Here is a 287,396-nt window from a genome sequence, read left to right on the forward strand (position 1 = left end):
AGTGTTCTCCTGGGATCTGTTAGGCTATTTGGGAATACGACTAGTTTAAAAACATAATTTTAATATAGTGTGGAAAATGTGTGCATACAGGGAGATGAATAACCTTAAGTGGAGAGAGGGGGTAGTTGGGAGGTTTCTCAAAGGATGACATCTGTGCTGCCTCCTGAAAGATGCTCAGGAACTTGCCGGATGAGGAGTGTGAGGGGAGAGTCACGCATCTTGGATTGAGGGAAAAGCAAGAGCAGAGGCAAGGAAATGGAAAGAATATAGCAGGTGTAACTAAGGATACTACTTTATTAGTAGGACTTAAATCAATACTGTACTGTTGTCATATATATATATATATATATATATATATAAAACAATAGCGCTTCAGTTAAAAAAAAGGATTTATGCACTCACACAAAAAAAACTTGCCTTTTTGCTTGTGTGTGTGTGTGTGTGTGTGTATATATATATATATATATATATATATATATAAGTTTCTGTAGGTTTCTGGAAGAAAATGCATGGAGCTGGTAAATTTGGTTGCTTCTAGGAAGGTGGACTCACTAGCTAGAGAAAAGGGCAGGAAGGGTTTTTTCTGTTTTTTTTTTTTGTGGTATCTTTTGAATTTAGAGCCAAGTGAAGGCATCGTCTATTTTTAAGTTAAAATTTAAAAATATATATATAATTATATATAACATATAACTCAATAACTCTCATTTTTACCCCACATCAGATACCTCACAAGATGTTTTACCCACACAATTCTCCTCTGGATCACATAGCAACCCAGTGACATAGATGTCATTTTATTCCCATTTTACAGATCTGGAGACCGAGGCTCATGGAAGTCAGGGTCACGCAGTAAGTGAGAGAACTAGGATTCGACCAGGACTGCCTGACTTCAAAGCTCATGCACTTATCCTCCTCACTGCCCATCCCCAAAGATCTCCTCATACAGAAAGCCCCAAAGCCTTTCTGAGGCTTCCTAAGGGAAACCTCTGCTGTCTGTGGATGGTGGTTCAGGTCCTGTGATGAGAGGTGGGGAGAGGGTGGTGCTGGGGACCTTGTGGTGAGCTGGACCCTGTGGTGGCCTGGGTCCCCTCCAGCACGGATGCTGGGGATACTGCCCTCAGACGGAGGTGGAAGGAGTCTGGGCGTGTCTGGTCGAGTCAAGATGTGACTTGAAGGCTTTTAAGGGGTGAGAGCGGACAGGGCAAAAATAAACTTTTGCATTAATCCATTATCCTAATGATCATCCTAAAGATGAGCTCGATCAGATATGAGCATTGCTGAGATTGATTTGCCTAAAATAAGAATCTCATTTGCATTTTTCTGATTTTCCCTGACTTCATTTCGTCACATTAAGACAGCTGCAGCGCTCACCAAGGACAAACATTAGAAATAGAGGGATACTGCCCACGTGTATTTATGGGGCGGGGCATCCTTCCCACCCACCTGTGTGCATGTTATCAGCCCTTTGACAGAGGAGAGGAGGACAGTTTAGGGAACTTCAAGGTGACAGCTCTGGCTTGCTAATGCAGGGTCAGTTTTTTCAACTCCCCTTTGATCCTTTTTTCAACTTCCATAGGAAATACCTAAGGGGCCAAAGAATATGCCTGGGTAAAGTGGCTTGAAGAAGATCCTAATAGGCTAGCCTCTGAATTGGAAGACGTAATTTCTCCTGTCTCTTTTCATTAACTATTTGCATCCACCCTGTGAGATAGCTAGGGCAGGTGTGTTTATTCTCATTTCACAGATGAGGACACAGATGTCCAGTGAGGTTAAGGAGTATGATTTCACGGATGTGCTTTGTCAATACCATCCAAGACCCTTTGATTGCCAACCTTCCTCAAACTTCCTGACTTCCTGCCCAGGATTCTCTGCTGTTTGACCCAGATGTCTATAAGCAGCATCGAGAAGAACCACTTCTCTCACAAGAGAAGACTTGGTCCTGGTCACACAGACAAGACTACATCTTCCATCCATTTGACCTTCAATGATTGTTCATGGGGGCGATGGGCCAGTGAAAATATCTGCGAGCACATAAGCACTTGTGTTTCTTCCTACAGAGCTGGTCACGGATAATCATGGGTTGAGTCCTATGAGCCTTGTCATCAATGTCATGTGCGGTTCATAAATGTGCCTTCTACCCAGAACTTAATTTATTACATTATTTCATTTAATACATTATTTTCCGTAATCCCACAACACCGCCACGAGGGCAATTCTAAGGTTATTGTCCGCATTCCAAGTACACAGGAAAACAGATTTATAGAGGTAGAGGCTAAATAACTTACGCAAGCTAAACCGGTGGGCTACCTGAGCCCAAACATAAATATATATACATATTTAATTACATATGTTTGGTGATTTTTTTTCAACTTATATAGGAAATATCTATGGGGCCCAAGAATATGCCTGGAATTCTGTGTAATTGGGAAAAGAGGATGCTGCTCAGGAAGGAAGAAGCAGGTAAAGGAGGAGGCGTAGGGGGCAAGTGGTTTCCAGGGCAGAATGGAGAGACAGAGAGGCAGCTGCATCCCTTCCACAGACAGCCACCTTCTGCTGGGCAAGGGCTGTCACCCAGCCAGAGCCCTGGCACCCCTGCCCTGAGCCTGAAGCTTGGCTGAGGCTCTCTCTGCCCTAGGTGCTGGGGATGGAGCTGGGGAAACATGGTAGGTCTCTGCAGAGGTGAATGTCATAGCACGCTCCCCAAGCCTTTCTCATTTCAAGCAGGAGATTGCTTTGAACCAGAGCCACAACGGACTGGAAGGTGGGAGGCCACCCAAGGGAAGTGATGTCCGGAAATATCCTCCCTCTGAGTCCAAAAATGTCTGGCTATGAAAAAGCTCAGCTTCTTAGAAAAAGCATCATAATTAAGACTAAAATCTCAGCTTTGGGGCCTAGTGCAGTTTCAGCTCTAACACTAACTAGGTCCATGACCTTGGGAGATGGTCTTAACCTGGAATCTTGGTTTTCTTGTCTGCAAAACAAGACTAAGAATACCTACCTTATAGGGTTTTGAGAATTATAGAAGAGGATATATACAGAGCATGGATAGGGTCTGGCACAGAGAAAGTAGTTAATAAGTAGGAGCTAATTATTTTATGTGGTGGTTTTAAATTTCTGAAAGACAAAAATACATACATTTAGTCAATTGTGTGTGTGTGTGTGTGTGCGCGCGCGCAGTCAGAGATGTGCACACACATACATATAAAAATGCATTTATACATGTCTCCCTAGAGAGGTCCCTGAAAATCCAGCATAGGAGTTCCAGCTGTGGCACAGGGAATGAAGAACCCCACTACAGCAGCTCAGGTAGCTGCAGACGTGCAGTTTTGAGCCCAGCCTGGTGCAGTGGGTTAAAAGGATCCAGCATTGCCAAAGCTGTGGAGTAGGTTGAAGCAGTGGCTTGGATGTAATCCCTGGCCGGGGACCTTCCATAGGCCGTGGGTACAGCCATACAATTTATTTATTTATTTATTTATTTTTTGTCTTTTGTCTTTTTTGTTGTTGTTGTTGTTGTTGTTGCTATTTCTTGGGCCGCTCCCGCGGCATATGGAGGTTCCCAGGCTAGGGGTCGAATCGGAGCTGTAGCCACTGGCCTACACCAGAGCCACAGCAACACAGGATCCGAGCCGCGTCTGCAACCTACACCACAGCTCACGGCAACGCCGGATCGTTAACCCACTGAGCAAGGGCAGGGACCGAACCCGCAACCTCATGGTTCCTAGTCGGATTCGTTAACCACTGCGCCACGACGGGAACTCCATAGCCATACAATTTAAAAAAGAAAATCCAGCCCATACTTGAGTCAACATAGGGCATCTTCCACCTACTCCTCGTCCAGGGAGGTGTGCAGGACAGGGGTTATTACCCCCGTTTTGGAGATGGGGGGTCTACTTAGCAGGATCTAAGTAGCTTGCTCAAGGATTCCAAGCTAACCCAGTGGCCTTCCTATCCTTTCCTTAACCTTCCCGACAGTTTGTGCCTGCCCTCCGCCTCCCACACAAATTCTCTGTCAAGCTAGAGGATTATGGACTCCCTCCAAACACGACCTGATTAGAGGAAGGAGCGCCTGGGAAGGGGTGAGAGGCAAAGAAGGGAGACGAGGATGATAGAGGGGGTGAGATGAGAGGAGGGACAAGAGCTCTCTTTGTTACCAAGATCGAGTTTCCTTGTCAAGGCCCTGAGCCTGCACCCACACACTCTGCCTGCCCCACCCTCAGCCTTGTCTCTGCCCAGCTTCCCTGCCGTGTCTCCCGAGGGCTGCGAAGAAGCCCCACGTGTTCCCCCTAGAGTGGGCTCCTGGGCTCCTGGGACTCTGAAATGCCTCTGTCCCCCCCACAACCCTACCACCCCGATGCTGGTTCCAGCCTCAGGGCTGTGGCGGATCCACGGTCCCAGTGACATTCCAGAGGGGAAGCAGCCCTCCTGAGAGCTCACCCTGGCTGGCTCCTGCAGCCCCTCCCTCTTAGGCACAGCGCCTGGCACACAAGAGAGGACTGTCCCCCTTGACCCTGAGGGATGTCTCAGCACCACCCCCACTCCACCCCCCACCCCCGCCCCCAAGCAACCACCACACAGCAAGGCTGCATTTCAATTCATCTCCTACACTCAGGCTTCACTCCATTACACATGGAAATGTGGCTTCATTGATATGAAGGGGCTAATTACTACATGAGACATAATTACAAGACAGGAAATGGATTTATAGATGCTGTTGGTGGGAGGGGAAGCTGCAGCGGCTGCCAGGGCTGCTCTGTGTTCCTAGAGGGCTCAAGGCCGCCCAGGGCAAATTCAGTCTCGCCCTGGGAGAACTCCCTTTACCAAGAGATGTGCTCCTAGAGAGGTCAATGATGCTACAGATTTCTGGAAGTCAAATCCGCTTTTCCCTCTGAATTTGTTCCACAAACGGTGATACGCTCCCACAGGGTCCCTCGATATAGTAAAAATCATGCTTAAGAATGTCATTGGGGAGTTCCCCTTGTGGCTCAGAGGGTTGGGACCCTAATTAAGTGAGGATGTGGGTTCGCTCTGGGTTAAGGATCCGGAGTTGCCGAAAGCTAGGTTGAGGATGTGGCTCTGATCTAGCCTTGGTGTGGCTGTGGTGTAGGTAGGCCAGTGGCTATGGCTCCGATTAGACCCCTAGCTTGGGAACCTCCATATGCTACAGGTGTGGCCCTAAAAAGACAAAAAAAAAAAAAGAATGTAGGTAGTCTTAAAGGAAACATGTAAAGATAAAAATGACAGGAAATGATAGGTCTTAAAACCAACAAAAAGGAGAGATGTGTGTAGAATGTATAGGGTATTAGTTCCTGCTTTTCTTAGGGGGTCAATGAACCCTGAGGAAGATCTGTATGTCCAGTAGGTTGCCTGGAAAATATGCCCTTGCAGAGTCCCTTACAGCTTAGTTTTTCTTCAGTCTGAAAAAACATATCTTAATTCATCCACACACACCTCTACACACTCAGAGAAATATAAAGAGTTAATGAGTATAAGTGGAAAAGTCCATCCTTGTTGATAATCAAATTTAGACAAATTATTATAGCTACTGTTTATGGAGCAAAGTCCATGCCAAGGACTGAGCTTTGCATGTTTTACTTGTTCAGCTTCACAATAGCCCATGAATAGGCTGCAATCCTCCCTAATTTACAGCCAGGAGACTGAGACCTAACAGGCCCACCCAGGTGCCCAAGTTCATACCAGTAAACGCCAGAGCAAGGATTTTTATCCAGCCCATCTGAATCGAGAGGCTAGATTCTCAAAAATGATGAGAAAATCCCCCCAATGGGCAGTGATATAGACTCAAGAATTTCGGGAATCGCAAGAATCTCTCTGGGATCTAGCATTTGACTCCTGACCACCTGCTTTGGGACATAATCTTAAATGTGGAATAAGTTTCATGCACAAAGACCTTCTTTATAGAATTACTTAGTGATAACAAGGAAAAAATTAGAAAGTAAATGATCGGCAACAGGGGAAAGTTTGCATAAATTCTGGGACATCCATAAAATGGAGTATCATTCAACTAATACTTGTATTACTAGTACCACGAGTACTAATAATACTAAGACTTTCCAAGGACTAATAATATTGGTACTTGTAGTACTAATACTTCTTGTAGCTGTGAGCATGAATGACATGTCTTCCACAGGCCAGCCTTGTGGGTACTACCAGGCTTGGACAACTTATGCCCCGACATGTTTCCTGACAGATGCCTGTGGTCCACCCAAGGCTTGGTCTCTCCAGGAGGGCTGGGCTGCTCCTGTGCTTTCACTTCACATCTCTGCTATGTAAGGGATTTCATGCTAGAATAAAGTGAGGATCAGGCAGACCTGGGTTCTGCTCCCTGCTCCACCTCTTACGAGTTGTGTAACCTTGGGCAAATTGCCTTTTCTGCGATTCAGCGTACTCAAGGTTAGATTTTAGGAAAGTTCAGCCTGCCTATGGATTCCAGGACTTTTTCTCTGACCTAGTGAATCAGATCTCCAGGGAGGGGCTCAGAATCTGTACATTGAATGAGCATCCCAAGTGCTTCTTATGACCTCATGGTGAGTATTCAGTAAATGGTAGCTCTATAGAGTTGTCATGATCCTAATCCATATCTACAGGCAGTTTGACAATGACGTCACCATTGTCTACAAGAGCAATGATTAAGTACGTTTACTTCTGGATAATTAAAGGGCTACGCTGAGATTTTTTTTTAAAGTGACAGTCTTCCACAAAGGTGAATTAAGGTCTGCACATCGAGGTACATAAAATGATGATCTGTAAATTGTGAATGAACATGTTTTATGCTTCTTTTTAAAAAAATTATAGTTGAGGGAGTTCCCATTGCGGCTCAGCGGTAATGAACCCGACTAGCATCCATGAGGGCTCAGGTTTGATCCCCGGCCTCACTCAGGCGGGTTAAAGGATGCTGCATTGCCATAAACTGTGGTGTAGGTCACAGACACTGCTCGGATCCGGTGTTGCTGTGGCTGTGGTGAAGGCTGGCAGCTGCAGCTCCGATTCGACCCCTAGCCTGAGAACTTCCAAATGCCTGCCTCCAAGTACAGCCCCCAAAAGACACACACACACACACACACATACACACACACACGCGCGCGCGCACACACCCAAAAAAGGTATAGTTGATTTACAATGTTGTGTCAATTTCTACTGTAAATTTTTCTGCTTCTACCGACTAATGTTTCCAAAATTTTAGAGCCTGATCATATATGAGCAAGTTTATAGTTGTATACTCTGTAGGGCCCTGTATATATTTCATCTTCAGAATTATGTTAAATTCACATACGCAACTTCAACACATGTATAATTTTCTTTTTCTTTTTTTTGTCTTTTCTAGGGCCGCACCCACGGCATATGGATGTTATAGCCACCGGCCTACACCAGAACCACAGCAACGCCAGATTTGAGCCGCGTCTGCGACCTACGCCACAGCTCACGCCAACGCCGGATCCTTAACCCACTGAGCGAGGCCAGGGATCGAATCGGCAACCTCATGGTTCCTAGTCAGATTTGTCAACCACCGAGCCATGATGGGAACGCCATGTATAATTTTCTAAATGTAGTAAACTCAGGAATATAACACTTGCCAAACTTGGGCAGTGGTACTATGTGTTCTTATTACTCAATTTATTCATCCTTTTAAGTTTTTATACCCAACTGTGATCAATCATGTCTATTTTATAATTATGGATTTTCTGTAATCTTTTTTTTACAAATACTTTGGTGTCATTTCTGAAGCATCACTTCTCTTCTAATATTATCTGGTTTTCCAACTTGATAGACTGATACTTTCCTTAGTGTAAAATTGCTGACATCAGTGAGGTGTGAATTTATCCTCCTGGGTTTTGCTGCTGTATGAATTCTCTGGAGAACCATGAGTCATGACTTCTAGATGAGAAACTTTGCCCATTTTTGTTCATTGATGGCTAAGAACAAGCTGTCTGTAAAGGTTGTCTTCTTTTCTTTCTTTTCTTTTTCTTTTTTCTTTTTCCTTTTGTCTTTTATGGGCTGAATCGGAACTATAGCCACTGGCCTACACCACAGCCACAGCAGCGTGGGATCTGAGCCGCATCTACAACCTACACCACAGCTCATAGCAATGCCAGATCCTTAACCCACTGAGCAAGGCCAGGGATGGAACCTGCGTCCTCACGGATGCTAGTCAGAATCAATCCCACTGAGCCACGCCGACGGGAACTCCTCGAAAGGTTTTCTCTATGTCAAATGAGAGTTGAGTGCTACCTGAAGGTTTACCCCATGCTCAGTAGACTACTGGGATTTTCCATATGAATTGTCTTATGTTTCGATTCCTTTCTGAGGTGCTGTCTTGGTATCTCCATTGGCCATTTACTCTTTCATTCATTTTTCAGGGAGAGACTGATCAAACTGCTGTCTACACCCTGGCTTTGGAGGACCCTGCTTGGCCCTACCCCCTGTCCAGACTCCAGCAGAAACAATCGAGGCAGGACTCCCCGTTGGGCCCTTTCCAAAGGAACAATGACAGTCGACTCTTCACCTGCATTCTGCTAAAAGCTTTACTCGAATGTTCCCATTTAATCTTCAGGATAACCCACCAAACTAGATATTATTATATTCTCTATTTTAAATGTTTGGTTCAGAGAGGTTAAACAATTTGGTCAGTGTCGCACAGCTAGGGAGCAGGAGAGCCTGGTCCTTTGGACTCTCATGGCAGTGCTTCCAATCTCTGGACTTCTGCCCCAGTTTCCTCTCACTGTTCATCCTGTTCCTTGTAACCTACTGGGAGCCCCAACCTTGCCAAGGGGAAATCCACAGCCTTGAACACTTTCAACCCAAGCTTGGCCTTAAGGTCTTGCCCAGCCCAGCTGGCCTTGCACCACAGAGAGGCTTTATTCTCCAGCCTCTGAATTCTCCGTAACCATTCTCTGAGCGATGAGATCATCATGAAATTCCTTCCTGCTGCTCCAGGCACTCCCCTGCCATGCCAGTGTCTTCAGCCCACTCCAGTTCCCCAGTTCTAATTATCACCAGGCTGAGTGGGCCCTTGGAGAAGCCCCAAGGCAGAAGATAACTAAATTAAGAACCCAGGTAGCTACATTATCTCTCTGGATAAAAAAAAGTTTATCCCCCAAGTTTTGCAGTTTAAAACAAAAACATTTCTTAGATTACAGTTTCTATGGGTCAGGAAACTGAATGTGGCTTAGCTGGGGGCCTCCGATTTAAGCTCTCTCATGAGATTGCAGTCAGAGTGTTGACAGGGATGTGATGTCATCTGAAAACTTGATGAGAATGGAAGGGCTCAATTCCAAGCTCACTCATGTGCTGTTGTGCTAAGGACCTCAGTTCCTTGTCCTAACACTTGGGCCTCTATGCAGGGCTGCTAACACGGCGGATCTTGCATCCCCAGGGCAAGTGGTCCGAGAGAAAGAGCAAAAAAGAGATCACTCTAGACACAAGCCACCGTCTTTTTATAACCGAATCTCGGACGAGCCATTCCATCACTTCTGCTGAGTTCTGCTTCTAGAAGTGAGTCACTGGTCACTCAAAGAGAGGGGCTTACACAGGGGCATGAATTAGGAGATGGAGATCGCTGGGAGCCGTTTGGAGGCACACTGGGCAGGATCGGTGGACTGAGCCTTTACCGCCACCAGCTCCCATAAGACCATACACACTAACTTTGTTCTTCTCTTCCTGAAGCCTGATTTCTTCTCTGGACGATAGGTTTACTCTATCTCCTGCTTGATTGTTGGAGCCCCCTACTAAGAGGATAGCACAATAGTTGACACCTGTCATTTGCTTAGCCTCTTCTCCTTCTTCCTTTTCTTCTCTTTCTCCTCCTTCTTCTTCTTTTTAATGTAAGAGGATGTATGTGGGAGTTGACTTTGAAGACTCTGGAGCTGGAATTTATTAGTCCTGATTAATTTCCCGGGCATTGTGACCAAGAGCCAACCCCCTGCTTAGCTGGGTCAGATGCCTCACAAAACTTGAAAGGTGCAGAAACTGAAGCTTAGAGAGGTGAAGGAACTTGCCCAGGATCACAGAGATGGTAATGAGCAGGGGCATGAGTAAAAGCCAAAACCATCTGACTCCAGAACCTTGATCTCTTTTTTTTTTCTTTTTCTTTTTTTTAAGGGCTGCACTCTTAGCATATGGAAGTTCCCAGACTAGGGGTAATCAGAGCTGCTGCTGCCAGCCTACACCACAGCCACGCAAGGCCAGATCTGAGCCACTTTTCAACCTACAGTGCAGCTTATGGCAACGCCAGATCCTTAACCCACTGATGAGGGTCAGAGACTGAACCTATGTCCTCATGGATACTAGTCAGGTTCATTACTGCTGAGCCACAGGGGAACTCCAGAAGCTTGATCTCTTTATCACGTTGGTCTCTGCACACCCCTTGCTTTTGTCTTTGCTGTGTCCCACTTCGCAGTGACTGAGACTCCTGTGATTTGGGAGAAGTGGAGGCTGCTTTAGACAAAAAGGAAGATATGCTTCATTTTAGAGAGCCTCTCAACCTGCCTGTGAAAGGCAAAGGGAAGATATTATTGTGGGACTATTTAAGTGGCCGCTTAGACCAGCAGAAAGTCCCATTGACATCCTAACTCTAATAACAAATTGAAGATGGAAAGGAAAATAGTCTATTGGAGTCCCTTGCTTCATTCCAAGCCAGATGTGGTCAGGTTCACTTGTCTCCCAGGCACCTGAACTATGCTTGCACAAGCTAGATGCAGAGGACACTCCAGGGCCAACCCTGAACTAATTGCTGGTTGATTGTTCCCTGTATCTTGGACAGCACACAAAAAGTTTTACCCTCATGGAGTTCCTGTCGTGGCGCAGTGGTTAATGGATCCGACTAGGAACCATGAGGTTGTGGGTTTGATCCCTGGCCTTGCTCAGTGGGTTAAGGATCTGGCGTTACCGTGAGCTGTGGTGTAGGTTGCAGATGCAGCTTGGATCCTGCGTTGCTGTGGCTCTGGCGTAGGCTGGCGGCTGCAACTCTGATTCGACCCCTAGCCTGAGAACCTCCATATGCCGTGGGAGCGGCCCAAGAAATGGCAAAAAGAAAAAAAAAAAGTTTTACCCTCATTGAGTCATCTAATTCCTACATGTGTTTCTGCTGATGTCCACACATCATTTTGAGGGGGCTTCAGGTGGAAATGATCACTATAACAAGGGCAGTGTGGCACCAGGTATGACTCTGGTATAAGCTAGAGGGTCTTCTGCTCCCCCACAAACACACCCACACTTGATCACAAGGCAAAAGGGGATACGTGGGTCAGTGAAAATCCATCGTGGACCTCGTTCAAGTAGACTCAGCCATACAGTCACCAGTGACTACACCTGACCAGCAAGGGGCTGGTGGAAGTGTGAATAGGGAGGGACCAAGCTGGGAAGCCGAATCCCTACAGCATCCCCTGGGATAATCTCATGGCTGGATGCTCATGCTCACCTGTGCTTGAGCTGGAATAGGCACAAGGCTTCCCAATCTGTAGATTAGGGCATGGCAGAAGGTATCCAACTGGGCTCAGGTTTGCTGGCTTCAGATAAACTGGCTTTTCAGAGCAAAACTCGGGCTAGAGGGGCCTAATATCCACTTTCACCATCCCAGAAGAAGAGCAAAAGAGCTGCTAAGAATGACAGAAATGGAGTTCCCATTGTGGCTCATCGAGAACCCAACTAGTATCTGTGAGGATACGGGTTTGATCCCTGGTCTCACTCAGTGGGTTAATGATCTGGCATTGCCATCAGCTGTGATGTAGGTCACAGGTGTGGCTTGGATTCCCACATTGCTGTGACCGTGGCATAGGCCGGCATCTGCAGCTCCAAATCAACCCCCAGCATGGGAACTTCCATATGCCACAGGTGTGGCCCTAAAAAAGCGAAAACAAGAGAAAGGGAGAGAGATCATGATTTCAGTAACCAAGTCCTACATGGAAAAAAGAAGGGGATCTTGGTTTCTAGCTGTGGCTTTGCCACTCTTGTTTTACAGCTCCTGGCAGATCACTTGGCTTTTCTGACCCTTGGTTTCCCTGTGAGGAACAAGCCCCTAGACTGTAGGCTCCATGAGGACGAGGATCTTGTCTGATGAACTCATTTCTGTGTATATCAAAGATCTACCAGAGCACTTGACACACGGTAAGAGCTTCCCGAATATTTGCTGAATTAATTAATTACACTTCACGGAAAGGCTGTGAGAATCAAGCATGAGAGACCCTAAAATAATGCTACAGAGTCGTAGCTACATGGAGGTCTGATCATCCAACAGAAATGGAGTAACACATGCTAACTGCCATTCTCCCTTGTCTCTGTATCTGAAGCAAGGACCTCAACTTCCTTCTTCAAGATGGGAATAGCCCTGAGCTGTCTGTTGCTTACATGGTGACTTTCTTATTTCTTTGTTTCCAGGAACTTGAGATGTCACATCACTCACGCTTGTGGGGCCTCTTGGCTTCATGAAGATAACACGTTTCCCAAGTCTCTGCAAGCTGAATTAATTTCTCTGTAGGACCTAAAGGTCCATATCTAAAAGTAAAAGGGAGTTCCCGTCGTGGCACAGTGGTTAACGAATCTGACTAGGAACCATGAGGTTGCGGGTTCGGTCCCTGCCCTTGCTCAGTGGGTTAACGATCTGGCGTTGCCGTGAGCTGTGGTGTAGGTTTCAGAGGCGGCTCGGATCCCGCGTTGCTGTGGCTCTGGCGTAGGCCGGTGGCTTCAGCTCCAATTGGACCCCTAGCCTGGGAACCTCCATATGCCGCAGGAGCGGCCCAAGAAATAGCAAAAAGACAAAATAAATAAATAAAATAAAAGTAAAAGGATCCTTGTGCAAGCAATGGAGATAAGGGAGAGAAAATTCACAGAAGCTGTGGATCGCTGTGTCTGAATGCCTGATCCATAGACCACTGGCACCAGATCACCTCAAGTACTCATTAACATTTGGTTGCTAAGCCTTCATCCCAGCCATGCTAGATCAGAGTCTAGGGGGAGAGAAACGGGGAAGAATAGGAAAGGGTCCAGGGCCCCCCTTAGTAGGAAGGTGCAAAAAGAATCAGGAAAGACCTATGCATAATGAAGTTTCCTCCAGGTAGAGTGTTATGCAAAGCAGACTAACTGGAAGGGCAAGCTGCTCTTGAGTTGAGACCATTAACGTTCAGGTAGAGAGGTTGAAGCTCATCTTTAAATTCCAAAGAGAGAGCAGGGCTGAAAGCAAGAGACAAAACTAATGGGTCAGGAACTTGAAAGGGTCTCTCATTAGTCAAGAGCAGGTAGAAGACCTGGACAAACACCGATGACAGAAAAGGGCTTCTTGGAATTCCCCGTCATGGCTCAGTGGAAACAAATCTGACTAGCATCCATGAGAACGCGGGTTCAATCCCTGGCCTTGCTCAGCGGGTTAAGACTTCAGCATTGCCGGGAGCTGTGGTATAAGTAGCAGACGTGGCTCAGATCTGGTATTCTTGTGCTGTGGTGTAGACCAGCAGCTGCAGCTCCGAGTTCATCCCTAGCCTGGGAACCTTCACATGCCGGTGTGATCCTGGAGGGGAAAAAAAAAAAAAGGCAGCAGGGGCTTTTTACTTGCCATCTTGATGAGGTCCTTGGGTGAATCTGCCTAGTCTAAATGTTTTCTTCAATTGCTATAAACTCCAGAAGAAAGCTGCTCTGGACCACACTTACCCTGCTGTCACCTTCCATGACTTTAACTCATAGATTTGCTAAGATTCACAGAGCTGCCAGAGGAGCCAGCCCGGCTGCCTGATACGTGTAGTTAAAAATAATCTTTAGAGTTTTCTAAGCTGGCTTCTGAATATCTATCTGTGGCTCTAATTGATGAGTGATCTTTGTGTTGTTATATGAATTTGAAAACTAGTGCCTCCAGAATGCATCATTGCTCTGGCTGCTGTTTGCTAAGCCTCTCCATAATGTCCTTGTCACCTGCTGGCCTCAGCCCACCCAATCTGTCACCTCCAGGGGCCATAACATACCCATGCTTTGAGCCACTAGGCTCCCAGTCTTTGCCTGCTTCCCAAAGACACCCTGATAAACAGCTTGAACCGAGAAAATAACTATGGGGCTTCATCGCAGCTCCTTATTTTCTTTCTTTCTCTCAGGGATTTCTCCACTTCAGCCGCTTCAGGGGGCAGGTACAATAAAATGACAGAAATGAAAACACGGAGCCACATTAAAATGCTCTACCAGCAACTGCCAAATCCTAGGCCTTTGGAGAATAAGTCGATGGAAAATACAGCTGTCCCTCTGTAAGCGACAGGGAACGTAGGCTCAGATGGATGGTCTTGGGCTTAAGCCCAGGAGTTTAATGATAATGATAACGATGATGATAATTATTATAATAAAAACTCACTTTTATTTTGTGCTTTCTATGTGCCAGACACAGTAGCAGGCCTCGTGTGTGTATCTATATCTATAAAACCTCATTTAGTTCTTACTCCAGTCCTATAAGGTGGGTGATATTATTACCCCATCTTACAGAGGAGGAAACCGAGGAACAGAAGGTTTCCATAACATGAACAGAAACCCAACTCCAACTAGCTTAATCCAAGGAGGTGTGTCAGTTTGTGTAACTCAGAGGGATGGGGAGCAGTGGTCGTAGAGATAGTTTCAAGCACATCAGGAATCAGGGACTCAAGTGATGTCTCAGATGGACTTTGTCACTCTCTGTGTCTCCCTTTAATCCTTGCTCTCACGGCAGCCAGACCCACAAATCTAACCATGTCCCTCCCTTCCTTAAAACTCATCCTGCCCCTCCATCATCACCTACAAGATAAGGTCAAATCTCTTAAGCAAGGCCCTCAAGGCCCCCACGATCAGGCCCTGGTACCTGGCTTACTTCCCCCACCATGACTCTCCTGCAGATGCTCTGTGCTCCTGGCAGCCCTTGGTACTGACACCACCTGGACCCTCTTTCCCATGTCCATGCTTTTGTTCCTGGTGTTTCCTTGGCCTGCAATTCCCTATCCCTACTTCTGCTGCCTCCTGGACAATGCTTACTCATCTTTAAAGATTCAATTTAAGTCTCTCTTCCTCCAAAAAGTCTTTTCTGGAGCCTAAGTTGCAGGTGAACTCTTCCCTCTTAGGTCCTCCATGACCACTTGCTTTCCATCGTTTTATAGCTGGACTTGTCTAATTGCATTGAAATTGGTCTCCTGTTTCCCCTACCAGACTAAAGCCCCTTGAAGGCAGGACACGTGTCCTACCTATTTCTAGAACCCTAGGACCTACCATTCAGCCAGCACACTCCACGGTATGCTCAATGAATATTTGTTGAGTTAATAGATGGATGGGCTGGATGATTAATGTGATATGACCCCAGGGTAACTTCTTTTTTTTTCTTTTTTTTTTTTTTTTGGTCTTTCTGCCTTTTCTAGGGCCGCTTCCCCGAGGCATATGGAAGTTCCCAGGCTAGGGGTCCAATCGGAGCTGTAGCTGCCAGCCTGCACCACAGCCACAGCAACACCAGATCCGAGCTGCGTCTTCGAACTACACCACAACTCACGGCAACGCTGGATCCTTAACCCACTGAGCAAGGCCAGGAATGGAACCCGCAACCTCATGGTTCCTAGTCGGATTCATTAACCACTGTGTCACTATGGGAACTCCAAGACCGCCAAGGTCACTTCTCTTGTGAAATGAGGAGGTTACATGCTGATCTAAGAGAACAGCCCCTCTCAAAAGAAAAAGAAGGAAGGTTAACACAGGGGTTAAGCACATGGGTTTTGGAATAAAAATCTAAATTTGAATTCTGTCTCTGCTGCTTACTGTGCCACAATACTCAACTACAGTGAATCTCAATTTCCAAACCTGAAAATTCAGAGTCATAATGTCTGCCATATGGGTCACTGCGTAGACTAACTTAGATAATATCTAACTTGAAGAGAAACAGAGGACACCGTATCATCTTAGTGGGCCCTGGATATTGTATTAGAAAGAACTGTGTTTGCTGGGAAACTCCCCTGAGAAGGAGCTTAGGGCAGAAGATGGAACCATGGCAGGTGGTGCTGAGACATCAGGAAGGAGAAGGGAAAGCGCTTTTTCAAAACTGAACTTTTCACTTTGGAGTGATTTTAAATTTAGAGGAAAAGTGTAAAGATAGTCCAGAGAATTCCTGCATACCCTTCACCCAGTTTCCCCCACTGTTAGCATCTTACACCAGGCATTTGTCAAAACCGAGAACTGAACACAGTACAGTACTAGTCACTAAGCTACAGGCTTGACTCGGATTTCACCAGTTTTCCACTAACGTCCTTTTTCTGTTCCAGGATCCAGTCCAGGACAGCAGATTGCGTTTAGAAATTACTTTTCGTAAATAGAGGAAAAATTATGGAGGTTTCAAAGCAAGCCAGGATTAGGGGAAGGGGGAGGAAGAGAGAAGAGGATGGGGTGAGGGGTGGAGAGGGAAAGAAAGAAAGGAGGGGACAGAAGAGAAGAGGGAGAGTGGCTTCCACTGCCCTGTGTGGGCCTCTCCCTCTGAGTCTCCATCCCACACTATAACCGTGTGACTGCTGATGCGAGAAGTTGTAGCCCTAGAAATGGAAGCAGTGTCCTGAATTTCACGTCTGGAATGATCTGGTGCAAAGGGGAGGCCACAAGGCAGACAGAGGAGCCTGAAGGCAGCTTTGACCTTGGGAGCACACACCTCCAGATACAGAAGTCCACAAAGGGAGCTCAGACTTCCACAGGCTGTAGAGTAGGTTGGATGGGGAGAAGCCAATTTTATCTACATCTTGAGGGGGCAGGAAGGCCCCCTGGTTGGCATCTGCATGATATATAGAAAGGCTCAAAATGCTCATTATTAATATTATTAGTCTAATGCTCAGATCCCTTTTAAGGAGTGCTGCTTAGCTATCAGCCCAACCCTTTTTTCAGTAGAGACTCCACCTCTGATTCAGGCTCCTCCCCTAAACATCACCCATTGGTGATTTCACGCAGACCACAGTGGATTCACTACCAAGAGAGCCCGCTCCATGGGTTGAACCATGTCCAGGTTACTGACAATGGCCATCAGGATAATTGTGGGTCGCCACAGCCCAGCAACAGTGGGGAGGATGAGCAAGTGATGTGGCCAGGATAAGAGGAACCCTGGTAAGGACCATAAAATGTGTGGTTCTGCCCTCCCACAGTTTCCCTTGCCTTCTCCCTCCTCCTAAAAGCCTTCCTGCCTTCCTCCATCCCCGCCCTGACCCAGGTCCAGCCCCAGGAAAGTCCACGAAGGGCTCCCTGGTTCTCTTCACTGCAGAGATGTGAAGTCTTATGCAGAGGACTCTGCCAAAGAGGCCAAGTTCAGAGCTTGAGTTCCAAGAGCAGGACCGGAGGCAACCAGCTCTAAATCGGTCATTCTTTTCCTTTCACTGAGTTGATCAGTAACGTGAGCAACGTGTAAGACTCATAATAATCCGTAGCATTTCTAAAGTGCTTTTACATCCATTATTCGAAGAGATGTGTCGGGTATGCCTATTTTACAGGTGAGAAGCTGTGTCTCAAAAAGGTAAAGGATTGCCCGAAGGTTGCCCAGTTAATTGTGAAGGATTCAGGACCAGATGCTGGTCTCCCTCTCATGTTAGCTGCCATCACTCATGGTTTCCCAGCAAGAGTGATTCCCAGTCTCTTGGCGGAGGGCAGGAGAGCTCAGAATCAGAATATGGAGAGTTTCCCAGATGTCAACATTTTCGCTTTAACAAATTTATTTGAAAACACATTTCCTCAAAATAATTTATTCCTAAACAGTTAAAGCAAAAGAAGGGTGGGGGGGAGACAGTTGTCAAAGAATGAATTGAACAGACAGGATAACAGACAGGTTAAGGGGAATAATTAGAGGCTTTTTCTCTTGTTATTCAACAGCTTCTTTTTCAGGCCTGTCAATCACTGTTTATCACACTCGAACCAAAACAATGATTTTTTTTTTCCCCTCTCTGAGATAGTCACTAAGACTGAGGCAGGACCAGCATGACATACAGGCTGGAGCTAGGGCAGTGTAAAAGTGTTCACAGCAGCACGAAACCAGGGGGCCTATGCCAATGGGAAGAGTCCATGCCAGTAGCTGATGGTACACCTGGCAAAAGGGGGAGCAGACATTTTCCAAGCTCCTACTATGGGCTGACATTCTTCATTTAAACTTCTCAACAACCCTGCTAGCTAGACACTCTTATTCCCATTTCACAGAAGCCTCGATGCTAAGGCTCAGAGATATTACAAAGCATACACACAAAATAAAATGCACAATTCTAAACGCAAGAAAATGCAATGCCAATGGAACTGCATGTCCATTTTTGCAACTGAGTGTCAGAATCCCAGCAGTAGGCTGTGTTTCAAGCAAGTTCCTGTCCTCCTGGGGCCCTGGGGACTAAATCAGCACTAGCAACCTGGCTCCAGATAAGGGATGAGGCAGAGGAAAGGCAACTACTCAAAGTCAGGGGTCAGGGGGCTGGGGAGAGGGCTCACTCTTGGCAAAATAGGTACAAACTGATTGGCTTTTACTTTGAGTATGATGGGAGCCTTTGGAGGGTTTTGAGGAGAGAAGTGATATGATCTAATGTATTTTAGAAGGATCACTCAGGCTGCTCTCCAAAGAAGGGATGACTGAGTTGTCCGAATTGAGCCTCAAATTTTGACTGGTAGCAATGCAAGTAAAAGCGGACGGCATGAACCAGAGACGATGGCAATGATCCAGGTGAAAGGTGATGATATCTTGGACCAGAGTGGCAGCAGGGAAGGGCATGAGAAATTCTCCGATCCTGGAAAGATTTAGAAAAGAGAATCAACACATTTCTTAGCAAATTAGATATGGGATATGAAAGAAAATTAGGACTCAAAAACTACTCCAAGAATCTTGACCAGAGCAATTGAAAGGATGTTGCCATTAACTAAGATGGGGAACGACATGGGTAAAGATGACTTTTTTAGAGGGAGTTGGACGTTCAGTTTCAGATAGGTTAGGTTGGAGATGCCTATTAGAGTTCTAAGTAGAGATCTCAACTAGACAGTTGAATAGGAGTATGGAGTTGGGGGTGGGGTATGGACTAGAGATAGAAATATAAGAATAGTTAGCATATATGTGATATCTTAAAATAATGAAACTGGATGAGATCTCCAAGGAGTGCAAATAGAGAGATGAAGTTTAAAGACAGCTCTGAGGCACAATAACATAAAAGTTTAGGAGGAATAACCAACAAAGGAGACTGAGAAAGGATGGCCAATGGAGTGAGAAGAAAACTAGGAGACTGTGGCGTCCTCAAGGCCAAGTGAAGAAAGTGTTTCAAGAAGGAGAGATTGGGAGTTCCCACTGTGGCTCAATGAGTTAAGAACCCAACATAGTGTCCATGAGGATATAGCTTGCATCCCTGGCCTCGCTCAGTGGGTTAAGGATCTGGCATTGCCGAAAGCTGTGGTGTAGATCATAGATGTGGCTTGGGTCGGGTGTTGCCGTGTTTGTGGCATAGGCCAGCAGCTGCAGCTCCAATTCAACCCTGAGCCTGGGAACTTCCAAAAGCTGCAGGTGCAGCTGAGAGAAAGGGGGAAGAAAAAAAAGAAGAAGAGGGAGTTCCCATCGTGGTGCAGCGGAAATGAATCTGACTAGGAACCATGAGGTTGTGGGTTTGATCCCTGGCCTTGCTCAATGGGTTAAGGATCCAGCGTTGCCGTGAGTTGTGGTGTAGGTTGCAGACACGGCTCGGATCTGGTGTGGCTGTGGCTGTGGTGTAGGCCAGCAGCTGTAGCTCCAATGAGATCCCCTAGCCTGGGAACCTCCATATGCTGTGGGTGTGGCCTTAGAAAGCAAAAAAAAAAAAAAAAAAGGTGAGATTGATTCTTAATGTTAAATGCTGCTGACAGATCAATATGAGGAATGAGAATTGACCTTTGAACTCATCAACATAGAATTCATTGCTGGCTTCAACAAGAGTAGATTCAGTGGTGGGGTAGAGGGTGAAATGATGATGAGAGAAAGTTCAGAAGAAAATGGGAATGAACTAGCTCATTATTTTGAAAACCAGTAAATAAAAGGGGTAAATCAAATATTTATCCTCTTTTTTTCTCAGGGTAACCAAATAGGTGATGAAGAGAAGATTTTCCTATAGAAGTGTTTCAGCTAGCAAATACGGAAGAAATGATAGAATAGAAACGCAGCCTCTGATGAATGAATGGATCTCGACAATGCTCCAGAAGAAAAAGGAACCTGAATCTGATTAAGTCTCTAGATCTAACATCAATTTACGAAAACCGCAGGGAGAGAGGAACCCATTTAGCAACACCACAGGGAGGCAATCAGGAAAATCCAGGCTAGGGGAAACTCTACAGGAAAAATGGCTGGTTTTGTCAACAAAAACACTGCAAAAATGAAGAAGAAAAAAGAGAGAGAGATCGCAGGGGAAACTCATAGATTAAAAGAGAGTTAAAGGTAAATTTAAAAAATTACAATGAATGACCCTTATTTCGATCTTATTCAAACTCAGGGAGAAATCATGACATTTGAAATAATTGAAAATTTGAACATGGGTTGGATATTTGATTATACATTTTTAAATTTTTTAAATTTATTTTTTGGCTGCACTCAGCATGTGGAAGTTCCCAGGCCAGGGGCTGAACTCACGCCACAGCAGTAACCCAAGCCATAGCAGAGACAATGCCAGGTCCTTAACCCACTGAGCCACCAGGGAACTCCTGGTTGTATTTAAAAATCATTGTTACCCTTTTTGTATTTGATATAGTATTGAAGTTTTGGGTAAAGAGTTCCTATATTTTAGAGGTATATGTTGAAAATCTACAGATGAAATGGTATGTCTGAGATTTGCTGCAATATAACCCAGTAGAGGGAGGGTGGGGGAAGATTGGCCAGAAATTATTAATTACTGAAAATTAAGTGATAGGCATACGGGAATATATTAAATCCGTTTCTCTTCTAGGTATGTTTAAAATTTTCTATTACAAAAAATACATATATACATTCTTAAACAGAAAGATAAGCGTTACCTGCTGTGGCACAGTGGGATAAGAATCCAGCTGCAGTGGCTTGGGTCATTCAGAGGCACAGGTTTGAGCCCTGACCTGGAGTGGTGGGATGAGGGTCTGGCATTATCACAGCTTCGGCTTGGATCACAGCTGCAGCTCGGATTCAACCCCTGGCCCCGGAACTTCCATATGCTGCGGGTGCAGCCATAAAAAACAAAACAAACGAACAACAGAAAGATAAAGGAAAGAAAGAAATTGGTGACAGTGAGTATAGATAATTCTTTCAAGGAGTTTTGCTGTAAAGAGGACCAGAGAGATAAGGAAATGGCCAGTGCTATTTTATTTCATCCTTAATTTTGCAGGAGATGACATTATTATTCATTTCCACTTTACAGAGATAGATAGGAAGTAACTTATGCAGGGATACGCAATAAATATCAGACCTGGAATTAAAACCCCAGTAGCCTGGATCCAGCTCGCACTCTTAACCACCCTGCTCACTAGGTTAAAGGTAGGTGAATAACAGAGTCAGCTTTGCTTTACTTTGGATGACTTTAACAGATTAGTGGGGGGCAAAGTTGGAGGAAAGAAACAAGTTCAGAAGCCTCTGCAATATCCTAGGCAGGAAATAATGACGACCTGAATTAGGGCAGTGTCCGCAGAAATGAGAAAAATGGAAGAGTAGCAAAGACATATGGAGGTGGAAACAATCGGTAGATTTCGGTGAGGTTAGAACAAGTGTGAGGTGGGTATAGTCATGGATCTCAGATTCACAGCTTTTTTCATTGAAAGAGCTGAGACAGAGAAGATAAGAGGAAAAATAGGGTGAGGTGAGGAATTAGTTCATTTGGGACATAGTAAATGCCCTAGTGCTCTCTGTAGGGGAACGGCTATCAGAATTGAGATCATCTGCGTTTACTGGCAAAGTTATTCTCCCTGATACACCTCTTGTTAGTAACGACAGGTGATGGGTTTCTGATTGAGGAGGAAAATGAGCATGATTTTCACCAACTAGTCCATCAGACAGAAAAGGGGCAATGGTGTTAACATGGTGCCGTCAGATTCTGGCCTGAACACTTGCTTCCTGTGTTTGATTTTCCGGGGTCACTCTCATTTCCATCCGATAGGCATGATTCCACCCAGTTTTGACTTTACCCATAAGTAAATTTCATGTGGTTAAAAGGATACAAGCTTAGAAGTTAGACACATTTTATATACAGGGCTATATTTCAAGAAGAGAGACCCACCACTTGCTAGCGATATGACACTGGGTAAATTTACTTAGCCTTTCTGAGCCTTAGTTTCCTCGTTTGAAAATGAGGGTAATGATATTTGTCTCTTTAAATTAAAGTGAGTAATTGGAAGTAAAGAACCTAGCAGAGGCAGTTAGACGCCTCTGCTAGACTCTCTGTGAGACGCTTGGGACGTGATGTCCTCCTGCCCTCGGTGGTCTTTATGGGTCACTTTCTATGTCTGGGAAGAGCAATGACATCAGGCTTTGACAGTCTTACCTGATTCAGGTGCATCCTATCCTGATATAGGAATACACCCACACCCATGTGAGGTGCACAAATTCACTAGGTAAGGCTCTCCTAGAATTGCAAAATTGGTTCATGACGCTGCTTCTGCCGTAGCTTCAGGATGGGTTTCCTGCAGGGGGTATCAGCACCAAGCGTGTGGACAGCTCCTCCCCAGGACTTCCTTACTCTAATTTTGAAGGAGGAAATACAGCCCCCAGGAGATGATCACACAGTACTTAGCAACTGGTTAGGGCAACGAAAGCACGTGTCAATACTGGGAACAGTTTCTCAACCCAACCCACTCACTTCAGTTGAGAACTCGTGCCTATCCAATGAGCCTAGAAATGAGCTTACTGGGGATAAGAGGCAACTGTTTCCTCAGGGACTCATGCTAACCTCTTAGTACTACTGCAGGACAGCCACTACATTCTCCACCATCTGCTGTATCTTCCAGAAGGACTTCTAATTCATCTCCGAGGAACATCCCATGTGTTTCTCCCGTTACAACCTGAGGGGATTTGTACCTACTTGGAGGTAGTTTGGGGGCTTTTCTAGGTAGGAGACTAATGCTTCCCCCTTTTTGGTTTTTTTTTTTTTTTTTTGTCTTTTCTAGGGCCGCTCCCCCGGCATATGGAGGTTCCCAGGCTAGGGGTCGAATCGGAGCTGTAGCCACCGGCCTACGCCAGAGCCACAGCAACGCGAGATCCGAGCCGCGTCTGCAACCTACACCACAGCTCACGGCAACGCCGGATCCTTAACCCACTGAGCAAGGGCAGGGACCGAACCCGCAACCTCATGGTTCCTCGTCGGATTCGTTAACCACTGAGCCACGACGGGAACTCCCCCCCTTTTTGGTTTTAATTGTTCTGGGGCCGGTTGGCTGCAGTGTGCCAGCTGAAGGAGGTCTAAGCTCAAATGGGTGAAATAGCACATCTACGAGCTGCGTGAGTAGTGAGGACCAAGGTGAACGGTCTAAAGGAAGATTCTTCTTAGTTACAGTCAATCCTTGTCATACGCAAATGCAGAATTACCAGAGCTTCTGATTTTAAAAAGAAGTCAGAAATCAGAACTTCCAAATGTTGGTTCAAATTAAAAGTTTAAAGTAGCATGTGGGCCAAACAAAAGATTTCTCTAGGCCACATTGGGTCAGTTTGCAAATCAAACTCAGCAGAAAGCAACCCCTTCCTGATTTTTGGTTGGCTTGAGAGCAGACTGCCACACCTGGCCATGTCTGCCCAAGAAATCTGTCCCATTTTGGAAGCGGCAATTCTAAAGCATTTAGTCACCCGGAGTTGTATTGGTTTGGCCACCTGTCAAGGTGAAGCTCTTCGTGTGGCCATTGGTTTTAGGGAGAGAAATTGAGGGAGAAGGGCTGGCACAGAGCCAGTTCTTACTATCACCAAACACGGTCTGGTAGATTGTGCTAAAGCATCTTATTGACATGCTGATAAACAAAAAACCCACTGCTAAAAACCACTCATATGTTATTGTTGTCTGGGTCCAAAAAATCAAATGGACAACTCAATGCTGCTAGAATTCCAGCAGTTACACTGGTTTCTTTTCTCCTTGCATATATTCCAAATTTCCCAAGGAAAAGAATCATCTGCCTTAACAAGCCCACAACCATCTGCAACTGGAAAAAACTTGAAGCTGGCCTTGCACTCTGCTTATCTCGGCAACCCGGATTCCAAGTGAGTTGGGGTATTTGACCATTTGTAAAGAAGAGTCAACATGCGTTTTACTCCCTACCACTGTAAAAGTGATTGTGGAACGCATTCACCGTCCTTCACTTTCTAAAACCATTTAGACAGTCCTTCCTGTTGTAAAGAAGTAGTTGAAAGGGGAGAGGGTAGGGGAATCCGTCATCAGGGGACAAGTATTCTTTTGGCCTTGCAGCTCCCACTTCCACTGGTCCTCATCTTTCCCACTTTCTGGTGGGTGAGAACTCTGCCGGGTAAATGCCTTTCCTGAGAAAGAAAGACTCAAGTAGGTGGGTGGTTCTGAAACAAAAATAGTGGCAAAGACCTGGCTGATGGAAAAGTATCCAAGGACATTTTGTGGGATCATCCTGTCTCGTCAAAAGCAGCTGGGCTCCAGATTCACAGGTTCAAGGCATAGTTCCTTTGGGGGCTTTTCTAGGTAGGAGACTAATGCTTCCCCCTTTTTGGTTTTAATTGTTCTGGGGCCGGTTGGCTGCAGTGTGCCAGCTGAAGGAGGTCTAAGCTCAAGTGGGTGAAATAGCACATCTACGAGGGTCTCTGTGTCTCAAGTTCCCAGCCACATTCAGTGGCTCCCTTGAAATATATGAAAGTTCTCACAAGGATGGGGGGCGGGGAGGAGGAGAAGGATTTTCAGAATCCTTGGGGAGCTAATCCAAAATACTCACAGTTGTTCTCTCCACCCACCCCAACCCTCTGGTCTATTCGAGTTGACAGGGGGGTAAGCAGTCAACAAGAACTCCCTGGGTGATTTTGACTCCCTGCCCTTTCCACTCCCACGATATCCTCACCTCTCGTCCTAATTGAGAAACCACTGAACTGAGAATTACACAGCCACTTGCGTCACCTAGGGAGTATTGTGGCTACACGGGGCCTATAAATGAGGTGTCCATTCACATACATGCACACACACACACACACCGTGAGAAAGAAACACAAAACCTGGACCTTAAATAAGACAATGGATGGAAAATTTGACATATGAATAATTACCTGAAGGAGCAGAGATAGCTTGTCTGTAGTTGAAGATGTGAGCAATCCTCAAGAATAGGCTGGCAGCCGTAGCTCCGTTTCGACCCCTAGCCTGGGAACTTCATATGCTGCGGGTACGACCCTAAAAACATAAATACACAAATAAATACGTAAATAAATAAAGGCTGTTCTTTATTTTAAAAAAGTGAAATTCACATAGCATAAAATGAACCACTTTAAAGTGAACAAGTGGCATGTAGTACCCTCATGATGTTGTGCAACTACCGCCTCTATCTTCTAAAATATTTTTATAACCCCAAAAGGTAACCCTGTATGATTAGGCAATTGCTCCCCATTCTCCCTTCCCTCAGCCCCTGAAAACTCCCCAGTATTCATTCGGTGTCAATGAACAGCACTATAAATGGAAACTACGTGAGTAACTATGAAAGATTTTTTTTCTCTTAGTTTTTAAGTTTTTTTTTTTTAATTAATTTTTGGAGTTCCCATCGTGGCTCAGCGGTTAACAAACCCAACTAGTATCCATGAGGACACGGGTTTGATCCCTGGCCTTGCTCAATGGGTTAAGGATCCAGCATTGCCTTGAGCTGTGTTGTAGGTCAGAGATTCAGCTCGGATCCCGAGTTGCTGTGGCTGTGGCGTAAGTGGGCAGCTGTAGCTCCGATTTGGCCCCTAGCCTGGGAACTTCCATATGCCTCAGGCATGGCCCCAAAAAGACAAAAGACAAAAAAATTTTTTTTAAAATTTTGGAATAATAAATAAATAAACATGCACAATCAGGTCCAGTTCATCTTTCTATATTCCTGGCTCACAGCACTACTATCCAATGCCCATTTTTATATTTTATGTATTGCTGCATTTCTAGCATTTTTCTATTTTTTGTAAAAAGTGGGGTTCTTCCTCCTACACTGTTGGTGGGAAAGTAAATTGGTACAACCACTATGGAAAACAGTATGGAGGTTCCTCAGAAAACTAAATATAGAACGACCATATGATCCAGCAATCCCACTCCTGGGTTTATATCTGGACAAAACTACAATTCAAAAAGATACACGCACCTCTATATTCATTGCAGCACTATTCACAATAGCCAAGACGTAGAAACAACCCAAACGCCCATCAACAGATGAATGGATTAGGATGATGTGGTGCATATAGACAATGGAACACTGCTCGGCCATAAAAATGACAAAATCATGCTATTTGCAGCAACATGGATGCAACTAGAGATTATCATATGAAGTGAAGTAAGTCAGACAAAGACAAATACCATATGATATCACTTATATGTGGAATCTAAAATACGGCACAAATGAACCTATCTATAAGACAGAGGCAGACTCACAGCCACACAGAACAGACTCGTGGCTGCCAAAGGGGAAAGGGGAGGGAATGGGATGATCTGGGAGTTTGGGGTTAGTAGATGCAAACTATTACATTCAGAATGTATAGCACAGGGAATATATCCATCTCTTGGGACAGACCCTGATGGAAGATAATATAAGAAAGGGAACGGGAGTTCCCATTGTGGCTCAGTGGTTAACAAATCCGACTAGGAACCAGAAGGTTGCGGGTTCAATCCCTGGCCTTGCTCAGTGGATTAAGGATCTGGCATTGCCGTGAGCTGTGGTATAGACTGGCTGTGGTATAGTCTGGTATAGCTCTGATTCGACCCCTAGCCTGGGAACCTCCATGTGCTACCCGTGCAGCCCTATAAAGACAATAAATAAATAAATAAATAAATAAATAAATAAATAAATAAATAAATAAAAGAAGGGGAATGTAAGAGTTCCTGCTGTGGCACAGCAGAAACGAATCCAACTCGTATCCATGAGGATGCGGGTTCGATCCCTGGCCTCGCTCAGCGGGTTGGGGATCCGGCATTGTCGTGAGTTGTGGTGTAGGTCACAGACACGGCTCGGATCCCATATTACTGTGGCTGTGGTGTAGGCCGGCAGCTACAGCTCCAATTCGACCCTTAGCCTGGGAATTTCCATATGCCACAGGTGCGGCCCTAAAAAAAAAAAAAGAAAGAAAGAAAGGGAACGCATATATATATGTATTACTGAGCCATTTTGCTGTACAGCAGAAATTGGCACAACAACATTGTAAATCAAATACACTTTAATAAAAATTTAAAAAATTAAAAATAAAAAGTTTACATTAAAGAAAACCAGAAAAAAGTGGGGTTCTTATATTCATAATTGAATAAATCATGAAATACCTCTCATCTCACCTCCTTACTCTCTCTTTACCTTTCCATCCATGCAATCTCTGGCACAGTGGCATAACTTAAAAAATGCCAAAAAAAAAAGACCTGGTACTTCTCAATAACAATAGCAATATTTATTAAGGGCGAAGAACGTGCCAGGTACTGTGTAAAGTGGCTTTGCATCATCTCATCTAATGCTCAGAAAAAAACGTATCCTCACAAAGCCTGAAATACTCCTTTCCAATACTGGAGTCACACGCTTTGGAATGTGAGCTTGTCTATGTAGCCAAAAAGGAAGAGTTGAGACAGGAACATCAATTTATTTAAGTGAGTATATATCAATGCCTTTTTTTTCTTAAGGTGCTGACTTGTGTCAGCATAAGTAAAGCCTTGGAGAATCTTGCAACTGGGCAAATGAGTATTTCAAATTTAAAAATCCATCAGGCAATGAACATTAGACTAGAGCCCTCGTCTACGGGTATTAGTGGTGGGGGATGGGTGGAAACCCAAGATAAAGGGTATGAGCACAGCTGGATCTAGAACAGCGACAGGTCATCAGTAAGCCCTGGAAATCCGCCCATTGGTAGCCTCTGTCCCCCACTGTTAATCTCAAGAGGGTCAAAAAAGGCCTTCTACCTGTGAGTATGGTTTGTAAAGGCTTCTAAATAACACTCTCCTAAAAAAATTCCAAGAGCCAACCCACAGCAATCTGTCTTAGAGTAGAGGCTCCCAGAATGAATGCTGTTCTGAGGTGCAGTACCTTGCTAAGGAAGGCAAAAAAGCTATGTCAAAAAGACACAGACAGGAGTTCCTGCTGTGGCGCAGTGGGTTAAGAATCCAACTACAGTGGCTCGGGTCACTGCGGAGGCACAGGTTTGATCCCCAGCTTGGTGCCGTGGATTAAAGGATCCACTGTTGCTGCAGCTGTGGTGTAGGTCACGGCTATGGCTCAGATTCAGTCTCTGGCCCAGGAGCTTCCATATGCCACAGGTATGGCAAACAAATTAAAAAGTAAATTTAAATATTTTTTTTTTTTCAAAAAAGGACATGCACTATCCCCTTCCACCCTGAGCGTGGGCTGTGCTTGGTGACTTGCTCTCAAAGAATATGGTATGGGAGTTCCCGTCGTGGCTCAGTGGTTAATGAATCTGACTAGGAACCATGAGGTTGCGGGTTTGATCCCTGGCCTCACTCAGTGGGTTAAGGATCCTGTGTTGCCGTGGCTGTGGCGTAGGCCTGCAGCTACAGCTCTAATCAGACCCCTCGCCTGGGAACCTCCATATGCCACGGGTGCAGCCCTAAAAAGCAAGAAAAAAAAAAAAAAGGGATTCTGAAATTCTGAAAAGTTTATCCAGAATATGGAGGCACGGGCAACTGACACAGACCCTGGCTGCTTTTTTGTGAACTCAGACTTTGGCTTGCATCCTGCATCTTACCAGAGCTGAGCCTCTCTGCCTAGTTACTAGGTTTGGGGCATGGGGTTAAAAATATGATTGTCCAGATTTATTTGGCGATAATATGTTCTGACAGGATTTAGCCTACAGGCCGTGTACATTTCCACCATCTCTTCTCAGAAAAGCATTTGCCTGGAGCTATGTCATATGTCTAGAAATATTGCCTTCTCAATTGTCAACAAAGTAAGTGAGAGTCATTTCTTAAATTTGTCTGGGACGTTGTAGTTTGCAAAGCACTCTTCTATCCATTATCATTCAATCCGCAAGCAAACACTCCAGAGAGACAAGGCAGGGCCATCATTTCCACTTAGCGGCTATGGAAACGGAGGCTTATAAGGTTAAGCCTCAGCCAAGTTGGCTGAACCTCTTCTCACTCAGGATTCTGTCTCTATGCCCTACAGCAGGCCTCCCACAAATCCTGGGTTCCCCTGAAACATTCCACATGTTGATCTGGGCCCTTTCTCTTGGTATTTGTGCATCTCTCTATTTTTTTCAACTTCTCCAATATATCCCCTTGTTTAGAGCCGCAAAATAGACAGTTACAGTTTTTTCAGGTCAGGTGAGGCTGACCTCAACCCGCTAGAGCATCGCAGGCCCTCTGGATCCAGTCCCTCCCACTTTCGTCACTGTGGAAACTCCTGGTTAGAGGATAGAGGCTGGAGTTCTGAAGTGACTCCGAGCAGGTCCATAGTTGTGATATACAAACTGCTACCATGACACCCATCTATGCATACTGAGGTTCTCCTGGAAAATACAGTCTGGTATTTCACAGGCAGACCAGTAATGTAAGTTTTTAACTGGTGGTGTGCAATAGGTTAAGATAATTTTGCTAACTTATTTTGCCAAATAAGGGTGGTAAATGATTGTCATTATAAAACAACAGTGTAGGGACATTTTCACACCAGAAAGGTAGGAGAGAGAGAATTACAGAACAAGGAACGGTACATTTGGCTTTATGAAGAATTCACGCATCATCCTCACGTTTCTTGTTCTACAGAAGTCTGTGCAAAACACTTCATCAAGCACTGGCTCTGGAACTGGCATTTGGAATCACGGCTCTGGGAGTTATAGCGCTTTTTGCCCTAGTATCTTTGACTCCTGCTGTGTTCGGAAAAGGAGAATTCCAGACCTAAGAAGACATGGGTATGAACTAACAATAAAGTTTCTCTGTACATCTGCACTGGAGCCAGGACTTGTGAATCATCCTTTCTGGATATACTATTAAAAGAAGTGAACGTGATGTAATTAGGTATCATTTAGAACAGTGCATTTGTTTTTGTAGTGGTTGGGACAAACATGTTAATCCCAGAACGTCTTAGCTTGGGAGTAATTATGGAATCTGCAGTCAGCAGAGGGAAGCCCTTTATTTGATGTCAGATGTCACGGTGAACCATGGAGTCATCATCCACCCATGAGATCTTGACCTTCCTACGTGACCAATACCCAGGTTTTAAAACCCTGTTGTGAAATTTAGGCAGACATCAGAAATGTCATTATAAAGCCAAAGGTGTATCACTAAGAGACAGCAAGGGATTGAGAGAGGGTCAAAGTATTTTTTGAGTGTCTTTTGTGTCAGGTACAGGCAAGCACACCAAATATCATTCCCAATAAACCTGAAAAATTAATTATCTTTATTTTACAAATAAGGAAATCGAGGTGGAAGACAGAGAACTGAAGAAGGTTGGAAAATGATAGCATTCATGTCTGTTTGACTCCAAAATCGTGCTCTCTGTATAATCCTACCAGAGAAAACAGAAACAAGATGTAGAATTCTAACATTGTTTAGTATGGCGAAATGTAAACAATGAAACTAAAAACACTTGTAGTTTAAACATAGAGGGGGACTCCTGGAACTTGACAAAAAGCATCTATGAAAAATCTCCTGATAACATCATTTTTTTTTTTTTTTCTTTTTAGGGCTGCACCTGTGGCCTATGGAGGTTCCCAGGCAAGGGGTTGAATCAGAGCTATAGCTGCCTGCCTGTACCACAACCACAGCCACGCCAGATCCGAGCTGTGTCTGCGACCCACACCACAACTCACGGCAAGGCCAGATCCTTAACCCACTGAGCGAGGCCAGGGATGGAACACGCAACTTCATGGTTCCTAGTCGGATTCATTTCCACTGTGCCACGATGGGAACTCCGATAATATCACATTTAATGATGAAAGACTAAGGGTTAGAAGATTGTTTCTGGAGACTGGGAGCGGGCAAGGAAGTTTGCTCTCATTACTTCTATTCAACAATTCATTGGCAGTCCTAGCCAGTGCAAAAAGCAAGAAAAATGCATAAAAGGCCTAAATGTTGGAAAGGAAGAGATAAAACTTTTTATTTACAGATTAGTAAGACTAGATAATCCTCAAGGATCTAGAAGAAAAAGCTACAACTAATACATGAATTTAGCGCTGTACAGCAGAAATTAGCAGAACAATGTAAATTGACTATAATAGAAAAAATAAAAACCTAAAATAAATAAATAAATTCAGCAAGGCCACAGAATACAAAGTCACCATTAAAAAAAATCAATTGTATTTCTATATAACAGCCATGAACCAATGGAAAATGAAATTTAAAAACCAATGCCGGAGTTCCCGTCGTGGTGCAGTGGTTAATGAATCCCACTAGGAACCATGAGGTTGCGGGTTCGGTCCCTGCCCTTGCTCAGTGGGTTAACGATCCGGCGTTGCCGTGAGCTGTGGTGTAGGTTGCAGACGCGGCTTGGATCCCACGTTGCTGTGGCTCTGGCGTAGGTCGGTGGCTACAGCTCCGATTCAACCCCTAGCCTGGGAACCTCCATATGCCGCGGGAGCGGCCCAAGAAATAGCAACAACAACAACAACAACAAAAAAGACAAAAAGACAAAAAAAAAAAACCAATGCCAAAGTTCCCACTGTGGTGCAGTGGGTTAAGGATCCAGCTTTGGTGCAGCTGTGGCATAGGTCACAGCTGTGGCTTGGATTCAGTCCCTGGACCAGGAACTTCCAAATGCCACAGATGTGGCCAAAAAAAAAAAAAAAAAAAAAAAACAAACCAACCCCAAACCACCAATGCCATTTACAATAATATTAAAAGGCTTGAAATATTTGAGATAAATTAAAAATAATATATTCAAGAATTACACCAAAAAAGTGCAAAACATTGCTTGGGGAAATTAAAGAAAATCTAAATAATCAAGGAGATATTCTATGTTATTGAGTTGGAAGACTCAGTGTTGTTAAGACGTCAATTCTCCTCAATTCATCTATGAGCCCAATGAAATGCCAATCAAAATCCCAGAAGGTTTTGCTTTTTTTTTCCGCTAGACTCTGACAAGCTGATTTCAAAATCTATACGGCCATGCAAATGACCTACATAACCAAAACGATTTTGGAAAAAAGAACAAAATTGGGGGACTTTTATTATCTGAGTTCAAGATGTAATGTAAAGCTAGATTAATCAAGACAATGCGGTACTGGCACAAGGACAGACACATAGTTCAATGACACAGAATAGTGTTTCCAGAAATAGACCTCCACATAGTTTGGTAAAATTTTCTTTCAACAAACACACTAAGGCAATTCAAAGGAAAAAGATCATCTTTTCAGAAATGACGCTGGAAAAACTGGATATCCAAGTGAGGGGGAACCCCACCAAAACCCTTGACCCTTACCTCACACTATACACAAAAATAAACTCTAAAGGAATCACAGGCTTAACTATTAAAGATAAAATATAAGATAAAATGCTATGGCCTTATTGTAGGCAAAAAAAATTTGAGGCAGGATACCAAAGGACTAAGCCATAAAAGAAAATAGATGAACTGCACTTTATCAAAATTTAAAACTACTACTCTTCAAAAAAATTTTAAAAATTTGAAAAGTCAAAACAAAGACTGGGGGAAAATATTCACAACACACACACACACACATATATGCAACAAAAGACTTGTACATAGAATATATAAAGGTCAACTAATCTCAATTTTTTTCAATAGGAAATAGATTTGAATGGGCACCTCACCAAAAACGTTATACAAATGACTGATGAGAATATGAAAATACATTTACCATCATTAGTAAGAAGGGAAATACAAAGTAAAACCACAAAGTGATACCACTAGGCATCCACTAGAATGGCTAAAATTAAGAAGACTATGATCTCAAGTGTTGGTGAGGATGAGCAACTAGAACTCTCCTCTTTTGTCGGTGAGAAAGTAAAATGTCACAACCACTTTGGAAAATAGTTTGGTTGTGTCTCATAAAAGCAAACACACATTGTGATCCAGCAATCCTATTTCTAGGTCTTGACTCAAAAGAAATGAAAACATTATGTCCCTGCAAAAATCTATACACGTGTATTCAGAGCAGCTTTATTTGTAATTGCCCAAAGCTGGGAACAACCCCAAAGTCCATCAACAGATGGATGGATAAACAAATTGTGTGATCCATGTATACAAGGAATACGACTCAGCAGCAACCATCTTCGTCATCATAACCACAATAAAGATCCACTTATACGTGCAACAAAATGCGTGAATCACAAAAACATTTTGAGTCAAAAAAACTTACATACTGTATAATTCTATGTATACGAAATTCTAGAACAGGTGAAACTAATCTAGAGTGATGGGTAAAGAAAGCAGTTCCTTGATTCAAGAGTGGGAAGGACTGGCTGAAAAGAGACCAGGATAGACATGTTCCTTATTTGGGGAATTCCCTTAGTGGCTCAGCAGTTAATGAACCCGACCAAGATCCAGGAGGACAGAGGTTCGATCCCAGGCTTCACTCAGTGGGTTAAGAATCAGGCATTAGGCGTGAGATGTGGTGTAGGCATTGTAAGACATAGTTTGGATCCCGTGTTGCTGTGGTTGTGGTGTAGAACGGCAGCTCCTGGGAACCTCCGTATGCCACAGGTGTGACCCGAAAAACAAAAAAAAATCCTCTATTTTGATTGGGGTAGTGATTACATGGTATCACTATGTAGATCTTTGTCAGAATTCACTGAAGTTAAACATGTATTGGATGTAAACTCCAGATCAATAATATTGATATAAAAAGTAAAAATAACAATTGGAATTGATTTTTTGAGTTGAACCTTTTGATTAAGTCCTAATTGCATCCTTTTGCCGGCTTCTGCATACAAAGGGTTGCCCAGGTGTCGGCTCAGGGTGTGAACATGTGCTCTTGATTTGGAAATGATGGCCTGTCTAGGCAGGTACCTAGAGGTGAAGTATCTGACCAAGTAGAAGCCATGGCTCCAAAATTTGATTTTTATTACTAGAAAATGACTTGCAACCTGAAATATACCAGCAACAATAGGTTTTGAAGGCAGAAGCCAAGGGTAAAGTCATTTTCTCCCGTGGAGAAAAAAGATGAGGCCATAGGAAAGTCATTAGATGCCCTTATCTCTTCAGTTTGAAAGAATTCCTGAAAAGAGCAAGACTGAGAGATTAAGGAAGAGAGAATATCCACACGCTGGCAGCCTGGGGTTCCCAGTGGATCAGAGTAGGCGTTCCTCAGCCTGGAAGCGTATGACTGGAGAGAAACATCGTGTAATGGATGGACCCACTTGTAGACATCTGTCCTAGAGAACTATTTGCCTGTGTGGGTAAGAAGCATGGACAGAAACACCTGTGAAAGCCTTGTTCGTCAAAGCAGAAACATTGAAATAATTGAAGAAAGTAAGGCACACTTTCTGTAGCAGGCCCTGTCAGTGTCCCACCCATACAGCCTCTGATTTATCTGGTCTCTGTATGCCCTTGAACTTCCACCTGCTAGCACCTGTATCTATTTGACTGAGGCCACCAGAGCTGTCTCTGCCCAGGTACATGACAAACCAAAGGGACAGGGGAATGAGTGCCTCCCTGAAGCAGCCCTTCCCCAGGGGTAGGGGGGAGGTGATAGATAAACACCTCGGCTCCCTTTAGGGTGAGGGTTCCACACTCATGTCTTCCACTGATTCCACTGTTCCCCGGTGGACTTGAGCTCTGATGACCTACAGTGATATGACTTCCCTGAGAAATCATCTTTTATTGGCTTCCTTCCCTGCCTTGTCTCACGTCCCCATCCCTCTGCTGGTATTTTCTGGGATCACCTCTCACACAAAGTACGTGCACATGAACCCTGTCTCAGGGTCTCCTTTTGAGTTAAATATTTGAAAGAACAAAGCAGATTTATAAATAGTTATTACGAAAAGATCCCCAGGAGTTCCTCCTCTGACACAACAGGATTGGCGGTGTCTCTGCAGCACCAGGACCCAAATTCAATCCCCAGCCCAGCAGAGTGGGTTAAAGGACCCAGAGTTGCTGCAGCTGCATCACAGGTCACAACTGTGGCTAAGATCTGATTCCTGGCCTGGAAACTCCATATGCTGCAGGGCGGCCAAATAAGAAAAAAAAAAAAATCACCAAAACATATTAAGTGAAAGCATGTTATAAAGACTTGATGTATAGTATAATAACATGTATTTTTAAAACACAAAAAATAAAACCATATATCTCTAAATGTGTGTGCGTGTGTGTAAGTGTCCATAAAATAGTCTAGTTGGGGAGTTCCTGCTGTGGCTCAGCAGTTATCAAACCAGACTAGTATCCATGCGGATGAGGGTTCAATCTCTAGCCTCGCTCGGTGGGTTAAGGATCTGGCGTTGCTGTGAGCTGTAGTGTAGGTTGCAGACGTGGCTCAGATCTTGTGTTGCTGTGGCTGTGGTATAGGCCAGCAGCTGCAGCTCCAACTTGACCCCTAGCCTGGGAACTTCCGTATGCCCCAGGTGCAGCCCTAAAAGCATTAAAAAAAAAAAAAAAAGTCTATTTCAGATGCACACTTAACTGAGATTAATGGTTATCTCCAAGGAGAGTAGGACTGGGTAAACTTAGAAAAATTTAAAACCAGAGTCTGTGAATTGTTTGTGTTTTTTTGAAGTAAGTTTAAAATATTTTATAATGTGATGGATGAGCTCATTTTACTTCAGTTTAAGGACCAACTCTGGGCACTGGGGATGCAGAGAAAAATAGGAACATACTCTCCGCCTATAGGGAGCTCCCAGAGCATCAGACAGGTAAACATCTGTAATGTCGAGTTATAAGTACTGTGACGGAAAGAAGCAGAAGGGGCCACGGGAACCCAGGGGTGGGGTCCAGGCAGCCACTTATAGATAAAAAACACTATTCCTCCCACACCTCCCCAGCGGGGAGAGGTACACATCAACCAAAATGACTAGGGTTTCATCAGCACAGCTGAAGATGTAGGTTAAGAACCAAGCCAATCAAGGGCTGGCCACCCAGTTAGAATAAAGATGGTTTTCAGAGAAGACTCATGACATCTCTGGAGGGGTGTCTTGGAGTGGGATTTTTCAGTGTTTCCAGCACCACCGGGAATCTCCAGTCAGACAATTACATTCGTTCAATGACCTTGGCTCTTCAGATGTCCCACCAGCCTCCCTTCCACGTCTCCACTGCACCCACTCTGTGCCCTGAGAGCATGCCCACAGAGCGACCTTCTGCTGCTGATTTTGTTTCCCGTGGAGGCTTGCCTAGCGGGAGACAGTGTTCTGACACAGGGAGCAAATATTACAATGTAGTTGTCAGTTATACTTTTCACTGAAAGGCAGTCAGGTGGCCCGTTCTTGCTTCTGGGCCTTTATCATGAGGCCCCTTAGCCCAGTGGTTCCAAGCTTGCTGCACTCATGTTAAAATCCACTGGGAAGATTTTAAAAGTATGACGCCGAGGCCTAGACCCTGTACCAGTTAAGTGGTGGTGGATGCCAAGTAGTGGTCATCTGCCACCTGCCTTGAGTTCCTATTGTATATGTATCTCTTTCCAGTTCCCCCTTCAGTGAAGTCATACTGGTGGCTTGAAATCCACCATGATGGAAGTTTTCAGACCATGGAAATGGGCTGCAAATCAGGGCTTTTTCTTTCTAAAGAGCTGATGGTTAAATATTTACCAGCACACCCCTGCAGCGGGGCATCAGTAATGTTTAATGATCCCCAGGTAATTCCAACTTGCAGCAAGGAGTGGGGACCAGTCTAGGGCTGGGCCTACGCAGTGCTCAGCGTGGTCTTGGAGAACTTGGTTTCATCTGCTAATCTAGAAATGTCTATTTCAGGAGTTCCCGTCTTCGCACAGCGGAAACGAATCTGACTAGGAACCATGAGGTTGCTCAGCGGGTTAAGGATCTGTGAGCTGTGGTGTAGGTCGCAGACGAGGCTTGGAATTGGCATTGCTGTGGCTCTGGGGTAGGCCGGCAGCTATAGCTCCAATTGTTCCCCTAGCCTGGGAACCTCCATATGCCACAGTGTGGCCCTAAAAAGACAAAAGACAAAAAACAAACAAAACCACTTGGAGTCCAATCTAAAAATGGATCCACGGGACATTTCCTTCAATGACGTAAGGAAACATGCTTAATTTTATTGTATGTCCAGTGCATGTGATTTACACTTTCGTTTATTGATCTGAGAAGTCAAAATGACAAAGGGCACCTATAAATGTTAAACAAAATTTTATCACATGGTTTACCACTTTTTTTAATAATATGAAGATAATTGTTCGTTATTGCTTCACCTGGAAAGTGGCAAATTGTTCGACATTGCCTGGCTTTCCTGGCCAAGGACGAAGGTCAGAGCTAAGGTTTGGTCCTGGGGTTTGGATTTGGAGTGATATCTCACCCCAGGGGCTGACAGATGGAGAAGGGTAAGATGAGGCCAAAGTCCTCAGATACGTGCATAGGGAATTCTTGAGGGGCTTAAGCTGTGTGGTTGAGAAGAGGTCCAGCTCCGGGAAAAGAAGGCCCCGGGTGTCAGAAGGACTGGACAACACATGAACCTGGATTTTTCTGACCTTACTCAGTCCCGACTTCTTACCATGCCCCATTTCTCTGAAGAGCACTGGAAATGGAGATACCAGGGGGAAAAAAAAAAAAATTGATCCATAACCAATACAAAGAAGTGGGAAGGAAGCGACCTGTGTTGAGTGCCTGATCTGTGTAAGGCACTGTACTAGGTCTTTCATATATTAATATGTGACCTTATTTAATCTTCTCAATATCTTTTCAAAGTAGATATTATTTTCTACTTCAAAACAGATGAAGAACCTCAAGTTCCAAAGTGTTACGTGCCCAAGTCTCATAGTCTCCGCAGACAACGGATGAGGGGGAGCCAGTTCTTGGAAGAAAGGGAAGATCACCTCCCACTTCCTGCACATTCTATTCCTGCTTATGCATTCTGATGTCCTGCTTGCTTTTTTAGGCTCTAAGTGCTATCCTGCTGAGTCACTTCCGACTTCTCGTTCATCAAGCTCAGCTCCTGAAAATGGAACGGAATGGAAAGGGCCGGATATTGTACTGTGTGGTGATGTGTTTAAGGGAAATTGAGTGTCTATCAGACCAGCCCCATATGGAGGGAGTGCTGGGGACATGAACTGGGTGGGCAATGTGAATTTCTCATCTGACACTTTGCCTTGGATTCTAATATTAATAATAACCACTCTGAAGTCCCAGGGCTCACTTTATGTACCACTTGGCGTGTGCACAACCTTATCCACTCGATGAGGCATATATTATTACCTTCATTTTCAGTTGAGGCAACTGAGACTCAGAAAAGTTAGTTAAATCACCTAAGTCATACAGCTCGTGAACCGCAGAGCTTGGATTGGTACCCACTTCCCCAGCTCTCAGAAACGGATGCAACTCTTTATTGCCTTCACCTTTTAGACACTGTCCAAGGAACTGGGTATACAACACTGAGTGAGACAGACGAGTTTGACGTGTTAAACTCAGCAAACAATTAAAATACAGAGTTCTCAGCGCTATGAGGGAGGCAGTGCCATGGAGATAAATAACAGAGGCACATGCTCTACAACAGGGTTAAGGAAAGCTTTCCAGGAAAGAAAAGAAGGAAAGAAAGAAAGGTAGGTGAAGACCTGAACCATAAGTTAGAGGAGTGGAGCAGCGAGTGTTTGGAGCCGAATATATCCGTGAAGTTTTGGAAGCAATAAACCATTTGAGGAACTGAAAGAAACACAGAATGCCTGAAGTATAGAAGGTAGAGGTGAGAGATTAGGAAGGCGGGAACCAGATCCAGCTGGGCTATTTAGACCTAATGACTTTTTGTCAAGGGTAAGAGTATCGTCAGACTTGTATTTTTACCAGATTGCAGTGCTTTCAGTAGATGGATTAGAGGAGAGCTAGCCTGTAGGCAGGGAGATACCTTAATTAAAGATGCTAATGGCATACATTTGGGTAATACCATGGTGACTGGAGAGAAGGGTGTGTGTGGGTTTATAAGTGTTCAAAAGCCCTTAAGATTTGACTGATTAGAAGGGAAGGAGGAGTTCCTGTTGTGGCACAGCAGAATCGAATCTGACTAGTATCCTTGAGGATGCTGGTTTGATTCCTGGCCTCTGTCAGTGGGTTAAGGATCTGGCGTTGCTGTGAGCTGTGGTGTAGGTTGCACACGCTGCTCAGATCCCATGTTGCTGTGGCTGTGGCAGTGGCATAGGCCAGCATCTTTAGCTCCCATTCGATCCCTAGCCTGGGAACTTCCACATACTGCAGGTGTAGACATTTAGAAAAAAGAAAAGAGGGAGTTCCCATCATGGCTCAGTGGTTAACGAATCCGACTAGGAACCATGAGGTTGTGGGTTCAATCCCTGGCCTTGCTCAGTGGGTTAAGGATCTGGTGTTGCCTTGAGCTGTGGTGTAGGTTGCAGACACAGCTCCAATCCCGCGTTGCTGTGGCTCTGGTGTAGGCCGGCAGCTATGGTTCCGATTAGACCCCTAGCCTGGGAACCTCCATATGCCACAAGAGCGGCCCAAGAAATGGCAAAAAGACAAAAAAAAAAAAAGTAGGAAGGGGAGGAGTGGGCAGCCAAAAAAAAAAAAAAAAAAAATCAAAGACATCTCCCGGGGTTCTGAGTGCACAGTTTTAGTAAGGGTAAGATTCTATATGCATATTATTTCATATTTTTAAAGAAAGTAAATTCAGGTAAGTAAATTTTGTGAAAGATGTTATTTTAGTTAAGATTTCAATAGCTAGAACTCATTGACTTAGAAAATATGGGAGAAATTAGTCTTTGTGGGTAATTATTTTTGTTTTAATTTGTATCAATAGCCTATAGTTCAATGAGCGTATATTCCTGAAAACTAGAAATAACATGTCTTTTGCCGCTATGAGGATGAGACATGGAGAACCAGCTATTGGCTAAAACTGTCAGTCTACTGAATTTCTTTGTGCCTGTCTTGTTGAGTACTTTGGTTGAGTTTCCTAACAAGCTCGACATCCCCTTTTGCTCCCCCTATTTCCCCACACCTGATTTCTTTAAAAGGGATAGTAGAGGGCTGCTATCAATGGACCAGAGACGATTTGGACTCCGCCTTCTTCGACTAGGTCCCGCCCCTTTCTTTAGACCACACCCATTTTCATCTTGCCACGCCCCCTGAGGAGGTCGTCGCTGATATGACAGCGAATTCTCCACAATCCTGACCTATAGGAGACCTGAAGGGTGGGACCGAGAGCAATTTTTTTTTTCATTTGTCATATCAAGTGTCTATCTGGCCCCAGTCTCAACCCACTTCCTCTCCAAGCCAAGGATTGGTTGCTCTGTTCTTGGTCCGCGGTTCACGATTGGTTCTTTAATTCCATCAGCTTTGGCAGGCGGGATTAGCACGCAGCTTCCTGCTCCTGCCAAAAAAATAAAAGAAGAAAAAGAAAAGAGGAGAGAGGCGAAAGAAAATGTCACGGAGATCTTTGGTGTTTAATTCGCTTTTGGCCTTGTCGGTCAGGCTAAACTCTTCCTTTTGATTGGTCTTTCGATCTGCCCATCCCAGGTCGGGGGCGGGATTTCCCCAGGAGACCCACACCTTGTCGCCACTGGCCGAGCAGTGCGCCTGTCTGAAACTCCCGGCCCAGGATTGGAGGCGGATGCGGATAGGTGGGCGTGGATTGGCTAGGGCAGCCGGTCAGTGTGAGGCGGGGGCGGGGCCTCGGCGGCTGGTTGCGCGTGTCCGCCGCTGGCTCCGCTCTATCCGGCTTGCTAGGGGAGGTGAGTCCGGCCGCGGCGGCACCAGCGGCTGAGGAGGCGGCGGCTTAGGAGAAAGCGGCGGTGGCGGCTAAGGAGAAAGCAGCCGCGGGGACCGAAGCCGGGTGGGGGGGGAGGGGGGGAGACGGAGCAGCCTTGAGCCCTACGGGGGCCGTCGCGCGGGGGGACCCACCCGCTCTCCCCCCCAACCCTCCTCAGCAGAAGCAGCCGGCGGCGGGGGGCAGGAGTCAGCCCGCTTCCGACTGCACCCCGCCCGCCCTCCCGGGGCTTCCCATTCTTTGGCCCCAGGACCCCAACCTCCTCCCGGGGCGGTTCCCTCTGTCTGGGCGTCCGAGTGCTGCCCACCTCTCTTTCATTCCTCCCCGCACCTCCTTACCTTCACTTTGCCCCGGTTCTCTTTCTCCTCTCAGTCCTGCCCTGTCGCCTCCTCTGCTCACTCGGTCCCTCCTGCCTCCTTCCCTGGCTTTTTTCTGTTCGGGAAAGTTTAGTAGTCCCCCCCCCCCCCACCTCCAGTCAGGTCAGCCTGACGAGGAGTAGGGGGAGATGTAGGAAGGCCTGAGAGTTCGAGGGGGGAAAGCTGGTTTCCCTGAACATTTCCCCCCATCCTTTCACTTTGGGGTGGTTGGAATTTTTTTCAGTTGCATTTTTGAGGAGGTGGTAGGTGTTTAGAAAAGGATGTGGGAATGGAAGGGGTAGATGAGTCAAGCCTCTTACAGGATTCCAAGGGTGGTGTGTTACCTGATCCTTTTCGTGTGTGGAGTTCGGGGGGGTCGGGAGGTTTGGCCTTTATTCCCACAGTCAAAGTTGGAACCTCCCCCGAGTTAAGGATGGAGTTTTAGTACCCACTTGTGGCAGGAAACCTGGGGGGAAGGGGTCCCTTTTCCCTTTTTCTTTTCTTTTTCTTTTTTCTTTTTCTTTTATTTTTTTGGGGGAAACCCACACTCTTCCACACACTCACCCCCAAATTGAACACCACGATCCGCTCACTTGTCTGGATTGACTGATGAAGACATAAAGCCAGTTCCGCTCCATGTTTTTGGAGGTGGAGTGAGTGGGTTCTTTTCTTCATTTTTAAATGGCCAAATGACAGCTTGACCCAGTTTGCTTTCCAATCAAAGGGCATTTTTTTTTTGAATGTCTCTTTGTGGCGCAAGAGCCAACGCAAAAATGATGGCGGCTTACAATGGCGGTACATCTGCGGCAGCAGCAGGGCACCACCACCACCATCACCACCACCTTCCACACCTCCCTCCTCCTCACCTTCACCACCACCACCACCCTCAGCACCATCTTCATCCCGGGTCGGCTGCTGCTGTCCACCCCGTACAGCAGCATACCTCGTCGGCAGCTGCGGCAGCCGCAGCAGCGGCCGCAGCTGCAGCCATGTTAAACCCTGGGCAACAACAGCCATATTTCCCATCACCGGCACCGGGTCAGGCTCCTGGACCAGCTGCAGCAGCCCCAGCTCAGGTACAGGCTGCCGCAGCTGCCACAGTTAAGGCGCACCATCATCAGCACTCGCATCATCCACAACAGCAGCTGGATATTGAGCCGGATAGACCTATTGGATATGGAGCCTTTGGTGTCGTCTGGTGAGTATCCCAAGAAAACCGCAACTTCGGGTTTCTTCTCCCAGTTGTCGTTGGGCAAGGCCTTTCACCTGGTTTTCTTCTCGGTGTTGACCCAAGTAGAACAAGCTTCTTGGGTTGTTCTGCAGCTCAACTGTAGGAAGCCACCCTTCCATACCTGGTAAAGAGGCCTAATGCATTGGCTGTGTAGGCTTAGGCCTTTGAGTCGTGGCCAACTTTGGTGGAGCACCCTCTGTTGAGTAACACACATAAGTTTGTTGTCTACCAAACTTATTGTGCAGAACCTAAGCAAGCCACGGAATGGAGGATCAATAAATAGATGAATGCATGGAATGCTTATGCCTACACAAATCTTGCTTGGCCATCTCTCATGTTTGACTCAGTTTGAATCGATTGCAACAAATACCACAACCGACCCAAACTCAGTTCCTTATGATAGCCTTGTCATTGGGATATACTTTGCATAACCATTTTGCTATTCTTTCTGTCTTTCATTCCTTAATTTGTGATCTTGATGGTCAGAAGGAAGATCAGGTTACATGAGTGGTTTATTTTAAACCATAAAGCTACAGTTGGGAAGTATGTAGCTTTAGCCTTTTGATAAGAATGCATTAAATATAGCATCACACATGCGTACCACGATCGAGGTCAGTAGACTGTAACTATGCAGTGGCCCACATTCAGTGTAATGTTTTAGTGTCATTTAGTGGCTTGTAAGTTACTGTTATCCCTTGGGTGGTTGCTGTAGTAGGAAGTACACTTTTTAAACATGAAACTGCTCTACTTTTGCTAGTTCTAGGATATTTTTAAAAGTCCAAGGGCTTCTTAAATGCAACATTTCATCTATTCGTCCTTCTTAGAAAGGTTAGTAGTTGATAATAAAAGGTATTTATCATTGTCTACAATTCCTGTTCCTTTCATAACTAGAGTGAAAGGGATCCCCCCCCCACCCAAGGATGAAAGTATTCTGGTGTGGATAGATAATGTTTTCAGTGCTTCAAAAATAGATTCCTTCAACTATACCTCAATTAAAAAAAAAAAAAAAGATTCTTGTTAATGTCTAGAAGAAGCCTCCATCAGCACAGGAAAATGAACTCTTTGGAACTAGCCTGGTAAATGTCTCCTTTCATCATTGATTTTCAGGCTGTAATTGATATGAGTTTCATTTTTGTATTGTATCTGGCCATCTTTATATTTCAGATTTTTATAAAGTAGGCTCGTAAGTGATCTGATCCATCTTTTTTTTCAACTGGTAGAGTCCCGTGTTTTCCCAGCAAGCTCTCCAGGGAGGTATCTGCTGCTGTGCCCCCATCCCCAAGGTGTGTGGGATTCCTGGTGGGAAAGAGTGTAGCGGTAATGGTGCCTCTTCAAGTCTCTGTTCAGGGACCTGCCTGTTCTTGCCTTCCTCTCTTCCCTTCCATATCCTAGCCTCAGGGACTGTACTGTGAACTGCTGTTGCCTTGCCTAACCCTTGAGAATTTCAAAGCTGGGTGGTGGTTGGTGTGTGTGTGGGGGGGGGGGGCAAGAAAAAGATTGTTCCTTGCTTAAATTTTGTCATTGATTTACTGAGAATTTGTTTGGATTTTCTTAGACCTGGATGCTCTCTTTCATTTTAGTGGTTTGCATATAGTCTACAGAACCAGAGATAGGGAAATGGGTTGCAGCATTCTTAACTCTGTTGTGTTCTAAAGGTGTCATTCACCTACATTTCTATGAAATGGTGATGTGACTTTTTAAGTTTTAAGTTCAAGTTGGCGCTAAAGGATTTTTTCTTTTTTTAAAGGGGAGTGCCGAAACATCCCACAGCAAACATTCTGGTAGTGGGTATGCTGAATTACCAATTTGTGAAAATCTGTGTGTGTTTTGAATCCATTCTAGATTCTTTATTGATTGATACCTTCTACCACCTATGGAATTCTTTCCATGTACTTAAAGTACCTCCATCTGTGGGCCATCTTCCACACTTGTTTTGTATTTGTCTTGTCTCATTGATTACATTTGTAAGCCCCTTGAGGGTAATGACTGGGTCTGCTAGAGTACTTCTTTTTCTCCCCAGCACCTAGCACAGTGATGTGGCATCTTTGCTGGCTGATTACTTGATCTCCTGGTCAGGGCTGCCTTTGTTCTTTAACCAAGTTTTTCTACTTAGCCTGACTGAATGTGTTCATGAGCTCTTACAGGTGAAATAGAATTTGAAAAAAAGGGAAGAGTTCCAGGTGTGTTTTAGTATGCAAATACTTTTCTATTTTTATATTTACATATTGATGACTTGCTGTCTGAATTGCTTTTTATATTTGGAACTTAACTGCTATATGACCTGAGTAAGATTGTTAAAACTAGAGATTTGAACAACAAACCCGAGTGAATTGCACTAGTATTCTGAAACCCAAGCTAAAGATTTTAGTGAGGTTTTTTACTTTTTAACTGAGAATTTTTCTTTTTAATTTAGAAGGCATCTAATGCGTCTGAGACAACTATTTTCCAAAGTGATTAAAATGGAACATAAAAATATTCTCCCAATGATACATCATTTAATTCAAAGCACCATGTAACTAGTTGGGCATTATAAGATTAACTTAGACTCAAGTATGTTTAATGAATTTTGCAAATATTTTCTTCTGGCATATGAAAGGAAACTATTTCTGTTCAACTATATCTGCTCTCATTTCTTTTTTCTGGACATATACCCAATGGTAGTAACCGATGGCTAAAAATATTGCATATAATTTTGGGAGATACTGTTTTTCCTCCATGTAGACAAGGAGAGGTATTTGTTGAAGTGGTGTGGCATTTTACCATTCACATTTATCACTGAACAATTTAGTCTACCAGGCTTGATTTATCTTTCTGTTGAATTTAACTATCGGAATAACTTATCAGTATTGGACAGTTGTGTAAAAGTAGTGAAATACCTGTTAGCTTGCTGGTAGAGGTGGTGCTTTGACAGTTCAATTAAGGTTTCATTAGCAAGTGTCTGCTGTGTTTTGTCTCAAAGTAGGGTCCCGGTTTACCTGGTAATATGATCATGGGGTAGCCTGAGATACATTCATTGCCTATAATAGAATATTGTTCATGAGTTATCAAGGCATCATATATAATTTGACCTTCTTTATCAGATGTTAAGGCTTCCAAATGCCCATATGGACATTTTCATAATGCAAAAGCAAAACACAAAAGAACTCAAACAGAAACCTCAGTAGTTTGTTTGGCGAGGCTAGTATGAATACCTGTTTGTCTGTAGTTTACAGAGGAGGAAAGTTATGCTGTTCTTAAAAGTGTGACAACTTTGGGCCAGATTATAACTAAGGCCTCAGGGGGCTCATGAAGTGTATACTTTTGAGTTGAAGGAAGTTGACCACATGAGGGAGGTTTGAGGACTGCTAAACCCAGGCAGTTTTGACACTGGCAACCTAAAATAGCAGATTGAAGTAATGGTACATTTGCCACCTTGACAAAAGTGTCTGGAAAAAGCTTCTACTTTATAAAATTGGTGTTTTTGTTTTTTTTTACTTATCTGATTAACTGAAAAGGATTCATTCATTCTGTTGCCTTTTACCCCAAGTAAAATTTGAGGACTTTGAATTTTATTATTCTAATACTTTCAGCAAGTTACTTTGACTAAATTACTTCAGAACTTAAGCATCACTGTAATGATAGTTATAGCTGTGTGATATCAATATATCATTTAACTTCTCTGTTCCTCATCTGTAAAACAAGGATAATAATAGCACCTGTCTCATAGGATTGGTGTGAGGATTAAATAAGGTAATTCTTGCAAACCAGAGTATACTGTCTAGCACACAGGAAGCACTCAATAAATGTTAGCTGTTTTTTTTTTTAATTGTAGTTATTGTTGGCAGGAAAATCATACTTCTGTAAATATGCATAGAAGTGACTTCACATATGGTCATATTTATCGGTGAAACCAACAGGCAAACTTTTTTTGGAGGCAAGACTTTAAATACCATAGAGTATTCCCTTAGTTGTGCTATATGCCAGGGAGGTAAGGAGGGCTAAATTTAGAGTTAGGGTAAAATTGTCTGTCCTGTTCTCTCAGTTAATTAATAACAAATGCATAAAAAATACATAATAGGGAGTTCCCATTATGGCTCGGCAGTAACGGACCTGACTAATATCCATGAGGGAACTCTGGGAAAGTCTTCCTTTTTTGCAATTTGTAGGTGTTTGGCTAATAAAGATCCACTTTAAAAAAAATACCTTGTTTGCAGTTGCTTTTGTGGCTCAGCTGGTTAAGAACCTAACAGTGTCCATGAGGATGCAGGTTCCATCCGTGGCCCCGCTCAGTGCGTTAAAGAATCCAGTGTTGGCGTGAGCAGGCGGGTTTGTCGCAGACACATCGTGGATCTGGCTTGGCTGTGGCTGTGGCTTAGGCTGGTAGCTGCAGGTCCAATTCAGCCTCTAGCCTGGGAACTTCCATATGCCACAGGTGCAGTCCTAAGGAAAAAAAAAAAAAAAAGATTAAAAAAACCCTAAACAATAATAACATAATATACATGTTTGTGTGGGCTTGGTAGGTGTTCTAGCAAGATCATCTGCACTGTTTTAGAAGACATTATGGATTTACATACCTGGAAGGAAATTATTTTTTTCTTCTCAGAATGTCACAAATGAAGGACATCCTTACTGTCAAAGTTAAGATTTAGTAGAAATTAATTTTACTTGTGTTTGGATGAAAAGGTGTGAGTTTCTAAAGACGATCCCAGTGAGGTGAGGGAAATAGGTGTGATTTAATGAAAAGTTATTCAGTGTAAATCCTTTTGCATGGCAGAGATTGTCTAGCTGGCTCATCTTGTGAACATTAGAGGCATCATTTTGTTTTTTTTCTCTGATATTTTTTCTGACCCTCTTAATCCTCAAATAGCAAACTATAATTTGGAAAAGTGAGGAATGCTTTTGGGATAATCTTGGGGGAATGTTGGAGTTAGTTGCATCAGAAAGAGTAGTATACCAAAGTGTATTTTGTTATTGACTGTTTTACAGGTTAAGAATCTAGTACTGAGGAGTTTCTCTATCAGCCAAGATTAACAGCCACAGCTGGATTCTTTGGGGGGTCTGCTTTGTGAAAAGAGCTTTGAAGAAGCAGAGCCTGCACCATAAAAAGGAAACGGTTGCTCTTCTAGACATAACAAAGCATCCGTGTGAAACTAGAAATGTGGAAATCTATATTGTTAGTTTTAACTACAAACGAACTTACTTTTAGAAACTGCAGGTTCATGAAAGTAAAGGAGACAAAGAAAGAATAAAAGTAATACAGTCCAATGATATGGAACTGGTTTCTTGGGGATAGAAACTCCATAGCCTGTAACATTGGAAGTCACTTTGTACTTAGGCTCTTAGACAAGATAATGCAATTTTATTCAAAAACTAAAAGTTTAACAAAAGAAACTTGTTTTATTCTTGGGGAGAAATTTCATACTATGCTATCGAATATCAGCTTAGAAAAAAAAGTTGTTTTTTTTTTTTTTTTACTAAAAAAATACATTTCAGAAATAATTGCCTATTCACACAGGCTAAAACAAAAATATCCCTCAGAATTATATGCACCTTTTTCAGCTATCAGTACCTGGTGCCTGGCCCGAAAGAGAAATAGGAGCAGATACAGTTCCCTTTCATATGCTAGACTAGAAGAATATTTATAAAATACATTAACTGATTATTATTTCAGTCGAAGTTCTGGGATTTAACCCTCAAAGCATAGGCAACCATAGCATTGTTGTTTCTTGATATAAAAGGCCATCTTTAATGGAGTACTGGAATATCTAATCTTCATAACTTGGAGCATTAAGTGTTTCACTGATTTGTGTGTAGAATTGTCTGTTCTTGGTGGTTTGTATTAGATTTATTGGTGTCTTAACAGTTCAAGAATCAAATGTATATACTGTATATTTCCTTAATATGCTGATTGGATTTCTCTGATGGAAATTGTCAAGGCCAAAGAAACTTCCATTTGTCACCCAACCAACCACTGGGTAGAAGCTCTTTTCATTATAAGGTTATATTTGGGTTTTATTTATGATTCCCTGTGCTTCCAGAATACTCTGGTGAGTTATTTGTTGATTGGGTCATCCAGTGCAGATCTACAATGATTTCGTAACTAAAATAGTTGTCCGTTTGATCCTTTCGTTGCTTGGGAGTAACACCGAGAGCGCCTGAGGCAACGGTTGTAGAGCTGTCAATAAGCACGTGACACCTCATCATGGACCTAGTTGGTAGTTCTAAGGTACCTGGCTAAGAGACATGAGGAAAGATGACTTATATGGAAACTATACTGAGTTCAGCATTAATAGTTAATTGTAGTGGTGTAAGGAGAGGGAGTGTGTACTTTTGATCATGCTTTTGGTCATGATTGGTGCTTTTTACCTAAACCCATTTTCACATCTGTGTTTTGAATTAGTTTGGCTAATTGAATCATATCTGCTATCAGACAGCAGAAGGTTTTGACGTTGTTGGAACTCACTAGTCAGTGTGTTTTTATTGTCAACCTGCTACAGACCAGCAGGTTGTAGGCACTAGTGAGGATATTTAGTTCTGTGAGTAATGGAGCAAACCTCTTTCAGGTTTCTGCTGTTATCTGTACTGTGGTTGGTACAGGGATATAAAGATGTTTAAATCAAGATATTGCCTTGAAGGAGCTTACAGTTTAAAAAAAGTATGACAAGTGATACCTCCCTGCTCTTAGGGAGTCTTGCTGGAGAGTTGAAACTAAATTTGAAACAGTCAAATAAAAAACATATGTACATATTCTTTTCACTTTTATAATACTCATTTACTGTGTGTTGCCTGTTTGCCAGGCACTGTGCTGGATGATAAGGATTAAAAGATTATGATCTAGTAGGGGAGAGAGAATTATAAATGCACAGTTACAATTCACTGCCATACATGCGCAGTGGAGATGCTCCCTGGGAATACAGAGGGATTTCTGTGGAACATATGGATTCGTCCCAGAAGAGGTAGTACCTCAACTGAGTTTTAAGAATGAGAGAATCAACTAAAGGGCAGATGCATTATGGGTGGATGGGCCCATATTAAGGAGACTTACAGGGCTGGAGTTACTTACTATAAAGTGCAGTGCAGGCGGTGATTAGAGATAAGGGAGGAGTGCAGATTTAAGCTAGGTCCTGTAGAGGTTGGAGTGTCCTGCTGAAGAGTTGAGACACTGTTGGTACTTGAGAGAGAGGGAAAAAAAGTTTTACTCTTTTTATGAATACAGCACATATATACAGACAGTGCATAAACAGATATATAGCATGTCTATGGTATTAAAATTTCACAGTGGGGTGGCTAGGACAGAAGTGTGTAAAAACACTCCTGAGGGGATGGACAGTAATGAAAAAGGGTGAAACACTGGGAATGCAACCATTAAAAGTTTTTAAGTAAGAGATGGACTTGTTCAGATTGATTCCCCCCCCCACCTTTTTTAAAGGTATATGAATGGAAGAGTAGAGGTAGCTGAGGTCTGGGCCTTAGGGAGTATTCTTAGTTGTAGGTGGGAGAAATTATTGGAGCTGTAACTAAAGGGCAGTCAGATAGGAAAATGTGTTCATAGTGATTGACAATCTACATAAGGCAGATGATTGTTAGGAAGATGAGAGTGACCTTTGGTGCAGATAAAGTTAAAATAAGGGTGGAGAAAAGGTCATTGGATTTAGCAAGTAGATCGTTGATGGCACATGAGAATGATTGTATGAATTTTCCCCCCTTTGAGAAAAAGGGAAAAAATGGCTCTAAAGACTGTCTTCAGTATTAGCAGCACTTTGTTTTATTATTAATAAAATTCTCCCAAATCCCAGGCTATTATTTCTAGTTTAATAAACCAGAAAACTTGATGTTTATCGTATTCAAGTGCCATTTCCTTGGGAAGAATTCTTGTTTTTAATGACAGGGTAATAAGGTACTAACTAGACTTGTTAGGAGATAAGGTTCTGGTCCCTGCCTTACTGCTAACAACTCAATGACCTTGATAAAGTTATTTGACTCTTCTGAGTCTTGGTTTTCTCATTTACAAGATCCTGTGCTTCCTATGTTTATATTATAAAGTTGTATTAACATTAGTAAAGCATTCTGTCATTTTGGGCAAGTAGATTCTGCTAGTGTCTACACCTTTCTACAACTAGTGTCTACTACAGATGTTGAATAGTTTCTAAAATTGTTTAAAGGTAGAATGAGACAAATGTAACCCTTTTCCAATGTGCAGCATTTCATAGAGTTTTCAAATTTGGGATCAGATTTTAAACATGCAGTTTGTCCAAGAGACTTATTTTCTCCTGGTACTGACTTCTTGGTAGTGATTATACATGTTGTGGGTGCAGTTGTGAAGAGCCTATTTGCAAATGAACACTTTTTCCCTCAATATAGATTTGGTATTACACGCTGATAGTACTTGACCTTTTTTAGTGTTCTAGACTTATTTGCTTGTTTTTTTAAATATTTGCAGTGCTTTTTAAATTTTCAAATAAGGTCTAATATTAAGTATTGTCTTTTTTTTTTTGTAAGTAATCAAGCCGATTTGCCTACCAATGCTTACATTAACTAGAAAGTTGATTTAAAATGTTTTGTTTTTGAGAATCTTTGAAATTCTAAATTTACGTAGAGAATTTACTGGTTTGGAGATGGACCTCCCAGAAAAAGAGCTGTGTCAAACCTTTAAGGCTATAGAAGATTAAGGGTGTACAGTGCCCAGAGATAGAGGGTGACTTCCTGAAGCTCTTCCAAGGCAGGAAGGAAACTCTTTCATAGAAGTCCTCAGCAAGCCCCGAAACGCTGTCCAGTAGCTGTCCATTTGACCCGTGAACAACATGGGATTGAGCTGCATACTTAATATGCAGATTTTAAAAAGTAAATTTATTGGAAATTTTTTTGGAGATTTGTGACTGAAAAAAACTTACAAACCCTGTGGACTAGAGATATGGACAACATTAAGTAAAAGGTATGTCATGAATGCATAAAATATGTAGCTACTAGTCTACCTTTACATAGGTATAAGAAATTATTAATAATATAAAATATAAAAGTGTTAGTTTTCTTACTGTTTTATAACTTTGCTTTCAAGCAATTACATTACCATACATTATTGCTACCCCCCCCCCCCATTTACTGGGGAAATTCTGTGCCAGATTTATCATAATTGGGGAAATTCTGTATCAGCTTATCATCACAGGTAAGAGGTTTTAAAAAAAAAATGTGTTTTTAATACTCAACATTCATTAAACTAGGCTGCCTTAAAGCTACCATATTGCTGCTTGTTTTCAGTGCATGAATAGTTATACCCTTAAATAAATATTTCTTTTTCACTTTATCTTTTCATTTTTTATGTGTAGTGTTAGTGATACCTATAATATCTAGTGTTTCATGTCTTATAAGACAATATTGATATAAGTACTGACAGATGATTCATTTTGTAGACAGCACTATAAATATATTTTCTCTTTTATGATTTTCTTAACATTTTCTTTTCTCTAGCTTCCTTTGTTGTAAGGATATAGTGTATAATACACACAGCATACAAAATATGTGTTAATCTATTGTTAATGTTATCAGTAAGGCTTCCTTTTAGTCAGCCATAGGCTATCAGTAGTTAAGTTGAGGGAGAGTCAAAGGTTACACATGAATTTTTGACTGCACTGGGGGTCAGGGGAGTCAGTATCCCTAACCTTCATGTTGTTCAAGGTTCAACTGTATAACGCAAGCCACATGTGATTTTAAATTTTCTAGTGGCCACATTAAAAAGTACAAAGAAACAGGTGAAATTAATTTTAGTAATGTATTTTATTTAATTCAGTGTATTCCAAAAATTATCATTTCAACACATTATTACTATAAAAGTCATTAATTAGATCATTTACATTCTTTCTTTTCATACAAAATGTGCAAGATCCAGTCTGTATCTTACTGCTTACCACACTTTTCAGTTTGGACTAGCCAAATTTCAAGTGTTTAGTAGCCATGTTCTAGTGTCTCTTTGGCCTTTGTTGGGTTGTCTGCTCACTTCTGAACCAGTCATTGTCAGTGGAGATAAGGTTACTTTTGGAGCGATCAGGTCCATCCCTGGACCTGCAGATGGAGTCAGTTATTAGCGGGAGGGATGAATTCCAGCAACAAATGCTGGGAAGGTAGTCATTAAGTGACCAAGAAAGCATTCATCTGACTTTTGTCAGACTCAGAAAAACTTGACTGTGTATGTTTATAGAGCAAACTGGAATAATGTTCTTTGTGGAGAAGTTGTCTTGCCTGCCCTGAATTATATGGAGTATTTTCCTTTTCTTTTGTGAAGCTCTGTTTGCCTAAAGTAGCAGAAGGTAAAATTGGTACCTGATCCTTGCCATGTTTGCTTTCCTTCCCAGTTAGATCAGATATCCTCCATTGATTTCTTTTCTTTCCTCTCTCAGTGTTGTGGTTTTGTTATCTAGATAAAGTTCTCAGTCTTGTTTTCAGTTTAAGTAATATAGAGCTCAGTAATGCCAGGCAGCAAACAGGGGGAATGGACAACACAGAAACGTTTTGTTTATCTGTTCCTTGACCTAAAATTCTTGCTTTGAGCTACAGAGAAAAGGTGAAGAGAGACATTTGAACAAATAGATAAAATTAGTCATTTGACCCAGATTGCAGCTTTTTTCTTCTTCTTCTGTCTGCCTGGATAAAAACCATCCTCCAATTTACATAAGCAGGTGATTTTTCTTACATGCTAATTTTCTTAATGTACCATGGCAGAGGGCTACAGATTTGCAAATTGTGTAAGTAAATTGAAGTAAACCAGGGGACTTTATTTCACGTTATTATCTTACCAGTACAGAAGTACCCAAAGGGTGCAATTATTAGGTGACCGTCTCGTTGCACATATAAGTTAACAGGCATACTAATGCGAAGTTTTTTTTTCTCACTTCTCCACTTCCTTATCTTTTTAGTTTTTTAAAATAGGAAACTATTGATTTCTATATATACTTTGACAGGGCTAGAAATTTAGTAATACAGATGTGGAGACATTTGAGCTTTATTTAGAGTAATCCAGAAACCATAAACATTGAAAGGTAATGGTACTGGGTGGAAAAGGGACACACATGTTCTTGGTTTGGGTTTGAATTGCCTAAGAATTAGGTGAGAACCTTCAACCGTGTTTAATTGGCAGCTTGCTTTGTGCTCTTTTTCCTAGGTTCTGCATGTTATATAGTATTTGAGGTTATTGTGAAGATAACTGGGTGTGTACTCAAGCCAATGTTCAAAATAAATATTGATGCATTCTTTTAAAAACCAAACTAGCTAATTACAAAATTGTTTAAAATTTCATTAAAATAGAAATTTTAAAAAGATACAACAGTTGGTTTTAGGGGCTCTTTTCAAAGAAGATTCATGAGGACAGATAATACCAATCAATAAAGAATCTTTATTAAAACATTCTAATTTTAACTTAGTAATTAATGCTATTTAATTCCACAGATGTTTTAATATCGTTTACCTGGTGATATGTATGGAGATTAAATTATACTTCCTGTACCTTTGAAGTAATCATTTTAAGCTAGCAAGTTAAAAGGTTGGCCTGTCTTTTTATCCCAGTACTTAAATATTAATTTCTCTTCAGGTTAAAAGTACTTTAGACAAACTTTGAGAGCAAAATCAGTTAAAGAGTGACCTGAGTAAGACTTTTTAAGTACAAAGGGACAGAATGGCTTAATAGTTAAGAGCCTGTACTCTGATGACAGACTGCCTGGATTCAAATCTTGACTTTGCCCCCTATTAATTGTGAACAAATTATTTAACCTCCTTGGGCCTCAGGGTTGTCATAACATGGTGATAATAAATAATGGTATTTCTATTTCATAGGGTTGCTGTGAGGATTCAATGCATCAGTATAAATGTAAAGTCTCAGAACTGTGCTTGGCACTATGTAAGTGTTGGCTATCGTTATTATTACCAGATTCAGTATGTGTGAAAAGATATAGCACCTCCTTAACGCTTACTGACTTAGGACGGATAACCAGCAGACTTTGTATAATTGTTGACAGGTATCAAGTAACTGACTGTACCAGAGATTTTTTTTTTCTAATTGACACTCAACTGTTTTTGAAAAATTCATTTGAATTCTAGAATGCTTTCCGAAGGTAAAATTTCCCTTAGCCACAGGGAAGGGTTTTTATTTACCCTTTAACTCCCTCCTCCCGCCCTATTATCAAAGTAATAATATGTTTATTGTAGGAAACTCAGAAAATATGGAAAAGCTGTTTGTAACCTGCAAATCAGAGATAGCCACTGATAGAATTTTGATGTAGGATGCTGTTTTTTTTTTTTTTTTTTTTTTTTTTTTTTTACCTACTGTGTGTGTGTGTGTGAAATATTATTAGGGTTGGGGTCATGATTATTCGTTGTGTATATTTACAGTTTTGTGTCCTGTGTCCTGTTTGTTTCAGTAACATTAGAAAAGTAGGTTTTGGCCTTTTTTTTTTTTTTTTAAGGGCTAATTTTTTCATTCTCACAAGCCCAGAGCTCTATCTGAAAGGAATGATGGAGTTGGAAGATACTTTAGAATGCGTCTAGTGTAACTGCCTCATTTTATAAGTGGGTAAATGGAGATGCAGAGACGGTAAGAGAATTGTCCAAGGTCACATGGCTGGTAAGAGGCTGAGCCAGAACCTTTGCTTTTTTGCTGCTTTACCAGTAATACCTGTCCAACTTAATGCCTGTTGAAAACGGAGGAAGTATTCTTCTAAAAGCAAAAAAACAAAACAAATAAAAAACAAAACCATATAAATGAAACCAGGAACAATGCTTCTGAAAAAAAATAGAGTATTAATAATACTCTGTTGGTTGGTTTTTGTGTGCTAGTGACTCTTAAGGTTTCTGGTGAAAGTTTAATGTCATGAGCTGCAAGGATTTTGGTGGAAAATAACCCACTCTTTTCATGGCGTATGTAATGGTGTTATGTATCTGCTTTGCGGATATCCCTTTTATTTTTTGAAAAAAATTTAAACCTCAGAAAACTTGAAAGAATTGTACAGTGATATACCCATAAACCATTCTTCTAGATTAACATTTTGTGACTTGTGCTTTATCTCCTCTGAGGCTATTTTTACAGAACTTGCTGAGATTAGGTTTCGATTAAATTTAAGCTTACAGTGTTAAGAAATTTATGGTCACTGCATCAACTCACTGTTCCATGTAATAAGTTTTGTAAGCTCTCCAACTAGAGAAGGAACTGGAAGTTTTCAAGCTTGTGACTTTTGGAATGCTATTTATTCTCTTAATACTTCAAACAGAATTCAGTGTGAATCAAATGTGCAACTGAAACATAGCAGTCAAAACTAGGCTTTAGGCTGAATAGAAATATTCCATTCTGTAAAGTTTTGTGTGTGTGTGTGTGTGTTTGGTAATTAGCTTAGATCGGAGTGAAGGGACATTTTCAAAATAAGAACCTAAGATCTGGTTTCATAGTTTTGTGGCAGAGGACATGATGGAGAAGGATATTACATTGCTGAGGTGAAATTTTAAGTTATTATAGTTTTTTTTTTATTAAGAAAATTACCCTACTAATAGTCACATGAGCTGATGATGTTGTGATTTGTGTCACCCAATTCACTGCTCTGTATTTTTCAGTACCGAATAATTCCTTTGTTAAACTAATTTTCAGTAAATGAGCCATTGTTTCCCAAAGGGTAATGATTATTTTTATATATAGCACAAATTCCTAAGAAATACATTTTAAGGTTTAAAATATTAGTAATTAGAAGTGGTTGAAGTCATCACTCTGTATATATTAAGTCACCACTGTCTATATGAAAAGGGCAGCCACTTGTGTTTGCTCCTTGGGCTACGATATGAGGTATTTTGTCAGCCAGAAACCCCAACTGGACAGCAAGTCTTTAAAAGTTAAGTCTTTTGGTTTATGTGCAAAAGTGGGTTGGTTTATTGAGTCCACCCAGCTATTACATTATGTAAGTTTCATAAAATAAACAGAATGAGGTAGCTGGAGTTCAAATCTAAATGGCTTGTGACAGGTAAGAAAGATATATGCAGCAGATACTGGTTTACTTGATGGCAGTTGGTAGTTGTATCTGCAAATACATCCTTGACTTATTAAAGTACCTCAGCAGGAAAGACATTAAAATAGGCACACTGTGATGTTTAAGTGGTGTAGATGGTGCAGATATAGTTACTAATACATATCAGCTTGTCTCTGTAGGTGGACAGACTTTTTTTTAATACCTTGATTTTTTTTTTTTCCTCTTAAGGTAAATGCTTGCTCTTAGAAGACAAATGAAAATCATCTGTCTCTTTCCCTCTCAGAGCTATCAAATCTAAGGCTTATAATCACTTATGACACATTCTTTATCTACTGATCCACTAAAAATGATGAGAGCTTCAAAGTTTGAGGCCACCATGTGTCATTTGCGTCTCCAGAACCTATAGTCTTGGTGGGTACTTATTAAGTGTTTGTTGTTGAATTGAAAGTTGCTAGGGAGTCTGTCGTGGCTCAGCAGAAACGAATCTGACTAGTATCCGTGAGGACTCAGGTTCGACCCCTGGTCTCACTCAGTGGGTTAAGGATCCAGCATAGCTGTGACCTGTGGTGTAGGTCGAAGACGTGGCTCGGATCCCGCGTTGCTGTGGCTCTGAAGTAAGCCGGCGGCGGCTACAGCTCTTATTCGACCCCTAGCCTGGGAACCTCCATATGCCTCGGTGCAACCCTAAAAACCACACGAAAAAGTTGCTAATGCTAAGTTTGTAGGTGATGGTGATGGTCGAAGAATACTGTCACTGGTTCTTGCCTTTACATGGATCCCTTCTTCCTCATTCAATGAGGAGTTTTTATGAGAAAACAGAATAGTATTTAGACTTAACCCTACCCTAGTGATTTTGTTTTCTTGCATTTGAATTTTCTTTCTTAAGAGTAAAGAACCCTAATCTAAATAGTATAGTTACTAACTATTCCCCCAAACAGTCCATTATTTTGCTACTGCTTTCTATAATCTACGTTAAGAATGCTGTTGAATTGTTGAGGCAAAATGCATTCTCAATGCAGTACTGTGATCTCATGTTAGAAAAATAGAAGCTCTGTCTAAAGTGTCATCTAATACATCAAAACATAGCAAAGCAGTCTGATGCTAGCACAGAATAAAAATACATTCAATTCTAAACTCCTTATTCTGTTCTGTAAATTTATGAATAAATGACAGTGTGTACTAGAGATCTTTAAAGTTAGTGGGAAATAATGGCTTATTTTGGTGTATATGTTTAACAACAAAGTCTCTGAAAAATAAAAAAAGCTATAGTTTGTAGAGCTTGCCAATTTCTGTAATGTAAGTACTAATACTCCTGTAATGGCCAGTTTCAAGCTACCAACCTGAAGTTACTAAATGCTAACTTGGAAAAAGAAACTCAGTGGCACACCATTATAAAGTGTTTTCAACATACAGGAAGTGTAGATGTTAACCTTAAAAGCATAAATCATGATAAGATAATTAAGAATGATGATTTGTAAGTATTACTTTTTAAAAATATGATTTATTTCGTTGTGAGTTTATGTAATTTAATCTTTAACAATGGCTATCTTTCATAGTCAGCTTTGTAAAATTCCAGAAAATGTAAAAGTCTCAAGAGCCAGTATGAACCAGCTCCAACACACCTCTGGTTTATTTTGTATCTTTGTTGGGGTGTTTAGCTAGTGGTGGGAGGGATAAAGTTAGCTCCATATTCATCATGTACAAAAATAAAGTTCAAATGGATTAAAGTCAAAAGTAAGAAGAAAATATGGATAACTATTTTTATCATCTTGGAAAGAGAGTATTACTTTGACTTCAAAGCAAGACAAGAACATCATTCTGTGTAGAAATTTAAGATGTCTGTTTGGTAAGATACATCATAAAGGGAGTTCCTGTCGTGGCTCAGCAGAAATGAATCTGACTAGTATCCATGAGGATGCAGCTCAGTGGGTTAAGGATCCTGTGTTGCAGTGAGCTGTGGTGTAGGTCGAAGATTCTGTTAGGATCTGGCGTTGCTGTGACGTAGGCCGGTGGCTACAGCTCGGATTCGACCCCTAGTCTGGGAACCTCTATGTGCTGCGAGTGCAGCCCTAAAAAAAGACAAAAGACAAAAGACAAAAAAAAAAAAGAAAGAAATGCCATAAAAAAGTCTAAAAGGAAAAACAAAAAAAAAAGGGAAAATCCCCCAGATTGGAATCTCCCTAAATGTCTATGAGTAGTGTAGTTATCTTTGAAAGATGTTCACAATCTCTTAAGTGAAAATCAGTGTCAAAGATTATTGACTTAAAATACTAATAAATTCATATGTTCCAGAAAAGTCTGGGAGAATATCTGCCAACAGTGGTTATTATAGTGATGTGAGAGTATAGCGGATTTCCCCTTTGGATTTTATAACTTCTACTTTAGAGAAACGCTAAGAATTTCTTTATTATATAGAATAACCCTAAGGATTGTATAGGATAGTGTCCCTCTTTCTAGAGGAGGAAGCTACAGCTCAGGTCTGAGTGACTTTCCTTGGGCTTCATAGCTGTTAAGCGGTAGTAGAGGGCTTTCACCCAGTCCTGTGCTCTTCAAACAAACAAATAAATATTATATATATGTGATGAAAGTTAAGAATAATAAAGTGTCCATGAATCCACAGCACAGCCTAAGAAATAGAACATAAAATCAACACTGTCGAAGCCCTTAAAGCACATCCCACCCATTTCTCTGCCTTACCTCCTCTGCCAAGAAGAAACCACTGTCCTGAGTTTTGGGTTTATTATAACCTCCTTTTAAAAAATGGCTTTCTTGAGATATAATTCACATCATGGAATTTGCCTATCTAAACTTTATAGTTTAATGGTTTTTCCATATATTCACAGAATAAGTTTTCATTTTAAGTTCAGAACATTTTCATCACCAACAAAAGAAAACTTATACCTATTAGCCAGTCACTCTCTATTGGCAACTATTAATTTTTCTCTCGCTCTAGATTTGCCTATTCTGGACATTTCATATAAACAGAATCATACAATGTGTAGTCTTTTGTGACTTTTTTCACTTAGCATGTTTTCAAGGTTGAATTATCCTTGTTGTAGCATTTTTCATTACTTCATCCCTTTTTATGCCTGAATGCTATTCCATTGTATAGATGTATGCCACACGGTCATTGTTTATCCATTCATCGGTTGTTGGGTCTTAGGCTTTTTCCCTACTTTGGGTCTATTTCGAGTAATAGTTCTTATGAATAGTCATGTACAAGTTTTATGTGAACATATGTTTTCATTTCTCTTGGTTGTATACCTAAGAATGGAATTGTTGGGCTATCTAGCATCTATGAATTCTATATTTAACTTTTTGAGGAAGCACCAAACAGTTTTCCACAGTGGCTGAACGATTTTACATTACCAGCAGCAGTATGAGGAGGTTGCAGTTTCTCCACATCCTTGTCAACATTTACTATCTTCATTTTTACTGTCTTCTTGATTATAGGTGTCTTAGTTGGTGTGAAGTGGGACTTCATTGTGGTTTTGATTTGTATTTCCTTAATGACTAATGATGTTGAACGTTTTTTCATGTGCTTGTTGACTTTGGAGAAATGTTTACACAGGTCCTTAGCTCATTTTTAAATTGGGTTATATTTTTGTTGTTCAGTTATTACATTCTTTATATATGCTAGATACCAGTCCATTATCAGATACATGATTTGCAAATATCTTTTTCCATTCTTGTCTTTTTATTTTCTTGATGGTGTCCTTTGTAGCACAAAAGTTTTTAATGAAGTCCAATTTATCTATTTGTTGTTTGTTGCCTGCTCTTTTGGTGTCATATTTAAGAAGGTTTTGCCAAAACCGGGGTCATGAAGATTTACCTTTGTATTTTCTTCTAAGAGTTTTATAGTTTTAGCTCTTACATTTAGGTCTGTGATCCATTCTGAGTTAATTTTTGTATGGCATGAAGTAGGGGCTTCAACTTCATTCTTTTGCCTGTGGACATCTACTTTTCTCATCACCATTTGTTGAGAAGACTTTTATTTCCTAATTGACCTTGGCACTCTTGTTGAAAATCAGTTGACCATAAATGTAGTAGTTTATTTCTGGATTCTCAATTCGATTTCATTGATTTATAGATCTCTCCTTATGCCAGTACATTGCAGTAAGTTGTGAAACAGGGAAATTTGAGCCTTCCAACTTGTTTTCTTTTAAGATCGTTTTGACTGTTCAGGATCCCTTGCATTTTCATGTGAATTTTAGGATCAGTTTGCCAATTTCTGCAAAAAAGCTAGATGGGATTTTGAAAGGGATTGCTTTGAATCTGTAGATCCTTTTGGGAAGTTTTGTCATCTTAACAATAGTAAGTTTTCTAATCTATGAACATGGGATGTTTTTCCATTTATTTAGATCTTTAATTTCTTCAACAATTTCTTTTTCAGCATATGTTTTACACTTCTTGTTAAATTTACTCCTAAGTTTTTAAAAGTGTTTTTAATGACACTGGAATCGCTTTCTTAATTTCATTTTTGATAGCATATTGCTTGTGTGTACAGCTGATTGTTATGTATTAATCTTGTCCTGCAACCTGGCTGAACATATTTTATTAGTTCTAATAGTTTTAAAATATATTCCTCATGATTTTCTTTATACAAGATCATGCCATCTGCAAATAGAGAGTTTTTCTTTCCAATCTTGCTGCCTTTTTAAATTTTCTTGCCTAATTTCTAGGGCAAGAGCAGATGTCCTTGTTTGTTCCTGATCTTAAGAAGTCGTTTTGTCTTCCTCTACTAAGTGTGTTAGCTGTGGGTTTTCCAGATGCTCCATATCAGATTGATAAAGTTCTCTTCTATTCCTAGTTTAAGTATTTTTATCATGAGAGGGTATTGAACCTTAATTGATTTTTGAATGTTGATCCAGCCTTGCATCCTGGGATAAATCCTACTTAATCATCATGTATAATCTGCTTTATCTTATTTTGTTTTTGCTTTAAATAGATATTTTTTCTTTTTTTTTTTTGGTCGTTTTTTTTCTTTTTTCTTTTGGTCGATTTTAGTTTTGGGCTCACAGCAAAACTGAGCAGAAAATACAGAGGGTTCCCATTAAACTCACTGATCCTGCACAGGCACTGCTTCCTCTGCTCTGAACATCCAGAACCACAGTGATACATTTGTTACACTTGATGAACCTACATTGACACATCATTACCCAAAGTGCTAGTTTACATAGGGTTTACTCTTGGTGTTGCACATTCTGTGGTTTTTGACAAATAGGTAATAACAGGTATTCACTATTGTAGTATCATATAGAATAGTTTCATGGTCCTGAACCCTCTGTGCATGTATTCCTTTATGTATTCATTTATCTCTCCCCGTTAACCCCTGGCAACTACTGATCTTTTTACTGCCTTCATGGTTTTCCCTTTTCATGTCATGTTGTGCAATATGAAGCCTTTTCATGTTGACTTCTTTCACTTAGTAACATACCTTTAAGGTTCCTCCATGTGTGTTTATGGCTTTGGTAGCTCGCTTCTTTTGAGTGCTGAGTAATATTCTATTGTTTGGATATACCACAGTTTATTTATCCATTCCTCTGTTGAAGGACATGTTGGTAACTTCCAAGTTTTGGTAGTTATAAATAAAGCTGCTGAAACCATTTGTATGCAGGAATTTTTTTTTTTTTCCTTTTTACGCCCGTACCTGTGGCATATGGAAGTTCCCAGGCAAGGGGTTGAATCCAAGCTACAGCTGCTGGCCTAGACACAGCAACACAGGATCCAAGCCACGCCTGCGACCTACACCATAGTTTACGGCAGCACTGGATATCCAACCCACTGAGTGAGGCCAGGGATCAAACCCGGAACCTCATCGTTACCAGTCAGATTGTTTCCGCTGCACCACAACAGAAACTCCCATATTCGGGATTTTGTGTGGACATAAATTCTCAGAACTTTGAGGAAATACCAAGGAGTGTGATTGCTGGTCACTATGTTTAGTTTTGTAAGAAATCGCCAATCTGCCTTCCAGAGTGGCCGAACCATTTACTACCAGCAATGAATGAGTCCCTGTTGTTCCACATCCTTGCAGTTGTTGTTCTGGGTTTGACTGTTCTAAGCAGTGTGTGCTGGTATCTATATCCTCTTTGCATTTCCCTGGTAACATATGATGTGGAGCATCTCTTCATATACTTATATGCCCTCTGTATGTCTTCTTTGCCGAGGTGTCTCTTAAGGTCTTGGGCCCATTTTTTAATTGGATTGTTTTTTTGTTTTCTTGTTGAGTTTCAATAGTTCTTTGTATATTTTGGATAACATTCTTTATTAGATATGTCTTTTGGAAATTTTTCCTCTGGTCTGTGGCTTGTCTTCTCATTCTCTCAGTTCTTTATTTTTAAGAGTTTTATTGAGGTATAATTTACATGCTATGAAATTCTCCCATTTAAAGCATATAGTTCATTGAGTTTTAATAAACTTATACAACTGTGCAACCATCACCACAATCCAGTTTTAGAATAGTTCTATCACCCCTTAAAATTCCTTAGACAATATATGGTTTAGTTTTGCTTATTTGAGGGCTTTATACAGATGGTAAAGTTTAAATGGACATTAAAATACTTCGAATGCCATGAAGAATATAAATAGAGAATGCAGTAACTTAATCAATTTGGATCTTTTTCTAATTAAAACATATGATCAAGAATTGATGAATTTGTTTTATTCTTTGTCAACACTTTAATGAATCTTTGAGGGAACAGATGAATAAGAATTTATACAGAATCCTTGTACTTCAGAGTGTGGTTGCCCAGTTTATTCAGGCTCCTCAAACAAGAGGAAACACTGAACTAGGTAAAGTATAAAAATGGTTCTTTGTGGCATACCTTTAAAATTCTTCTCTAGCTAAATTTTTATGGTGTTCATGATAGCTTCAAAGATATTTGCATAAGTTTTACCACTTTATTTTACCAAATAAAAACAATTTAATTTTGGAGTTCCCATCTGGGTTACAAAGCCGACTTCGTATCCATGAGGGTGCGGAGTTAATCCCTGCCCTCACTCAGTAGGTTTAGGATCCAGGGTTGCTGTGAGCTATGGTGTAAGTTGCAGATGCTGCTCAGATCCCACATTGCTGTTGGCTGTGGCATATGTTGGCAGATGCAGCTCCAGTTCGACCTCTAGCCTGGGAACTTCCATGTGCTACAGGTGCGGCCCTAAAAAGTAAAATAAATAAAAATTCAATTTCGATTAAAATAAACTAATTGTTTTTCTCTTTACTTGAGCTAATTTTCTGTTGTTTTTTGAACCTGAGCTCTGGGGAAGTTTGTTTTAGGGAATAACCCCTGAATTTTAATTCTGAGCACCTGCCATTATTTAAAATCTGTATTCTCAGATAAGTAATTCTTAGTAAACATGGTCTATACAAGATAGTGGTAAGAATATTTAGTTTAGACTTCCCCAGTGATTCAAGTTGTTCAGAATTGGAGGTTTGAAGTATTGGCTTTTCTAGTTGTAGTATTTTACCATCCCGTAATTCTGTGAGATATCTTTTAAAGGAATGCATAATCTTAGAAGAAAGTTGAAAAAAGACATTTTAAAAATAATAATCCTAGGGGTGATTTTTTTTCTGATGCTTTAGTGCTAGTGATGAAAGTAGCACCAGCTGATTTGCATGATACTTCTGTATCACTTGAGTTCCTAACTTGAATGAGAGTAAGAAAAGTTATCACATGGTTTGTGGGATCTCTGTACTTCATGTGAGTATCTAATGAGGATCCATTCTCCCTCAAAACTAGAAATAGGAGTTCTCTTGTGGCACAGTGTTAAGTATCCAGTGTTGTCACTGCAGTGGCCTGGGTCGCTGCTCTGGTGTGGGTTCCATACCTGGCCTGGGAACTTCCATATGCTGCGAGCATGGCAAAAACAAAACAAAAACAAAAGCCAAACCCCCCCCCCCCAAAAAAAAACAAACAAAACAACCTAGAAATGGTTTTAGATGTAGAAGATCCAGTAATTCAATTAATGCTCTAGTAATTTATGATTCCTTCCTTTAGTTTTGTTACACAGGGGATGTATTGGATTTCCCAAACTATTGAAAAATTATTTTTTTTAGAAAATAGTGTCATGAAGTTTAGTGGGGAATACTTGAGAGGTGATACTTGTTGAAACTGCACAAATAAAAATAGGGTGTTGAACTCCCAGAGAGAGAGAGTTGCGGGGGGATAATTATGGATGGGGTAAGTTGTTGGCATCTTTTTCTTAGAATCTCTGCAGTTGTGACTCCATACTCTTCATTTAGTGGCTTAATTCTGAGTTTTATTTGCCCTCTTGCCCTTCTGGTCGAAAGAGTTCTGTATCTAATACTAACTTTATGCCCGTTTTCCTTTCATTTCATTCTCTTTCACTGAATGTAAATACCATTATTAAGTTTCCTACAATACTTGATGATCTCGGGGTGAGGGGGTGGGATGACTGAAGATTCTTGAAGTGAATTTATAGGTTAAAAATTTTGTTAATAAAAAAAATCAAAACCCGGATCTGTATAATGTTTTAGGTAAACGTTTTAAATTTTACTGAAATGTACTATGATGTCTTTGGATAATGATGAAAAATTTAACTTTAAAGCCATATGTGTTGAGTAATTAACATAATAAACTGTGTTAAATACCTTTAGCAAAGATTATTACATTATGACAGATTGACAACTGTTTTACCTTTAAGACAATAATCATGTCACCCCTTATCTTTTTTTCCATTTCTTAACGTTGTCAGTTTGGTAACACACTGGAACGCTTTACCCCCAAATAAACTAAATAGGTGAGTAATATTAATGTCTGGTGCTAGCATGCTTCAACTATAAAGCTTAGTATAGTCTCCAAGAGGAAAAGTCATTTAAAATTGAAGTCTATTATGTATACATTTTTCTCAATCTCATTTTGTTTCTCAGGGCTTGGGTTTTTGAAACAAACCATTTTGCTGTATCTTTCGATCTTTATTCTTCAAAATTCAATCTTTAGTCTTTATTCTTTAAAAATACTCCCTAAAATGCTTTCCTGAGAGAATTTCCTGAAAGAAGAGATAATTTTATAGTCTGAAGTTTTTTTTATGTTTTGTATTTGTCTATATAAAGAAAATTTCTAATTCTTTTCTCTAGCAATGTTTGTAGAGTCACAGTTGTTGGAAGATTTATCCCGTCACCCTCATGAAAGTTCAGTTAGTCATATGGAAGATCTTATTCTCTACTCTTTTTTCTGGAGCTTTTATAACAAGTAAGGGGTTAGCAGAAAGGAATCATGACAAGATGAGAAACCCTCTCAGTGCATTTGGGAGCTAATATATAATTAAACTGAATGAAATGAGAAAAGAGTGTTTGTTTACCTGTTGAAAAACTGCACGCCTTATGAAAAGTTAAGGCAAAATAATATTTTATGGAAAAAACGCTACCAAAGTACTAGATCCATTCTTTAGCCTTTTAAATCGTTTTAAAATCTGTGATTTCATTTGTAGTTGGGTGAATGTCCAGATTTAAGATGTCATAAGTAATTTCGTGATTCTAAATATGACTTTGCAACCTTATTATTGATAACTTGGACTATAACATAGAAGGTTTATCAAATTTCAGATCAATAAGAGCTAGGGAAGATGGCTAGCCTAATAGATGGCAAGTTTTGAGAGAGAGTGCTCTAAGAATGATGGGCAGAAATTGACAAGCGGAAATTTAGTAGGGCTAAATGTAGATGTGAATTTAGAGTCATCTTTAAGTTAGCAGACATTTATTGAAGACCTGTGCACTAGGCTTTGAGCGCTGAAGACATAGTGAGAACAAAATTAATATATTAAGTAGGAAAGGCAGACATTAAACGAATCTCCGGAGATAATCTACCTAAATTCACTTTATGCTATTTATTGGCCGTGTGACTTCAGGCAAGTTGCTTTAGATCTTTGTGTCTGTTTCCTCTTCTGTAAAGTGGGTATTATGATGGTACCTACCTCAGATTTTTGTGAGAATTGAATCAGATGATACATGTAAAATGCTTGGTGTAGTGCTTTGCCCATAGTAAACACTTAATAAATATTAGCTATTTTTATTGTTACCTATTAGCACTTAACATCTTTGTTTTAAGGAGGAAAACAGAGTGGTCATGGGACCTAGTCTCAATTTGCGAGGCCAAGAAAGCTCCCCTGATACAGTCCCTACCTTGAAGAAGCTTGTACTTGAATCTTTAAAAACAAATTACAGTTAAGGTATACATACAGATAGGTCCAGGGTACTTATTACTATGGGAAGATATAGGTGAGATACCCAGGCCCTAACTTAAGGGGGCAGTTCTTACAGCATTATATTATGAGTGATAGCAGTGCATTTTTGGTAGTACAACTAATTAGGGAAGTGACGTATCAGTTAATTTTGATGGTGAAAGGTCAAGGGATGAGGGGGAAGGACTGCTCAGAAAGAGAAAATTCCATGGGGACATGAGAGACCATGGTATGTTTGGGGACATGGAATTCACTATAACTAGAGTGAAAGATGAGATGGATGAGAGTAATTGCTAAGAAATGAGATTAAGAAGGACCTTGTTTGTATTTACTTATTTATTTTTATTTTAAAATGTATTTTTGGCCGTGCCAACGGCATGCTGAAGCTCCTGGGCCAGGGATCAAACCCACGCAACAGCAGCAACTCAAGCCATGGCAGTGACAGTGTTGGATCCTTAACCCGCTGAACCACCAGGGAACTCTCCTTGTTTGTATTTTAATATCTTCAGATTTTATTTGAATCTAGGAAGCTATTGAATAAGTTAGACTAATGATTTAAATTATCAAATTTCTTTTTCTGTGGTGCATAGACAGTACTGAGAATGGTTTGCAGTAGGAACAGAAGCTGGGAAAAGACAGCTCTAGTACTAGGTCACTGCTATTCCTAGGAAGGACCACAAACTATTACAAGCCAGCAGTGTTGAAAGTACCTTTCTGCTTGCTTGAGCCTCATTTCTAAATATTCAGAAACTTGTATGGCAGTTTGACATAGTTCATGGTTTATAATCTTTGCTGAACTTTGTGTTCTCCAGTGTTACACTTGTCTCAAATCAGTTTTTTGTTTTTGCTGTTTTTTAATTTTATGGCCACACCTGCGACACATGGAAGTTCTCCAATCAGGGATTGAATCTAAGCTACAGCTGCGACCTACACTGCAGCTGTGGCAATGCCAGATCCTTTAACCCGCTTGCACCGGGCCAGGGATCAAATCTGTGCCTCTGCCATCCACCCAAGCTGCTGCAGTCAGGTTCTTAACCCAGTGCACCACAGTGGGAACTCCTCGAGTCAGTTTTTTTTCCTCCACTTCGCACAACAGCTATTTCAGATCTCTTTCACTCTCCTGAAGTTCCTCTCCCTCACTTTCCACAGATGATTTCATCTTCTGTTTCACAGAGAAAATAAAGCCAAAGGATGGAGGAGCTGGATAACTTCCTGTTTCACCCACAGACAAACATGTGTTGGGGTTATTTAGCTTTCCTCCACTTTTGCCTCCGGATCCTGTTTTCTTCGACTTTTTTCTGGGAGTTTGTTCCATCTATTATCATCTCTTAGGTTTTCAATCTCTCTCTCTCTGCAGTACCTTTCCCCATATAACTTGTTCAAGGGTCACCCCTAAATTTAATCTTTATCATCCTCTAGACTACCAACCTAACGTTTCTTTCCCTTCACAGCCAAGCTCCTTGAAAGATGAGTCTTCAGTTATTATCCCTACTTTGTCACTGTATGCTTCTTTCATACACATATCATACAGCTTAAATTGAATAAAGGACCAGTGACCTAGCATTAACTAGCAGCTAGGTATCCAATCCAGTGGGCACAAGGAGCTTGCAGACTCCCGCTCGGATCCCGAGTTGCTGTGGCTCTGGCGTAGTCCGATTGGACCTCTAGCCTGGGAACCTCCATATGCCGTGAGAGTGGCCCAAGAAATGGCAAAAAGACAAAAAAAAAACCCAAAAATCTACTTCCTTTTTTAGAAAATAACTTTTAAAGTGAAGTTTATTGAGCATATTGAAGATAAAATTTTATGTGTTGTTTGGTAAATTGTTCAGCTGGTCATACTTAAGGAGAGATTAAGTATGATTAAACTGTTATCTGTCTTAATACCTCTAGAGGGGCTAGGGTGGTATGATAATGGAACAAATGGAGGTTTAGTTCCCAATTCTAGTTTACTTTAAAATTATGGAATATGTAGACTTTTCTGGAAGCAGAACTCTGGAACATCAAAGGTGATTTTTGCCTTTGGGATGAAATTTTCAAAAAAAGTTTTTAAGAGTGTTTCCTAAATGACTTTGTTGTTTTGGGAGGGGATGGTGGTGGGTGGTATTGTTTCCTGTTGATTAAATTTCAGTCTCTCTGTGGTGAATTACATCATCACTTTTTGGGCTATTATGTACTTGTCCTACAATAGAAAAAATAGTGGTGTCTATTGGAGAAGCTAATTTTACGAACACATATCCCTTCTCTGCCTAGCATTCTTTCTCATATTTGAAGATGTAAAGATGAGGAAAACAATTTTAAGTGGTAGTAAGAAAAAGAGAAAGAATATGTGGTAGACAGTGGAGAGTACAGACAAGTTGTCAAGAAGACCAACTAGAGCAGAGGTTGGGATGACTCAACAATAGAGAACAGCCCAGGTCAGAGAAGAGGCCAAGAGAAGGTGCCAGTACCAGAGGCTGGGGGATGGACAGCAAGCTGGTTCATGTCACTCAAAGGAGCATGTCTCATGTGTAAACATTATTCTAATAATCCACTTGTCATTTTAACATCTCCACAGTTGGGACTTTTCTTTACAATCAGTTGTATTCCGCAGTGTAATAAACAGTGTGTATGCTCTTCCTTTTTGGTGGTACATAAAATAATGGCACATTTACTGTTGGTGCCATCTTACAGTTAATGAACTATGATATAACTTTACATTGCTTGTAAGGAGGAGCCTTGGCTGTTTTAACCTGTTAATTTACATTGCGTGATTTGGCAGCAAAATCAATTTTTAAAAATGTTCAGAAACTAAGCATTAAACTGAAGCAGACAACTGATTCTTGATGTTATTCCAATAGAAACCTCCTCTCTCTAAGGTAATTTGTGTGAAACTAGCAACTACTTTTGTAAAAGATATGCCATTGAACAGGCTGTGCTTGCAACTGCCAGAAATTCTGAATCAAATGTAAGTAATCACTAGAAATGAAAGTAACCTTTCCCCATTTGTGTTAGCTGTGGGGCTGTTTCCATGCAGCACCTACATGTATAGGCAAGAACAGTTTGTATGGCAACTTCTTAGCTTTGATTAACCAGCATCTCTATAATTTGTGCCTCAAGTTTGTCTCTATTTTATATTCTTAATTTCTTTGAAATTTTGATGTAGCTGTCATGCCCAGACTTACTTGCTTGACAAAATTGGGCATTTGAGTGAAAATGGCTCAACTTAAAAACTATTTTTGTTTTTCCTCTTTTGCTTTGACTGCTCTAAGACTCATAGCCAAATGTGCAGCCTCTTCAGTTAAGAAATTATAATATTTTAGCTTATGTTTTGTGTATAGACCACCTTCTAGACTCCCCCCCCACTTCTTAGCTTTCCTACCCATTTTTCTTCCCCACACTTTTACCCTCTCTCTTTTTAAATCTGCTGCTTTCTTAGCTATCTTCCATTTGTTTTGGAATGGGGTGGATATAAATACAAACTGAAAAAATCAACAAACAAAATCTATCTTTTAAAACCTTTTTCGTGTGTAGTGATAACAGCAAATTGAAGCAAGTGAAGTGAAAATTACATTTTTGTTTTCCTTTTTTCATATGTGTCGTAAATGAAGGGAGTTGTTTCGAAGAAAGAAGAATTTTATTTTGCTGACATTTGTGTGTTTGGTGCCTAAAAAGGCTCGTGGGTTGTTTCAAGTTCTTTCTAGTTTAGAGACCAGATATTTATTTATTTATTTATTTATTTATTTATTTAATGGCTGTACCTTTAGCTATGAAAGTTCCCAGGCCAGGGGTTCAATGAAAGCTGCAGCTGAGGCTTATGCCACAGCCACAGCAACACTGGATCTGAGCCACATCTGTCACCTACGCCACAGCTTGTGGCAATGCTGGATCCTTAACCCAGAGCGAGGCCAGGTATCAAACCCACATCCTCACAGAGACAGTGTCAGATCCTTAACCCACTAAGCCATAACGGGAACTCTTGAGAGACTGGATTTTTTTTTTTTTTAATGATAATTTAAAATTTGAATACTTCATGAGAGAGCTATATTCTTTTCTAACAGAAAAAGTGCTTTTCTCCTGGCATTTCACCTGAGAATGGAGAAGGTGGAAGAGTACTCTCATTTCTGTGTATGTATTTGAAGTTTAAAGTTAATTATGTGAATCAAATACAGAGAAACTGTGGTTTATTAAACAGTGGGGTGGAGAGGGTTAGTGATCATTAATTAGTACATGCATTTTATCCAAGCTCTTGTGCTCTATCTTACCAAATTGAGTCCAAAGTGATAATTGGACTCACTTCAGCTCTGGCATGTTTTACTCTCTCTTCCTATTTTTTCTGTCTCTGACTAACAGTGCAGTATGAAAGATTGCAAACTCTAGTCAGAGTTATATACAGTTATATATTAATCTAACACTCTGTGTTGTGTCAGCTCTTTTTCTGTTGTTTCCTCTTCTTGGTGCTTTCTTTTGTTACTACCTATGCCCCCTTCCTTCCTTTTCCTATTCTTACCTTTCTTTGCACTTATCTTTCTTATACTAGATACAAACCTATACCTCCTTTCCCTGTCTGCCAGCCCTTGGGGACAAAAGTCATTCTGGAGACTTGACTCAGAATACTTATAATTACTTCTAAGGCTGTTGGGCATCTGGCACTGGAAATTAATCTAAAACATTAATCTAGAGGTTAAAATCAGGCATCTTGATCAATTCAGTACAGAGAATATGCTTACATGAAACCTTGCATTTAATATGGAGGGGAAGAATAAGAAAATGTTTGGAAACATGTCCATCTTCTTGTTAGTGATATGGTATTATTCATATTGGAGATGATAAATGGATTCTAGATTTTCATGTTTGATAATGTTAACCTTACATTATGTTACTAGCATAGTTCTCTCTCCTGTAAGCTTTGAAAGATTAATTCTTTTTAACAAACACAGAGTCACAGAAAATTCTAGTCTTAAGCATTTTGTAATTTGGACTTAGGGAACAGAGTTCTTACAAGGATGTCCTACCTTAAAGTGTACACTCGATATTTCAACCCTGAAAAGAATTAGCAAATAAAGTGGCATTGAATAAAGCTTATTCATGCTTCTGTTCATGTAGTCAGCTAAAATTACGAAAGGACTGTTTCAATCCAAGAAGTACTGTACATTATTTTTTTTCTCCTAGAAAGCATAGGTAATTACTTTTGGTGAAGGTAGCTGAATGCGAGGTTAGATCATTGCATATCCAATAGAAGAAAATTAAAATTTACTTACTAGAAGATTTACTAAAGTAACATGCCTTTTCCCTGAAATAAAAATGACTGTAGAACCTCACTTGATTATATTATAAAATAGATCATATTACCATTTTAAAAGTTAATAAACTTTATTTTTTTAGAGCATTTTTTATTCTCTTTCAACTCCCTGCCACACCAGCCCTCCCCACCATCAGCTTCCCATACAAGTGTGGTACATTTGTTGTAACCGATGAATCAGTTTTGACACTTTATTATCATTGCTGAAAATCCACAGTTTATATCAGGGTTCACCTTTGTGTTGTATATTCTGTGGTTTTTGGCAGGTGTATAAATGACATATCCAACCTTAAGTATCATACAGAATAGTTTTCACTGCCCTAAAAATCCTCTGTGCCCCACTGATTCATCCCTCCCTTTCCTGCATCCTCTCGCAGTAACTTATCTTTGTACTCTCTCTATAGTTTTGCCTTTTCCAGAATGTCATATGGTTGGATTCATATAATATGTAGCCTTTTCATATTGGCTTCTTTCACTTGGTGATAGGCATTTAAGGGTCCTCCTCTTTTTGTGGCTCCACAGTTCATTTCTTTTGAGTGCGAATAATATCCCGTTGTCTGGATGTACCACAGTTTATTTATCCATTCACCTATTCAAGGACATATCAGTTGCTTCTGAGTTTCGGTAATTATAAATAAAGCTGCTGGAAACATTCATGTGCAGAATTTTGTGTGAACATAGGAGCACAATTGCTGGATTGTATGATCATATTACCATTTGAAAAAAAAAAGGAATTATAGAGAACAAACCAAAAACCTGCAAAATCTTCCTCTTGGTAGCAATAATAAACCTGCTTCAGGGAGTTCCCATTGTGGCGCAGCAGAAACGAATCCGACTAAGAACCATGAGGTTGTAGGTTCGATCCCTGGTGTTGCTCAGTGGGTTAAGGATCTGGTGTTGCTGTGAGCAGTGGTGTAGTTCGCAGACTTGGCTTGGATGGATCTGGTGTTGCTGTGGCTCTGGCGTAGGCCCTGGCAACAGCTCTGATTTGACCCCTATCCTGGGAACCTCCATATGCTGCGGGTGCAGCCCTAGAAAAGGCAAAAAAAAAAAAATAAAAAAAGGGAATGTAAGAGAGTTCCTGTTGTGGCACATCCATGAGGATTCGGGTTCAATCCCTGGCTTCGCTCAGTGGGTTGGGGATCCGGCATTGTTGTGAGCTGTAGTGTAGGTCACAGACACAGCTCAGATCCCATATTACTGTGGCTGTGATATAGGCTGGCAGCTACAGCTCCAATTCAACCTCTAGCCTGGGAACCTCCATATGCTACAGGTGCGGCCCTAGAAGACCAAAAAAAAAAAACAAAAAAAAAACCACAAAAAAACCCGGTTCAAGAAGCTGTCGAAGACTTTTTGGAGGAGTCATTCCAGCTGCAGCATTAGTAAATTAGTAAATCACTGTCGTTGTTGCCTTATAACAGCATTATTGCTGTGTTCTCTTAGCTGGTCTCCTCCTTCCACTTTCACCTACTTTCCATTTTATTTTGTACTCATCTGGAGGTTTATTGGAACACTAAATGGCGTGTTGAGTGTCATAAGCCTAGTAGAGTGCCAGAGTCAGAGTAGTCATTAAATACTTGGTTGGTAGTACCTCTCTCTATCTCATTCTCTCAGTTTTTTTTTTTTTTTTTTAAGTTCATTCACAGCCCTAGCACGGCATTAAATGGCCCCTAAAAACCAACCTCACCCTCTTTCTCTAGATTTATTGTCCATTAGGGATTCTTTTCTTTTTATTTGTTCAATTTTAAAAATACATAAAAATTGCCAGTTGGTCACTTTTAAGTGTACAGTCCAGTATTGTTGACTGTGTGCTCAGGGCTGTGTAACAGATTCTTAAACTCTTCATCTTGCAAAACTGAAACTCTATACCCATTAAACAACAATTTTCCCCTTGCCCCTAGCACCTGGTAACCATGTTCTACTTTCTGTTTTATGAATTCGACAACCTTAGATGCCTTATATAAGGGGAATTACACAGTATTTGTCTTTGTGACTGGCTTATTTCCCTTAGCATAGTGTCCTCAAGGTTCATTCATGTTATGCTCAGGAACTCCTTTTTTTTTAAAGCTGAATACTATTCCATTTTATGCACCATTGCTCCTTGAACAATACAGGTTTGAACTGCGAGGGTCTACTTATACACAGATTTTTTTTCAACAAATAGTTTTACAGTACTGCACACTCTTCGGTTGGTTCAAGCCTCAGATGCGGAGGGCTGACTCTAAAGTTATATGAGTGCATGTAGGGTCCACACCCTTGACCCCTGCATTTGTACAGGGGCCACTCGTACCATATTTTCTTCATGTGTTCTTCTCTTGATGGATGGATGCTGCTATATCTTGGCTAGTAAATAATACTTTAATGAACATGGGTGTGCAAATAACTGTTTGAGATCCTGTTTTCAGGTTTGTTTTGTTTTTTTTTTTTTGTTTGTTTGTTTTTTTTATATATGTATGCACATATACATGAAGCTGGATGCGTACCTTACATCATATACTGTACTGTTTTCCCTAGTAGCTGAATCATTTTATATAGTCACCAGCAATATACAAGGGTTCCGGTTTCTGCACATGCTCACCAGCATTTATTTTTTTGATAGCGGTCATCCTGATGGTGTGAGGTGATATCTCAATATGGTTTTGCATTTCCCTGAACGATTTGTGCTGTTGAGCATCTTCTCATATGCTTGTTGGCCTTTTGTATATCTTCTTTGGAGAAACGTCAAGCCCTTTGCCTGGTTTTTTTTTTTTTTTTTTTTTGTCTTTTTGCTATTTCTTTGGGCCGCTCCCTCGGCATATGGAGGTTCCCAGGCTAGGGGTCCAATCGGAGCCGTAGCCCCTGGCCTACGCCAGAGCCACAGCAACGCGGGATCCAAGCCACGTCTGCAACCTACACCACAGTTCACGGCAGCTCCGGATCGTCAACCCACTGAGCAAGGGCAGGGACCGAACCCGCAACCTCATGGTTCCTAGTCGGATTCGTTAACCACTGCGCCACGACGGGAACTTCCTGCCTGTTTTTTAATCGAGTTATTTTTATTATTGTTGAGTTGTAGGAGTTATTTATATATGCTAGATAGTAACCTCTTACCAGATACATGGCTTTGCAATATTTCCTCCCATTCCGTAGGCTGGCTTTTCACTCTGTTGATTGTTTGCTTTGCTGTGCAGTTTTAAGTTTGATGTAGTCCTATTTGTCTTTTTATTTTGTCACCTGTGCTTTTGGGTGTCACATGCAAAAAATCATTGCCAAATCCAGTATCATGAAGCTTTTTCCTCTAAGTTCTTTTCTAGGAGTTTTATAGTTTCAAGTCTTAGATTTAGGTTTTTAATCCATTTTGAGTTATTTTTGTATATGATGTAAGATACGCATCCAGCTTCATTGTTTTGCATGTGTATTAATCTAGTTTTCCCAATATTATATATAACCTGTAGGTCACTGTCTTCAGAAGGTCCATGAATCCCTGAAATTGTGTGCAATGTGTGTGTGTTGCGGGTGTGTGTGTGACTCTTTCAGAGGATCCTTTAACTTTTAGCCAATTCTGAAAGTGATCCCTAATACTCACCCTCCCCCACTCAAGGCTAGGAACTGATAGTCTAAAAGAGGTAATTATTTACATTTAAATGTATCATTAAGACTGGCCAGGGAAAATTCTGGTTGTCATTGGAACATAGCATCTTTATGAAAGCAGTGTAAGTTCATGCTGCTAATAAAGTGGAGAACCTCAGTGAGAAACACAATGGGATGGTTCGAAGTGTAGCATCTACAGACACTTTAGTTCTTCTGTTAGTTTGCAGTATCTCGTGAACCAAATTGGCAGTTCGGCATAGTATATACATATGTATATATGTCTTGCCATATATTTTGAAAGTTTGTTGAAAACAGAAAACCGAGCATCCAGTGTTAGAACTAGTTGCTTATTATTTTATTTTTTAATTGTATACTTTTTTTTTTCAAGGAACTTGATTTCTCTAAGTAATCAGTCTCGTTTTCAGATATGGATTTTTAAAGAATAAGCAATAATGAATAATATACATTCTTGGACTTAATTATAATACAACATTAAATGAATTTTAAAAAATTAGAATGTCCACCTTCCCCCACTGCCCTCCCCAAAAGTAACAAATATAAACCACAAAGAACTGGAGGAAAGTCTCTTCCATGTGGGGCAAAATTGAATAAAGCTTATCTTTGCGCTTTACCCTGAAGCCTCTCTGGTTAACCTTTCACATAGACTGATCATGTATATGCAGCAGAAGCAAATGTAGTCAGCTTTTAAGTTGATTTGAAAGTTTCCCGTTATCATGTTTGAATTTGATATTGACATCTCAAGCAAGTTCTGTGTCCCTAAGCAAATCACCCTTTAGGAGCTTGTGTTAAGGATGCTTTTATACCCTTCATCACTGAAAGCTTGTCACCTGCACAAGGGGAAGTCTCCCCCTTCCCTGAAATTCATGGTGTTTTGAAAGTTTGGCTTTAAGTAGAAATGTTGCATCTGCAACATATTACGATTGGCTTTTTCTGAGAGACCCAGCCAAAAGAAAGCAGTTTTCTGTGTAATCTCGTATTTTTTTTAAACATTATTAGCTTTTAAAAAGAAAAATAAAGGGTGCTAGCATACATAGCAAATAAAATTAATTTGAGTCACCTGGACTTGTAAGAAAATATTTTGGCAAAATGCATCCTTGCAAGTCCCAGATGCCTAATTATGAGTTTCTGCTGATATGTTCATCCACCATATTAGCAGGATGCCTCCCTGTCCTCAGGAATAGAAGCTGGGAAAAGGGTGGATGAGGTTAAAAGGAAAGCAGAGTGCCCTGTGTTTCCTGCAGCTCTTCATATTGTGGAATCAGTTTGTCTTGTGAGGTGAAATTGAAGAGCAGAATTTAATGTTGACCTCTAAAGGTGATGGTCCAAAAGGGTTTATTTGTCTTCCCTAAAGCCTGTCAGTTTTTAAATCGAGTAGAGTACTTTTGACTGTAAAAGCTTTAAGAGGTAAACATTGAGAAACTGCCTATTTGTAATTACTGAGTAACGTAACATATGCAGGTGCACCTCTCAGAGTTTTCTCATTTATCCTAAAAGTTACACCCAAGTAGTCATTAGAAGGGAATTTTTAACCATTAAAAAAGGCTGTACTGTGTAGTTAAATGCCAATGTGGCCCTTCCTAAAAATATTTTGTTTGATCATAAAAATTGTATGCAGAGAACTATTTGAAATAATAGTCATGTGGTTTAGAAGTAAGCAGAGGAACATCCTTATGTTGTATATTAAATCTGCCTTTTCCCATTTGTATACCATCTCTTAATATTGCTTGATAAGTAAAAAATTATCTCATATTAATCTTCCATTTATTTTCAGAATTACGTGTACCAATGCAGATGCTTGATTTCTAGAATGTAATTGTTTTTGTTTACTTAGAAAAAAATTCTTGATGTCAAGGATAAGTGTCTGTCCGCTAATGTATGTGACAGTGCCTAACACAATGCCTTGTAGGTGATTGAAAAATATTTGTTGAATTAATAAATTAATATATCATACTTCTTTGGATAACACCCCTAAACATGAATTTGTATGTGGAAATTTTGATTATTTTTTAGCCAAGTATGGTTTTGGAATAGAGAAAAATATGATTTTACGTGATATTGACAGGAAGTTACCTTTATATCACATTTAGAAAGGAAAAGGGTGTTTGATTATTATGTAAATTTGAAATATAGAGTTTAAGCCTTTGTAGTGAATGTTAACCATCAGATGTCTAGTTCCCAGCCCAGACCTGCTAAATCCTAATTTCTGAAAGTAGAGACGTTCATTTTTAAAAGCTCTACCAGTAATTCGAACATATATAATTGTTTGAGGTTACATTTTAGGATAAAGCAGTTAATCATTGCTTTGTGTGATATGGATTTTTAAATATTAGGAGTTTTAATACAAGCATGAGCACAATAATTATTTTAAATTTCACTGGCCATTTAATAGATATGATTATCTTCCTTTTAGAGGTAGTCATTTCATATTGCCAAGTAACTATGAAAATTCTTTGTATGAGCTTTGAGTAATATACCTATGTGAAGAGAAAATACAGAAATAGCAGAGGTTTAAGATATGTTGGGTGTTCACCAGTGTCCACTCCCCCAACACGTAACTTCCTGAGAACTGCTTATTGAACAATGCAGAGCACAAAAACAATTGTGGAAGAAATAGAAGATACATTAGCCCAGTATTTGAGAAGATTAAGGGGTCCATCAACATGTTACGTGTAGTGGATTTAGCCCTGGATTCAGAGTCAGCAACCTGGCTCTCATCTAAGTTCTGCAGTTAGTAGCTACGTGACCATGAGCACCTTCTTTAACACCTCCTAGTATATTTTCTCATTTGTAAAGTGAAAGTAAAAGAACCTACCTTGCACAGTTATCATAAGGATTAAATGAGATGCTGTATGTAAAAATGTTTAACAAATGGTAGGTAGTAATGTTGCAGCATGCCTTCACTAGCTTATAGGGATTAAATAGGTTTCTTGAGTTTGAAAGTACTGTCTTGTTAAGTGTCTAACCCAGAGTCTGAAAGCTGATTAAATGAACTGGGAACAGAGAGAATTCAGCTGCCTAACTGCTAATCCAAAAAGTGATTTGTGAACAGGACTAAATGTTCTGTGTCATTCCTTTTTGTATCTTTTGCAGTATTGTGAGTACGACACAAATCAGTTTCAGTGCACACAGTATTCAATATATGATCAGAAATGTGTCGCTAGGAAAATTGCCTTATTTCAGCTGCTCAAAATTTATCTCATTAGATAAAAAATTATCACATTTTATACTTTTCTTCCCCCCCATTGACACTATCCTCTTAGCACGTTTTCCGACTGATACTCATGGAGAATATAAAGTTTACCTCAATCTGCAAACAGGAATTTTGAATACTCCCTCCCCCTACCAAAAAGGGCATATTTCACAGCATCATTCACAAATAAATAAATACATTTAAACTTAAGGGAGGAAGTATATATTTCCGTTATATTTATTCTGGGTAGATAACTACAGCTTATTTTTATCATGTTCTGAGCTCAAATGAGTACATTTGAAATATATTTTTGTAACATAAGATTCAGAATACTTGGGATGTTTACCTAGCTAACTGTGTTGCATTAAAAAAAAAACCACTGCTTCTTTCTTGTGGAGTAGGTGTATTAATTGGTTAATGGCGATTGTTTACTTGGCATCCACAGCAAATATCTATTCTGATATTCCATAAATAATAGAATTGCCATTTTTTTCACTAAATCAGTTTTTAAATACTTTTTAAAGGTCACTACAGTTTTTTTAAAACTAATATGGTTTTTAAAAATGTAATTAAGAAATTTACATAGTTTAAAATTAAAAAAATAAAACGGGTTAACAAAATTTTCTTCTTTTGTCTATCTCCCCAGTCACCCAGTTTTACCCCTCTTAGAGGCAAAGAAAAACATACTAACTAGTTTCGTTTCAAGGATCCTTCCTGGAAATCACACAATTCCATCTATATTTTATTGGACAAAATCTAATCACCTGGCCCCAGCAGCTGCAGAAGAGAAGGGAAATACAGTCTTTTAGGTGAATACATTGTGCCTTGAAAAAAATTGCGGTTCTTTCTTAGGAAAAGGAGGACATGCTGTTGGATGGCAGCTAGAAGTCTTTGCCTAAGATTGTTGTGATTTATACCCACCAACAAAGTATGAAAATACAGTTTTTCAGTATTGTTGTTCTGTTACTTTTTTTCCAAGCATACATAATTGAATTTGTGTAAGTTAAAGAACTTACGTTTTTTGCCTTAACTTTACAATCTAATTCCAGCATTAAATGTCACTCTCATGAAGTTAGAAAGACCTTGGTTACACATACATCTCATTTTAAAAGGAGAATTAAAATGATATTTAGTATATCTGCAAGCATACTTTTTATAGGGATTATGGGTGAATCTTTTGCTTTTAAGCAGAGAAAATATGTTTTCACAGAGACAGGAAAGTTAACCACCTTCATTTATATAAAAGTTACTACCCCATTTGGCTTTTTAACCTTTTGAAAGACTGCCTATTGAGAGAAATAGTTTTGGAAATGTGGGTCAAAGATTAATTAGAGCATGAAAAATTGGTATTTGAATTGAACTCCAAAGATTTGGTTATATCTTGATCCTTTTGTGTGTCTTACACTCCATCCTCATCTGTTTCCCTATCAACAGCCCCATCTACTACTTTCATTAGTAGCTAAAATAGTCCCGTTGGGAGTTCCCGTTGTGGCTTAGCAGTAACGAGACCTACTCATATCCATAGGGATGCAGGTTTGATCCCTGGCCTTGCTCAGTGGCTTAAGGATCCGGCATTGCCATGAGCTGTGGTGTAGGTCACTGATGTGGCTCAGACCTGGTGGTGCTGTGGGTGTGGTGTAGGCCAACAGCTGCAGCTCTGATTTGACCCCAGCCTGGGAACTTCTATATGCTGCAGGTGTGGCCCTAAAAAGCAAAAAAAAAGTCTCATTGCTTTTATTTCAGCTAGATGTGGAATGGCTAGATAATATGGTTGTGTATATATGTATAGCTTTTTACGTTCACTTTTCCAGAGTGGTTTTACCATTTTACAGCTCTAGCAGTATGGCTTCCAGTTTCTCCACATCCTTGCTGACAGTGAGTAGGGCCAGTCTTTTAAATTTTAGGTATGTAGTAGTATCTTACTGTGGTTTTAATTTGCATTTTTTTCTAATGACTAGGGATTTGCTATTTGTATATCTTTTTTGAAGTGTCTGTTCCGCTCGCTCCCTATTTTTGTTCAAATTGTGTTTGTTTTTATTGAGTTTTGAGAGTTATTTTCACATGCTCCTCATTCCTTTGTGTAGTTCCAGGCTTTTGTCTGTTAATATTTTCCTTCTGCTTAAGGACATCCTTTACTATTTCACAGAGTGCAAGTCTCCTGGTGATGAATTCTTTTATCTTTTGCATGTCTGAAAAAGTCTTTATTTCATCTTTGGTTTTGAACGTTATTTTTGTTGGATATGGAATTCTAGGGTGACTTTTTTTTTTCATTTTTGTACTTTAATGTGGTGCTCCATTGTCTTTTCACGTTGTTGTTTTCATTGAGAAATATGCTATAATTCTTATCTTTGTTCCTCTGTATTTTCTGACTGCTTTTAAGATTTTCTCTTTATCAGTGGTTTTAAGTAACCCCCCCAGTTTTATTGGGATATAAATGACAAACAGGACTGTATAAGTTTAAGGTGTATAGCATAATGACTCAAAAATATTGTAAAATGATTACCACATAACATCCATTATTTCATATAGATACAAAAAAAAGGAAAGAAAAAAATGTTTTTCCTTGTAACAAGAGCTTTTAGGACCTACTCTCTTAGCAACTTTCAAACATACCATGCAGCAGTGTTAACTGCGGTCATCCTGTTGTATGTTAAATCCTCAGTATTTATTTATCTTATAACCAAAAGTTTGTACCTTTTGACCATACCTTCATCCAGTTCCCCCACACCCTACTCGTTTTTAAGCAATTTGATTGTGATGTGTCTTGGTATAATTTTCTTTTTTTTTTTTTTTTAGGGCTTCACCTGCAGCATATGTAAGTTCTCAGGCAGGGATCGAATTAGAACTGCAGCTGCTAGCCTACACCACAGCCACAGCAATGCCCAGATCTGAGCCACTTGTGATCTACACCACAGTTCAGGCAATGCCAGATCCTTAACCCACTGAGCGGGGCCAGGGATCGAACCGGAATCCTCATGGATGCTAGTCGGGTTGTTACCATTGAGCCACAATGGGAATTCCTTCTTCATGTGTATTCTGCTTGGGGTTCAGTGAATTTCTTGGATCTATGAGCTTATAGTTTATTCATATGGTAGATTACTGTACTATACATAAAATAAGTGAACTCGATCCAGCTGGATCAACATAAATAAGTTTTAAAAATAAGGCTGATTGTGGGGGAAAGCAAGTTATATGTAAAATGCTTAGGGAGTTCCCATTGTGGCTCAGCAAGTTACGAACCTGACCAGTATCCATGAGGATGCAGGTTCCATCCCTGACCTCACTCAGTGGGTTAAAGATCTGGTGTTGCTATGAGCTGCAGTGTAAGTCTCAGATATGGCTCCGGTCCTGCATTGCTGTGGCTGTGGTGTAGGCTGGCTGCTGCAGCTCTGATTCGACTCCTAATCTGGGAACTTCCCATACGCTGCAGGTGTGGCCCAAAAAAGAAAAAAAAAGCTTAGGCCAATGTGATACCATTTATGTAAAAATTTAGATCAATAATTATATACCTTTTTATGGAGATAATCATATGTATCACAGTTTTTAAAGTATGAATATCAAGGATTCATACCAGAGTCAGGATAATGGTTAACTCTGGGGAGGGATAGGCAATCTTTTGATGCATTTATAGCATTTAATATTTTAACAAAATGTATCTGAAGCAGATGTGGCAAACATTTTATCTGGGCACTGAACACATGAGTGTCTAATTTCTGTGTTTACATTTATGTCTGAAATAGTTTATCTCTGATTTAAAGAAAGGTCTATCTGGTTCTTATAGCTTCTATGGCCTCATTATAGTAAATATAAAATAAGTGCACCCACATAAATCTCATCCACATGGCTGGTTACATTTTGGTAAACTACCAAATAGAATATTGGTAGATAGATATATTCCCATAGCTATATATATATATATTCCCATAGATATAACCTATTTCCAGTTAGTCTCCTTTAAAAAGTAATGACCAAAATTTTCACAGTATTCTATAAAATAAGACTATCAGTTCTGTAGGACTATTCCTTTTCCTATTAGGAGACCCTTGTTGATTTCACTTTGCAATATCCCAGAAGACACATTGCAAGATTTATGGTATTTAATCCAAGTGAAACAGGTCATACTGGGTAATGTCCCCTTCTAGTTTTTTTTTTTTTTTAAGTGATACTCTTGTTACATATTTACCAAAATGAAAAGCCTTTGTCATATTGGCATCAGATTTGTTTATTTATTTATTTATTTATTTTTGTCTTTTTGCCTTTTTTCTAGGGCCGCTTCCGAGGCATATGGAGGTTCCCACGCTAGGGGTCGAATCGGAGCTGTAGCCGCTGGCCTGTGCCAGAGCCACAGCAACGCGGGATCTGAGCTGCATCTGCAACCTACACCACAGCTCACAGCAATGCCAGATCCTTAACCCACTGAGCAAGGCCAGGGATTGAACCCGCAACCTCATGGTTCCTAGTCGGATTCATTAACCACTGTGCCACAACGGGAACTCCCAGATTTATTTTTTTTTTACAACTATTTTGTCCTTTGTGTGTTCTGAATGTCATTTTTATTATCTTTTGAAATGTTGCAGGAAGGTACTCCTTGTTGAACAAGAAAGACCTAGAATTATAACTAAGAGTATGTAAGTTTTTCTTAAATGTGCTGCCAAAGAGCAGAACCTCTTGGAATTGGTGACATATAGCACCTGCACAGTGGCTTTTTCTTCCCATTTCTAAAGTAAAATGCTCCTCTGTCAGGACCAACTTCAGTCTCACGCTTTTGTATTAATGCATTAAGACTGGTGTATGGTTTGTAGCTTTAAAAATGGGGGTGGGGGGTATGTGTGGAGAATGAAGGGAAAAAAAAAGGAAGGCTTGTCAGCATTTTTTGACTTGGAAAAAGAATTTAGGTAATTGAAATGTAATGTTTAATATGTTAGTATCAGAAAACTTGTAGATACACATGTTTCTTTACAACAAATAAAAAACCTGTCTATAACATTTACTCACTAGTGGTGGTTCTTCCATTTTGATGATACTCATTTTCCTCTTTGGAGGAAGTCATAGTTGACAAAGGAATTTTCTTCTTCCCTTTAACTACATATATTTTGGAACACTATTTATGATTTTTCTTTCCCTTATGTAAAGTTTTTCTATCCTCAAGCTCAGTGAACAGTATTTAAATAAAACTCCTTGTTTTCTAACTAGCTTTACATTAGTGAAGCCCTACCTTTCCACAAGCACCTACTGTGTAACAAGTGGTAGAGAGATAAAGGTGACACAAAACAGAACTGTCCTTCCTTGTGTAGAAACAGCTAAGAAACTAAATGGTTTAGTTTCTGTTGTATTTTTTAAGTTTTCCTAATCCAGATTTCTGAGAAATGCTGTCTCCCAACTAATGAATAAAACCGGCTGGGAAGGGAGTTGGAGGGAGGAAGGAACATATATTAATGAAACAAAGGACTTCGGTTTCTTTGAAATATTCTTGTGACCAGATGCTGGAAAAATATACAATGGATGTCTTAAAAATAGTTCTGGCTCTGAAATACATACATACTTAATGAAACCAAAATTGAGCGCTCCTAAAGTAGGCTGATCTATATATAATAGCATTTCCAAAAGTAGAGCTTTTGTGGGCGGTCCCCATTAGCTCTTCCTCCTTGTCCTCACTGTCTATTCTCTTACTCCATAAGCTTATCAAGAGGAGCAATTTATAATAAAAAGGAGAATTCTGTGAAATGTAATTGTGGTCAAAGGGGTCTTTAGAAGGTGTAGAGGGACAGCTTTGTAATTGCTGCTTCATAGAACTTCACTGAGTTCAGAGAAAGCAGCCTGGTGTAGAAAAAAGGACGCATACGGTCTGAGTCCAACAGACTTTAATCCAATCCCTGTACCGCCATTTATTCTCTGTGACCCAAGGCAAATTTGTTAACTCCTTTGCGCATCAATGTTCCTTTTTGGAAAATGAAGGTAACAATCTTTCCCATGAAAATTGCACATCAAAGGCTCTCACTATTCATTTATTTCATTTGTTCAGCTAATTTATTGATGCTGCACTAGATTCTTTAATGGTTTCTGCTAGTGTTAATAATTGATGAACCTTGTGTCAGGCCTTATTCAGCTGTCAGACTGCCTAAGTCAGGATATGGTCTGCATTAGAATACATTAGAGGAGTTCCCTCGTGGCTCAGCGGGTTACAAACCTGACTAGTATCCTTGAGGATGCGGGTTTGATCCATGGCCTTGCTCAGTGGGTAAAAGATCCAGCATTGCCTCGAGCTGTGGTGTAGGTTGCATAGGTGGCTTGGATCCCGCTTTGCTGTGGCTGTGATGTAGGCCAACAGCTGCTGCTCTGATTCAGCCCCTAGCCTGGAACTTCCATATGCCATGGGTGCAACCCTAAAAAGAAAAAAAAAGATTACAAAAAAATGACTGTTGCTCAATAACAAGGGTAGCAGAAAGAAGCTACAGTATTTTTATTAGAAGATGATAGATTCACAAGTTTTGCCAGTAGCAGTTGTAGTCTCATCAGAAGATACTTAATAACCTCCGAACAAGTAAAATGATTTGTTTTTATTTATGTGAAGTGAAATTAAGCTCTCTGAAAAAGCTGTAATTTTCGACAAGTTCCTAGAATTTACTATAGAGGGAATGGTTAGATTCTTTCTTCAGATTTCTGAGTAAATACACCTCCAAAACAAATCCCAAAGCAGTTTCAAGCCCAAGTAGTTCGAAAGGTGACATCAAATTGTTCCCGTCCTAAGAAGGTAAAAGCAAGAATACAGTTCCATAAGGCTGCCTTTCTCTTTTGTACCTTTGAAATTACTGTCATGGACATAGTTATAAATAGTGCATTATTAACCCACCTATAGCCACTTAGCCTTTGCTAACTGAGTCTAAGGCTTACATTCCAGAAAGGGAAATAGTTTGGGGAGAGGTACGGGGAGTTGACAAAGGAGCTACTGCTTTGCATCCATGATAGTATATAATGTAAGGTCAGTCATAAAGAGATCAAATATCTGAAAAAGATTATTTTAGACTAGGAATTTGCCGGAGGGACAGTTTATATTGTTTATGATCTGGGAAGGGAAGGAGAGGCGAAAGCTAATTTTATATAGGTAAACATGAGCATCTAGTAAAAGTCGGTATGAGTTGAGTCTTTTAGATTATAACAGTTCATCTCGATCTAGCAAAAAAGATTTCTTGGCTCACATAACCAGACCTCAAGGTGCATAGAAGTAGAACTAGCCTTAGATATATCTGAAATATAAGACTTGGATATTATCAGGATTCTTGTCTCCTTGCTCTTTTTCTGCAAATTGTGATCATTTTCTTGAATTGGTTTCTCTACATGGTAGAGATAGCTCTCAATACACATCCTTACAGCTCTTTAATGAAAGAGGAAAGGGAACCTCTCCTAGCTCCAGGGAGTGTGATCTGCTTATCAGACTAAGATAAAAAGGAACATTGGGGAAAGCATAAGTAATAGCCATAAGCCACCTCAAGTGGAAATTGTTGCTATGTGTGCTAGGAGAGGATTGTATTCATGGGAGAAGAGACTGAGTTATATATGTTGCTTGTAAATCTCACGCTATACTCCTGTTGCTGCCTCCCAGGCTGTCTTCTTGTTTTATCTTTCTTTCCCCTGAACTATGCAGTACCCCTCAAATGAGGCAGGTAGTCAACTTGGACAGTCACTTGGACGGTAGCGTATGCTGACCATTCTACATGGCAGTGAATCCAGTTCATTCCATTGGATCAGTGGCTTCTGCGTGTGGTGGGTTTTTTTTTTTTTTTTTCCCAGACTGTAACACTTATAGTTGTGGAAGAAATTTACAGTTCTTTGTAAAAGATGCCTCTCTCTATGCAAGGCTCCCTTCTAGAGTCAAGGATCCTACTTGTAATTATTTAATAGTCAAGGGCTATAGCATATATAAAGTAATATGTTGATAAAATTCACTTCTTGATCAGGATGTAAAGTGTCATAGGATTCTAAATTTTCTGCTGTTAAAATAAATATAGTTGAAGTGATTGTTCCATTAGTCTCCCCCTCCCTTCCACTCCCCCTAGATTGCATCAGTCCTTAAAGTTACATTTAAAAATTACATCAATAGTACAACCAGATGGCATTCTGACACTCGCTGTAAGTATTCTAGGATTTTCTAAAATAGCTGGCTCAAACAGAAAAGTCATCTTCCCCCAAGGATGTTCCTGTCCTTTTCTCTTGGTTGTGTATTCTAACTATTGCTCTTTTCTTAAAATCATAAAACCAAAATGGAGAATTTTCTAAAATTTCCTGTGTGTCTCCATCCAGTTCTTTCTCATAAATGAAGTGTAATGGCACATTCATGATGATGCCTTACTTTTAAAATAATGATATTCAAGAAATTGTCAGCACAATCATTCTTTTATAGGTCAAGAAGATACATCTTTTGAAAAAGTTGAAAAAGAATGGTAGTTACTTAATCAGAATCTAGTTTAATTCAGAAGACTCTAGTTTAAACAGCGTTCTGTGTCATAAACTTCCTAACCACTGTACTACAGAAACAAGGCTTAATTGAATAGCATTCTGTACCTCACACCAACTCACTGAAAATAGAAATTGTTTTTGAGGAGGGTGACAAAATACAGGAGTTCTTGATTCTACCATGTAAGATTATAATTTCACATATGAGAAAAATGTACAATATAGTTTACTTTTACCCTATTTGACATAATTAAGCATAAAAAAATGTAGGCTGACCAAAATCTTGCAGAACTGCTATTATTGTGATTCTGTTGGTATAGGCATTTCATTTACAAATAAAATGTTTAGGAGTTCCCATCGTGGCACAGTGGTTAACGAATCTGACTAGGAACCATGAGGTTGCGGGTTCGATCCCTGGCCTTGCTCAGTGGGTTGGGGATCTGGTGTTGCCGTGAGCTGTGGTGTAGGTCGCAGACGTGGCTCGGATCCTGCATTGCTGTGGCTCTGGTGTAGGCCGGTGGCTACAGCTCCGATTAGACCCCCAGCCTGGGAACCTCCATATGCTGTGGGAGTGGCTCAAGAAAACGGAAAAAGACATAAATAAATAAATAAAAATAAAAATAAAATGTTCATAAACTTTCAAAAATGATCCTGTGGCACAGCTTAAGATCTCTGGATTTAAGGGAATATAATCAAAGGAGTACTGAAGGAGGAGAAAATGTTGGTCAGCCATTGCATTTGGGCTGAGAGGTTACCTGAACTTTATTATTAGAATCTTGACACATGGGCATCAAAAGAGAAACTTTCAGTGGGCCACTGATACAAGTCAGTTAACAGCAGCCCCCCCCCCCCCCGCCCCAGATCTTGAAGATACTGCTCTAGTTCCACACTCCTATGTCTGTTTACAAACAGTAGAGAGAAAAGGAAAAGAATATTGAAACATCATAGTTCCTTTGTGGCACATCAGGTTGTGTGTCCAGCATTGTCACTGTAGCAGCTCCCGTTGCTGTTGTGGCCTGATTGATCTCTGGCCTGGAAACTTCCACATGCCGTGGGCATGGCCCCCCCCCCCCCCCCAAAATATTGAAACATTTTTATTTTCCTCAATAAAAGAATAAGGCTCTAATAAAAGTTTACTTTTACAGTCACTGATGTCAAGAAACAATTTAAGAAGTCCCTTACTATTGGCAGATAAAGAATCATTTCCTTTTCTATTAGAGAATAAGAGGTTAGTTTTCTTCCAGCACTTGCCTTTTAGAATACCTGAGTGATAAACTCTGGGATCTAAACAGTGTCAGGATGGAGCCTTTCCCTTGTTTAATGCTTTGCTTTGTCTGACTGTGTCTTATATGTAGCCACATCACATCGCATCACCATCATCTCCAACCAAACTTAATTATAGTTTTACTCTTCTCCTGATGAAACTTTGATTGAGGCAACTGCTTATATTTCACTTTGGTTTGGGATATAGCTTAACTTAAAAATTAGGCATCAAGGTAAAAGGGCCACACTACAAGTTATTTTTCTCTTGTAACTTCTGAAGTCAACGGCACAAAGATAGCAAAGATATAGCAAAGATAGTTCAGATAGTCAATTATGGAAAAATAGTAGTGTCTAGTCTCTATAACTGACCATTTCTCCTAAATGTAATTATTTCCTTTAAGATTTAATAAATGAATTTCATTTCTTGTGTTTATTTGTATATTCAACTTATTTTCTTTGAAATTAAACAAATGAAACTCAAATCTTTCTGTGTAGTCAGTTTTATAAACACTTTACATAGGTTATTTGCTTTCTTCTTTGAATTAAGGTATGCTGAGTTGCAGGGCAAATTTGTTAGACACGATACTTTTTGTTATGTGGAATTCCAGGTTGTATTTCATTTTATAAATGAATTATCCTTACTCGATTTGAGTATCTGAGCCTAGTTGGATTGGGAAACATTGTTATTTTAAAGTAGACCAAATAAATTATTAGTCTTAAAAAACTGGTAGTATATTGTTCTTTTCTGTTTGAATTACCTGTAGTTGTGGGACTGTTAGGCATCTTATTTCCTGATGCTGATGTGGTTATTATGGCAGATGCTATACATTTTCACTGTCTTCAAATAAGATAATTGACTTTAAATTTTAGCAACTAGGAAACCATTGAGGATATATCATTTTTCAGTTGTGATTCCTGCCTTTGTTAGTTTCCTTGACAGATTGGATTTCTGTTTTATGTTACAGTGAATGTTCCCTGGGTTTAAATTCACCAGGATTTAATGAGGATTTTTAATCCTTTTTTTTTTTCTTGTTTAAGTCAAGGTTTACAAGATATATCAGATTAGTTGACAAAAATCTATTTCTTGGCACTTTGCATTTGCCAATCCTGTAATTTTTTAAAGCAATGACTGATTTTTTTTAATATATTAATCTTTAGAACTAGAAATGTCCTAATCTTGCGTCTTGCCATTTTTCTTTAATAGATTAGGAACTGTGGCCCAAATAATACAAACCTAAAAATTGTATATTAGAACCCTCTTTTACTCCTTTATCTATTAAAGGGCAAACTAAGTAAATTATTAAAATAACTAATTAAATTTGTGGGTGGGAGAAATGAAATAGTTGCTCATATCAGATCTTTTGTGATAATACTGAGTAAAGTCCAAAAGTTCTTTTTTTTCTTCTTTCCATTAATCATCATTAAGAATTAGACAGAAAATATAGCCTCCCATGCCCAAACTGGGGTAAAAGAGGACAGGCACAATTAATTAGTTTCCGTCTAATGTTAGAAATCCAACTGCTGTGATGGTTATTAGTCACTTATTTGTACCATAACTCTGACGGGTAGAGGATAAATATTTTTGTGAAGGTACCAACTTAGAATGCAGTAACGGAGCGAGCCAACATTGAGTACATCTTCCTCCATCAATAAGCACATCATTCTACTTGAGTTGATGTTTTGTTATTTAACCAATCACTTGTTGTTGGATATACAGGGCTTTTTCCAACTTAGAATGCAGTTATTTTTCACCATTATGAAATATATATATATATATTTATCATATATATTTATATATATATGAAAAAATACACAATTATATAATTATATATATAAGTAAAAATATATAATTTTTACTTCTGTAGTAAAAATTCCTAGAAATAGAATCGTTGGTCAAAAGGTCTGCTCATTTTTCAAGACTGTAGGTACACAATGCCAAATTACTCTCAAGAAATGTACTAATTAATGCCTTTCATCACTAGTGTAATTTTTGCCAAGTCTATTGGAGAAAGACAATAGCTCATGGTTTCAGTGTCATTTCTTTTACTAGTGAAGTGGAGCACCATTTCCTTTGTTTTCTGATTGTGTTCTTTTTCTTAAAGTTTTATTTATATACAGTAAAGTTCACTCATTTTAATTGTATAGTTTGTTGAATTTTGGGTAATTTATACATTTGTGCAACTGCTATCACAGTCAAGGCATAGAATGAGTCTATAACTCTAAAAAGTTTGTTCCCATTCCTTTGTAGTTGGTACTGTCTCCCCCTGGCAACCCCAGGTAACCATTTGTCTACTTTCTGTCACTATAGTTTGGTCTTTTCTAGAGTTTCCAACAAGTGGGAATCATATAGTTATGATCGTTTGAGTTTGACTTCTTTTACTGAGCATGATGTTGTGAGATTCATCCATGTTGTTATTTATTAATACTTCATTTGTTTGTAATGTTGAGTTGTATTATATATACTACGGATGTACTAAAATTTACTGTTCATCACTTGATGGGCATTTGGAGTACATTGAAGTTTTGGCTGTTATGAATCATACTGTTAGGAACTTTTTGTACATCAAGTCTTGATGTGGATATATATTTTCATTGCTCTTGGGTAAATACCTAGAAGTGGAATTGCTAAGTAATGTATTGGGTATATGCTTAAATTTGTAAGATACTGCCATACTGCTTTCCAAGGTGTCAGTACACTTTACGTGCCCACTAGCAATGTGTAAGAGTTCATGTTGCCCCAAATCCTCACTGCCACCCTTTGTGGTCAGACTTCAACTCCATTGAAATCACCTTGGCCCCTTTGTTGAGAATCAGTTGACATATAAGTGTGGGTCTATTTTTGGACTCTATTCTGTTTTATGTCAGTGTGTCTATCATGGTGCTATTACTATACCATCTTGTAGCTTTATAGTAAGTAGCTTTATAGTAAGTTTTGAAATCAGGTAATGCAATACCTTTAACTTTGTTCTTCAAAACTGCATATTCTTGGAGTTCCTGTTGTGGCCCAGCAGGTATCCATGAGGATGCAAGTTCAGTCTCTGGCCTCACTTAGTGGGTTAAGGATCTGACATTGCCACAAGCTGCTGCGTAGGTCACAGATGCAGCTTGGATCTGGTGGTGTCGTGGCTGCAGCATAGGCCAGCAGCTGTGGCTCCATTTCAACCCCTAGCCTGAGAACGTCTATATGCGGTAGTTGCGGCCCTAAAAAGACCAAAAAAGGAGTTGCCATTGTGGCTCAATGGTAATGAACATGACTTGTATCCATGAGGGTAGGGGTTTGATCCCTGGCCCTGCTCAATGGGGTAAAGATCTGGTGTTGCTGTGAGCTGTGGTATAGGTTGCAGCCACGCCTTGGATCTGGCATCATTGCGGCTGTGGCATAGGCAGGCAGCTACAGTTCTGATTCCATCTCTAGCCTGGGAACATATGCTGTGGGTTTGGCCCTACAAGGCAAAAAACCAAACCAAACAAAAAAAATTTGCATATTCCAGGTCCTTTGTCTTTGCATGTAAATTAAATAATAATAATAATTTTAAAAAGCCTGCAGGATTTTGATTGGAATTGGATTGACTCTAAAGATCAGTTTTGGAAGTTTTGCTATTTGAACAATATTAAGTCTTTGAAGACAATGAACTTGAATCCATGGACGTGATATACTTCTTTTTATTTAGGTTGTCTGTAATTTCCCTTTGCAGTGTTTTATAGTTCTCAGTGTATAGATCTTGTATATCTTTAATTAAATTTATTCTTACATATATTATTTTTTTCATTCTGTTATAAATGGGGTTTTTTAATTTTTAATTTTCTAATTGTTCATTAATCGTATATAGAAATATAACTGGGTTTTGTTCGTTAACTTTATATCCTTGAACTTTGCCACTTTAATTTATTCTTTTTTTTTTTTTTTTGTCTTTTTAGGCCTGAACCCAAGGCATGTGGAGGTTCCTAAACAAGGGGTCAAATTGGAGCTGTAGCCGCCGGCTTACACCACAGTCACAGCCACGTGGGATCTGAGCCATGTCTGCGACCTACACCACAGCTCATGGCAATGCCAGATCCTTAGCCCACCAAGCAAGGCCAGGGATCGAACCTACAACCTCATGGTTCCTAGTCAGATTTGTTTCTGCTGTGCCCGACAGGAACTCCTAATTTATTCATTCTTATAGCTTTGTTGTAGGTTCCTTAGAGTTTGATACATACATGATCATGTCATCTATCAATGAGGATAGTTTTACTTATTAAATTTTCACCTGTGTGCCTTTTATTTTCCTCTTTATTGCATTGGCTAGGTACTCCAATACACTGTTAAATGGAAGTGGAGAGAGTAGACACTCTCACCTTGTTCCTGATCTTAGAAAACATTGAGCATTTTATGGTTGACTAATTTTAGCTGTTAGTTTTAATCAGGTTGAGGAGGTTATCATCTACCTTTAATTATGAAAGAGTATTGAATTTTGTCAAGTGCTTTTTCAGTATTTATTCAAACAATTGTGTTCATTTTCTCCTTTATTCTAATATGAAAAATTGCATTGATTTTCAGAAGTTAAAGTACCCTTGTGTTCCTGGGTGAAACTCCAGTTGATTGTGGTAAATTTTTCTTTGTATATATACCATTGGATTCAATTTTTTAATACTTCGTTAATGAGTTTTAAAACTTATGTTTTATGTTCTTCATGTAGTTTGTAATTCTCTTATGATGTCTGTGTCTACTTTTGATATTAGGATAATACTAACCTTATGAAGTGAATTGAGGTTTGTTTTCTGGAAGAGTTTGTGTAAAGTTGATTCTGTTTCCTTAAACGTTTGATAGAATATACTAGGGAAGCCATTTGTGTCTTGAATTTTCCCTAAAGAAAGTTTTAAAATTATGAATGCAATTTCTTTAGTTGATAAAGGGTTAATTAAGTTATCTGTTTCTCCTTGGATCAGTTTTGGTCATTTGTGTCTTCCAAGAAATTTGTTTCTAGTTCTTAAATTTATTAGCATAAAATTTTTAATAATATTCCCTTATTATACTTTTTAATAGCTGCAGCATCTGTAGTGATAATACCCATATTCATTGTTGATACTGAGAAGTTATGGCCTCTCTTCTTTTTCCCCTCTTGATCAGTATTGCCGTAGGCTTAGCAATTTTATCAGTCTTTTAAAGAAATAGCTTTTGGTACATTGATTTTTGTCTATTTTTCTTTAATTTCTTCCCTTTATTATTTCCTTCATGTTTATTTTGGGTTTCTTTTGTTATTCCTTTTCTAGCGTCTTAAGGTGAAAATTCAGGTTACTGAGTTTAGATCTCTCTTCCTAATATAGTCATCTAAAATTGTCAATTTCCTTGTAAATGCTGTTTTAATTGCATCCCAAATTTTGCTCTGTGGTATTTTCATTATCCTTCCATTCAAAATATTTTCAGATTTCTCCTTTGAGTCACTGATTATTTAGAAGTATGTTGTTTATTTTCCAAATATTTGTGTTCTTCTCTTGATGTTATTGTTACAGATTTCTAATTTAATTCCATTATGACTAAAGAACATTCTTTCTATAATTTTACTTGTTTTGAATTTATTAAAGTATTTTATAGCTCAGGCTTATAAAAATAATTTATTATGCTGTTGTTGAGTGTGATGTTCTATAAATACCAATTAAGAAAAGGTCAGCTGGGAATTCCAGTAGTGGCTCAGCAGTTAACAAATCTGACTAGCATCCATGAGGACGCAGGTTCAATCCCTGGCCTTGCCCAGTGGGTTGAGGATCTGGCCATTGCTGGATGAGCTGTGGTCACAGATGTGGCTCAGGTCCTGCATTGCTGTGGCTATGGTGTAGGCCAGCAGCTATAGCTCTGATTCGACCCCTAGCCTGAGAACCGCCATATTCCACGGGTGTGGCCCTAAAAGCAAAAAAGAAAAAAAGAAAAGATCAGTTATGTCTTTTCTGATGTTTTGTCTTACTGTTTTGCCAATTAAATTACTATGAGAAGTTTTAAAATCACAACTAGAGTTGTGGAATGATCTGCTTCTCTCTTTGGTTCTGTAAATTTTAGCCTAATTCATTTGAATCTGTTGTTGAGCACATGCCTGCTTAGGATTGCTATGTCTTCCTGACAAATTGTCCTTGATGTATATAACATGTCTCTCTATTTTTATTTGGAATAAATTTTGACTTGAAATATGTTTTATCTAGTATTAATATAACCATTCCAGCCTTCTTAAGCTTACTCTCTACGTGGTATATTCCTTTCCATTCATTTACTTTAAACCTATCTGTCTTTATGGTTAATTCGTGTCTCAACTATATGAGTATTGCTTTAATAGCTATTCTGACAGTCTTTGCCTTTTAATTGGAAATTTTAGTCCATTAATGTTTAACATAATTGGTGACATAGGCAAGTTTGGGTTTACCATATTATTTGTTTTCTGTTTTCTCTCCCTCTTTTTTCTTTTTGGCTGCACCCACGGCATATGGAAGTTCCTAGGCCAGGGATCAAATCCAAGCTGCAGCTGCAGCCACACTAATCTTTAACCCACTGCCCTGGGTCAGGGATCGAACCACACCTCAGCAGTGACACAAGCTGCTGCAGAGGCAACACCAAGTGTGCCACAGTGGGAACTCCTTGTTTTTTTTTGTGTGTGTTTGTTTTGTTTTTATGTTGCTTTTTGTCAACCCCCCCCCTTTGGATTATTTGAACTATAATTTTTAGAATTTGATTTCAGCTTTCCTTCTGGCTTTTTATAGTTTTTATGTTTTTATGTAGTTTTCCTTTATGTAGTTTTATGTAGTTTTATGTAGTTTTTGTGTAGTTTTCCTTTTGGCTTTTTGTAGTTTTTATGCTTTTAGTAGTTGCTCTGGGGTAGTGGTATACACCCTTAACTTTTCATAGCTTACCTGCAATTAATAATGTACTACTCATCATAAAATATTGAAATCTTGCAGTGTTATAGCTCTGAAACCATTTCTTCTTTTATATTATAGTTGTTATATGTAGTGCATTCTGAACCATAAAACAGTGATACATGTTTTTCTTTGAACTGTTTAATGGTTATAAAGAATTAAGAAAAGAGCAATCAGGAAGAAGTTTTGCGTTAACCAGATATTTATCATTTTGAGTTCTTTATTGTTTCCTGAGGATACGGTTTTTATCTGGTATCAATTCCCTTCAGCCTAAGAAACTTTCTTTGGCATTTCTTTTAGGTCTGCTGTGCCAATAAATTTTCCTAATTAAAAAAAAAAATCTATGGGAGTTCCCTTTGTGGCTCAGTGGGTTAAGGACCCAGTGCTGTCTTTGTGAGGATGTGGGTTCGTTCCTTGGCCTCATTCACCAGGTTATGGATCCAGCATTGCCACAAGTTGTAGTGTATACCACAGCTGCAGCTCCAATTCAGCCCCTGGCCTGGGAACTTCCATATGCTGTAGGCGTGGCCATTTAAAAAAAAAAAAAAAATTGGTGAACATTTCTGTTTTGCCTTTATTCTTGAAAGGATATTTTCACTGAATATATAGAAGTAAGAGTTATTTTTTCTTTCAAAGGCACTTCAGAGATGTTATTACACTTTCTGTTGGCCTTGCACGTTCCTGCTAAGAAGTAGATCGTGAATCATTGTACTTTTTACCTTGTATATAACATGTTTTTCTTTTACTGCCTTCAAGATTTGCTCCTAATGTTTGAATATCAATAGTTTGACTATGATGCTTTCATCAAAATTGAGAAAATTACAACCATTATTTCTTCAAATATTTTTTTCCATCTCATTTTCCTACTTCACTCCTGGCATTCCAGTTACAAATATGTTGGACTGTTTGATCTAATCATATAGGTCCCTGAGACTGTTCTTTCGTCTTAAAAAAAATTGTGTGCTTTTGTTTTTCATCTTGGATAATTTCTTTTGACTTATCTTAATGTTCACTTACTCTTTACTGTGTCCATTTGGCTATTAAATTCATTCATTAAACATTTTTAATTTCAAAAACCACTTTTCAGCTGTAGAATTTGCTTTGTCTTTTTGGCTTTATTTTTCCACTAAGATTTCTCATTTTTCTGATGAAATTTTCATTTACTAAGAACATGTTTTGATTTGCTTTATTGAGGGTCATAATAACAGTTGTTTTAAAACCCTCATCTTTTTTTTTTTTTTTTTTTGTAGCTATTTCTTGGGCCGCTCCCTGCGGCATATGTAGGTTCCCAGGCTAGGGGTCTAATCGGAGATGTAGCCGCCAGCCTACGCCAGAGCCACAGCAACTCAGAATCCGAGCAGCTCACAGCAACACCGGATTGTTAACCCACTGAGCAAGGGCAGGGACCGCCCACAACCTCTTGGTTCCTAGTCGGATTCGTTAACCACTGCGCCACGATGGGAACTCCAAAACCCTCATCTTTTTGTTTGACCATCTAGTTATTCTCAGAGTCAAACTTGCCGAATTTTTCTTTTCTCTTGAGCACATATTTCATTATCTCGGTTCTTCATATGTCAGATGATTTTTAGATTGTATCCTGGACATTGTGAATGTTGTGTTATAGAAAGTCTAGATTCTCCAGTCAGTATTTCATTTTAAAAATAATTGGCTGTAGAAGTTTCTGCTATAGAACAATGGGATTGGTGATGTCTCTGCAGTCCAGGACACAGGTGTAATCCCCAGCCTGGCACAGTGGGTTAAAAGGATCTAGTGTTGTGGCAGCTGCAGTATGAGTCATGGCTGCGGCTCAAATCTGATCCCTGGCCCAGGAACTCCATATGCTGTGGACAGCCAAAAAAGAAAAGAAGGAGATATTGGCCATGTATATTTTTCTGTGAAGTCTCTATGCCCTTTGCCCATTTTTTTCTGTTGGGCTGTTCTGGTTTTCTTATGAATTTATAAAAATCTTTATAGGTGATAGATTAAATATTATCATATTTTTAAATGTTTTCCTGCTTTTTTTTTCCCCCCCTTATAGTGGTTATAATTCTTATGTAGCCAAATTGACAGATTTTTATTTTAGGACTTTGGCTTTTTGTTATACTTAGGTCTGGCCTACTTTAAGAAGGTGTAACTATTCATCTTTTTCTTTAATGATTTTTTGATTTATTTTCTACTTTCAGATATTCAGTCCATCTCTATTTTGTTGTTGTTTTGGCATAAAATATAATGATGTAACTTTCCCCCTTCTAAAGAAGGTAGTTAGTTGTCCCAGCACTATTTGTTGCATAATATCTCATTTTGATTTGAAATACATTTATCAGAACTCCTGTCGTGGCTCAGTGGTTATTAACAAACCTGACTAGCATCCATGAGGTTGCGGGTTCGATCCCTGGTCTCTCTTAGTGGGTTAAGGATCCAGCATTGCCGTGAGCTGTGGTGTAGGTTGCAGATGCAGCTTGGATCCCGTGTTGCTGTGGCTGTGGTGCAGGCCAGTGGCTACAGCTCCGATTCAACTCCTAGCCTGGGAACCTCCATGTGCCCTGGGTGTGGCCCTAAAAAGACAAAAGACCAAAAGAAAAAAGAAATACATTTATCATTCTCTAAAATCTTATATCTGCTTGAGTCTATTTCAGAATTTTCTATTTTTAAAAATTGATGTATTTATGTTCTATTACTATACCATATTACCACACCATACTGTATTGTAACTTCTATAACTTATTATATTTTATATCTGCACAGCAGAGCATTTTGTTTTATCATTTTCCTAGCGATTTGTCAATATTTATTCTTTTAGATAAATCTTAGAACCCATTCCAACTATCTGTTGCTGCATAACAAACTACTCCAAACTTAGTGGATTAAAACACAATCATTTTATTTGTTCACAGTCTGTGGGTGAGGTGTTTATTTAGGTGGGGTTGGCTGGGAATTCTGCTCCACATGCCATTGACTGAGGTCATTTGGTAGTGGTCACCTGTGAGTTGGTCTAGTCTGAAGGCTTAATCTGAAGGGATAATACAGTTAGTGTCCTAGAATTTACGGCCGTCTTTAATCTGCCACAGATGCATTTTATCAGATTTTCTCCAAACTCTTTTCGAAGTATTAATTGTAATTTTGTTAAAATTATATATGACTTGACAATCTATATCCTGGTATTATTTTACCACGTAACTATGGCTGTGTAACACCACCTGAAAACTTAGAGCTAAAAACATGCTTCTGGATCTGTAGTCTGTTGAGGGCTCAGCGGGATGGCTGGTTTCTGCTGCATTTGGTGTCAGCATGGACAGTTCCAAGGCTGAAGGCTGGAATCATCAGAAAGCTTCCTTATTCACTTAAATGGTGACTAAATCAGGAAGATTCAAACAGCTGAGGCTGGAACAACTAGGGCTCCTTAGGTATCTTTATCAGTATGTGGTCGTTTCAGCGGGGTGGCTGCAGGATACTGAGACTTCTTACATGGTAGCTCTGTTTCAGAGGTCAAGGGAGAGATTTTGTTTGATTGGTTTATGTCTGGGAGAATTTCAGCCTTTGAATAACACAGTTAATCACAAGCCTTTCCCCCAGGTTCAAGAAAAGGAAAGAAAACGGGCCCAACTCTCTGTGAGAGGAATGGCAATGATTTGTTGGGTTTTTGTTTTTGCCTTTTAGGACCACCCCTGTGGTATATGTAAGTTCCCAGCCTAGGGGTTGAATTGGAGCTGTACCTATACCACAGGTCACAGCAACGCCAGATCCTTAACCCACTGAGCGAGGCCAGGGATCAAACCTGCATCCTCATGGATACTAGTCGGATTTGTAACACACTGAGCCACAACGGGAACTCCTACAATGGCAATGTTTTGAAGAGCATGGGGACTGGTAATATTATTGTGGCCATTTGTGGAAAATACAGGGTGCTCTACTCTTGTCCTTCAGGAGAGTGTTTTAATCCGTGTTCTGTTTATTTAAGTTATCTTTTGTGTAAAAATTTTACATTTTTATGTATCTATGTCCATTTAGTACCTATCTTCATCCCTTGTTAGATTTATTCTGTGTATCTTGGGTCATTGAGGATCTTTTTCCCCTATTATAATTTTTTCCATTTTTGATAGAATTTTGACATTGAAAAAGGTTTTGTCTTTGCAAAGCAGATTAATAGAACATTTCCAATGTTGCATAAATTTATTCTACCTTTATTATGTGCTATAGTAGCTCTTTAAAGTACTTTTACGTTACATGCTTAAGAATAATCATTTGAAAAGGGACTAGCACTCTGGTTTCTGGTGCAACATAAGAGAGTTTATGTCCTAAACAACTGTGGTGAAGTGGAAGGAAGTTTTATTTTGTGCTCTTATGTGATCCCCATCCTTGCAAGTTTATATATAATGTTTCTTGCAAGTTTATGTATAATGTTAAAAATGTTGTTTTGAGAGTGACAAGGATGAGTCCTGTAGATTGCTCTCTGGAAATGTAAAAGTTTAAGCCAGCCACCATTGAGATTAAACACTGCATGCCTTTTTACTGAGTTAAATTTTTTTTGCACTCAGTTTTCATGATTATGCTTTGCTCTTTTTTTCGGAGCTTTGAAACTTGTAATGTGAAGATTTTTGTTTGAAAGGTATTTGTATCCAGCCATATATTAAAAAACAGTTCAAGAGGAGCAGCTTCAGATAGTCACTACATAGTTAAAGCCCTAAAGATTTAATTAGGGAGATTTTTAATGTGCATTTACAAATGATTAATAATAGATTTGGAAGTACTCTTAGATTTAAAATTTTATCTGGTTACCACAGTAGTGGCAAATTAATGTCCTTGGTGAACTTTTGAAACTAAGTTTGAATAAATACTTTTGATAACAGGCAAAAATCTAATATATTCCTAAATTTAGAAGTTTTATAGGTAGACTAATGTTCCTAGTGAATTAGCTTTAAGATCGATAAGGTCTTTGAAGTCTTTATTTTGACCACTTTACCTACTAATTTTTTGACTTATACCTTTATCATTTTGTATACTCTTATTCTGTTCGTATGATTGGTTATAGTTGCTCCTTAATAAGTGGAACATGTTAGAATTCCTTTTCAACTTGAGAGTCCCCACTGACCCTTTGTCTAGGGATGAATATGTTACTGCTTGATGTTCACTTTATTATGTTGTTCACCAAAACTACTATATTGTCTAAAGAGCAGGCAAGGATTTTAAAATACAGTCTTGGATTAGATATAAAGCTGCTTTTCTTGCCTCTTTCTGAATCTTCACAGTTCTTATTTCTCTGGTTTGTTTCTCCTGGGGATTTGTGTGACCTGATAACAAATTGCTATGTGTAAATAATTATTTTTTACTTTATCAAAGTGTGGCCAGCCACTGGAAAATAGGAGTTAGGTTTAGTTAGTTAGTTTATTTTATTTTATTTTATTGCTTTTTAGGGCTGAACCCTTGGCATATGGAGGTTCCCAGGCTAGGGGTTTAATTGGAGCTACAGCCGCCGGCCTATGCCACAGCCACAGCAATGAGAGATCTGAGCCACATCTGCGACCTACACCACAGTTCATGGCAATGCCAGATCCTTAACCCTGAGCAAGGCCAGGGATCGAACCTGCAACCTCATGGTTCCTAGTTGGATTCGTTTCGCTGTGCCATGACGGGAACTCCTACCTAGGTATCTTTACTAGGCATTATTATGAGTGGTAGTCTTCAAATAGACTTTTTTTTTTTTGGCAAGCAAACTTGACATTTCTCATCTTCATGACTTTGATGGTTAGTTTTACCTTTCCTGAAGTAAAACTGACAACAAGGAGATCCAGGATTCATATGGAAGTAATTTGTGGTTATTTGATAGAAGATGGCAGTTACAGTCTTGAAATCTTTTTACCTGGAACTCTGTGTGTCAGGAATGCCTTTCTCTTCCCTGAGATAGTATTTTGGATATAAGTCACAGAAGAAATTATTTAAGAATAAATTGATGCTGTCCTAGTTCCAAATCCATTTTGTGGTTTTCTTGTGGCCACCTTCTTTGACCTTCCAATACTAAAACTGTCTTACCATTGAATCCTAGTTTAGTTCAGCTTGACCTAGTAGCTTTCTCTTCTCCAGGTGGGTTTTTTTTTTTTTGCCATTTCTCTTAGTACAGTGCCAGGCAGCAGACCATTTTCCTGTATTCAGCCACATTCTGCATGACTGTCTTTTGATTGCTACACTGAATCTTCACCTTGGTTCAAAGTTTTCTGTTTTAGCTGAAGGGAAAGGAAACGGGCACCTCCTTTTACCCAGTGCTGTCTTTCAAATTCATATCCCAAAGGAGGATTGAAAAATCTTCCTACCGTGTAATAATATACACCTGAAATTCTAGCTGTGGTATAACAGGTGGCTTCTCAAACATGGCTAATGAGCTGTGACCCAAGCAAATGTATTCCTCTTTTTTTTTTTTTTTTGTCTTTTTAGGGCTGCACCTGTGGTATATGGATATTCCCAGGCTAGGGGTCTAATTGGAACTGTAGCCGCCAGCTTACACCACAGCCACAGCAACACCATATCTGAGCCAAGAATGCGACCTACACCACAGCTCACAGCAACGCCAGATGCTTAACACACTGGGCAAGGCCAGGGATCAAACCTGCAACCTCATGGATACTAGTCAGATTGGTTTCCACTGAGCCATGACAGGTACTCCCGAATGTATTCCTGTTTGCCTCATTTTATAGTTTGTAATATAGTCTATATATTATATAGTCTATATATTATATTAATATTATTTATTTTTAACTTGTAATATTAAAGTTTTAAATCATTGGTCCAAAGGGTGATGTGCTTCAGATCTAAACCCAGGATGGTGTTTCCTTTCCTTCCCTCCAGCTGTCTTTTCAACTGGGAGAAAATATGAATTACTCTTCAAAGGGTTATAGGTGTCATTTGCTGGTGAAAAATAGATTTGGGAAAAAATTAGGACTCAGTCGTCACTTACCAGGTGTACATCCCTGCCAGGTATTTGGGCAGCCACATCCCTTGCCCGAGCCTTTCTTAAGTGAGCCATAAAGAAGACCAGGTGATTTACATGCCCATTGGCTGCAGGAGAAAGTTCTTGTTAGCCATTACTAGCAACCTCTGAGCCCATGCCCATTTCCCCAGGTGGATCTTGGGTAGCCATTGTTAGCTAGTTATGATCACCCTGCTCACTTAGAGCTCGTTTACTCTCTGCATCATATCAGCAGGCTTCATTGCCCAGAGCCAAGACTGAATTTAGCCCTATGTTAAAACAACAAGATGTGGGGGGAAAAAAAATCATTGTTTGTAGTGTTTAATGTTCCTGTTGTGGATGATGTATTTCATTTCCTTTATTACTCTTTTACTACAATTAAAAACTAAGAGTGGAGTAAGTTACATTTGCCTGTGCATTTTTCCCAAATATATTTTCCAAAACTTATATCTCAAGCATCCATATTGTGGTTAAAGAACCTAGCATAAAATACATAGAATTATAATTTGCGTACCTCACTATATTTTATTGAAAACATATCTTAAATGATTTATTTCTTAAATTTTCTTAGTTTTTAGAATATTTTTGTGTATTCCGAACTTATTATCTTCAACTAAATTATTTATTTATTCAGTGTGCTTTGCTTATATGTTTTCCTGTACATTATCTTTTGAAAATCATTTTCAATTCACGTGTAATGAAAATACATAAAAATATTTAACCCAAAATGTCCTTTGTAAAATTGAGCTATGTCTTACACACCATTCCTATATTCTAGCAGATGCATTCCAGGTTATGTAACAGGAAAACATGGAAACAAAAACTGATGGGTACAAGAACTATGTACCAGAATACTTGAGTAGGAGATAGTATCTCATCATCAAAAATTCAGTTCAAATAGATAAAAAATTAATTCCTCTTAGTTATAATACAAATTTTTGAGAGAACAAAATGGAAACAGTAGGCATATGTGCTTTAGTGCACAGATTCAAATACATGCAATTTCTTAGTAAATACTTTTCAGCATAAATTTTATATACAACATCTTCAGATTATGGTACAGTAAGATTGAAAATGAGTAGCAAAACATAGGTTTACAACCAGATGAGGAAGAGAAATCCATGCAACAAAAGGCTGTGTACTTACTTGAAAGATATAAAAACCCCTGTCACCAATTACTCAGTTCATAAGACCAGCACGCTAACTTAAAGTTGTGTTCAGTTTACCCACCTACCTCAACAAGAAAAAAAATCTGTATGTAATGGACTAGTTAATCAAAAAAGGATCTAAGAAAAGAACAGAGTAATAACATAGACCAAAATAAGATAAAAATTTAGAAACTAGACTTAAAAAATTTAGGATATTATACAACTAGATTTTTTTTTTTTAAAGCATTTTAGGGCCACACGTGTGGCACATGGAGGTTCCCAGGCTAGGAGTTGAATCAGAGCTGCAGCTGCCAGCCTACTCCACAGCCACAGAAACACAGGATCCAAGCCAAGTCTGCAACCTATACCACAGCTCATAGCAACACCAGATCCTTAACCCACTGCGTGAGGCCAGGGATCGAACTGGCATCATCATGGACATTAGTTGGGTTCAATACCATTGAGCCGCAACGGGAACTCCTCACAGCTAAATGTTTTGAATGAATCAGTTGTGTCTATCCATTCTTCTTCCCAGTTCAGTGAGCATCTTTAGGACTGAACTCTCTATCAAGTAAATTGCATATTGCTGGTTTCATTAAGGTTTTTTCCTTCTGAGGGTTTATGTTGTTCTCTCATTTAGAACATATTCTTCTGTATTTTTTTTATTTTGCTTTACTGTCTGTATTGGTTTCTATGCAGTAGATAAGACAACCACCGCTCACAGTCTTGATCCTATCATGTAGGAGATGAACCTTATTCAGCCCTGCCTCAGCTCTTGGTTGTCTCTCAAACCTTTGTGCTCATCCAATCACCTTATTATGTTTTTAATAGCTCCTAGTCTTGAGGGTGTGCCAAGACCTGTCAGCATCCCCAGAGGGAGGATCTCAGCACCTAGATTCAGGCTAATCAGAAGCCAGATCCTCAGGTAGCAGCTTTTAAAAGTGTGCAAATATATACTTTCTTTTGGGACTGCAAGTGTAAGCCCTGTTGGCCGCTAGAGCTGGGTAATCTGGAGATGTCCCTTGGGTAGCAGTTGGAAAAATCAGGGCTCCATCTGAGTGTATTAGCCATTTCCTAGGTGATACTCATGAGCTGGAGCAAGACCAGGGAGAACACCCTACATTCCTAGGCCACTAAATGTGTGCTTGAAGCATGCCCCTCAGGCCGGTGCTTCAGGACCACCGAAGAGGCCTCCTTCTTAGAAAGGCGGGGAGGTGTGTCTCCTCAGTCTGTGCTGTGCCATGGGGGAGGCATGCTGCCTAGAACTGTCTTTCTGATTACCACAATCCCCTGGGAACCAGGAATGCAAGACCCCCTGATCCCCAGAGCCAGGCGATCAAGGGGTGTTCCCTGGGCAGCTCCCCAGAGCCAGGCGATGAAGGGGTGTTCCCTGGGCAGCAGCTGCAAAAACCAGTGTACCGGACATATGTAAAACTCCTCTCCAGGAGACTCTGGTGCCCCAGAGCATGTCAGAGGATGAATGTAAAGGATAGTACCCACCATCCAAGGTCTCTGGAAAGGGTTACAGTTAGCCCCCTAAATGCATGTTCAATTAGAAGACTGCCCCCTCAAGCTGCATTCATAATGATAAGCCAATAGGCCTCCTTCGCAGACCAAGCTCTTGGGTCTGTTGCCTCTTGCTGTGCCCTGAGGCGGTAACTGTTGAAGAACTCTTAATGCCTTGGTTATAGTACTGTGGGACCCACAAGCATAGAGCCAGGCAGGATAGAGGTGTCCCCAGCAGCAGTAATAAAAGGCACTAGTTGGGGTATGAGCTTCTTTCCAGGTAACACCAATCATTAACAGTACCATGGGACCAGGAATGCAAAATCCCCTGGCCTCAAGAGCCAAGTGATCAAGAAGCATCCCCTAAGCAGCAGTCATAAAAATTGGGGCACCAGACACCATACGTCAGCTTAACATGTGTATGTGCACATTAAAAATTTAATGGCAGGCATATACAAAGTTTGAATAAATGAAGACTTATACCCTGGCTGATGGGAAGGACAAATATACTAAACCCCCATGTTTACTATATTGATGTATTTAATATTTAACCAAGTAAGATATCTTGAAACCTTGCCACCAGCAGCATCAACGTCACCTGCAAGCTTGTTATAAAAACAGAAACACAATTCCCCACACCAGACATAGTGAATCAGTCTTCATTTTAAGACTTTAAGAGTTCTGGGTGATTCTTAAGTACCTTAAAGTTATAAAAGTACTGTGTTTAAAGCAACAGTTCTTGAATCTGGGTAAAAGAGTCAGCTGGGAGCTTTTAAAAATATAAATTCTTAGGCCCTGCTACAAGTAATGAAATAGGGTTATTTTGCATTTGTGTTTCTTTTTCTAAAGCCCACCAGTTGATTCTGATGTGCTAAATTTATGGGAGGTGCTTTGAAGAATTTGATAAAGAGGCATTAATGTGTATATGAAAAAGTTGTAAGTCATATTAGGTGATAATTATCAAATAGTATTTGTTGAAAAATAGACAAGTAAACCAGAAAACAAAGTAGCAGTTCCAAAAGTTGACTCATGGTTTATATTGTTATAAACTAATTCCTCACTGCATATATTATAGAAGTTTCCAAATGAATTAGAGAAAAACAAACAATCTTTCTCTATTCACTTTGAATAAGTGATTAATATGTGATCTGTGTGAGTAAATGGAAAAACTGTACAAATATCAGGAGGATAAATTGTATAGCATAATCAAAACAGGGCCTAGAATAACAGTCAGTATACTGAGGTGATGATTTGTTTTTGCTTTGACAGCTTTAGTGGAGCATAATTTGCACACTGTAATATTCACCCATCGTGAGTGTGTAATTCAGTGATTTTTAGTAAATTTCCACTTGTGTGCAATAATCACCACAACCCAATTTTAGAACATTTTCCATCACCCTAAAATCTTAACCATCTATAATCAACTACCCATTCCAGTTCCTAACCCTGAGCAACCACTGTTAGGCTTTCTGTCTTTCTGAATTTGTCTCTCTTCAGGAAATTTCTTATAAATGGTCTCATGTATAATGTGGTCTTTTGTTTTTGGCTTCTCTCAGCATACTGTGTTTTTTTGATTTTTGGTTTTGTGTGCGTGTGTGTGTGTCACTACCATGGCATGTGGAAGTTCTCGAGCCAGGGATCAAACCTGTGCCGCAGCTGTAGCTATGTCAGATCCTGAGCCAGCTGTGCCACAGGGAAACTTCCATAGCGTAATGTTTTTGAGGTTTGTCCATATGTTAGTAAGTACTAGTTTACTCCTTTTCATTCTGTTGTATAGATGTACCACAGTTTGTATACCCATTCACTAGTTGATGGATTTGACTGCAGTTTTTTGGCTATAATATGTCTATGAATATTCACATAGCAGTCTTTGTGTGAACATATGTTTTCATTTTCCTTGTTTAAATACATAAGAGGTGGATTTGCTGGGTCATATGGTAAGTTTATTTTAACTTTTCCAGAAACAGCCAAACTGTTTTCCAAAGCGGATGTACCATTTTACATTCCCACCAGTAATATATGTGGGTTCCAGTTTAGTCTGGGATTGCACTGAATATCTTGGTCACCCTGGGAAGACTGACATCTTAACATTGAGTTTCCCAATTCATGAATATAAAGTGTTCTCAGTCTATTTCAATCTTCTCTAATTTATTTCAGTAATGTTTTATAGTTGGCAGTATATAATCTTAGGTATTTGTTAAATTTATTCCCTAAGTATTTTATTATATTTGATTCTGTTGTGAATGGAACTGGTTTTTTTTAACTCTTTAAATAATTTTTAATTACAGTATAGTTGATATACAGTGTTGTGTTAATTTCTGCTCTGTAGCAAAGTGGAATTGTTTTATTAATTTCATTTTTAGATTGTTTGTTGCTCGCATTATAAAAACAGTGGGTTTTTGTATATTAATCTCATATCCTACAACCTTGATAAACCTGTTTGAGTACAGTTTTTGTGTGTTCCTTAGGATTTTCCACATAGAGGATCATGTCATCTGCAAATAAAACCAGTTTTATTTCTTCCCAATTTGGATGTCTTTTAAAAAGAAAAAACATTTTTTTTTTTGGCTTTTTTCTACTGATGAGACCCTCCAGTAGAATTTGAATAGACATGGACGGAGCAGACATCTTTGCCTTGTTCTTTGACCTTAGGGAGAAACGTTCAGTCTTCATTGTGAAGTATGATATTAGCTGTGTTTTTCATATGCCATTTGTTGGGTTGAAGAAGTTTTCTATTGCTAGTTTGTTGAGTGTTTTTGTCATAAATGGGAGTTGGATTTTATGTCGTTGGATTTGATTTTCTATTCATGAATGTTTCCATTAGTGTTCTTGAAGGATATTGAGCTGTAGTTTTCCTCTCTTGTGATAAAGAATTTCACTCCTTTTATCTTTGACTTTGGCCTCATAGAATGAGTTGGGAAATGATTGCTTTTCAGTTTCTGGAAGGATTTGTGAAAAGTTGGTACTATTTCTTCTTTAAATGTTTCATATAATTGACCAGTGATGTCATTTGGACCTGGGCTATCCATTGAGGGAATATTTTGAATTAATTCAGTTTTTTTGTTGTAGGATTTTCAGATTTTCTATTCCTTCAGATACTTTCACTAATTTTTATCTCTCTTGGGCTTTATTTCATCTGACTTTCCTTAACCCACTGAGTGTGGCCAGGGATCAAACCCATGTCTTCATGAATACTAGTTGGGTTCTTAACTCATACAGCCACAGTGAGAACTCCTGTGATTACTTCTTTGAACTATGGATTATTTAGAAATGTTTTGCTTAATATTCTAATATTTGGAGATTTCCAAAATTTCTTTCTGTATTTGTAGTTTAATTCTATTGTGGGTTGAAAAACATACTTTGACTGATTTCAGTACTTCTTAATTTATTAAGACTTGTTTTTGACCTAGCATTTGGTCTTTCCTAGAGAACATTCTCTGTGTGCTTGGAGAAAAATATGTATTCTGTTCTTGTTGAGTAGGGTGTTCTATAAATGTCATTTAAGTGAAATTGGTTGATGGTATTATTTAACTCCTTTCTGTTCTTGCTTAATTTCTATTTAGTTGTTCTGTTTTTGAGAATAGGGTATTTACACCTCCAAATATAATTATTTCTTCTCTTCCATCAAGTTTTGCTTTGTGAATTTTGGGACTCTATTTTTAACTATGTAGACATTTATAATTATCATATTTTCTAATGCATTTATTACTCTTATGTCATTATGAAATGTTCCTCATGTCTGTAGTAATATTTGTCTTAAAATCTATTCTGTTTTATGTTAACATAGCTTCTCCAGCTCTCTTATGGTCATCATTTGTATGGTTTGTCTTTTTCCATCTTTTAACTTTGAATCTATTTTTAATTTTTCTATTTTTATTTTTAAATCTAAAGTGTGTCTTTTATAGATAGGTTGTAGTAGAATCTTGCTATTTAAAAATTGTCAGGAGTTCCTGTCGTGGTGCAGTAGAAACCAATCCAACTAGGAACCATGAGGTTGCAGGTTCGATCCCTGGCCTCACTCAGTGGGTTAAGGATCTGGCGTTGCCGTGAGCTGTGGTGTAGATCCCAGACATGGCTTGGATCTGGTGTTTCTGTGGCTCTGGCATAGGCCAGCAGCAACAGCTCCAATTAGTCCCCTAGCCTGGGAACCTCCAAGCTGCGGGTGCAGCCCTAAAAAGACAAAAAAAAAAAAAAATAAAAATTGTCATAATCTCTGCCTTTTGATTGAAGTGTTTAGTCCATTCGCATTTAGTTTAATTATTGATTGATAGAATTTACATTTGCCATTATCTCATGTTTCATTTCTTCTTTTCTTTTCTGTTAACTGTTTTTCAGTTGACTATTTTAACTTCAGTATTTTTTTTTTTTAACTAAACCTCTTTTGGTTTTTAGTTATTTTCTTATTGATTTAGGAATTGCAGTATGCATTTTAATTTCTGAACAGCTTATTTCAGATCAATAGTATTTTAATTCTGATAAAATGCAGCAACTTTGCCCAGTATAGCTCAATTCCCTCCCACCTTTGTGCTATTGCTGTCATATATATTACATCTGTATATGTTAAACTCAACAGTATATTGTTTTATTTATCCACGTATATATTTATCCACATTTCTAGTTGTTCATTTCTTCCTGTGGACTAGAGTTACCTTCTGGAGTTGTTTTTTTTTCACACCAAAGGAATTATTTTTATTCCTGTAAGGCACATATGCTGGCAACAGATTCTTTCAGTCATTACTTATCTTGGATTGTTTTCATTTTGTCTTCATTTTTGAAGGATGGGTTTGTTTGTTTTAACTGGATATAGAATTTTTGTCCTCTTCTCCACCACTGCAGTTACGGTGTTCCACTGCCGTCTGACCTCCATTATATCTGATGAAAAGTCAGTCATTAATTTTCTTAGTTTTCTCATTATTCTCAAGACTGTGAGTTGATCTCTGGTTAACTATGAACTATCTACATGTAGAACTCTTGTGTCTATCCTACTTGGGAGTTTTTGAGTTTTGTATATTATTTTTCATCAGATTTGGAAAGCTTTAAGCCGTTGTTTCTTCAAATATTTTTTCCTGCCCCTTTCTCTCCTTTTCTCATGATATTCCCATTAGATTATGTTGGTGCACTTAGTATTATTGCATAGGTCTCTGAGTCTCTTCATTTTTCTTCAAACTTCTAAGTCTCTATTCTTGAGATTGTGTAATTTCTACGGATCTGTCTTTTATGTTCACTGGTTTCTTTTTTTCTTCTGCTATCTCAGATCTGCTGTTGGGTCAATCTAGTGAATTTTTCATTTCTAGTATTATACTACAACTTTAGAATGTGTTTTTTTTGTTTGTTTGTTTGTTTTGATTCTTTGAAGTCTTCCTGAATACAGCATCTGGGCCCACTCTGTTGCCTGCTCTTTTACTCCCTGAGTATGGGTCACATTTTCCTGGTTCTTACATGTGTTGTAACTTTTTTTTTGTTAAAAATTCAATCTATTTGATAATATTTTATAACAACTCTGGACCTGATTCCTCCCCAGCCCACCTCCCACCTCTGAGAATTAGCATTATTGCTGTTACTATGTAAGTTTGCTTATATTTAAGTAACTTGACTGGACTAAATGTATGGGGTCTTTCTTCTCTGTGGGTTGCAGCCACTCATGTCTCTGCTCAGTTTTTATTTTTAGCTTAGCCTTCTTAGGGTCCCATAGCATAATGGTCGGCCAATGATTAGTTAAAGGTTGTACTCAAACACCTTGAGAGCCAGTAGGACTTCTCCCTTTGCAGATCCATCTGTGAATATGTTGGGAGTTCATCTAGTTTTCAAGCATGCCTCAACTTTTACTTTGCTAAGGTTCTAATTTCTTCTCTTCATATGTGGGAAACCTCCCAGTCAGCCTTTGATATGTGGAAAGCTCAGGATCTCTCCAGCTCAACTCTGAGCATATATGCAGCCTCCAGTTAGCCAGGGATATATGGAGAGTTTGCTTAGCCCCCAGTGGCTTTCATTTCCAGAACCTCCTTGTTAAATTTCTAGATTTCTGTTAATCTGCCCCTCTTCCCAACTGGAACAGCAGCCTCAGGCCAAACAGAGGCTGTTATCAGTTCCTCACTAGTTGTGTTTAATGCTTTTGTTTTCAGTGCCACAGGGTTGTGGGGTTTTGCCATCCATTTCAAATCACATCAGCAACCTCAGACAGTGAAGCTGTTGGTTTCTGTGGCCAGTCCTGCCCAAGTACAACTAATGCAAGGGTTGTACTTGGTGTGGGGATGGATAAGGAGCAACCCCAGGCATAATAAATCCACTGACTCCCACTGTTCTTACCCAAAGTTCCACATTTTTCATAAATACTTTCAAATTTGTTATTTGACTATAATTGTTTTCTGGAGCCCTGAAATGGTTGTTTTTGACACCTTTGTCCAGTTTTGTAGTAGTGTTGTGGGGAGAGTATTTGCTGATTTTTTCAGTTTGCCACAGCTGGAAGTATTGCCTCCTGTTTTGTATTTGCAATATTTTTTGTTTTGGTTATTTTTAAAAGACTAACTAATTAAAAACCTGAAGCACATCTATATATTGTAGCTGCTTCAGCATTTTCCTTCACAATAGAAGTTAGGAGATTGTGATTAGATTAGGGGTGGGACTGTAGTGCTGCTGTAATTCTGCTGACAGCACTCTCCTGTGGAATGCTCCTTAATAGCATATTCTTGTGTAATGATGAAGAAAACGTTTATTTTTTTTTAAGCAAGCAAATTCTTTTGGAATTCTGTCAAAACATAGGGAAGATATTATGTATACTCCTCTGCAGAATGAACCAGTGGCACAAGGAAAAATAGGACAAAATCCATTGGGCTGGTGCATTTTGTGTACCTATGTGAAAAAAAAAGGGAAGAATCATCTTTTTAAATTACTCATTATATAGATTTCTATCTAAAATATTTTTTATGTCCAAATTTAATATTTTTTTTGTCTTTTTAGGGCCGCACCCGCGGCATATGGAGGTTCCCAGGCTAGGGGTACAATTGGAGCTGTAGACGCTGGCTGACGCCAGAGCCACAGCAACGCAGGATCCATGCTGTGTCCGAGACCTACACCACAGCTCACAGCAATGCCGGATCCTTAACCCACTGAGCAAGGCCAGGGATCGAACTCAAAACCTCATGGTTCCTCGTCAGATTCACTAACCACTGAGCCACAACAGGAACGCCTTTATGCCCAAATTTAACTGGAAAGTTTGTCTTTACCTTTTAAGTTATATAATAACACACATACAGAAACAGTACACAAAATCAAATACAGCTCAGTGATTTATCACAAAGTACACACCTCTAGCCACCATCCATATGAGAAATAGGACACCACCAGCCCCCAGAAATCCCCTCTAGTCCCCTGCATTGTTATGCCCACCAAGATAATTGTTGTCCTTACTTTTATAGTAACTATTTATTCCTTAATTTTTTCTTTCTTTTTTTTTTTTGTCTTTTGAGGGCTGCACCTGTGGCACATGGAGTTTCCCAGGCTAGGAGTCAAGTTGGAGCTGTAGCCATGGCCTACACCACAGCCACAGTAACGCAAGATCCGAGCCATTGTAGCTCACTGCAATGCCAGATCCTTAACCCACTGAGCGAAGCCAGGGGTCGAACCCATGTCCTTATGGATACTAGTTGGGCTCCTTAACCACAGAGCCACAATGGGAACTCCTATTTCTTAATAGTTTCTATCTCCTCAGTATGTATCCCTAAACATGAGTTTAACTTATATTTTTTATGTTACAGAAATCTTACTGTTAATTTGTGACACTTTCCTTTGGCTCAAAATTACATTGAGGTTTATTTATGTTGTTGCGTGTAGCAGTAATTCATTTTAATTGCTATAGAATATTCCACCATGTGAACATACGACAATTTGTTTACCCATTGTACTGTTTATGGATACTATTCTTGAACACACAACACTTGCATGTGTTTTATTGTATAGGTATGCACATTCCTTTTGGGTGTACACCTAAGAATCAAATTGCTGGGTTCTAATGTATACCTATTTTTACTTCTCCCCCTTCCAGCCTTGCAGTCTCCCCTAAGGCCCCCCTAGAAGCAGAGTCTAACATGGAGCTTTTTGGCAAAACCAAAAGAGGATTTGCAGAGTCTTAGCTCCAGGATTATAGAGGGTATTTAGACTGATGGGTTTGAAACTGAGAAACACTAGCTTAAGGCACAACCTTCCTGTCTGCAGAGTGACCTTTATGATAAGCTAAGTGTCTAGGTATGGGAGAACCTATTTCTGAGCCATATTTCTGTTTGATTGGTCTATTACACTAGCTAAATTTCTGTTTTTCATATCTGGTAGAGCAGTTTTTTCCACCTTAATCTTTAAGAGAATCTTGGCTGTCCTTGGTATATTTGATTTTCCATAAAAACTTTTTTTATTAAGTAAATCTCATTTATTTACTTATTTTTTATATAATGATTTTTATTTTTTCCATTATAGCTGGTTTACAGTGTTCTGTCAGTTTTCCACTGTACAGCATGGTGATCCAGTTACACATACATATATACATTCTTTTTTCCTCACATTATCATGCTCCATCATAGGTGACCAGACATAGTTCCCAGCGCTACTCCATAAAAACTTGAAAATGAATTTGACTAGGAGTTCCTGTCGTGGCTTAGTGGTTAATGAACCTGACTAGCATCCATGAGGACGCAGGTTCGATTCCTGGCTTGCTCAGTGGGTTAAGGGTCCAGCATTGCCATGAGCTTTGGTGTAGGTCAGAGGCACATCTCAGATCCTGCATCACTGTGGCTGTGGTGTAGGCCGGCAGCTACAGCTCCAATCAACCCCTAGCCTGGGAATCTCCAGGTGCCGCAAGTGTGGCCCTGAAAAGCAAAGCAAAAAAAAAAAAAACCAAAAACTAATTTGTCTAGTTCCACAAAAAACCGTTTCATATTTTGAATTTCACTGAGTGTATATAAGTCAGTTTGGGGAGAATTGAAATTTTTACAATATTGAGTAGTTTTCTAATCCATGAATATGGTATATCTCTCCATATATTTGTCTTAAATTTGCTCAGTGCTATTTTTCAGTCCTTTTATGTGGAAGTCTTGCTTAATTTTGTTGGCTATAATCACAATGTTAAGTATTTTATAATTATTATAAATATTTTTATTTCAATTTTTCTTTTTTGCAATTTTTCAAACATACATTTTCTTTACTTTTGTGGGGGTAGTTTTTTGTTTGTTTTGGACGTTTCTTTCTTTCCTAATTTCTTTTTTTCTTTTTTTTTTTTTTTGGTCTATTTGCTATTTCTTGGGCCGCTCCCGCGGCATATGGAGGTTCCCAGGCTAGGGGTCCAAACGGAGCTCTAGCCGCCGGCCTACGCCAGAGCCACAGCAACTTGGGATCCGAGCTGCTTCTGCGACCCACACCACAGCTCACAGCAACACAGGATCCTTAACCCACTGAGAAAGGCCAGGGATCAAACCTGCAACCTCATGGTTCCTAGTTGGATTTGTTAACCACTAAGCCACGTCGGGAACTCCATTTCTTTCTTTTTTTAGGGCCACACCTGCAGCATAGGAAGTTCCCAGGCTGGGGGTTGAATCAGAGCTACATACAGCTTGCCAGCCTACCCCACAGCCATGGCCACATCAGATCCGAGCCACCTCTGCGATCTACACCACAGTTCATGCCAACACCAGATCCTTAACCCTGAGCAAGGCCAGGGATCAAACTCACATCCTCATAGATACTAGTCAGGTTCGTTTCCTCTGAGGTACAGTGGGAACTTATCTTTACCTTTTGAATAGTTAGACCCCGTTAACCCACCACTTAGATTCAATATTTGCTTCACTTGTTTCAATAATCCTTATGATTGAGGTTTCTGTTTGGTTTCGGTTTATTTTTTAATTTTTTAATTTTTAGGGCTGCAGGTACAGCATATGGAAGTGTCCAGGCTAGGGGTTGAATTGGAACTGCAGCTGCTAGCCTACACCACAGCCATGACAGAATATCTGAGCCATGGCAGCAACCTACACCACAGCTCATGACAATGCCAGAGCCTTAACCCACTTCGCAAGGCCATGGGTCAAACCTGCGTCCTCATGGATACTAGTCAGGTTTGTTACCACCGAGCCACAAACGGGAACTCCCTATCGAAGTATTTTATTTATTTATTTGTCTTTTTTGCCATTTCTTGGGCCGTTCCCGCAGCATATGGAGGTTCCCAGGCTGGGGGTCGAATCAGAGCTGTAGCCACCGGCCTACACCAGAGCCACAGCAACGCGGGATCTGAGCCACGTCTGCAACCTACACCACAGCTCACGGCAACGCCGGATCCTTAACCCACTGAACAAGGCCAGGGACTGAACCTACAACCTCATGGTTCCTAGTCAGATTCGTTAACCACTGCGCCACCACAGGAACTCCTATTTTTTTTTTTTAATTTAAATTTTTTGTTTGTTTTTTGTCTTTTTGTCTTTTCTAGGACCACACCCGTGGCACATGGAGGTTCCCAGGTTAGGAGTGCAATCGGAGCTGTAGCCGTCAGCCTACACCATAGCTCACAGCAGTGCCGGTTCCTTAACCCACTGAGCGAGGCCAGGGATTGAATCCGAACCTCATGGTTCCTAGTTGGATTCGTTAACCACTGAGCCACGACGGGAACTCCCTGAAGTACTTTAAAATGAATCTTAGATCTCATGTCATTTCACATGCATATATTTAACATGTACATCTCTAGAAAATATGGAAATTTAATTTATAATCATAATTTTAAGCCCTATTCAAGTTTTCCCTTTTGTTTCAGAAATGACTTTTTACCATTGGTATGTTCAGACAGTTCGCTTTTAATTAACAGCATATTGAGACTTAAATTTTATGTTAAGTAATTATTAAAATATTAGCTTAATCACCGAAATATCAGTTGATAAAGCATTCTCAATGGAAGTTAACAAAACTTTTTTTCTGATGATGTGAACTTTCTAAATAATAATATTTGACATCAGCAGAAGTTGCTTCTAGGAGAAGACTGTGGCTAGTGGGCCATGAAAACTTCCTAGACTTGGCAGACTAGGCTGCATCACGTTCACCCTCTAACCTGAGACTATCCCCACTGAAGAAACAGTGGCAACTTTCATGCAAGCAGGTCAGACTCTCACAGAGATATATGTCAGTGACTGAGGAGAAGAGGAGTCTGTATCTTCCCAGCATCTACAGTAAGGATGGAGCTGATTAATTCATGATCTAAAGAACCATAAAATATTACAGGACAGTAAAAATAATAATTTTTTCACCTATATTCCAACTTAATGATTATTGTTGCGGGGAGTTGAGGTCTTAAAAGTTAAATCCTACTCACTAGTAACAAGTATTTGAAAATAAATGTGATAGCTTGTATTGGATGACTTGCCTTTTCCTTGTTCTTCCTCCCTTATCAGCACCCCTGGGTGTCTCCCTACAGATCAAAATGGCCCAGTGCTGTCTCTTATCTGCTGGGATCATTGCTATTTATACTTATTTAAACACAGAGTTAGAGGATGTTTAAGTTCATATATAACTCAGTTAAATGCAGATGTTTTGCTTCTTCTGATCAATAGGGTTATGTTAGGATATGAGAAAAAGAATGAACTAGTGCACCGCTTTGATTTGGCTGTTGTGTGAGAACTTTTTCCCTTGTAGTAGATTAACCAAGTTTGGGATCACTTTATGAGTATCTTGGATAAAAGGAAAAAATTGCTTCTTACATGTAGTGCTAGCTCAGCAAATAGCAAATTTGGATAAAGATTTTTTAAAAAGAACCAAGCATCAGAAAATCCCAACTGATGGAACAAATTATCCAAAGATGAAAGATGAGAATCCTTTTTTGTATGTTTTTGGTGGGGTCAGGGAAGCCTTAGAAGATTTGTTCTTCTAAGTAGTGCAATTCTGTAAATTATGTCAGAGTACACACAAACTATAGCTTGTTGAAGTTCTGTTTAGAAAAACCAGAGAGTCATACAAATAAATTCCTTATTCTTGAATCTATAGTGTCTGTGAATATAATAAGTACTAAGCATAAATAGCCATTTTCTAGACGTATTTTTTCCAAAAATTTTGTCTCATAGTTTGCTATTGTTTTCTCAAAATTAAATACAAATGAAAATAACTTTCAAGGGAATGAGTTTCAAAATGAATGTGAAGGCAATAATCTAAATAGAGTCTAGTTAGGAGGTTCTTTTACTGAGATGTGTGCTGTATTAGTGCACTTGACGTAGTAACTGTGGTATGTATAGCAAAAAATAGAGGATTGCTGATTACAAGTTAATGTGACTAGAATTAGAAGAACCTGATTTTCTTCCAAGTCGAAGCATTCCATTGTAAATTTTGTTGTTTTTTTTTTTTTTTTTGGACAGTTAAAAACCTGTATCAGAGCCATGAACTTTAAAACTGCTAAAATACATGGGGAAAAGATTCTTCACATAAAATGAATGAGGAGGATATAATTTCTTAGAGATTCTTGATGATTAGTTATACTAATTTAAAGATATTATAGCATAACATTCTAGTGCCTGAGAAAGTACCCCTGATAATAAGTTTTACTCTTGTTTTATTCCAACCCTTCTACTTGTCAGTAACTTAAGCAGATTTGTGGCAACGGTCAGTTTCCTGGGATTAAGAAAACTACAACAAAACAACCACACCACATCTAAGGAGCTCTTCCTGATTTGGTATTGTAATCTTTTGGCTACCTCTGAAGGATGCTTTCTTCTAGCTGTTTAAAAAACAGTTGAACTTATATTCTAAATGCAGAGAAGGATTGATGCACCCCAAGCAGATGTAAGAAAGGATTCTTTCCCACATTTTTTGAAACTTGATTTTTAATACAGTGTTTACAAAATCAAGCATTCATTTAAAACTTGAAAGTAAATGCCTGTTAGTATAACTAGAATGCTTATACAGGTATCAGATGAAAAGAGATATACTGACTGTTTTATATAGAGCATCCAGTATTTTAGAGGCAGTAACTGACCAGTAAATGAATTGTAGGTCAAAGGATGGCTCTTTTTTTCTGAAATGAGGAAAGTTGCCCTAAATGTTGTTCATTATCTCTACAGCTGGAGCTTCATTAACAAGTGCAGTTGAAATAGCCAGGGTATTGCAGCAGCAGAGAAACTAAGCACAGCAAGCCTTTCAGTAACAAAGAAAATAAAAGAATTCCTATGTAACAGGCTTCCACACTTATCTGTGTTCTGTGGTTCTGTTTGTGCTGAACTAAAGCATCTGCTACCTCAAGTTAAGAGAGAACAAACTCAACATGGCGTGAAATTACTGCAACTGCCATTCACATTCATTAGAGTTATATTGTTACCAGCCACAGGCATGACTAGCTTTTGCATGAATAATAAAATAAAATGCTGCTTTGTGAATTTTACCTTAAAACATTATAAGGCGCAGTACTAACCTTGAGCCATGAGTGTGTTTATCTTAGAGCAGTTTTCCTCACCACAATAGGGTCAAGACCAGTAAAAAGTCAAAAAGTTGCAAAGAAGTATTCCTTCAAGAGGCCTTTGGAAAGGGTATTGTGTTAAATCAATTTACTCATTTTTTAAAAACAAGTTTTTATTGTGTAAGCTAGCTATTAGAGATATTAAAAATGATTCAAGTATTATGTTGCAACATCATAGTAATAATTGATTCAGGCAGAAACCACCTGAATGACGGTAATGGGTCAAAGTTTGATGAAGAATAGTAACTTTGCCGTTACTGACACACACCTCATCCAAGTGATCAAAGTTGTCACCAATAATGGGAAAAACTGACTACTAATGTGATGCATTGAGAAGACGTAACTTCTGGTTATTCCTGTTAAAAATGCATAACATGAATCAGGAGTTCCCATGATGGTTCAGCGGTTAACAAATCCGACTAGGAACCATGAGGTTTCGGGTTCGAGCCCTGGCCTAGCTCAGTGGGTTAAGGATCCGGCGTTGCTGTGGCTGTGGTGTAGGCTGGTGGCTACAGCTCTGATTCGACCCCTAGCCTGGGAACCTCCATATGCTGCAGGTTCGGCCCTAAAAAGACAAAAAGGAGAAAAAAAGTTTTATAAGGGACACATGAGTTTTGAAGACATGAGCCAACTGTGTGGCACTTTGCCTGGCTAAGCAGTAAAGCTATCCTTTTCTCCTTCACCAAAAAAAAAAAAAAGAAGAAAATTCTTTTTTTTTTTTTTTTTTTTACAAGCACATAGAGGAAGTAGTGACCGATAAGATGAATTTATAAAGAAGTGATGATATTCATAAAGAAGGTTTGATGTGATTTTTACACAGATGGGTAGTTAACAAGAATGCTTCAGTTTCACGAAGGCAGTTGATGAGTGTCTAATTTTCTTGTGGACAAGATGAAGAAACAGAGTGAGTGATTGTAGTTAAATAGCTGAATAACCATATCCAAGATTAGTGATTGGATGCCAGCCACATGGATGGCTTGCTTCTGGTGTTGTCTCTATTGCAGAGATCTATCCTCCGTCCTGTTCTAAACTTTAATTAGTAACTTGGGTAAAGGCATTGAGTACATATACATAAAGACTATTAAAATGGTACACATCTGGGAGGGACAGCCAAAGCATTGAATGGCTGAAACGGGAAATGAAAAGTAGTGGTACCTGGAAATGCCAAGAATCTAGCAAAATAAATCTGACAGGAATAAATTCTACACATATTTTCCTTTCAGTCATCAATGATGCATGAAAGGAAAAAAGCTCTAGATTAATTCTTGGAAAATCAATTTGCCAAATGGCCCGTTGGCCTTATTTACCAAAACTGTTTGGTTTAATATGTACTGATTGGGTCTAGTCAGAAAAATGGAAAGCACACTAGTATTTCAAACACAGGGAAATGTAGTTCAAGAAATTGGTTATACAGGTGTTACAAGGCTGAAAGAGAAAAGGCAGACACCAAACTATTAAAGAATGAGTAACCGCAGGAGGCAGCAATCATACCAAGAATGAGAAACAAAAGGAAAGAGGTTAGGATAACCTAGTAGCTGCAGCCCTAAACTATTGCTCAGACCTAGGAAGGGACACTGCTGTGTTCTGAAATGTACTGAAACTCATATTACTAAAAGATGTTCATCTATATAGGAAACCAAAATATTCAAATTGTGTTCTCTACCTTGAATTAAATGTGACAACATCTGAATGAACATCTTTTCCATCTTGAATTTGCTTCTGAAAGTAAAACACAAAACTAATTTGACCTCAATGGTGTTCATGTTCTATTCTCCCCACCCCACCTTCCGCCCAACTTTGAAGTGGCATTACCACTAATAGCCCTCCTACCTCCGATTTACTGCTAAGTAACTTCTCAGGAAGATTAAGTGTTTATTAAAATTTAGACAGGGATTAAAAAAAAACAAAACATGGCAAATGAGGTTCGTGGGCTATACCTTCCCTTTATTATACTTCTTAAAATCTTTCTCACTGACACCTTAGCATTATTAAGTGGATTTAATATTGAGTGTTTTAACTTAAAGGTATTTGTCATACTCTGAAACATTGGAGAACAAGTTTGGAATTGATTTCTCTGTCTTTTTTTCCTCTCCCCCTAAATATTGTGTCTTTAGGTCAGTAACAGATCCAAGAGATGGAAAGAGAGTAGCACTCAAAAAGATGCCCAACGTCTTCCAGAATCTGGTCTCTTGCAAAAGGGTCTTCCGGGAATTGAAGATGTTGTGTTTTTTTAAACATGATAATGTAAGTGAAATTGGTGTTCGGGATAAACTATTTCCTAAGCATGTTTAATTCTATTAGTAAAGAGCAAAAGAGAATTTTAAAAAAAGTACGTGTGCTATATTAAGGGATTTGGAAACCTGAGACAAATTAAGACTCTCTGTGAATAATGAGCACGTTTAAATGAATTTTGAGATTTATTGATTGACAGATAAATATTAATAAATGTTAATATGTAGCTGAGGAACAACACTAATAGTCAACATAAAAATAGTGTAATATGTAGTCTCAGTGATTTAAATAGAAGTGATTGACCCCTGATTTTAAATGCTTTCTTTTATCTTTTAATATTTTAAACCAGAGATTAAGTTAAAGATATGGTAAAACAGTTTCTTCTCTTAAAAAAAAGTACAGCTCTTAAAGTAACATAGGTTGTCTCATTTATGGCTGCATTTAGAGGTATCTAGACTCATGGGCTAATAGAATCATAGTTTGAGAGAGCTTCTTCTCAGCTAATCCTGAATTAAGAGTTTGATATGTGTAAAATTTTCCCTGGAGGATGTTAACACTGGACTCTTGGTGTTCAATTTCATGTGGGAAAAACAAAAAACTAAAAAACCTGCCTGACATTCTGCATTTGGCACTCAACCTGTGTCATTTTAATTGATGAAATAAAAATCAGGAAAATGATTTCTTAAAAGTCTGACTGCGGAGTTCCCGTCGTGGTGCAGTGGTTAACGAATCCGACTAGGAACCATGAGGTTGGGGGTTCGGTCCCTGCCCTTGCTCAGTGGGTTAACGATCCGGCGTTGCCGTGAGCTGTGGTGTAGGTTGCAGACGCGGCTCGGATCCCGCGTTGCTGTGGCTCTGGCGTAGGCCGGTGGCTATAGCTCCGATTCAACCCCTAGCCTGGGAACCTCCATATGCCGCGGGAGCGGCCCAAGAAATAGCAACAACAACAAAAAAGACAAAAGACAAAAAACAAAACAAAACAAAACAAAAGTCTGACTGCTTGTTCGCACAGGATCCTTGACAACTTTGGCCAAAGTGTGGGTCACACCACAAGAGATAATTTGTAAAAGTTTGAAGTATGCAGTAAAACTAGGAATATCAAATTTATAATATGTTTACTTGAAGGTCCTTGATTTGACATTTCATTTTATGTACTGCCCCTCTTAAAATCCATTTTCCTTAAAGTTTTTAAAAACAGAACTCCTTGTCTATTTGGTTGGAACTGCCTAGCAATGTGCTTGTTTCAGTAACTTTCAAAACATCATTCCAGTTGCTGTTTTTTGACTGGTTCCTAAAATTTTGAAAGTGATTTTAGAATGATGTTTGCTTTGTTATTTATTTCTCAAATTTGCCTGAGTGCTACCCCAGCACCAAAGAGTGCAGGCTTATGTACATTGTCGGAGAGTCAAAGGGATCCACAGTGAAGGAATGTTTCGAAGGCGGCATCAGAAATTCACTTACTAAGTGTTTCAATGGTTTATTCTATTCAAACCTATCTTGGCTTCTTTTATAAAGGAGGGATGGTGTCAGGGGCTGCTATCTGTGTATATTGCTTTCTTTCTTTGCTCTTGACTCATTCCTATAAGTTAGCGTCAGAGGGAGTAGTGTAAGAAAAGAAACAAACTGCATTCTTGAAAAATCATGCATGTAAAAACATAGCAACTCCTGTTTGGAGCTCCTGAGCTCTGTCATAAGAGAGCTTGTTACTTCTGTGGGAATGTTCAAAAGTGAGGAAGATAGTTGGAGATGAAGACATCACAGCACCACTGTTTTGTACAGAATGAATTTGTGCTGTGCTCTTAAATCTACGAAAGCATCTCAAGGCCAGCATACTTGGTATGTGTGGAATGCCAGTCTAAGAGGCAATTGGTATTTGATGTAGTTACAGCAGCAAATGTTTATTAATTGTGTCCTGTGTGCAGAGTGCAGAGCTGGGTCATGTGGAGAATACAAAACAAGCTTAAAATCTGGTCCTTTTTTTGGGCAGGAAGTGGACCAGGTGTTTAGCATTAGTTACTAAGTGTCAGGAAGTGTATAGATGCTTTACATTAATTAATACTTAAAAATCTTGCCAGGTAGGGCTTGTTATCTCTACTTTACAGAGGAGGAAACCAAAGCTCAGAGTTAAGTAACTTGCCCAAGGTCAAGGTAGCAAAAGATTGGAGTCTAGATCTGTCTTGCTTCAGAGCCCATGTTCATGAATTCAGTAAATGTTCATTGTGCCCATTCTATATCCATAAACTACCTCAGTTTCTAGGGGTTTCTACCCTCAAGGATTTTAGTAATGTGATAAATACTGTGATAACAGTGCTGTGGGAGGACTGCCTGTGAAGTTAAACATTAATATACAACTGTGTTTTATGCATAGTGAAACCCAGCTTTTTAGCAGACCTGAAAATATATTCCAGTCACCAGGTGGCCTTCAAAACACAGATTTATGGGTTTCATCCTACACTTACTAAATTGTCATCTCTGGGGTTGAGACCAGGTAGCTCTAGTTTTTCAAGCTTCTCAGGTGAATGATGGCAGAACAGTACTGTACTTTAAGAAAAAGAAAGTAACTGTCATGGACTCAAATCTCAAAGATATTTAAACAGAAGGTAAACCTTAAGATGAGCCTTTTGAGATTAAGATTTGATTGAATAGGAGAAGAAAGAAATACCATGATGATGGCATTTCGAAAAATTAACCTGGATATTGTAGGAAGGTTGGATTTTAATTTAGATGGCTTTCTTTGTGTCAGAGAATAGCTACAAAGCCCTGGGAGGCTTTGGATTTTCTTTTGAACAGAACCTTCAAAGTCATTGTATCATAGTCATTGATTTCAGGTGATCTGACTGATTGAGATACACATATACATAGACAGTTTTTTTTCTTTTCTCTTTTTTTGGCCATGCTCGTGGCATGTGGAAGTTCCCAGGCCAAGGATCAAACCCACACCACAGCAACACTCTAAGCCGCTGCAGTGACAATGCCAGATTCTTTACCCACTGTGCCACAGAGAACTGCCTCATTTTTTTTTCTTAAATGTTGTTCATCTTAAAGGATAGGTTTATCCTGATGTAGTAACTTAGGAAAACAGAAATGGGTTTAACTTCCTAAAGATTAATGTTGTTTAGGCTTCTCAGTAGTGTCTCATCAGAATCTGAGCTATTTTGTAGTTCCCATTCTGGCTCAACAGTACAGCCCTATTAGTATCCATGAGGATGCGGGTTTGATCCTTGGCCCCACTGAATGGGTTAAGGATCCATCGTCGCCTTGGGCTACAGTGTAGGTCTCAGGCATGGCTTGGATCCTACACTGCTTGGCTGTGGCCTAGTTTGGCAGCTGTAACTCCGATTTGACCCCTAGCTTGGGAACTTCCATATTAAAAATAAAGGAGTTTGAGCCACTGTAAAATCTTACAAAATAATCTCTACCTCACCTACTTTTGCACTTGTGCCTGCATGTACACATACACACACACACACATACAGAGTTGTCATTTTATCAGCATAAAAGAAGGATGGTTGAGGATGTTTTCAATATTTGAGAATCTGATGAAAGCTATGAACCCTCTTTTGGAAAAATACACATATACAGAATTTTAGTTTTCATTTTAGGCTTTCACTAGTCCTCTAAAACCCTTTCATCCTTAGGATCCATTGATTCCTGCTGAGAGCCCCTGTAATACAATTCTTGAGTTTTTCTTCCCTTAGGCAATAGCACTAAGCACACAGTAAGCAGTCAGTCTGTTGAACAGTGAGTGAGTGATAGGAAAAAAATAAGAAATCTGGAATGAAAACTTCAGTGATCTTTTTTTTTTTTTTCTTGTCTTTTTGCCTTTTCTAGGGCCGCTTCCCGTGGTATATGGAGGTTCCCAGGCTAGGGGTCTAATCAGAGCTGTAGCCACCAGCCTACGCCAGAGCCACAGCAATTCGGGACCTGAGCCGCGTCTGCAACCTACACCACTGCTCACGGCAATGCCAGATCCTTAACCCACTGAGCAAGGCCAGGGATCGAACCCGCAACCTCATGGTTCCTAGTCGGATTCGTTAACCACTGCACCACGATAGGAACTCCTCAGTGATCTCTCTTAGAGCTCTCTTTCCCCAACCTTTTAATTCTGGTGTACTCTAGAGAGGAGTAGAAGAGGCAGAGAGGAGAGAGTAAAGACAAGGATCATTTGTTTTCCTTTGTAGAGTCTGACTGAACTCAAACAAGGTCTCTGGATTCATAAGTTGGGTAAAGAATCACACCAATATGGGCCAACAGGTCCCTTCTCTGAATGCGGACAAACTGTTTAGCTGCAGACGTTATTAATGCTAATGGTTCTGCTGCTATGGAGTGTGAAAAGGCCAAGGATGCTTAGAACGGATCGCTTTTTGGTGGATTTGGTTTTGCTTACTCTGTGCCTAAAATTTGTGGTACCTGGCAGTTTCTTGATGTATTTAAAGTAATACAGTCTCTCTCTGTTCATGGATGGGAATACTCACTGTGGTAAATATGCGTGTTCTCCCCAAGTTGAGCTATGTATTCAGTGTAATCCCAGTGAGAATCCTAGCAGAGTTTTATTTGTAGGCATATGTGGAAATCGATAGACATTCTAAAGTTTGTGGAAATGGAAAAGTCCTAAAACACTCAAGACAGTCTTGAAGAACTTGAAAAAGTAGGAGATTCACACTTTCAGGTATTGAAATGCATAATAGTAATAATCAAGGCAGCACAAGGTAGACAGATAGATTAATGGAGTCTGAATAGAGAGCCTGTAAACTGGCGTACACATACATGTTCGCCTTATTTACAAGAGAGGTGCCACTGTAATCCAGAGGGGAGGGGATGATTTCAGTAAACCGGAATCAATTCGCTATCCATATGAAAAAAATCTACTTCATGACATATATATAAATTAGTTCAAAATGGAGCATAGACTTAAATGTGAAAGATAAAATAACAAAGCTTCTGGAATAAAACATAGGAAAATGTCTTAATGGCTTTGAGATTTGCAAAGATTTCTTAACTGGGGAAGTAAAGCACTGACTTTGTTAAGTGTTAAACAGGACACCAATAACATGAAGAATTAATGCTCATCGAAAGTTTAAGAAAACTTTAAGAAAAAGTTTAAAAATAACTTTTTAAAACTTTTAAAAAAGAAGTTCCCTAGTGGCACAGCAGGTTAAGAATATGGCATTGCCACAACTGTACTACAGGTTGCAGCTGTGGCACGGATTCAATACCTGGCCTCGGAACTTCCACATGCCACAGGTGTAGCAGAAAAAAAAAAAAAGTTTTAGAAAATGGAGAGAGAGACTTCAGATATTATTGAACAAAAAACTTGTTTCTAGAATATATTATGTGATAGAACAGTTTTTAAAATAAATATTTAGCATTCGAGGAAGACCATTAGAAATAAATATTCTACTTGAAATTTTCCAGACTGTAAATTCTGTATCTAAGCATCATATATCTTATAAAGGGCTTCTACAGATCAAGAATTTTTGCCCGTCAGTAAGACTTAATCAAGAATTTCACAAAAGAAGATAACCAGTTGGCTAATAAGCATATGACAGATTGCTCAAAATTGTTAGTCATCAGAGAAATGTAAAGTAAGACTGCTGAGATACTAATATATACCCACTAGGATGGCTGAAGTAAAAGACTGACAATGCACAGTATTGGCAAGGATGTGAATCAGCGGAAACTTGTCATTGCTGGTGAGAATGTAAATTTGTAAAATCACTTAGGAAAACTGACAATTTCTACTAATGCTAAATATGCACCTGCTCATGACCTAGCAGACCTACTCTTCGACATACTCAAGATGAATTCATACATCTACCAAAGGACATGTACCAAAATGTTCGTAACATCTTTTTTTTTTTTTTTTTTTTTTAGGGCCAACCTGTGGCATATGGAGGTTTTCAGGCTAGGGGTCTAATTGGAGCTGTTGCCGCCAGCCTATGCCACAGCCACAGCAACTCGGGATCCGAGCCGTGCCTGCGACCTACACCACAGCTCACGGCAACGCCAGATCCTTAACCCACTGAGCGAAGCCAGGGATGGAACCCTCAACCTCATGGTTCCTAGTTGGATTCACTTCCACTGTGCCAAGATGGAACTCCTGTTCATAGCATCTTTATTCATGATACCATTTGGAAACAACCCAAAAGTTTGCCAGCAATACTCTGGATAAATATATTGTGTTATAGTCCATTCATGTAATGCTATATATATTACACATCAGTAAGAAGGATGAGCCACTGATCCATCCACCAGCATGGTTGAATCTCACAGGCATAACAGTAAATTAAAAAAGCCATATACGAAAGACTTCACTCTGTATGATTCAATTTGTATGACATTCAAGGACAGGCAAAAGGTGTCTATGGTAATGGAACTGAGAATAGTGTTAACCTCTGAGTAGGGGTGGGTTTTGACTGGAAAGGGGCAAGGAAGCCTTTTGGGATGTTGAAATGCTTAATTTCTTGATCTGTATTTTAACTGTGGAGTGAAAATTTATGCATTTTGCGCTTGAACTTCATACAAATTGAATGTGCATTTGTATACTTGATGTTATGAGTTTATAAAAAATAATAGTAGTAACAGTCTCTACCTTAAAGAACTTAAAATCGGAGTTCTTGTCATGGCACAGTGGAAACGAATCCTACTAGGAACCATGAGGTTGTGGGTTCTATCCCTGGCCTCGCTCAGTGGGTTAAGGATCCGGCGTTGCTGTGAGCTGTGGTGTAGGTCACAGATGAGAGGCTCGGATCCGAGTTGCTGTGGCTGCGGCGTAGGCTGGCGGCTACAGCTCTGATTAGACCCCTAGCCTGGGAACCTCCATATGCCATGGGTGCTGCCCTAAAAGGACAAAAAGATAAAGAAAAAAAACAACTTAAAATCTCTTGATGGGGGAGGTGAGAAAATGGGGAGGGATGTAGCTCCTTTGTTTAAATATAAGATTTTTTAGTATAAGATTTAACTGGATTCTATGGACAGTTAAGTTTTTTGTCTTTACATTTAGGATTGACATTATTCACAACAATGAAGGGTTGACTTAAAAAAACTAAGCCATTTACTCATCACATAATCAGTTTATAGTGAATCTTCTAACATTACAAAGGTTAAAATTATAAAAAAGCAGCTACTACAATGAGCTTTTTGTCCAACTCTTAAAATATTTGAGAAATGTGCTGAGACTCTGGTAATGACCATTATTTAGGGATGTAGCTTTAGTTTATTTTTTAATTAGATAAGTCTGCTTGCCTTTTTTGTATTTGAGATCCTTTGAGGAGTCTGTGGTATTTGGGGAGACTTTGACCAACTCTTTACAAGTCAAAGTCTTTACAAGCGTCCTCCTATTTACATCATAAGGCTAATCTCACACGCTTTATTCCCCCAAATAATAGGGGGTTATAGAAGTACTTGGGCTATTTAAATAGAGAGTCTGGTATGAAGTCTGGAGTTTGAAACTCTGCTACTCTTCCTTCTCACTCATTTATATCACTTTGGAGATTGCTGGATCATTTCTAATGGTCTAAGCACTGTTTTTGCCACCTAGAAACCCTGTGGAATGCCATCATCTGATAAACATTTTGAGGTAGAAAAAACAGGAGTTTAAGACAACAGACATTTTAAAAATTCCAAGCAGAGTTTAAAATATTGTACCTTTGAAGCTAACAATACAGCTAACTGCTTTAGTGCAAATGTCTAACCCTGTTTTATATGGCTTTTCTACAAAAAGCTTCATCAAATTTAGAATAAGAAAGCCTCATTCTTCTCTATCAAGGTTTAAAATGTATGGTTGTCACTTTCCTCTAGATAACCTCTAATTATAGCAGATAGATTTGAAGTGTAAAATAGCTTTGTCTAATGGACGCTGTCACTCATTGCATTCTGTTTTCCCCAAGACAGGATGTATGTTGTTCAGATACAGAATTTAGAGTCCGAAAAATGTCAAGAAAACACTAATTTCTAACTGCCTTCCTCAAGCATCAAATATTCATGTTAAAAATTGTTCTATCATGTAATGAAAAAAATGAATTTGTGACACCAGCTAATTATAGGTTTTTAAAAATAAAGAAATAATTTATCTTTCATATGATAAAAATTATTCTTTAAGAAACTGGAAAATCTTTTATTTTCCATTTATATCGAGATTCTAAGTAGAAACGTTTTAATTCAGAAAGGAAATACAGATATTCTTCATAAAACATGAACTATTTTAAAACTTTTATATTAACCGGTTTTAAAGTGAGTGAAGGCTTTTTCAGTACAGGAGGTTTTAGTGTAATTAAAAATTTTACAGTGACAAATGCTTGGCTGAAAAAAGAATAACCTTTAAAATGAACAGTGTTTCTTCCACACATAAATTGCAAGGGAAAAAGAGAAGGAAATGGAGGAGGACTGTATAGGTAAAACTTAAAAGACATAAATTAACTATAATATGTAATCTTACTTAGCTCCTGAGTTAGATTTACAGATCTTCTTTTTTAAATAAAAAAAAAAATTGGTAATTTGAGCACTGGATATTTGACGGTATTTAAAAACATTAAATTTTGGATTTGATACTGTACTTTTTAAAGTTTTTATCTTTTAGAGATATTTACTGATATATAACTGAAATAAATCTTGTATTTTCTTCAGATTTATATTGGGAGAGTGGAGGGTATAGATCAAACAAGAATAGTCATGTGCAGATAACTAGTGAGGCCAGGTCTTGATGACATGAATATTCCTTATATGATTCTGCCCACTTTTATATCTGTGAAGTTCTCCATATTAGAAAGTTCTTTTCTTAGAAAGCTAAGCTAAAGTACAGTAAATTTGAACTTGTACTACACAATGTATTTCCTGCTAAATAATTTCTTCTATATCCTTTGAGCCTGGTGTTTAATGTTAGCAAGGTAGATTTGAATTCTTAGGTGTGGCCTCATAGATAGGATTTAAAAGAGTTTCTAGACAGCTGGTGGGGGAAGAAGGCCTATCAGTGGCAGAAGTTACATTGGTAATATGCTGCTTTTATAAAGGACTTGAATTTCAGAGGCCTTAAAATCTTTTTTTTCCACCCTAGTGACTTTTTTGTGTGTGAAACACTTAACATAATTTAAGGAGATTTTGTGTGATATATCCTTGCTTTTCTCTTCTATTTTATTCCAGTGTGTTTTCCTCCCACCCACTGTGTTCCATAAGCACTGGCATTTCTGTTTCTAGGATCTGCCTGGCTCTTCCTTGCTTCAATGCCTTTACATTGCTTGACCAGCTCTGTTCAGCCTTCAACTCTTAGAGTGGTGGGACTTCAGAGAAGCTTTTCCTCCCCACTCTTCTTTACTTTTCCCTTCATAACAGTAAATGTCAGCAGTTATTTATTTGTATAACTATTTGTTTGATGCCTTCCTCTCCCCTAGTCATGAGAGCAAGAATGATAATCAGTTTTGTTCATCAGTTTTACCCAAGAGGCTGCCACAGTGCCTGCCAGACAGAATGCACTTAGTTACATTTTTTGAACATAGGAATAAGGGATGAATGGTAGATATTGCTTCTCATGCTCTTATGAGCGACACTGGTTGTTAAAAATGGGGCATTTCTGGAGTTCCCATTGTGGCTCAGTGGTAACAAACCCGACTAGTACCCATGAGGACTTGAGTTCGATCCATGGCCTCCCTCAGTAGATTAAGGATCCGGCGTTGCCGTGAGCTGTGGTGTAGGCCACAGACACAGCTCCGATCTGGCATTGCTGTGGCTGAGGTAAAGGCCAGCAGCTGTAGCCTCCGATTCCACCCCTAGCCTGGGAACTTCCGTATGCTATGGGTGTGGCCCTAAAAAGACACAAAAAAAGGGGAGACATTTCTTTCCAACACTCCCTCCTGTAAAGGGGTTCTCAGAGCATGTAGTATAATCCATTTGTGCCTCTCATTTTGGTTTAAGGAGAACTGTCTTTGATAATAAGTTTACAAGCCCATCTTAATGTTTTGGACCATGTTTCTTGATTGATAAATTTAGTTAATCTCAGTGGGCAATTGGGACTAAGCCTTAAATCATTAAAGAGTTGATATTTACTTGCATTTGTGTCATATTTTGTTTCCTTTTTAGTTCTCTAAATTTGGCTTTTTTTTTTTTTTTTTCCTTTTCCCAGGTACTCTCTGCCCTTGACATACTCCAACCTCCACACATTGACTATTTTGAAGAGATGTATCCTAACCAGGGAATGTGAAAGAAGGGAACAATTTTTTAATTAATTTGTTCTTCTAGCACCTTTTGGGGTTCATGCCTTGAAGTGTATTAAATCTCATCCTTGCAGAAGTGGTTGAGTACCTGGAACCAGGTAATTTTGAAATCCCAAGTATCTGTCAGAGCACAACATTTTGAATATATCCTGAGTGATGATACTACAAAACAAAAACTTCTAAACAGATATTTTACTTAATCCCCACAGCCTTATGAGATAGGTTATTGCCATCCCCACTTTGCTGATGAAACCAATGAGGCAGCTGTCTTGTAGTAGAACCCATTAAAGTGCTCTTGACACTACAACAACTGCCAGTCAGTCAAGAAGATAACACTGCCTTTTTTCGTGCTACTCGGGATAAGATGAAAATTAAAGAGAAGAATGTAAATTAAATGTTCCAAGTTCCCTGGAAAAATGGTGGTGGTGATGAGGGTGGTAATAGCCATTACTTGTAAGAGTTTTAGCAGATGCCAGGCACAAGTTCTAAGTTCTTTAGACATAAGAGTTTATTTAATCTCTCTAACAACCGTCTGGGAAGGTATTGTGATTATTCCCATTTTACAGAAGAGGAAGCTGAGGCACAAAAGATAAAAACAGACTTGACCAGGATCACAGAGCTTAGTAACTATTAGAACTGAGGTTCCATTCCAGGCGATCTGACACTATAGTCTTGATTTCAACCCTACATATGATTCTCTCAGATTAGCAGCTTTAATATTCTCCTATTACTGCTGTTAATGTGTAAAAGTAGTATGTTAGGTGTTATGGGTAATAATAAATTATAAAATAATGCTTGGTGATAGAGCTCCTGAGATTGTGCATGAAAAAAATGGGACATAAGTTAGCCCATCTGATATTCCTAGGCAAAGCGTCACCATTTACAATTCTGCATTTAACTTTGTAAAGCTTTAAGTGAAAGATAGGGAACCCTAAATCTTTGAATTCAAAGAGCTCAAGATAGTGCAATTGATTCACTCTAGGCTTTTTATTAACAGTAGCTCTATATCTCAGAATGGAAACCAATACAGTCGACCCTCAGTATCCATGGAGAATTGGTTCCAGGACTGCTCTGCAGATATAAAATCTGTAGTGCAGAATCCATGGCAGTGTTGGGGGTTGGGGGACCCTGTATAATAGCAAGATACTTTTTCAGATTCGGTGGTGAGATAAATGAAAAATCTCATTTTTTCACAGATGGTAGGTAATTCCATGCTAGACAGCTATTTTTGATAATATCCTTAGTGACTAGAAACAAGAGGTTCCTAAAAACAAAGGAAAATAGAATAACTAAGCTGACTAGAGAGTTGGAAAACCTTATAAAGTGAATTATCGCTTATCAACACTGTAGGGATGTTTTGATCTGATAAACCAAAAGCTCTTGAATACTATAATTCTTGGTGATATTTTTAACCCACCCGTCCTTCATGGAACTAATCCCTTTGTGCAGTGAAGGGTTAATATTAATAGCTCAGTGGATTTGGGGTGCTCCGGTCCCGCACATTCCAGAGAAAGGACTGGCCCTTGACTATCTCCTGGCTGATAGAGTGTCTTTGTCTACCCTTTGGTAGACAAAAATGAGATCTTGGGCCAGGCCAGATGGTTCTGACACACACTTTTTTAGAAGTACAAAATAAATGATAGAAGAATGGAGAAAGTCCTTTTCTCCTCAGCACTAGGTCAGTGGTAGCAACTGAGGTGAAGGCAGTCATGATGCCATTTCTTAGACTTCCTAAAGATTACCTGGCTCCTCATTGGAAAAAAGAAGGAAGCTGGGAGGAGAGGGGCAGTACTTGTTTCATTCAGCAGAAGTAACTTTTTCTCCCTGGCCAGGATCCACCGTCTTTATCCTTTTAGTTGGTGGAAAGGGAATCCTCGAACTAGAAGGCATTCCTTTGAATCTGTAATACTATTTCTGTCTCTTCATTAAATAAGAATTATACTGCATTTACAGGTGTGTCAAGGGTCCTAAGATCACCCTCAGGTTTGATGATTCAGTGAAAGGACTCAAGGACTCGGGAAAGCTGTTCTACTCAGGTTACAGTTTATTACAGCAAAAGGATACAGATTAATCAGCGAAAGAAAAAGGTTCATAAGGCAGAGTCCAAGAGAAACCAGGCACAGAGTTCCAGTTTTCCTCTCCCAGTAGAAATGCACAAATAGTGCTTAATTCTCCCAGCAGCAGTGTAGGACAGACAGTGCAGGTAAATGTTATCATTTACCAGGGAAGCTCACCTGTGCTCACCAGGTGGGGTCACCTGAGCCTCGGTGTCCAGTGCTTTTGTTGGAGGTCAGTGAGCCTTTGGGACTGACCTTAACTACTCAGTTTCTAGCCCTCTTCCCTTCTCCTCACCCAGAAATTGAACTAAGACAGCTAGCCCAGGGAACCAGCCGGAAAAAAAAAAAAAAAAAAAAACAGGTGTTGACCATAAATCACATTGTTAGCATAAACCATCTGGTCTGACCAAGGCCTCAGGTATCCTAAGGCATTCTTATGAGGCAGGATATTGCAAAGGTTCAAAGGTTAGTCCTAAAGACTTTTGGAATGTGTAGGTTTGGGGCAACAAGATCTGCTGAGTTAACCCTTTATTGCACTTAGACCATCTGTGGGGAAAGAGCATTTTCATGTAAGATAATTGGTGAATATGAGTAATTTTAATGTCAGGTATTTTTAGATTTTTTTTTTTAACTGAACGCTTAGTTTAATTTCATTATATCCATTTTTGCCTTACTTATAGTTCAAGCAAGAACTGTTTACATTCAGGCATTAATTTTCTGTACTTGGGTTTGTCATTCCTTTAAAAATGCTGTCTATGCTTTTATAAGCTAGAAGTTCTCGATCACTTATTATTATGGGCCATAATTTGAGTCTGGGAGATCCTGCATTCATTATTACTTCAAATACTTGCAGAGCAGAGGAAAATTTAGCACAGTTACAGTTTGACACCATGAGTGGCATAGGTGGTATAGTAGCTGATTTCAGCCCATTTCATTAGCTAGCAGAATGTTTCTATGAAATTCCTTTCCGCAGAATTGTTCATGAATGTTTAAGTAAAAAGCCTTTGTCATAAAATATGCTATTTATTTAAATGTTTTACTTTTTTAATTTTTACCTTCAGGTTAAAAAATCGACACCTGTGCTTTCACAGTAATTAGCTGGCTACAGATGGAAAAATCCTTCAAACCTAAATCTCATTATTCTTGTTTTCTCTTGTATAATTTTTAACCAGATGTAGAATGATACACAGAAAAAAAAGTTGCTTTCCAGTGGTGGTGCCATTTGGAAAGCACCAAATCCTCTTAACATAAAAAGGAATTAAACCTGTAGCTGCCACAGGATTATAAAGGCATGGTTTAGCTTACTCTTAGTATCTTAGAGTACAAGATACTAAAAATTTGTTTTAGAATAGGTATTAAATGGAAACATAAGAAATGCCTCAGTGACATATATGTTCTGCCTATGTTAATTCTTCTAATATGCCAAATAGAAAGTTTTCTGTGTCCTGTGCCTTTTGATACTAATAAATTTGTTGTAGTCAAAGCAAAAAAAATTTTTTTCCTTTCAGTTCCCTTCTGAAAAATAAGAAAACATAATACCTAAAACAAAACATATTTGAGGATTAATAGAATCTAAAGGTCCTGTTTGATTTCAACTTAAGATGTTATCCATCTGGGTCACCAGCTCCCTCTGTAGTATCTCAAAAACATGGCATGCACATTACACGTGGTTTTAAACAGTGGAGAAATTAGAATGGATACTACTTAATTACATGATCTTGCAGATTCTAGAATGGATAATATTTTGAGTTTAAATTATGTGATCTTGGAATGGTGCTTTGAAGAAGCTATTTTTGAGGTCTGTTTGAGGCTCTTTTGTTTTAGGTAAGTTCTAAGTACATATATTGCTAAGCATTTAATGGGTGTTCTAATATTTAGTCAATAAAGGAGTCAGTTTATAGAGTCAGATATATATATATATACTTATCATATTAAGTTGTAAAGGGAAAGAAATAATCTTTAATAATCTTCCATTGAACATATAGTACCATATCATTACACTTTTTCTAAGACTAGAAAATCAGGATATTATATATGTAAGTTTTAGCAGACAAACCAGATAGTCTTTTTAAAACTAATTGAATAGTTAATCATTTTCAAAAATCCAAAGTCTGAACATTTGGTATAATCAAGTGTACAGTAAGTGTCAACACATGTATCATGAAGTTAATCATGTTTTTCCCTGAAACTGTAATAAAAATAATATCAGTGCCCACCAAAAATTTAGCTTGGGTTTTGAAAGACCATGCATCATTAGATAACTCCTTAAGCAACTTTTAAAAAGTCAGTATCTAGATTATAACTGTTACAAATCTCCCTACAGTGCTCAACAGATTTAGCTTGAGTCAGGTATAGAGGGAACAATAAATTCTACCATGACCTCTGTATCTTTTAGCTTTTTGTTTTCATAATTTTAAAATGTAATATACCCACCTAGAAAATATATTCTTTAATAATTAAGAAAGATTTTTTTTTTTCTGAATTGAACTTTTAGCTTGTTAAAGGATTCTTCATCTTGTACTTTGAGTTTCTATTTGAAAATCCGTATGAAAGCAGTTTGGCATTTAAGTACTTTGAGCCCACTGAAATTTAATCCGAGAGAACCCAGTTGCTAATTGTTTGATTGGAAAACATTATTTCTCATGCTTCCATCAGGATCCTAGACTCTGAACATAAACAGACTCCTTCCCAGAAAGTACTAGATGCCTACTGGATTAGAAATTAAAATATGGCTTGCACTAGGAAAAGCTTATTTTAACTTGAAACATAATATGGGAGCATATAGAAGTTCCCAGGCTAGGGGTCGAATCTGAGCTGCAGCTGCCAGCCTGTGCCACAGCCATAGCAACACAGGATCTGAGCAGCATCTGCAATCTACACCATAGCTCACAGCAATGCAAGATCCTTAACCCACTGATGGAGGCCAGGGATCATACCCGCATCCTCACAGATACTAGTTGGGTTTGTTACCACTGAGCCACAACAGGAACTCCTAGAATTTCCTTTTCATTTATTTCATAAATGTAAGTACCAACTATGTTCTTAGAACCAGAAATTTTTTTGTTTTGCACAGTGTTAAATTCCCAGCACTTAGAACAGTGCCTCGCATGTAGTAGGTACTAAATAAATATTTGTTAAATGAATAAGATAGTCTCTGCCTTCCGGGTTTGTAATGTAATGGGGGATACAATCATATAAGTAATAATTACAATATAGGTTGGAAAGTATAGTGGTAGGAAAAAAAATTATCCTGAGAACACTGGGGATCTTTCCCATTTTAGTTTCCAAGTTGATTACTTAAAAAGTATGTAATGATATAAAACAAAAACTTTCACTTACCCACTGTCACCAATTCTGGCTCCTTAGCCCTGAAGCCTAGGTCAGAAACACAGAAAGGCAAAACAAAGGGAAAGTTAGTAGAACAATCCAAAAACAGCAAAATTCCTGACTTTAACTACCTCGGTCAGTACCTCCTCAGCCTTACTTATTCATTTAGCCAAACATTTAGCACTACTATGTATTTAGCATTGTACTAATCTCTGTGGAGGTTCATTTGTTTGATCTTTTTAAATTTAATGTGTCAGGCACTGTTCTAAATACTTTATTTATTTATTTGGCCATGCCTGCAACATGCAGCAGTTCCAGGGCCAGGGATCAAACCCAGGCCATAGCAGCAGCCCAGGCCAAGGCAGTGATAACCCGGATCCTAAACCCACTGCACCACAAGGGAACTCCTGAATACTGTATTCTTATCTCCATTTTAAAGGTTGAAGAAACTCTAGCTCAGAGATAGATAACTTGATCAAGGTCACTTAGGAATGACAGAGCTGGGGTTTGAACCCATGTTGATGGTCCATTGGGCCAAGAGTACTTTCAACCCACTGCTGCCTCTTAATATTTTTCAAGAAGAATACATTCTGTGGGGTGAGATAAGATATAAAGAAATAACTATCATGTATGCTAGAACATGCCGAAAAACGCAGACTGGTGGTTTGGAACTTCAAAAGAAGAGGTTGCTTCACTCAGGAAAAAAACATAAGAAGACTTAGTAGAGGAAAAGACATATATTGAAGGATGAGACGGATTTGGATGCGAAGCGTTTAGGAGGACAGATATTCCAAACGGAGGGAATAACTGTTAGCATCTTTTATGGAATGGTTAGCGTTTAAATGCAAACAATGAGAAATGAAGCTATTAGGGCCAAGTCATGGATGGTCTTGAATATCGAACTAGGGAAATTATCTTTATTTAGTAGGCATTTTAGGGCCCAGTGAAAGATTTTTGTGGTGAGGATTGACGAAATCAGAAGTATACTTTATAAATTTAACAGAGAGCTTCTGTGTGGGTGATGAGAAAGTTCTAGAATTGGATGGTGGTGATAGTTGCATAATGTTGTGAGTGTGCTTAATGCTGCTGAATTGTGCATGTAAAATTGATCAAAATGGTAAATTTTATTATGTACGTTTTATCAGCCTTTAAAAATTAAAAATACCTTGGAGTTCCTGCTGTGGCACAGAGGGATTGGCAGCATCTCTGCAGTGCTAGGAGGCAGGTTCTACCCCCAGCGTGGCAACTGTGGCATAGGTTGCAACTGTAGCTCAGATCTGATCTCTGGCCTGGGAACTCCCTGTGCCATGGGGTGGCCAGAAAAGTTGGGGTGAAAACCTTAAGAACTTAACTTCTGCAGCTGAAAAGCAGTGACTGTTGTGCACAGACTATTGTGAAAAGATGGAAAAATTCTTGGCAATTGATTGGGACTTCTTTAGCCTTATACTCAACAGCCTGGGTTGTTGAGTTGATGTCTGGTTGGTATTTATAGAGGCAGCACAAGGAAATGAAGAAATCTGAGGTGCTACTTAAAACATTACAGAATGGGAGTTCCCGTCGTGGCGCAGTGGTTAACGCATCCGAATAGGTTCGGTCCCTGGCCTCGCTCAGTGGGTTAAGGATCTGGCATTGCCGTGAGCTGTGGTGTAGGTCGCAGATGAGGCTCGGATCCTGCGTTGCTGTGGCTCTGGCATAGGCCAGCGGCTACAGCTCCGACTCGACCCCTAGCCTGGGACCTCCACATGCCGTGGGTGCGGCCCTAGAAAAGGCAAAAACAAAACAAAACAAACAAACAAAAATTACAGAATGGCTGGCCACATTGGTAGAGAAGCAAGTGAAATCAAAAGAGGACTTGGAGTGCTCGGAAAAAGGGAAAAGGCAGGACCCAAAGACAGATGTTGGGATGACCCAAACAGCAGGCTCAGCAGGAGTAGTAGTGCGATTTGAACAAATTGTAGTAGCTTCCAGACCTGAAGCCATGTGAGGTGATTGAAGTAGAATAATAAGGGAGGAGTTAATAAATAATAAGAGTTCAGCTGGCTGAGAAACTGCACATTTGATATATTCACCTAGGGAACTTTTTAAAAAAATAGAAATGAGTAGGAGTTCTGGCTCTGGTGCAAGGGATCAGCATATCTTGGGAGCAGGTTTGATCCCCAGCCTGGCACAGTGGGTGAAGGATCTGGAGTTGTCGCCTCTGTGGCTTGGGTCACAACTACAGCTCAGATCTGATCCTTGGCCCAGGAACTCCATATGCTGCAGGGCAGCCAAAAAAGGGGAAAATTTTTTAAATTAAAAATAAAAATGAACAGACCCCTCATCCTAGAGATTCTGATTTAATTGGTTTGAGATGGATCTTAGGCATCAATCAGGGTTGGGATCCACTAGACTAAAGCACTGGAATGGTTATCAGTGTGAATGTTGAAATGACCTGTGACCACGGGAGAGATTTTGAATATGCAAATGTAAACTCGCTATTGTTTGTGTCATCTAGCTAAGATCAGGATTATTACAAAGGCTAGTAGGAAAGACAAGGATAAGAGAATGTGGGATCAACTTCTATTATGTATTTTTAAGAGGTTTTTGAACAAAGCAGTGGGACCAGTCAAAGCCTGGAAAGGGAAGTAGAGGAGGCAGCTTACTCCTCTCCACTCATCAGCTCTTAGATGAAGACTTTGTTTCCCAAATCATTTTGATGATCTTCATGTAAATCCATTACGGTTTTTTTTTGTTTTTTTTTTTGTTTTTTGTCTTTTTAGGGCCACACCCATGGCATATGGAGGTTCCCAGGCTAGGGGTCTTATCAGAGCTACAGCTGCTGGCTTACACCAGAGCCACAGCAACGCCAGATCTGAGCCACGTCTGTGACCTATACCACAGCTCATGGCAACTCCAGATCCTTAACCCACTGATCAAGGCCAGGGGTTGAACCTAAAACGTCATGGTTCCTAGTCAGATTCGTTTCTGCTGTGCCACAATGGGAACTCCCATTATGGTTTTTGACAACCAAATTAGCTGTGATTGATCCACAAATCTTAAAATTTTCAACATCTAATTCATTTGCTGTTAAGCTTTAAGAAAATCAGAATAATATGGGATAAAATAATGTATGTATATCTATGGTTGGGTCACTTTGCTATATAGCAGAAATTGACAACATTGTAAATCACCTATAATAAATTATTTTTAAAAAGGAAGTCAGAATATATCACTTTTTAGGGCAAGAATTCCAACTTTATTTTCCTTCTGATGTACTGGCATTGGAAAGGGGCAGGATTCAAAGTCAGGTGTCAAAAGTTTAAAGCTTTGTGCCTTTGACTCTGGGCCTTGAGCTTATCACCCAAAATTTCTGCTTCATTTATTCTTTGAACAATTATTTCTCAACAGTTTTTGAACTTACAGTGGAGTCAGAGTCCTGAATTTAAACTGAAGCATATCCCACGCATTTTGTTTTTAATATGGTTAAAAGAGAGATAGTTTATGCCCAGTTCTATTCATTTAGCTTTTTTTTCCACAGTGGGCATGAGATAGAAATCAAGAATGTGCTGTTCCCTCTGGTAGTTTCAGCTCCCACAGGCTTCCCATAATGTGAGCATTTCTCCAGACTGAGTGTGATGCTGGTGTCGAGAGAAGGACTTTTATGTGGCATGACCCCTTAGCTCAAGCCAGCCGTTTCATATGGGGCTCAGTCAAAGAAAACAGCACTCTGTTCCAATGCCAGAGAACACAATGCTGTTGAATTTAATGAGAGTTTGATATATTGATCTCCAACATGGCATCTTCCCAGGTGATTTTTTGTGATACTCGGTGTTATTTTATGCCTTAACTTTAGAACTTTACCTTCAGGGAAGAGGTACCAGCAGATAGTATAAAGTACAATGGCCATTGCTATTCTTTTTAATGAGTTCATGGTTCAATAGAGATGTTTGACAGTTGTCAGATAATTATAGTACCTGAGTAATTGGGTTTACAATAGAGATATTAACAACATTTTCTTATGTATGAAAACTGCCCTGCTCTCCTTCCCCACATTCTCCCAAGGAAGAGTTTGGAAAACTTAGCTAGAACTTACAATTTTCACAGAATAAAACATTTTCACTTGTCCTTCCCATATCAATTCATATGAGATTAATTATATATCAGTAATATATTTTCAGTACTTCCAATCATATTCTTATTTTTTCATAGAATTTTAGGATGGTTTCTACTCATGGGTCCATATAAACCTTTTTTGTGTAGCTGTTCTAATTAAATAGTATGGAACAATGCTTAAAAGTGGTACATCTACACTCATGATAGAATATTCAAGAAATGTTAGAAAGGAGTTACCGTGAACAAATGGATAAGGTGTTATGTTGGATCTCATATCTTTTTTCCCTAGCTTTGTTGAAATACACGTTAACAGATTTATATCTTGGCAGAAGAGGCTGATCCCTTTAAATGGACCATTGTTTTAGCTTTGTCTCTTCCCAACTGCCATAGAAAGTACTCAGAAACAGACTTCTGTTTCTCTTAGATGCTTTCGTCTAGATTTTTGTTCCCCGAATATTTTGAATTCTCTCTACCCATTATAACCATTCCTTTTAAAAACTTTGCCTTTTTAAAATCTTCAACCTCGAATGAATTTCACTGGTGATGGGTGGCGCTGGGTAGGTATAGTAAAGAAGCATCTGTAGCTTGGCATACTGAGAGACTTGTCTTCCCTTCAGAGTGCTGTTTGTGGTGGTTTATACTGCTGATAGCAATCTGCTCTCAGGTTTTAGTGACATCATTCTTGCAGCTTTACAGTAGATCAGACTGGAGTAAGTTGCTCTCAAATTCTCCTGGGCAGAAGGACATCTGAAACCACATTGGACATAGAAGTAAGTTTTCCAGACCTGTCAAGAAAGGTCTACTTTGAGAACTCATTGTCTCGGAGAAAGTGTTAAGATTGTTGCATTGGCAGTAAGGAGTATGGTGCAGTTTATATGACTGATGTGTGTCTTTATCCTCTGAATGGATTAAGTGATGATTGGAGAATTTACCTGTTCATTTTTTTTTTTTTTTTAATTAGAGGAGTTACTGCTGTGGCACAGTGGGTTGAGAACCTGACAGAAGCAGCTCAGGTTGCTGCAGAGGTACAGGTCTGATCCCATCCCAGGAGAGTGGGTTAAAGGACCTGGGGTTGCCTCAGCTGTGATGTAGGTCGCATCTGTGGCTCAGGTTCGGTCCCTCGCCCAAGAACTTCCATATGCTAAGGGCATAGCCATTTAAAAAACAAACCAAAAAAAAATTGAAAAGATAAAATGTTTCTCATCCAGGTGGAGATCTTCTTTCAAATATACATATATTTTTTATATCCAGAAAAAATAGTGACTATTTCAGTCACTAAATTCAGCCTCTCTTGTTTGGCTCTTAATGTCTGGGTTTGTGTAGACATGCATTTATTTGCTTTAGAGGGTTGTGATGATGGAAGATTATTAATCCCAGGCTCTGCCATCTCCTTTTGACAGACGCAGAGCTTGCATTTGCCACTTTGGGAAGAAAAGAGCTGAGGTTTGAAATAACATCATATTTTCTAAGGTGTTTTTTTCTGTTTTATTACATATGTGGTGATAGCCTTAGTGATAAGGACTCAGCCAATAGAATCTTCTGGGCCATGGTAGAAGATGTAGAATGGCAGCTTTCCAGTTTTTGTTTTTTTTCCTTTTTTCCAGTGGTGCAATTTACTTTTTTTCTTTTAGTCAATTTTAAATTGCAAAGTAAAGGTAGTTATAATATTTTTGATTTTTAACATTCTATACAACAATTAGTTACCTTTAAAAGAAGAGGAATTTGCCTTTGCCTGGGAAAGAGATTGTTACATTGTAGCATTTTCACATGGTGACCTTTTATTCCATTGATTTCTATAGAGAAGCACAGGCATGCTTCAGAAAAGGTCAGTGATTCTAATTGAAGCACACACCAATTTTTTTCTAGTTGCAAAGGCGCCCATGCTTTTTCTTGCAAAGAAGATGATGAGATTTAGGGCTGACCATTTGTTACAAGAGAAAGCAATTTTCTCTGTGATGCATTGCTGTTTTTCTTTCACGTGGAAAGCATTGTTTGAAATCAACGATATCCATAAACCAGGTTTTCATTATCCATGCTATTTAATGCCCTCATTTTTATTTCAGAGGCAGTTACGTATCTGAGATCAAGTTTAAAATTTCCCTCTGTAGACTTGCTTTTGGGAGGAAAAAAAATGTGAGAGAAAAGGTACTATTAGGTCTCACATATTTATGGTTGTGAGGTTTTCCTTCCACCAGGAATGGCAGGATTTCAGAACTAGTGCTTAAAGTGAGTTTAAACATGTTTTAACTATCATTCTTGGTCTTTTCAAATAAGAGAATCTGTGCCTTCAGGAACCAGACTGGAGTATCTACTATTAAACCAAAAATTCACTGTGTCCTTTTGGGAAAATCACCTGATTTTCATATTTGTTTCAACTCATATTGCATGAAGATGGAGACTATAAAACTGTTGACCAACATGGCTTATACTTGATAAATATTTAATATTATATCTTTTTCATAATCTGACTTAATGTTGGTCTCTGTCCAGTATGAAATGGAAGAAAGAATTAGCCAGTTTTCATTATGTGAAGTCAGTAAAGACTTTTTAGGGATTAAATTGTGTATTCAAAGCTTTCTGTTTGTCTTTATTCTGTAGGAAATTATTTGATATAGCAAGTTCTCCATTTTTTTCTTCTCCCAACCCAGCTAAACCTGGTAAATACCCTTATTTTGCTCTCTGGAGGCTTTCAGCACATCATTAATAGTTTTTCATACGATCTTAGTTGCTCATTTCACATAGAACATTAAATGTGTTCTCAGACTCTAGATGGTGAGAGTTTTTGAACCAGATTGGTAGTTTTTTCCATAAAACCACATCACAAATTTTCGCACATATATGCAATTTGAGCTGTCCAGAATGATTAGCTCTCTATTATTAAAGTGCTTTCTTATGGCACATTTGCATAACTCTTACCAATAGCAATCATTTATTCATAATAGTTTATAAAATACCTATGATTTTTTACTGGCTCTAGAAGCTGGTTAATGAATCAGCTTTATTCTTTCTTTTTTGTCTGAGAGGTGCGAACAATCTAAGTCATAAACTACTTGTCAGGCTCAGACATGGGAATGTGGAAAACTGACCCTCATTACATATTCTTAGAGGATTGTTATATTAGGAAATTGACTGGCACGTGTCTGTCTTCTCTTTATAAAGCCTTGATGGTTCCTCCAGTAGATGTTCTTAGTGTTGGAGCCTAAATAACAGCACTCTGAAATCAGTTCCCTTTTCCATTCCTTCTGCTTTTCATACTCTCATCATTCATTAGTTCTGCTGCCTGACAGGAACAGTCTTACTGTTACATCCTGAAATAGGAACAAGGTCCTCATCCTCTGTTCATTTCAAAATCTTTATGATCTTTTTAGGACCTACCTAGTCAGCATTCTGCTAGCTTGAGGCGATAGAAAACCTCTGGTAGTGGCAAAGGACATGGAACCTGGACTATCTAGATTTGAATTCCAGCTTTGCCTCTGACCTGTGTGACCTTGGGCAAGTTATTTAACCTCTCTGTGCCTCAATTTCCAGATTAATAAAAAGGAAAGAATCATGGTGCCTACCTCTTGGAATTATTTTGAGGAATCCATTGGGATAGGTAAAGAGACAGGCTTAGAACAATGCCTGGCACTTAAAAATGCTATAAAAGCAATAAGAGATCTTATAGAGGAAGTAGAATTTAGAGAAGCTGAATGACAGTAGGAACTCCTGTGAACTTTGTCTTGTAAACAAAATGTGTCAAGCCAGCTACCAACAGATGGGATTAGCAAGCACTCCTCACAAACAAATGGACTTTCAGAATGGGCTATTGGGAACAAACGTAGCTTGTTTATAAAGAGGTTTGTTTTGTATTTTAATAAGATGTGAACTATTAATGAGGAGTAAGTTGCCAACCTCAGTACCTCATATTCCCTTACCTGGTCTCCTCTTACCAGATTCTCTGTACAATTTGCCAGCATCCCCAAGCCCTCCATCCAGACTACACCCACCTTTTATCTTCTTAGAGCTTAACCAAACCTTTCTTATTAATTAGAGAAATAAGGCATAATTTCCTCCTTCAGTCTACCATCCCAATACCCACTGCCCTTGTTAGGCCCTAACGTAGTAGTCATATCTCCTAGTAGTAGTCCCTTCCTGGCTGCATAAAGATTACCTTGGCTTTAGTGTATTAGCAAATCCTGAAGTGGTTTTAAAAGAGCTGTTTAAAGTTCCAACTCACCGTTGGAATTTTTTCTGTCTGCTTTGAAGAGAGTTGCTATAGTCAGAGCAGCTTATTCACACCAGCTCTTTGAAACACCTGTGTTTCAGGTGAAGCCAAAAAAAAATCTAAAGCTAGAATCTAGTCTTTTCACCTTTATTACAAAATAAATATACCTCTGAAGCTTCCCAGCTGGTGGGAATAAAATGCCGTCAGGCTTCTCAACTGTAGAGGGTAATAATGAGTAACAACAAAGCCATACCTAATTTGAGCTCCTGAAAAGCCTTAAAACCCCCGTTATCATTCTCTTGAACTGCTTAACCTTCTGGTTAACCTTCTGGTTATTAGCCTCTTGACATATCTAATTCAGGTCTGAGAGTTTAGGGAGGGACGCTCATAGGACTGTTTATTTGATCTATTTTGTCCTATCCAGCTGTTCTGACTTTATTTCTATTTTTTAAGGTTGATAGACACCAGGGAGGCATGTGTTACACAGAGACCCAGAGGTTTCAGAAGCCACTAAATATATCAGACCTGCCTTAATTGAAGGGTATGGGGAAGCAGTGGGCCTTTTAGCCACTTCATAGACCAGCTGAGTCTCCTGCTACCAACTCAATTTATTTGAGAGCAGTGCTTCAGGGAACCTAATAGACCTATGGTGCACTGGCACAACTCTGTATTTTAGCTAGAGTACAGTTTATTTATGTACTACTTACATTGGTTTGTTCTCTGTATAATATGTGAATGTCATTATTAAATATGAAGAGTACTGAATTATTGGTGATGGGTTTAATAATTACATGTTTAATTGACAGTTTACCTCTTATTGATACATCCCTTAGAGGTGGCAAGAGAACCAGATGGTAGATAATAGGATTAGATCGAAGTGGCATTTTTCCAAAGGAAATGTGATATGCATGAGCCAAGCAAGCTTTGTTTCGTGTGTGTGTGTGTGTGTGTGTGTGTGTGTGTGTGTTGTTTTGGATATGTGTGATACTAATCAGGGGATGCCAACCTGATAACTAATTTTTACAACCCTGAGCTCAAGACTTGAGAAGACCTTCAGGTTACTAGAAGCCCTTTACCAAAACCAGGAGTGCCCTGTGTAGGGGTCTCATGGAAATTAACACCATTAATTGCTCCCTTGAGTTTCCATTCTGTCCAAAACCAATCTCTCAAAAATTTTCTCTCAAAAATAATATACAGTATGCCCTGTAGAAAACTTTTCTTGGTCTAAGAAAAGGGGTTTGCTTGTCCTCAAATGAAGGAACGTGACTGTCATGGATGAACATACTGGGATTTTTTTGGTGCCAAAAAAATTGCATGAGACCCCATTCATAAGGAGTGAATGTAATTTTCTTCTTGGGCAGTGATATCCTTTTGAGATTGCCTGCTCTTTTTAAATCAGTACCTTAAAGGAGCTTTTTTAATTGGTTGCGTGTTTTGTATTTCTGTTTTACTCACATTCCTTTGACTTTTTCCTGTGGGGAAATGTTGGGAGGAAATAAGAACACAGTCGTGCGTTCCTCCCATAACAGTGATGATGGTAGCAGCAGTTACCATGTAATCCCTGTTCCCTATGCACCAGGCATTTGTGAGTCACAGACAACATCTAAACCCTGACAGGGACCCTGTGTAGTAGATATCGTTGTGTCTATTTTATAAATGCAGAAACAAACTTGGAGAAGTTATTTAACTTGCCTAATGTTATCCAGCTAGTAAGTGACTGAATCACGATTCTAACTGGTCTTTGATTTCAAAGCCTACACCATACTGCCTCCCACTGCCTAAATCCATTTAACTCCTCATTTAAAAAATCTATTCTCTTCTCAAGTAGAATTATTTTGTTCACCTTTTTTGAGGTTTCATCTTTTGAAAGATAAGAGCACAGGTTAAGAACAAAAACTGGGATCCAGCAACTCTTCTGTGTACCAGCTTTGACCTTTGACTAGGTCCTTCACCTCTCTAACCTCTTTGCTTGTTTGTGTAATGGGAATCCTAATAGGACTTACTAGGAGTGATCGGGGTAGATGGGGCAAATTAAGTTTAAGCTGGGTGCTTGACAGAAAACTCAATTATCAGCTATTTTTCTTTTCGATCAAGTTTCTGTAGCCATGCACATTAAAATCTTCGCTTCCTTCTTGTTTTCTCTACCTGATTTTGACATATCCATCTCAGTCTTTTGCTAATCTCTTGAATGTTGCATTGCATTCATCTGTCTTTTTCTCTGTTTTGTCATTGAGCTAGCCTGCCCTCTACACCCACTTGGTACTCAGTCAGTATTTATTGATGCTAATGGTGATGGCTCAACAAAGATGCTTTTGGCACCAGTCCTGCAGCCTCTGTGACTGCCTGAGTAATCATGACTTCCTAAAAACAGAAAAGGACTCAATCATCTTACTTAAAATTGAAGGTCAGAATTTGGTGTCAGCATTTGTTTCTGTGGTGATTATGTAGCTTTTTCAGCAGAATTACCTTTGACAGTTGGAGTAGTCAGGCTTTCTGGCATAAGGCTGATTATTGTGCATTCTTAAATTACTTCCTAAAATAGATGCAGCATCGTAAAGGTGGGTTAAACAAATATTGATCATAGTACAGATTTGCTTTAATTGGAGCAAGAGGTCAGGAGAGGCTTACTCTTGGGTGGTAGTTGGCTGCCAGGCTCTTTCTACATTAGTTCCCTAGTCTTCTTGCCCACAATTATTTTTTGTGTTAAAGAAATTGGGCAAAACTGTCTTGGGTTTTTGTTTTTGTTTTTTGTCCTTTTAGGGCTACACCTGCAGTTTATGGAAGTTCCCAGGCTAGGGGTCACATCAGAGCTGCAGCTGCTGGCCTCCACAACAGACACAGCAACACAGGATCTCAGCCACATCTGTGACCTACACCACAGCTGTCAGCAACACCAGATCCTTAACCCACTGAGCGAGGTCATGGATCAAACCTGCATCCTCACGGATACTAGTTGGGTTCGTTACCACTGTGCCACAATGAGAATTCCCTGCAGAACTGTTTGTAATTCTAAACACTCCTCTCTTTTTCTCTGCCTTTCTGGTATCTTTAGTGTATTCCTACCCCATTTTTTTGATCCTCAGAACATTTCTTATTTCTGCTTCAAACTCTCCTTCATGAACACATTTTATTCTTCAGTAACCTTTGCAGGAGTCTAACAGGATGTCCTGCATATTCTGTTTGGGTTCTGTGTACTAATAAGACAGCACTTGACACTGATGTGCACTATTCTAAACAACGTTATGTCATACGGTTGAGTTTATTTTTATTTTTATTTTTTATTTTTTGCTTTTTAGGGCCATACCATGGCATATGGAAGTTCCACGGCTAGGGGTCGAATCAGAGCTGCAGATGCTGGCCTGCATCACAGCCACAGCAACACAGGATCCAAGCCAAGTCTGCCACCCACACCCCAGCTCACAACAACACTAGATCCCCGACCAACTGAGCAAGGCCAGGGATCAAACCCACATCCTCTGGATACTAGTGGGTTTTGTTCCCACTGTGCCACAGTAAGAACTCCCTAGGTTGAGTTTATAACTCACTAACGGTGACATGCTGTCATAATTTCAATATCTAGATTTTTTTTTTTTTTTTTTAATAAAAGGAGGAAAGGAATGGAGTTCTCTAGTGGGCTAGTGGTTAAGGATTTGGCAATGTCACTGTCATGCCTCGTGTTCAGTCCCTGGCCAGGGAACTTATGCATGGCATTGGCATGGCCAAAAAAATGGGAGGAGGAAAGAAATGGGAAAAGTTAATTAAAAAAAGAAAAATTTTCTGCTGGAAAGAGAAGCTTGTAGCCAAAAGCAAAATTAATACCCCATTTGTGCCAGATTTCGTTTAAGTAGAAACTGTTAATATATTTCTTACCATATCTAAGGAGTCCCAAACTTATATTTTCATTTTAGACCTCCCACCAAAACCTGTCATATATTTCCAGCCAGCTCTACTATAGATCAGGCTTTGTTTCCCCATCATCTTCTTTTTTTTTTTTTTTTTTTTGTCTTTTTAGGGCCACACTTGAGGCATGTGGAGGTTCCCAGGCTAGGGGTTGAATCAGAGCTGTACTGGCCTATACCACAGCCACAGCAACGAGGGCTCCAAGCCATGTCTGCGACCTACACTGCAGCTCATGGCAATGCGGGATCCTTAACCTACTGAGCAAGGCCAGGAATCAAACCTGCCTCCTCATGGATGCTAGTCAGATTGTTTTCCCCTAAGCCAGGACAGGAACTCCTCCCCATCTTCTTGACAAGGGTCACTAGCCCAGCCCTCCTCCCCACCACACACAGAAAATTACCTGGGGCTTATATACATGTACAGACATGCTTTTTTTTTCCTCCCCCCCCCCCCCGCCCCGCCCAGCTAGGGGTCAAATCAGAGCTACAGCTGCCAGCCCAGCCACAGCCACAGCCACAGAGGATCCAAGCCACGTCTGCAACCTACACCAGAGCTCACAGCAAGGCCGGATCCTTAACCTGCTGAGCGAGGCCAGGGATCGAACCCACAACCTCATGGTTCCTAGTCAGATTCGTTTCTGCTGCACTACGACAGGAACTCCAGACATGCTAGTTTTTTAAAGTTGTCCTTATCCATTAAACAATAGGAAATATGAAGCTATTCAGGTAAACGTATGATTCATAGATACAGGAAAGTATTTATTGAATTGTAAACTTTAGCTTTGTAACTTGTCTAAGAAAGATGAAAGGAATAAGACTTTAAGAAAGTAACTCAGGAGTTCCCGGCGTGGCTCAACAGTAACAAACCCAGCTATTATCTGTGAGGATGCAGGTTCAACCTCTGGACTCGCTCAGTGGGTTAAAGATCCAGTGTTGCTGTGATGTAGGTCGCAGACACGGCCCAGAGCCCTCATTGCTGTGGCTGTGGTGTAGGCCAGCAGCTACAGCTCTGATTCGACCCCTAGCCTGGGAACCTCCATATGCTGTGAGTGCAGACCTAAAAAAAGACAAAAGAAAACCAACATAACCTCAGGATGTAGAAAGAGAGTGTGAGGTAGAAAAACTTGCCTGTAATTTTTTTTTTTTAACCTTTGTACTGTTTTTCAGTTGCTGGCAAAAGGAGTATCATTATTCAGTCTGTCAACCTGACATTCCTTCCCCCCAGCCTAGATCTGTTACAAAGGATCAATCCCAGGTTGCTATGAGGACTAATTGAGGTGAGCTGTGTTAAAAGTGGCACATTAGGTAGGCCCAAAAATGCTTTTCAACAAACTGAGATAATCACTCAGCAAAATGGGGTTGTGTCTTACTTGACATTGTAGCATCTAGTGACAGAACTAAGACTACAATTCAGGTGCTAAAAGAAATTTATAAGACAGTTGAAATATTCAGACATTTTCAGGTTCAGTTCCTTCCAAAAGGAAAGACTAGGACTCAAGAGAACAGTTAGTTCTAACCTACCCCTTGTACTGTGAGACCTCACAAAGGTAATTCATAGAAAGCACCTGGGACATAGAACTCAGTAAATGTCATTTGCTTTTATTTTTGTTGTTTCTCGTGTGTTTCTAAAAAACTCTTAAGGTGAACCATTTTTGGAAACTAGTGCATGTATGTGTGTGTTTTTATAGATAGAGGTAAATTGCCAATTAAAATGTGCATCTAATTCGTTCAGCAGAGGCTGATGAAATCTTGATGGTTTCTCACATGCTTAACTAAAATGATAAATCTCTGTAATTATTAGAATTGCTAAATGACGGGAACTCCCAGGGTCAGACTTTGAATCATTACAATCTAGGTTTAGAATCCAAAAAGTTCCTCTTGAGGCTCAGTGGTTAGCAACTCCAACTAGGAACCATGAGGTTGCGGGTACGATCCCTGGCCTCGCTCAGTGGGTTAAGGATCCGGCATTGCCATGAGCTGTGGTGTAGGTCGCAGATCCCGCGTTGCTGTGGCTCTGGCGTAGGCTAAATGACGGGAACTCCCAGGGTCAGACTTTGAATCATTACAATCTAGGTTTAGAATCCAAAAAGTTCCTCTTGAGGCTCAGTGGTTAGCGACTCCAACTAGGAACCATGAGGTTGCGGGTACGATCCCTGGCCTCGCTCAGTGGGTTAAGGATCCGGCATTGCCATGAGCTGTGGTGTAGCTCGGATCCCGCGTTGCTGTGGCTCTGGCGTAGGCCAGTGGCCATGGCTCCAATTAGACCCCTAGCCTGGGAACCTCCATATGCTGCGGAAGCGGCCCTAGAAAAGGCAAAAAGACCAAAAAAAAAAAAAAAAAAGAATCCAAACTCTGTGTCAGCAGCTTAGCCCCTCCAAACCAGGACATGCTCATCTCTTAATAAAAATAGTTACGAATTAGGTATTATAAGTGAAGATTAAATGAGGTGACATATAAAGTGGCATGTAACTTCAACAAAAAAAAAACTTTCTTCCTTTCTTTTCCTCATAGTATATGGTGAAAAGTAATTCAGCTTTTCTTCATTTCAAAGCAGTCTGTGTGCTGTGGTGACGTTTGGTTAAGAAATGGGAATAGCAGGCAAGCTGCTGTGGGAAGCAGCTTGGTGAGGTAGAGCACTGGACTAGGAGTCAGGAAATTTAGGATAGTCCTTCCTGGCTTTTTGCGAACTTGGTATGTGACCTTGGGTAAATCACATGACCTCTGTAGCCCAAGTTTGTGCTTCCACTAAGTGATATTCCCCACTGACTAATAATATTTGAGAAGGCAGCAAAAGGACTATTTTCTACCCCATTTATATATAAAGAAGCTTTTGAGATGTCAATATTACAAAAACAACAAGAACACACACAATTAACTCTTTAAAACAAAACAGAAACACTTGTGTCTCTTGGGCACCTGAGGCCCCAAGAGCTGCCACCCCCTCCCCTCATGCATTTATAGTTGTTAATTTGCAGCCTTCATTTTTCTGAAGCAAATCAGTACATTTTGAAATCCGTATTTCATGGAGCTACTTAACTAATTGCTGCAATCAGAGGTAGTTTATTTTATAGCAGGGCTGTTCAGATTACTCTGAGGTTGGCATACCATATGCAGTGTTTTTTACAATCATATGTTTAATGATGAGTTTTAATAAGGGAGCATGGTTTATCTGCTAATATTCTCCTGAAGTCCTAACTTTGGTCCTGTATTTTACCTTTACCCAGTGCTCGCTTAAAAGGCCATAGCAAAGTCATTGACCCAGTGGGTGCACCAGCTGTAGGAGAGACTGCCCCATTTAGAAGGACCCAGAGAGGGAAAGAGCACCTTGTTTTTCTTCTTGTTTGGAGACCCTCATTAAATTACTCAAGAAACAATAATCAGATAGCTGCTGTTCAAGTTAATGGCACCTCTGAGTCCCTGTCAAGAGAGCTTTATTTAATGCACAACAGACCTGGAGTGATGCAGGTGCCTTTTCAGGCCCTCATTTAATTTAAGCTGCTTTAGTTGGCATGGCAACTAGTTGAGACATCTGGGAGACATTATGCTGGGGATTGAGACTTCAGAGGATTTCTGCTAGAGCAGAGCAGAAACCTTATCATAAAGTGGTATGTGTTGCTTCTAAATTTCTGAAGCTATATTGTTAAGTCTCCAAATTCAGGAATTGTAATTTCCAGAGAAATAAAATTTTAAAAGGTTGGCCTAGTGGTTGGCTTGTGTTCTGTGACAGGAAAAAAAAAAAGAAATGCTTGGAGTGAAAAGTATTTCAACCCTAAAGAATTCATCTTGCTAAACTAAAGCTTAAGAAAACTTACTCTCTGCAGAGTGGCTGTTTCAATCACTTTGTAAAAATCATGCATTTAAAAGTTCTCATTCTTTTATGTTTAAAAGATATTAGAGGAGGGGAAAGCACCTCTACAAAATTGTAAACAAAATGGTGAAGGTAAACAGGGCTCTATGTGGTTTTGCCCTAGACTTTCTGGTTAAATCAAGAGTTTATTACCTACCCTCATTTTTTTTTTTTTTTTGAACCCAACCTGTCATCTCAAGAAGCAGAGATATGAAAGTAGCACTCTTTTAAACTCTTCTTTCTTAAATATTATAACAGGAGATCGAATGAAAACGTCTTTAAATTCACAGATCCTAGGACAGTAACATGGTAATCTAGTCATTGTGTTTAGCAGAAGGAATACCTCCTGGTTTATGTTGTGTAAGAAATTATGCATGTCCATATCTGCTCTTAGTACAGAAGAATTGGCTTACCATTTGAAATCATGCTTTATGTTCATTTGGAACGCCTTGTTTTTCAGTTTTTTGATATCTGGTAGTACTTTGTATTAGGGTGAACCATATGAAATTACAATTTTTGTTGATCAAAATGGTCAAGTATTATCAGTTCAAATCCAATAGGTCTATGATGTGAACAGAACCCCAATCTGAAAATACATGTTTTGTAATGCTAAGTGAATCAAGAATTTTTTCTGAAATTAGTAATTATTTATAAAATATCTTGTTAGAACAGTACCCATTCCAGCCAACCAATGTTATTCTTTTCGCTTTTCTTTGCAAATGTTGTCAGTGTTAGAAGAAAGCATATGACATTATTTCATACTTATTCTGTTTTTAGCTTTTGTATCAGTTTGTTCCTTTTATAAGTCAAAGCAAGATTTTTCAAGTGCCAGCACTAAGAATTCAACCTGATAACTTGAAAATTAAGATGTTTTCTCTCTGCTGTTTGCATGCATACCAACTGTCACTACTAACAGTAAAGATTCTGGCATTGCACCTTGGCTGCTTGTTTTGTCGATATGTGAGGCAGAACAGAATATAACCTGCTCTTCACTTCCGTGCAAGAACTTTTCAATCCTGGCAGGAAGAAAAAAATTGTCAGTAAACTCAGAAGACATGACTGACATCCCATACAGATAAGTGCTGCTTTCTCTCTTTAGGAATTTTTTTTGCCCTAACTGAAACCACAAGTTGATAATACTTGTTTAATATAGGAATGACAGTTGTGAAGTTTTTCTGTTTCTAGTCTTTGCTTTTTTTTTTTTTTCCCTGTGTTATGTTCCTTTGTTTTTGTTCCTTGAGATTTCTGGAATCAGCTCAAGAATATTAATACTTCTGATTAAGGCTTACTGGTGCAAATAGAAGTTTTTTCCTATCTCTGTCCTATGATTAACATTTCCTAGGGGGAGATTTTTTTCAGTATATACAAGAGAGTTAATGTCCTTAATATGTAAAGTGCTTCTACAAGTAAAATTACCGCTCCAGTAGAAAACTGAGTAAAGAACAGAAACATTTCTCTATCCTCTCTTCTTCCATCTCCCTCTTACTCACACATAGGTGGCCAGTAAACATGTAAAGAGTTTTCAGTCTGAAAATCAGTTCACAGAACACAAATCTTTACTGCCAGTCCTTCCCGCAGTCCCCTTAAAATGTCAGTAAAGGGTTAAGAACTCTTAACTAGAAAAGGCAGAAACGTCTGCTGATAGTATTGGAAACCCAGAAACAGCTTAGTTCTTGCTCAGAACATCAGAGTGGCTCAGGAATTGGAGGCTTCAAGTTTCTCAGAAAGTAGAGATGCAGGTAGGCCTAAACGCAGAATTAGTTGCAAGCCTGTGTAAGAAGTAGTCACATGTTCAAATGCTCAGATCCTCTCCTGTCCCATAGGAGACCAAATAAAGCTTTATTTGAGAGAGCGTGAGCTGCGCTATGGTGTCTTTGGCCACTTCCCTCACTGATACAGAATGCTAGCAGCCTGGCCTATGCCTTCTAAGACAGAAGTTTAGAGGGCTCTTCTCTAGAGAAATAGATTAACCCAAGAGAGTGGCTCTACCCATAATTGAGGACCCTTTATAAAACACAAGTGTAGGAGTTGCTGTTGTGGCTCAGCAGTTATGAACCCAACTAGTATCTGTGAGGATGAGGGTTTGATCCCTGGCCTCCATCAGTGGGTTAAGGATCTTGCATTGCTGTGAGCTATGGTGTAGATTGCAGATGCTGCTCAGATCCTGTGTTGCTATGGCTGTGGCACAGGCTGGCAGCTGCAGCTCAGATTCGACCCCTAGCCTGAGGACTTCATGTGGTGCAGGTGCAGCCCTAAAAGGCAAAAAAAAAGAAAGAAAGAATGAAACAAACACAATTGTAAAGCTCTGCCCTCCCACAGAGCTACATTTTAGTCAAAAATAGTAATAACTTAAAGGTCCACTGATGGGGGTTGCTTAAGTCATGACATTACATAAATTGAAATACTATTTAAGCACTTTAAATGATATTTAAAAATTTTATGCCATGAAAAAATGTTCACAAGATACTTAAAATATCTTATGAATATCTTTCCAGAGTATACATGTATATATGTGTATGTGTACTACATATATATATGTATATATATATAATATGATCTACTTTGTAACCATAATTCCACTTCAAAAGAATATAGCACCAGGAAATAATCACATTCACATAAAGCTATATTTAGGATACTTATTTCAGGGTTATTTAAAATAGTAAAAAAAAAAAAAAAAAGAATTTTCAACAATGACAGGTTGGTTATGAATTATAAAATATATCCATATGTTAGAACACCATACAATCATTAAAGCTCTCTTTATTAGGATATTTGTGGCAAGGGGAAGTGCTTATACTTTAAGAAAACAGGAAGCAAAGCCCTGTGTATACCATAATCCCAGTTTTAAATATACATATATGTTCGCACACACAACATTTAAATGAACATGTTATAGCTTAGTTCAAAGAAGTAGGAGTCTACTTAGTTTTTGTACTCTTTGACTTCTTTGTTTTTCTTAGTTTTCTACGATGAAGTTTTTTCACTATTTTGGGGAAAAAAAAATTTTGTCTTCTTAGAGCTGCACCCAGAGCACACGGAAATTCACAGGCCAGGGGGTGAATCAGATCTGTAGCTGCCAGCTTACACCAAAGCCACAGCAATGCCAGATCCGAGCTGCGTCTGCGACCCAGGCCACTGCTAGGGGCAACGTCGGATCCCCAACCCACTGAGCAAGGCCAAAGATGAAACCCGCGTCCTCATGGATACTAGTCGAGTTCATTACCGCCGAGCCATGACATAAGGACACACAAATAGAGACAATAGTATAATATCTGTCACATATGCAGTACTTCAGCAATTAGTAATCATTTTGCCAATCTCATTTCCTTTTATTGAGAGGGGAAGGGGGAAAGGGGAGCCCAGAATATTTTAAAGTAGGTCCTATATATCATATTATTTTACCTTAAAAGACTTAAACATGCATTTCTAACTGATAAGGCCCTTAAAAACATAACCGTCATAACCTGATATAATTACCTAATTTCTTACTATCTATTTCCCAACGGCCTCAAAGACCTCTTTTTTTAATCAGGTTTGTTTGAATCAGGATCTTAACCAAGTCCATACATTTGCCTCTGGTTATTATATCTCTTGGATTCTTTTTTTTTTTTGTCTTTTTTGTTGTTGTTGTTGTTGTTGCTATTTCTTGGGCCGCTCCCGCGGCATATGGAGGTTCCCAGGCCAGGGGTCGAATCGGAGCTGTAGCCATCGGCCTACGCCAGAGCCACAGCAACGCGGGATCCGATCCGCGTCTGCAACCTACACCACAGCTCACGGCAACGGCGGATCGTCAACCCACTAAGCAAGGGCAGGGACCGAACCCTCAACCTCATGGTTCCTAGTCGGATTCGTTAACCACTGCGCCACCACGGGAACTCCCTCTCTTGGATTCTTATCCCAAACATTCCTCCCTTCCCTCTCCTCTTCACAAATCCCCCTTTTCCTTTCTCTCCCCGCCCCCACTTCCTTTTTTTCATTTATTTATTAGAGAGATTTTTCCTGGAGAATGATCTACATTTTGTGTTTGACTGATTGCTTCCTCATTGTGTTTTGTTTTGTTTTTTTCTCATATTTCTAGTAAACTGATAATTAGAGGATTGATTATATTGTTATTTTAGCCATGAATGCTTTCTAGGCAGTGGTATGTATATCACAGGGACCTAATATCTTGTCCGCAGTAAGTGTTGCTAGATTGAATGGTGGATTGAGGGGACGTGGGTCTCATTCCTTCAGTGGTTTTAGCAGCCATTGAGAATTAGTACCTTAGATCCATGGTATCATAGAGTTTGCAAAACAGTGATTTTTTTTTTTTTTCCTAATCTATCATTGCTTCTGCATTTACTAGCCAAAATTCTTCTGTAGAGAACATTGGACATTTAGTATATTTTATTAGAATTTTTTTAAAAAATAAACTCAGGAGTTCTCATTGTAGCTTAGCAGGTTAAGAACCCGACACAGTGTCCACAAGGATGCCGATTTGATCCCTTGCCTAGCTCCAGGTTAAGGATCCAGCATTGCTGAAAGTTGGGTGTAGGTCCCAAATGCAGCTCAGATTGGCTGTGGCTGTGGCGTAGGCCAGCAGCTACAGCTCTGATTTGACCCCTAGCCCAGGAACTTCCGTACGCCGTGGTGTGGCCGTAAATATAAAAATAAAAATAAAATACGTAATTCAAAATGTAATCCTGGTTTGTGTAGGACCACTGAAACAATTTAAATACGGTTAGTTCCAAGCTTCACTATTATGTAACCTTGGGTTACTTGCCTTCTGTTAGCCTTAATTTCCTCACCTGTAATTGAGGACACCAATACCTGTCTTTTAGGATCACCATGAAGTTAAATGAGATGATATATTGAAAATGCTTAGTAGGGGATTCCCTGGTGGGGCAGCAGGTAAGAATCTGGTGTTATCACTGCTGTGGCTCAGGTCACTGCTGTTGCGCTGGTTCAGTCCCTGGCCCAGGAACTTCCTCATGCTGCAAGTGCAGCTTAAAAAATTAAATAAATAGGAGTTCCCATCGTGGTGCAGTGGCAATGAATCTGACTAGGAATCATGAGGTTGTGAGTTTGATCCCTGGCCTCGCTCAGTGAGTTAAGGATCTGGCGTTGCCGTGAGCTATGGTGTAGGTTGCAGACGTGGCTCGGATCCCGCATTGCTGTGGCTGTGGTGTAGGCTGGCAGCTGTAGCTCTGATTAGACCCCTAGCCTGGGAACCTCCATATGCCGTGGGTGCAGCCCTAAAAAAAAAAAGCAAAAATAAATACATAAATATATAAAACAAAATAAAATACTTAGTAGAGTAGCTAATATCTAGTAGGTGCTCGATACACATTCATTCAACAAATATTTACAAGGGGCCTACTATATGTAGGCATTGTTTCTTCTGAGAGTTTTAGATAGACTTGTGAACAACACAGACAAAAGCCTTTACCCCGCATGCAGCAGGATTGGAGAGATAGACAAATGATAAACATAATAAGTAAGTTATATAGGATAAGTACTAAAGGAAAAAAGGAAAAGTGGAGCTGTGCAAGGAGGTAGCAATTGGATGAGGAATGCAAGATGCACTACTAGAGTAGTCTCGGTAGGTCTCAATCAGAAGATTCAAGCGAAGATACAAAGGCGGTGAAAGAGTTAGCCAGGTAGATGTTTGGGGAAGCACAGCCCAGGCAGAGAAAGGCCAAAGTAAAGGCATTAAGGTCAGTGTGTGTCTAGCATGTTCAGAGAATAGCAAGGAGGAAGGTGATAGGAGGTCAGCAAAGGAAGAAAGTCAGATCACTTAGGGTCCTGTAAGGACATTTTAAGGACTTGACTTTTATTCTATATGAAATGGGAAGCTTTTGCAGAAGAGTGACATAATCTGGCTTTTGTTCTAAAGGAGGATTATGTGAAGTGCATCCAAAAAATAAGATGAATTGAGTGGAAAGAGCCATGGATAAATGTGCATTGAAGCAAATATGACAAAATATTAAGTATAGAATCTAGGTGGTAGATATATAAAACATAAAAATCATACCTGAAAGTATAAAAACCTTAAAAATTATATTTTCTAGGAGTTACCATTGTGGCCTAGCAGTAACGAACCTAATATCCATGAGGATGCAGGTTCGATCCCTGGCCTCGATCATTTCTGTGGCTGTGGCATAGGCCAGCAGCTGCAGCTCTGATTCAGCCCCTAGCCAGAGAACTTCCATATGCCACAGGTGCAGCCCTAAAATGCAGAAAATATATATATATATATTTTCTTATATATATAACAAAGTGACTCTCAGTAGACAAAATAAGGCTATAACAGTGAAAAATGTATTCTGGCTGCTGTTTTCTAAGAAATCTAGGGATCTGGGGTCAAGGTTGTAATAGTGGACATAAGAAGTAGTCTAATTCTGTGGCTAAGGGGTGTGTGTGTGTGTGTGTGTGCGAGTGCAAGTGTGTGTTTGGTCTTTTTTTAGGGCCACATCCACTGCATATGGAAGTTCCCAGGCTAGAGGTTGAATCAACAGCTGCTGGCCTACAACACAGCCACAGCAATGCCAGATCTAAACCGCATCTGCAACGTACACCACAGCTCACGGCAGCACCAGGTTCTTCACCTACTGAGTGGGGCCAGGGATCAAACCAGAGTCTTTATGAATGCTAGTTGGGTTTGTTACTGCTGAGCCACAACAGGAACTCCTGTGGCTCAGTTTTGAAAGAACCAACAGGATTTTCTGATGGATTGAAGGCAGAGAAAGAAGTTGACAAATGAAGAATGACTCCAAGGTCTGTGGTTTGTGGTGTGAGCAACTTGCTGGGGGAGAGCCTGCATCCATGGGGAGTTTGAGAATACATCTTGGACATGTTAGTTTGAACTGTCAAGTAGACATCCAGTAGAGATGATGAGTAGACAGTTTGATATACAAGGAAGAACTGAAGGAAAGAAGGGTAACTAGAGATTAAAAGTTGGGGTCATCAGTGTGGATGTTTAAAGTCATGGGACTGGATTGGACCACCTGGAGAGTGAGGACCAAGCCCTGGGGCATTTCAACACTAAGTGATTGGGAAAGAGAACCAATAAAGGAGGATTAAAGAGAAACAATCAGAGAGGGAGGAGCATGTTTCCAACTATGTGTGTCAAGTGATGTCAATTACTCGTTCTCCCTGCTTCCAAGTTGTCCTTTGTCTTACTTATTTTGCCAGAACGTTAAATTAGAAGTGTTGGAGTTACTGTTGTGGCTCAGCAGAAATGATTCTGATTAGTATCCATGAGGATGCAGGTTTGATCCCTGGCCTCACTCAGTGGGTTAAGGATCCAGTGTTGCCATGAGCTGTGGTGTAGGTTAGAGATACAGCTCGGATCTGCTGTGGCTGTGGCTGTGGCTACAGCTCCCATTTGACCCCTACCCTGGGAACCTCCATATGCCCCAAGTATGGTCCTAAAAAGACAGTAAATAAACAAATAAGTGTTTTCTAAGCCTTCTCTCCAAATAATCACTTACTACAAGGGATTTTTTTTAAGTCATAAAGGTAATTTCCAAAGTCTAACATCATTTTTTGAAAATTTATCTTAAGTTGTGAAAGCAGACGACTCCTCCTCTTTATTTTTATATGCCCAGCATTTACCCTTACAATACGCATATAAATGGCAAAACAAGAGTCCCAGGACTCTCTTAGTTCATTTATAGCTCATATTAAGCATCCTAAAGACTACAGCCTCCCCCTTGAAACGACCTGTCGTCTTCTCGGACTAGCTGTGGGACAAGACTGAGAGGTATTTTACAGGCTTTTCAGGTGGGTTGTCCTTTCAAAAGATTCCACTGATATCTCTGGAAGAAAATTTTTAGGATCTGAGGAACTATAGAAGCAAGCAAAATAACTCTGCCATTTCATCTTGCCTTTCCCTGCTTTCAGGGAAGCCAGAAAAGCCTTAGTGTTTTACTCAGAACATGAGACGAAGTTCTGCAAGGTGTCGAAAGAACTTGAATCCTCATAGGAGTCAAAGGCCCTCCCCCCTTAAGGAAGCTTATATTATTTACATCATAAAACTCACCCAAACTTTTCAGGAATTCTTAACTACAGGCAAGGTAAGACATGCATCTCCTTTTCTAGATAGAGCAAAAGACAGTACCTTCCTAAGAGCCCTGAATTCCACATCTCCATTGCCCCTGGGTCCCAGCCTTTTATCTGCTTTATGTTGATTGAGTAAAACCCAAGGATGTAACAGAATACAAATCATAGGAAACTTACAATTTAGTAACAAAGGTATAAACGTCTAAAAAGTTAAATAGTTAGAATTCATTTGTGAAGACTGTAGGGAGATTTGCATTTAAACTAACCATTTTACATATTTTTAGGAGTACCATACTTTGTATATTAAGTCACAGTTAATGGGTAGGTTGTCATCTTTGCCTTTGGTGCCATGGTGGCCTAGGGTGAGGCCAGTAACTCTTGTTTGGATTCAGAGCACACTCTAGTGACATATCTGAATAGCCCCTGACATTGGTCTTCACACTCTTCCTGGCCTGGCTGTCATTGAAATATTTACCCTTATTTTTCCCTTTTATAAGGCTAATTATAGTGATGTGACTTGGTTGTTTCCTAATGCTAACTTTTTAAAATTCTTTAATTTTGGCAATGTTTTACCTTATGAGGGCTAGAGTTCTTGCCCCTCTCATGCTGTGTAGAAGCTTTCTTTCCCTAAGCTTTTTCCAGTCTTAAGAACAGAAATTCTTTAGACCTGGTACCTACTTCAAGGGGATCAGGGGCTGAATTCTCTGAACTCTCCTTAACATAAAACTTCAAGATATGTTGTCACAGAATTGATGCAGAGTGACCTACATAAAATTATCGTCTCTCCTCAACCACTCAGCTCAGATCATGTCAAAGTTTTTCTTTATCAGATTTTGCGAGGTAAGATTTTCTTTATGCAGAAAAAGGTAGTGTCACTGTGTAATTAAATGTTTTGACTTTCCTTTGAACTGTAACTAATCTGACCTTCCAAAGGCTTACTTCTCCCCTAACAACTTTTCTTTTGAACATGATACATTTAATAATCTCTGTACTTGATGTTAAATAAGAGATTTTAAGGGTAGCAGATGGTTCTTATTTTCAGTGATGGAAGCTAAGGAGCTAATTCATTAGGTAGTCAAGTGGGTTACTCTAGGGAGGTAAATAAGGGGACTGGTTTGTCAAGCAGGGGTACTTTGCAATAAAGTTTCCAGTCAACAGCCTGCAGTAGGAGTATGTGGCTGGCATGAGATGACTAACCTGCAAAGGAACTGTGTGGCTGACATATATTCTTCAAGCCAGCAGTAGGTGGGCCTGGTCAGAGTGTTGGCTAGCATGCCGGAGTCCAACTCTAGAAAAGCAAAATGACTTTTAAAGCCAAAGCATGGAAGAGACTGATGGCAACAGCCAGCTAAATAATTCTCCAGGCTGGCTCATTAAAGACCACTGACTTGATAGAAAAGCGACTTGGGCTGACATTGTTGGAACTTCCTCGGCTATTGGGCTTGTCCTTCAGAATTCTGCCATTACACATGGAGAATTGTTTAAAGCTGAAACGGTTTTCTTACCTAACAAAATACTCCCCCTACCCCAGGGTTCATAAGGCATTCTTTATAAAAACTGAAAAGCAGCTTCCAAAAGGATTAAAACACATATACGCATATACAATATTAAAACTAGAAAATCACCTTCTATAGATTGGTTGATATTTGGGGGTGAGGGGTAGAGGGAAGATACTGGACCTTTTTTTACACTTCTAAAAAAAATGTGATTTGCTATAAATTATTCAGAAGGCTCAACCTGGATGCTGTGATCTTTAACAGTGCTACAGCCCACAGTCTCTTAAGAGGTCAAAAATATTTTTTAAGTAATTAATTACCCTCTTGATTGTCAGTGGTGGAGAACACTTATCAACAAACCTGGGGAGGATTCTGAAATTTGTCTCATCAAGGAACATCTGTCCTGGAAAAGCTCTCTGTTGGTTAATGGGAACTAGTTTGTTGGAACAGGCTCACAATCACAGGTTGAGAGTATCAATAGAAGAGCTCCAATAGCCAAACTTCTGAACAAATTCAAGGTTATCAGTCTGGTCAGCCTTAGTAACTCCAGTGCTTGGAATACTTATCTATACTTAAACCTAAGGAATCTTTCAAATCATAGCTATTATCTCTAGACTGTGCAAACCTTTGACAATTTTATTTTCCTATAGCAAAATTACAGTTTTTTGAGGTAAGACTAGGTCAAGCTTTTAATAATGTTCATAATGCAGTTATTTAGAGAACAGTTTAAGATCTTGTACTCTGTTCCTATGGTTTTCCCCAAATCATTGGCTGAGTAAAAGGAATTAAGTATCTGCAATTAAATCTGTTTGTTATTTCAGGTTTGAAATATCTCCATTCAGCTGGCATTTTACATCGAGACATTAAGCCAGGGAATCTCCTTGTGAACAGCAACTGTGTTCTAAAGGTAGCTTTTCAGTTTATTTAAACATCTAAGAAAAAATCAGAATGTCAAAGCCTATTTAAGAACATGTTTTTGTGAAAGAAGTGATTAAATTTATTTTTACCACTTACCAGAAATTAAAGAACCCAGTTGTCTCTGGCATAATTACTAGTCATGGCCATGGTAACCAATTTGTAGTCTTGGCTCATGGTTTCTTCATGATATTTTGCACATATTGTGGAAATACTGGAGTTGGAAGTGCAGTGTGACTGGAAAGATGTTAGAGAAGGTGGTTTCTTTGCAGATCGTTCCATTATGAAGGAAGGCCGTATCAGAAGAAAGGTGGGAAGACCAGTAATGTGAGAACATAGTGTGGCTTTTAAGAAGACTGTGTATTTGCACAGCTCATGTTTTTATGTGCTGTTTGACTGAGGCAGCAAAGTGGGGGGATAGAAACATTTAAAAGTGAAAATACTAAGCCAGGAAAGGATCAAATGTGTTTCCATAGTATGTAATAGCCAATCCTTAGTTATTCCTCTGAAAGGGAATTGATTACAGGATGTATTATGGTTAGTGGTCCCAAATCTCAAGTCATCAGTTTCAGTTTTTACTTTTACTCCAGTACCACCGCCACCCACTGTCTTTCATTTGAGTGGCTCACAAATAGCAAAATCCACACATGTGCATTTCCCTCCCTCTAAGAGAGAGGTGTGTTAGCAGAACTCCTAAATAGGGATGGGCCACCATATTTTTTCCAAATCATAGAAAATTAGAGATAAGGGCTTTCCTAGAGCTGAATCATCTTTGTGTAAGCAAGTTAAAATTCCATTTACTTTATGAGTGACCACAGTATTATGTGGTACTCCATTGTGCAGTAAATAATCTTAACATTTCAATTGATATATTTGGAAAAGAAAAGAACTGTTTATAAATGTTCCCTGCTCTAAACGTAATCAAGACAGTCATTAGTATTTGACTTGTCGGCAGCTAAATCAAACCTTAAACCAAGTACATAAATGAATTTTACTTTTTATTTTAAATGCTTTCTTTAAACTGTGGGCCAGTTTTCTTTAAAAGTTCATGTGTTATACTGTTTTTGAATAAAAATTTTTCCTTCACTATAGCCTTGAAGAACTCTATTCCTATCTTAACTGTAGAAAGATTGAGAATACCTATTTTTCATATTTCCCTGAAAAGAGTATTATAGTTGAGTCTTTTTTTTCCACAGATAATTAATTGTTCCAAAACCCACTAAAGTAAATATTCCTTCTATAGGTCACTGAGTCGATTCCCCTTTTCATTTTTTGAAAAGAGCTATAAGCCTTCCCCATAACCTTTTTTTTTCTCTTCTTTTGGCCATGCCTGCAGCATGTGGAAGTTCCGGAACCCATACCATGGCATCGACCTAAGCCACTGCAGTGACAGTAGATCCCCAACCTGCTCTGCCACAGGAGATCTCTCCCATAACCTATTTTAATTCTTTAAAAAAAAATTAAATTAAAGACCTTGTAGTCAGGAATTCTTTGTCCTATTCAGACCAAATCACCTTTATGACAACTTAAGCCAGTTTCTTCTTATTTCAGTTTCTGGTTGGAGACCCTCACAAAGCGTTTGTATAGAACCTGTCATGTTGATGCCATTAACTGGTTGCAGTCCATTTTCCAAATCATCTGTTATGGTATTGTAACTCCTGGCTACATGAATGAGTAACTAAAGAAAATGTCATTTATGAATAAACAACATGGATATCAGAACAAATTGAAATTTTGCTGCTCCTTTAACTTAGCAGCCTGCTTTTAAAGCCGGAGTAGAATACCCTCTACTGGTGCTAATTCTCTTCTCAAATGTAAAAATCCTAGAAAATGGTTATGATAAAACATTTTTTTTTAATTAGCATCCTTTCATATTTTGTTTCCTGTTAGGCACAAAACAGATGATTTTGCTGGAAATCACAATATCTTTTGGGTTATCCTATTATGTAAGCTTCATAGTTTCAGTTTAGCTTGTCTTCCAGTTAAATTACCAAGAATGATTCCAGATCCTTTTTTTTTTTAAACAAAGAACTTGCTTTATAAGAGAAAACATTTTCTGTTGGGTGGATGGGTGTTTTTTTTTAAATATAAATATAAGGAAAATAAAGTGGACTTAAGCTCTTTCCTTTGGTTTTATTTTGTTTTAAAAAGATGTGTGTTGAAAATTCATGGCCAAGTAATAGTTTTTAAATATTATGTGTTGTTTGAACACTGGCCTTTGGGAGGATTTGATAAACAACATATGCTTTTTTTCCTTTTTGGTATAGCTTTTCTGTGTAGTCTGAAAATTTACTTTCGTTTTTAAGTTTTAAAGATGTTGGCCTCATACTCACTTCCCCACATACAAACATGAATTCATTTGATGTTACCAGACACAGTAGATTCGAGATAAAAAGAGATTGCCAAAAATTAGGGGTAAAGTTTTTTTTTAAAGCAGTGGTTTTCAAATGTTGTTTAAGCTGCCAGAACCCCTTGTTCAAATAAAATATTACACTGGGACTTCAACTTAGAAAACAGATAGGAAATGGTATTTTGTCACTCATATTGACTCACAGTTAATCAGTGAGAACACTGGGGCTTAGATGGTCCTTTCTCTCTTATCTCATCCTCAGTACTTTCAGCTTTGGTTTTGGTTGCCCGATGTCAAGAAAATCTTAATTCCTGAAAGTAAGCAGAAGTTGCTGGTGGTGGCGCTGCTGCTCTCTACCAACAGCTCCGGATACTTTCCACTTAAACAGAAAGAACACAAAAAGATTTATTCCCAGATCTGCATGTAAATTAACCAGTCTTTTTCATTTACTGTTATGAGTCCAACTTCTAGCATACTGTCTAAAACACATCAGGCGCTCAATTAATTAAATGTTTATGACATGAAGAAATGAATGAACTTATCAGCATTGTGTTCTGCAGTGAGCTACACTTTGACGTATTCACACATTTGAGTGTAAAGTAGTATTTTAAATAGGGGCACACGAAGTTGAGGTAAAATATCCACAGAACTCCTGGAGCACCCCCCTCAGAACTGGACTCAGCCAGACTCCCTATGAAATGGAGCTTTAAAGAAATTTTACTATATATATTCCAGGAAGACAGTGAACATAGTTAATCAGAAGGTCTTCAAGATATATCTTTTTTTTTCCTTGTTATGTCTTCCTCCATAAGCCAGCCTTGAAAGTAAATTAGCTTGGTTTCTTCATTAAACCTAGAAGTATACTTTTAGCTGCTTTTTGTTTGTTTAATTCGTTAACAATTGGAAATAGATTTAAAATGAAAAAGATGTCTTTAGGATACATTATCTTATTTTAGAAATGTGGAAGTTTGAGGCTTTTCTTTCCACTCATCCAAATGAGACAAAATTACATTCTACCTGTGTCCTTTAAAACTTTTCAAATTTCAAAGGGCTGTCAAGATTTTTTTTGTTATTTTGTTTTACTTTTCCATTTGCAAATATGTTTGTCTGCTTGACAATATTTTGATAATCATTTCTGTTTAGATTTGTGATTTTGGATTGGCCAGAGTGGAAGAATTAGATGAATCCCGTCATATGACTCAGGAAGTTGTTACTCAGTATTATCGGGCTCCGGAAATCCTGATGGGCAGCCGTCATTACAGCAATGCTATTGACATCTGGTCTGTCGGGTGTATCTTTGCAGAACTACTAGGACGAAGAATACTGTTTCAGGCACAGAGTCCCATTCAGCAGGTATGATTTCACTTTAGGCTTTAGGAGCTTTCAATTCTATTTACTGATTTAAAGGAAAAACCTTCATGCCCACGTGTCTTGGGCTTATTCGTTGTACAGCCTAAATTGCTTTTAGCAAATTCAAATTCACTTAAAATTCAGAAAGTTATGTCTGAGAGATTGATTTTGCAACTTACAGCCTCTTAGAGGGGATGTTGACTTTATCAAAGGCACTGAGGCGTGGCAGCAGGGTCCGCTGTAACAGTTTGCACAGGTGTAATCTTCAGTTAGAGGGCCTCTGTTCTTTCTAACTGAATGGATCTGACATAAAAGTGTATTTTGGTGACTTAATGTACTTACATTTCATGCTTAGAATATAAATTTTGAGTGCTGGCTTCTTTAAATTGAGCATTTAGAAACCTTTCTAACCTTTATTGGGCTAAAATATGGCAGAGAACATCAGCAGCTGATTAAAACGTAGCTTTAGGAAACCATTCATAATACTTTAACTGTCTGCCTTTATAGCTAATTTGTTACTACTTCTATTTTGGGGGGAGATTTCCTAAGTATGCTTATTCATAAATTTTAACAATACTGTTTGCATGAGAGTAATGTAACAAGGGGTCAGGCTGTAGAATCAAATTAATAAGTTCAAATCCTAGCTCTGCCACTTGCTCTGTATTAAATCTTGGGCAAATTAATCCGTTTTCAGGATTGTTGTGCAGATTAAATGAAGTAATAAAGCTGAAAATCAGACTGCTGTCTAGTAAGCACTCAGTAAATGTCAGCAGTTATGACGGTGGTGAGCCAGGATGTGAGGGATACAGCAGTAAACATGACAAAGTTAGTTCCTGGCTTTGTGAAACTTTCACATGAGACAGAAAATGAATAAGCATGCAAATAAATACAATCCCAAGTAGTGGTAAGTTCTATGAAGAAAAAATGAAACCAGGTTAGGGATGGAGAATAATGATGGAGCAGAGCAGTGCTAAAGGACTCAGGGGATGACATTTGAGGAGTGATCCAAGTGAAATGAGGAAGCAAGATTCCAGGAAGAAGTGTTCCAAGCAAAGGGACACCAGCAAGTGATGGATGAAGGTGAGGCCGGGAGCACACCTGGGATAAAAGAGCAACCCGCATAATAAAGGCAGGAACAAGTGTGGTGTTGGAGAGATGGCACGAGCTAGGAAGAGCACGTAGGAGATGAGGTCAGAGGGAAAAACACCTGGCCATGGTGACCTGATAAGTACTTTGGATTTTATTCTGTCCAAAGTGTGACAGAAAGCTGTATGAGGTTTTTCTTGGTTTTTTTTTTTTTTTTTTGTCTTTTTGCCATTTCTTGGGCCGCTCCTGCAGTATATGGAGGTTCCCAGGCTAGGGGTCTAATCGGAGCTGCAGCTACCAGCCTACACCAGAGCCACAGCAGCGCAGGATCCGAGCTGCGTCTGCAACCTACACCACAGCTCACGGCAGCTCCAGATCAGTAACCCACTGAGCAAGGGCAGGGATCGAACCCGCAACCTCATGGTTCCTGGTCAGATTCGTTAACCACTGCGCCACGACGGGAACTCCTGTATGAAGTTTTAAGCAAGGGAGTGTCACGATTTGATTAATCACAATTTTAAAGATCACTCTCAGTACTGTGTATCTTTGTAAATAACTCATGCACTTGATGAAAAATGGAATCATTTTCTGTATGTTCTTATCTACCAAGAATTGTTAACTGATACAATAGAAGCTATATGCTCTGATCAACACTTAAATTTATTTGTGCTGTACATTCAAAGTCTTTTTTTTTTTTTTTTTTAGTTTCCATCTTTTAAAATTGATCCTGGTGATTTAAAAAAGTATCATATGTAATCTAATTTTGATACGATTTGTTGACAGTATCCATTTTACTATTCAGTTTCTTTGGAAAGTAAAGTTTAACAGACTTAGCTGTATGTAAGACAGTCTGTCATATCTGGACAGATGTAGCTGCCATATAGAATCGCTTAAGTAAAAAGATGTTATTCAAATCCTATATATTGAACAAGGATCTTGGGTTGCTGCTGAAAGAATGTCTAAGGGCAAGTGTGAAGCAACTGGAACAGGATTCAGATATCTCATTTTCTAGAGAAATACATAGGTCTTGAATTTGCCAATCTGATGTACCCACTAAAGGAGAACTCACATCTATCTGTCATCAGTGTATTTTGGGGTGAGAAATCAAGATCTAAAATAGGAATAGAGTCTAACTTCTAAATGGAAATAGGTGTTTTCTTTAGCATTTCCTCTTTACTTTTGAGAAATAAATACCCTGTGTACTGTAATAGCAGTAGACTTCATAAAGATGTTACTCATCCATGGAACTAACCCATTTTGGGCAACTCTCGCAGTATGTCCATTTGTTTTCATGAGCCAGTCATTCCCTTCTGCTCTTTTTAGAGGTCCAAGAGTACTGCCAGGATACTTTTCCCAAAAAGCTTTGTGTAGAGATCTTTAATTCTGTGCAAAAATAGCTACCTGAGTGTCTCCATTATCCTGGAGGGCAGTGATGCTGATGGCTACCCCATGGTTTAGTTAAGTGCAAAAAATAGTGCTTTATATTTGGCAGCCCCAGAATCAGGAAAAGCAGTATTCTCTGGGTAAAAATTTTCTTTCCTGGAGGAATCCAAATGAAATGTTATTGCTAATTGGGTTATGAAGTTAGAACAATGATAGCACTACAGAAAATTGTTAAGATAGTTTGCTACCTACAAAGACTTCTTTGTGAGACCATTGTTACTGGTCTCTGTTATTGTGGTGACTAATTAGATGTGGCCTTATGCAGTGTCATAGTTTTCTGAGTACCACAGTTTTTCTCCAGCATAAGAGATTTCTAGCAAAACTAGAATGTAAAGGGTATGTACTGGCCCAAACTTAGCTTTTACCTCAGGTGCGAGTGTTCTGAGTATTTACTAAATCATAGCTGCCTGGTTTGTGGACTAGCTAGCTCCTTGATGAGCGTGAATCCATTTGAAGCATCAAAATCCATTCATTAACTGTTGAAACAGAATAGTCATTAGCCATCACTAAAAGAGCTATAGTTGCCAAAACTATTATATATTATATATATTATATTATATAATATATATATATATATATTTTTTTTTTAGGGCCACACCTATGGCATATGGAAGTTCCCAGGCTAGGGGGTTGAATCAGAGCTGCAGCTGCTGGCTTACACTGAAGCCACAGCAACACCAGGTCCAAGCCGCATCTTTGACCTACACCACAGCTCACAGCAATGCTAGGTCCTTAACCCGCTGAGCAAGGCCAGGGATTGACCCTCATCCTCATGGATTCTAGTCGGGTTCATTATCACTGAGCCACAACAGGAACTCCCTGTTTTCTATACTTTTATCACATGGATTCATAGTAAACTTCTCTCTTTTTTTTTTAATAGCCTAGAAAGTGAGAGTAGGGGCTTCTACCAGTTAATCTGGAATTTGCCTTAAGGTTTTCCCCCCCAAAATTTGGTCCTCATCTCTCAGGCTTTAAGGGTAATGAGAAGTTGTTTCCTTGCGCTTACCCTCCGTCTGTATTTCATGTTTCCTCGTAGTTGGATTTGATCACAGATCTCTTGGGCACACCATCGCTGGAAGCAATGAGGACGGCTTGTGAAGGCGCTAAGGCACACATACTCAGGGGTCCTCATAAACAGGTAAAAGCAGAGGGAGGGGCTCTGTATTTGGTAACTATCTGTTTGGGCAGAGCTTCCCGCCAACTGAATAATGAAATGAGAATCTTCAAACAAAAACATTACTTGTAGGTTTTATTTATTTTTTGATGTTACGGCCATAAGTAAGAAAATGTTAAAATATTTGTCAAACCAAATTAAATATAGTGATTCCCAGTGCTGTAGAAGAAAGTAAATATTTTGTAGCCCCTTTGCTAATAAATGACCCCTGGCTTTTGTCTCCTGGTTTTTGATGTGTCTGGGGAAAGTTTGTGGGGGGTAGAGCTTTGACCTCAGTGCCACAACCTCATGCATGTATTATCAAGGTATCCTTTCCGTATACTGAGCCAAAATACCTGGTATCTCATTCCAGCCAGAAAGGTGAAGCTGTTTCTGTTGCACTCTTGCCACAAACACAGAATCAGATGTGAATGTTGTTAGAAGTATGAAGAGCAGTTGCCAGATTTGCACTGATCAGTATTACTTGCCACCAGCCAAGTCACTGCTGAGAAAGACAAAATGGTTATTACCGCCATCCTGTTGATTTAACAGCATTTTTTAGAAGCACTTTCCTAATCTCCCTTGGACAAAACAGCTTAATGATGTGAAGAGTGAGTAAGGGGAGTGCTTTTCTAGGATCAACAAACCAAAACAGACAAGAGAGGGTTTGAACAAGAAGACTTGGCAACGAACTCTCCTGGGCTTTGCCTTGCTTTCTTTTAAACTGGGCATTTAGATGATCTGCTTGATCATTAAATCTGGTCGATCTAATTTATGGACCAAATGACAGACCAAGTTTGACACTTCTCTCAAATCACCCACCAGCCAATTGGTCAAGGCCTTGCCTTTCCCTTGTCATTCCCTCTCTGTGATTCTCATATGAGTCCAGAGTTTCCATTTACACAGGCAAAAAGGGTATTGGGTCAAAACGCGTTATCGTCTAAAACCAGCCCGAACCAGCAAGTGTAGATTTACTACTAGAGATGGAGGTGCTGGTGTTTATATAGCCCCCTGCTGGTCATATCCTTCTATTGCATTTAGTTTATGCGCATGAAATAACATGGGCCCTGACACACCCCGAGAAGAGCACAGTAAAGCTCACCTAGAGGAAGGTTCTATATTAATAGAAGGAATGAACAGGGTCTTTTATGTTCAATTTATTGGTTAGTATCAGGAATGCTAATTTATCAATACCTGGCACATGTATCTTCAAAGCAGATTTTTTTAAAAAATTCATTTGTATATGTGCAAATACTACGTGAGTACCTATAAAATAAAAATTTTACAAAGTTAGACATCCTTAGCTACCCCTCACATGCCATCCTAGTGTCTTTTGGATTAATTTGAGAATATCTTTCCAGACAGTTTTCTATGCATTTATTTACATACATTCATATAGACAGAAACATATGTTCTATTTGTTGGAACCTTTTAAAAAATATAAGTATACATACACAGAAGGAGACCCTAATTGGCTGTCTTCTTAAGGTCACAGATTACTGCCTCAATATACTTAATGTTGGTTGATTGACATATATACTTCCATGTGGTATATCACTCAGGACTCTTTCTAGTTTAAGTTAAAACTGACTTAAGCATGAAGTTCCCTGGTGGCCTAGCAGTTAAGAACTCATTGTTATTGCCATGACTCAGGTTCAATCCCTGGCCCAGGAACTTCTGCATGCCACAGACACATCTAAGGAAAAAAAGGGGGGGAAAAAAAAAAAAACCAAAACCTGACTTAAGCAAAAAAGGAACTTACTGGCTCTTATCACTGAAAAGTCTTGAGCTATACCACTGACTTCAGGCTCTGCCAGATTCAGGTAGTCACATGATGTTTTGTGCCAGGAATCTGACTCTCTTATGTTCTGTTTTCCTGTGTATTAGCTTCATTTTCAGACCAGCTTTCCCCCATGTGTTTTGCAAAAATGGAACTAGCAGTCTAAGCCTATATTGTATTAGCATATCAATCCTTCAGGAAAGAGCTTTCCCAAATAGAGCCAGAAAAATATCTTGAAGCCTTCTGATTCAGTTAGGAATGTGTTTTGTTATGAGTCGTAGAAAATCTTGCTTATAATAGCTTAAAGAAATAGAAGTTTATTTTTTCCTCATATCATGAAGACCAGAGGTAGGCAGTCTGATGGTGGCATAGCACCTCAATTACGGCATGGAAGATCTAATTTTTTTCCTTCCTTTCTGCTCTGCCATCTTTAGAATGTTGATCATACTCTCTTGCTTATTGCTTCGTGGTCACAAAATGGCTTGTCCAGAAATCATATCCATATTCAAAGCAGGAAAATGGAGGAATGAGGGAGCACTAGCAGTATCTATTCCCTTTATCAGGAAAGCAAAAGTTTTCCTAGAAGCCTGCCTACCAGACCTCTACTTGTATGTCATTATCCAGAACTGTGTGATAATGTGGCCTCCCAGATGCAAGACAGGCTTTAAAAATGTGTCTCTTCTATCCCATATAATGAAAGTAGATAAAGGATAAAGGACTTGGGGGTCTTGGTAGGTTAGCCATTCCAGTGGCTGTTCCCAACCTGTTTTAGGCCATGTTTCCATCCTGGAACCAGTAATATATCATCTGATTGGCCAAGCCTGGGTCAGGTGCCCATTCTTAGAGCTGGGAGATTGAAATCAAGCCCAGCCAAACCTCTTGATTTGAGAGCTAGAAAGGGAATGTTTCCCTAAAGGTCAGGAAATGATGGGCAGACAGAAAAACTGTATGGTTTTTGGTTTTTGGTTTTTTTGTCTTTTCTAGGGCTGCTCCCGCGGCATATGGAGGATCCCGGGCTAGGGGTCTAATTGGAGCTGTAGCCACTGGCCTACACCACAGCCACAGCAACACTGGATCCGAGCTGAGTCTGCAACCTACACCACAGCTCACAGCAACACCGGATCCTTAACCCACTGAGCAAGGCCAGGGATCGAACCCGCAACCTCATGGTTCCTAGTCGGATTCGTTAACCACTGCGCCACGACGGGAACTCCTTTTTTCATTTGTCTCTTTTCTACAACTCAAAATCTTGGATGAAGGGAATCTTAGCTGCCATGGCCCGGGTGTCTATTAAGACAGATACCTGTTGAGGCATGGCCCTGTTGATAAAATTGAAAAGTCTATTTTCAGCCCTTAGTCGCTTTGTTCATCTTTTATAAGATGTAGATCTTCATTTTTACTTAACTATTCTCAGCTAGTTGTGTCAGAAATAGGTAAAATACTTTCACTGAGGTAGAAATAGTCTTGTCTCCTAACAGAGACCTTATCTTACAGTTAAGAGAATCAGAGTATGCTACAGAGTTCATTCAATTCAAACTTCTTGGAACTGTCCTACACTTTTGGTGGGAACATAAATTGGTACAACCACTATGGAAAACAGTATAGAGTTTCCTCAGAAAACTAAATATAGAACTACCATATGATCCAGCAATCCCACCCTTGGGCATATATCCAGACAAAACTATAATTCAAAAAGATACATACATCTGCATGTTCATATCAGCCCTATTCACAATGGCCAAGACATGCAAACAACCTAAATGTCCATCGACAGATGAATGGATGAAGAAAATGTGTACATATATACAGTGGAATACTGCTCGGCCATAAAAACAAAATAATGCCATTTGCAGCAACGTGGATGCAACCAGAGATTATCATACTAAGGGAAGTAGGTCAGAAAGAGAAAAACAAATAACATGATAGAACTTAAATGCAGAATCTAAAATATGGCACAAATGAACAGAAACAGACTCAGACGTAGCAACAGACTTGTGGGCACCAAGGGGAAGGGGGAGGGAGTGGGATGGACTAGGAGTTGCAAACTCCATGCAAACTGTTACAGTTAGAATGGATAAGCAGTGAGGTTCTACTGTATAGCACAGGGAATTATATCCAATCTCCTGGGATAGACCATGATGGAAGATAATATAAGAAAGGAAATGTATTTTTATGTATGACTGGGTCACTTTGCTGTATGGCAGAAATTGGCACAATATTATAAGTCAACTATATTCTAATAAAAAATTAAAAACAAACTTCTTTTCAGATGGAGGTTTCATTTGTATTAACCTCAGAGTGTTTTGCTCTAATGCACTGCACATGGTGCAACTCAATTCACTCTGCAGGCACGATTGTGGCGTCTCTCCTGCCAGGTGAAAACTGTTAGGAAGAGCTAACAGGCCTTGCTTAACCTGGCTTCCTCTGCTGCAGTGACCACACTCTGCAGTTGGCTCATGATGACTGTGGCACGCCATCTAGGGACTCTCACCCGGGTCCGGAAGCTCATCCTTGCTTCATTTCACTGGCAATTAATCATAGTCATTAACAGAGCACTCTTTATAACCCTTCCTGTCCTCGTGATACAGCACTGGCACCCACTCACTCCTACGTTGTATAAATGACTTATAAACTTGCAGAACAAACAGAAATGGATGGGTATATTTTAATGAGAGGACTAATGTGTGTATTAGGGGAATTGGCAAAAACTTTTTTCCAAATGAGATATTTAGAGATATTCCTAAGCATTCTATTTTCCAAATGAGATATTTAGAGATATTCCTAAGCATTCTCTTTTTTTCCAAATGAGATATTTAGAGATATTCCTAAGCATTCTATTTTTTCTTATTCAAATTGATTCTCTTATACTTGATGAGAAATATTATAAACTTCTCTAGATTCTAGTACCCTGAACCCAAGTGGGTTGGTAAATTAGAGGGGAAGAAATGGAATTAGAAGTGCACCATATCAGAGTTCCCGCTGGGGCGGAACAGGATCGGCGGCATCTCTGTAGGTCAGGACGCAGGTTCAATCCCTAGCCCAGTGCAGTGGGTTAAGGATCCAGCATTGCTGCAGCTGCAGCATAGGTTGTGACTACAGCTTGGATCTGGTTCCTGGCCAGACAACTCCATATGCTGTGGGGTGGCCAAAAATGGGGAGTGGGGGGAAGCAGCATTTCTAGTATTACATCTTTCCTGTGGAGCCATTACTAATGGTTATCATTCTGGAGAGGTACTGTGTAACTAACTCTTCTTTTTCTCTATGCCTTTTTGTGTGTGTGTCCTTTTTTAGGGCTGCACCTGCGGCATATGGAAGTTCTCAGCTAGGTGTTGAATCAGAGCTGCAGCTGTTGGCCTACACCACAGCTCGTGGCAACGGCAGATCCTTAACCCAGTGAGCGAGGCCAAGGATTGAACCTTCATCCTCATGGATACTAGTTGGGTTTGTAACCAATAAGCCACGATGGAAACGCCTCTTTGTGCCTCCTTTTAACATGCATATTAAAATGGAAAAGGAACAAGCATAAAAATGTTTAGGCTGAAAGGAAGCTTAAGCTTAGTTTTAATGTATTTGTTGGGGTGTACTTCCGTAAAGAATAAAATTGGGGGTAAATTTAAAAAGTTTTGGGTAGCCTTAGACATCCATTCTAGATTTTCACAAACCCCCCATCCCATTTCCCGTCGTCCTTAAGTCATGCAGTTTGCCTTCTAATTTGTTTCCTATTCTCTATTCAACAGCCTCTGGAACTACTTGTTTATGTGTTTTCCTTGCCCAGAGAGATGTTACTTGTCTTTGTTGTCCCAGCAGCCAGCCCAGGGCCTGCATTTGGATGATTAGCAATGATGTTGGTAGGTAGGCAGGTCCGTACTGGTGCAGTCTAAGAGGTGAGAAAGCCAAAGTTCACATGACTCATCTGAGTCTAGGGATGGCAAGGTTAGAATTTGAAACCACGTCCTCTAGTACTCATTCCAGTATTCCCTTCCCTGTGCTATAACCTGCCTCCACCACAAACATGGGATAAGGGCTAGATTCACTTTGAGAGTGGAAAGAAAAGAATTGCCTATGGAGAGACATTTTGGTCTGTAAAATGGGCCTGAATTTGGCTGCCAAGCTGCACAAGCCAGTGAAAAAGAGGGCAGCAATTGACAATCAAGAATCAGAATCTTTCAAGAATATCTAATTGCTTCATTTTACACAGTAAAAAATTCTTAGGGGTTCCCACTACGGCACAGTGGGTTGAGAATCCAACTGCCATGACCTGGGTCACTGCGGAGGTGTGAGTTTGATCCTGGGCCCAGCGCAGTGGGTTAAAGGATCCAGTGTAGGTCACAGCTGTGGACTGGATTCAGTCCCTGGACCAGGGAACTTCTATATGTGTGGGTAGTGCCATTAGGAAAAAGAATTCTCGGGAGTTCCCGTTGTGGCGCAGTGGAAGTGAATCCAGCTAGCAATCATGAGGTTTAGGGTTCTATCCCTGGCCTCACTCAGGGGGTTAAGCATCTGGGGTTGCTGTGAGCTGTGGTGTAGGTCACAGACACTGCTCAGATCCCAAGTTGCTGTGGCTGTGGTGTAGGCTGGCAGCTGCAGCTCTGATTGGGTCCCTAGCCTGAACCTCCATATGCCGCATGTGCAGCCCTAAAAAGCAAAAAAAAAAAAAAAAAAAATTCTCAGGGAAGATGTATGTACATTAAAGTTGTAAGTTAAAACCTCTTCCCCATTCTTCACAATCCCCCCTCCCTTATCTTAATACAAATAATTTCAGAGCTGCCATAGACTTACATATGTTTAAGAAAACATGTAAATACACCAAGGAGTAGTAAGTTGGTCTACAAGTATTAGAATGCCAACGATATATAAACTCTGTGCACATACTGCTTTTTATCTGAATAATCCTATCATGTAGCATACAATTTTAGAACTAAAGTAAACTTCAGAGATCGAGTCCAGCCTTCTCATTTTACACCTAAGGATCATGAAATTCAGACTTATTCACGTATCTAATTAGTTAACTAGAATCCCCCCATCTCCTCTTGTTTCCTAACACTACTGTCCTGAAGAAAACATGTGTAAGGTGAATAATTACCTTCTGATAATTGTGTCTTGTTGGGTGTTCCTGTATGGCTTAGCTGAGGGAAGGAAGCGTGCAGCTCTGCCTCCTTTTTACATCTGTATGTAAAATACTTGATGTTGGTAGTTATCATAGGATTCTGAAGCTGTGGATTGAGATATGGCACCTTTTAGTGTTACTTGTGTGAGACAGAGTAGTGATGCTTTTCACCTGCTCTGTCCCCGACTTTCCAAGCAGCGACATAGAAGCCTTACATGCTTGGCAGCTTCTTTGGTCCTTAGAGCCATCCCCCTGCCTCAGTGCCAGAGGATTAGATAAGTGCATGTGGATATGCTGGCCACTTATAATTATTGCGTAGTCAGCCCTAAAGGTACTACAGGTGGAACCAGCAAAAGCTGTGTCATACTTAGATTCTATAAATTCCTGAGTGTTCTAAAGCTCCTTTCGTGTTTTAGCAACTTTACGTTAATTTTGCCATAAGACATAGAATTTACATGCTTAACATTGCACGTGGCTAAGGTTTTAAATCTTTTTTTTTTTCCTCCCATCCCTAGGCACATTTGGTCTCCCATCTTGCCAAAGCGTGCACAAATATAAGGCTAACAGGAGTTCTATCTTTACAGGATTAGCTTTCATTTTTCATAGGCTCTTTCGTGCTCTGATACAGTGGATAATCATGCAATATAAAATATGCCACTAAAAGTCAATGGTGGTGGTTGCTTTTGAAGACTGGTTATGAGGGGAACACTCATTGCCTTTGAGTTGAGACTCAGGTGCCCACGTCTTTTGAGCTGGGTACTTACCTTTGTCATAAATTGGCTGTATTTCATGTCTACTTACACACAGACTCACCTATTTGAATTCTGTATTTTTTCACAGCCATCTCTTCCTGTACTTTATACCCTGTCCAGCCAGGCTACACATGAAGCTGTTCATCTCCTTTGCAGGATGTTGGTCTTTGATCCAGTAAGTAGTATTTGCTTTTATATTTTTGTAATGAATTAAATCTGTGTGTTTTCTAAGAAAAACAGCCTGGCTTTGAATAAGAGGACAATGTAAATGACGTGTCGAAAGATCAACTTCATCTCCCAGTTCTGTGTGTGTCATGCTCCCCCATCACACAGAAGTTTGATTATTAACACATTGGAGTCGAGGGGAGGGGGGATAAGGAATTGTACCATCCTTATTTATTCTCAGTATTTGTAAAAGGAGCTTGACACCAAGTTAAATTAGGGAAAAAACACTTAACATTATTTGAAAAAATCTGCCCATTGTATTGCATAAGGAAATGTTTACTCTGGGTTGTTGAGATGATAGCTTTTCCAGATGCCATTTCTAGAAATTTGACTCTTCTAGGGTAAAGTTCAGTTCTTCATTTATTCATTCAAAGAATATTTTTTATTCACCTTTGTACCAATAACTGTTGTCAAGGAAGGCTAAGAAACTGAAGCATTTAGAAAATTTTACTTGCTGAGAGTACTTGGATGTCACCAAATACAAAACACAATAGGTATTTAAAGAGGAAAAATACCCACAAAATTATGTTATTCAGTTTACATTGGTTTGTTCATGATAAGAAAACAGCAACTCTCACATGATTATTTAATCCACAAAGGTCGGAATGATCTTCAGATGTCAGCATAACAAAGATGGGGTGAAAAAAAATTGTTAGGGAGTCCAGGTTTGTGGTAAACAGTCAAGGTTTTATTATTTGTGGGACCAGAACCAATCAGAGAGACCAAGTTATTTTTATTCCATCTCAGGGTACAAAGTGGATTTTTGGTTGGTTGGTATTTGCATTTGTTTCCTTTCGTTTGTTTACTTTGGCGTGTGAGGTGTTTGGTGATGTGGAAAGCAGGACAAAGTGGCAGTGCTCGTTCCCACAGTCCCTCCTCGTGGTCACGTTCCTGCCATTATAGACAGTTTGAGCCACATAACTTGTTGAATGAGCCAGTGATTTAGTGTCATTAGTGTAATACTTTATTTGGCTGTTTTATCTACATAGCTAATGGCAATGTGGATTAGTGCATAAAGACCTCTTGCATGGTTAACAAAACTAGAGGCACATGAACTTCAGGTTGCAAAAGTAATTTCTGTCTACCCATAGAGTTCTAAAGGCCCAGAGATTAAAATTTATTTTTATGTGTCAGAAATGGTATTCTCTATTAGTTCTATTTAGATTAGGAACCAAGAACTGTGTGTGATTCACCTGTACCACTTTTCTTTGTTTTTTGGTCTCTTTGCCTTTTCTAGGGCCGCACTCACAGCATATGGAGGTTCCCAGGCTAGGGGTCGAATCGGAGCTGTAGCCGCCCGCCTACACCAGAGCCACAGCAACCCAGGATCCGAGCCGCGTCTGCAACCTACACCACAGCTCACGGCAATGCCATATCCTTAACCCACTGAGCGAGGCCAGGAATGGAACTTGCAACCTCATGGTTCCTAGTCGGATTGGTTAACCACTGAGCCACGATGGGAACTCCTACAAGCAGTATTTTTAAAGCACAACAATAATTGTTAGGAATTTAGAAGTCACTTTTTTCATTTGAACAAAAACATCTTTTACCTTGCATATGTACGTCTTCCTGTCATCATTCTTTACATTCTTTAAAAAAAAAAAAAGTACACATGTACTTTAACCCAAAGGTATTTATACATTTTGTAAACTGTTTATTGATGGCTGGATATATCAAAATTATGTTGTCCAGATATCTAAAGACTGCTTATTAATTCAGATCAATACTAATACTTAACTAATACTAATACTTAATGTAAAATAATGAGATTAAAACTTAAGTTAACACATTAGGTCTTTATGATTTGTAGCATACACAAAACTAATTTCTTTCTAGAAGTACATTACTATTATCATTCATCTAATTTAGTTGAACACATAATTTTGCAATTCCATAATCTTAGACAGTGATATTAGTTTATCTGATCAGCAAAACCAGTAGGAAAAAAAATCAGATTCAAAATAATTTGTCTTTTTATGAGACAACAAATTCCAAATTTATATAAGCTAGAATATTATATTAGCATTATTTGTACATGGAAGTAAAATCAGAAAGGAAACAGATGTTTTTAAATTTTTACAACTATTAACTCAGACTGATTTGTCCAAAGAGTCATTTTGCATTCAATTATCTTATACAGTTATATTCCAGATAGTAAAACTTCTAAGTTGTGGAGTTTCCCTTGTAGCTCAGCTGTAACAAACCTGACTGGTATACTTGAGAAGGCAGGTTCGATCTCTAGCCTCACTCAGCAGGTTAAGGATCTGGCATTGCTGCAAGCTGCAGCATAGGCCACAAACATGGCTCAGATCCTGTGTTGCTGTGGCTGTGGTCAGGCTGGCAGCTGCAGCTCCGATTCGACCTCTCCCTGGGAACTTCCATATGAGGCCCTAAAAAAAAGAAAAGGAAAAAAAAAGAAAAAGAAAACTTCTAAATTGTTTAAGATGAATGTTTTTTTGCTTACTTTGTAACCTAGTAATCAAGAGTATTATTTTAACTCAAAATTAAAGCCTTGTTTTTCTTTTCTTCTTTTTTTGCCACATCTATGGCATGTAGAAGTTCCAGCACCAGGGATTGAACCCATGGCACAGCTGTAACCAGAGCCACAGTTGTGACAACAGTGGATCCTTAACCTGTTGAGCCACAAGGGAACTCCAAAGCTTTTTTTTATTATTATTATTCTTTTGAGAGCCACACCCTCAGCATATGGAGCTGCATCTGCATCCAGTGCCACAGCTCATAGTAGCACTGGATCTTTAACCCACTGAGCAGGGCAGGGATCAAACCTCATGGATACTAATCAGGTTCATTACCACTGAACCACAACGGGAATGCCTCCAAAGCTTTTTTAAATCTCTGAGTTACAACTTGGGCAAGAAAAAGTTTCTAAAGAGCCAAAATATTTTATTCATGAGGAAGAATAATGTCTTCAAATTTTTGCATTTCTTTTATATGCCTTTAATGTGTTAATATTGTTTCTAAAGGCCAGTTGGAATAGGAGTTTGCTGTTTGATTTTTAAGAGATTTCATAATATATTAACTTCCTGCAGAAGTATACAAAGTACATCGGTTTATGGAGTTCCTGTCATGGCTTAGCAGTGACAAGCCCAGCTAGTATCTGTGAGGATGCAGGTTCGATCCCTGGCCTCACTCAGTGGATTAAGGATCCAGCAATGCCATGGGCTGTGCTGTAGGTTACAGACTCGGCTTGAGTCTGACGCTGCTGTGGCGTAGGCTGGCAGCTTACAGTTCTGACTCAACCCCTAGCCTGGGAACTTCCATATGCCAAGGGTGTGACCCTAAAAAGACAAAAAAAAAAAGTACATCAATTTATATTTGTAAAATAGAAATTTTTATCACTCATTCAAAACAAGAAGAGCTAGTTTTGATAAAGCAACAAAATCTAGGATAGAAACAGTGTCCATATCTATTACAAATTTTGATTTGTAAGATAAGGAGTTTCTGTTGGGGCTCAGAGGTTAACGAACCTAACTAGTAAACATGATGTGGCAGGTTCAATCCCTGGCCTTGCTCAGTGGGTTAAGGATCCGGCGTTGCCTTGAGCTGCAGATGTGGCTCGGATCCTGAGTTGCTATGGCTGTGGCTTAGGCCAGCGGCTACAGCTCTGATTGGACCCCTAGCCTGGGAACCTCCATATGCCTCGGGTGCAGCCCTCAAAAGACAAGAGACAAAAAAAAAGAAAGAAAAGAAAGAAACAACATGTGATTAACATATCTAGGACAGGAGTTCCCAGGCACATTGGGTTAAGAATCCAACTGCAGTGGCTTGGGGGAAAAAAAGATATCTAAGACATAATTATGCACCATTAGTTCCTTCAAAAGAACATTACTACTAAATCTTTGAAATTTTGTACTTTTTTTTCTGAATTTATTAGCGTAACAGTTTTTCTTTTCAGGGTTCATACCTCTTACAAACGACTGTATCCTTTCTTCAGCCTTGTCGCAAAAGTCCCAAAGAGACTTTCGTTTGTTTAGGGAAATGAACGTTGATCATTACATTTCTAGGGATTTGATTTACTTTTTGTTCAAAGGTTTCTCTTAGGTAAAACACTTGAGAGGCCCCCATACTGGTACACACAGGACGTAAAAACAGAGCATGCCGTCCATAGTTAGAAAAACACCAAAGTCTCTTCAGCTCTGCATCTGAAATTTCAGGAAGTATCACACAGACAAACAAAAAAAGACTTAACAGGGGCACCAGATTCCATCTGTGGTGTCAGCTGACAGGGACCCAGTTTCTGACATCTGCCACCTGACATTAATGACTTCATGATCATATGATAAAATTAAAACCCAGATTCAGTCCCTGCTGCCACCAGCATGGACATGATCAGCCATGCTCAGGCAGAAACAGAAACAGACTTGGCCAGTCACCAGATTTAGTGGACAGAAGCCAAAGAGCTCAATGCCACCTGTGAGACTGGCCGGTGATGCTGAGGACTCAGAGGGCCCAGAGGCAGCCAAGGTGCACTGTCATTTCTTTGGGTTCTGACCTTTACCCCAGTGGAACCTCTAGGAAGAGCTGGACTCATTGAGGAAAAACAAGTTGAGTTGCTAAGTGTGCTAGTGAGTCAGACTTTAGAGGGCTGCATTTATCAAACTGTAATAGTCAGTGAAAGGAACAAAACCAGGGTTAGCAAGTTTACCTTCCTCTCTTCATGGTGGATAAACACGGCTTTCTATTGAGATTATCACATCCTGAAAGGTCACGACATGCCTTTCAACATCAGCATAGCGAAAAATCAGAGATAAAGTGGTTTTTTAGGGAATCCAGGTTTATGGGAAGTAGTTGAGATTTTGTTATTTGGGGGACTAGAACCAGTTGGAGTGGTCCAGTTATTTTGGTTTGCGTGCAAACGGTTTTCTTTTTTTTCAGTTGTGTTATATGACGTGCTGGATCATATTGGAAGCAGGGCAGAGTGTCAGGTTTTGTTCTACTCCACTATCGAGCCATCCTTAAATCCTTCAAAATCCACTTTTTCTCAATAGTACTTACATGTCCACGGAGTTAAAAGTAGGGACCACTTTCTTCTTTTTTTAATGGAGAAATGAGTTTAGAAGTTCATGGTTTATGTAATCTAAAACTAGTATACTGAATAGTCTGATCTGAAGTGCCAGAAAACCCCAGGCTGCTGATATTCACACTGCTGATATCAAAACATGGCCTTCAGGCCATTATCTGTGCCTAACTCCAGCAGCTTTCAGGTAGGCTTTTGCCGTAAGTTGACTTGGTATTCCACCAGTTTGAAGCAGCTTTGTAAAACTGACCCCTGATCACATCTCTTCTAAATGCTGAGACATGTTTCGAAAATGTAACTGTTATTTAAAATGTAAACATATTCCCTCCAAAGCTTTACATATTTAAATGTCCTGATATTTGTCATTTTTGGCCCTGCACAGACTATTTCAAGGTAGGAGCTTTTCAGGATTTAGCAGAAAGTCATTTCTAAGTGCTTTCTGGTGATATGTGGTGGTTTGTAACAGGAGTTTGTCATCTTAAAGTCATATATTCCCTCTTCTGCTCCATTACCCACCTCTGAACTCAATCTCCCTTCTTCTTACCACCTACAATTATCCCCGTACTCAGGATGTACGTAAATTACATATACACTGTGCAAAGCAGTCACTGTGGCTTGTGAAAGATCCTGTGTGGACAGTCATGTTTATCTGTAGTGTTGATGTGCTGGTCTCTAAATCTGATTTCAGTCCAAAAGAATATCCGCTAAGGATGCCTTAGCCCACCCCTACCTAGATGAAGGGCGACTACGCTATCACACGTGCATGTGTAAATGTTGCTTTTCCACTTCGACGGGAAGAGTTTATACCAGTGACTTTGAGCCCGTCACCAACCCCAAATTTGATGACACTTTTGAGAAGAACCTCAGTTCTGTTCGACAGGTTAAAGGTGAGTATCTTTTTCTGGCCTTTGGCCAGGCAGGATGACTCATAACATTGTCTGTTACGTGGCCATGAGAAGCTGAGATCTGGATGGTGATCAAAGCTCCTTTACATGTTTATTTTAGAAACTTGCATTATAGCTGTTTATCTAGAGTATATATGCCAAGAAAGCTACACGTGTTGTAAAAACACTGATTTAATATTACATCCAAGGGAAGGTCAGGCAGAGGAATGAACATTTTGTTCTTGTTTTCAAAGCTGACTTAGTGTGATTCAATATATTTAATATGTAATTCACTCAGTGGGATTTCATGGAATGAAACACATTGGACGACTTCTTTATGTAACATGCAAGGTTGTAAAACACATAAACATCCACTGAGCGAGTCATCAGAATTTCTGATGGTCTACTCCAAATTTCCTGACATGATCTCCTGTTGGGGTGGGGGTGAGGGTTAATAATATCCAGAATTCTGAGTGGTTTTAAGTGTCTGCTCAAGGACGTTGTAGAAGAGAAAGTAGTCCCTAAAGTAACTAGCCTGAAACTATATACCTAAATATCATTTGAGGGTTTTAAAGTGACTTTCAAAAAGGCAGTAATTACCAGCAATTTAGAAGAGTTTATTTAGTTACTCTCAAATTTAGAAACCATTTACTCCTGCCCCTGATGGGGTTTCCAGTCCAGGTAATGCCACTTTGGGGGGGGGGGGGGGTGCCTGTGTTTCGCAGCAACTGTCATTTTTGATTTCAGGAAAGTTCCACTGGATTCTGCCTCATAGATGACACGTGTTTGATTTAACCAAACCACTAGGAAACACAGTTTGAGGCTGATTAGCGTTAACCCGAGAATCCACTGCTCCCGGGCCTGTACCTTAACATGTATGATGTTTGTTTTCTCTACAGAAATCATTCACCAGTTCATTTTGGAACAGCAGAAAGGAAACAGAGTGCCTCTCTGCATCAACCCTCAGTCTGCTGCTTTTAAGAGCTTTATTAGGTAACTATATGTATGTAATTCTAACTATCCTGTTAGAAGTAAAAGGATGCCCTTTGTGGCTTTGTTAGCAGATTTCTGGTTTTATTTGTACTAGATAAAAGGTCCAACTGGAAGTTTCTGTTAGGAGTTTGGGCTTTAGTCGAAAGCGTATTCAGAGTGTAAGTGTTTGTTTTTACCCAGCTCCAGTTCACCGTGGTCACGGTGGTCGTTTTTTCCCCAGATGACCATTAGACTGCCTGAGCCGTGTGTGGGGATCCGCCTTCCACCACCGTGCAGCAGCCACGGCCCTGGCGGTGGACACGATCCTCTCGGCTCCCAGACCATCCCCACCACCTTAGTAATAACTGCACACAAGAAAACTATGTTTTCTAGGTGGACTGCCGGGGTATCCTATTTAGAAGAGAAGCCAACAGTCTTATTGGTTAAAGAGCTATAAGCCTCCTCCAGAACTTAGGGAGCCTCATTCTCTTTCTCCTTTCCTTTTCTTTTTCCATAATTCCTTGTATCAGTTAAGTCAGGAGACAGAAACCACACCCAGTAGTAATGTGAACTGGGAAACTTTAATAACACGAAGCATTAACTAGGAAAAGATGGTTAAGTACTAAAAGGGATGAAAGAGGATTCTGAAGAGTCCTGAAGTAGCAGATGCAGAAAGCAGGTGCTCTCTGGACTGAGGGAGAATGGCCAAGGAAGAAACAGAACTCAGAGGAAGCCCCTCCACCCACGGCCTCTTTGGAGGGGATCTGGCTCCCATAGGAACACAGCAGGAGGGTGATGAAGAAACTTCAAAAAGTGGGGGTAGAGCTGATCCATCAGAGAGCCTGCTGGATTGCAAAGAAACTTGCCAGAAAGTTGGGTAGACCGAAGCTGGGCCTTCCACCTCAAACAAACAAACAAAGCATGCCAGACCCGGAAGGGAGGTGGCTTCCTAGTGCTACGGCCTTGCAGGTGCCCTTCCAGCGCCCTCTGCTGACAAAGGCTCACATCCGGTTGGGGGCTCAGGAGAAAGGTGAACAAGATCTGGCTCAGGTATCAAAGCAGGACCCAGGGCGGCTTTGGATCCCAGAGGCCACACCCTTCCTGCCTTTCTCCCTCTCCTTTTCCCTCTCCTCCCTGCTTCTCTTTCCCTACCCCTTGCTTTTCTTTTCACTGGCCTTGACATAGTGTTGAAAGTGATTGAACTTACTGAGGGAGGAAGAGGGGAGTTTGCCTTCTGTGGTAAACACTGCAGCCAAACTCAGCGTGTCTCTTTTCTTCCAGTTCCACTGTTGCTCAGCCGTCTGAGATGCCTCCATCTCCTCTGGTGTGGGAGTGACTGTGGAAGATAATGTACTACTGAAGATGTAATGTAGCTTTCCACTGGAGTCTGGGATTTGCAATTCTGGAGGTTAATCATGCTTGTACTGTAATTTTACTAATGAAGTTTTAAATTAACAACCACTACTTGTATGATATGAATAATATTTAGAAATGTTACTAGACTTTTAATCTTGTAAAGTGGTTGTGCTTTTAGAAGAAAAATATTTTACCCAGAGTTGCACATGTTTTATGAATTTTAGTGCAGCTGTTATGGCTCACCTCAGAACAAAAGAGAATTGAACCAAATTTGGGAGTTTGGGGTTTTGTGTTTTTGTTGTTTTGTTTTTCTTTTTTAAAATGAAGTGAGATTGTTCACACACACATACACAAAGGACAGTAATACATTTTGATATTTGAGCCATTCCTAAAAATTTGGGGTTTTCTAAAACAAAAGAATCTAGAAACCTTGCCTGCGACCAATCATGGAGCCACGAGAGCTGATCGTGGCTGCACCTCGGGGGAGGGGGGGAGGGGGAGGGGCATGCCACCTAATGATCAAGCCCTATAATTAGCTTCTCATTAGAGCCGTGACGGTGATGTGTGCTGTCTAAAATCCAATGTTGTGGGTAGAGAGAATGAGTTTGTGACTAGGAGAGACTCAACTTTTGTTTTCCTTACCCGGTATAAATATATATATATATATTTAATCTATTTTTATTAGAAGTTTTTCTGCTCTTTCTTACATAAAAGAACCCCCAAGCATGCATCTTTCATGTGTGTAAATAATTCATTTCTGGGCTAATTTCAAAAGAACCCCAACATTGCCGTATAGAGAGAGAACTAGCTTGCACATTTTAGGTCTGTGAAATTTTGTGAGACTTTTCCTGCACTGGACAGTAAAATAAATAAAAGACAAAAACAAATTTAAAAAAAAATTAAGCCACAAAAAAAGGCACATAGGGAATTATGTCAAATGTGTTTGTGTCCTTAGGCAAAGCTGTGGGAGTCTTGAAATGTCACAGTAGTAAATAACTTATTACTTTTTGACAAATTCTTTTTTCTGTTGGAACACTGAATTCTTCTGTGCATATGTATATATGAATACAAATTGAAGGCCTCTACCTCCTGGAGTTATACAACTTGGCTTGTTTACCTCCACATGCTGATGATGACTATTTTTTTTTTTTTAAGTTCAATGTGGAGACTTGAAACTTGAATGTCCCTTCCAACTTTTATATTAAAAATAAAAAGACAAGAAAATTGAAGATCGTTTTTCACCTGTACAAGGAATACTAATGGATCGTCTTAAAATTGGTCTAGGAAAAAACCTTGGTGTGTGTTATGGACAATTAACTGTTAAAGTTATTGTAAGTTATCTGTATTTAGCAGAGTATTTTCATCTTGAGTGATCTGAGCTGAATTTGAAGACTATTAATAAGTTATGTTTGGAAGTTTTAACTTCAATGAAGTAATTATTTGCTGTGAAAGAAACAAACATTGAATTACTAAACAAAGATGGTGCAATATCTTTGTTTTTTTTTTATGAGGCTCCTGAGAATCAACCCAACTGAAGCATTTCAATTCACTTGAATGAGAAACGTGTTTAGTATCAAAAGAGCCCAAGAAGACACTGGTGTGAAAGGTACAATCTCAGAGGTTGGTCAATTACCGTGGCACACTTACTGGTCACTTTGTACAATGTAGATTTGAAGTACAGTGGTGAAAACATTAAATGTGACATTTGAAAAAGATGTGTCATCTGTTTTATTTCAATTCCTTTTCTTTGTTTTCTCTTAGTACAGCCTGTATCCCGTGTTTGCAAAGTTTTGAGACATTTCCTATTTATATTTCCATTTCAGACTTTGAGGAAATCAGTTGTGGGTTTTTCAAGATCGCCAAAAACATAATGGTAACTTAGTTAACCAATGTCAAAGATACTGTGATTTAATATATGCAATTTGAAAGTCTTTTTAAATCTTAGAGTCTAATCTGGTGGTTTTCAAACTTTTTTTTTTTTTTTTAAGCACAGAATCCTATTTTCATGTGAATCGAACTCCAGTACTGTGGAGTCCATTATATTAAACAAATAAAAGCGGGCTCCTCTGGGTGCAGCAGACTGTAAGGGGGCTCGATCCCCTCCCCTCCTCTTCCTTTCTGCCTCCTGCTCCAGGCCTCTCAAAGGTACTTTCCGCCATGGAAGAAGTCCCAGCGGGGTGGTTGTGTGAGTAAGACCTGACACCAGACTGCCTAAATTCAAAACACATTCTCTGAAGCTGGCTAAAGCAGCATTACTCTTGGGGTTATAGACGGCATGTGTACTCCCACCTATCCTTTCTTGACTTAGCAAAATGAATGGATTTTTCCTGACATGGGGGGGGGGGCTGACTATTATGCGTTCATACAAATGCTAGTTTATTTTTCCAACAAACTTTTGAAACCCTACAAAGTACCAATAATAACTTATAAGGAAGCTTTGTAAATATAAGTAATGCTTGCATAAGAAAACTAGTTTTCATCACAAGAGCATTATGAATTAATTGCACATTTAACACTCTGAAACTAAACTTCTTCCCAGATAAACATTAGAGAAAATTCGTTGACCCGTTCCCACTGGAACCTGCTGAGCTAACCAGGGGATTTGTGCCTTACTTTGTTTTTCCTCTATGGTAAGTCATTTTAAATACTACTTTTATATTAAAATATATTAAAGAATAGAATGCATAATTTGCATGTATTTTTAAACTAAGGCAGCTTTTGAAGGGCTGTTCTCTATTATGCTTTAGTAATGTATGGACAGCCCAGTAGTAAATGGACACATTTAGAGTCTTCTCCGCAGTATTTGACTCGCCGCTTCTCTGTCCTTGGTCTCCCCTGGTCTTTCTTTGGCTTTTGAAACTACTGTCCTCTCTTTTGATGAAGGGACCACAGCTCTCCCTTACAGGTTCCTTGCTCTGCTTAATCCTCACATGTTTCTGTTCTCTGGGCTAGAGATCGATCCTGGATTTTCATCCTGCTCTAAAGCCAAGGGTTCTCCACTTGGCCACATGGTAGAATCACCTGGAGAACTTTCAGAAATTTCTATGCCAAGGCCACACCCCAGAATCTCTGAAAGCAAAGTCAGGCATTAATTCCATGTTGTGGTTTTGTTTGTTTGTTAAGTTCTCCAGTTGATTCCAAAGTGCGGCCAAGGTCCACTGCTGGACATGCTTGTGGCCTCATCCACCTTTGTGGCCTCTTTCGCTGTGAGAGAATAACCCCAAATCTCTTACTTATACCCTGATTTTTTTATACTAGATATGTTAGAACTTTCCACTAGTTATCTCATGGGTACCTCAGCCATGCCAAAAATGAAATTAATGTGTTACCCCCCGTTTTATTATTATGAAATCATTCTCACTTCCCCACTAGCTCTTTTTTCTCCTTCCAAAATGGTTGGGGCTTAATCAGCTAGCGCCATCCTTAGCTTTTCATGAGGAGTTGCAAGTGTGCTTGGAGTTAAGGGGGCAGAGCTGTGCACTGAACTGGGCTGTAGCCTCCTCTCTTCACATTTGGTTAGGACCAGTCCCAGGGTAGTGCTCCTGACAGCACAGCACAGGCTTTTCTTTTTTGGCAGGTGAGACGAAAGAGAATGACTGTAGTTATGGTGCTTCATCAGCTCCCTACCTCCCATCCCTGGGCCTGGGCTTCACTTCCACTCAGTTACATAAGCCAGAAGTCAGAGTCCTCTTAGCCCCATCTCAGCTCCAGAATTCCTTCACATTTTGCATTCCATTCTTTAATGTACTTTTATCTCAATATTTAAAATAACCTATCATACTGGAAAAACAAAAATTGTCCATTTAATAAGTGCTATTCAATCTTGGGTTCTGTTTGTTTTTTGCTTTTTCGGGCCGCACCCTCGGCATATGGAGGTTTCCAAGCTAGGGGTTGAATTGGAGCCACAGCTGCTGGCCTACGTCACAGCCATGCCAGATCCTTAACCCACCAGGTGAGGCCAGGGATCGAACCCGCAACCTCATGGTTACTAGTCGGATTCATTTCCACTGTGCCACAATGGGAACTCCCAGTCTTGTTTTCCACTTTAGAAATCAGGTCTGAATTGAAAAGACTGACTGCTCACCGAATTTAAGATCCAGTCTCTCCTCTCAGGTTTAAAATATTTTGAGAATCAAACACCTAAGTGATAACATTTTTCCCTGTACTTTTAAGTGTTTTTTGTCAGTGAGTGAATAATGCCCAGACACTTGGAAAGAAGTGGTAAATTACCACATTTTCAGGTTGATGTTGATAGAATTTTTAACAAGCAGATCCTTTTGCCAAGAGGTGTTTATGTTAGACTTCAAAGATCTCTGAAACAGTGGTCAGTCTCCTACTCTCTCAGGAAAATACTCAGTAAAAAAAAGATCTTTACATAGTCAAGGAAAGATGGGCTTGTTTTTACTTAGGTTTTGATAATTAGTATTATCATTTTCACAGGTCATTATCCTTATAGCCACCTATTTTTATCCATTTCTTAATTACAGTAATTCTATCATTTTTTTAAATGAACACCTTTACCTTCGAGTTCCTGAGAATGCTTATCCCTGAGAAGAAAAACCTTGTAAAGACAATATTGTGAGTTCCTTTTACAAACTATGTTGTTTGTGTATTAGTAACACATTCACATGGTACAACCTACACAAGGATAGTGAAAAGGAAATTGTTCTCTCCAGAGGTGCAAACCACTGTTTGCAGTTTCTGGGGACCATTCCAGGGATACCATGCATGGTGAAGCTTAGGCGTTTTTACAGGAATGACGGCACAGTATGCACTGCCCTGTGCCTTGCCCTTTCCATCAGATGTGAAGGTTTTTCCACATGAACACATATAGAACTAAAGCTTTTCATTTGAGCCACTTTCTTATGAAGGCAAACAGTGAAAAACGTGAATGTATCTTCTCTTATCTATGTTGGTTATCCTTTGTCATACATTTTTTTCCCCATAAAGAAAACCAGTGTTCCCCTAGGTAACCCATTGCTCACATGTGTAATAGTCTATGTTTTCTAAATCATTTTTATTTTGCTACAAATTTTCTTAAAAAACAGGTATTTCTAAACCACATTTAAAAGAAAAAACTATCCATTTTTCCCATCCCACTAGACAAAAATCAAAAGGCATTTAGCTATATAAACTTCCTCAACCTTTGCCAGATTCAGATGTGGCTCTATCTGCTCATTTGTGTACCTTTTTTCATTTCCATACTATTTGCCAAAACTCATCATTCAGCAGTTCTTCAGTTATTTTGTCAACAAGGGCCTTAAAAATTAATTTCTTTATCATATACATCATTATACATATGGCAAATATAGACCAATAGCATAACCAAATCATTAATTTCTATACTTTCATCTAACTATCAAGAATAGGTTGAGCAGTTTTACAATCAGTTGTGTTCATATATCTTTTTGACTATAGGAAAAATATTTGATTTTTATTTCCAGCAATATAGATGATTAGATATTCTATAAAAACCATATAGAAAAAGTGTGGCGGTTCCTTAAAAAACGAAAAATAGATTTACTATGTGATTCAACAACCCTATTCCTGGGCATGTATCCAGAAAAAATGAAAACTCCAATTCAAAGAGACACATGCATCCCAGTGTCCATAGAGGTACTATGTACAATGGCCAAGAGATGGAAGCCAGAGACAGGATTCAGAGGGCAGAGTAGAAGGACTGGTGCTCATTTTCTCTCATGAAAACAACAAAATTACAACCAACTTGTGAGCAACTTTCAGCAAAATGGACTGGAAACTATCGCAAAAGTTATTGTACTCCAAAAGACAAAGAGGAAGCCACATCAAGATGGTAGGAGGGATGGTTATGCAATATAAGCAACCCCATACCCTCTGGGTGGGCAGCCCACAGACTGGTAAGTATCTGTAGCAAAGAGGCTTCCCCATGGGAGTAGGAGTTCCAAGCCCCACATGAGGTTCCCACAACTGGGGATCTGGTATTTGGAGGAGGAGCCTCCAGAGCATTTGGCATCGAGGGCCAGGAGGGCTTGTGCACAGGAGCTGCACAGGACTGGGGGAAACAGAAACTCCACTCTTGAAAGGCACACACAGGCTTTCGTCTCGGGGCAAAGCAGAGATTCCATAGGAATCTGGGTCAGACCTGCCTGCAGTTCTTGAAGGATCTCCTGGGAAAATGGGGTGACTGTGGCTCATGAGAAGAGAATACAAATGCAAGATACTGGAGATGCACTTGCAGTTAAGAGACCAATAACTTAAAACAATCGTGTGTGTGTGTATTGCTTTTTGTTTGTGTATTGTTTGTTTTCCATTAGCAAACCAAAAATATCCAGTAGGTACACACACAAACAAAAAGCAATCCAAACACAACACTAAATATCATCACCAAACCACAAGAGAAGAAGGGAAGAAAAAAGACCAACAGAAACAAATCCAAAACAGTTAATAAAATGGCAATGAAACATACATTATCAATAATTACCTTAAAAGTAAATGGACTAAATACCCCAACCAAAAGGCATAGGTTGGCTGAATGGATACAAAAACAAGACCCATATATATGCTGTCTTCAAGAGACCCACTTCAGTTCTAGGGACACATACAAATTGAAAGTGAGAGGATGGAAGAAAATATTATTCCAAGCACATGGGAATCAAAAGAAAGCTGGAGTAGCAATACTCATATCAGACAAAATAGACCTTAAAATAAAGAATATTATAAGCAACAAAGAAGGACATTCGTAATGATCAAAGAATCAATCCAAGAAGATAACAACAATTGTAAATATATACGCACCCAACATAGGATCAACTCAATATATAAGGCAACTTCTAATAACCTTAAAAGGAGAAATTGACAGTAACACAATAATAGCGGGGATTTTAACACCCCACTTACAGCAATGGACAGAGATCATCCAGACAGAAAATCAACAAGTAAACACAGGCCCTAAATGATGTATTAGATCAAATGGACTTAATAGACATTTATAGAATATTCCATCCAAAAGCAGAATACACATTCTTCTCAAGTGCACATGGAACATTCTGTAGGATTTATCCCATTCTGGGCCACAAATCAAGCCTTGGTAACTTTAAGAAAATTGATATCATATCAACCATCTTTTCCAACCACAACTCCCTAAGCCTAGAAATCAACAACAAGGAAAAAAACTGCAAAAAACACCAACATGTGGAGACTAAACAACCAATGGATCACTTAAGAAATCAAAGAGAAAATTTAAAAAAATACCTGGAACGGAGTTCCCGTCGTGGCGCAGTGGTTAACGAATCCAACTAGGAACCATGAGGTTGCAGGTTCGGTCCCTGCCCTTGCTCAGTGGGTTAATGATCTGGCATTGCCGTGAGCTGTGGTGTAGGTTGCAGACGCGGCTCGGATCCCGAGTTGCTATGGCTCTGGAGTAGGCCGGTGGCTACAGCTCCGATTGGACCCCTAGCCTGGGAACCTCCATATGCTGCGGGAGCGGCCCAAGAAATGGCAAAAAAGACAAAAAACCTGGAAGCAAATGACAAAAAAGCCACAACAATCCAAAACCTATGGGATGCAGCAAAAGCAATTTAAGAGGGAGGTTTACAGCAATACAAGCCTACCTCAGGAAACAAGAAAATCTCAGATCAACAACCTAACTCTATACCTAAAGCAACTAGAGAAAGAAGAACAAACAAAACACAAAGTTAGCAGAAGAAATGAAATCATAAAGATCAGAGCAGAAATGAATGAAATAGAAATGAAGAAAACCATAGAAAAGATCAGTGAAACTAAAAGCTGGTTCTTTGACAAGACCAACGAAATTGATAAACCCTTAGCCAGACTCATGAAGAAAAAAGAGGATTCAAATCAGTAAAAATGAAAAAGAAGTTACAACAGACATCACAGAAACAAAGGATCATAAGAGACTACTACAAGCAACTGTATGCTAATAAAACAACCTAAAAAAATGGACAAATTCTTAAAAAAGTACACTCTTCCAAGACTAAACCAAGATGAAATAGAAAAGATGAATTGGAAGTTCCCATCATGGCTCATCAGTAACAAACCCAACTGGGATCCATGAGGATGCGGGTTCCATCCCTGGCCTTGCTCAGTAGGTTAAGGATCTGGCGTTGCTGTGAGCTATGCTGTAGGTCACAGAAAGAGCTCAGATTCCAAGTTGCTGTGGTGGTTGTGGCAGAGGCCAGCAGCTGCAGCTCTGATTTGACCCCTAGCCTGGGAACATCCTCAGGCCACATATGCGGCCCTAAAAAGCAAAAAAGCAAAAAAAAAAAAAAAAAAGATGAGCAGACCAATCACTAGTACTGAAATTGAAACTGATTTAAAACTTCCAGCAAACAAAAGTCCAGGACCAGATGACCTCACGGGTGAATTCTGTCAAACATTTAGAGAAGAGTTACACCTATCCTTCTGAAACTATTCCAAAAATTGCAGAGGAAGGAACATTCCCAAGCTCATTCTATGAGGCCACCATCACCCTGATACCAGCAAACAGAACCCAGCAATACATTAAAAGGATCATAAACCATGATCAAGTGGGGTTTATCCCAGGGATGCAAGGATTTTTCAGTATCAGCAAATCAATCAGTGTGACAGACCACATTAACAATAAATGCAGAAACAGCTTTGGACAAAATCAAATACCCATTTCTGATTAAAAAACAAACCAAAAACCCTCAAGAAAGTGGGCATAGAGGGAACCTACTTCAACGTAGTGAAGGCCATATGTGACAGACCGACAGCTAACATCATTCTCAATGGTGAAAAGCTGAAAAAATTCCTGCTAAGATCAGGAATAAGACAAGGATGTCTGCTATCATCACTGCTATTCAGCAAACACCTCCTGCAGCTCAGTATCAAAAACAAACAAAAAAAACAAAAAACAAAAAAACAACCCCATCGAAAAATGGGCAGAAGATCTAAACACATTTCTCCAAAGAAGACGTACAAACGGCCAAAAAACACATGAAAAGATGCTCAACATCACTAACTGTTAGAGAAATGCAAATCAAAACTACTTTGAGGTACCACCTTACACCAGCCAGAACGGCTATCAGCAAAAGCCTACAGGAATTCCCGTCATGGTAATGAATCCTACTAGGAACCATGAGGTTGTGGGTGTGATCCCTGGCCTCGCTCAGTCGGTTAAGGATCCGTCAGGTTAAGGATCCGTCATTGCCGTGAGCTGTGGTGTAGGTCGGAGACGTGGCTTATATTTGGCGTTGCTGTGGCTCTAGCGTAGGCCGTCAGCTATAGCTCTGATTAGAACCCTAACCTGGGAAGCTCCATATGCTTCAGGTGTGGCCCTAGAAAAAGACAGACCAAAAAAAAAAAAAAGTCTACAAACAATAAATCCCAGAAAGGGTATGGAGAAAAGGGAACCCTATTACATTGTTGGGTGGAATGAAAATTGGTGCAACCATTATGGAAAACAGTATGGAGATACCTCAAAAAACTAAAAATAGAATTACCATATGATCCAGCAATCCCACTCCTGGGCATCAATCTGGAGAAAACCATGACTCTAAAAGGTACATGTAACCCTGGTGTTCATTGCTGCACTGTATACAATAGCCAAGACATGGAAGAAACCTAAATGTCCATCAACAGAGGAGTGGACAAAGAAGATGTGCTATGTGTACACAACGGAATATTACTCAGCCATAAAAAAGAATAAAATAATGACATTTGCAGCAACATGGATGGAAATTATCAACCTAAGTGACACTAGTCAGACAGTGAGACTCAAATATCAATATGCTATCACTTATATGCAGAATCTTTAAAAAGGGTACAGATGGACTTGTTTGCAGAACAGAAACAGACTCACAGACTTCAAAAAAACTCAGATTCGGGGGGAGGGATGGGCTAGGGGTTTGTGACGGAAATGTTCTAAAATTAGGTTGTGATGATGGTTGTACAACTATAAATATAAAAAATTCATTGAATTAAAAAAATTTTTTTGTACTTCCTATTGTGGCTCAGCAATAACAGCCAAATAGGATCCATGAGGACGTGGATTTGGTCCCCGGCCTCACTCAGTGGGTTAAGATCTGGCGTTGCCGTGAGCTGTGTAGGTCACAGACGAAGCTCAGATCCCACCTTGCTATGGCTGTGGTGTAGACCGGCTGCTACAGTTACCATTCAACCCCTAGCCTGGGAACTTCCATATGCCATGGGTACAACCCTTAAAAAAAAAAAAAAAAATTTTAAAAAATTCTTTTTTTTTTTTTTTTAAGTATTTGCTGTATAGCACAGAGAACTGTACTTAATAATAAACTAAAAGAAATTTTAAAATAATCTTCACATAGAACCGAATCACTTTGCTGTATACCTGAAACACAATATTGTAAATCAACAACAGCACCAATGAAAAGAACTCTATTAAAACCCAGCAATTCTTGACAATAACAACAAGCTTTAAATAGCTGAGCTTACAGAAAAAGGGATTTAGAATTGTTTCCCCCCCTCATTTTTGACCTCCCTGCAGCATACAAAGTTCCCAAGTCAGCGATCATATCTGAGCCACAGTAGCCAACAGCAGTGCAGGATCCCTTAACCCACTGTGCCAGGCTGAGGGTAGAAACTGCGTCCTGGTGCTACAAAGATGCCACTGATCCACTGCACCACAGGAGGAGCTCCAAAAGAAGGAATTCTTTTTTTTGTTTTTTTGTTTTTTTTTTTTTTTTGTCTTTTTGCCTTTTCTAGGGCCGCTTCCGCGGCATATGGAGGTTCCCAGGCTAGGGGTCCAATCAGAGCTGTAGCCACCGGCCTACACCACAGCTCACAGCAACGCAGGATCCGAGCCACGCCTGCAACCTACACCACAGCACACGGCAACGCCGGATCCTTAACCTACTGAGCAAGGGCAGGGACCGAACCCGCAACCTCATGGTTCCTGGTCGGATTCGTTAACGTTCCGCGCCACGACAGGAACTCCAAGAGGGAATTCTTTAAGGACCAAAACCAAAGATCACTGGAGCCATTACTTTCCTAAGGTCATTTGCCAGTTGGCAAAAAATAACAGCCAATACTAGTCATTAATTTTTACTGACTCATTACTATATGCCAGACCCAAGTACTTCACAACAACTGTAAGGTGGGTACTATTATTATTAGTTCCATCTCTCACAGGAAGACAACTGAGCCGCAAAGAAACAAGTTAGAATCTTGGCTACTGACAGCTGCCAAGGGGACAGATACAAGGCCTTGAGCAAGACACGGAGTTAAAACTTAGGCTTCCCCAAATATAGTTGAGACATTGAAACGGCTTATGTCTTCAGTTAAAGCTCTGTCAAGGGGAAAAAATCCTAGCTGCCACAAAGAAATTTGTCTGTTACAGCCTTAGCTCCAGGTGGGAAGCGTCCTCCACAAGAATTTTAAACCACAATTGTGCCCTTCTGTGTCCTTAGACTTCAGATTTATGCTACCATCGAGGCTCAGGAAACTGAAACCAAGATATTAACTTAAAGTGGCCCTCAGCTGGTAGTGCCCTGGAGTGTCTGGCAAAGGCAAACACAGATGATGTTTTTTGTTTTTTTGTCTTTTTGCTATTCCCTGGGCCGCTCCTGCGGCATATGGAGGTTCCCAGGCTAGGGGTCTAATCGGAGCTGTAGCCACCGGCCTACGCCAGAGCCACAGCAACGCGGGATCCGAGCCGCGTCTGCAACCTACACCACAGCTCACGGTAACGCCGGATCCTTAACCCACTGAACAAGGGAAGGGACCGAACCCGCAACCTCATGGTTCCTAGTCGGATTCGTTAACCACTGCGCCACGACGGGAACTCCCAGATGATGTTTTGAGAGGAGTACATCCCTGACTGGGGGCCCTGAGGATTCCGGTTGATAAAGCCCACCCAGATATGAACTTACAATCCAAATGACAAAGCTCTGGGAAATAAGCCACAATACATAAGAGAATTACAAACCAAGTACTTAAGCTATTGGAAGTATTGGATGTAGAAAACAGAATGATTATGCTTTAGAGTACTTAGAAAAATAAAGTTAACAAAAGTCCAGCAAGGAATAAAAGTCATTGAAATATGACCAGGCAAATTTGAAAAGTAATCAACTCACATGAATGAAAAAAAAAGTCATTGAAAATAAAAATAAACAGCAGATTGAACACAAAGAAAAACTAAAACTTGTAAAAACTTACCCAATATGCATTACCTCATACAGCAGAAATAACACAAATGCAAAGGAAAATAATAAAAGATACTGAGACTTAGGATAGAGTGAAAAGGACTGAATCTATATAAAATTGAAACTCCAAAGATAAAAGGGTAGAAGAGAGGCAATATAACATAATAGCTGAAATTTTCTTTGATTTGATCATAGTTAGGAATCACCGAATTTAGGAAGCACCACAAATCATAAACAGGATAGGCAATTTACTGACACTGCAGAGTGGCAAAGAGGAGCTCCTAAATGTAACACAGCAAAAATTGCCCCCAAAAGAATAACATGTTGAAAGGGTGGGATCAAGATGGCAGAGTAGGAGCTCCCATTGTGGCACAGCAGAAACAAATCTGACTAGGAACCATGAAGTTGCGGGTTCAATCCCTGGCCTTGCTCAGTGGGTTAAGGATCCACTGTTGATGTGAGCTGTGGTGTAGGTCACAGATGCAGTACTGATCCCGCATTGCTGTGGTGTAGGCTGGCAGCTATAGCTCTGAGTCGACCCCCTAGCCTGGGAACTTCCATATGCCACTGGTGCAGCCCCAAAACAAACAAACAAAAAAAAGGTAAAAGAAAAGAATAAAATTCCCCAGAAGAAACAAACAATGAAACAGATCTCTGCAGTCTAACAGACACCTAGTTCAAAAAGGAGATAATGAAAATACTGAAGGAATTAAGAACAGGTATCAACCATAATGCAGATTACTTTAAAAAGGAACTAGGCAAGTTCCAGTTGTGGCTCAGCAGAAATGAACCTGACTAGAATCCATGAGGATGGGGTTCAATCCCTGGCCCTGCTTAGTGAGTTAATGATCTGGCATTGCCATGAACTCTGGTGTAGGTCACAGACATGGCTCTGATCTGGCATTGTGTTGCTGTAGCATAGACCAGCAGCTGTAGCTCCAATCCCAACTGGGAAACTTCCATAAGCCAATGCGGCCCTAAAAAGTGCACGTGCGTGCGTACACACACACACACACACACACACACACACACACACACACACACACACACACACACTAGAAAGTTTAACAAGGAGCCAAGAAAAATTAGAAAATTCATTTGCAGAGACAAAACCTGAGTTAAAGGCATTTAACAAAAGAATGAATAATGCAGAAGAATGAATAAGTGACTTGGAAGACAGAATTATGGAAATCACCCCATCAGGACAGCCGACAGGAAACAAACCAAAAATGAAAGCAATATCATAAAGTGTGCCAATCTAAGCATATTAGAGATTCCAGAAGGAGAAGAAAAAAAGAATTGAAAATACATTTGAAAACATTATGGCTGAAAACTTTCCAAATCTAAAGAAAGAAGCAAATACCCAAATACAGGAAGCACATAGGGCCCGAAGCAAGTTGAACCCAAACAGACTTACGCCAAGACATATTACAGTAAAAATGGCAAGAGTTAAAGACAGGAGAGGATTCTAAATGTAGCAAGAGAAAAACAGTTAATTATAAGCAACCCCCAGAAGGCTCTCAGCAGATTTCTCTACAGAAATGATACAGGAAATATATAAATTCAAAGTTCTACAAGGGGAAAATCTGCAATGTAGAATACCCAGCAAGATTATTATTTAAAATGATAGAAGTAGAAATAAGAATTTATCAAACAAAAACTAAAAAAATACAGCACTACTAAACTCATTCTAAAATAATGAAAGGTCTCCTCCAATTTTTCTTTTCTTTTTTAGGGCCGCGCCTGCAGCATAAGCAAGTTCCCAGGCTAGGGGTCAAAACAGAGCTGCAGCTGCTGGCCTACCCCACAGCCACAGCCGATCCACAATGTGTCTGTAACCTACCCCACAGCTCATGGCAATGCGGATCCTGAACCCACTGAGCGGGCCCAGAGACTTTTCATGGGTACTAGTTGAAGTCTTTACTGGTGAGCCATAACCGGAACTCTTGAACCGTCTCCTCTAAATAGAAAAGAGGTAAGAAGATATAGGATGGAGGAAATCACAAATGAAAAGTAATCAGTTGGGAGTTCCTGTCATGGCACAGCAGGAACAAATCCGATTAGTATCCATGAGGACACGGGTTCAATCCCTGGCCTCACTCATTAGGTTAAGGATCTGGCGGTGCCATGAGCTGTGGTGTAGTTGGCAGATTCGGCTTGGATCTGATGTTGCTGTGGCTGTGACGTACGCTGGCAGCTGCAGCTCCAATTTGATCCCTAGCCTGGGAACCTCCATATGCCACGTGTGTGGCCCTAAAAAAAAAGGCAAAAAAAATTTAAAAAAGAAAATAATCACTTAAATAAGCCAGTACGCAGATCAGAAAAAAATAAGCACCTATTTGTGAAAGCAGTGATAAACACGAGGAACAGCGAAAGCATAAACATGAAGATGTAAAGGACATCAAAATCATAAAATGTGGAGATGGGCAGAGCTCCCGCTGTGGCACAGTGGTTAAGAACCTGGCATTGCCACAGCTGTGTGGTGTAGGTCACAGAAGCAGCTCAGATTCAATCCCTGGCCTGGGAAATTCCATATGCCACAAGTGTGGCAAAAAAAAAAAAAAAATTTTGAGGAAGGATAGTAAAGAAATCTAGATTTTTTTTTTTTAGAATGTATTTGAGCCTATATGACTATCATTCTAAAGAAAGCAGCTATAGGAAAGTGTTAACATACTTGAAAAAGAGTGCACAAATAATACATTCACAAAAACCAAAAAGAAGAGGATACAGCATAAAACAAAAGGAAATCATCCAACTAAAAAAAGAAAAAGGAACTGGAAAACAAGTTTTAAAATGGCAATAAATACATATCTATCAATGATTACCTTAAATGTCAGTGGACTAAATGCTCCAATCAAAAGACATAGTGGCAGACTGGATTTAAAAAAAAAAAAAAGAAAAAAGCAAGAGCCTACAACATGCTGCTACCTCTAAGAGGCCCACCTTAGGGCAAAGGACACAAATAAATTGAAAGTGAGGGGATGGAAAAAGCTATTTCATGTGAATGGAGATGACAGGAAAGCAGGAGTCAAAATGTTCATATCAGACAAAATAGACTTTAAAAGAGAGGCCAAAGGAGTTCCCATCGTGGCTCAGTGGTTAAAGAATCCGACTAGGAACATGAGGTTGTAGGTTTGATTCCTGGCCTCACTCAGTGGTTAAGGATCTGGCATTGGCGTGAGCTATGGTGTAGGTCGCAGATGGGGCTCGGATCCCACTTGCTGTGGCTCTGGCGTAGGCCGGCAGCTGCCGTTCTGATTAGACCCCTAGCCTGGAAACCTCCATATCCCGCAGGTGCGGCCCTTAAAAAAAATTTTTTTTTAAATAAAAATAAAACAGAGGCCATAAAGAAATATAAAGAACACTATTTAATGATAAAAGGATCAATTCAAGAAGAGGATGTTACACTCACCAATGTATATGCCAATGTATAAAGGAGTACCCAAATGCATAGAACAATACTAACAGACCAAAAAGGAGAAATTGATAGGAATAAAATAATAATAAGAGACTAACACCCTACCTACATCAATGGACAGATCTTCTAGACAGAAAATGAATAAAGCAACAGAGAGCCTAAATGACACAATAGGAGTTACATTTAATTGATATTTTCAGGATATTACATCAAAAAAAATCCAGAATATACATTCTTTTCGGGTGCACACTGAGCATGTTCTAGGATTGACAACATACTGGGGCACAAAACTAATCGCAACAAATTTAAGAGTATAGAAATTATTTCAAGCATCTTTGATCACAATGGCATGAAACTAGAAATCAACCACAGAAAGAGAAACAGGAAAAAAATGATTGCATGCAGATAAAGCATACTCCTTAAAAAACCAATGGGTCAATGAGGAAATCAAAAAGGAAATTTAAAAAATACTTTGAGGGATTCCCATTGTGGCTCAGCAGTAATGAACCTGACCAGGATCCGTGTGGGTTCAATCCCTGGCCTCACTCAGTAGGTTGAGGATCCAGCATTGCCGTGAGCTGTGATGTAGGTTGAAGACATGGTTCAGATCCTGTGTGGCTGTGGCTGTGGCATAGGTTTGCAGCCATAGCTCTAATTGTACCCCAGCTTGGGAACTTCCATATGCCACGGTTGTGGCTCTAGAGAGCAAAATTAAAAATAAAAAGTACTGGAGTTCCCGTCGTGGTGCAGTGGTTAACGAATCCGACTAGGAACCATGAGGTTGCGGGTTCGGTCCCTGCCCTTGCTCAGTGGGTTAACGATCCGGCGTTGCCGTGAGCTGTGGTGTAGGTTGCAGACTCGGCTCGGATCCTGCGTTGCTGTGGCTCTGGCGTAGGCCGGTGGCTACAGCTCTGATTCAACCCCTAGCCTGGGAACCTCCATATGCCGCGGGAGCGGCCCAAGAAATAGCAACAACAACAACAACAACAACAACAACAACAGACAAAAGACAAAAAAATTAAAAAAAAAGTACTTTGAGACAGGAGTTCCCATCGTGGCGCAGCGCGAACAAATCCGACTAGGAACCATGAGGTTGCGGGTTCAATCCCTGGCCTCGCTCAGGGGTTGAGCTGGGGTGTAGGTTGCAGACACAGCTTGGATCTGGCATTGCTGTGGCTGTGGTGTAGGCCGGCAGCAACAGCTCTGATTAGACCCCTAGCCTGGGAACCTCCCTTTGCCACGTGGGTGCGGCCCTAAAAAGCCAAAAAAAAAAAAAGTACTTTGAGACAAATGACAATGAAAACACAACCATACAAAATATATGGGTTGCAACAAAAGCCATCTTAAGAGGGAAGTTTAGGGTGATACAGGACTTCCTCAAAAAAACAAGAAAATTCTCAAATCAACAAACTAAGCCACCACCTTAAAAAAAAAAGAAAATCAAAAAGAACAAACAAAACTTAAAATCGGCAGAAGGAAGCAAGTTATAAAGATTATAGAGGAAATAGAGATTTTAAAAAACAAAAAAAAAACCAATAGAACCAAGATCTGTTTTTGTTTTTTTGTTTGTTCAGAGAAAACAAAAATTGACAGACTTCTGGCCAGCCTCACTAAGAAGAGAAGAGGGAGTTTCCATTGTGGCTCAGTGACAAGGAATCCAAATAGTATCCTTGAGGACACAAGTTCAATCCCTGGCCTCTCTCAGTGGGTTAAGGATCTGGCATTGCCATGAACTATGGTGTAGGCCTCAGACATGGCTCAGATCCTGTGTTGCTATGGCTGTGGCAAAGGCCAGCAGCTGCTGCTCCAAGTTGACCCCTACCCTGGCCACTTCCATGTGCTGTGGGTGCAAACCTAAAAAGAAATGAAAGAGGGGAGTTCCCGTCGTGGCGCAGTGGTTAACGAATCTGACTAGGAACCATGAGGATGCGGGTTTGATCCCTGCCCTTGCTCAGTGGGTTAACGATCCAGCCTTGCCGTGAGCTGTGGTGTAGGCTGCAGACTCGGCTCGGATCCCGAGTTGCTGTGGCTCTGGCGTAGGCCAGTGGCTATAGCTCCGATTCAACCCCTAGCCTGGGAACCTCCATGTGCTGCGGGAGCGGCCCAAGAAATAGCAACAACAACAACAACAAAAAAAAAAAGAATGAAGAGGAGAAAAATAACCAATACTGCAGAAATACAAAAAAAGAAGAGAACCATGAACAATTAGAAGAAGTGGACAAGTTTTTAGAAACATACAGCCGATCAAAACTGAATCAAGAAAGAAATGGATAATTTGGACAGACTGAGCATTAGAAATGAAATAAAATTTGCAATTTTTTTCTTTTTTTTTTGTCTTTTTGCCTTTTCTAGGGCCATACCCACGGCATATGGAGGTTCCCAGGCTAGGGGTCTAATTGGCGCTCTAGCCACCGGCCTACGCCACAGCAACACAGGATCCAAGCCGCGTCTGCAACCTACACCACAGCTCACAGCAATGCCAGATCCCTAACCCACTGAGCAAGGCCAGTGATCAAACCCGCAACCTTGTGGTTCCTAGTCGGATTTATTAACCACTGAGCCACGACGGGAACTCCTAAAATTTGCAATTTTAAAAACTACCTATGTGCAAACCAGCTATAATGAAAAAAAAAAAATCATTGTGTAAAAAAATAAAAACTACCTACAAACAAAAGTCTACCAAATGTACAAAGATCTTACACTAATCCTTCTTAAACTCTTCCAAAAGATTAGAGGAGGGAATACTCCCAAAGTCATTCTATGAAGACATCATTACCCTGAGAACAAAACCAGACAAAATACACTACCAAAAAGAAGAAATCCCAAGCCAATGTCGTTGTTGAATACAGATGCACAAGTCCTCAACATAATACTAACAACATATAAAAAAATTACACACCACTAATTTGGATTCATCCCAGGATCATAAGGATGGTTAAACACACAGACATCAATGTGATGTGCCACTTCTTGTCAAAAAAACACAAAATCCATATGACCATCTCAATAGATGCAGAAAAAGCATCTGACAAAGTTCAACATCCATTCATGACAAAAACTCTTACCCAAGTCAGTATAGAGGGAACATATCTCATCATAATAAAAGCTATTTATAACAAACCCACAGCCAACATAATACCCAGTTGTGAAAAGCTAAAATCTGGAACAAGACAAGGATGCCCACTTTTACCACTTATATTCAATATAATACTGGAAGTCCTAACCACAGCTATCAGACAAGAAAAAGAAATAAAAGGTATCTAAATTGGAAGGGAAAAGGTACAATTGTCATTATATACAGATGACATAATACTATATACAGAGAGTCCTAAACTCCACACAAAAACTACTAGAATTGATGCATGAATTCAGCAAGGGACCAGGATACAAGATTAACATACAGAAATCAGTTGCATTTCTGCATACTAACAATGAAATATCGGAAAGTTTTTTAAAGTCCCTTTTAAAATTACATTTTATAAAATAGAATACTTAGGAATAAACCTGACCAAGAAGGTGAAATACTTATATCCTGAGAACTATGAAACACTGATAAAGGAAAATGATATTTTTAAGAAATGGAGGAGTTCCCTCTTGTGGCTATGTGTTTCTGCTATGTGATTAAGAACCCAACATAGTGTCTGTGAGGATGCAGGTTTGATCCCTGGCCTCACTCAGTGGATTAAGGGTCCAGCATTGCTGCAATTGCAGCACAGATTGCAGATGCAATTTAGATGTGGTGTTGCCAGGGCTATGGTATAGGCCTGCAGCTGCAGCTCTGATTTGACCCCATATGCTGCAGGTGTGGCTGTAAAAAGGAAAAAAAAAAAAGAAAAACAAAAATTGCTCTTAGATTGGAAGAATTAATATAGATGAAATGGCCAAACTACCCAGAACAATATGCAGATTTAATATGAGCCCTCTCAAATTACCCATGACATTTTTCACAGAATACAAATAAACCAAAAATTTATATGGGACCATAAGAGACCCAGAATTACTAAAGCAATCCTGAGGAAGAGGAACAAAGCTGGAGGTATAATCCACTCAGACTTCAGACAATATTACAAAGCTACAGTAATTTAAAAAATAAAAACTGTGTTATTGGCACAAAAACAGGCAGATGGATCAGTGGAACAGAACAGAGACCCCAGAAATAAACCCACACGCCTATGGTCAATTAATCTTCAACAAAGGGGGCAAGAGTACACAATAGAGGGAGTTCTCTTGGTGGCTCAGCAGTTAAGGAACCCAACTAGTATCCATGAGGACGCAGGTTCGATCCCTGGCCTCGCTCAGTGGGTTAATGATCTGGCGTTGCTGTGAGCTGTGGTATAGGTCGAAGATGTGACTCAGATCTGGTGTTGCTGTGGCTGTGGGGTGGGCCGCAAGCCAGCGGCTGTAGCTCTGATTCGACCCCTAGCCTGGGAACCTCCATATGCCGAGGGATCAGCCCAAGAAATGGCAAAAAGACAAAAAAAAAAAAAAAAAAACCTCCTAGAAAAGAACACAGGCAAAACATTCTCTGACATAAATCATACCGATGTTTTCTTTTTTTTTTGTTTTCTTTTTTTTGTCTTTTTGCTATTTCTTGGGCCGCTCCTGTGGCATGTGGAGGTTCCCAGGCTAGGGGTCGAATTGGAGCTGTAGCCCCCGGCCTACGCCAGAGCCACAGCAACGCGGGATCCAAGCCACGTCTGCAACCTACACCACAGCTCACGGCAACGCCAGATCGTTAACCCACTGAGCAAGGGCAGGGACCGAACCCGCAACCTCATGGTTCCTAATCAGATTTGTTAACCACTGCGCCACGACGGGAACTCCCATACTGATGTTTTCTTAGGTCAGTCTCTCAAGCAATAGAAATAAAAGCAAAAATAAACAAATGGGAACCCAATCCCACTTAGAAGCTTTTACTCAGCAAAGGAAACCATAAACAAAATGAAAAGACAACATACAGCCTGGGAGAAAATATTTACAAATGATGCAACTGACCAGGACTTAATTTCTAAAATACACAAACAGTTCATACAACCACCAACAACAAAACACCTCAATCAAAAAAATGCACAAGGAGGGAGTTCCTGCTATGGCTCAACAGGATCAGCAGCATCTCTAGAGCACTGGAAAGCAACTTTGATCCCCAGCCTGGCACAATGGGTTAAAGATCTGGTGTTGTCCCAGCTGTGATTTAGCTCATAACTGCAGCTCAGATCTGATCCCTGGCCAGGGAACTCCCTATGCCACCGGGTGGCCAAAAAGAAAAAAAAAAAAAATGCACAAGGAGTTCCCACTGCGGTGCAGCAGGTTAAGAATCTGACTGCAGCAGCTTGGGTCACTGTGGAGGCATGAGTTCAATCCCTGGCCTGGCAGAGTGAGTTGAACGATAAGGTGTTGCCACGGCTGTGGTATAGGTTGCAGCTGTGGTTCAGATTCAGTCTCTGGCCCAAAAACTTCCATATGCCATGGGTGAAGCCATTCAAAAAAAAAAAAAATAGAGGAAAGAAAAATGGGCAGAAGCTCTAAATAACCATTTCTCCAAAGTAGACATACTGCTGGCCAATAGGCACATGAATAGATGTTCAACATTGCTAATTATTAGAGAAAGGCAAATTAAAACTACAGTGAGGTAGCACCTCACATCAGACAGAATGGCTGTCACTAGAAAGTCTATAAACATAAATGTTGGAGAGGATGTAGAGAAAAGGGAACTCTCCTACACTGTTGGTGGGAGTATAAGCTGATGCAGCCACTGCAGAAAACAGTATGAAGTTCCTCAAAAAACTACAAATATAGTTGCCATATGATCCAGCAATCCCATTCCTAGGCATATGCCCAGACAAAGCTATAATTCAAAAATATACATCCACACCAATATTCATTGCAGCACTATTCACAATAGCCAAGACGTGGAACCGAAATGTCCGTCAGCAAATGAATGGATAAAGATGTAGTGTGTACACACACACACACGATGGAATATTATTCAGCCTTTTAAAATATAACACCATTCACAGCTGCTTGGATGGACCTAGAGATGATCATACTGAGTGAAGCCAGAAGGAGAAAGACACCCCGCAAGGGCAGATACTGCTTTTGCGTGGAGTAGGCCAAGCCTGGAAGCCATGCCGCCCTTCCAACCCAAAGCGAAACATCAGCATCTGAAGGGCCCGCAGGAGGACTTTGACCACTGAGCCAACCATCCCTCTTGGGAACAGATATTTAGCTCTGCGGAATTCAGTGGTATTTGTGACAAAATGGGAAGAAGAGAGATAAGGATTAAGGCCAAGTTGGTGGGTTAGCTCAAGCGAGAAAGAGAACTTTTCCCAGGGGAAGGCCTGGGGCTCGGTCAGAATCCGCAGTCCTCACACAGCTGTCCCTCACGGAGACCTCTTGCTGCAGACTTTGCTGGGCCTCTTGCTTCAAGCCAAGGCAGCTCTTTGGAGTTTCTGTAAAGCCACTCATGACCAATTCAGTGGTGGAAAGCACCACACAAATTGTGGGAACAAGGGGTAGACTTACAGCAGGGCTGTATTAGGGGTGTGTTATGAAGAACCTCTCTCTGTGCAATCAACGTTTAAGTATATAATGTGAGAGAGATGGACACTGATCCTTGTAACACAACCTGTTACTCTCCCTCTAAATTATACACGTTGAGGAAGTTGTATCTCATTTTCCATGTTGGGGATCAGGGCTCCAGGTTCAGAGACCACTCTGGCTTTGGCATCAGCTGGAGCGGTTGCTTTTCAGCAGGCCTGCTGGTTCCGCAACACAAGCGAGGCAAGGCAATTCTGAAAGCTTCTTAAAACACACGTGGACCCAAACCAAAGAACAGATCCTTAGGTGAAAGGTGCTATATAATTGTCAAGTATTAAGCATATCAGATGTCAGTCACAACAAGAACAGAGTGTCTATATTCCCAGGAAAAGAAATTTTCCATGAGAGAAATACAAATAATAGGTGATGGGCAGATACTTTCCTTAAGAAAAAAGAAATCTAAAAACTCTTGTGGTACAGATGGTAATTGAGCTTGTCGGTTACCACAGGAGAATTTCTATATAGGACGGAGAAGTATATAGTATGGTATTCCTGGTTAAGCAGGCATTGCTCTGGCCTGGCGCAGCTATTTTAAGCCATCTCAGATTCTGCCTGAAGGGTTTTTATTTTTATTTTTGGTGGAAGACATTGCCTTTACCAATCTGAGAAGATCTGCCCTAGGGAGAATCTGAGACATCTTGCCTTCTTTCCTTCTCCTAGCTCCCTCTCCATCTTATTTCGTATATATTTTTCCTTTTGGGGAGTTGTTATGCCACACTTGCTGGTATTTATGTAAAAGGATTATTACGAAGTACATTTCTTTAGGTTCATTCTGGTGAAGGGGATGTTGAGGGTGGGCCACCAAATTGTCTGGGCTGAGGATAACACAGTTGGCAAGCAAACGCCATGGAATGATGAACTTTTCAGTTATGACTGAATGATCACATGAGTATAGAAAGCTGTTTCTGAGTGCTGAAACAGACTTACATATCAGAGAGATCCAAAAGAGATTCTAGCATTATGTTAAAAAGTCAAACTATGACTGGAGTGAACCATGTATTCCCCTGTCTTTTACTTTGTTTCTGTGACATTTATGTTTCATGTAATTTGCATCACGCGGGTTCTTCTAGTACGGTATTTGGCTGCTTCTTTAATAGGTTGATATTTCATATACTATAATTGTAAATATTTTGATACAAATGTTTATAACTTTATGCATATAAAAACAGATTCTGATTCAAAAAAAAGCAGAAGGAGAAAGACAAAATACCATGTGATATCACTTATATGTGGAATCTAAAATATGACACAAAGGAACCTACCTACAAAAGAAAAATAGGAGTTCCCGTCGTGGTGCAGCAAAAACGAATCCGACTAGGAACCATGAGGTTGTAGGTTTGATCCCTGGCCTCATTCAGTGAGTTAAGAATCCAGAATTGCCATGAGCTGTGGTGTAGGTTGCAGCTGAAGCTTGGATCCCAAGTTGCTGTATGCTGTGGCATAGGCCAGCAGCCGAAGCTCCAATTGGACCCCTAGCCTGGGAACCTCCATATTCTGCAAGTGCAGCCCTAAAAAGCAAAAAAAAAAAAAAAAAAGACAGAAAAAAGCAAAGAAAAAGAAAAATAGACTTACAGACATAGAAAACAGACTCGTGGTTACCAGGGGGCAGGGGGAGCAGGGGAGGGTTGGGATTCACATATGCAAGCACTGTATACAGGATGCGTAAACACAAAGGTCCTACTGCATAGCACAGGAAACTATATTCAATATCCTGTAATAAAGGAAAAGAATATACATATAACTGAATCACTTTCCTGTACACCAGAAACTAACACAGCACTGTAAATCAGCTACACATAAGTTGGAAGGGAGGAGGGAGGAAGAAAAAGGAATCCAGGATTTTCTTCTGTGGCATAGCACGTTGGGGATCTGGCATTGTCTCTATGGCGATGCAGGTTTGATCCCCAGCCACAGTTATAGCGGATCAGATTCCACTCCTGGCCCAGGAACTTCCATGTGCCATGGGTGTGGCCAAAAATAAAAACAAATAAAAAGAATCCAATGGCAGAGGAAAAAGTAAAACTGTCACTGTTTGTAGATGACATGATTCTCTGTAGAGAAAATCCTGTAGACAACCTGCCCACAACCAAATAGAAACTATCTGAAAATTCAATTAAGTTGCAGGATTAAAAAAAAGCTACAGAAATCAGCTGCATTTCCATATACCCACAACAAACTACCAAAATGAGACGTCAAGAAAACCCCATTGACAGTGACAGTAACAGTAACAAAAATACAATACCTATGGACAACGGCTAACCCAGGAGGTAAAAGATCTGTACCTGGAAAACTAGAAGACGCTGATCAAAGAAACTGAGAGGACACAAACAAATGGAAGGATGTGCCATACTCATGGATTTGAAGAATCCGCAGTGTTCAAGGGATTCCACACTCCAAGGCCATCGAGAGATTTGACGCCGTTCTTATCAAAATACCAGTGGGATTATTTGGAGAAAGAGCAGAGAATTCAAAAAGAGGTACAGGGGCCCTCCGGGGCGAAAGCGCTGCAGACGCCACCACCCTCTGCTGCTTCGCTGCCCCGACCTCCGAGTCTTGCCTACAATTTGTGACCTCGAGGCTACTGCAGCACCAGAGTGTCAGTTGGTCCCGCCCAGAACACCTCAGTTCTGCTCTGCAAGGATAAATAACTGACGGCTGTGTCCATTTAACATAAGAAAATGGAAACTGAACAACCAGAGGAAACCTTTCCCAACACTGAAACCCATGGTGAATTTGATAAACGCCCTGATGAAAATATGGAAGCGGAACAAGCTTTTAAAAGATCTAGAAACACTGATGAGATGGTTGAATTACGCATCCTGCTTCAGAGCAGGCAGGCCGGCGCAGTGATATTAAGGCTCTCCGTACAGACCACAAGGCCAGTGTTTCAGTCCCAGACAGCAGTGGCCCCCGAGCGCATATGGAGTATCAGTCAGTGCTGATACTGAAACAATTGGAGAAATTCTGAAGAAAATCATCCCTACCTTAGGAGAGGCCCTGCAGGTGCTGTCGCCCACTGCAACCAGCCAGCCCCCGCCCGAATCGGGTGCTGTGGAATGCTTCAATTACCAGCACAATAAAGGAAGCAATTCTGACTGCGAGTTGAGATTGTTGATTCATCAGAGTCTAGCAGGAGGAATTATTGGGGTCAAAGCTGCTAAAATCAAAGAACTTGGAGAGAACACTCAGACAACAGTCCAGCTTTTCCAGGACTGTTGTCCTCAGTCCACTGACAGAGTTGTTCTCGTTGGAGGAAAACGTGATAGTTTGCAGAGCGTACAGAGAACATCCTTGATCTCATATCAGAGTCGCCCATCAAAGGACGCACTCAGTCTTATGATCTCAATTTTTACGATGAAACCTATGATTATGGTGGCTTTACAATGATGTTTGATGGTCGCCGAGGATGTCCTGTGGGATTTCCCATGCGGGGAAGAGGTGTTCTGATGCGGGGAAGAGGTGGTTCTGACTGAATGCCTCCTGGTCAAGGAGGGCAGCCCTGGCCCTGGCCCTGGCCCTGGCCCTGGCGCTAACGCTAACGCTAACCCGAAGAGATGATGATGATGTGAGCCCCCGCTGAGGACCTCCTCCCCCTCCTCCTGGTTGAGGCAGCCGGGGTGGTAGCAGAGCTCGGAATCTTCCTCTTTCACCACCACCACCACCTAGAGGAGGAGATCTAGTGGCTTACGACAGAAGAGGAAGACCTGGAGACCACGAGGATGGCATGGCTGGTTTCGGTGCTGAGGAAACCTGGGACTCCGCAGTAGATACACGGACGCCCGTCAGCGTTGGCACCCATGGCTTATGAACCACCGGTGGCTCTGGATGGATTATTCCTATGCAGGGGCTGCCCTCCCGGGCTCACATGGTGATTTTGGCGGACCTCTTATTACCACACAAGTAACTATTCCCAAAGATTTGGCTGGATCTAATATTCACAAAGGTGAAATTAAATTAAAGCAGATTACACAAATCTGTTATAAATCAGGAGCTTCGATCAAAATTGACGAGCCTTTAGAAGGGTCCAAAGATCGGATCATTACCATTCCAGGAACACAGCACCAGATACAGAATGCGCAGTATTTGCTGCAGAACAGCATGAAGCAGTACTCTGGAAAGTTTTGCTAAGACTAGTGAGGAACTGAAGGAGTCCTGCATCTTTTTTGTCTTTTTATCTGCTTCTCTTTAAAAAGCCAACAGTCCTCTGCTTCATAGGTGTTCTGCATTTGAGGTGTGGTGACATCTTTGCTCTTCACCCGATGTAATGTTTTAGTTCTTACAAACAGGGTTGGCGGTGGGGGAGGGCGTGCATAAACTAACACTGAAATTTTGAAACAGCAGCAGAATGAGTGAATTTTAATTTTTGTTCATTATTGGTGGTTTTAAAAAAATTCCCTGCATGTAATTATTGTGAACACTTTGCTTTGTGGTCACTATAACATTGGGCGTGGGCGGCAGAGTGGGGGTGGGGGCGAACAGGGAAAAAAAGTAGCAATAGTCCATATGTCCCTGGGTGGAGAATGTAATGTTCTCTTGTAAGAAACCTTTTATGATTTTTAAAATAAATTTAGTGAACCTATTTTTTGGTGGTCATTTCAGAGCAGGGTGCAGAATGTAATGTTCTTTTTGTAAGAAACATTTTATGATTTTTAAAATAAGTTTAGTGAACCTATTTTTGGTGGTCATTTTTCAGATGGTTGAATTCCCCCCAACTTGCCCCCAAACTAAACACTAAGTTTAATTTTAAGTCCTCTGTTGAATATAAATAAATACATCTCCTCTAGGACATATGCAAAATATCTTGACACATTTAGTTCCGGTCATCTCTTAATGGTTTGAATGTCCATTGCTTGGTAGAAAACTCCACCGTACATTCATCCTTACTAAGAGGGGGATTTCTGTTTGTTTTTGCAAATGCTTGCCCCTACTTTGCAACAATTTTGTTAGTAATTATGAAGAAAAGCCAAAGTAGGGAGCAATACAGCAGATGGAGTAGCGGTTTAAGTATATACCAGAAGCCTAATGGCAGCAACTTTATTAATCAGAATGTTTGGTTATGGAAGTGACTGATGCTAAATAACTTCTGATTATTTTTCAGTAGATAATTTCTCACCTTTAAACTTAAACTGTCAGCTTGGTAGTGTCTATCACTTAAATTTTGTAAATATACATATTCTTGTTTTTCCACTGTATGCAAATGGAAAGAAAAAGATGTACCATTTCTCTGTCATATGTTGGATTATGTAGGAAATGTTTGTGAACAATTCAAAAAACATGAAAAAAGTTCCTGTGGCTGTTTTGTGTAGTATCTTGGCATTTGTATTGATAGTTAAAAGTTGACTTCCAAAGAAGTAAAACTCCCATAATGTTAGACTTGATGTGTGCCCAATCTGAACGAGGGTTGATTGACACCTGTTAAAACGTTCCTCTTGTTCTGACGTCAACCTCATGAATATTTTCTCAGGTCAGTCTCCCAAAGCAACAGAAATAAGAGCAAAAATAAACCAATGGGACCTAATCAAACTGACAATCTTTTGCACAGCAAAGGAAACCAAAAAGAAAACAAAAAGACAACTTACAGAATGGAAGAAAATAGTTTCAAATGATGCAATTGACAAGGGCTTAATCTCTAGAATATACAAGCAACTTATACAACTCAACAGCAAAAAAGCCAACAACCCAATGGAAAAATGGGCAAATGACCTGAAAAGACCTTTCTCCAAGGAAGATGTACCAATGGCCAATGAGCACATGAAAAAATGCTCAATATCACTGATTATTAGAGAAATGCAAATCAAAACTACCACGAGATACCACCTCACACCAGTCAGAATGGCCATCATTAATAAGTCCACGAATAACAAATGCTGGAGGGGGTGTGGAGAAAAGGGAACCCTCCTGCACTATTGGTGGGAATGTAAGCTGGTACAACCACTATGGAAAACACTGTGGAGGTACCTAGAAATCTATACATAGAACTACAATATGACCCAGCAATCCCACTCTTGGGCATATATCCGGACAAAACTCTGCTTAAAGACACATGCACCCACATGTTCATTGCAGCTCTATTCACAGTAGCCAAGACAAGGAAAAAACCCAAATGTCCATCGACAGACCACTGGATTGGGAAGTGGTATATATACACAATGGAATACTACTCAACTATAAAAAAGAATGAAATAGGAGTTCCCGTCATGGCGCAGTGGTTAACGAATCTGACTAGGAACCATGAGGTTGCGGGTTCGGTCCCTGGCCTTGCTCAGTGGGTTAAGGATCCAGCGTTGCCATGAGCTGTGGTGTAGGTGGCAGACGCTGCTCGGATCCTATGTTGCTGCAGCTCTGGCGTAGGCCAGTGGCTACAGCTCCGATTCGACCCGTAGCCTGGGAACCTCCATATGCTGTGGGAGTGGCCCTAGAAATGGCAAAAAGACAAAAAAAAAATGAAATAATGCCATTTGCAGCAACATGGATGTAACTAGAGACTCTCATCCTGAGTGAAATAAGTCAGAAAGAGAAAGACAAATAACATATGATATCACTTATATCTAGAATCTAATATAAGGCACAATTGAACCTTTCCACAGAAAAGAAAATCATGGACTGGCAGAACAGACTTGTGGTTGCCAAGAGGGAGAGGAAGGGAGTGGGGTGGTTGAGGAGCTTGGGGTTAATACAAACTATTGCCTTTGGAATGGATTAGCAATGAGATCCTGCTGTGTAGCACTGGGACTTCTGTCTAGTCACTTATGATGGAGCGTAATAATGTGTGAAAACAGAATGTGTACTGGGTCACCATGCTGTACAGTTGAAAAAAAGATTGTATTGGGGAAATAACCATTAAAATTTTTTTTGAAAAAAATTCCTCTTGTAAGGAAATACAGTGATCTTAAATTATAAATAAATAAAATGTGTATAGAAACACAAAAAACTGAATAGTCAATACGCTCTTAAGAAAGAAGCACAAAACTGGACATATCACACTCCCTGATTCCAAACTATATTATAAACCTAGAAGCCATATACTACAGTACCATCAAAATAGTCTGGTATTGGCATAAAAGTAATACATCTAGAGAGGCCAGAAATAAACCCATGTTTATATGGTCAACTTATCCATGGAAAAGGAGGTAAGAATATACAATGGGGAAAAGATAACCTCTTCGATAAGGATGTTGGGAAAACTGGACAGAAACATGCCCAAGAATCAATTTGGAATCCTTTCTCACACCATCTACAAAAATAACCTCAAAATGAATCAAATATTCCAAGTTATGATCTGAAGCTATAAACCCTTAGAAGAAGGCACAGGCAGTATGCTCTTTGACATCAATCTGAGCAGTATTTTTTGCATCTGTCTCCTTAAGGGAAACAAGCAAAATGAATCAGTGGGACCCCATCCAAATGAAAAGCTTTAAAACGACAAAGAAATCATCCACAAAGTGAAAAGGCAGCCTACCGAACACGAGAAAAAAACTGCAAACAATATATCTGAAAAGGGGTTTACATCCAAAATGGACAAAGAGCTCATGCAACTAAACCACCAAAAGACAACCCCCCCCCCAAAAAAAATAATAATTGGCAGAAGACCAAACATTTTCCCAAAGAATATACACAGATGGCCAATATCACTCGTCATCAGGGAAATGCACACCAGAGCCACAGTGAAATAACCACCTCACACCTGGACGAACGGGTTTCCTCCAAAAGAAGTTTGGAAGTATTTTCAAGGATGTGGAGAAAGGGGCCCTCATGCATTTTTGAGAATGTTCTTTGGAACAGCCACTATGGAAAACAGTATGGAGGGTCCTCGAGAAATTACACATAGAACTATCATATGATGCATGAGTTACAGATGGGGGTATCTTTCTGAAGGAAACAAAAACGCAAATTCAAAAAGATATACACACCCCCATGTTCGTGGCAGCTTTGCTGACAATAGCCAAGATATGGAAGCTACCAAAGTGTCCATTCGAAAGGTGAACAGATAAGGAAGATTTCCTATGTGTTTACACACACCCAGTGGAATATGACTTAGCCATAAAAGAGAATGAAATATTGCAACATAAATGAACCTATAGGGTATTATGCCAAGTGAAATACCTCAGAGCAAGAGCTAACTCACACTGTCACATCTGTGTAGACTCTATCAAACGAAACAAACACACACAGCAAAACAGAAATGGACTCACAGATCCCAAGAACATGTTGGCGGTTGCCAGAGGAGGGGGGCGGGGCAAGAGTGCAATATGTGAGAAAGGTGGAGAGGTATCAACTTCCAGTTATAAAACAAATGGAGATGTACTGGGCAGCATAGGGAAGAGAGTCCACAACAGTGTGAGAACACTGGACAGTGACAAACAGTATCTAGACTCATCTTGACCATTTTGTAATGTATACAAATATCAAATCACTACGCTAAACCAGTATAATTTTGCACATCAATTGTATGTCAAGAAATTGTACAATTCTCTTCCAAAGAAAAAGGAACAAAACGCTATCTTCAAACAAGAAAAGGGTCTAGTGAGATAAAATGCGGGTGTCAGGTGAAACTTTAAAAGATGTGGGCTCAGGATGGGAGAAAATATGTGCAAATGAATCGACTGAAAAGAGATTAATCTCCAAAATTTATAAACAACTTCTGCAGCTCCATACCAAAAAAACAACCCCATCAAAAAATGGGCAGAAGATCTAAACAGACGATTCTCCAAAGAAGACATACAGATGGCCAAGAAACACATGAAAAGATGTTCAACATCACTCATTATCAGAGAAATGCAAATCAAAACCACGATGAGGTACCACCTTACACCAGCCAGAATGGCCATCATCCAAAAGTCTACAAACAGTAAGTGCTGGAGAAGGGGTGGAGAAAAAGGAACCCTATTACACTGTTGGTGGGATTGTAAATTGGTGCAACCACTGTGGAAAGCAGTATGGAGATTCCTCAGAAAACTAAACCTAGAACTCCCATTTGATCCAGGAATCCCACTCCTGGGCATCTACCAGAGAAAACTATGACTCGTAAAGACACATGTTCTCCAATGTTCATTGCAGCACTATTTACAATAGCCAAGACATGGAAACAACCTAAATGTCTATCAACAGAGGAGTGGATCCAGAAGATCTGGTACACATACACAATGGAATATTATTCAGCCATTGAAAGTAATGAAATACTGGCATTTTTAGCAACATGGATGGACCTAGAAACTATCATGCTAAGTGAAGTCAGCCATACAATGAGACACCAACATCAAATGCTTTCACTGACATGCGGAATCTGAAAAAAGGACACAACGAACTTCTTTGCAGAACAGATACCAACTCACAGACTTTGAAAAACTTATGGTTTCCAAAGGAGACGGTTCAGGGGGTAGGGGGATGCGCTGGGGTTGTGGGGTGGAAATCCTATAAAACTGGATTGTGATGACAATTGTCTAACTATAAATGTAATAAATTCATTGAGTAATAAAAATAAATTAAAATAAATAAATAATAAATAAAAATAAAAGGATGTGGGTTGAAAGGACAAAGTCTGCTGAAATTCTACTCTTCAGTGGCCCAAACTGAGGACTCGAAAAGGAGCGGCCATGGATGCTGATTGGAATGTTGGTTTCTTTGTTTAAAAAGACTTTTTAAGAAGTTGGGAGTTCATAGTAAAATTGGGCCGAGGATGGACAGGTCCCAGATGCCCCTTGCTCTGCTGTTGCAGCTCCCCCATCCCAGCCCCCAAACACGACGGACGCCTAGAGCCTCCGCCATCCTATCACCATTCTTTGTGTCACGATCGATGAACCTCCATGGACACATCACGATCACCAGAGCCCAGAGATGACGTTAGGGCTCTCACTCCCGGTGTCGCACGCTCTATGGGTTCTGGCAAAAGCACCTCACCAGGAATGTATCACACCAAATAATTTCACTGCCTTAAAAATCCTCTGTGCTCAACCCACCTATCAGCCCCCACCCCTCAAGTCTGCCACAACCCCCTGGAAAAGCACTGGTCGTTTCCCCCGTTCATGGTTTGCCTTTTCCTGAAGGGCATATGCAGTTGGTACCCTAAGGTATGCCACCTTCCCAGAGTGGCTTCTTTCAGTGAATAATAAGCATTTATGCTGCCCCTGCCTGTCTCCTATGGCTCCATCTCTCTCTCTCGCTCATGTCTTTTTAGCAGCGAAGAACATTCTGTTGCATGGATATACGCCACTCTGTGTCCATTCACTTCCGGAAGGACGTATTACTTTGCTTCCAAGTTCTGACAGTTATGAATAAATCTTCCCTAAACTTCCTGGCATGGGTTTCTGTGTAAATGTGAGCAATCAAATTATTTGGGCCCATTGAAACCAAAACTTTCAAGGGCTGGATCATAGGGTAAGAAGGTGTTCACAGTTTCTGAAGAGGGTAGCTGAGAGCAGGTCGGCACAATGAAGAATCGAGCCAAGAGAGGAGGCAGAATTCAAAGATGCTGGCAAGGAAGGTGTCACTGAGATAAAATCATACTGCCCAGGGCAGTCCGCAGATTCAGTGCAATCCCTACCCAACTACCAATGGCGTTTTCACTGAATTTGATCAAAAAAGTTTTAAATTTGACACAAAAATACAACCCACAGAATGGGAGAAAATCTTTGCAAATGAATCGACTGACAAGGGATTAATCTCCAAAATTTATAAACAACTTCTGCAGCTCCATACCAAAAAAACAAACAACCCCATCAAAAAATGGGCAGAAGATCTAAACAGACAATTCTCCAAAAAAGACATACAGATGGCCGAGAAACACATGAAAAGATGTTCAGTGTCATTCATTATCAGAGAAATGCAAATCAAAACCACGATGAGGTACCACCTTACACCAACCAGAATGGCCATCATCCAAAAGTCTACAAACAATAAGTGCTGGAGAGGGGGTGGAGAAAAAGGAGCCCTAGTACACTGTTGGTGGGATTATAAATTGGTACAACCACTGTGGAAAGCAGTATGGTGATTCCTCAGAAAACTAAACATAGGAGCTCCCGTCGTGGTGCAGTGGTTAACGAATCCAACTAGGAACCATGAGGTTGCGGGTTTGGTCCCTGGCCTCGCTCAGTGGGTTAAGGATCTGGCGTTGCCATGAGCTGTGGTGTAGCTTGCAGACGCAGCTCGGATCCCTCATTGCTGTGGCTCTGGCGTAGGCCAGTGGCTACAGCTCCGATTAGACCCCTGGCCTGGGAAACTCCATATGCTGCGGGAGTGGCCCTAGAAATGGCAAAAAGACAGAAAGAAAGAAGAAAGAAAGAAAGAAAGAAAGAAAGAAAGAAAGAAAGAAAGAAAGAAAGAAAGAAAGAAAGAAAGAAAGAAAGAAGGAAAGAAAACTAAACATAGAACTACCATTTGATCCAACAATCCCACTCCTGGGCATCTATCCAGAGAAAACCATGACTCGCAAAGACACGTGTACTCCAATGTTCATTGCAGCACTATTTACAATAGCCAAAACATGAAAACAGCCTAAATGTCCATTGACAGAGGAGTGGATCCAGAAGATGTGGTACATATACACAATGGAATATTACTCAGCCATCAAAAAGAACGAAATACCAGCATTTTTAGCAACATGGATGAACCTAGAAACTATCATGCTAAGTGAAGTCAGCCATATGATGAGACACCAAAATCAAATGCTTTCACTGACATGTAGAATCTGAAAAAAGGACAGATGGAACTTCTTTGCAGAACAGGTGCTGACTCACAGACATTGAAAAACTTATGGTCTCTGGAGGAGACAATTTGGGGGGTGGGGGGATGTGCTTGGTCTGTGGGATGGAAATCCTGTGAAATCAGATTGTTATGATCATTATACAACTACAGATGTGATAAATTCATTTGAGTAATTTAAAAAATGGAAAAAAAAGTTTTAAATTTGTATGGAAACACAAAAGACCCCAAATAGCCAAAGCAATCCTGAGAAAGAAAAGTGAAGTGGGAGGAGTTAGGCTCCCTAACTTCAGACTATACTACAAAAAAATCATCATCAAAACAGTGTGGTACTGGCACCAACACAGAAACAGAGACAGAAAGCCCAGAAAGAAATCCACACACCTCCAGTATCTAATCTATGACAAAGGAGCATGAATATATAATAGAGAAAAGACAGTCTCTTCAATAAGAGGTGGTGGGAAAACTGGACAGCTACATGCGCAAGAATGAAATTAGAACATAGAACATTCTCTAACACCATACACAAAAATAAACTCAAAATGGATTAAAGATCTAAATGAAAAACCAGATACTATAAAACTCTTAGAGGAAAACATAGGCCGAACACTCTTCGACATAAACAGCAGCAATATCTTCTCAGATCCACCTCCTAGAGTGATGACAATAAAAACAAAAGTAAACAAATGGGGCCTAATTAAACTTCAAAGTTTTTGCACAGCCAAGAAACCATTAACAAAATGAAAAGACTACCTACAGATGGGAGAAAATATTTGCAGATAAAGGAACTGACAAGGGATTAATCTCCAAAATACACAAACACCTCATGCAGCTCAATATCAAAAAAAACAAACAACCCAATAAATGGGCAGAAGGGGTTCCTACTGTGGCTCAGCGGAAATTAACCGACTCGTATCCATGAGACTGAGGGCTCGATTCCTGGTCCTGCTCAGTGAGTCGAGGATCCAGCATTGCCACGAGCTGCGGCGTGGGTCACAGGCACAGCTAGGATCTGCATTGCTGTGACGTAGGCCGGCAGCTGCAGCTCCATTTGGACCCTCAGCCTGGGAACTCAAATATGCTGCACCTGTGCGCCCCCCCCCCACCGCCACCAAAAAAAAAAGAAGGGCAGAAGATCTAAACAGACATTTCTCCAAAGCAGACATGTGGATGGCCAAAATACACAAAGGATCAGCTTTGCAAAACCTTCCAGTCAGCGGCACTCCTTTTACACAACTATCTTTTCACAGGGTTCGTCTTAGAGGCCTGTTTTGGGGGGCCCCTTCCAGGCTTGTCACCTTGGAGGGCGTTTGGCTCCTGTGGCCCAGACAGCTTTCTTGAGTCACAGTCACCCCTGCTCCTTCCCTCCCAGCTCAGAGCCAGAAAGGCCCCCTCCGGCCCAGAGCCCCGAGGCTCCACCTGGGCACCGGCTCCCCTCCTGCCTGGTCCCTCCTTCCCGTGTCCCCTGCAGGGTCACCGGGAACTCTCACCGGCCTGGGGCAGGCTGTCCCCGCTGGCCTGGGGCAGGGGTGGGGTGGAGCTCCGAGGCGTCAGGTAGAAGAAACAAGAGGTACCCACGGGGCCTCCCTCACAGCCCAGCAGCCGGCACCCACCTACTGACCTCGCCCCTCCAGGGGGTCCCGAAGCGTCTCCCGGTTCTCATCTCAGCCTAGCGCTGACCACAGGGGAGCCGCTGAGGAATCCTGAGCGGACTGAAGAGCGGACGCCGGGCCACACGCCCCTCCCAGGGTTCAAGGCTCTCGGGCAGGCCCCTCCCAGGATATGGAGCTCACCTGGGCAGGTAGGTACCCAGCAGCCCCTGGGGCTCATGTGGGCAGGCACATTCAAGAGCATAGGACTCACCTGGCAGCCCATGGGGCACTTCTGGGCAGGCCCCTCCCAGGATATGGAGCTCACCTGGGCAGGTAGGTACCCAGAAGCCCCTGGGGCTCACGTGGGCAGGCACATTCAAGAGCACAGGACTCACCTGGCAGCCCACGGGGCGCTTCTGGGCAGGCCCCTCCCAGAAGCCACAGGGCCCACATGCCCACCCCCTCTCAGGAACCCCGCACACAGTCCTCAGTGCAGGGCCCCCCAACCCAATGTGTTAGAGCTGATCTCAGCACCTCAGAGCAGGACCCGAGCAAACGAGCAGCAGCTCCGGGAGTGTCTGTGACCCTGGACTTCACTGTGTGAGGTCTCCTTCCTCTGGCTCTTCCAGAAGCTTCCACTGCATCCAGGGTCCCAGGGCCTCCGTCCGGGCCCACCACCCCTCCCCTCCTCCTAGATTCCTCTCATGAGGGGAAGGCCTTCTTATAACTGCCTCCCACGGGTGGGCCAGTTAAAGTGATTACAAAACAAGCCAGAGCTGCAGCCCCTGGACGATCCCGGCCCTCAGACCCACACCTGATCCTTGGGCCCGGCTGGGGCATCGAGGCCCATCTTCTGCAACTACAAGCCCCCGACAGGCGAGGATCAGCCGACCTGGGCAGCCTGACTGGGCCGGGCAGCCCTTCCCAGGGGTGCCAGCAAGGATGGAGGTCTGGGAACACACCTTCCAGGCGGCAGCAGCCGCTGCAGGGGCACCTCATGCCTTACTCCCCTCCCTGTCAGGAGCTGCGGGGTGGGGCTGGCGGCCGGGACTGGGGGCCATGGCTGTGCAGGCGGCCCAGGCTGAGTGGGCCTCTGCTGAACCTTTGGCAGAAGCTGCTGCGCTGCCACCTGCTGAGGGGGAGGATGTGTCACCCACACCTGCTGTCAGTTCTCCCCAAGCAGAGGTGAAGAGCAAGAAAAAAGGCCGTGGGGGAGTTCCCATAGTGGCTCAATGGGTTAAGAACCGGACTAGTATACCCAAGGATGCAGGTTCAATCCCTGGCCTCGCTCAGTGGGTTGAGGATCCAGCATTGCCATGACCTGTGGTGTAGGTCGAAGACGCGGCTTGGATGCTGCGTGGCTGTGGCTGTGGCGTAGGCTGGCAGCTGCAGCTCCAGTTCAACTTCTAGCCTGGAAACTTCCATATGTCGCCGGTGCGGCCCTAAAATGAAAAAAAATATAAAGGCAGGGGGCGGGCGGGAGAGGAGGGGTAGCTCAGGCAGGCAATGGAACATTTTCAGAAGAGCACCCAGGCCAGGACCACCCCGTGTGGCCCACAACAGCACCCGCCCTGTCCTTAGTGTGGCTCCGAGCCCCTTCCTCCAGCCCGCAAGCTTCTTGCTCATTGTCAGCTGAATAAACCCTCCGGAGCCGCTACCCCGGGGGTCTGCTACGTTTGCTCAGAGATGCTCTGCACGGTCCCCTGACTTTGCAGTGAGGACCCTCCCTGTGGGGTCTGCAGGGAGCTTGTGAGAAAGCCCCCCGCCTCTGACCAACTTCAGAACCGAGCTCAGCGGCGTAGCGGGTGTCCCATTTGGGTTTTCACCTCTGGAAGTGGCTTCATTAGTGAAGTGAATGGTGACACGGAGGGTCTCCAGGACACCGAAGCGTCTCAAGGACTCTCCAAGCCCCGCTCCCCTGCACGCAGAGGAGGGAGAGCCCGGGGGGCCATGTGCAGCCGGCACCCGAGGGGACGGGCTCCAGACCCGACCCCTCCAGATGCTCATGTCTGGCCACTGCTTTAGGATTTCTGGTGTCTGAGGCTGACTCTAAAGGTTCCTTAACCCAGCCTCTGCCTGCCTTTGAAGACACCCACACTCCCAGAGGCCTAGAGCACAGTGTCTGCCTTGTGGCTTTGGGGACAAATGACGCGCTGTTTTGGGGGGGTTATTTACTTATTTATCTAACAACAGGAACGCATCCTCCCTTGGTCCTGGAGGCCAGAAGTCAAGGTGCGGACAAGGCCATGCTCCCCCCTGAGGTGCCAGGGGAGGCTCCTTCTTGCCTCTGTCACCTTCTGAGGGCTCTGGGCATCCTTGAACTTGTGGCCACGTCCCTCCTGTCTTTGTCTCCATCGTCATGTGGCTTCTTTCTGTGTCTCTCCTCTTCTCATATAAAGACATTGTCACTGAATTTAGGGACATCTGTGTGTGTGTGTGTTCTAATTACTTAATACATTTTATTGCAATTGTAGGTGTACAGCAATCATCACAACTAAATTTTTCAGCGTTTCCACTGAATTTAGGGACAGCTTGATAAAGGAAGACCTCATCTCAGATCTTTCACTGCTTCTGCAAAGACTCTTTTTTCAGATAAGGTGGCTTCGTACATTCAGAGGGATATATCTTTTGGGGCCACCATTCAACCCACCATGTTTGTATAAAATAACCCCCTCATTTTAGGAGATGACTAAGGGCCTTATACAGACTGGTGCGGGCAGCGCCATCTGAGTGGGGGTCTGGGAACAAGAACCCTGGATACACGACGGGCTGGGTCAAGGCCTTTGTGGGGTGAGAGGCCAGGCTACCTCCCAGCTTGCCTTTTATATTTTCACCTAGATTGTGCAGCAGCACCAGCCTCGCCACTGGGTTTTGTTTGTTTTTAAGAGGTCAGATTATCAGTCTTTCTGTGCGGTTTCTCGAATTCTGACATATTTGGAAAGGTCTTCCCTACACTGATCATATAAAAGTTTTGGGGGAAAAAAAAAAGATGGAGTTCCCTGGTAGCTCAGCAGGTTAAGGATCCTGTGTTGTCACTTCTGTGGCTGCTGTGGCGCAGGTCCGATCCCTGGCCTGGGAACCTCCTCATGCCACAGGCATGGCCAAAAAAAAAAAAAGGTTATCCTTCAAGTTCTTCTTCTTTTTTTTTTTTTTTTTGGTCTTTTTGCCATTTCTTGGGCCGCTTCCACAGCATATGGAGGTTCCCAGGCTAGGGGTCGAATCGGAGCTGTAGCCACCGGCCTACGCCAGAGCCACAGCAACGAGGGATCTGAGCCGCTTCTGCAACCTACACCACAGCTCACGGCAACACCGATCGTTAACCCACTGAGCAAGGGCAGGGACCGAACCCGCAACCTCATGGTTCCTAGTCAGATTCGTTAACCACTGCGCCACGACACGACGGGAACTCCTCAAATTCTACAGCTGTTACTTTTATTGGGGTTGTAGTTTCACATTTTTGGTCCAGCTGGAGAGTGTGTGTGTGTGTGTGTGTGTGTGTGTGTGTGTGTGTGTGTGTGGCTGTGTATCAGGTATGACACAAGAGGCATACTTCCTAGACAACTATCTAATTTTCTCCATACTCGTCAATGAGAGAGCCCTCTTTCCCCACCTACCTGCAATATTAATCTTCTCACTCAGATCGCATATGTTTTAGGGTCTATGTCCAGCGTTTTAATTGTTTCATTCGTCTGAGAATCCATGCACCAAGGCCGTTCCAGGGCACACAGCTTTTCACACTTGTAAGATTTCTGAATCAGGAGGCAGCAAACCAGTTATAGGCTAACAGGCCGTGTTTTTCTTAGTGGCACAGGAAACACGGATGCGCCTTAAAACACACAGTGTCCTAGGGTCAACAAAATGCTAATAATTGTGGCTTTAAAATAGGATTTACTGGCAGTTCCCTGGTGGCTCAGAAGGTTAAGAACCAGGCATTGTCACTGCACTGCTGTGGCACGGGTTCAACCATGGCCCAGGAACTTCTGCATGCCATACAGGGCATGGCCAAAAAAGAAAGTCACCGTGCTAAAAAAAAAAGTAATCTATGAAGAAGGAATGTGAGAACACATCTTATTCCTCAGTAAATTTCATCCTGTGCCGTCCACTGATGATCTTTGCCCCAATTATTCATTACATTAGTGGTTGGATAAAAGTGATTTCCTAATTCTAGCATTCCATTGATACTTGGCTTTTTCTTTTAAACCCTAAATGGATGCAGACATATGGTGAAGGACCCACCAAAAGTTCTGAGTATGTGAACATACCTTCCATAAAGGTTCTGAAACTGGGAGTTCCTGTCGTGGCACAGCGGAAACGAATCCGACGAGGACTCATGAGGTTGTAGGTTCGATCCCTGGCCTTGCTCAGGGGGTTAAGGATCCAGCATTGCCATGAGCCGTGGGGTAGGTCAAGGATGTGGCTCGGATCTGGCATTGCTGTGGCTCTGAGATAGGCTGGTAGCTGTAGCTTCGATTCGACCTCTGGCCTGGGAACCTCCCTATGTCGCGGCTACAGCCCTAAAAAAAAAAAAAAGGTTCTGAAACTGCCCCTAAAGGAACTTGTGGCAAAGTCTGCTCATGGACACTGGAATCCACTTCCTTCCCCGGCACAAGGCTTGTCTACACTCCCCGAGCCCTGGTGGTAAGATGCGGCTTCATTCTCTCTGATGCAGTGTGACCCGAAGAGACGTGCCCCGCGGCCAGGCCTAGGCCTTAGGGTGACTGATCACCCCTCCGTGCTTGTTTCCACGACTCACCACAACCCATGGCCACCCGGCCTTGACCACGAAGACAACGCCTTACGGCCGGAGTCAGTGAACCTCACCTGTCACAGGTCAAATCAGGCCCCATGTCGGGTTTGGTAAATGAGGTTTTACTGGAACACAGCCACGCTCGCTCATGGACGTACTGTCTACAACTGTTGTCACCCTATAAACGGCAGAGTTGAGCAGCCGGGACAGAGATGAGCCCCTAAGTCTAAAATACTGTGGGTCCACTTTACTGTTCAGAGCAATAGTCTGCCAACCCCAGGGCCTAGTGGGCAGTTGGTAAGTGAGAAACACTAACTTCCATCAAACGGACCCCTTTACTTCTGCCACCAAATGTACCTGAGACACATGTATGGTGAAAAGAACCCGATGCCACGACTTTCAGCTCTTTCCTTTGTTAACTACCAGACTTCTAGAAACACACGGTCCAGTCTACAAACTCCAACATACTGCTTCCAGCCTCCCGGGCCACACCATCCAGCTTGCACACCGGGGTCAGATCAGTCTTCCAAGAACACACTGGCGTCCCCAACTGCCTTGCTAAGCATCTCCCGCCGTCCCACAACTGCCCTGATACCGAATCCACTGGGGCTCAGCCTCCCACCCCAGGAACCTGCCCCCTCCTCCCAGATCTAAGCCAGCTCCACTCCTACCTGCCAGCTGGGGCTGGGACAAGGCAGGCACCAAACTCAGGAGAACACCAAAAAGGTCAGTAATCAGAATAACGAATATTTCCACATAATAGTTTTAAAAATCAAAATCAATACAAAAAGAGAAGAAAAAAAAAAGGGAGTTCCCTCTGTGGCTCAGTGGCTAATGAATCCAACTAGGAACCACGAGATTGCGGGTTCGATCTCTGGCCTTGCTCAGTGGGTTAAGGATCTGGCATTGTCGTGAGCTGTGGTGTAGGTCACAGATGCAGCTCGGATCCCACGTTGCTGTGGCTCTGGCGCAGGCGGGCGGCTACAGCTCCTATTGGACCCCTAGCCTGGGAACCTCCATATGCCGCAGGAGTGGCCCAAGAAGTGGCAAAAAGACCAAAAAAAAAAAAAAAAAAATCTCTAAACAAAGTCAAAATTTACTCCCCCCCCCCCGCCCCCTGCCCCCCGCTTCTGCCCCAGTTCCCAGGTTCTTGGATGTGAAAAGGAGGTCAGCACTCAGACCAGGGGGCCGGCTGCCCTCTGCTCTGGTGAAACCCAAAGATCCCGCCCCACCACACAAGCCTCCTTGCTACGCCTCCAGCATGGCAGACTCTTAGCTCCTGTTAATGACTACACAAGGTTCTGGCTTTGAGGTGGGGGGCCATCTGTTGACTCTAGAGCCTCAGCAGCTTTCCAGGTCTTATCACTTTCCTTGAGCAGCAGAACCTCTTGAAATGTGCTATGTCTGCATCTCGCCATTGGGTGGCCCTTCTTACACCCAGTGCGCCCTTTACAACTACCCCGGATGAGGGTCTCTGTGGGCAGAGGAGCTGAGCTTTCCTATTTAGTTCCCGCCCAGCTTTGCGTTAGTAAGATAAAGATGTTGGAGTTCCCACTGTGACACAACAGGATCGGTGCCAGGATGCAGGTTCAAGCCCCAAGCCCAGCACAGTGGGTTAAAGGATTTGGCGCTGCCACAGCCACAGCATAGGTTGACACTGCGGCTCAGGTCTGATCTCTGGCCTGGAAACTTCCATATGCCATGGGGCAGCCAAAAGGAAAAACAATAAAGATGCCAAAGGCACAGTCTTTGCAGTCAAGGAACCTACAGTCTAGCAGGAGAGGTGTGCAGACAGGTACCCGGTTCAGTGTCATTCAGAGGGAATGGGAGGGCCCCTGTGACAGCAGTGATCCAGCAGACGGGGGCGGGGGCAGGAGGCCTTTGGGCCTTAAAACACAGGTGGATGGAGGAGGTCGGCAGGGGTGGGGTGGGTCATTTTAAGGAGAAAGAAAAGGGAGAAGAAAGAGCTTTGAACAGCTGCGACCAAAGAGGAAGGTGGTGGGTCTAGGGCGGGCCTTCTCCAAGCATCTTTCGCCTGGGGTTACAAGGCTGGAATTGTGTGTCCACCGCTCTGGGGTCCACTGTGGGGTTAGTGATGTTTGCCTCATCACAGGACAAATAATTCACAAAAGGTGCTCATTGCCACTTCTTCTCACTCAAAAGGACAGAAGCTGCTCAGGCCTTTTTTTGTTTTTGTCTTTTGTCTTTAGGGCCACACCCACAGCATATGGAGGTCTAACAGGAACTGTTGCTGCCAGCCTACACCACAGCCACAGCAACGCCAGATCCTTAACCTACGGAGCGAGGCCAGGGATCGAACCCGCAACCTCATGGTTCCTAGTTGGATTCATCTCCACTGCGCCACGACTGGAACTCATTTTATTTTTTTTTAAGTCATTCTTTCACTCAGCACTTGTCCTGGGTGAGCATCTGCTGATAAGCCTCGTTCTCCTCCCCAAAGCCATTTATCTTCTGTCACTTATCTGGCTTGTCAAGCTTCGGTTCCCCCACTCAAGGAATTTCAAACATAAGACAGCAGCTGGACGGAGATCTGGATGGATGGTGGGCCTTCCAAACGCGCTTGGCCTTGAAAATCTTTATCTACAGATAACAAACTTGGCTGGGTGAGGTGCTTTGGGAGGCAAAGTCACTTCAACAGCTGTACACTTATCACTGTCCCTGGGCAAATCCCAGCAAACAGTTACAATCAGCACCGAGCACAGCTTAAAAGGTTCACCGAGTCCTGAGAGCCATTGCAGGGGGTTGCGGGGGCTCCATTGCCAGGCCCCCTCCTGAGTAGCGCGGTGCAGGAGCGCTCCAGCCTGCCCCCTAGAGGTCCCGGGACGCCAGAACATTGTGTTCTGACCATGTCCAGCCACCCTCCATCCCTTGTTTGTTCACCGCCCCAGAAGGAAGCTGCACCTCCCTCTCCTGCTAGGCCCTCCCTCCACCTTGTCTGACTCCCAAATCAACACCCCCCTCCTCACCCTCACCCCCTGCAGTAAGGTCTCCGCTCCCGCACAGGCCCCTCCCGTGCAGGCTGTTCATTTTCTCACACTCCAGCAGCTCACAGGGTCAGGAGGTGGGGTCCCCAGCCTCCCTGCTCCTCCCGGCCATTTCCACACCCTGTCCCCTCCACGCTCCAAGGCTTACCCCAGACCTCAGCCCACGCCCACCTCCCTCCCGGTCATGCCCCCACATACACTGCAGACTTTGTCTTTTTTTTTTTTTTTGCCTTCTCTAGGGCTGCTCCCTCGGCATATGGAGGTTCCCAGGCTAGGGGTCCAATTGGAGCTGCAGCTCCCGGCCTTCGCCACAGCCACAGCCGATCCAAGCCATGTCTGCAGCCTACACCGCAGCTCATGGCAACGCCAGATCCTTAACCTGCTGAGCGAGGCCAGGGATCGAACCCAAAACCTCATGGTTCCTAGTCGGATTCATTTCCACTGCGCCACGACGGGAACTCCTACACTGAAGACTCTGGCAATGGGCTCACGGCCTTCTCTCCACTGGATTGCCGCCACCACCTGCGGTGGCCTTTGGGGTTGATCAATCCCACACCTTGGGATCTCTGTCCCTTCACTTCATCTCCAAACACCGTGCCCTCACTCCATTTCAGCCGTGGCTTCTCACGGGCAGAACCTCCTCCTGATGCCTGGAACCCGACACTGTACCCCCGGGCGAACTCTCCCAAGCTTCTGGCCCATTCATCCAGTTACTCCCATCACGTTAAGGCTTATTCCTCAGCAAGGCCTCAAATCTGCTCACTTTTCCCGTCTCCCAGCCTCTTCTGGCTTCACGTCACGCACCCCTATCCTGCTTGAACGGCACGCTCTTCAATCACTGTCTTTCGAAGCCCCAGCCTGGATGGGTCCTACCGCCTTTTTCTGTGCAGACCTCACAATGGAGAAAAGCACACGGCCAAGGAGTGGGGGGCCTCCAGGTCAACGGCCACACGTCTCACCTGCATCCTCTACAGGGACAACTTCTCTGTCACAGCACCACTGAGCCCACCCTGGGGAGCTCAGCGCTCCTCCGACCTAACCCTAATCCATTCTCTCCGGCTCCTCCTCGGTCTTGAGTCACATCTCCTGCCCTCTGCCCCCTGGATGGACGGCCTCTCCCCCGACCCTGAAACTTTTAGGATCATCTAAATAAGTGAAAGTGCTCCAGTCTCTCTCCTCTGAAAGCTAAATAAATAAGCTCTCTCCTGAGCACATCCTCCCTCAGCTGCTGCTTCCTCCCCTTCATAATCAGACACCTACATGCCCTACCTCCTCGAGTTCCCCACCTCCTCACTCTCTGCCCTGCTGCCATCTGGCTCCTGCCTCCACCAGCCGTATAGCTGCTCACACAAGGCCACGGGGTACCATTCAGTGTTGCTCTGACACAGGTGACCGTCCCTCCTCCCCTGTGTTTCTGAGACATCACACCCCTGTTGTCCACCTGTACCGCAGCCCCCTCCTTCCGTGACCCCTGAGGTTGGAGGTCGTCTAAGGCCTCTGACAGGCCTTCTGCTCTCAAAACTTCAACTCCCAGCGAACGCTGATTCCTCACAAATCTACATCTTCAGACATTTCATCGGACTGCCTACTAGACAGTCTTTTTTGCGTAGCTGTTACAGAGGCTGCTCAGGGACAACCTGGCCAGAACCACATTACACTCTCTTCAACTCACCTCTCCTCTACCTCCCTCTTCTGAGTGAATGGCAGCCCCCCTTCCCCATCCTGTTCCAGGGCAGACCTGGAATAATTTAAGATCAATATTTACAGAATGAATAAACGAACCCTTGAGCCTCCCTCCTTCTCCTCAGCCTACCACCAATACTTGTCAATTTTACCTCCTGCTATATCCCTGTGCTTCTTTCTTAATCGAGGCTAGCTGCCCTCTAGGCATCCTCCGGAAGGCTTCCAGGACCCTCAACTCCTGCCAGGGCAGTATTCGTGCCCTCTGTCCCCACGGCCTGTGACTGCCGCCACGGCACGGACCACCACTCAGTGTCGGCCGGCCCTGATGGGTGACACCCCACTGCACTGGGAACTCTATCCCCATAAAGCGCCCACAGCAGGGCACACCGGAGGTGCTCAACAAGCACTACATGGATGGAGCAAAGTAACAGAGGAGTAATAAGCGAAAGGGCCACGCAGGGGATCCTCCGCGGAGCGCAGCGGACACGCGGTCGCGGGAAGAAGGCCAGAGGTCCCAGCAGCGTTCAAGGCCGCGCAGGGTATACTCCACGTACCCCTCCCGGTTCCACGCTGCGGCCGAGAAGCCCCGCCCCCACCTCACGCGGCTCTCCCGGCGACCAATAGAAAAGGTCCCCGGGCCCCCTCTGGGGACGCTGCGGGGCCGCGCACGGCTTCTCAGCCAATGGGAACGGCCGGCCTCGTCCTCACGGCCGGGCGGGGCGCTGTCCCGGGACTGCGGGGGCGTGGGTGTGTACCCACGGAGTGTTTCTGTACCCACGGAGTGTTTCTGTACCCACGGAGTGTTTCTGTACCCACGGAGTGTTTCTGTACCCACAGAGCTTTCCTGCGAGCATATCCTCGGCTCCCATCGGGCGCAGCCGACGGATGATGGGGCGTCTGGGTGTCCGGCGCGGCCTGGAGTGGTTGCTGGGCTTCTACTTCCTCTCCCACATCCCCGTCACCCTGCTCGTGGATATGCAGGCATTGCTGCCACCCGATCTCTACCCCGTCGAGGTGAGGGCGCCGTCGGTCCTGGCCGCCAGTCGCCGAAATTGGGGCCTCTCGGCGCAGTGGTTGCTCCGGCGTCTCCGTGGCCTCCCCTGCTGGGGCCTCGCTGTCAGGGTTCCCTTCCGCATTTCCCTCCCGCCGGCACTGCGGCCCTTCCTTACCCTTCGACTCGACTTCTTCCTCGGGGTTTTCTTTGTCTTCCAGCCGCTCTCCCCGAGGCTCCTGGGGGCAGACACCTTGCTCCTTTTAACTACGGTCCCCCTGGGTTTGTTGAGGCTCTCACACCCCAGCTCTGGTCAGTTGTCAATATTTGAGGGAAGTGGCCGAATTAACCAGTGTCTGAATCACACGCTGGATTTGTGTGTGTGGTTTTTTTTTTGCTTTTCAGGGCCGCACACCCGGCATATGGAGTTTCCCAGGCTAGGGGTGCGATCGGAGCTGTTGCCGCGGGCCTACACCACAGCCACAGCAACGCCAGATCTGAGCTGCGTCTGCGACCCACACCACAGCTTATGGCAATGCCAGATCCTTAACCCACTGAGCGAGGCCAGGGATTGAACCTGCATCCTCATGGTTCCTAGTGGGATTCCTTTCTGATGAGCCACAACAGGAACTTCTGGATTTGTTTTAAAGTTGTGTTTTCTTGGGAGAGCTGTAAAAATGCAGGCTAATCCCAAAGAAATAATACAAGTAAAATTAGACCCATTTAAAGGACATTCGCAGACCGTCCTTAGCAACTTCAAAAGCTTTACCCTTTCAAATTGGTCTTTAATTGGGTTTGAGGAAGAATGATCACCTGAGTAGAAATAGGCGGAAGCCCCATTTCCTGGTTGTTGGAGAACATTCTCCATTCCAAACTTTGCTTTAATGCTTTTTATTTCTTCACTTTTATTTTCATGTCTGGACCCTGTAACCTTCTATCACAGAATTCCAGTCCTTGGTTCCCTGCTTTTCCAATCTGTAGAATTGTGAGCAAGGGTGACTTGTCTACCAAAAGACTTGGTTTTGCCACTGATTCTCCCTAAATGCTTTTTCTCTGCAGAGCAGCGGTTCTTAACCTGAGAGCCACAAACCTCTAAAGGGGTATGCAAAATTGTGTGCAGCTGGTGTTTTCTGTAGCTTCCATCAACTTTTCCAGGGGTCTGACCCTCCCAAAAAGTTACAGACATAGTGTGGTGTGTCTGTAGCTCCGACCCCTAAACTGGGAAGATCTCTGACCGACCTTTTCCTGGGAAAAGTGTGGGTTGTGTGTGGCAAGAGCACTGGAACGCAGTCTGGGAACTTGGACCAAGAACCAGTTGAGTGTCTTGGGCAAGTCAGAGCTGTGTAGCTTCAGCTGTCAAGTAAGAGTTGAGTTAAATAACAAGCTCAGGAGTTCCCATTGTGGCGCAGTGGTTAACGAATCTGACTAGGAACCATGAGGTTGCGGGTTCGATTCCTGGCCTTGCTCAGTGGGTTAAGGATCGGGCATTGCCATGAGCTGTGGTGTAGGTCACAGACGCAGCTCGGATCCCATGTTGCTGTGGCTCTGGCATAGGCTGGTGGCTACAGCTCCGATTAGACCTCTAGCCTGGAAACCTCCATATGCCGCCGGAGTGGCCCTAGAAAAGGCAAAAAGACAAAAAACAAGCTCAAACATACACAATGTGCATTAGTTTCCTATTGCTCCTGTAACATTACAAAAACTAAAATGGCTTAAAACAACATGAGCAGTTCCTGTTGTGGCTCAGCAGGGTATGAACCTGACTAGTATCGTGAGGATGCGGGTTCGATCCCTGACCTCTCTTAGTGGGTTAAGAATCAGGCGTTGCTGTGATCTGTAATGTAGGTCGTAGAGGAGACTTGGATCCTGTGTTTCTTTGGCTGTGGTGTAGGCCAGCAGCTGCAGCTCCAATTTGACCCCTAGCCTGGGAACTTGAACATGCTGCAGGTGCAGCCCTAAAAAACAAACAAAAAAAGCAGGGAAAGTATCTTTGGATTTTCCATTGTAATAGGAAGTTGTCTTGATTTGTCATATTTGGCTTTGAAGGCACCATCTCTGAGTTAAACTCAACTACGTAGTGTGGAGAGCCCTTAGGCTTTGGGCTCTTTAATGAGCACAAAAAGGGCAGCCTTAACTCCCCTGCCCCCCTCCCCCCACCATGGCAGTGTCACCATGGATCCGCGTCTTTTTTGTGTGTCTTTTTAGGGCTACACCCACGGCACATGGAGGTTCCCAGGCTAGGGGTCAAATCAGAGCTGTAGCCGCTGGCCTACGCCACAGCCGCAGCCAGGCCAGATATGAGCCGCAACTGTGACCTACCTCACGGCAGCTCTGCATCTTTTGATTTGATGTGTACGAAGGTGGGGCCCAAGCTAGAGATGAGACCACTCACTCTTGACAGCCTAGAAGCTATATAGTTTGTGGTTTGGGGCAGTTTTTCTACAAATATCCTCTGGTCTCCTAAAACGGGGAAATAAATACTTTAGAATGGGTTGGGGGGGGGGGGTTAAGAATGATCAGGAGCTTGAGATTTGGAGATTACCTAATTATCTAAAATTGCATCCTCACAGACATTAGGTTTATCTCCTCCCCCCACCCCACCCCCCAAAAAAGGAAATTCATTTCTGTGTTTGAGGAAATCTAGCCCTCGGAGCTTGCTGTGCTGTTGCTGGTGTGAAAGAACCAATGTCAGAATGGCTTTTACACGTGATTTCTTTACAAAGGTTATTGTTGGCAGATGTCAAGTCTGTGTGTTCATTCAGCAAACCAAGAGCCTACTAAGTGCCAGGTACTGTTGCTCTTGACAGTAGGCAGCACAACTGCACATGTGTTATCGCTGAGTCACAGGCAAATGCTTGGTAGCACACAGGCTGGAAGAGCTGAGCAGAACGAACACCTGAGTGAGTTTTTATCTAGGCTGCATCTCAAAAGCCAGCGGGGGTGTGCCTGAAGCCAAGGGGGCTGGATACTGAGGGGCTCTTCCAGTGGGTTGGAGCTGCCGAGCCTGACCTGCCAGGTGGCTGCATTCATCGTGATCCCCATCTTTCCCCAGCTGAGAAACCTGTGCAAGTGGTATACCCAGGAGTTCAAAGACACTCTGCTCCAGAGCCCCCCAGCGTGGTTTAAGGCCTTCCTGTTTTGCGAGCTTGTGTTTCAGCTGCCTTTCTTTCCCTTTGCAACATATGCCTTTTTCAAAGGTTAGTAAATGGTGGGGAAATCCCATTTTTGCCCTGAAACCAGGTCCCAGGGATCTTTTGGGAAAGTTTCACCAACAGAGAGGGAGGAGTCTCTGTATGGTGTGTGAGGCGATACAGGACCTGATGGGCCGGGCTGGGAGAGATCTTGCCAGGAAACATTGATGTGGCCGAGCCTGGTGTCTGTGGTCGGCTGGACGTCCCTCATACACAAGAATCTGAGGCTGCTTTAAAGATTGGACTTGCTCCTTTCAGTTTCCCCCACAGAATTTTTGTGGGTTGCCTTTTGTTTTTCTGCTTTGGGTCGTGTCATAGTGGCTTATAAGCGGCAGCATCAAGCTGATTCCTGAAGCTTAACTTTCAAGTGCATTTTAGACCAGCCGGTTTAATGGGTAATGGCCATTTTACTGCCCTCGAGTTTTCCTGGATTAAGTTCCGCCCCCCACCCTGCTCTTTAGCAGTCCCTGCGCTGGGACTCCAGCTGTCACGTGCGTGTGCACACTGGACACTGTTAATCGCACCAAGTTTTCCATTTGTTTCCACCTGGGAAAGGAGGCAGAATGACCGAGCCAGAGGGAGCCCGCAGAGGGGGTGGAGGCTCTTGGGGAGCTCGGAGCAGATCTAACCCTTGTCTCTTTTCCTCCCCTGACCTCAGGAGGCTGCAAGTGGATCCGCACCCCTGCAATCATCTACTCAGTTCACACCATGACTACTCTGATTCCAATCCTCTCTACATTTCTGTTCGAGGATTTCTCCAAAGCCAGTTGTTTCAAAGGACAAGGACCTACGACTTTCCACGAACGACTATTCCTTCTGTCTGTTTACATCCCCTACTTTCTCATCCCTCTCGTGCTTCTGCTTTTCATGTTGCGGAACCCCTACTACAAGTCTGAGGAGAAAAGAAAGAAAAAATGAGAGAAATAACCATGGGCCCAGCGGAAAAGTGCCCAGAGGGCGGTTTCCTGTTGGACCCAGTATCAGAAAACCTGTTCAGAACCCATGTTTTCAGTAGTATTTGAAACACACCAGCAGCAACACACATGAGCAGGACACTGGCGGGGGGCACATCAAACCTTCACCTTCCAAGGGCGCTGGCACAGACTCATCACCTGAGGATGGGCAGAGGGCTGTGGGCTAGGGTATAGGGAAGTGCCAAAGCCCTCACCGTGTCCCTGTGCTCCACTGCAGGAATACTAAAAGCAGGAGAGACCAGGAACTAGATAAACTTCCAAGAAACATATTTGGCATCTTTGGCGTGTTCATGAGTCACGTGACCCACAGTACATGTGCGACTAAGCCTTTGACTCACAATTTGCCTCAGCACAGCACTGATCAGCAAAATGAATAGTGGGACACCGCGGGCCATTTGTAGGTTTGCAATTATGGTTCCGTAATATTCACTAAAAACTTCCTTGCCCCCAGCCCTAGGTGGGGGGAGATACCCTATAAGCGGTTGAAACTTAGCTTTCCTTAAAGTTCCTACCTGGCATGACTTTCAGAAGTGGGTCAAGCTGGAAGCTGTATTGTTTCTCTCTTAAACAGGTCGTCCCAGAAGAGGTTCTTGTAGTCTCCTAGTTTCTCCTCTTTCCATACCTTATTCTATTACTTTTTACAGACCACCGAACATTAAGTTCCTTTATTTCTGGTGTCTCAGACCTGAGCTGGAGTTGTGCTTCGTACGGGGTAACTTGAGCTCACCTCATAGTTGAGTAGTTCCTTCCCGTCTTGTTCTCGGAGGGGACGGGGACGGTGGCTGGGCATGGCAGCTGCAGCGCGTGCACACAGGTTCTCCTCACATGCCAGGACCGGGCATTCTGGTAGCTTGCTTTATGCTCGAGGCCAACTTAAAAGACTTGTGAACACACATGGGTAATGGTACACACTGGTCCTGGTTAGCCCCCCCTTTTTGCCTGTTTTGCTGACAAGCCCTAATGGTCTGATTGTTGGGAGTATTGTCTGATTTGTGTGTCTGGTCCAAATAAAAGTAGGTGCTGACCACTGCCTGGTTTGTTTTGTGACAAGAGGCTAGAGAGTCCAGGGTTTTCTTTTTTTTTTTTTTGCTATTTCTTGGGCCGCTCCCGCGGCATATGGAGGTTCCCAGGCTAGGGGTCGAATCGGAGCTGTAGCTGCCAGCCTACGCCAGAGCCACAGCAACGCAGGATCCGAGCCGCGTCTGCAACCTACACCACAGTTCACGGCAACACCGGATCGTCAACCCACTGAGCAAGGGCAGGGACCGAACCCGCAACCTCATGGTTCCTAGTCGGATTCGTTAACCACTGCGCCACAACGGGAACTCCCAGGGTTTTCTTAAAGAAAGGTTAAATGTACACCTCAGGGGCACTAGGAGATACATCAAGCCATTTGAAAACATTAATTTATTGCTTTGCCTTCCAAAGCTTTGCAAATTTACAAAAAAAAACAACCCCCAAAGTTTACAGGCTGCCAGGCTGCTCAGTTCAGACTGAAAATGCAAGAGGTGAGAACCTGGACCGCAATGGCTGCTGGGTGTTCACCTGCAGATACACACTGACATCTGGAAGAGGCTCCCCCAGATCTGTGTTACTGCCTTCAGAGATGCTGCATTCCTCACACCATCTCCCATGACACACTTGGGTCTTTAGTCAAGTCACTGGAATGGTACAAATGGTACAGAGGTCTTTTTGGTTTGGGTTGTGGAGTTTTTTTCCTTTTTTTTTTTTTTTTTGGTCCTCTTAGAAAATGAAATTTTTAGTTCATTTCTGAAAAATAAATTGGTCAATAAATTCATTTTGTTCTGCTTCTACTTTACACAAAGCTTCATATTCAACCCGATACCTGAAAAACAAAATTGTTAGAAGCCCTAAAAATGGATGAAATAAACCATGGGCTTAATTCTTCTAGAGAATACAGGTGATTTAGATGATTCCAAGAAATGGTGTGAGTTTAAAATGAAGTTAGTGAGGGCAAGAAAGAGAAATAAGAGGCAAAGCCCTACCAGGGGCCACTCATGAGAAGTCGCCAGCCCAGAGAGCCTGCCTTGCAGAGAGCCAGCCACCTCTGGACACTCGCTACCTGAGCTTTCATGCTCTTAAACCACTACGGGGTGTTTGCTATTAATACATTTTCATCCCATCAAATGTAATTTTATTTTTAAAATCCTTAAGTCAGGGTGACAAGACACTATTCCCGAGGGAACAACGACGAATAAGGACAAGAGGTGACCATTTAAGAAGGAAAAATAGAACGGCAGTTGAGTAAAGAACTTGCTTCACATCAAAACTTCTTACCTTTCAAGCTGCATTTTCTTTTCTGCTATTAGTGCCTGGAGTTGCTGCTGTTGGGCTTCTCTCTGCTTTGCTATAGATTTGAGCAAGTTCCGAGCACCAATGGCCTAGAAAAACACATTGCCAAAGAAGGTCCTGGCTTCATTAAAACCATCTTCAGGAGTTGCCGTTGTGGCTCAGCAGTCAACAAACCCGACTAGGAGCCATGAGGTTGTGGGTTTGATCCCTGGCCTCGCTCAGTGGGTTAAGGATCCAGCGTTGCCATGAGCTATGGTGTAGGTCACAGATGTGGCTCGGATCCTGTGTTGGAGCTACAGCTCTGATTCGACCCCTAGCCTGGGAACCTCCATATGCCATGGGTGCCGCCCTAAAAAAAACAAACAAAAAAAAACCCAAAACAAACAAACAAACAAACTAAAAAACCATCTTCAGCATTAAGCCCTCAACTGGGGAAGGCATACCTGGGGACTATCCCAGTGCCCAGCAGGGGAAAAGTTGAGCCCCAGAGCTTTCAGAATAAGTCAGAAGAGGATTAACCTGATTCCAAAGTGCCCATGGAGGAGTTCCCTGGAGGCAGGGGGGTTAAGGATCTAGCATTGTCACTGCTGTGGCTGCAGGGTTCAATCCCTGGCCCAGGAACTTCCATATGCCATGGGTGAGGCCAAAATAAATTTAAAAAGATAAGCAATGACTAAAAGTATACTGGCATATAAGGATTCAACAGCAGGTTAACTGGATCAGGAACTTTTCAAAAAAATTTTATTGGAGTATAGTTGAATCACAATGTTATATTAGTTTAGGTGTACAACAAAGTGGATCAGCTATACATACATATATATATATACCTCCCCTGTTTTCTTCTATACAGGTTGTTATAAACTATTGAGTTGATTTCCCTGAGCTCTACAGTAGGTTCCCATTAATCATTTATACAGAAGTGTGTATATGCTACTCTCATCAAGAATTTTTTTGAGGTATAAATAACATATTAGTTTCAGGTGTACAACATAATGTGATGTTTGTATAGGAATTGTTATTTAAAATCTTGTTTTAATTAAAGAACACCCCCCCAAAAGTCAAGCATGCAGAAGGATGAGAGGCTAGTGAGCCAGGGTTCCAGGACAAGATTAGACAAAACATGCTGATCTTACCTTCATCTTCTCATTTTCTGCTTCTTTTGCAAGTTGATCAACAAGCTCAATTAAACCACCAACTATTTTCTGAAACTGGCCGATTTCTTTGGGAGAAAGAACAAAAAAGTGTTTTATCTTCTCAGCATCACCACTCTCCCTCAGCATTCCATTGGTGTAGGAAGGCAGGGCTAACTGTCCCTTCTAATTTGTCAAAAAAAGTTTGGTATCTGCCACCCTTGGTCTGAACCTAGAGAAGGGCGGCTAGGTTCCCAGAGCTGGACTGGGACATACATGGATCTTGAGTCCCCACTGGCTCAGGACATGAACGCTGCCTCTAGACAAACCACAGATCAGACACCAGACCTCAGTTAACAGTCGGGTGGGGGCTTTCCTTCTGTGACAAGAACTATTAAAAAACTCAAAGCATTTAAGGACATAATCACCCATTTGCCTTTTTTCAAGGTCCCTGGGTGTGGTGGAACCCCATGTTACTTAAGAATAAACTAAGGCCCAGAGGGTAGAACAACATGAAGCTATGAGAAGACTGGCCAGAGAACCCAAGCTACCTTCACCAGTCAAACTCTCTGTATAGCCTATGGAGCCCCTGGGAGGCTCAGAAATTCCTGCCTAGCTCTGCTCCATATTCACTGCTTACTGCATGTGCCTGGCTGCTGGGACAGGAGCCATTCTGGCTATCTCAAGCTAAAAAAAAAAAAAAAAAAAAAAAAAAAAGAAGACTTCATTGAGTCTGTTGAACTGCCTTTAGAAACTCAGTTAATCAACTTTCACTCCAAATAATGGCAAGTCTGCCACCAAGAACACTATTTCTCCCAAGAAATCAAATCATAACTCCATTTCCCACCCCTAAGCCACAGTTCTGACGTTTTAAGGTTCTTGAGCTGGCAGATCTAAACAAACACCCTCCTCTCCCCATGGCAGTGTTTGTTTTGATTGGTGCTTGAGATTGCAGGAGAGCAGAAGAGGGCAGGCAGCCAAGGTGGGTAGCATATGGGATTCATAAAGGCCAGGGCCGAGAGCTGCAGTCAGGCATGGGGGTGGGGCACAGTTGGAAGAGCTCCAAGCTAAGGGCACCGTGTCTCCCCACACGACACTCACTGTCGACAAAGTCCTTGCACTCTTCTTTGAGCTCTATGGTCTGCTGGGTAACCTCTGGGTCCAACACCCGCAGCTTGTTCAGTTCATCAAAGTGCAGCCCTGCTTCACCCAGGATATCCTTGGCCATAGCTGTAAAGAAACCAGCCCCAATCCCGATCACTTCCCAGCCACCCAAGGAAATGCCTGCTTCCAGCCCAGCCCCAGTCCTGGCCCCGGACACCAGAGCGAGAAACCCAGAGGCTCCAAAGGCTTCCCCTTCCCTCTGCCTCCACCTCTCTGAGTCTCACCTGTTTCCCTTCCGGCTTCCCTAGAGAAGTTCTGCTCTGAAGGGGTGACAGTAGCAGCCAGGAGGAGGTATGTCATAGGAGCAAGGGTCAGGAAAGAATAAAGTCCGGTTGCTTGTCACAGGCATCGTTCACTGAACACACATTTCTTGAGTGCCTACTACATGCCAACACTGCTAGATGCTGGGGGCAAAGATGAGTGCAACATGGTGCCCGCCCTGGAGGAGCACAGAGTTTAGCTGGAGGAAGACAGACATATACACTGAAAAATCATACCATGTTAAGTGCGTTTACAGATACATCACTAAAGTGCTGGAGGAGACCAGAACAGCTAACTTGGGGTAAGGAAGTGATACATGAACTGAGTTGTGAGCCATAAGTATATTCACGTATCCCCAGTTATGAACCCAAAAGGACATAAAAGAGCTTTTCGAATGCAGTACTGGAACAATACGAAAAGCAACTAAAAGAGAAAATCTGAGTGAATTAAAAATTAGGGGTAAAAAAAAATAAGAAGCCAGGTGTAAGAATTTTGCCCCCAGTGTATGCCACAGGTACAATGGCCTGAACTGGGACCTAAAGTTGAGTCAGTCTTTTTCCAGCAGAAAACACAAAAAGGAATGACGTATCCACAAGAACATACCAAATACGGAGGTCAAGGAAAGGCATTCCGAGCAGAGAAAACAGCCTGGACAAGAGCATGAAGCCACTGGAAGGGCCTATCGGGCCTAGAAGATGAAAGGACAGAGGATGAAGCTGGAAAGCTTGATGGAACCAGATCAGAAAGACCCTCTATGCTAAGTTAAAGAGTTTGGGGTTTTTTTCCCAGAAGCAAGGGAACCAACAGAGATATCTTCTACCTTTCCAGGGCACCCTGAATTCCTGGTCCAAAAGATGCCTCAACTTTCTGGGAAGGAAACACTGATTTCCTTCTAATTCAAAAAGTTTAAGTAAGGGAGGGAAAAACACATCCAACACCGTGTGGTCCAACTTATACGCGTCTGGCTGTACATGACTGTGGTCCAGAGCCTTTAGCCTCACTGGAGTCCACTCAAGTAAGTAAGCTAGCATCTTCCTTTTAAAACATTTTGATCATCCAAAGCTTCCTTATAATTGGGCTTTTTAAAAAGCACTGTCACTTTTTTTTTTTGTCTTTTCTAGGGCCGCTCCCGCGGCATATGGAAGTTCCCAGGCTAGGGGTCCAATCGGAGCTGTAGCCGCCGGCCTACACAAGAGCCACAGCAACGCAGGATCTGAGCCACATCTGCAACCTACACCACAGCTCACGGCAATGCTGGATCCTTAACCCACTGAGCAAGGCCAGGGATCAAACCCGCAACCTCATGGTTCCTAGTCGGATTCGTTAACCACTGTGCCATGACAGGAACTCCATTAGGAACTGTAAACTTATCTTAAATATGTAACAAAAGATGTTAGAATAGGAGGCTCAGTTTTGCTTAGACCACAACACAAGTCAAGGTCTGGTGAAAGGCGCTGAGAGAAGCACATTAAAAAAATAAATAAAAATAGGAGTTCCCGTCGTGGCGCAGTGGTTAACGAATCCGACTAGGAACCATGAGGTTGCGGGTTCGATCCCTGCCCTTGCTCAGTGGGTTAACAATCCGGCGTTGCCGTGAGCTGTGGTGTAGTTTGCAGACGCGGCTCGGATCCCACGTTGCTGTGGCTCTGGCGTAGGCTGGTGGCTACAGCTCCGATTCGACCCCTAGCCTGGGAACCTCCATATGCCGCGGGAGCGGCCCAAAGAAATAGCAATAAAATAAATAAATAAAAAATAAAAAATAAAAAGAACTGTCTCCCCATTTGTCCTAGTTACACATATAGTCTGAACACTAACACCTAACAGGTGATTTACCAGACCAGCTGCTCTAGAAAGCTTCAAGTAATCTGCGCGCACAAAGGTGCTTCCACTTCCACTCCCTTCTAAGAGCGTGGATTTATTCACAAACATCTACTGAGTCCCTGCTCTGGGGATAAAGGAGTGAAGAAAATGCCTTAATTCTTTAGTTTCTGACCTCTGGACAGAAGGTCCAATCACAAACTGTGATCATGGTATGAGGAAAAGCACATGTTGCTATGTGAAGCCATAGCAGGAGGATATAATTCATATGTAAGCAAAATTACATAAAAATTTATACACAAAATTCTTCCAAAATGTGACATTTGGGAGTTCCTGTTGTGGCTCAGCGGGTTAAGAACCTGACGTTGTCTCTGTGAGGATGCAGGTTCGACCCCTGGCCTTGCTCAGTGAGTTAAGATCACAGATGCAGCCTGGATCCCATGTTGCCATGGCTGCAGGCATAGGCCTCAGCTGCAGCTCGGATTCCACCCCTAGCTCTGGGAACTTCCACATGCCACAGGTACAGCCATAGAAAGAAAAGAAGTGACACTTAAAATGAGACCTAAAGGATGTTCAAAAGCTTGCCAAGTGAAGCAAGGAGGAGGTATTCCAGGCAGAAGGGAAAGCTTGTGTGAAGACTGGAAGACTCTGAGGCTGTAAAAAATTTAACATGTTCCAAAAGCTGAAAGGCTAGTATGGTTGAAACACTGAGCAAGGGGGAGAGAATGAGATGGGGCAAGATGGGGAGGCTAGCACTGGATGATGAAGGGCTCTGAAAGCTGCGGTAATGAGCCTACATTATCTCATAAAGGTAGCCAGCGGATTCTCAGCAGAGTGGCATCATCAAATGTGGCGTTTGGAGATCAATGACCCAGGATGGAGAACGAGCTGGGGGGGAAAAGAGATGGGGCTACTCCTATGTGGTCATCACTGCTACCCTAGCATCTAGCATAGTGCCTGCACAGAACTTGCACTCAGCAAATGTTTGTGGTATGAACGACTGCTAAAACAGAGCAGACTAGGAGTTCCCATTGTGGCGCAGCAGAAACCAATCGGACTAGGAACCATGAGGTTGAGGGTTAGATCCCTGGCCCCTCTCATTGGGTTAAGGATCCCATGCGTTGAGGGTGTAGGTGGCAGATCCGATCTGGTGTGGCTGTGGCTATAGCTTCGATTCAACCCCTAGCCTGGGAATCTCCATATGCGGCGAGTACGGCCCTAAAAAGAGGCAAGAAAAACAAAAACCCCAGAGCAGGCTATTACAGTAACCAAGGCTTGGAGCTGAAGGAAAGTGTTCCGAATTGTTTGGTAAAGTCGAGTTGATAGGACTTAGTAAAGGATGAATGAAAGTAGGGGTTTGGAGAGGAGTGAAGGAGAGTCAGCTAAGATTCCCATACATCTGGCTTGAGCCAGATGTATGGCTGGAAGGGATGGTTGAATGAGATGGATCGGGCCTGAAGAAGTGGAGGGAGAGGGTTCGCAGCCAACTACCGGATTCTCTCCCAACTCCCACCGCACGCTCATCTGAGGAACACTGGGTATAAGGGCCGAATTGAGTTCCTTGAAGATGAGGAGGACGTCGCGCTCTCGTCCCCCCACCATCCCCACCACCACCCTGGCTCTGGCTCTACGCTGGCCGCTACCTCCACCCGCGCGGTGTGGAGAAAGTTAGGAAAAGCTGGGTGATGGGGCTGGTTGTCTTCACTACGTAAACTCCTTGAACTTATCTGAGCCGCAGTTTCCTCCTAGAAGGGTTGCGAGCGTCAAAGCGAAAAGCTCGAGGCCCAAGCCCGGGTAAAACCGCTCCCAGAGTCGGGAGGAATTCCCACGTTTCTTCCGCCCTGGGACTGCTTTTCCTCGGGGCGCGGGCCTGTCAGGCTCTTCCTGCCCCGGGCCCATCCCCGACCCGAAGTCACAGCCTACCTGTCCACCCCGCAGCGGCAGCGCCTGCGGCTCAGGCTGAGGTCCGCAGGCAACTCCCCTCTCGCGTCAGGGCAGCCGGTACCCAGCCAGCCAGCTTGCCTCAACCGCTGCCACGGCTACAAGACCTGTTTACGCCTAACGTCACTTCCGGGCACAGGAAGCACTTACACCCACCCAGCTGGCAGAGCATGCTGGGAGACAGAGGCCTGGGAAGAGGTATGGCTGCCTACAAGACCCAGAGGTCTTTGCGCCGGAAAGTCGGCCTGAAGTAGGTGTGCGCTCGCTGCGGAATACTCTTGGGGGCTCCTCCCTCCGCCCTGATTGGGTGCTATGCCTGACCGGCCTCACAGTCTCAGGCCCTGGCCGCCTGGGGGCGGAGTCCGGGGGTGGAGAATGTGAGTTTACCGCCCGAGATTGCTGGCGGGCAAGCGGTGGTCTAGGGGCGGCACGGCGTCGACTTGCAACCCAGCTGAGAGGAGAAGCGCCACCAGGGAGGGTGAGAGCCGAGTCTGCCCATGCCCTAGGGGAAGGGATGGACGGGTCCTGGGCTGAGCCAAGAGAACCCTACCCGGTCCTGGGGAAAAGGCGTGGGACGGCGAAGGGAGGTGGAGACCTCAAATCCTTTGGGTGGGTGTTAGAGCCGGTCTCGGTTTCTCGGTGGTGAGGCGGGATACGGGTTGAGGAAGACTCTACAGTGGCCACAGAGAGGTTGAGTCTCGCTAAATTTCCCCAAACCCTTTGGCTGAAGCATGAAATTTACACCCTTGGATTTCTGCTAGATTCCCCCCTCTGTAGGGGATCGGCTCCTCCTCTCGCCATGCTCCGTGTGATGAGTTTCTCGGACCTTCTTTCCTTAGGACCCCACTTCTATCACCGCCTTGTTTGTTTGGCCTTTATTCGGCTTGGGTTCCCATTAGCTTCACCGAGCGTGACACGGATACGCCCCTAGCATCCCCAAATACCCACACACAAAGTCCGGAAGGAAGAGCACTGAGGCTCTCAGTGGAAACTTCATTCTCACTGGAATTACTTTCTGGGGCGTCACCTGCCACAGGATTCCAGGAACCCATTGGCCTGGGCGGAATCTGAGCGGGTGGAATCTGGGCTGATGTCATCCATGGGCTCAAAGCAATTGCTTTGTAGGAAAAAGAAGAGATTAGCTTGGATTTGTCTTCCTCTGTTGGCAGCCGCTGTTAAGGGGTGGATTTATTCCTTTGGGGTGGGCGGAGGAAGGTAAGGTGACCTCATACCATTCAAGTTTACTTATTGATTGGGCAATCCGCTGGTGGGGGCTCATCTCATCTCTACTGAACCAGCCACCAGAGGAATTCGGCATTTCATACAGCACCTGCTCTGGCGCTTCCTTGGACTCTCTTCCCAGGGACCTACCTAAATCTTTTCAGGGACAATTTCAGTCTAACACACTGACATATTAAATACTTCAGAATGTGCATAGCATTCTGCTAAGCACATTTCTGGGTTAGACTTAGAGGAGATGATGATGTAAACTTGTGCATGTTGTGATGATGAAATGAAGTCATTTCACTTTTTTTTTTTCTGACTCCATCACCACCACTGTAGTCCAGGTCTTCATCCTCTCTTGCCAACTCTTCCTCCGTCTGCACCCTTACAATCCATTCTCCTCACAGCAGCAGAATGATCGCAGATTCTGTCACTCCCCGGCTCTAAACCCTACACTCAATGCCACTGCAATTAGTATAAAACCCAAACTCTCCAATATGATCCAGCATTTGCCCCTTCTTGCTGTGCACCAGCCATCTTGCCCTTATTTCTGTTACTAAAACTTGTGTCTGAGGAGCTTTGCACTTACTATTCTGTAAGAGCATCTCTCTGGAATGCTCTTTCAGACCTCAGCTGGAACGTCACCTACCCTAAGATGCTTTCCCTGATTCCCCATCTAAATTAGTGCCTCTCTGTAGTCACTCTCTTATCTCTGTTTTATTATCTTTAGTACATTTCTCACCTTCTGGAATTACCTGCTCATTTATTTATTTTCTTATTTGTTGCCTGTTTCTTCCCACTAGAATGTAAACTCCCAGAGGCTGTGACTTGTTTGTTCACTTCTGTATCCCAGGCACCCAGCACAAAGCAGGAGCATAATAAATGCTAATTCTTATTAGTTTTATTCTTGGTAACATTATCATGCTTCTTTGAACTTCCTGAAGGCAAGGACAATATCTTTTCATCTCTCTCTCCCCACTACTTAACCTGGAAGGCACACGATATTGTTTTATTGCCAAATGAATTAAATGAGCTGATATATATTAAATGCTTAGAATAGTACCTGGAACATAGTAAACATGCAGAGAATGTTGGCTGTTTTTTTTCTTTCAGTGAATGAATTTTAGTGTTACTTTAGAAAACCAGGACATATGATATAGAATCCAGATCGTGAGGGGTGACCTGGGTTTGCCCTCCTCTGCTTTCCTCCTGCCTCCCTCCTATGAACTCCTCTTAACATTTCAGTTTTCAAATCACCTACTGTATTTCAAGTTATCGTCTGGCCTTTTCTAGCCCTTTCTCCCCATTCTTGTTGGGCAGGAAGAGAGAGGGCTGGGCCCCCCCTCTTAGGAAAAAGAACCAAAAATAGCTATCCTGTCGTTGTTCTATCCTGGAAAATGGTTTCAATTTCAGGAACTTGGGACAGGGCTGATGCCAAAAAAAAAAAGGGGGGGGGGGAAGATCAGGAAACCCCGACTGGAGCTCAGGTGACCTCTGCCAGGAACACTGGCTGGCTCCCTCCAGCCTGGCTCAATCCATGCTCTCCTAAAGCTGCTTTTACTTGCCTGCCCGAAGCCAGACTCTGGGTGATGTCAAAGGAAGCACTGGTGCGGGCTGTGCTGCTCTGGAATCGCTAGAGAGGAAGTGCATCCTGTCCCTCAGACTCCTGGGAAACTCCTAGGCTGGCTGGATTCCAGTAGGTTCGGCTTCAAGTCTTAGGTCCTGGGAACCTTGAGAAGAAAACAGCTGAATCTGACTGGTGGGTCCTGCCCAGCCTGTTTCTGGAGCTGTCTCTGACTAGCTCCAAGGGTGTGCTTGTCCTCCCTGCCTGCCCAGAGCTGGTGAGGCAACCAGCCCTGGGTTCTGGAAGGCTGTGCTCCCAGACCTGGTTCCTGGTGCCATGAAGAACAGCAGGAATGTCCTCTGCCATTACCTAGGGCCTTAGCCTCTGCCAGGGAGTCCTGGGCTCTTAAGGAGAGAATGACTAATGGTCAGTGTTTCTCTTCCTGTCCCCTCCTGGCTGAGGGACCCTCTACTGACTCCTGTCTCCTCTCCCTTCTCTGCTCACAGCGCTGAGAGTATGAGGCTCTGGCCTCCACTGGCCACTCACTCGTGACCCTTCCACCACGGCGGAGCCTTCTAAGCCAACCTCCTGCCGTGTGGTGATCTACCTGCAGCGGGAGATGTCAGGGGATACCTGTCTGTGCCCAGCCTCAGGGGCCAAGCCCAAGCTCAGTGGCTTCAAGGGTGGTGGCCTGGGCAACAAATACGTCCAGCTCAATGTGGGTGGCTCCCTGTACTACACCACCGTGCGGGCACTAACCCGGCACGACACCATGCTCAAGGCCATGTTCAGTGGGCGCATGGAGGTGCTGACCGACAAAGAAGGTGAGGCGCTGAGGCTCGTTGGGCAGGTGGGGAGGGAAAGCGTTCCTGAGGAAGCGACTTGAGGGCAAGGCTTAAGCCTGGCAGATCGAGAATCTAGATTCTTTTCTCCTGTTCACCTAGTGCAGGACTCCTTCACCTGGAGCTCTCAGAAGAGCTTCAGAATTCTTTGAAATTGTACACAGAATGTTGTGTGTTTACACATCTCCCAGGGAGACAACCCATACTTTTAAAATATTCACAGAGGACTAGATTCTCATTGGAACTGTGGCCATAGTGACTTGGCAATGGGCAGAAGGCAAGCAGGGCCGGGTGGTTTCTGTGTTGCCAGGAGGTGGGCCCGAGGGGTCTTGAGCTTATACCTTTGGGGCCTCCGCAGAGCCTGCAGGGCCGGCGTCTGCCCAGTACGTGTGGTTCTTGGTTTTGGGGAGGAGGGTGAAGAGCAGCCATGGACCTAAGAGCCAGAGGTTACCTGTGGCTTCTGTTACCCTGTGCTGTGGGCTCTGTGCACCTCATCAGCTGCTCCCTGCTCTGAGGTACCCTCTGGGGCCCATCTGAATCCCTAGGCTGGATCCTCATAGACCGATGTGGGAAGCACTTCGGCACCATTTTGAATTACCTCCGGGATGACACCATCATCCTCCCTCAAAACCGGCAAGAGATCAAGGAACTGATGGCGGAAGCGAAATATTACCTCATTCAGGGGCTGGTGAACATGTGCCAGACCGCCCTGCAGGTATGGAGGCCGCGGCAGGCCAGGCCGACGAGGTCAGGATCCCCCCCACCTTAGGGACCTAGGGTCCAGTTCCTGGAAGGCCACGTGGTGGGTGTGATTCACGGGTCCAAACCGAGTTAGACACACCAGGCATCGCCCAGGCCGAGTAAGCTGGCAGCCAGTTTGTAAGGTGACGGACTCAGGCGGTATGACGAGGCCTGGCTTCTAGTTCATGTCTAAGTATCTGGCTTTTAGATTTTCTAGAAACAGGGGTCCGCTTTGCCAGCTGGGGCCTCCTCATCTCTGTCTGATGCCTCCTCAACAAGCAGGGGGTGGCCATGGCAGAGGGGCTCTGACGGCTCCTGGGGAAAGCCTGGCTAAGCCTGGCAAACAGACGATCTCAAGAAAGACTCTTGGCTGTGTGCGTCACTCTGTCACCCAGGACAAGAAGGAGTCCTACCAGCCTGTGTGCAACATCCCCATCATCACATCCCTGAAGGAGGAGGAGAGGCTCATCGAGTCATCCACCAAGGTACTGGGCCCTCTGAGGGGTCTCCCAGGGCTGCGGGCTGCAGGCTGCGGGCATCGGGCCCCTGCCTGCCCTCACACTCTCTTCCCTCACAGCCGGTGGTGAAGCTGCTCTATAACAGAAGCAACAACAAGTATTCCTACACCAGGTAGGGGGGAGCGTCCTGGCAGGCAGGGTGGGCGGCAGTGCCCGGGGAAGGGCTGAGTGGACAGAGATTGGGCAGCAGACCCAAGGGAAGTCACCGGCGCACCTGGCACAGGTGGCACAGGGCTGGGTCTCAGGAGGAGAACAGAGAGTAGAGGGAGATGAGAGCTGAGGCATTTGGACCTCGGTGCAGGGCCCTGGCAGGGATGTGGAGGAGACAGAACACGTACACCCCTTAACATGCGTCATGTTGGGCAGCCGGCTAGGTGTTGTCCCAGCATTCTCATGTGGGGTGGAGGAAGGCTGGGCGCCAGGGGGCTGGGACTCTCCTAAGCCTTTACTCTTCACAGCTGGGCCAGTGTACCCCTTGTCCCCCAGTGTCCTCTCAACAGGCCACAGTTAAGTATAAGCAAGAGGCTGCGGGCTCGGAGACTCAAACCCTCTCAGTGACTCCCATGGGCAGACATGTGCCCAGTGTCACCCCCACAGCAAGGGAAGAGGTCCTCCTGCTGCGATGGCACGGGCCTCCTTTGTCCTGGGCCTAATGAGAGACCTCCCTCCCTCCCTCCGTTCTCTCTGCTTTAACTTAAAACCAACTCACTCCTTTTCCTCCCAGGCCCCCAACCCCAGAGGGGGCCCCAAGACCCTTTCCCTCCTTATCCCTCTAGCATCCTGACTCATCCTCATCTCAGGAGCATGACAGGGGAGGGGAGGGGAGGGGAGGGGAGAGCCTGGCCAGCACCCACCCCTGTGCGGGGACCTCACCGGTTTTTCAGCAACTCTGACGACCACCTGCTGAAAAACATCGAGCTGTTCGACAAGCTCTCCCTGCGCTTCAACGGCCGAGTGCTCTTCATCAAGGACGTCATCGGCGACGAGATCTGCTGCTGGTCCTTCTACGGGCAGGGGCGGAAGCTGGCAGAGGTGTGCTGCACCTCCATCGTGTACGCCACGGAGAAGAAGCAGACCAAGGTATGGGCTTCCGTCTGCACAGGCAGGGCAGCCCCGACTGGCCCGCTCCCCACAGGGCGTGTGGTTTGCTCTTTCCTAAACTGGCTCAGATGGTGCTGGGCAGGGACAAAAGCCAACACATGGGGCTCAGGGAATGGCTCGGAACTCTGCTCTGGTCAGCTGAGAGGCAGGGCCTTCGACCAGCAGGGAAGAGTCTGGTGCCACAGGAGGACCAGATCTTTGGAGTTGGACCAGTTCAGATTTGAATTCTGGTCCCACCATTTATCAGTTTTCTGACTTTGGATGAGTCATTTAAACCGTCTGGGCCTCAGTTTCCTCATTTGAAAACCTAGGAATGACAGTGTGAACTTAACAGGGCTCTTTTGAAAGCAAGACAGCTCTTAGGAGAAGCAGTGCAGGGCAGTAGAAACAGCCATTCAGATCTCTTCTCTGGCCTGTGCGGGCCGGGCTTTCCGGCTCAGAGGGTTTAGCCTCTGCAGTGGCAACACAGTGCCAGGCTCGTGTGAGGCATTTGATAGGAGGTATTTAACACAAACTTGGCTAAGTCACTTTCTCTAGGCTGCGAGCAGAGGGTGCCTCCCTGGAGAACAGCTGCCGGAGCAGGGGCTGGGAACCCATAAGCATGTTTTGGAGGCAGCAGAGCTTTGCTGGGAAGGGCAGCTCCTGGGGGGGAGAGGTGTGTGCACGTGACGGGCTCAGAGAAGCCAAGCTTTTAAAGGCATCAGGCTCTCTGGTAAGCATTTTACATCTTTCATGTAATGTGCACAGCAAGTCTCTGAGGTAGATTTTAACATGTGAAAACTGAGGCACAGCAAGGTTAAGCCCAGGGCTGCATCCGTACCTAGGCCTGACCACAGAGCCAAGGCCATAACCTCTACACATCCTAGTCCACTGGTCCGGAATGGAAGGGGAAGGGGGAGGGACTAGTCTCCTGCCTCTTTAAGGCCCTGGGTATCCCCACCCTCCCACCAGAGACAGAAAGCCACGTCTCTTGAGAGAGTTCTGGAGGCCTTATGGAGTCAGCACAGGACCATGGGGCCCTGACCTGCTTCTCCCTCTTTGGGATGAAACCTGATTCGGTCCCTTGTCTCCCTCTCCCCAGGTGGAATTCCCAGAGGCTCGGATCTATGAGGAAACACTCAACGTCCTACTCTACGAGACCCCCCGAGTCCCCGACAACTCCTTGTTGGAGGCCACAAGCCGAAGCCGCAGCCAGGCCTCCCCCAGTGAAGACGAGGAGACCTTTGAACTGCGGGACCGCGTCCGCCGCATCCACGTCAAGCGCTACAGCACTTATGATGACCGGCAGCTGGGCCACCAGTCTGCCCATCGCGACTGACAAGACCCTCCGGGAGTCAGGGCACAGGACGCCCTGTCTCCCCTCCTATGGAACCCTGTCCCTCAGGCCACCCCACGCTGCTGCTGGCTGGGTCTCTGCTCCAGCACCGGGAGGCATGACAGGCCCTGCCTGGGAGATCAGAGGGCCTGAGCAGGGGAGGGACCATATTTCTTCGCCCTGCTCCCCTGAGCACTTCGGGATGACCGAGTCCTGGCCCCTCTGCTCAGCATCTCCCTTCCCGCCCCCCCACCCCCGGAGCCGCCGCCAGCCCTGGGCTGAATGGACTGACCTGCTCACCTCCCGCCGACAGCATTCCCCTTGGCCCTTTGCTGAGCCCCTTTGCTCTACTCAAGGGCTACTTTAGGCCTCAGCGGAGGCCCATGGGGAATGGGTTTGCTCTCTGGGGAAGGTGGCTTCTGGTGCTGTGGAGGCCCATTTCTTACAGGTGGAGCTCCTTTTTTCCTAAGCTGTTTAAGCACAGGCTTGATGAGTTTGGTTTTTAAAAAATAATCTAGGGAATGATTAGTTTTAAGTCTAATAATGAGAGGACTGGGTATTTCTGCTATCCTTCCAGGGTTAAGACTCTGGATAAAGCAGACCCTTGGTCCTTTCGATACCTTTGGGATCTGTTTCTTTAAGCACTTTGTACTTCTCCTCAGATTTGGATTCTACCCTGACCCACACTTTCTTTTTCTGAACCTAATTCCCTCTTCCCTATAGAATCAATCTGAGGGAGGGAAAGAAAAGCAGCAATAAAAAAAAAGCCTGGCTCTGGCTTTATCAGCCTGGCCAAGCAACCAGCCCAGAGAGCACAGAGGTGGGAAGGGTGTGTGAATTAGGACCTTTGGTGCTAATAACACCCCTATAAGAAAGGATGTTTTACCCCCGCATCTTATACTGACATACTGACTCCTAGGGTCTCACATGACTGCTGTCTTTGGTCCTCTTGCCTTTGGCTCCAAGGCATGATGTCCTTACTTACTGTAAAGCTGAAGAGCTGTCACAGGGGCCAGGAGCAGGAGCTGCAGCAGGACAGCTGTGGAGCCTGTGGGCACTGCACCTGCACACCCACCAGCCAAGATCAGCAAATGCAGAGCCCAGGATTGCCCATAGCCCTGTGCAGAGGCGGCTGTGCTTGGCCGTGAGTCCCCCGACCCCCATTCATGCTGTTGGTTTTGTGTCCTTGCTGGGGATGGTGGTTCTGCCCAGTGGTGAGTCCCTGAACACAGGATGATGTGAGGTTTCTTCATTTCCTTCTTGTTGGATAACTTGGCTGTGAAGATGCCAGGCACCAGGTCTTGGCCAAGGGTGCAGGTTCCTCTTCAGGGCTTTGGTTTTCATTTCTTTCTGTTTGGCTTGGCCCTTGGGAGGCTGCTTATTCGAATTCTTTTCGAGAGGAATGCCAGGGAAGGAGCCATTCAGCCAGCCTAACAAAGCAGCAGAGCCACCTACTTGGTCAGGAAGGGACAAAGGTTATCAAGTTTGTATCTCTTGACTACTCTTAACTACAGCTCAGCGGCTGCTCAAGGCTGACCCCATAGAGCCCATGGGCAAATGCCAGGCTGGGGTTGGCAGACACTCACAAGGACCTGAAATGACATGATGGGGGGGTCAGGGAAATATGACTCTAATCAGGCATTTTACACCTGTCACAATCTTGAATGTCTAAATACCTTCAGGTGAGGCACCGTGGTGATCAGCTACAAACAGTTCTTCCAGCTTTCACCGAGGAACAAGATGAAGACAAATCCGTTCCCTTGGCCAGATTCCAGCTTTAGCTTTGTGGCTTTCCCACAGAGACTGGAATGCTTCTGCCTGAGGCCACTGGCCTCTTTCCTCAGCCCTTTAATACTCAAAGTCCCAGATCCCCGTTGAGGTATTTTAATGCTTGGCCTCTGGCCTCCCCAGCTCTGTAGCCTCTCTTTACTGCCCTGACATCCAGATCCCAGTGGTGAGAAGTCTCTTTCTGAGAAAGCACAGTAGTCTGGGACTCTGGGCACTTACCTCCTTGAACTAAAAATATCTCCTTCGTCTTAAAATACTAACATTGAACTCACTGAAGTAATCTTTGCTTTTAAAATCAGACTGTGGGGTAAGGGTTTGGGGAATTTTCTTTTGAGTTTCTCCGCCCCACTCAGAAAGCAGCTCTTGGCTGTGTGAAATTTTCAACTCCGAGCAGCCCAGGGGAGTGTAAACAAAGTGTGGATGAAGGTCAGACCTTCCTGTAAGTTTCTGAGAAAACTGGAAGCCTGCTAACCACATAGACCAGTACTTGGTTCTAATCAATCTGTCACCTGACTGAGGTCTGCCTGAGGGAGGGCACAGGTTCTGGCAGGAGAGAACCTCTTTGTCATGTAACTACAATTCTCTGTTGCTCAGCATAGAGATGGAAACAAACACTACTTTCTAATAAAATTTGTGTTACACTGCCGTGGTACAGAGCCATGCTTACAGTAAGTACAGCCGGTCAGCTCACTGCTGTGGCCATAACTCTTGCATTTCTGTTCACTACCTGACCCTACGTTCTTGCTGCGTCCTGTGTCCCACTGCACGCAGTTGCCCTGCAACCCAGGCTCCCCCTGGCGGAGGATTAAGGACAACACTAATAAGGCCTCAAACTGAGATTTAATATCAAGTCAAGAAAACAACCTCTGTAAGGATCACTACGGTGGCAGGGGAGCAGGAAACCTAAGAATCGGGGCAAAAATGCAGCACATTTTATCTCTGGCTCTTGGAGAGCTGCGAGCAGCTCCGAAAGTAGCTTGGCTTAGTCACCGTCCATACTTAATGCTCCCTGACTGGGTTTCTGCATTTGGAATCTAGAGGCTTGACATACCCGTGGCTGGCAAGCCCACTGCTCCAGGAAACCCACAGACTTGCCTCACTCCTCTCCCAGGCCCAGAGAGGCCAATAGTTGGCCAGTGCTTAATGCTGAGCCACTCTTTTGACCCTGATGCTGGCCTCCAGCTCTGCACCTGGCAGGGGGTAAAGAAGAGGACAGGAGTCCAGTCCAGCCCCCACCTCACTGGCTGAGTGACCTGGGAGACACCGGTCAATCCCCAGCCTCAGGAAGGAAACGGATACCATAGTAGAAGGGGCAGCCTCCTAGAAATGCAGTAAGGAAAGCAACCAGGGACCCTCACCAGGTCAAAAAGGGAGCCTGAGACCCTGGGGGCAGAAATGGCGAGGGTGGCCAAGCGTGCACTGGTTTATTGACCAAACCTCACGTTCTAAACAACTTGTGTAACAGGCTAGGAAACTCCCCAAGGCCTGTGGCACTGAACACAGAGTTCCTGATGGAAAGGTTTACGGGAACACAACATAGGCAGGGCTTACAGGGGAGGCCAATCTTGGAGGAGTCCTACGTGGGGCTGCTGGAGAAAACAGGTATGTTCTACCCACCAAAATTAGAACTCCACAATCAAATGGCGCATGTGATTAAGAGATCCCCTGTGGCCCGTGATGGAGAGAGGTCTGCAGCAGTTGTGGGATGAGAGCTGTTCTTCAGGGTCTGAGTCTGGGTGCTCAGGGTCTCGGCCTACCAGTGAAGGCCTGAAGGTGGTGTCTTCTCATCTTTATTGCTTTCGAGGGAGAAAGGAGGGATCCGAACATCAAAGTGGGAACCGTCAGGCCTCTCAAAGCGGAACGTGCCCCTGTGGGTCAGAGAGAAACTGGTTTAGAGGCAGGGCGGCACCAGAACCAAGGCAACTAAGGCAAGCTGGGCTCTCTTCTGCCTGGCTCATGCCAGGATGACAGATCCAGAGCCCCAAGAGCCCACCCTGGCCGTACATGAAAAGAAGAAACAAATGTCCTGATCATGGCCTGCAGATGCATCCTCCATAAGCTACCCAACTACATTTTCAAGATAAGGAGTAAAGCACCAGGAAAAAAGCCAACTACGTGGGCAGCTCAGGGCAGAATCAAAGTCACCAGGCCACGTGACCCAAGTCTTCAGTCCACAAAATCACAAGGAACTGGAAAACAACAGTCAAAATCAGACAAGGCCCACATAACAGAATAGCAGATAAGGCTCCACCTCAGGACTTCACTTGGCCCAGAGGTAAGGGCAAGCTCTGAGCTCTCACTTCTCTGATGTGCAGTGTCCATGGAGTTGAGCTGCCCCTGCCCCAGCACGTGCTCACTCACCACATGTGCCCGCTGGAAGCCTGCAGGGAGACGTGGCTGCTGTACTGGAATGCGGGCTGCTCCTTGGATAACACTGGTTCCTGTGAGGGTTCAGGCAAAACAGGTCAGGCCAGACATGACCCCTGAACCCCAAGGCCACATGCTGTCTGCCTGTTAGTCAGCCTGGATGCCCCTCAGACCTCCTACCATAACTGTCGACCAGCTCCTCCTCCTGCAGCACAGCCGCTAACCTGGGCCTTTTATTCTGACCCTGGGAAAGATCATCTAGACGTGCCTGAGGTCACTAAGCAAAGATGCTAAACCCAGGACCTACTCTGTAAATACCTCTTCTGGCATCCATTCACTGAGCGCCTAACTGCCGGGTGCCATGTGCTGCTCTGAAAACGGGGTGACTTAACTTTCCTGGTAATCATAAAGTAATGGGTGTGACCCCCAATTTAGCAGTACGAAACTGAGATTTGGGTTAAATAACTTCCCCAGAGTTATGCAGCCGCGAGTATACAACACAGCTGGCGTCTGAAACCAGACTAACTCCAAAGCTCTGTTCTTTCTACACTGCTTCCCAAGTCCCTGCTAACATGGATAAATGCCCTTGGATGTGGCCCTTTCTCCTGACTTTATTTTTCAGGAGAAAGGGTGGGATATCACAAGAATTGCAAAATCAGATCTCTTCAAGGAGCAGCAGAGGACTCACGAAGGTAAAGAGGCAGAGGAAGGACAAGGAGTGGGGGCTGGGGAGGTGCGTGCCCCACCTAAGGACGCTGGAATTCAGATTTTGTAAAAGGCACTGTGCCGGCAACCACAAGCTTTAATGTCAGACTTACTTGGATTTAAATCTGTGCCCTACCACTACTGGCTACAGGACCATGGGCTAGTTAGGAAACAGTCTCAGTCACTTCATCTGTGAAATGGGTTGTAAGAAACCTCTCTCGCAGGGTAGTTATGAGGTTTCACCCTCAACAACTCGATGCTTTCATACACGGAGCCTCTGTCCCTAACTCCAGAGGAAGAGGAACCCATGCACCAAGCCTCTGGGCCTGCTGGGCAGGACCAGAAACTGGGCATTATTGGCCCCATGATGCTCACCCTGCCCACCACCCCTCGGCCTCGCACTGTCTCCAAGGTGCCAGATAGACTGAATATCCTCCAGTGTCGCTCCCGGAGCTGTACCACGTCACTGTCAAGGTTCTCCAGGCGGATGCAGTAGCGCCACTGTGGGGGTAGGGAGAGTTCACATCTGAGGAGGAGCAGACCTGGGGCTAGCCTCCTTGGAATTCTAGGAGAGCAAAGGGCAACAAAGGCCGACACCGGCATTGCGCAGGCCCCACCTCCCACCCCGGAGCTACACCCCCCACCCCCCAACCTGTCCCTGCAGGTACAGCTCCTGAGCTCCCTCTGAGAGAGACACTCACCCAGTAGACATGGGAATTCTGGGCCTCCTGGGGAAAAAGCACAAAGAATTTCAGTCCCAGAGGGCAGGACCAAGCCTACTTCAACCATCTCCAGTGGAGCAGATGTTTCCCAGGAAGGTTGCCAAGACAGAACAAAGCCACAGATATCTGTGGGTTGATGATGTCTGAACTATGGCCAACAAGCCCAGAGGGAGGCAGCCACCCCTGGGTCCATCGCTTTATCCTATCCAGATCACCGACAGCAGGACGCCAATGGAAAGCAGCCACAGGGCTCTTCCCTTTCTCACCACCTTGTCAGCAGCGCCCCCGCCCCCACCGCCCAATGCCCCCACCACCACTACTGCCAGCCCAGGCTGCTGTCCTCCTTCTTGGTCCTCCCAAACCCTGACCTTATTTCAATACTCGAGATGCGATACATTGGCCTCCCCAACTACCATGAGCTCCTGGAAGGCAGGTACAGTGCTGCACTTTTATCTGTATTCCTGGGACTCAGCTCATAGCCAAGCAAGAAACAGCTCAATAAATATCTCACTAATGCATACAAGTGAAAAGATAAGCCTACAGTGATTTAAGTATCTGTATATTCTTCATAATCATGGCTCCCTTTGAGCTGGAGGAGGAGGAAGAGTTGGCCTGGAGGACTCTTTCCTGGCACTGAGACCCTCCTTGCTCTAGGTCTTGGTGTTGGCCGTTGCCAAGAGGCTGCTCAACTCCAACCAATACCTGCACCACTTGAAAGCAGAACCACAGGCTCATGGTTCAAATTTGGAACCCACGGCAACAGTCACACTGAGGACACCACATAGAACCTGGGGACCTAACCCCGCAGGAAGGTACCAGGCTGGGCACATACCCTCATGCCCATGTAGAAGGGGATGACGGTGACACGGATGTTCTCAGTTGTTTCACGGTGGACATCGGAGAGCTCCAGCCAGGGATGATTCTTCTCTTGCCAGGCCCGTAGTGTCTCCCGAGCCACAAAAGGGGGTGCTGGGGCAAGAGACGATTGGTTAGTCCAGGGCACTGCACCTGCTTTCAAACTGCCCCTCCTAGAAAACCCTTCCCAGGAGTTCCTGCTGTGGCACAGTGGGCTAAAAATCCTACTGCAGGCGCCTGGGTCACTCTGAGGTGCGGGTTTGATCCCCGGCCTGGCGCAAGTGGTTTGCTAAAGGATCTGGCACAGGTCACACCTGTGGCTCGGATTCAATCCCTGGCCCGGGAACTTTCATGTGCCACGGGTGCAACTATAAGATTTAAAAAGAAAAAAAAAAAAAAAAAAGAAGGACAATCCTTCCCAGGGGTGGGCCAGGTAAACAAGACACCCAAACGTGAGCAACCGCAGAGGCTGGAAGAAGGCACAGAGCCGCCTGCCAAGAATGAGCCCTGAGGAGGCATGTGACGTTAGGGGAAGAGGAATGGACTGGAAGTGAGAGCCCTGGTTTCTGGACCTCACTGTGCCAGTACCTAGCAACCTTGAGTCCCTTCTCCTCACCCCTGAGCTCGTTTCATATCTGTGAGGAGGAACTAATAGCCAAATACCTGACAGGTCTAAACGGGAGGCTAAATAAGGTTGTGGAAACACAGCTTTGAAACTGCTTCTGTGATATTCTCTTTCAAGGGAGGACCCTCCCATTCCAGCCTGCAGTTATGACAGAGGTTACCTTTTGTCTGGTCATACAGCAGAAATCTTTCGAAGAGCTCGTGCTGGATGGGAACCTGATCAGTGGAGCTGTACGGGAGGATGTCTTCATGGCTGACATAGTCCAGGCCTGAAAGAGAGAGAGAGAGAGAGAGATGCTCAATGTGTGTGTTGAGGTCGGGGGTTGGGGGGTTGAAAAGAAACACCATTTCTGGCCTGTCCCAGTGTGGGACGACACTGCACCATCGCTCTCAGCATCTATACTCCCTCCCAGCAGATTAAAGGACATCAGAAAAGCATTAAAATCCTTTCCCTGAGACACACCAGGCCCCTCATTGGTGGGTGCCCCTCATCGGTGGGCGCCCCTCAGATGCTCCTTACTCACCCGGGATGGCATAGAGGGCCCGGCTGTCATCATGGTTAGCCAAGAAAGTCACAGCTTCTGTCTGAGATCTCTGAGACTAAGGCAAGAAGTGAGTCAGAGACTTTTTAGGTCACCATCCAGAAGGGGGCCCAGTCTGACCCAGCTCCTTCCCTTAGTCCCCGTCGGGATTCAGGCCTTTCCCATGAAAGGAACCTCAGGCGCAGCCGCCCTGCTTACTTACTATATGTGGACAGTCTCGGGCATCAATCAGCACCTGATAGTAAGTGTGAGTCTTGCCTTTCACCTCCTTGGAGCCGTGGCCGGCAGGATTCTCTGCTCTATGGGGCAGGAAGAGAAGCCCAAGGTCACCTCCTGGGAACCAGAAGCAGTGCCTGCCCCAGCTGCCTACCACCTCCTTATCTAAACAGACTGGGGCCTGAACTGAAGGGGCTCGCCCTGGCCAGTCACTCCCCAGTCAGGGCCAAGCAATGGAGTATGGCATAGCTTACTCTCTAGATGCATATGTCATTTGTCTTAGTCTCTAGAAGCATCTTAGAAGAAAGGGGCCATGATGAAAAAAACCAAACTGCTGCCAAAGTCCCTGGACACTAAGCATCCCATTCTTCTCACGTCCCAGGGGCTGACTGTGATCATTTAGCAGAGCTGGGCCTTTTCTTTTTTTATGTACTCTAGTGATGATAAAGAGATTACGAGAAAGAGTCTAACTGAATATCAAGAAATCAAGAAGCCTAGTCCCCCAAATGCCCTCTGGGGTGCTTAAATGCAAACTGAGACTGCCTTAGGAGAAAAACCTGGGAGGCCTAAAGGAACCCTCTGCCTTAAGACTGTCCCTGGCACGCAGCACTTTTGTCTCCATGGGTATTAGTGCCAACAGAGTGTTTGGCTCTGTTCCTGAGGCCCAGAAGGATGCTGTCTTCACTGCTGCGAGGTCAATTACATTTGACTGCCATGAGTCAGGCTTCCTTCTGAGGCTACTGTGAGGCACAGTGATAGGAAGACTTACTTTTCTGGAGCTGCAGAAGCCACATCCCGGTCATATAGTCTGGCCTGCCAGGGAAACAGGACGACACCTCGGTAGCCAAAAACACTGTGTAGGAAAAGCTGGGAGGAAAGAGAGGCCTCAGTGAGCCTGTGGTCCAGCAGGTCCATCCAGGTGGGGCCCAGACCGCTAAGTGGCACAGGTGGCGGCAAACCCAGCACAAGGTCTTGCTACACTTTCCCTGGAACTCGGTGATCCACCCAGACTGACTTTGTAACATGCTCACTGCCTCCTCACTTCATCCTTCAGGCCACAGCTGAGGCTTCTAGGAAGCCTTTCCTCCACTGAACACAAAGTCAGAAAATTGACCGTTTGCAGAGCATAATCCCTTTCTAGACTGTCTACTCCATAAAGGCACTTTTTTTTTTAGGGCCACACATGCAGCATGCAGAAGTTCTCAGACTAGGGATCGAATTGTAGCTGCAGCTGCAGGCCTATGCCACAGCCACGTGGGATCCAGGCTATGTCTGCAACCTACACCACAGCTTATGGCAATGCTGGATCCTTAACCCACTGATTGAGGCCAGGGATCAAACCCACATCCTCATGGAGACAAGTCAGATTAATTACTGCTGAGCCACAAAGGAACTCTGTCCCTTTTTTTTTCCTTTTTTGTTTTCTAATTTAAGACTAATGCATTACACTCAGTCCATTACAAGCATACAGGGAAAAAAGACTGAATAAACGAAAAGTCCTTCTTGGACTTCCCATTGTGGCTCAGGAGGTTAAGAATCCGACATTGTCTCTGTGAGAATGAGGGTTTGATCCCGGCCTCACTCAGTGGGTTAAGGATCTGGTGTTGCCACAGGCTGTGGTGAAGGCCTGCAGCTGCAGCTCTGACTCAACCACTGGCCCAGAAACTTTGATATGCCACAGGTGCAGCTGTAAAAAGAAAAAAGAAAGGTCCTCCTTACCTACAAAGGGCCTAAATCCATCTCAGTGGATCTGGCAAAAAGCTGACACAGAAAAAGAGCCTCACATCCACAGCTTACTTCACTGCAATCATTTCAACTATGACAAAGCAACAAAAAGCCAGGTTTGCTTTTCCAAAAGCTCCCTCCACTGGCTTCCCACAATCCACTACATTAGATGATTCTTCAGCAACTGGACTCTCTCCTCAATATAGTCCAAACCATCTCTGTCCAGACTTGGAAACAAAACCCACTGACATATGAAATGCATTCAAATCCAAGAAAACAGAAACCCCACCTTTAAGAAAATTTGTGATTCTGGTCTGGCACCAAACATCAAGGTAGAAAACCGTAATATTCAGGCCTGTGACCAAATCTGACCCTTTCCAAAGCAGAGCACACTGTGAAAACAAAAGAGGACCCAGGAATTCCTGTTGTGGCTCAATGGTTAACAAACCCGACTAGTATCCATGAAGAATTAGGTGCAATCCCAGGCCCTGCTCAGTGGGTTAAGGATCTGGCGCCACCATGAGCTGTGGTGTGGGTCACAGACATGACTCAGATCTGGTGATGCTGTGGCTGTGGCGTAGGCCAGCAGCTGTAGCTCCGATTTAACCCCTAGCCTGGGAAACCTCCATATGCTGCGGGTGTGGCCCTAAAAAGACAAAAAAAAAAAAAAGAAAGAAAAAAGAAAGAAAGAAAGAAGATTTAAGAAAGAGGACCTAGCTCAGCACTCACCTGCCCAGTCTCATATTTTCCATTCTGTTTTGGCACCTCAAACACACCAACTGTCTCCAAAACTTTGCCTTCTGGTCGGTTTCTGATTCGGAAGGAAAAGAACAAGCAACTAAAAAGCTAAGAAGAGGAGAGTACTAATCCATCAGAAAAAGCCACTAGATACTTGAGGGGCCAGGGCAATGACAGCAGAGAAGGGCTGGGGCAGTGGGGCCGACTCAAGGAGGTAAGAGTCCTTCCTTCCCACTTTCTCCCTTTCCTCCTTTGAGGTCCAGCTACAGATGCCTCTCTGGTTTCCCAGACAACTTTCTTCTCTCTTGCCTCTCAGAGTTCCTCATACCATGCCCTCAGACTCTGCTTAATTGTATCCCTTGCCTCCCTTTCTTCCCTGACCCACCCTCCTGATCTCCAAAGGCATTTTAACTGCCATTCCCACCTTGCATTTCAGTTATCTGTGTTCCTGTTTTATCTCCATTAGAGACTGTAACTTCCCTAGGAGCAACGCCTGTGTCTGATTAGCCTGTGCTCCCTTGCAAAGCCTGGTATAAAACGGGGTACTCAAAAAAATACTTGTTTTGGAGTTCCTGTCAGTGGCTCAGTGGTTAACAAACCAGAGGAGTATCCATGAGGACATGGGTTTGATTCCTGGCCTCGTGCAGTGCATTAAGGATCCGGCATTGCTGTGAGCTGTGGTGTAGGCCGGCAGCTGAGGCTCCCATTCGACCCCTAGCCTGGGAACCTCCATATGCTGCGAGTGGAGCCTTAAAAAGACAAATTAGGAAAAGAAAAAACAAAACAAAACAAAACACCTTGTTTTGTGTTATAAGTCCATGTCCATCTCCCTCCCTCTAAACCTGCCCATGAAGGGCTTCATCATCTCTAGATTTGCAAGTGTACTACTCCCTGCATTCCACCTAGATTTACTTTCTCAATCTAGTTTTTGTTTAGGTTTACATCAATTTTCACAGGGGTCTTAAACTGCAAATAGCTATCAACTCTCCCCAATACCAGCGTATAATCTCAGCCACTAAAAGGTTGGCTCTCTCAATGACCTCTCTGGACATTGCTTTTTCTAGGGGCCCTTCAAAGCCCTCTTTTCTATCGTGGCAATGTGAACTTCATGCTTCCTCCCACTTGATCCACCTGCTCAAATGTGATCTGCCTGGCCCAACCTTAGAGACACTTGCTCACACCACCCCATGCCTGGAAACCCCTTCCCCAAGTCACATAAAGAGAAAATGTGTCCCTAAGGTTACACTGAGCACAGACTCGGGTCCAGTTTCCCACTTCTAGCATCTTTCTGAGGCAGGCCTTGACCCAGTCACGGGCTGGAGGTTCAAGTCAAAAGCCCTAGGACTTAATTAAAAGGCTGCCCACTAACAGCATTCGGGGAGGTAGGGTTCGCTCTGGGGGGGTTGCTGCTTCCCCCTCAGAGTCAGCCCTGCACAACCCAGGGCTCGGGGCCGCACTCCTGTCTCTGCTCCTGGCACGCGTCCAAGGCAGCGCAGGTCGCCTCCCGGCCCGCGCCCTCCCCCGGATCGAACTTCCGTCACCCTCAGCTGGCCGGGCCCCCTCGCCTCCTCTCTGAACCGAGATACGCTCCCTGGGTTCTGGAAGGGCCCTCGCGCTCCGTCCCTCACCGGGACGAGAGGTGCCTCCGCGTCGTCGTGGTCGCCGCTGGTGTTAAGGCCCCAGCTCCACCCGCTGCACACAGCGGCCTCGGCCCACGAGCCCCGGTCAGCGACCGGGACCACCAGCGACCGCCCACGGTCAAGGCCCGCCGGGCCACGCAACCCGCCATGTCCCGCCCGAGTGCCCGCTGGGCTGCTGACACACAGCCCGACCCGCGGCCGGGCGGCGTTCCGCCCCCGCCCCACACTGCCCCGCGCCGCGTCCCCGCCCCCTTGGCCCTCCGCCCCGCCCAACGAGCTCAGAGTTGCTTCCGGCGCAGGCGGACGGAAGTCCCTGCTCGGGGTCACCTGACCCTACAGTCGCTTAGACATGGCGTCTTGCTTGCTGGCCGGGGAGCGGCTGGTACGCGCTTTGAGCCCCGGCGGGGAACTGGAGCCAGAGCAGCTGCCCAGGAAACTGCGAGCAGATCTTGAGGCCGCGTTGGGGAAGAAGCACAAGGGGGGCGATGGCCCTCCTGGCCCTGAACGCCTTGTTTCTTTCCGCCTGATCCGGGATCTACACCAGTACCTGAGAGAAAGGGGTGAGCCCCAATCTCCAGTTCAGAGTCGCTTCCTTTTTTTTCCAGAGTTTTGTCCCCTTTGAGGTCTATTTCCACACCTCTAGCATTTTTCTGAAGGATGTATACGGGTGCGGAGCCAAATTGGCGTCTGCCTGCCCAACTCCAAGCAAATCCATTCTACTGACACAGGCTTGTGGTGAAAAAAAGTGCAGTGTTTATTGCAGGGTGCCAAACAAGGGAGTGGGAGACAAGCCTCAGATCTGCTTCAAATTGGCCTTTGAGTTAAGGGGTTTGCTTTTAAAGGAGTAGAACAAAGAGGCTGGGAACAGTCATTGTCTTGCGACATTTCAGTGGCATTTCCAACTGGGAGTAGGCAAGTCTCTGGTTTACAGTTTTCGGTCCAGGTGGCCCATGGCTCGGGAGTCTGTTAGTTCACCTCTGGCTCTGGAGAAACGCCTGAGTTTGCAGGTTAATGATCTCTGTAACAGATTTTAGCACCTTAAGGATGCTAATGACAATAGCAGTTTTAGCCATCTAACTGGCGATTAGTGTTCCATTAGCACAGGATTGAGTTAGAGGGAAGAAAGAAGGGAAGAAAGTTTTGGCTAGAGAGGTTAATCACAAACTCAGAGAATTCAGTTTTAGGGGGACCCAGTTTCAAATCCAATACTCTCTTTCACCCACAGAATGGTCATCTAGCCAATCCAAGAGTCACCTCATAAACTCTGGGGAACCCACTCCCTTCACAACTTCCATAGGCATTCTTTGTGGATGACAAAATTTTATCTGTGCGGTTTCTGCTCTCTTGAATCTCTTCTTCACTTCCAGGCCCACTTAGGCTTACCTGACCCTTGAAGAAATACAAGTTTTAACGCATTACCACTGCATAGGTTCAGTTTCTTCCTTTTAAGCCACATTAGAAAACAGAATAGTTGGAGTTCCCATCGTGGCTCAGTGGGTAACGAACCTGACTAGCATCCATGAGGACACGGGTTCTATCCCTGGCCTTGATCAGTGGGTTAAGGATCCAGTGTTGCCGTGACCTGTGGTGTAGGTTGCAGACGCTGCTCAGATCTGGTGTTGCTGGAACATCCATATACCACGGGTGTGGCCCTTAAAAAGAAGAAAAGGTGAAAGAAAACAGCATAGCGAGCTTGTCCTGTTTGGGAATCCAAATTTCTTTTCATCTCAAAAGCAAAAGTGGTCAAGTCTGATATGTTTTTTTCTTTTTATGAGATAGGATGATGAAAAATTGTTGAAAGATATGAATTGGAAGTAGTGTCTAGATTCTAGCCCTAATTCTGCCACTAACTCTTTTTGGAGGAGTCATTTCTCTTCCTTAGGGCTCAGTTCTCTTAGCAGGTAAAGGGAGTGGGGGCAGTAGGACAAACTGGCATGTAAGGTCTTTTGCCAGAATTTAACATAGCCTACCCAGAAGTGCAAAGGGTAGACTCTTTAATCATTGGAACTAAAAAGAACCTTAGAGATCATCTAGTACAATGTCCTCTGAGTGTTCACCATCACCATGCTTAAACCTATTTAGGGCAAGTTCTTTTGTGACCACAGAAATGACATAAGTTAAAGGCTTATGTTTTGTAAGCGGTGACATTGGCCGACAAAGTCAGCTAGGAGCTACTTATGTGGGAGTGTCCTGGTTTCTTCCCAATTGAAAATAATCCTGGAGATGAACTATTACAGGAATGTCCATATTTTATTTTGGTAGAAAGAATTGAAGGGCTAGACCCTTCTCTGATTTTAATCCTTTGACCTCAGCTCTATGCATTATTATGTTTGTGGAAATCTTTTCTTCCTAGATTCCACACTCTACCTTCATGAGCTCCTAGAAGGCAGTGAAATCTATCTTCCAGAGGTGGTGAAGCCTCCTCGGGTATGTAAGGGGAGTATTTGTGAGACTGAGTGGTGGCTGAGTTGGGTCTATTTATGATATATCCAAATTTATGAATCGACCTTTGGGCTCAAAAATTTGTCTTTTAGGAGTTCCTCTGTGGCTAAGGACCCAGCATTGTCACTTCAGCGGTTTGGGTAGCTGCTGTGGCTTGGGTTTGATCCCTGGCCCAGGAATTTCTGCATGCCAAGGGTTCAGGGGGAAAAAAAATTGTCCTTTAAGTCCTTGAGAGCTGGGGTGGGGGAACCAGATATTGTCCTCCCTGTCTGACAGCTTGGAAAACTGAGATTAAAAAAAAAAATGTTTCTAAAGCACTGAAGGCACACCTGATGTGTGGGTCTCCTTAGCAGTACTTTGCCGCCTAAAACCAATGATTGTGACATGCTTTCTAGCATGTTGGGAATGTCATTCTTATTTGATTTTTCTGTCTCAGAACCCAGAGCTAGTTGCCCGACTGGAGAAGATTAAGATACAGCTTGCCAATGAGGAGTATAAGCGGATCACCCGCAATGTCACCTGTCAGGTAAAGGCCGGGTCTTCAGTACATGGACAGCGTAGCCCCTGAAAGCAGGGCCCTGCATTGGGAAGAGCTGCAGATGAAAGAAACAACATGGAAACTTGGTTTGTGTACTATTAAGGGACCAGAGAAGCTCTGTGCTGCTGCATACAAGCCAAATACAATTCCCAGCTCATTTACTGAAGGTTCAGAGGGTGACTGATTTTTAAAAGTTGTAGAGGTGGAGATGAGCCTGGAGCTGTTCTAACAGGACTTCCTACACTATTCTCTGGCAGCTCCTGCCCCGTAGCATGAGAGGGGTAGATGGGTACTGGGAGCCTAGGCCTCTTCTCTAAAATGCTTTATCTGTGGACCAGAAAAAAACCAACCAGTCCAGACAAAATCCATGGAGAAGGCAGAGCTCATGTGTTGGGTAACAAAGAGGGCTGAGCCCATACTGACAAATCAATATTCTGTGAACTGCTTCCATCCTGGAATTACTTGCTTTTCCTTTTTCTTAGGATTCAAGGCATGGCGGAACGCTTAGTGACCTGGGAAAGCAAGGTGAGGTTCTGGGAAATCGGCTGCTAAAGCGTCCCCCTGAGACTAGTTCGGTCATGGCCCTCCTTCCTGCAGTGCTCTGGGCTTAGGTCTGAGCTGTTGAGGCTTGCTGCTGGAGGGAAACCCAGTTGATGGGGGAGGCAGCCATGAGCTAAAAGGGCCTCTTGGAGGATGCTCCCCTAAAGGTTTCTTCCCTGCACTCCTCCCCAAAGTGAGGTCCGCGAAGGCTCTGGTCATCACCATCTTCAACTTCATTGTCACGGTGGCAGCTGCCTTTGTCTGCACTTACCTTGGAAGCCAATATATCTTCACAGAAATGACCTCGGTGAGTGGGTCCTGGGTGGGGCAGGGTGCCCGGGGTGGGAGTGTTAGTGGGAAAGGAGGGTGTATGTGAAAATGCCTAGAACAGGTTAGGTGTTTATGTGATTAGACAAGGGGTGCATGTGCCCTGTCCAAAGTCGTGGGGGTAGATAATAACCTCAGGAGAATCCAGATCCCCTCTTCCCTTCCCCCAGCTTATGGGCTGGGTTGAAGTCCTGTCCATCCTTATTAGGTGCTAGAGGCTGGAAGCTGGCCTGCATTCCTTAAGTCTGGTTCTCTCCCTTCCCAGCGGGTACTGGCTGCATTGATTGTGGCGTCTGTGGTGGGCCTGGCCGAGCTGTACGTCATGGTGCGGGTGATGGAAGGCGAACTGGGAGAACTGTAACTGTGCTTCATCATCAGAGTCTGGAGACTCCAGGCTCCCAGCTGCCAGTCACTGCTTCTCAGTCAACCCATCAGGCTTTTTGTATTCAGCTCCTGTTAGAGGGCTGAGCCAAGGCCACCTGCTGCTCCCATCCTCTGTCAATTCACAGAGGGGTACGGAGAGGAGACTCAGACAGCAGTTGGAAAGAACTGGTCTACCAGTACTTTCTCCTGAACCCAGTGCCCATCTGCCTCGTCCATTCCATTCTGAGCACTCCTGGCACTGTTTTTTTTTTTTTTTTTCCACTGGGAGTAAAGAGAAGCCAGACCTTTCCAGAAGTAGACCACACTGCCCTGAACGTGCCCAAGTGCACAAATCCATGATCATCCTTGCTCCACACACCCCGATGTAGACCTAATGTAGGTCAGAAGACGCCAAGAAAACAGGATTCCCTTTCTGCAGTTTGTGCTGGAAGAGGAAGTGATGAGAGGACATCAAATAAGAGAAAGATGGTTGATACAGGATAGTGGAATCAGAAGCAAGGCAGCTACCTTTTTGGAATCTTAGATCCTGGCTTCATCTTTTTCCTCTGCTTGCCTTGTTCAGATTTTCTACATACTTCTGTCTGTCTCTACCACTCACGGGCCCTTCTTAAACTTTCCACCTTCCCATCACCTTTTGCTGTGCTTCCAAAAATGAAAACAGTTCAGATGGTGAAACAGTATGTCTGCTTTTAATTACAAAATATTTTTTACTTGTTTGTATTTGTGGGGACAGTATGTGTACTGTGGATTGTCTCAACTGGTAAAGGAAGACATTCTTTGTAGACAGGAGACTATTTTCAGATTTAACTGTATGTGTAAGTATGTGAGTGTGAGTATACACATCACAATATATGTGGGTATGTACTGCTATACATAAGCCTAATGCAGTCATTGCACGTGGATTCCTAAACATGTTTGGGTAAGCGCAGGAAATAGTATGTAAAACTTCAGTTGACTAATTGTTTTACATGATTGCTTGCAGTCTTCACAACATTCCTGGAGGCTGGGAAAGGAAATGGTTTTAGTCTCCTTTTCCAGACAAAACTGAGGCTGAGAGAGATCAAAGGACCAGCTGTGGTTCTTCCTGTTAAAGGAAGCCAAAGACTCCTAGGTTGTCTTGAAGTCCCCGCATAACGTTAAACTGCTAAGAACTTAAGATTAGTGGTGTGCTGATAGGATCTGTATACGGCATTTAGGAATGATAGCATTATTATTTATCCAATAAATATTTATTGTATCCAGTGTGTTCTTATTTCAAATCTTGCGACAGCACAAAAGCCCAAAGATTTCCCAAGTTGTGAGAATTGGTCAGAATCTGCTCCTAATGGTGGACTCTCTGTTTGTTCAGTGTATGAGCTTCTATGGTCTTTTTTTTTTTTCCCCCCCAGGACGCTCTTCTGTTGTTAGAAATTATAAACAAATAGGACCTAATCAAACTTAACGAGCTTTTGCACAGCAAAGGAAACCATGAACAAAACAAAGAGACAACCTAGGGAATGGGAGAAAATATTTGCAAATGATGCTACTGACAAGGGCTTAATTTCCAAAGTAAACAAACAGTTCATACAACTCAATAACAAAACCCAATCAAAAAGTCCTAAACAGACATTTTTCCAAAGAAGACATACATACGGAGAGGCAAGAGGCACATGAAAATATACTCAACATCCCTAAACATTAGAGAAATGCAAATCAAAACTACAATGAAGTGTCACCTCACACCAGTCTGAATGGCCAACATTAAAAAGTCTGCAAAGGAGTTCCCACCTGGCACAGCATGTTAAGGATCCAGCATTATCTCTGAGGTGGCACGGATTCAATCCCCGGCCTAGCACAGTGGGTTAAGGATCTGGCATTGCCTCAGCTGTGGCATAAGTTGCAACTACGGCTTGGATTCCATCCCTGGCCCAGGAACTGCCGTATGCCATGGGATAGACAAAAAGGGGGGAAAAAAAGTCTACAGAATAACATGCTGGAGAGAATGGGGAGAAAATGGAACCCTCTCACACTGTTGGTGCGAATGTAAGTTGGAGCAGCCACTGTAGGAAACAGTATGGAAGTTCCTCAAAAAACTGAAAATAGAGGCGTTCACAGCAATGATGAACCAGACTAATACCCATGAGGATGCAGGTTCAATCCCTGGTCCCACTCAGAGGGTTAAGGATCTGGCATTGCCATGAGCTGTGGAGTAGGTTGCAGATGCAGCTTGGATATGGCCTTGCTGTGGCGTAGGCCAACAGCTACAGCTCCAATTTGACCCCTAGCTTGGGAACCTCCATGTGCCGCAGATACGGCCCTAAAAAGGAAAAATAAATGGAAGTACCATATGATCCAGCCATCCTGTTTCTGGGCATGTATCCAGACAAAGCTATAATTCAAAGATACACACGCACCCCTGTGTTCATAGCAACACTATTCATCATGGTCAAGACATGGAAGCAACCTTGATGTCTACTGATCTATCGATAGATGAGTGGTTAAGACGATGTGGTACATGCATACAGTGGAATACTATCCAGCCGTAAAAGCACAAAAGAAATAGTATCATTTGTAGCAACGTGGATGGACCTAGAGATTCTCATACTAAGTGAAGTAAGGGAGACAGATAAACACCATATAATATCACTTACATGTGGAATCTAAAATATGACACAAATGACCTTATTTACAAAACAAAAACAGGAGTTCCCGTTATAGTTCAGTGGTAACAAACACAACTAGTATCTGTGAGGTTCGATCCCTGGCCTCATTCAGTGTGTTGATGGCATGGCTGTGGCTGTGACATAGGCCAGCAGTTGCAGTTCTAGCCTAAGAACTTGCATATGCCACACATGCAGCCCTAAAACCAAAACAAAAACAGGACCTCTAGCCTGGGAACCTCCATATGCCACGGATGCGGCCCTAGAAAAGACAAAAAACAAAAAACAGAAACAGACCATCAGATATGGAGAGCAGACTTGTAGCTGCCAAGGGGGAGAGATGGACTGGGAGTCTGGGGTTAGCAGATGCAAACTATTACATATAGAATGGATAAGCAACAAGGTTCTACTGTGTAGCACAGGGAACTCTGTTCAATATCCTTAGCTAAAACATATTGGAAAAGAACATAAAAAAGAATGTATATATAGGAGTTCCTGTCGTGGCTCAGCAGGTTAAGAATCTGACTAGTATCCATGAAGATGCAGTCCGATCCCCGGCCTTTCTCAGTGGTTAAGGATCTGGCACTGCTGTGAGCTATGATGTAGGTTAAAGACACAGCTTGGATCTAGCATTGCTATGGCTGTGGCATAGGCCGGCAGCAACAGCTCAAATTAGACCCCTAGCCTGGGAACTTCCATATGCCGCAGGTGTGGCCCTATCAAGACAAAAAAAGATTAAAAAAATGTATATATATATATAGAGAGAGAGATATCTGTGTGTATAACCAATCACTTTGCTGTACAGCCAAAATTAACACAACATTGTAAATCAACTATACTTCAATAAAAATAGAGAAAATGTAATAAAAATACCATAAATACCAATAAATATAAAAGAATATGTTGTTAAAAAAACACTGCATGAGAGCGAGGTTAGACTTAGGCTTTTCTGTTTCAGATCACTTTGTTGAGAAATCTTAGGATGCCTATTGTTGGTCGGGAGAAATGTCAACCGCGAGAAAAAAAATGCAGGTGGCATTTTACAGTTCTTCTAGCAACTCAGACTGTTTAAGATTGAGGTGGGGTTTTTTTTTGTTTGGTTGGTTTTTGTTTTGCTTCTTAGAGTCACACCTGCAGCATATGGAAGTTCCCAGTGTGGAAAGTAACATACGTCTTTTCTATCAAAAAACCAGAAATCTTTGTGACTCTATTTTACTCCAGTTTCAGCTGAGACGCCCTGCTGCAACCCCTTCCTCTTTCCCGCTTCTCCCAGCAACATTTGTTTCAATTAGCCAACTGAAACAAATGTGCGCCCTGACCTGACCAATGGGAAGGGGACAGGGATACCACCTGCGTTAGGGATAAAGAGGGTCTTGTCTTCTTCGCAAGCGCTTTTTGAGTTCCCTCAGCCTTCTGCAGAAGTAAAGAGCCTTGTCGAGATCTCCCTGTGTTCATGTGTCTCACTTTCCGACACTGACGATGCGAGTCAGTTATTTTAATTCTCCAACACCACGGGGTCCAATCAGATCTGCAGCTGCCAGCCTACATTGCAGCCACAGCCACAGCCACGCCAGATCCGAGCCATGTCTGCGACCTACACCACACTCAGGGCAATGCCGGAACCCCAACCCACTGAGCAAGACTGGGGATTGAACCTGAGTCCTCATGGATACTAGTCGGGTTTGTAACCACTGAGCCACAACGGGAACTCCTAAGATTGAGTTTAAAAGCTACACTGGGAGTTTACATTATGGCTCAGCGGGTTAAGGACACATTTTCTCTGTGAGGCCTGGTTCAGTGGGTTAAGGACCTCACATGGCTGTAAGCTGCGTGAGTCACAGAATGCGGCTCTGATTCGACCTGGCCCCCGTAGGTGTGAATACATACATACCTACACACTACACTGAACCTTTATGGAGATTTATGACCGTACGTACCTGTGCTACATTCTTTGGGCCAGGGTGTCCACATAGCCTTAAGATCTCACAGCCTCCAGGTTCCTGGGTTTGGGTTGGAAGACCTCACATCTTTTTTTCTTTTCTTTTTTTTTTTAAAGGGCCGCACCTGCAGCATATGGAACTTCCCAGGCTAGGGGTCAAATCAGAGCTGCAGCTGCCGGCCTACACCACAGCCACAGCAACGCCAGATCCAAGCTGCGTCTGCGACCTACACCACAGCTTACGGCAACGCGGGACCCTTAACCCACTCAGCAAGGCCAGGGATGGACCCCGCATCCTCACAGATACTAGTTGGGATCTTTACCTGCTGAGCCACAGTGAGAACGCCCAGAGCTTCACATCTTAGATAAAGAGCAGGCCTTCTTAAACACCTTCTGACCCTGGCCGTCATTCCCCACACCCTGCCCTTTCTTGGGAGGAGGTCTTTCACTGGTCCCAGCCCGCTACTCACAAGCCAATAGGCTTCTGTGGTACTGAGTAATTTAGAGCTCCGTGGGCCAATCACTGTGCTCGCTTCTGGGGCTGGTGCAGCCAAAGCCTTGGCATCTGCTGAGGAAATGGCCTCGGGACAGGTGGCTTCCATCTGCAAGGGCAGCGTTAGAAATAGGAATCAGGTGGCCTGTCCTCCAGTTCTCATCCCAGAGAGGGGAACTCTCGGCTCTCAGCCACAGCCACTTCATCTGGCTCACCATACAATGCTTCTTCCAGTGCAATCTGGGGCCAGGGAGTCCCAGGGAGAAAGGGGGGTCCTTGGTAGGAGGCCAGAGGAACAAGTTTGGGACCCTTTTCGTTTCTCAGGGTCTGCCATAGGGAGAGGGAGAGAAAACTTAGCATGAATTGCAAGATTTGACAACGCATCACACACCACGTGAACCCTTCACCTACGTTGTTGTTGCCCGTTCCCCAAACAGAGAGAGATGAGTGTTATCACGCCCATCTTGCAGACAGAGGCGGATGGAGAGTTCCCAGACCGCATAGCAGCCAGGATGGGAATTCAGTGCAGACCAATTGCAAACTCCGAGCATTTGTCTCTGAAGCAGAGCAGCTCAAGAAGCGGCTCCAGAGGCAGTTCGAGTGTCCTGGAACCAGTGGGACCAGGAGCAGAGAGTGTAACCAAGGCTCCCCTCTCTCCAGGGTCTGTCATCCAGAGCCCTGTGCCCTTCGATTAACAGTCCTTCTAATCCCAGCAGAAGCCTGGGTAATAACCTCCCACCCAGAATCTGCATGGAACCTGGCCCTATTTAGGGATTAGGCGGTGGAGATACATTTCAAAAGCAAACGGCCCCCATCCCAATTCATTTGCAGCACACAACAATCCAGATTAAGGTACAGAGTTTGGGTTTTATTTGGAGATTAGTTGGTATTACAGATGACAGTGATACTAAAACCCAGTGCTGCCGTGCACAGCCCCCACCCCATCCTGAATCTGTCAGGGCATCTCCGCAGCCCCAGGTCAGAGGGCAGCCAATCTGATATTTGTGAAAATTACATCAACATAAGCCCCAGGTTCCGATTCCTATTTTATTACTTTAATATCACTCCTGCTTCAGATCCATAGTTCTGGTTAATTTGTCCAGGGGGTAGGAGGGCAGGAGAGGGGGCCCTGAACTGTAAAAGGATTGGTCCCTGCCATCTAGAATTAGGATCAGCACTCTTCCGGCTCACTTAACAGTAAGGTAATGGCCAAAAGGACCCTTGGGTGAGGGGTGGCTGCCCGCTCCCCTTTAGAGGAAGGAGGCGTTGTCAGCTGGAGTGAGATGAATTGGGGACCAGGCCTGGTAGGAGAAAGAGGAATCATGGGCCCATACCCCATCTATCTGTAGGCACCTCCTGCTGAGATGATGGGCATATATCCCTGGAGGGGCAGGGCGCTGGGTAACAGAGCCAGGCCCCTGTCACTCCACAGAACCCACATCTAGGCTGGCCTGGAGGACAGTGGACGGGAGGGATCCCTGAACTAAACTTTCTTCCATAAGAGACCTCTGGTGTGTAAAGGAGGGGCCAGGGATCCACTTCTGATGTGTTCAGCCCTAAGGGGCAGGGTGGGTGACAGGAGCCAGAGGAGGGGTCTTACAAGTTCTAGCCCTAGATTAGGAGTGGTCCAGGTTGGTGACAACGGCCGAGGCATAGATGAGGTCAGACAGGCTGCCCAGTGAGGTCTGGGGAGTAGCTCGCTCTGAAGAGAGGTGGACCCCTGAAGCCCCAGCTGGTCCCCATGGGGCTGCAGCTTTGGCGCCCCCCCAGCCCTGCCCCGGACCCAAGCCAGGAGCTGGACAGAAGGCAGAGGCGTGTTGACACGCAGAGGCCCACTGAGTTGCGCTGTAGGAGGGTGGAGGCTGGCCCGGGGTTCGGGGCTCCCAGGGCTGCTGGACGGTGTCTGGAAGAGAATGGGATCTCTGGGGAGGCTCGGGCCTGGGACTTGGGCCTCCCGGCTCTCTATTCTTGATTCTCTTGGCTCTGCGGTTCTGGAACCACACCTGGTAAGGAAAGACGTGGTCTCTTCCAGCTCCTGCATCCCCTCCCCTGCCTCCCAGTCCAGGGAGAACAGAACCTGGAGGCATGGTACCCAGAGAGAAGGAACAGCGGGTCAAGCTTAGAAATCGGGCTGTGTGAGAGCAACCCCACCCTGGGGGGAGGTCACGGCTCACCTGTATCTTGGCCTCAGGAAGGCTGGTGACCCGGGCCAGGTGCTCACGGGTGCCAATGTCGGGATAGGGTCGTGCTGCAAACACCCGCTCCAACTCCAGCAGCTGCCCTCTGCTGAAGGTGGTCCTCTTTCTCCGATGGGGACCCAACCCACTGGCATGGCCTGCAGGCCGGGGTTGGGGTCAAGCCAGGACTCCCCGCAAGAGTTTCCACCCCAGCCTCAAAGTCCCCAACAAACCCTGAAGCCCCTACTCCCCCACCCCTCTTCAACCTTCCCCATTACACCTGCCCCACATCCTCCTCCTGCCCCCCGTCTCCACACCAGATCACCTGCAGGAGGTGTATCCACCGGGCCGGCCATGGAGCTGGCAGACTGAGGAGCCAGATGGCCATGCCAAGGCTGTGCCCACAACGCTCCCCTTCGCTTGGATTTTATCCTGTTCCGAGGGTTGGCCCCGCCTCCAGGAGGGGGGAGGGTTAGCCTCCAGCTCCAGGAGGGCTGAGAAGTCCCCAGGGGAGACAGGAGAGGCTGGGGGCCGTGTTGGGGCTTGAGAGGATGCTGGCGAGGCAACGCTGCTGCTCCAGAGCAGCACAAAAGAAGCTGGCCCCGCCCACCCCACCCCCTACCCTCAAACTTTGGCAATCTGTGCCTGAAATCCTGTACTTTGTGAAAACTCCCCCCCAGGGCTCTGTCCAGGATGTCAAGGGGACCCCTCCCTCCAATGCTCGCAGTGCTTCAGCCGCCCCTACGGGAGCCCTCGGTGCCCAGCTGCCGGCTACCTTCAGAGGAGAGTGGGTGGGGTTCTAAACCACAACTGAGGATGGACCTGGCTGGGGATGCTGGACAGGATGAGGAGGATGATGGGACAGCAGATGAGCTGGAGGCACCCTCTCTTCAGCAGGGCTGGGAGCAGATGTCACGACCAGATCACCCTCAGGTCGGCCTTAGAGCTCTGCCTGCACCTGGCCCTTTCTCCCTGGCCCCCTGAGGGCCCAAATGAGCTTCCTGGAGTCCAGGAAGCAGAGGAGCTTCCACAGGTTCATTCAAGGGGTTTGGAGAAAGATGCTTATTTTTAAAGATTTTTTTTTTTTTTTTTTTTTTTGCTTTTTAGGGCCATACCCACAGCATATGGAAGTTCCCAGGTTAGGGGTCACATCCGAGCTACAGCTGCTGGGCTATGCCATAGCCACAGCAATGCAGGATCTGACCCATGTCTGTGATCTATACCACAGCTCACCGAAATGCCAGATCCCTACCCCACTGAGTGATGCTGGAGATCGAACCCACAACCTCATGGTTACTAGTCGGATTCCTTTACACTGCACCACAAAGGGAACTCCAGATGTTTGTTTTTACAGTGTACTCATCCTTGGAAGTCTTCTGGGCCATTTGTCTTTTTTCTTTTTTTTTTTTTTTCTTATTAGGGTCGAACCCTCGGTATATGGAAGTTCCCAGGCCAGGGGTCAAATTGGAGTTGCACTTGCTTGCCTACACCACAGCCATAGCAGTGCGGGACATGAGCTGCATCTGTGACCTACAACACAGCTCATGGCAACACCGGATCCTTAACCCAAGCAAGGCCAGGGATTGAACCTGCAACCTCATGGATACTAGTTGGGTTTGGGTTCGTAACCCACTGGGCCCACAGTGAAAACTCCTGGGCCACTTTTCTTTTTTGGAAAATGTGCACTCTCCTTTGAGCCGGAATTGAACCAGCGACCTAAGGATGGTCACAGACATGTGCATACAGTCCTCTGCTCTACCAGCTGAGCTATCAAAGGGAGCCCGGGCCACTTTTCTAAGAGAAGTGGTTGCATTTGAATTTCCCCTCAGTTCCTACCCTTCTCTGTCTCTCCTGCCTCAGTGCCCTGCACCCCACACCCAAGACAGAGACTTCCAAGGCCCATCATCAGAGGGGGTGGGTTTGAGGGAACACAGAGACCAGTTCCCCAGGAACACAAGTATCTGAGTGAACAGCATTTCAGGTCCATGATGGGCAGAAAAGCTGGGTCTGAACCCACCACCTTCTGCCCCCACCCCTCTCTTCCAAGACCCTAGTCAAAGACAAGAGGCCAAATAGGCCCAGGGCTGGGTAGGCTGGCTTGGTGACTCCTGTCATCCTTTGAGGTGTTCAAGCTCCTGCTTATTATTATTATTATTATTATTAGGGCCGCACCTGCGGCACGTGGAAGTTCCCAGGCTAGGGGTCGAATCGGAGCTACAGCTGCTGGCCTACACCAGAGCCAGAGCAACTCAGGATCTGAGCTGCATCTGTGACCTACACCACAGCTCACAGCAACGCCAGATCCTTAACCCGCTGAGCGAGGCCAGGGATGGAGCATGCATCCTCATAGTTCCTAGTCAGGTTTGTTAACCAGTGAGCCATGAAGGGAGCTCCTCAAGCTTCTGCGTAGCTGCTGATGGCTTGTTGGGGGCTTCTCAGTACAGGGGGAAGGCTGGCACTCACAAGGACCCCTCAACCCACAGCTTTTATGGCTCACAGAGGGGGCCTGAGGCCATCATGGGCTGGACGCAAGGAGGCTCTTCTCTGCCCCCTCCCCTAAGCCACTCTGACAGCCCAGCTTCCTCTGCTTTACCCAGGAAGGGATCTGCCTGTCCACCCAGTCAGACAGTAGCCTTACAGTCAGGGCCAAGGACTCTTTATTGGGCTGGGAGGAGGAGGCTGGAGAGGGCAGCAGCAGAGACTCAGCTGTGTGGATTCAGACTCGGACTCTTACTTCTGGTCTGGAACTGGGCAGCCCAGCCAGTACTGGGCGATGGAGCGTGGGTAGGGAGGGGTCACAGTGTCCACTCGCTGCGTGCGCAGGTTCACTCGGTAGTACTCCTCTGAAAGAGAGGTCAGGAGAGGGTGCGTGAAACCCAGCCTGGCACCACCCACACCTGCCCTAAGAAGAGCTGGGTGTTTTCTGGAAGGGCAGGTGGCAGGTGAACATCCACAATGCACTGAAGGGTGTGGCCTGGCTCTCTGGGTTTTTTTTTTTCTTTTTTTTTTTTCAGGGCTACATCTGTGGCTTATGGAAGTTCCCAGGCTAGAATTCGAATCAGAGCTGCAGCTGCTGGCTTATGCCACAGCTCACTGCAATGCCAGATCCTTAACCCACTGAGCGAGGCCAGGGATCAAACCTGCATCCTCATGGATACTAGTTGGGTTCATTATCACTGAGCCACAATGGGAATTCCTGGCTTGGCTTTCTGGAGTCACCACTCATGGGCTATGTTCAGACCCTGGGGACCAGGGACAGCAGGGAAGTCCTGGCAAGGCCAGCCTCAGGGCTGGCAGGGGTTCCCACCTCCTGAGAAGAAGTAGACGCTCTGGATGGGCTCACAGGTGGCAGGCACGAGCCAGTCCATCTTATAGTCATCATAGTTGTAGCCTCCTGGGCCAGTCTCCTCACTGGAGAACCAGGGAAACCAGGTTGAACGAGACTGCCGGTGGGACTTCTGGCTGCGGCTGTGGCCTCGGCCACGGCCACGGCCACGGCGTGAGCGGTAGCGTTTACCACTGCGACGTGCAGACTTAGTCATCTTGGGCTGGGAAGGCTGGAGGGCTGAGCCTGAGATGTAAATTTGGCCAGCCATGGCCGCATCCACTTGTTCAGGCAAACCAAGCCAGTCCTGGCTGATGACCCGGGGCTCTCTGGCACCACCTGTGGAAAGGAAGGGGGTTAATGGGGAGCCTCGGAGGTCAAGGATGGGCTATTCCTTGTCCAAGAACACACAGCAAGTTAGTGGCAGAGCCTACAATCCCAGCCTTCCAACTCCCTGTTCAGGGCTCTTTCCCAGCCTTCCTCTGCCACATCTGTCCCTCACGGTCTCAGCCACATCCCCTCCTTCTTCTTTTTTTTTTTTTTTTTTTTAAGAATCTCTAAGTTTGTTTGTTTGCTTTTTAAGGCAGCACTTGTGGCACATGGAAATTCCCAGGCTAGGGGCCTAATTGGAGCTACAGCTGCCGGCCTGCGCCACAGCCACAGCAACTCAGGATCCAAGCTGCAGCTCTGACCTACACCGTAGCTTGGGGCAACACTGGATCCTTAACCCACTGAGCAGGGCCAGGGATCGAACTTGCATCCTCATGGATACTAGTTGGGTTATTACTGCTGAGCCACAGCGAGAACTCCCACAGCCCCCTCCTTCTGCTGGCTGTGCCCTTGGCTGCACTAGGCAAAGTCCAAGGTGTGGGGTCCAGGTGGAGGCAAGCCTCCCCCAGAAAGATCAACAGAAGCAAAGTCTGGCCTGAGCAAACAGCATTTTGATCAATAGCTCCATAATCACAGTCCCTCGGGCTGGCCCTCCCCCTTCCCAGGGGATCTCAGCCCCCGGCAGGAAAAGCAAGAACTGGCCAGCCCTCCATACCAAAGGAATGGCTCCAGAAGAGAAGTCTGAAGATGTCCTCCCAGCTGTCCCGCTGCATCAGGGCAAAGTGTGCAAAGACGTCCGACGGGGAGCTGCCTTCGCACTCCTCTTGACTGGGCTGCTGCTGGAACTCATACTCCCAGTACTGTTTCCCTGGGGAGGGGTGGCCATGAGCAAGACTGGAAGGCCCAGAGGCTGTGGAAGTTAGGAGCTCCTGGTCCGGGGTGGGGCATAATCCAAGGCCTGTCCCCAGGGGAAGCAAACCAACCCTCCCACCCACCCACCGAGTACCTTTGAAGAAGTAGACCCGCTCCCGGCCACTGTAGCTATGAGCCGGCAGGGCCAAGGCTGCATCCACATTGTCCGGAATACCCGTGAAGCCTTCAGAGATCTCGCGGGGGTAATTGGGGTCCAGGACACCATCATCAAAGCGCCAGTACTGACTACCCTAGGCGTAGGGAAGAAGAGAGTCAGGAGGCAGCTGGCTGTGGCGGAGGCAGAGTCCTCCACCCAAGGCAGCAGCCCTATTCCCAGGCTTGTTGCCCAAGACCTGGAGCCTTGGGCTTCTATGTCCCACAGAGCTCCAGCCAGGGACCACAGGCTGGGATCCAGCCTTCTGGCCCACTCAGGTCCTGGGCACAGTAGCCCTCAAGCCCCTGCTGAGATAGCCTTGACCCTGACCCACAGCCCCTGGGCTGGTACCTTGAAGAGGTAGGTCTTCCCCTGACAGTTGATGCGGGTGAAGGCGGCATCAATGGGGCCCTTGATGCCCCAGATATCTTGGATGAGCTTGGGGTACCCAGGCCTCACTGCCTTTTCATCCAGCTCATAGCAGTACAGCCCTAGAGGAAGGGAGGCCGTGTGAGGCAGGATGCTCCTGCGGCAGGCCCTAGCCCCAAGGTCTGCCATTCCAGTCACCTCGGAAGGCAAAGACGGAACCGTTCTTGAGGTTGGTGAAGGCATCAAAGGGTTTCCCACTGCACGGCTCTTCCTCAGGGACCCCTAGATCATCAGTCTGAGGCCCAGGTGGTGGGGCCTCTTCCTCAGGTTTCAGAACCGGAGTCTCTTCAGTCTTGGCCAGCAGGACAGGGATCCTCGGCTGTTCTTGGACGCTGGTGTTGTGTCTGGTCTCCTCGTGGTAGTCATAGGCCCTGTACTCATCATCTGGCTGAAGGAATACATCCCCGCGAGTCACTGCAGACGAGGAGGGGGGTGGTGAGTCTCCAGCTGCAGAGGGGACCCCAGGCCCGCCCAGCCCCTCTGAACGCACCTTGGGGCTTGCACTCGGCCACGTAGTCGGCGCAGCAGCTCTGGTAGTAAGAGCACAGCTCGTCACACTGACACTTCCTTTCGGCAATGAAGCCGTCTGTGCAGCGGCCCTTGCACGACTCTGTGGAGAGGGAGTATGACAGCTGGCACCGCCCAGGCCAGGCCACACTTACCCACCCTACATTGACCCAAATGGTCACCAATATCCATATCCTCCCGCACCTTGGTCAGCCAGAGCAACCCATGCCAGCAGGGCCAGCATCAGAAGGGGCCTCAGGGGTGCCATGGCAGCACCTCCGGCCTCACGTCTGGTAAACTAGGTTCTGATGCCTGAGGAAGGGACAGAGAGATGAGAGGTCATGGATGAGGGAACCAGAGAAGAGGAGTTGCCTTTTCTACTGCTCTGTTTGCTCAAGCTCCAGTCCAGCCCCCAGAGCCCTGACTCCAGAGGCTGCTGCAGCAAAGGATCACGGTCCTGGAACTCCAGGCCTGGGAGAGCTGTAAATAGAATCCTTGCCAGGCTCAAGGTCATCTCGGAAGAGGACTAGCTCAGTGAGTCTGGAGGACAGAAAGAAGTCCCACTCTGGCACTCACTGGCTGTGCGACCTTGGGCACAAAGCTTTAGTTGCCTTAGTTCTCTTTTTGGTAAAATGAGATTAATCATATTTGCCTCATGGGGTGTCAGGACCTAAAGCAGACAATCTGCCCAGTGCCTGGAGGAGCCCCAACTTCATTCTCCATAAATGGCTATTGATTCATGATCTGTTTGATCAGGCACAGCCCTCGCAGGATGGTTCACCCACCCCTTGTGTATTTAGGGCAGTGAAGGGGGGTGGGGGTAGGAGCTATGCTGGTAAACACCCTGGTGAAAATTTATTTTTATCATGAAAAGAACAAAGTTTCATTTCTGGGTTCAGGTCTCTAGAGCATTGATTTCCAGAGGCTGGTCTTCACAGCACAGTGAGTTGGTGAATATTAACCCTTCGGACTGGCTGTGATTCCTGAGTCTTCCACTAATTTACTGCTCCTCAGCTGGCTATTCCCTGTCTCCATCCTCATCTTCCCCATCCATGAAGGGTGGCCCAGTTCCCCACATTTATTTTCTTTTCTGGGCACCCCATGGGCATAAGGAGTTTCCCCAGGCCAGGGATCAGATCCAAGCTGCAGTTGCAATCTATGCCACAGCTGCAGCAATCCTGGATCCTTTAACCAATGTGCCAGGCTGGAGATCGAACCTGTGTCCTGGTGCTGCAAAGATGCGAGCTGCTTGTGCCACAGCAGGCACTCTTCCCCACACTTTTAGACTCCAGTGAGTAGGATCCCCCTACTCAGAAAATGCTCACCGGCACAGAATGCCTGATTTGGGGCCCACTTTTAGGGGTCCAAGGCCTCCTGAAGTCCTCCTCCTACCTGGAGCAAGTGATCTTTGGCGATTCCGCTGATTGCTTTCTTTTCTATAATGAGAGGGGAGAGTGACTTTGGACAATCGCTTCTATATGGACCTCAGTCTGTTAAAAGGCAGCACAAATTCCTACCTCATAGGCGCGTTGTAAGTCTTAATTGAGAAACAGGCATAAAGGGTTTCAAGAATTGCTGTTATGATAGCATTAGTAGGACAAGAGCACACCCAACCGTGCTGCCCTCACATTCCAGTGTCATTCCAGTGTCTCCAGTGTAAAACCGAGGCAGTCCTCTCGCCCTCCTCCCTCTTCCTCTGCATCCAGTGGAGGGGGCCCGGGGACCGGGCTCCGGGAGCCGGGTCAGGGTGTGGGCACGGCTGGGGAAGTTTTAGCGTGAGGCTACGCCGGCGGCAGGGGAGGAGCCCCGCGTGACCGAGAGGCGGGGCGTGGGCCCCGGGTCCCTGGCTTCTCAGGGGCGGGGCTGCTGCAGAGCATCTCCGCGAACCCGGCCGGAACTGGAGCCGCTCTTTGTTTGGCTTGCTGCCTCCTAGACCCTCCGGCGCCTGGGTCCATTCCTCCCGCCTCTCTGCTCTCTCCTCCTGCTTGCCCCCTTCATCCGGGCCTGCAATTCCCTTCCCTAACCTCTTCGTTCCAGATCCTGCCCTCACATTTCTGGTCAGCGCCCTTGCCTGGCACCCCTCTCTCCACCCTCCCTCCTGCATCTTCTTCCCTCGGGTCCCCTCTCGGGTCTTCTTTTTCCCAAGGTCTGGGTCGCTCCGCCCTCCGCCCCCCGCCCCAGGCCGGGGATGTGCCCTGCAGCCCCGCGCCCATGGTCCTGACGATACTGTTCTCTGCCTACAAGTTGTGCCGCTTCTTCGCCATGTCCAGCCCAAGACCAGGCGCTGAGCGGCTAGCGGTGCCCGGGCCGGACGGGGGCGGCGGCGCCGGCCCGTGGTGGACCGCGGGCGGTCGTGGGCCCCGCGAGGTGTCGCCCGGGGTGGGTGCCGAGGTGCAGGGCGCCCTGGAGCGCGCGCTGCCTGAGCTGCAGCAGGCGCTGTCGGCGCTGAAGCAGGCGGGCGGCGGGCGGGCCGTGGGCGCCGGCCTGGCTGAGGTCTTCCAGCTGGTGGAGGAAGCCTGGCTACTGCCAGCCATGGGCCGCGAGGTAGCCCAGGGTCTGTGCGACGCCATCCGCCTGGAGGGCGGCTTGGACCTGCTGCTGAGGCTGCTCCAGGCGCCGGAGCTGGAGACGCGTGTGCAGGCCGCTCGCCTGCTGGAGCAGATCCTGGTGGCTGAGAACCGGTGAGAGGACCGGGCTGGGGGGCGGGGGGGTGCGCGCTGCGTGATGTGTGGCAGCAAGGGTGTGCCTGGGTCTCCTGTGTGCCTCGCACTATCCCCTGTTAGGGACCAGCGTATCATTTTACAGATGACGAAGCTGAGGCTTGGGAAAGTTTAGTGACTTGCCCAAGTGTCACACAATGAACTAGTGGGGCAGCCAGGATTCTCCCCAGTGAGGCGAGGAATGAGACACGGAGGGGAGGAACGGAGCAGTAGAACAGGAATCTGTCCCTGGTTCTGAGGATGGAGATGGGATCCTGTTGTCAATGTCCTCTCAATCCAGAGCCCTCCTCCCCACAGGCTCCGGTGTGGGTCTGTGCTCCCTTCTCTCTGCCATGCCATCTCCCTCCTACTGAGGGAGGCTGAGAACACACTGCTCAGGAAACGGGAGGAGGGGGAACCCTCTTCTGTCTCCCCGGACAGAAATGCGTGCTGACCTGAGGGTTACTCCACCTTCACGCCACCCCCGATGCACTTCCTGCTTCCTCCTTTTTCATTCTGGTTCATGCAACACTAACAGGGCAGACATGATCTCGTTCTGTGGCTGCTAATAGGGAACAGGAGGTTTTCTCTTGGGTTGAACCAGTGGGGGAAGAGGAAACAGGAGCAGAGCTTGGCAGGGGCTGGGGTTGTGTTCTCTATGGCTTCCCCACACGGTGTCAAGATTCAGTGGGTGGGGTCCAGTTGAAGCCTGTTGCCACTCTTTCCTGCCTCTTGGGGTCTCCCCTGGAATATGAGCACCTCTGCCCCACTTTCTCTCCCCTCTGATGCTAGAACATCCAGGCTGTCACACTCCAGTCTCGTGTTGAATTCTTGGGCCTCTCAGGTTTAGAAGGGTTTTGAGAAGGGTCACTTTCAGTGTATGTAGCTCTCACAAGTGTGATGGGTATGGATTAGGGATGCTTTCTTTTTCTTTTCTTTCTTTCTTTCTTTTTTTTTTTTCTGGCCGCACCCATGGCATATGGAAGTTCCCAGGCCAGGGATCAAATCTGAGCCACAGCTGTGACCTATGCCACAGCTGAGGCAATTCCGGATCCTTAACCCACTGCGCCACAGCAGGAACTCCTTCCTTGCCATTTCCAAAAAGTAAAAATAACTTTGTGGGTAGCGTAAATGATACAGTTGTCAAACGTGCAGGAGCGAAGCAATTTGAGTTGGGAGACCAAGTGAGGGTCCCGCTTGTTCAGCAAGTCATTGATCTCCCATCTAACGTCAGGCGTATCGATGGGGATGGGCTGTGAATGTGGAGAGCTAGCAAATGGAGCAGGTGCTCACTGGATGTGGTGGGCCCAGGTTGCCAAGTGTACCCTGTGGACTTCTATGTGGATGGGGCCGCTTTAACCTAACTCCTGAAGAATGGATGCAGCCAACACCCCAAGAAGAGGAGGGCTCCAAGATGCAAATAGCACTGATATTTTTCAGGGCTGAAAATAACAATCCTCACGTGGTTCAGAATTACTGAGAAAGGAGTCACACTAACCAGTGTCCCTGAGTCCAAGAAATAACTCATTGGGGCTGGCATCACTTCAGGACCAAGGACAGAGCCGGGGGGGGGGTGGTTACCAGGTCGTGATCAAATTCCAAAAGCCTCCCTGGAAAGGGAGACTCTCCCCACACCTCCACACGGCACAAGGAGGAGGCTAGAAGAGTGAGGGGGTGGGGACACACTGAGAATTTGTGTGTTTGGAATATTTTCCTTCCTCCACCAACTTAGCTCTTCTTAAAGAAGTTTCTTCTGTCAGTGCATCCACTCCTTTTGCCATTCCCTTTCCTGCAGTTCCCTTCTTCCCAGGGTGCTGTCACCAGGAGAAGCCCAGCAGGGGAGAGCCCTCTGAGCCTGGTCTCACAACACCCAGTGAAGGTCCCATCCTACGCCTAGCTCTCTAAATTCACAGCCTGCTCCCCCATCCAGGAACCATAATGAGGTTAAACGGCTTTCCCAAGAATACTCAGTGAGTAGAGGGAGGATACAAGTTTAAAAAAACAAAAACAGGAGTTCCCGTTGTGGCACAGTGGTTAACGAATCCGACTAGGAACCATGAGGTTGCGGTTCGATCCCTGGCCTTGCTCAGTGGGTTAACAATCCGGCGTTGCCATGAACTGTGGTGTAGGTCGCTGATGCGGCTCGGATCCCACGTTGCTGTGGCTCTGGCGTAGGCTGGCAGCTACAGCTCCGATTCGACCCCTAGCCTCGGAACCTCCATATGCCACGGGAAGTGGCCCTAGAAAAGGCAAAAAGACAAAAAAAAAAAAAAAAGCAGACACCTACTGCACATAAATGCAAGTGCAAAGGTACCAAAAAAGGTATATCCTTACACCTTCTTTCCCTCCAGCCTCCCTCCTTGGAGACAAACAGGTGAAATAAGTTTCTTGTGTGTTTTTCCAGAGAGCGTCTATGCATATACAAGCACTTGCATATATGGGTATATTATATACACAGGCGTGCACATGTGTGTATGTGTACCATTTGCTCCTCCTTTGCAGTGGGGATTTGAACCCAGACCCACAGCCTCTGAGGCTACAGAAGAATTGGGGATTGTGTGAATAATTCTCACAACAAGCAGAGTTCAACTCTCTAAAGGTGCCAAGTGCACAGGGAAAGGCGAGGGCTGAGGCTCAAGAAATGCAGAATAAGGTCCTTTCTCTGAACCGATGTTCCTGAACATGCCCTTTGCCACTGCAGTGACCGGCCTTGTTCCCATGCTCCTGTGCTTCTCTGTGACAATCTCTTTGGGATATAAACCTAGGAGCCCACATTTCTGGTTCATAGAGTGTGTGTCTCCTTAATTTCCCTCACGTGCCCCAGCTGAGCCTCCACTTACAGAGCTTCAGGGTTTCCACGACCTCACACCCCACAACCTTTCATATCACCCAGCTTTGGTTTTTTGCCCATTTAATAGGTGTAAAGGGATAGCTGTCTTAATTTTTATTTCTCTGATTACTAATGCATTAGAGCATCTCTTTACTTGCGTGTTGCCCATCTATGTTCTTCACCCCTTTTCTATTGGACTTCCTGCCTTTTTCTTGATTAAAAAATTTTTTTTTTTTTGGTCTTTTTAGGGCCGCACCTGCAGCATATGGAGGTTCCCAGGCTCAGTGTCTAATCAGAGCTACAGCCACCGGCCTACATCACAGCCACAGCAACGCTGGATCCGAGCCATGTCTGCAACCTACACCACAGCTCACGGCAGCACCAGATCCTTAACCCACTAAATGAGGTCAGAGGTCAAACCAGCAACCTCATGGTTCCTAGTCAGATCCATTTCCACTGTGCCACGACAGGAACTCCTTTTTCTTGTTGATTTGAATATTTATTTATATATTCTATCTATAAATGCCTTATTGATTTTATATTTTTCCCTGTTGGGTTTTTTGTTTTGGGATTTTTTTTTTCTTTTTTGGCCATGCTCACAGGATGCAGAGGTTCTGGGGCCAGGGATCAAACTCGCACCACAGCAGTAACCCGAG

At 42.6% G+C, this 287,396-nt stretch overlaps 9 protein-coding genes, 1 long non-coding RNA gene, 1 other non-coding gene and 1 pseudogene across 26 annotated transcripts in view; 7 read left to right on the forward strand and 5 right to left on the reverse strand.

The window, feature by feature from the left end:
- Positions 1 to 40,794: 40,794 nt before the first annotated feature.
- Positions 40,795 to 187,904, forward strand: NLK (nemo like kinase). Of its 2 annotated transcripts, XR_007131608.1 has the most exons (12): positions 40,795 to 42,438; positions 120,488 to 120,617; positions 130,720 to 130,775; positions 161,016 to 161,122; positions 162,600 to 162,685; positions 166,187 to 166,396; positions 169,959 to 170,060; positions 177,803 to 177,889; positions 183,666 to 183,864; positions 184,761 to 184,854; positions 186,115 to 186,241; positions 187,345 to 187,904. XR_007131608.1 is itself a non-coding variant. In XM_047756759.1 (11 exons), exons 1-11 carry the CDS (start codon positions 41,981 to 41,983, stop codon positions 186,167 to 186,169), a joined length of 1,584 nt encoding a protein of 527 aa, XP_047612715.1. In that variant the 5' UTR covers positions 40,795 to 41,980; the 3' UTR covers positions 186,170 to 187,904. The 2 variants fall into 2 exon arrangements, 1 of the variants encoding a protein (XP_047612715.1); XM_047756759.1 differs by having other exon boundaries at positions 186,115 to 187,904.
- LOC125113814 (uncharacterized) lies at positions 65,414 to 87,747 on the forward strand. The gene is made up of 3 exons (XR_007131609.1): positions 65,414 to 66,968; positions 68,474 to 68,476; positions 87,503 to 87,747. It is a non-coding gene; the product is annotated as an uncharacterized LOC125113814 (long non-coding RNA).
- A 22,452-nt stretch (positions 187,905 to 210,356) lies between the features above and the next one.
- LOC125114615 (heterogeneous nuclear ribonucleoprotein K-like) lies at positions 210,357 to 212,687 on the forward strand (annotated as a pseudogene).
- Positions 212,688 to 231,845: 19,158 nt separating this feature from the next.
- On the forward strand, positions 231,846 to 237,248 carry TMEM97 (transmembrane protein 97). Its single transcript, XM_047758111.1, has 3 exons — positions 231,846 to 232,079; positions 235,109 to 235,253; positions 235,906 to 237,248. Exons 1-3 carry the CDS (start codon positions 231,951 to 231,953, stop codon positions 236,163 to 236,165), a joined length of 534 nt encoding a protein of 177 aa, XP_047614067.1. The 5' UTR covers positions 231,846 to 231,950; the 3' UTR covers positions 236,166 to 237,248.
- Positions 237,249 to 237,609: 361 nt separating this feature from the next.
- Positions 237,610 to 244,988, reverse strand: IFT20 (intraflagellar transport 20). Of its 8 annotated transcripts, none has more exons than XM_047759376.1 (7): positions 244,831 to 244,988; positions 241,693 to 241,777; positions 241,053 to 241,267; positions 240,766 to 240,894; positions 239,668 to 239,753; positions 238,520 to 238,623; positions 237,610 to 238,067 (listed from the first exon to the last, which is right to left on the reverse strand). In XM_047759376.1, the coding sequence occupies exons 3-7, from the start codon at positions 241,126 to 241,128 to the stop codon at positions 237,986 to 237,988; spliced, it is 477 nt and encodes a 158-aa protein (XP_047615332.1). In that variant the 5' UTR covers positions 241,129 to 241,267; positions 241,693 to 241,777; positions 244,831 to 244,988; the 3' UTR covers positions 237,610 to 237,985. The 8 variants fall into 8 exon arrangements, with proteins under 8 accessions (XP_047615332.1, XP_047615333.1, XP_047615328.1 ...); XM_047759377.1 differs by having other exon boundaries at positions 237,610 to 237,882; positions 241,053 to 241,288; XM_047759372.1 differs by having other exon boundaries at positions 241,053 to 241,288.
- A 161-nt stretch (positions 244,989 to 245,149) lies between these two features.
- Positions 245,150 to 254,587, forward strand: TNFAIP1 (TNF alpha induced protein 1). The gene is made up of 7 exons (XM_047759371.1): positions 245,150 to 245,326; positions 248,143 to 248,460; positions 249,024 to 249,193; positions 249,615 to 249,704; positions 249,797 to 249,849; positions 250,622 to 250,817; positions 251,920 to 254,587. Exons 2-7 carry the CDS (start codon positions 248,256 to 248,258, stop codon positions 252,154 to 252,156), a joined length of 951 nt encoding a protein of 316 aa, XP_047615327.1. The 5' UTR covers positions 245,150 to 245,326; positions 248,143 to 248,255; the 3' UTR covers positions 252,157 to 254,587.
- Positions 254,588 to 254,762: 175 nt separating this feature from the next.
- Positions 254,763 to 264,297, reverse strand: POLDIP2 (DNA polymerase delta interacting protein 2). 2 transcript variants are annotated; one of them, XM_047759368.1, is made up of 11 exons: positions 264,064 to 264,297; positions 262,427 to 262,508; positions 260,742 to 260,839; positions 259,959 to 260,055; positions 259,739 to 259,814; positions 259,376 to 259,483; positions 258,568 to 258,704; positions 257,715 to 257,741; positions 257,389 to 257,514; positions 256,303 to 256,382; positions 254,763 to 255,809 (listed from the first exon to the last, which is right to left on the reverse strand). In XM_047759368.1, the coding sequence occupies exons 1-11, from the start codon at positions 264,222 to 264,224 to the stop codon at positions 255,695 to 255,697; spliced, it is 1,107 nt and encodes a 368-aa protein (XP_047615324.1). In that variant the 5' UTR covers positions 264,225 to 264,297; the 3' UTR covers positions 254,763 to 255,694. The 2 variants fall into 2 exon arrangements, with proteins under 2 accessions (XP_047615324.1, XP_047615326.1); XM_047759370.1 differs by lacking the exon at positions 257,389 to 257,514 and having other exon boundaries at positions 264,064 to 264,292.
- A 90-nt stretch (positions 264,298 to 264,387) lies between these two features.
- Positions 264,388 to 269,543, forward strand: TMEM199 (transmembrane protein 199). The gene is made up of 6 exons (XM_047759130.1): positions 264,388 to 264,635; positions 266,429 to 266,502; positions 266,954 to 267,043; positions 267,538 to 267,580; positions 267,790 to 267,902; positions 268,188 to 269,543. Exons 1-6 carry the CDS (start codon positions 264,425 to 264,427, stop codon positions 268,281 to 268,283), a joined length of 627 nt encoding a protein of 208 aa, XP_047615086.1. The 5' UTR covers positions 264,388 to 264,424; the 3' UTR covers positions 268,284 to 269,543.
- A 5,210-nt stretch (positions 269,544 to 274,753) lies between these two features.
- Positions 274,754 to 275,910, reverse strand: SEBOX (SEBOX homeobox). The gene is made up of 3 exons (XM_047756807.1): positions 275,880 to 275,910; positions 275,552 to 275,712; positions 274,754 to 275,380 (listed from the first exon to the last, which is right to left on the reverse strand). Exons 1-3 carry the CDS (start codon positions 275,908 to 275,910, stop codon positions 274,994 to 274,996), a joined length of 579 nt encoding a protein of 192 aa, XP_047612763.1. The 3' UTR covers positions 274,754 to 274,993.
- Positions 275,911 to 277,242: 1,332 nt separating this feature from the next.
- On the reverse strand, positions 277,243 to 277,331 carry TRNAY-GUA (transfer RNA tyrosine (anticodon GUA)). Its single transcript is given in 2 exon segments — positions 277,243 to 277,278; positions 277,295 to 277,331. It is a non-coding gene; the product is annotated as a tRNA-Tyr (tRNA).
- Positions 277,332 to 278,193: 862 nt separating this feature from the next.
- Positions 278,194 to 287,396, reverse strand: part of VTN (vitronectin) — a 15,119-nt gene continuing 5,916 nt past the window's right edge. The window contains exons 1-10 of one of the 7 annotated variants that reach the window (XM_047759125.1): positions 282,729 to 283,087; positions 282,604 to 282,647; positions 281,416 to 281,523; positions 281,195 to 281,314; positions 280,843 to 281,118; positions 280,627 to 280,766; positions 280,216 to 280,372; positions 279,925 to 280,077; positions 278,862 to 279,218; positions 278,194 to 278,397 (exon numbers count right to left, since the gene is read on the reverse strand). In XM_047759125.1, the coding sequence (XP_047615081.1) occupies positions 278,285 to 278,397; positions 278,862 to 279,218; positions 279,925 to 280,077; positions 280,216 to 280,372; positions 280,627 to 280,766; positions 280,843 to 281,118; positions 281,195 to 281,314; positions 281,416 to 281,479 (1,380 nt within the window). In that variant the 5' untranslated portion in view covers positions 281,480 to 281,523; positions 282,604 to 282,647; positions 282,729 to 283,087 and the 3' untranslated portion in view covers positions 278,194 to 278,284. Of the gene's footprint in view, positions 278,398 to 278,861; positions 279,219 to 279,924; positions 280,078 to 280,215; positions 280,373 to 280,626; positions 280,767 to 280,842; positions 281,119 to 281,194; positions 281,315 to 281,415; positions 282,376 to 282,536; positions 282,648 to 282,728; positions 283,088 to 287,396 lie in introns of those variants that run through there. The other 6 variants (XM_047759124.1, XM_047759123.1, XM_047759122.1 and 3 more) reach the window with 6 other exon arrangements.
- SARM1 (sterile alpha and TIR motif containing 1) overlaps positions 283,056 to 287,396 on the forward strand; it is a 22,353-nt gene continuing 18,012 nt past the window's right edge. The window contains exon 1 of the mRNA XM_047759120.1: positions 283,056 to 283,892. Coding sequence (XP_047615076.1) covers positions 283,423 to 283,892 — 470 coding nt within the window. The 5' untranslated portion in view covers positions 283,056 to 283,422. The remainder of the gene's footprint in view (positions 283,893 to 287,396) is intronic.

The sequence above is a fragment of the Phacochoerus africanus genome, chromosome 14 (assembly GCF_016906955.1).
Source record: "Phacochoerus africanus isolate WHEZ1 chromosome 14, ROS_Pafr_v1, whole genome shotgun sequence".
NCBI lineage: Eukaryota > Metazoa > Chordata > Mammalia > Artiodactyla > Suidae > Phacochoerus > Phacochoerus africanus.

Coding starts and splice junctions, on each gene's coding strand:
- SEBOX (XM_047756807.1), bottom strand. CDS start 275,910: ATGGCCGGCCCGGTGGATACACCTCCTGCAG. Junction 275,713..275,879: donor GGTGGATACACCTCCTGCAG/GTGATCTGGTGT, acceptor CCCGGCCTGCAG/GCCATGCCAGTGGGTTGGGT. Junction 275,381..275,551: donor TTCCTGAGGCCAAGATACAG/GTGAGCCGTGAC, acceptor TTTCCTTACCAG/GTGTGGTTCCAGAACCGCAG.
- POLDIP2 (XM_047759368.1), bottom strand. CDS start 264,224: ATGGCGGGTTGCGTGGCCCGGCGGGCCTTGACCGTGGGCGGTCGCTGG. Junction 257,742..258,567: donor CCTTCTACATGGGCATGAGG/GTATGTGCCCAG, acceptor CTTTTTCCCCAG/GAGGCCCAGAATTCCCATGT. Junction 255,810..256,302: donor GCTTCCAGCGGGCACATGTG/GTGAGTGAGCAC, acceptor TCTGACCCACAG/GGGCACGTTCCGCTTTGAGA.
- TMEM97 (XM_047758111.1), top strand. CDS start 231,951: ATGATGGGGCGTCTGGGTGTCCGGCGCGGCCTGGAGTGGTTGCTGGGC. Junction 232,080..235,108: donor CCGATCTCTACCCCGTCGAG/GTGAGGGCGCCG, acceptor ATCTTTCCCCAG/CTGAGAAACCTGTGCAAGTG. Junction 235,254..235,905: donor AACATATGCCTTTTTCAAAG/GTTAGTAAATGG, acceptor CCCTGACCTCAG/GAGGCTGCAAGTGGATCCGC.
- NLK (XM_047756759.1), top strand. CDS start 41,981: ATGTCTCTTTGTGGCGCAAGAGCCAACGCAAAAATGATGGCGGCTTAC. Junction 162,686..166,186: donor ACAGCAACTGTGTTCTAAAG/GTAGCTTTTCAG, acceptor ATTTCTGTTTAG/ATTTGTGATTTTGGATTGGC. Junction 177,890..183,665: donor GGATGTTGGTCTTTGATCCA/GTAAGTAGTATT, acceptor ATCTGATTTCAG/TCCAAAAGAATATCCGCTAA.
- TNFAIP1 (XM_047759371.1), top strand. CDS start 248,256: ATGTCAGGGGATACCTGTCTGTGCCCAGCCTCAGGGGCCAAGCCCAAG. Junction 248,461..249,023: donor GGTGCTGACCGACAAAGAAG/GTGAGGCGCTGA, acceptor CTGAATCCCTAG/GCTGGATCCTCATAGACCGA. Junction 249,194..249,614: donor TGTGCCAGACCGCCCTGCAG/GTATGGAGGCCG, acceptor TCTGTCACCCAG/GACAAGAAGGAGTCCTACCA.
- TMEM199 (XM_047759130.1), top strand. CDS start 264,425: ATGGCGTCTTGCTTGCTGGCCGGGGAGCGGCTGGTACGCGCTTTGAGC. Junction 264,636..266,428: donor CCAGTACCTGAGAGAAAGGG/GTGAGCCCCAAT, acceptor TTTTCTTCCTAG/ATTCCACACTCTACCTTCAT. Junction 266,503..266,953: donor AGGTGGTGAAGCCTCCTCGG/GTATGTAAGGGG, acceptor TTTCTGTCTCAG/AACCCAGAGCTAGTTGCCCG.
- IFT20 (XM_047759375.1), bottom strand. CDS start 241,128: ATGACATACCTCCTCCTGGCTGCTACTGTCACCCCTTCAGAGCAGAAC. Junction 240,895..241,052: donor GGAAGCCGGAAGGGAAACAG/GTGAGACTCAGA, acceptor GTTTCTTTACAG/CTATGGCCAAGGATATCCTG. Junction 238,624..239,667: donor CAGAAAATGAGAAGATGAAG/GTAAGATCAGCA, acceptor GTGTTTTTCTAG/GCCATTGGTGCTCGGAACTT.